At 36.7% G+C, this 281,306-nt stretch overlaps 32 protein-coding genes, 1 long non-coding RNA gene, 1 other non-coding gene and 2 pseudogenes across 48 annotated transcripts in view; 13 read left to right on the forward strand and 23 right to left on the reverse strand.

Moving 5' to 3' along the window:
* Positions 1-1,187, reverse strand: part of LOC109709663 (importin subunit beta-1-like) — a 4,919-nt gene extending 3,732 nt beyond the window's left edge. The window contains exon 1 of the mRNA XM_020231986.1: positions 984-1,187. The gene's annotated coding sequence lies outside the window, so the exon portion shown is untranslated. The remainder of the gene's footprint in view (positions 1-983) is intronic.
* LOC109708604 (plant intracellular Ras-group-related LRR protein 8) lies at positions 2,566-8,080 on the forward strand. Of its 2 annotated transcripts, XM_020230410.1 has the most exons (10): positions 2,566-2,843; positions 2,941-3,035; positions 3,443-3,610; positions 4,433-4,543; positions 4,688-4,788; positions 5,190-5,327; positions 6,173-6,221; positions 6,340-6,405; positions 7,161-7,280; positions 7,816-8,080. In XM_020230410.1, the coding sequence occupies exons 1-10, from the start codon at positions 2,654-2,656 to the stop codon at positions 7,933-7,935; spliced, it is 1,158 nt and encodes a 385-aa protein (XP_020085999.1). In that variant the 5' UTR covers positions 2,566-2,653; the 3' UTR covers positions 7,936-8,080. The 2 variants fall into 2 exon arrangements, with proteins under 2 accessions (XP_020085999.1, XP_020086000.1); XM_020230411.1 differs by lacking the exon at positions 5,190-5,327.
* On the forward strand, positions 15,172-16,724 carry LOC109709458 (SAGA-associated factor 11 homolog). Its single transcript, XM_020231712.1, has 4 exons — positions 15,172-15,290; positions 15,402-15,481; positions 15,597-15,902; positions 16,440-16,724. The coding sequence occupies exons 2-4, from the start codon at positions 15,461-15,463 to the stop codon at positions 16,620-16,622; spliced, it is 510 nt and encodes a 169-aa protein (XP_020087301.1). The 5' UTR covers positions 15,172-15,290; positions 15,402-15,460; the 3' UTR covers positions 16,623-16,724.
* LOC109709135 (ethylene-responsive transcription factor ABI4-like) lies at positions 23,672-24,550 on the forward strand. The gene has a single exon (XM_020231201.1). The coding sequence runs from the start codon at positions 23,672-23,674 to the stop codon at positions 24,548-24,550; it is 879 nt and encodes a 292-aa protein (XP_020086790.1).
* On the reverse strand, positions 36,427-37,356 carry LOC109709618. 2 transcript variants are annotated; one of them, XR_002216171.1, is made up of 6 exons: positions 37,226-37,356; positions 37,052-37,120; positions 36,900-36,957; positions 36,764-36,808; positions 36,661-36,680; positions 36,427-36,509 (listed from the first exon to the last, which is right to left on the reverse strand). It is a non-coding gene; the product is annotated as an uncharacterized LOC109709618 (long non-coding RNA). The 2 variants fall into 2 exon arrangements; XR_002216170.1 differs by lacking the exon at positions 36,427-36,509 and having other exon boundaries at positions 36,637-36,680.
* Positions 41,607-44,720, forward strand: LOC109709735 (zinc transporter 6). Its single transcript, XM_020232068.1, has 2 exons — positions 41,607-42,452; positions 44,191-44,720. Exons 1-2 carry the CDS (start codon positions 41,700-41,702, stop codon positions 44,503-44,505), a joined length of 1,068 nt encoding a protein of 355 aa, XP_020087657.1. The 5' UTR covers positions 41,607-41,699; the 3' UTR covers positions 44,506-44,720.
* On the reverse strand, positions 45,767-49,390 carry LOC109709178 (receptor-like protein 12). Its single transcript, XM_020231266.1, has one exon. The coding sequence runs from the start codon at positions 49,207-49,209 to the stop codon at positions 45,880-45,882; it is 3,330 nt and encodes a 1,109-aa protein (XP_020086855.1). The 5' UTR covers positions 49,210-49,390; the 3' UTR covers positions 45,767-45,879.
* LOC109708399 (protein CHUP1, chloroplastic) lies at positions 52,719-55,436 on the reverse strand. Its single transcript, XM_020230120.1, has 5 exons — positions 54,509-55,436; positions 53,950-54,266; positions 53,749-53,860; positions 53,203-53,334; positions 52,719-53,125 (listed from the first exon to the last, which is right to left on the reverse strand). Exons 1-5 carry the CDS (start codon positions 55,139-55,141, stop codon positions 53,054-53,056), a joined length of 1,266 nt encoding a protein of 421 aa, XP_020085709.1. The 5' UTR covers positions 55,142-55,436; the 3' UTR covers positions 52,719-53,053.
* Positions 56,890-56,961, reverse strand: TRNAH-GUG. Its single transcript has one exon. It is a non-coding gene; the product is annotated as a tRNA-His (tRNA).
* LOC109708619 (transcription factor MYB44-like) lies at positions 60,918-62,775 on the forward strand. Its single transcript, XM_020230426.1, has one exon. It carries the CDS (start codon positions 61,776-61,778, stop codon positions 62,547-62,549), a length of 774 nt encoding a protein of 257 aa, XP_020086015.1. The 5' UTR covers positions 60,918-61,775; the 3' UTR covers positions 62,550-62,775.
* LOC109708618 (mitogen-activated protein kinase kinase kinase 3) lies at positions 65,012-66,814 on the reverse strand. The gene has a single exon (XM_020230425.1). The coding sequence runs from the start codon at positions 66,688-66,690 to the stop codon at positions 65,221-65,223; it is 1,470 nt and encodes a 489-aa protein (XP_020086014.1). The 5' UTR covers positions 66,691-66,814; the 3' UTR covers positions 65,012-65,220.
* On the reverse strand, positions 73,599-77,654 carry LOC109709666 (mitochondrial succinate-fumarate transporter 1). Its single transcript, XM_020231990.1, has 2 exons — positions 77,041-77,654; positions 73,599-74,567 (listed from the first exon to the last, which is right to left on the reverse strand). The coding sequence occupies exons 1-2, from the start codon at positions 77,488-77,490 to the stop codon at positions 74,031-74,033; spliced, it is 987 nt and encodes a 328-aa protein (XP_020087579.1). The 5' UTR covers positions 77,491-77,654; the 3' UTR covers positions 73,599-74,030.
* LOC109709591 (probable protein phosphatase 2C 32) lies at positions 81,249-84,036 on the reverse strand. The gene is made up of 4 exons (XM_020231889.1): positions 83,498-84,036; positions 82,588-82,935; positions 82,015-82,194; positions 81,249-81,726 (listed from the first exon to the last, which is right to left on the reverse strand). The coding sequence occupies exons 1-4, from the start codon at positions 83,963-83,965 to the stop codon at positions 81,565-81,567; spliced, it is 1,158 nt and encodes a 385-aa protein (XP_020087478.1). The 5' UTR covers positions 83,966-84,036; the 3' UTR covers positions 81,249-81,564.
* Positions 89,603-90,325, forward strand: LOC109708456 (em protein H5-like). The gene is made up of 2 exons (XM_020230208.1): positions 89,603-89,717; positions 89,969-90,325. Exons 1-2 carry the CDS (start codon positions 89,603-89,605, stop codon positions 90,136-90,138), a joined length of 285 nt encoding a protein of 94 aa, XP_020085797.1. The 3' UTR covers positions 90,139-90,325.
* Positions 90,618-94,821, reverse strand: LOC109708455 (chlorophyll synthase, chloroplastic-like). 3 transcript variants are annotated; one of them, XM_020230207.1, is made up of 15 exons: positions 94,660-94,821; positions 94,513-94,560; positions 94,345-94,436; positions 93,842-93,929; positions 93,257-93,342; positions 93,060-93,146; positions 92,565-92,630; positions 92,389-92,472; positions 92,236-92,297; positions 92,072-92,147; positions 91,929-91,991; positions 91,735-91,816; positions 91,473-91,549; positions 91,217-91,264; positions 90,618-90,869 (listed from the first exon to the last, which is right to left on the reverse strand). In XM_020230207.1, exons 1-15 carry the CDS (start codon positions 94,769-94,771, stop codon positions 90,855-90,857), a joined length of 1,086 nt encoding a protein of 361 aa, XP_020085796.1. In that variant the 5' UTR covers positions 94,772-94,821; the 3' UTR covers positions 90,618-90,854. The 3 variants fall into 3 exon arrangements, with proteins under 3 accessions (XP_020085796.1, XP_020085794.1, XP_020085795.1); XM_020230205.1 differs by having other exon boundaries at positions 90,618-91,013; positions 94,660-94,820; XM_020230206.1 differs by lacking the exon at positions 94,513-94,560 and having other exon boundaries at positions 90,618-91,013.
* On the forward strand, positions 97,884-106,383 carry LOC109708911 (probable AMP deaminase). 2 transcript variants are annotated; one of them, XM_020230843.1, is made up of 19 exons: positions 97,884-98,432; positions 99,063-99,244; positions 99,438-99,645; positions 100,184-100,362; positions 100,449-100,500; positions 100,596-100,723; positions 100,835-101,014; positions 101,133-101,200; positions 101,295-101,437; positions 101,936-101,997; positions 102,750-102,863; positions 103,035-103,175; positions 103,677-103,829; positions 104,141-104,194; positions 104,267-104,377; positions 104,599-104,772; positions 104,892-104,972; positions 105,213-105,311; positions 105,433-106,383. In XM_020230843.1, exons 1-19 carry the CDS (start codon positions 97,991-97,993, stop codon positions 105,499-105,501), a joined length of 2,640 nt encoding a protein of 879 aa, XP_020086432.1. In that variant the 5' UTR covers positions 97,884-97,990; the 3' UTR covers positions 105,502-106,383. The 2 variants fall into 2 exon arrangements, with proteins under 2 accessions (XP_020086432.1, XP_020086433.1); XM_020230844.1 differs by having other exon boundaries at positions 100,199-100,362.
* LOC109708661 (anaphase-promoting complex subunit 1) lies at positions 106,871-137,131 on the forward strand. 2 transcript variants are annotated; one of them, XM_020230477.1, is made up of 37 exons: positions 106,871-107,266; positions 108,482-108,545; positions 110,138-110,222; positions 110,439-110,707; positions 111,874-111,979; positions 112,059-112,213; positions 112,531-112,718; positions 112,796-112,865; positions 113,355-113,519; positions 114,549-115,039; positions 115,688-116,147; positions 116,735-117,055; positions 117,175-117,258; positions 118,354-118,446; positions 118,601-118,660; positions 119,296-119,394; positions 119,525-119,665; positions 121,254-121,334; positions 121,613-121,684; positions 121,940-122,011; positions 122,475-122,568; positions 122,653-122,735; positions 123,298-123,354; positions 123,496-123,573; positions 123,682-123,803; positions 123,885-124,045; positions 124,438-124,514; positions 124,581-124,694; positions 125,190-125,291; positions 125,794-125,934; positions 126,037-126,210; positions 126,586-126,649; positions 126,733-126,872; positions 126,977-127,137; positions 127,335-127,413; positions 127,507-127,605; positions 136,394-137,131. In XM_020230477.1, exons 1-37 carry the CDS (start codon positions 107,031-107,033, stop codon positions 136,817-136,819), a joined length of 5,484 nt encoding a protein of 1,827 aa, XP_020086066.1. In that variant the 5' UTR covers positions 106,871-107,030; the 3' UTR covers positions 136,820-137,131. The 2 variants fall into 2 exon arrangements, with proteins under 2 accessions (XP_020086066.1, XP_020086067.1); XM_020230478.1 differs by lacking the exon at positions 126,037-126,210.
* LOC109709136 (endoglucanase 13-like) lies at positions 139,466-142,397 on the forward strand. Its single transcript, XM_020231202.1, has 6 exons — positions 139,466-139,669; positions 140,058-140,471; positions 140,717-140,803; positions 141,235-141,384; positions 141,457-141,738; positions 141,919-142,397. Exons 1-6 carry the CDS (start codon positions 139,466-139,468, stop codon positions 142,234-142,236), a joined length of 1,455 nt encoding a protein of 484 aa, XP_020086791.1. The 3' UTR covers positions 142,237-142,397.
* On the forward strand, positions 150,778-155,066 carry LOC109708662 (asparagine synthetase [glutamine-hydrolyzing]). Its single transcript, XM_020230479.1, has 13 exons — positions 150,778-151,033; positions 151,761-151,899; positions 152,233-152,328; positions 152,442-152,583; positions 152,684-152,874; positions 152,984-153,145; positions 153,232-153,312; positions 153,403-153,624; positions 153,778-153,912; positions 154,038-154,118; positions 154,215-154,301; positions 154,398-154,505; positions 154,618-155,066. Exons 1-13 carry the CDS (start codon positions 150,954-150,956, stop codon positions 154,843-154,845), a joined length of 1,752 nt encoding a protein of 583 aa, XP_020086068.1. The 5' UTR covers positions 150,778-150,953; the 3' UTR covers positions 154,846-155,066.
* LOC109708664 (protein PMR5) lies at positions 155,047-157,942 on the reverse strand. Its single transcript, XM_020230481.1, has 5 exons — positions 157,254-157,942; positions 156,874-157,045; positions 156,412-156,590; positions 156,107-156,265; positions 155,047-155,455 (listed from the first exon to the last, which is right to left on the reverse strand). The coding sequence occupies exons 1-5, from the start codon at positions 157,589-157,591 to the stop codon at positions 155,128-155,130; spliced, it is 1,176 nt and encodes a 391-aa protein (XP_020086070.1). The 5' UTR covers positions 157,592-157,942; the 3' UTR covers positions 155,047-155,127.
* On the reverse strand, positions 159,352-166,683 carry LOC109708663 (glutamate--cysteine ligase, chloroplastic). The gene is made up of 16 exons (XM_020230480.1): positions 166,564-166,683; positions 166,010-166,393; positions 164,865-165,015; positions 164,027-164,134; positions 163,604-163,696; positions 162,401-162,484; positions 162,168-162,236; positions 162,021-162,091; positions 161,815-161,883; positions 161,596-161,689; positions 161,379-161,468; positions 161,197-161,277; positions 160,904-160,996; positions 160,507-160,587; positions 160,340-160,409; positions 159,352-159,924 (listed from the first exon to the last, which is right to left on the reverse strand). The coding sequence occupies exons 2-16, from the start codon at positions 166,255-166,257 to the stop codon at positions 159,836-159,838; spliced, it is 1,491 nt and encodes a 496-aa protein (XP_020086069.1). The 5' UTR covers positions 166,258-166,393; positions 166,564-166,683; the 3' UTR covers positions 159,352-159,835.
* On the reverse strand, positions 169,430-177,619 carry LOC109708517. 3 transcript variants are annotated; one of them, XR_002215766.1, is made up of 12 exons: positions 177,421-177,619; positions 174,104-176,710; positions 173,893-174,022; positions 173,695-173,783; positions 172,724-172,968; positions 172,011-172,097; positions 171,783-171,882; positions 171,436-171,634; positions 171,074-171,353; positions 170,876-170,937; positions 170,503-170,563; positions 170,334-170,410 (listed from the first exon to the last, which is right to left on the reverse strand). XR_002215766.1 is itself a non-coding variant. In XM_020230301.1 (11 exons), the coding sequence occupies exons 1-11, from the start codon at positions 177,502-177,504 to the stop codon at positions 170,270-170,272; spliced, it is 4,023 nt and encodes a 1,340-aa protein (XP_020085890.1). In that variant the 5' UTR covers positions 177,505-177,619; the 3' UTR covers positions 169,430-170,269. The 3 variants fall into 3 exon arrangements, 2 of the variants coding, with proteins under 2 accessions (XP_020085890.1, XP_020085891.1); XM_020230301.1 differs by lacking the exon at positions 170,876-170,937 and having other exon boundaries at positions 169,430-170,410; XM_020230302.1 differs by lacking the exon at positions 170,876-170,937 and having other exon boundaries at positions 170,268-170,410; positions 170,503-170,552.
* On the forward strand, positions 183,058-186,668 carry LOC109709303 (metal tolerance protein 1-like). The gene is made up of 2 exons (XM_020231467.1): positions 183,058-183,183; positions 185,292-186,668. Exon 2 carries the CDS (start codon positions 185,292-185,294, stop codon positions 186,492-186,494), a length of 1,203 nt encoding a protein of 400 aa, XP_020087056.1. The 5' UTR covers positions 183,058-183,183; the 3' UTR covers positions 186,495-186,668.
* LOC109709304 (gibberellin 2-beta-dioxygenase 8) lies at positions 186,853-188,534 on the reverse strand. Its single transcript, XM_020231468.1, has 3 exons — positions 187,992-188,534; positions 187,436-187,757; positions 186,853-187,356 (listed from the first exon to the last, which is right to left on the reverse strand). Exons 1-3 carry the CDS (start codon positions 188,414-188,416, stop codon positions 187,126-187,128), a joined length of 978 nt encoding a protein of 325 aa, XP_020087057.1. The 5' UTR covers positions 188,417-188,534; the 3' UTR covers positions 186,853-187,125.
* On the forward strand, positions 192,878-194,540 carry LOC109708526. Its single transcript, XM_020230315.1, has 2 exons — positions 192,878-193,734; positions 193,973-194,540. The coding sequence occupies exons 1-2, from the start codon at positions 193,032-193,034 to the stop codon at positions 194,329-194,331; spliced, it is 1,062 nt and encodes a 353-aa protein (XP_020085904.1). The 5' UTR covers positions 192,878-193,031; the 3' UTR covers positions 194,332-194,540.
* On the reverse strand, positions 198,147-200,848 carry LOC109709045 (annotated as a pseudogene).
* Positions 202,763-205,543, reverse strand: LOC109709137 (putative two-component response regulator ARR19). The gene is made up of 4 exons (XM_020231203.1): positions 205,429-205,543; positions 204,660-205,097; positions 204,462-204,538; positions 202,763-203,449 (listed from the first exon to the last, which is right to left on the reverse strand). Exons 1-4 carry the CDS (start codon positions 205,541-205,543, stop codon positions 202,763-202,765), a joined length of 1,317 nt encoding a protein of 438 aa, XP_020086792.1.
* LOC109709419 (trihelix transcription factor GT-3b-like) lies at positions 212,273-215,789 on the reverse strand. Of its 3 annotated transcripts, none has more exons than XM_020231662.1 (5): positions 215,409-215,789; positions 214,645-215,112; positions 214,519-214,558; positions 213,253-213,299; positions 212,273-212,616 (listed from the first exon to the last, which is right to left on the reverse strand). In XM_020231662.1, the coding sequence occupies exons 1-2, from the start codon at positions 215,730-215,732 to the stop codon at positions 214,645-214,647; spliced, it is 792 nt and encodes a 263-aa protein (XP_020087251.1). In that variant the 5' UTR covers positions 215,733-215,789; the 3' UTR covers positions 212,273-212,616; positions 213,253-213,299; positions 214,519-214,558. The 3 variants fall into 3 exon arrangements, with proteins under 3 accessions (XP_020087251.1, XP_020087250.1, XP_020087248.1); XM_020231661.1 differs by having other exon boundaries at positions 214,645-215,115; XM_020231659.1 differs by having other exon boundaries at positions 214,645-215,133; positions 215,409-215,788.
* On the forward strand, positions 219,552-221,493 carry LOC109709269 (probable 2-oxoglutarate-dependent dioxygenase At5g05600). The gene is made up of 3 exons (XM_020231420.1): positions 219,552-219,735; positions 219,843-220,185; positions 221,167-221,493. Exons 1-3 carry the CDS (start codon positions 219,563-219,565, stop codon positions 221,413-221,415), a joined length of 765 nt encoding a protein of 254 aa, XP_020087009.1. The 5' UTR covers positions 219,552-219,562; the 3' UTR covers positions 221,416-221,493.
* Positions 222,589-228,043, reverse strand: LOC109709270 (PHD finger protein ALFIN-LIKE 2-like). The gene is made up of 5 exons (XM_020231421.1): positions 227,737-228,043; positions 227,612-227,644; positions 227,274-227,496; positions 223,180-223,300; positions 222,589-223,106 (listed from the first exon to the last, which is right to left on the reverse strand). Exons 1-5 carry the CDS (start codon positions 227,834-227,836, stop codon positions 222,852-222,854), a joined length of 732 nt encoding a protein of 243 aa, XP_020087010.1. The 5' UTR covers positions 227,837-228,043; the 3' UTR covers positions 222,589-222,851.
* On the reverse strand, positions 230,191-233,814 carry LOC109709138 (annotated as a pseudogene).
* On the reverse strand, positions 235,039-250,375 carry LOC109709265. 4 transcript variants are annotated; one of them, XM_020231411.1, is made up of 28 exons: positions 249,956-250,375; positions 248,937-249,096; positions 248,531-248,623; positions 248,336-248,447; positions 248,080-248,242; positions 247,562-247,736; positions 247,340-247,435; positions 246,734-247,222; positions 245,708-246,295; positions 245,374-245,442; positions 243,052-243,168; positions 242,722-242,967; positions 242,216-242,263; positions 241,980-242,120; positions 240,851-241,009; positions 240,703-240,765; positions 240,520-240,627; positions 240,080-240,163; positions 239,952-239,999; positions 238,947-239,021; positions 238,470-238,565; positions 238,309-238,389; positions 237,840-237,911; positions 237,570-237,614; positions 237,387-237,470; positions 236,285-236,388; positions 235,707-235,860; positions 235,039-235,620 (listed from the first exon to the last, which is right to left on the reverse strand). In XM_020231411.1, exons 1-27 carry the CDS (start codon positions 250,168-250,170, stop codon positions 235,716-235,718), a joined length of 3,876 nt encoding a protein of 1,291 aa, XP_020087000.1. In that variant the 5' UTR covers positions 250,171-250,375; the 3' UTR covers positions 235,039-235,620; positions 235,707-235,715. The 4 variants fall into 4 exon arrangements, with proteins under 4 accessions (XP_020087000.1, XP_020087001.1, XP_020087003.1 ...); XM_020231412.1 differs by lacking the exon at positions 238,947-239,021; XM_020231414.1 differs by lacking the exon at positions 249,956-250,375 and having other exon boundaries at positions 248,336-248,434; positions 248,937-249,078.
* LOC109709266 (phosphoinositide phospholipase C 2-like) lies at positions 250,879-255,008 on the reverse strand. Its single transcript, XM_020231416.1, has 9 exons — positions 254,624-255,008; positions 253,285-253,481; positions 252,990-253,125; positions 252,475-252,711; positions 252,125-252,372; positions 251,915-252,032; positions 251,629-251,778; positions 251,447-251,533; positions 250,879-251,331 (listed from the first exon to the last, which is right to left on the reverse strand). The coding sequence occupies exons 1-9, from the start codon at positions 254,963-254,965 to the stop codon at positions 251,038-251,040; spliced, it is 1,809 nt and encodes a 602-aa protein (XP_020087005.1). The 5' UTR covers positions 254,966-255,008; the 3' UTR covers positions 250,879-251,037.
* Positions 260,319-265,185, reverse strand: LOC109709267 (phosphoinositide phospholipase C 6-like). Of its 2 annotated transcripts, none has more exons than XM_020231418.1 (9): positions 265,042-265,185; positions 263,997-264,193; positions 263,742-263,877; positions 263,411-263,656; positions 262,721-262,962; positions 262,393-262,510; positions 261,838-261,990; positions 261,660-261,746; positions 260,319-260,742 (listed from the first exon to the last, which is right to left on the reverse strand). In XM_020231418.1, exons 1-9 carry the CDS (start codon positions 265,165-265,167, stop codon positions 260,449-260,451), a joined length of 1,599 nt encoding a protein of 532 aa, XP_020087007.1. In that variant the 5' UTR covers positions 265,168-265,185; the 3' UTR covers positions 260,319-260,448. The 2 variants fall into 2 exon arrangements, with proteins under 2 accessions (XP_020087007.1, XP_020087006.1); XM_020231417.1 differs by having other exon boundaries at positions 262,721-262,965.
* On the reverse strand, positions 267,577-273,779 carry LOC109709268 (dnaJ protein P58IPK homolog B). The gene is made up of 9 exons (XM_020231419.1): positions 273,532-273,779; positions 272,060-272,225; positions 271,133-271,334; positions 270,869-271,029; positions 270,110-270,203; positions 269,818-270,030; positions 269,297-269,377; positions 268,638-268,856; positions 267,577-268,212 (listed from the first exon to the last, which is right to left on the reverse strand). Exons 1-9 carry the CDS (start codon positions 273,629-273,631, stop codon positions 268,027-268,029), a joined length of 1,422 nt encoding a protein of 473 aa, XP_020087008.1. The 5' UTR covers positions 273,632-273,779; the 3' UTR covers positions 267,577-268,026.
* Positions 277,975-279,307, reverse strand: LOC109709139 (protein indeterminate-domain 13-like). Its single transcript, XM_020231205.1, has 2 exons — positions 279,286-279,307; positions 277,975-278,390 (listed from the first exon to the last, which is right to left on the reverse strand). Exons 1-2 carry the CDS (start codon positions 279,305-279,307, stop codon positions 277,975-277,977), a joined length of 438 nt encoding a protein of 145 aa, XP_020086794.1.

Consider the following 281,306-nt stretch of genomic DNA (forward strand, 5'->3'; position numbering starts at 1 on the left):
ATTTAAATCATGTCAATACATAAGATGAACAAATATTGAGAGATAAAATTAAGTAAAAATGTATAGAGATGTCACTTAAATTCTAATTTAATTTAATAATTATATGAAAGAAATAGGATTACTCTTGGTAGCCATACAGTAGGATATAAAAAACAAAAAGTACATATATTTTGAGAATAAAACTTGACAAACTCAAAGCTTGTATTCACTCTTCTATATAACAGTGAAAAACAAGAATCATGAAGAACCTTTGCCAAAATTATTGATACAGTAAAACTGAATTTTACAATATTTTAGACACTAAATTAACATTTCCGCAAGTAAATCCATTAATGCCTTGATGGAAACATTGTTTCCTAAGCCACCATCACAGTGAAACCACAACAAAATTTTTCCAAGCAGACAAGGCATACTCAAAAGAACAAAGAAAAAGGAAATCAATAATATAAAAAACAATACAAAGAAAAGCAATTCCAATAACTCATGCAAAAGTAGCACATCTACTTACTGAACCAATATATTTCCCAATAAAATACCAATATTTAAAATGAAATTGGAAACGGATTAAGCAAAACAGCAGGGATAAATCATCCTGTGCTAGTAATCAAAAAGACGAACGTGGCATTAGACCTCGAAAATTGCATTACACGAGTAATACTTCCACAAAAGTGCAATCTGATTATGGTGAAGGGTGCTATAACTACCAATCCAACAGAACCCTATCGCACATACAAAAACCCTAAACCCCGAATCCCCGTATCAAAAAGGAACGCCCACAACAACCATAATCAGAGCCCAAAGGAGGACATACTCATATACCGAAGTGAAACCCTAACACGCGAGCCACAAAACAAGCATAAACCCTAACAAATCAACCGAGGACTTAATCCGCAAGCCAAAAAAAAAAAAAAAAAAAAAACCCGTACACAATAGAATCCAAAGAAAGGAAGAAACCCTAGATCAGAGATTCGAGTGGTCGATACCTTCGATCGATTGATGCGCGTCCGAACCCCTCCTCCACCGTTCGAAGTATTTAGTACTACACGCCGCTCTTTGGTGGCCTTTCGCTCACGGCGCCCTCTGCTCTACTGGGGAATGGGAGGAGGGAGAGGGGGACGAGAAGAGTCGGGGTGGGGGAGTGGTTGCGATTTTAAAAGGCTTTTCGAATCGACGGGGGAGCGGGAGGGAGGCGCGTGAGCAGCGATCGGAAACCCTAATTTTTGAAATGCGTCGTCTCGCACGTGGAGGGGACGATTGCAATCTAGGGCAATTATTTCCTACACGCGGTGTAGCACGTAATCGTAAGCCCATGGTTTTCGATGCCTTGTTAACCAATAAAGTTTAAGAAAAATCGCTTTTTCGAGTCGGTCTCTATAGACTAGGTATATACAACGAATGTTTCTCGGCGGTGCCACGTGCCCCTCGACCATCAGGAGTGGAGCCCAAATGGGCCCCCACAAGTTTCAAAGTGGGCCTCTAAAGAAGGCCGAACCCACTTGTTGGAATCCGTTGTGTACCACTTTGACCCGCATTAAAATGTTGTTAAAAACTACAGAATTTATTTATGTGAATTATTGATCATTTGAATTTTGCTACACAACCTTTTAAATTTTTAAATTTGCTATCAAATATTTTCAATTTGTTTGATTTGAATAAGCCAATAATATTTGATTTAAAATTTAAATCAATTACTTATTTTAATAATCTTATAGTTAAGAAACTTGTATAAAGTTTACTAACTAAATCTATAAGAATAAATAATACATTCAAATTGTAAAGTCAAAATATTATTGACTGATTTAAAATCAAATAAATTGAAAGATTGAATAATCAAATTAAATTTTGAGAGGTTGGGTAGGTAAAAGGATTCATGATCTAATTAAGTTTTGCACGTTTTTAATTAAAATGTTCAACTTTGGTTAAAAAGATTATTTTTTTATTTTTAAATTCTTTTAATCTTGTTAAATCAAATTAAGAATTAATAAAAAGCTATGATTTCTACTATTATAATTTTACGGCTCAAAATATATTTGCAATATAAAATTTTTCATATACAGAAAAAAAAAAAAAAGTATTGAAGAAAAATATATATTGTAGTCCAATTATATACTTTATGTATAGGGTGATGAATAAATAAATTTAGAAAAAACTTCAAATACCTTTCACGTGATTTCGCATATTTTTATTTTAGTATCACGTGGTTTAAAGTGTATCAATTTAATATCTCGTAATTTTTTTTTTTTGTCTTCTCTACTATTTTTTTTAATTAATAAAAAAATTAAAATTAAAGGATACTAAAATGAATATTCAATAAACTTAAGTAAAATATCTAAAATTTTTAATATATAATTTAATAAAATATTAACTAAGAAACTGACAGAAAAAATAAAAAAAAATCATATGGCACTAAATTAATATATTTTAAACTATAACATATTAAAGTAAGAAAATGTAAAATTATAAAAATAATATTTAAAATTTATCTATAAATTTATAATAATAAATAATAAAATTATAAAATTGATAAGTCGAGAGTGGAGACACTTTATTTTGCGGTAGTTTGATTGCACGTAAGAATAGTTAACGTGTCACGGACTCGAGCGTCGGAGCTGGAAGAGTATCCTCACGCACACGCTCGAGTAGACCAAGAGTGATGGAGATGGAGATGGAGAAAGGAGGAGACGCATCGTCTCCGGATCCCACGACCATCATCGTCCACCTCAAATTCTCCGGTCGCACGCTTCCGCTCTCCGTCTCCCCCGACTCCACCGTCCGAGAGCTCAAAACCCTAATCCAACCCCTCACCAACGTCCTCCCCCGCGGCCAGAAGCTCATCTTCAAAGGTGCGTGCCACAAACCCTAGATCGCTCATCCTTGATATCTTCCCGACGGCGGTGAACGGACGATCGGTGATGGGATAAACCCTAATCTCCACCGCAGGAAAAGTTCTCGCCGACGATTCGAGTCTAAGGGTGCAGCAACTCACGAATGGATCCAAATTGATGCTAATCGCTTCTCAAGGCCTGCATCAAGGGGTAAATATCGTATTTATATTGCTTCCGCATTCAATCCGGTGTAATTTTGTGGTTTATTCTGGGAAATCGAAGTGTGTTAGCTAAATCATGGTGGACTGAATCCGATAAAGATTAATCTGATTCATTTTTCCGTAGTATTTAATGTTTTGAGGTGTGGAATATTGGAAAATTTGTCTTTTTGATAGTTAACTATGCATCTATTTTAATTATGCTTTGAATTCAGCACTCTTCTGTGGTTTACTGTAAGAAATTGGGTCAGAGCGAAATCAAAGTTATCGAGCCCTATAATCATGCTAAATTGATTCATTTTCATGTTGTATTTGATACTTTGAGCTGGGCCATGAATTACATTATTTTTTAAGCTTCTTTATTTTACTAGCTTGGTAAATGTACTAATGTTTGAACAGGATGGTCCCATTACCAAAGATGCCATCACTTCACCATCAACCAACACTAGGGCGAAGTTGTATGGCAAAGATAGCCAAATCCATAAATCTCAGACTGTAATCATTAAAAGTCGGTCTGAACGTTGGAGATCAACTGGTGTTGTAGCCTTGTCAGAGAGCAATCTGAAGGTATGATGTAAAACTCATTGACAGTTTTCCTTTTATTTTCTATTGTTTGCTTTCACTATGATTCCTTGGTAAAAATAAATCTGCACTGTTTATGTAATATGTAGTGACAGTGTCTACTTAGTGCATGAGCTCAGTTCAAAACTTTCATTGGTAAATAAGTCTTCATTCCATATATAATGGAGTATGCTGACTTAGCGGGTGTTTAGGGTTAATAAAGTGGAGAAACGTGAAGTCGCTGTCTCCATGCTTATTTGGAGTTTGCTTGAACCAGCGACTTCATACTAATATTGGACAAAGTCAAAAGAATGGAAGTAAGGCCCACTTTGGCCGGATCCCTCCTTTCTATGACATCCAAATAAGGAACTTGTGAGTTACACCCGACAGCCGCTGCGGGCACCCAACTTCAATGCAAATAGCAGATGTGCTTAGCTGAAAACTGTTTGCTTTCCGATGCTTTTTGAATCAGGACTATTTTGTTCTATGCTTGTGTGTGAACAAACTGTTAGGTTCCCCTCTCGATGTCTAGCTTTCTTTCATAAAAATTGATGTTTATCATTGTGTAGTTTTATTCTCTTCTATTGCTTAATTTATACTATGGGACTTTATGTGGTCCATTGGAATCATATATGCTGAAACTTCCATATGTGAGTTGATTTCCACATGCCTATTTGTGCTCCTTTGATATCTGCAAAATCCTCTCAAGACTCGATCATTTAATGGAGTATTCTCATTTATAAGGATTACAATTATCTTCTCTGTTTTTTATTATCACCATCTTACGAGGAACTTTGAGATCTTAGATATTTGCTTTTCTACTGATAGGCGGTACCTGAAGAAGTCTGGGCTTGTGGTTCCTCAATACGAGTATTGGACATCAGCACCAACTCTATTCAAGATATTCCGATTAAGATCAGTGCTCTAAAATCTTTAAATGTAATGATTCTTATGTTAGTATGTGGTCAAATATTTTTTTAAGGCTATCTAGCCCTTATTAGTTATCAGACCTTGCTTTTGCTATATTTTCTAAACACAACAAATTTCTAGCGGACATTTTAATGTGGATCTTTTTCCTTCTAGAAATTAATTTTGAATGCCAATGGTCTGTTGGATGAGAACATAAGCTGGGAAGGTCTATCATCACTTAAGGTTTTAACACTTCTTTCGCTCAATCAAAACCGGTGAGTATGATTCCATTTGGAGTTTGTGGTTAATGTTCCCCACTTTCTCTTTGTCATAGTTTTATCTGAGCTTTTGTTAGTATACTTGATTCTGAGCTGGCTATCAACTTTCCTTTGTCCTATTATAATTATTTTCCCTCGCCTGCTTGAGGGGAAGACAGTACTATTTATGTTTCCCAATTACTAAAGGAAGAGATCATGTAGCCCCTGAGTACTAAAGCCATGGACCTAGCAAAAGTACTTCCATGTTCTTCTGTTCGCATTTTGCAAATTGCTGTATTATTTTCTCATGGATTTTTATGTATTCTTTATTTAATAGCCCAGCCATGTCTTTCACAAATTTTAGAAAACTACATATTGCTATAAGTTTGTAGTGCAGTAACTATTATGCCCTTTTGCAGATTAACTACTCTGCCCTCCACGTTGGGTTCACTGACATCTCTTCGTCAACTTCATATTGCTAATAATAAACTGAAAAGCTTACCAGCTGAAATGGGATCTCTGTCACAGCTTGAAATTCTAATAGCAAGCAATAATAGGTGATGCATTGTGATAACTATACAATTCTGTGTTTTGTTGGTTATACTTGCATTAGTTTGTGATTTTTTCTCTCTCTCTAGTCATATTAGTAACCATTTTTTCCCCAAAAAAGAAGGAAAACAGATGGAAATGCCATAGTTGCAAATATTATTGCAGTCAGAATTGAGTTTTTTAATGTAACAAGAAAAATGCATAATCAGGATAGGCTATAGACTCAAACTAAGGAAAGAGGAGATCACCGGGACTGTTGTAGCCTTAATGGGAGGCATAATGCTCTAATTCTGGAATATTTCCAGAAATTTCTGGAATAGGGCAACAGTAGAGTCAAAAAAGAAAAAGATAAGAACCTGCAGATCTGTTGAGATTGTTGCCTATCTTTTTAAGATCCGAAACTGATGGTTGACAGTGATAGCAAGTCAAGTTCTGTGGCTGCTCTTGATTTGTGTGTTGTCTTTTTGATAGTTTATAATACAGTTTATAAAAAGTTCGTTGGGTATAATTAAACTAATTTTATTCAAGTCTTTCTATAACTTTGAGTTGTGACATGATATTTGAAGAGATGGTTGTTCATAGCCTCTTTTTTTTAAAAAATTTAGATTAAAGTATCAGATAGGTCCTTGAAAGTTTTTCATCGTTGCATGAGTTTGACTAGGATTGGATGTACAGAGTGCAAAAGGTTCACAAAGAAATGTAGAAATATGAGAATTTCGTAACCTAGAGATGGTAAAATGTTGCTGCTTGTACTACTTTAGTTCCGTTATTCTATCAAATGGATTTATGCAGTTAAAAAGTTTTGTGCTTTGATGCTGATTCTTATTTGACATGCTTTTTCTTCTGACGGCAGGATAACCTCATTGCCTTCTTCTATAGGCAATTGTCGTTCTCTTATTGAGGTCGGTGTCTTTTATCCTTGGAAAGTGCAATATCAAGTGATGCTTGAGTCAAGCAAGATTATACAAGCTTCATTCAATATAAACTGATTTTTGCTACATTTGCTGTTGAATTAAGCAGATTGATTTATCATGCAATCTTCTGGCTGAGCTACCAGAAACACTTGGAGATATCTGCAATTTGAAGGTTTTACTTTTTGCTGTCTGTGTGAAAGAATTCATGAGAATTGTGAATGATGGAAATTTTTACAAACAAATAGTTGTTTGAGAAAAAATTTATGAATTTTTTTTCTCTTCTCATTCCTTTAGATGAGGCTCTTCCAAAGCACCTTTGAGTGCTGTTTGTGAGATTATGTATGGTTGTGAATATGCACCACGTGAAGGTCATTAATGTTGGTTTTGCAGTGTTAATGAGAGAGAAAAATGTCTTCAAGCAAATCACAAGGCTTGAAACAGAAGAAAGAATTATTCTTACATTATTTTTGGCGTGTAGACTATACTAAAAGGAAAAAATTTATTGTACACCACTATTTAATTAGTAATTATTTGCACCACATTAATGTGCGATGATAATTAGTTAACAAGCTCTATAAAACACCTGTATGATTATGAGTGTTTCTTATATGTTAAGACTTTCCTCTGATGTCTATGCCTCGCGCCTTGAGGCCTTGCTTATGCTATTCAAACTCTCTCTGACACGTCACCCATTGGAAACAGTAGAGTGATTGCGTAATTGTAATTGATTTAGTTTTTGCATAATATTGAGCACCTCTTTGCCTGTGATGTATGTCTTTCATAATATTGTTAATTGTCTTAATTGAGCTTAATATCGGGTTTTGTTACTTGGCTATAATCTGTATTGGTTTCTCTAGTTATGCATAGTGGCTATAATTTAAACCTTCACTAACCCTTTTTTTAACCTATATTGTGATTTTGAAACAGGCTTTGCATCTGAGGAACAACGGTATTAAATTTCTACCTTCAACATTATTCAAGATGTGTTCTCAGCTCTCTACACTTGATCTCCATGGCACAGAAATCACAAATGACGGTCTTCGGCAGGTATGGAAAATTTATTGGTACCTATTCTGTGTTCTATTTTAGTACAACCTAGGTCTTATTGGACTTTGACATCATCTACGTTCTGATTTATCGTTCTTAATATCAGAAACATCACTTTTATGTGTTTAAACCATGTCAATTTGTATCACATGACATGTATTATAGGTGCTGCACCTAACCTTGGTCCTGGCCAAAATATTGTTAAAAACTTAAAAACAATCACCAGTAGAAGAATACGATGAACCAATTAAGAGCGTATGCAGATCTGGAACAACACATGAGATGTTAAAATCATTTGTTAACTAGATGAGATTTAGTCGGCTATTTAGGCCACCTCAGCTTTTCCTCTTCCTTTGTGGCCTACATGGTTTACTATGTTTTCTGGAATACTGATTAAACTTGATTCTGTTTGCACACATTCACCTCTATATTAGGATTAAATGACAAAAATTAGTATCCCATTTATGTTATCTTGTAATATGTTCTTCCACGGCATGTTTGTTGTGTGCTAATATTTCTGTATCCTCTTCAATAGATTGAAGGATGGGAGGATTTTGATAACCGCCGTCGACTAAAGCATCAGAAGCAACTCGATTTCCGGGTGGGATCATCAGGAGTATTTGATGAAGGTGCCGATGACAATCGGGGCTCGTAGCTTTTGCATTTTTCAGAAGCTCTCTATTGTCTTGATTGTGAAAAATATTTGACAAATTTCATAATTAGTGGGCAGTAGATCAAGAATGGACATTACTTGAGTACTTGTATTTTATTTCAAAATTCAGGAAAAAATAATTATTTTAAAATATATTTTTATGAACTATTTATTGCACATGCACTTTTTCTGGTTTTTGAAATCTGGGCCGCACGTGTTAGAGCGCTGCGATCACAGAAGATTAATGCCCAGACTAGACTAGACTTGGTGAACCGCTTCATTTAAGAGGGCCGCGATGGGCCATAAATGTGCGGCCTAGCAACTTTGTCGGATTGGGTTGTGATGCAAGTTGATCCGAATCCAATAAGAATGTGCTCAAATTGCCAAAACGAATGTTTGACTGCAGGTACGTAGGAAGATCGTCACGTTTTTAACTTTTATAATAATGAAAATATTTTCAAATTATTGGAAGAATTTTTTATTTTTTTTTTATGAAATTAGATTTAGATTTTGTTGTTTGAGACTTGTTGGACGTTATTTTGGTGTCAAAAAATGGGTTGTAGAAGAATGTGCTATTTAAGGAGTTGAAACGTTGTAGAAGGATAATTCTGTTATAAAAAATGACAAATATTTTATTTATTATCATCCATAAGATATAATAGTTCAAAATTTATCTACAATAATATTATTATTATTATAGAAAATTTAAAAAAATTGTATGGCTGCCACACATATGACTCAAATTCAAAGGATAAGGTCATAATAATAATATTATTATTTTTCACATTTTATTTCAACTAAGGGATGCCTTTTTTAAAAAAGAAGAAAATTTTCTTTTGTTTAAACTCGTTTAAAAGAGGTATATATTGATATAGATATGGGTATAGATAATTAAATTATTTTTAAATTTAAGTGCTGATCCCATTAGTATTGTTTGGTATTAATTATCGCAATAGGATTCCCGATGGATAGATTCGCCCTTTCCTAATCTAATCCCATATATTCTATATATATATATATGGGTAGATAGATAGGGTGCATGCATGGTAGTCTCTGGGAATCCTGGGTACTGATTTCTTTTGCTTAGCAGCATGGCCGTCTCTTCTTCTTCTCCCCATGTTGTAGTTGTAGTTTTCCCCAGTGTCGTCCGAAGCTCCTCCAAAGTCGATCTATTTGCAAACATCCTCCCCACATCTCTTTCTCCTGCGATCTCCCCTTATCCTGCGGTCTCCCTTAAACTGGGACTGGGTTCCCAACGAACCGCCGCTCTTCCCGTACAATCGCAACACGGATGTGCATCATCCGAGAGTGAACTCGCCTTCTATCCTCACAAGTTCGCCCAAGTCCTGGCATTTTTACGGACTCTTCCCGACGTCCGCACAAGATGTCGGCAGATCGTACGCTACGGCCAACAGCTCCCCCTTGTCCCCACGCCTTTCGTAGCCGCCTCCAACAGAGTGGAGGTGGAGGGCCTCCCCGCGAGCTACAACACTTACGTCCATGCGCTCCTCGATCCCAGCGATCCCTCGCTGGTTTATTTCTACGCCCACTCCGACGCAGCTCACATCAGGGGCCTTGCCATCATCCTCGTCGCAGGCCTGTCCCGGTCGCCCGTGCAAACCATCGCCGACATGTCGCTCGCACCGTTCATGCTGCTCATCGGGCAGAGCCTTTTGCCTGCGCGCTGGTGCAGTCAATTCGTACTGCTGCTGGAACACATGCAGCGTAGAGCTCGCGAGCTTATTGCTAATACTAATACTGGGAGTAGTAGCAATAAACATCATGTCGTGGAGGAAGATGTTCTGAGTATCATGGGATTGGGAAGTCTTCACATACCTCTGGAGGACGAGATTGACAAGACCCGTGTGGTTCATGAATTGCTAGGCAGGGATGAAAAAGGGGTTCATGAATTGCTAGGCAGGGATGAAAAAGGGGATGACGACGGCGATGATGTCCACGTTGATCGTGACGACGGCGACGGCGATGATGTCCGCTTTGATGATGTTGAGAGGAAAAAATATGATGAGAATCCGTTCGATTCAAATGATAACGAGAATGATGGGCTGTCGTGGAGGGTGAAGAAATATCCGCCTATGCATACAGTATTATATTTTGACGACGATGAGGCTTCAATCGCATCTACAACCCCACCCCGATGGGGGTAGATTAAAAAAATATATATATATTTCTCTTTTTCAATTTTTGTTAATTTAGTTAATTAGCCTTTTAGGCAAAGTACGTATTCAGGCATCTATTGCATTTTATTAGAAATATATAAACTATTTGAGTTGTTTCACGAGATATATTTAAATTTTTAACTTTTATTCTGTCCACTCAATTCTATATAGGAAAAAAATGTATAAAATTTATTTAATTACGAGCCATTTAAAATTGACCATCAAATCTTTCAAAAATTTAACTTTAAAAATTTTTAATTTACTTAATTTGAGTCTATAAACAACACTTTAACTCTAAAGTTTTCATTAATTATTTTCTGTAACTCCAAAAATTTAATTTCTTTCAAAAGTTACTGTTTCATGTCTGTTTCTATAGACTAGGCCTACAGCCCTTAAGTTTCAAAGGTCCAACCTCCTTGTTGGAATCATGTTATACGTACCACTTTGACCTGCATTAAAAAACATTACAGAAGTTATACGAACTGTTGACAATTTTGAATCTTCCTATCAAACTTTCAAAATTTTTATTTTGCTGTCCAATATTTTTAATATGCTTGATTAGGTAAGTCAATAATTTTTTTGACTTTAAAGTTTAAGTTAATAAGTTATTTTAATAATTTCATTATTATGAGAATATACTAATTAAACCTGTAAAAATAAAAGACGTACATGTTAAGTTTTAATTAATAGGAGTCAAAATATCATTGACCGACATAAATATATATAATAAAATTAAAATTTAAAAAAATTTGATAGGTAATTTAAATCGGTTCAACATGATTAAAAGATTATTAATTTTTATTTTTTAATTAAATTAAGAATTAGTTAAAAGTTATAATTCCCATTATAATAATTTTTACGGCTCAAAAAGTAGTTAGAATATTAAATTTTGGCCAATTTGAATAAAAAATTCACTAATTTTGAGGCTTTGCAAAAGTAAGCTGTCTTCTTGGATTTTGTAAATTCGGATCGAATTTTCAGAAAACTTATTTTTTTCTTTTCTCTCAATTTTTTTTTTTCTTTCCGATCCTCCTTCATTGCATGTGCGACTCCGCGATAGTAACGAGGGTAGTGCCATAAAGGTGAGAGATCGCAATGAGGGTAGTGCCATAACGGTGAGAGATCGCAATAGTAAAAAATAGATGCAAAAGATAAAAAAATATAAAAAGAATAAATAATTAAAATGATAGAAAAAATATTTTTTTCTCAAAAAAAAAGTGAAGAACTAAAGAAAAAAATTAATGAAATTGTATTGCACTGTTTCATAAGAACGTTATATTGTTTTATACAAAAATTATACTTTTTGAGACAAAAATTATACTATTTCATACGAAAGTTGTATTTTTTGAATGAAAGTTGAATTTTTTGGATAAAAGTTACATTATTTTTTCTCCTCTTTTTTTCCTCCTCCACCAAAGCAGGTCTGCCTTCCCCATCATTGACGAAGTTACACTATTTCTCCTCTTCCTCCTTCCCTTCTACCTCAGCAGATCTACCATACCTGCTACCACCGTCGACGACAAGAGTGCTTCTTAGCACTGAGAAGCTCAGGGGCTGTCGCTGACGAAGCGCTTTTCGGCACTGAGAACCTCACAGGCGAGGGAAAGGACACGTAACCTCTAACAAAACAACCGGAAAGAAGGGAAACCCGACAATATGTTGAAAGAGTAACGGTAGGAGGAATGGGAGAGAGAAATGGGTATTTATAATTTTTTTTGGGGTTTTGTACGTATATGTATAACTGATCGACTTAAAATGAATTATAACAAAACAATCATTAACTGACTTAAAATGAATCATAACAAAATAATCGTTAACTGACTTAAAATGAATCATAACAAAATAATCGTTAACTGACTTTTGTTGCGAGAGAAAAAATTATTATACATGGTGTGTTGATAAATTAATGCAATATATATGCAAGAAATTTTTTTTTAGAGCTAGTCACGCGAAATTTGTTTTTGTTATTTTGAGAGAGAGAAAGTCATGTAGCTAATTAGTTAAACATTCAATGTCCAAACGTATTAATATTATTTTGTTGTTAAAAAAATTTGTTATCTACACTTAATAAATTCATGCAATATACATGCAAGACTTTTTCTTAGAGAGAAAGGTAGCATGCTACCGTTTTGTTTATTTATTTTAAAAATAAATTTAGCTGCAAATGTTAACTAATTAGCTAGGATTCGAATTGAGAATCTCTTAAACTATCCTTTACCACTTACACTATTTCACTGTGGAATCGGAATGCATAAATCCGTTTGTGGGGCGTGGATAAATCCGTTTGTGGGGCGTGTTTGCTTCGCTTCTTTTTCACTCTGCAATCGGAATCGGAATAGATAAATTCGTTTGTGGGTGTTTGTTATGCGGTAGTCCCATTCCGATTCTCATTCCGGAGTGAAGTGGGAATCCCCAATCACCATTTATTTCAATTCGGCTAGGAGGCCGGATTGAAAGTTGAATCCGGACGGAATGTATATTTATTCAGATTAAATTTATTTTTTCAATTTTTTTAATTAAAATATGAATTTAAAATTAAAATTTAATTAAATATTTCGAATCTAACTTATGAATTTGAATTTAAATTAAATTTTAATTTATATAAAATTTTATTCAAATTTTATTTAAAACTTAAATTAAATTAATATATTATAAAGATAAAGTTAATTATATATTAATCTGATTACGTTTTTTATATTTATCTGAACCAAACACCAATAATGGAAATGATTTATTTCGATTTCAATTTAGGTGATGAACCAAAACAGAATTAGGTAATGAGTCATTCTGATTTCGATTCCAGCTTATTTTGATTTTGATTCTTACTCTGACTTCGAACCAAACATGCCCTAGGAACGCTAGGAACGATCGATTATATGCAAGACTCTTGATGTCAGTATTGTAATTTTTTGGCCCGATCACAATTGTTTTGTTTCTTAGATATCAAAACAAAGAGTGGAACAAAAAAATTATTCAAGGTAAAATATAACAAATAATGAAGTCATATTTTGATGTCGGGTTAATTGCATATATGTCCCTGCAAACATGATAAATTACAGATATATTACTGCAAAGTTCAACTTTTAGATATTATTCCTGCAAAAGTTTTAATATTTTTAGATATATTCCTCTGGTTAAGATCCGTTAGAGAACTATTTTTTTCTAACATGTAGGTTCGTGAAATAACATTTTTAGCCTCACAAATATGTCCCTCCAAAAGCTCCAGCCGGTACATGATTGCATAAATGCCCTCTCAATTTTTGGCCTCTTCCTGTTTTTCTTCCTTCTCAGGCTGCCGGAGCAGACGGAGACGGCGGCTGTGATGTCGCGGAGCTTGTCAAAGTTGCGCGGAATGAGGATAAGGTTGAGGCCCACAGCGGCAAGGCGGAAGGCGAAAGTGCGGCCGATACTGTCGGAAGTGCTCATGACGATGGCCCATATAGGCATGACGATCGGATCATCGACAACAACGGCAGAGAAGAAAAAAGAGGAGAAAAGGAGGATATGAAGAAGAAGAAGGAGGCAACAGAGGCCGTTGTCCGGCCGCCGCCGTAGTTACCTCAGCCGGAGGTGCCTGTGAGGATGGCAAGATCCGCGTCGATCTCCCACGAGGAGCACCGCCCGATCCTCCTCCGCCGCGATCGCCCGCCGCATCTCCTCTCTCGCCGGCAACGAGGACGACGACTACTCTGACAAGCAGCAGAGGAAAAGGAAGAAGAAGAGGAAGATAGATAAAATTATCAATTCACCTTATTAATTAATCATGATTAATTATTTTAACTGTGGTAAATTAAATTTCTCTAATGGATCCTAACAACAGAATATCTGAAAATATTATGACTTTTGTAGAGATAACATTTGAAAATTAAACTTCTCAAAAATATATCTGCAATTCACTATATTTTCGGGAACCTATATGCAATTAACCCTTTTGATATGAGAGAATTTTAAAATAATCTGTAAAACTTTTTTTTCATGTTTGGAAACTTCTTTTGTAGAAATATAACTAAAAACACAATAATATCAATTCTATGTAATTTTACCATAAATTCACCTCTCGTTTATCTGCTTTTCTCTCTAACCCTCTCGCTATAAAGATGGAGTATTTTTTATCAAATGCAAAAAATAAAATAAAAAAAAAATCTGAACTAATTTAAATATTTTAGATGTTAATTGGGGCAAATCTTATGTAATAAAAAAAAAAAATCTAAATTAGATTATGGTGGTTAAATTCCGACGACTTATTCAAAATTTAGCGTGCAATTTACTCATCTCCAACTAGAGCTGAGCCCGATTCTGAACCAAAAGTACGAACCGAGCTTAACGAGGTTAGGTTCACATATAGGGATGTCTCGGGTTCAAGTCGGGTTTTTAAATACCCGAACCCGAACCCGAAAACTAAATTAAAATCCGTATCCGAATCCGAACCAGGCGGGTTATAAAAATCCATACCCATATCCGTATCCGATCAAAAACCCGAAACCCGTACCCGGATCAGGACCCGACGGATTTTAAAAATCTATACCGTTAAATAAAAATCTAAAAAATAAAAAATTATTAAATATTTTATATATTATATAAATAAATAAAAATAAAGTATGTATATATATAATTTATTCGGGTTTGGCTTCGGGTTCGGGTCGGGTTCGGATTCGGGTCGGGTAAATACAAAATCCATACCCGTATCCATATCCGTCGGGTTTTTATTTTCTATACCCGTAACCGAATTCATACCCGTTTCGCTCGGATAAACCCGCCCTGTTCGGGTTCGGGTTCGGATAATATTTCGGATATCCATACCCATTGACATCCCTATTCACATATCTTATGATTTATTTTATTTTTATTTCTATGGTTTTTTTTTTGTTTAGAAAATAATTTGGAATGATTAATCAAACCGCGCGGTTAAAAAACTGGTTAATAGGCTTGCAATGCCGGTTTGAACCGGTTGGAGCCGGAACCGGAATTCATGATAGAAGAGGTTTCGGGACCGGTTCGGATTTTGCCCGGTCCGGTTAACTCCGGACCGATCTCACCCGTAGCTCTAAACCCCGATGCTTCGAAGAAGAATCACGACGAGCTCTATCGCCCACCTACGAATCCCCCATTCTATTTCTAGCCCTAATTTCTGCTCTAAACTCACGAATCCACCAAACTCCCAATTTCGAAGTAAACAAAAAGGTTAGATTCATCCATTCATTTCAAATTCCTATTAATCACTCAATCGTTTCTTGTTTAACTATGTAATTTCGAGCCTCTTCTTTCCCCTTTCTTTTCTTTTTTTTTTTGTAGTTATTTTTTATTACAACAGGACGATTCGGATCAAGTTCTCTCCTTGATTGATCTGAAATATGTCATCTCCAAGATCTCAGGTGTAATTTCAAATGAATTAATTGCAATTATAAGGATTACATTTGTGTGTGTGTGTGTGTTTTCTTTTCTTTTCTTTTCTTTTTTTGATTATTTTGTATTGGAATTTATGTGCAGCAAGCTTCGGATTGCTTCGATGATCTTCTCGATTGCATTATAGCTGACGTTGCTTCGGAATGTCACCGAATTGCGCGGCTGGGCCTTGACCGGAATCTGGAAGAGGAGGAGGAGGAGCTGCGGCGGTCGGTGCAGGCTCGCGTGGCCGATCAGAGTAGTGGCGGGGAAGCAAATGGCAAGAATGTGGTCGACATATTCGGCCAGACGCATCCTGCTATCGCCAGCGAGATCTTCGAGTGCATGAACTGCGGCCGGCCCATCGTGGCCGGGCGTTTCGCTCCGCACTTGGAGAAATGCATGGGAAAGGTTGAAAGAAGCTAGAAACTCATTTCAGCTTTTTACTCGTAACTGGAAGATCTCGAGTTTCTCGGCGTTGAAATTGTCCATAATACGAGGCCAAATGCGCACGAACACTCCTTAATAGCTTCTTCCAGCTAGAAGTAAAAGCTTTAAATTTAAGCTTTTACTTTTGGAGCTCTGAAGCTCATGTAGCTTTAGTGGTGTCACAGAGAAGCTCGAGTATTTTCATTTGCCAAAATCTTGATTTCGTTTTCTCAAGTGGATGGGGCCTTTAGAAGCCAGGACAAACAGGCGCTTTTTAGCTACGTAGAACGATTTGCTTGTTTCTTAGTTTACCATATTATCTTTTCTTCTCTAACTTGGTTTTGATCATGGATTATTAAGAAAGCAGAAGTGTTTTTTCCTCATCTGCTACATAGATTGACGATTTCTGCCATTAGGAATATGCTTCTGATTTTGATCGTCTTGTTAAACGTAATGTATATTATCAACCATACAAAGAAATCTAATTTATGTGATTTTGAATCTCTTATGGGAATTCAGGGTCGGAAGGCTCGTGCAAAAGCTACAAGAAGCAGTACAATTGCACGAAACAGGCATTCTCGTGGCAGTCCGGTTTCAGTGTATGCACCGTATTCAAGTGCTACGAGCACTCACAGAGTTCCTAATGGCACCGTAGGTGGCGTAGGGGAGGAGTATGCCGACCACGCCTTTGAGGAGCCATGAAATCACTGTACAAAGTTTCATTATCTTTGACTCTTACTGGTCATGAAAAAATGATTGGTTTATAAAGTACAATGTTGTCTGGCGCTATTCTGTGAGCTCAATGGTTTCCTTGTTGCCTTCCTTTTGATTCGAAAAGGTTGATGATGTTCGTACAAAAACATCGGCATATCTCCTTGCTAACCTTGTTTAAATTTTGGTTCTGCTGAAATCATATCAGATGGCCATACAAACCTGTAAAGAAAACATATCAGAGATAGCAAGCGTGGTAAGAAGCAGAAATTGTAGGCACTGCGAGAGCCAAAACAAGCTCTGTTTTTTTGTTGTCAGCAAGTTTCTAGTATCATAATCCATCGAATTTTCTAGTATAAAAAAATACACATTAGATGTAAAAATTTTGTGAAATTTGTCAATATCAATCTTTGTGCATGACTTTTGGAGTCAGTTTGTACATTCAATTTTTAACCATTTTGATGTGGAGCTGATTTCAACATCAATATCTCAACAGTTATTTCAGGTTCCCATGTTCTCGAGTTGTGCTACCTTGAAAATCAGTGGCCTTCAAATGGTGTGCCTTGAGGTACTTAGCAAAGCATTTCACCTTTTCCCGCATCAATTCGCATTTTGATGCTTCTATTTATTATTGGCCATTCATGTGAAATCTCGAGTTGTTGTCTCTGAGATGGTGTTCAGTTTAAGCACCAGAAAAAGATGATCCTTAGGGTTAGGGTTTGGTTCGCGCTATCGATTTCTAATAATCCAATAGAAATAAAAAAATATGACGGTGTTTGACTAACACACTAAGTAATCTAGATGGTAATATTAGATTTACTTGGGAATAAGATGCATTCTAAAGTACTAATCTCTTTTTTTTTTAGGGAGGATGGGTATTTTTATATTAATAGATTGGTGTAATTATAATATGTCTAATCTCTTACCTGCCGGCTAGTTGGTATTATTTTTTTTTACACTCTAACCTCATATCTCTCTCTAAACTTATCTTTTCCTCTCTAAACTTCAAATCTTTTTCTCTTTCTAAACTAAGCTATTTCTCCCCCTCTTTTTTAAAATCTCAACCCTCTCATTCTTTCTAATCTCGACTCTATTTTTTTTCCTATTTCTTTAATTATACTTTTTTTTTTCTAATCTATATTCTCTCTCTTTTCTAAAAGATATTAAAATTTTTTTATAGTATTATTTAAAATTAATTAAAAAATAAATAAATTAATTATATATTTTTCTTAATTTTAAATAATATTGACTAAATAATATGATCGTGTGAACCAAATACTGAAATACTATATTTCTAGTAATAAGATGAATAGGAATAAGATTCTCGGATATTATTTTACTTCAAGTAATCTTTCATAGTGCGAACCAAATGCGCACTTAGATTAAAATGCTAAACCACATTAAAAAAGATTGCTGTCGGTATGCGATTTCTTTTCTATTCTGTTGGATCTGAAGTACTATGTCTGTTGTAACATAATGGTCCGAACAGGTAAGTTGAAGAGTTAATGTCAGAGAAAAGCAGCAAAATTTCCCTCTATGTGATCAAGTGTGATAAAAAATAATAATAATAATAAGGGAAGCAGTATCCATTTCTTATCAATTTGTCATATGCATTCCAGTGAACAATAGGATTTTATTTTGCATATCATGGTTGTTCATCGAAGCCCAAGGAGTTGTGGTGAGTGAAAATAGGCCTTAGTTATCAATAACTTAATGTGTGCGCATATTGAAATGTTGGAGCTTACATACTTTTGATTACGAAACTTTGCCAATTTTCGTAGCGAAATAATGGAGTCTCTTGTTTTGCTTTGCAAAACAAGATTTGCTAACATTAAACCAGTTAATGCGCAATCAACAGACCAGCTGGTTCTCTCATAGTATGACCCCTTCACGTATTTGATATGTAAGTTAAATTGCAGATCGGAGTTAGAGCAATTGACTAATGGCTTGATAGTTGGTATTCAAGATTCAAAGATCAAAACCTAGTTGTTTAACATATCTAGCTATGTTCATTTCTATAAAATATGAACTAAGTAGATAACTTGCTATCTTTCTCTTTCAAAAAAAAAAAAAGAAAAAAAAAAAAAACCCTTTCAAAAGTGAAACCTTTCCTTTAATGGATAATAAAAAACTAAAATTATGGAAAATAGACTTATCAACACAAGGTTGAGCTTGATGAAGGTGCATCAACATATCGCCCGGCCCAGTAATCCCTGAGACTATGGGACCAAATCTCGATGTGGTGTGGTTAACGGCTTAACGCCGAATCTGTTCATGGGCCAAATAGATCAAACAGGCCCGAACACTAAAGCCCAACCCACCAAGGCACGACAAGATGGGCTTTTCTTAAGTGTCTCACTTTGCAAAGTCTATGTTTGGATACTCCCGTTTTTAACCGAGAAAAATATTATTTTTATATTATAAAATTAAAAAAAAGGTGCTTTAATATTTTTTTTTAATATTAAAAAATTATAATTGTAACTATCAGCAGAGAAGCATGGAAGTCATATATAGGCTTCTCCGTTGGAGTGCAGGAAAATGGTTCAAATTTAACGAGTCGAAGCAATTTATTGTTATTTTTTTGGGGGGTAAATTGGTGTTGCGTATAGACTCTATTTCATAATGCTTACAGTTCCCTAATAAATTGCTAAAATCCAATGGGGGCAACATACCGTACTTATCAACCGTTTTTTATAGTAAAATTTTTTAAAGTTAAAAATATATTGAGCGTTCTCCTGATTTCAGGAGGCTAGTTGGAAAGCACGTTTCAGTAACAGTTTCTAAGGTTGGTTTAATTATTATTATTATTGTTATGTCAGAGAAAAAGTCTTTTTGGATTCTGCTCTGTGCTCTCTTTCAAAAAAGAGAACCTCTCGCTTATTCCCAATGCTTAATTTCTCTCTCCTCTATTATACCACGCAGCTCATGCATCGCCCTCTCTCATGCATGTCCCATTTCTCGATCTATCCATCGCAACTTAATTCACGTAAATTGTTACGACAAACGCACGAAAAACGAAAAATGGTGAATACAAAAAACTCAAATCACAAGTAAAAAATAAATATAACACACACAGATTTACGTAAAAAATTTGTTGTAGGAAAAAAATCACGGGCGAGTCGTAAATCCGAACCTAAGTCGATAATAGATTTCGAGTCATATCTAACATAAATATTAGTAAATATAATTACTCTTAGATAACGAGTTGTAACACCCTCTCAATGAGTAAGAAGTAATTCCTGTGAGATACAGTAAAATTTTACTTATTTACAATTATAATTTGATAATTATGTGTTCACGGAACTGCATATTCTAACTAAATTTGTTTGTTCTCAATTTTTTTTGAACTTAGAGATATTTAAGAAACAATGATCTTCTTTAATTAGTTTTGTAATTGTTTGGAGTATATATTTCGCAAAGTTTCATTGCATTATTACAAGACTGTGAGTCTATATATATAATGAATAATAATGACAAAATACATTTAATTAGTTGCTTTCAACAGTACAATACTGTTTGAGAAAGAATAAACCGAGATATAAGCGTGGTCAGTTAATTAAACGTGACATAAATAATCCGTAGGAAATGACCAAATAGCCGAGAGGAGCTTATTAAATATTGTTTCGATCGAAAGGTGCTTATTATTTGTCATGCACTTTTCTTCCCAACTAAGATTTTTTTTGAGCCTTACCAACCAAGCAAGCTTGCCAACAGAGCGCGCATGCACGTGACCAGCAAGAAGAGTAGTCCAATTAAAACTCGAGCAAATGCTTTTATATGTTACTAAAAATATATATTTTCTCAAATAATATTACTCGTAAGTTAGTAAAGCGAAAAAAAATATTTTAATAAAAATTTATAAATTAAATAAATAAATATGAATGTAAAGAAGAAAAAAAATAACTATATTTGATTATACTTAATAATATAAAAAATACATTAAAAAATATTTAAAATGGAATCACAACTCAACAAAAAATAATAAAAGAAACCGAAAAAAAAGTAAGAATTATATGAGAAGAAAAATTATTACATAGATATTATAAAAAAAANTACAAATTTTTAAACCCTTTGATCATTAGGCAAATGATGTCGAAAAAATTTGAAAATTGATTTCTAAGCACTTCAAGTGATATAGATCATGTTCAACGGAACCGATCGTCAATTTGGAAGCTCTATCATCGAAAACAACTCGATAGTAAACGGCCCCGTTTACTATCGAGAGTATTCTAGCTCAACTCTATATATATATATATCATGTGCGACATCGATGCGATATTTTAATTATTGTATAATACACTATGATAATAATCCAATATTATCAGTGTCACATTAGTGTCGGCTTGTATTTAAGAGAGAAAATATAGAAACCAACAATAAAATCAATAATAAAAAGCTCCTTGAATAAGCTTCTCAAGAGAAAAAATCCCTATAATAATATTGGGACAAATATTCTAAACATTTAAGACAAAAAAGAATCATCTTTCTGAAACAAAAGGAAACTTTTCGAGAAGTTAGAACGAATTAAAACAAACAAAAAATGTGCCAAAAATTAAAAAAAAAACACCTAAAAATGCTTTCCTAAGCTCCAAGCGAACAACAGATTAAATGTGAAAAACGAAAAAAGAAACTGCTGCTAGAAGTAGAGCTATAAGGAATCGAACTTTCTATTCTATTGCGCTCTCAATTCAACAGGTGGAAGATCAATAATCCTACAAAATTTTGTTGAAATACATGCATTCAATTATGGTTTTATTGGGAGATGAGGAGGGAACGGTTTTGGAAGATGAGGGGTTTTGGAGGTTGGGAGATGAGAGGGAATAGTTTTGTGCAATTATATGCATTCAATTGTGGTTTTATTGGGAGATAAGGAGGGAACGGTTTTGAAGATGAGGGGTTTTAGAGGTTGGGAGATGAAAGAGAGCAGTTTTGAAATATATATATATATATATATATATATATATATATATATATATAGCTAGTCTTCTATACTATCTATGGTACCGGGGCTCCGGTACTATAGTCTCGTTTTCGATCTTAGGGTGTTCAAATCAACGATCCATACAGTTAAAACTGATCTAAGGTACGTATTTAAAGTTTTTAGAAATAAAATTTTATATTTTTTTTGATATAGTTACTTTATGATCAAACCAATTCAAAATTGTCAACTTTCAATGGCTACTATGGCGAGTTTGGAGTTTAACGGTGTAAAAGAATCTAATTTTTTTCAAATTTTGATAGAAAATACTTTAAACTATCTAGATTAAGGTTAACATTCTTGATCTTGAATTTAAAAGTCCTATACTCAAATTTTAAAAATTATTCAATTTTCACCGTCCATTTTGACATAATTCATTTACTAAGTAAATGATGTCGAAAAAAACTAAAATTTTATTTCTAAAAAACTTCATATATCCTAGATTATATTTAACGATGTGGATCGTTAATTTGAACACCCTTAAATCGAAAACAACACTATAGTATGAGAGCTCCGGTACTGTAGATAGTATAGTAGCCTAATTCTATATATATATATTGGGTTAGAATACTTTTAGAAGTATTACCTTCTTGATGCTTCTAGATTTTTAGTTCTTAAATCTACTCCTTGATTACTAATAGTCTTTGGATCAAATACTATTCCATCTACCACCACCTGCCACCATCATTCCTACCTTATATTTTTCCATCCAAAGATTAAAAACTCAAAAATACTAACCATTTGATATTTTTGAGAGTATTCTAGTTCAATATATATATATATGATACTAGCATATAGACAAGAATTTTATGATATATTAAAAAAATCATTCCTTTCCATTAACCATACAATATATATAATATATTAGACTAGTTATTATTATTATATAAAAATATTGATTCATCAGTAATATTTATTTAAGAATGTTAGTTCTAATTTAGTAATAACTAGTGTAGAGACCCACGCGATGCACCGGGTAGATAATAGAAGCAAAATTTAAAAATTTTAATAAAATTTATATTTACAGTTTATTGATATATAGGAAGCTATACTATATTAAGCACAACTAATTTATATGACTAAATTCACATGGTAAGGGCTCCCGTGCGGACCAGCTCAGCGGGCACTTATATGGGCCGCGGTTCGTCTTCGCGGGACGATGCTTCTCGAAGGAGACAATATTCTTCAGAGGCTTTTCTTCTTCTTCTTCTTCCTCATCATCTTCGTTAACACAATGAGAGAAAGAGGGAGATGAGTGCAGAATAGGAGATTAGACGATGATATATTTTTTTATGGTGTATGTAAAAGAGTTACAAAAGAGAGGGGTGGGAGATTTATCGAGGAGGAGAGTGGATTAAAGTTATAAAATTCACTCATTGATAGAATATTAATATGGTGCATATAATTAAATGTTACACCTTGCATGTAATTAGAGAAGTGGGGAGGTGAGTTGGGTGTTGAGAAGAGGAGAAGGTGGTTTTATTTAAAGTTGGATTTAAAGTTGTATGTAATTAAATGTTGCACCCTACATGTATTTAGAGGAGTAGGAAGGTGAAGGGTTGGGCGTTGAGAAGAGAAGAATGTGATTTGATTTAAAGTTGGCTATGAGAATTAATTAAAGGTAACATGCCACGTGGCAGAAAGTATTGTGACTTCATATAGATTTATAGATAAATATAAAATAAAATGGGGATGTTCGATCGTTCCCACTGAATTTAATTACCCATGCAATGAGAAACCGACTTAGTTCCCAACCCAGTCCTTTTCTCTCCAATTTTTTCCTCCTCTGTGTGAATCCACTGTATCAGAATTGCGTCTGAGAAGTGAGAACACATTTTTTAATGCAACTCCTCCCATTTATCTGCACACTCTTTAACACACTCCTACACGGTGTATAGACACGCATCTTATTATTGACCACCGCCCTTGTCGCCCAAACATATACACTTGAGGAGAGAGAGAAAATTGGACGATCCAGTACTCCCTTTTTCCTGTTCCCCCTCTCCCTCTCTCCTACAACTCTTTTTTCTCTCTCCATCGATCTATCCCTTCTTTTCCAAAAATGGAAAGTGAGCACGAGTCGCAAGAGCCAATAGAACAGTATCACCCACTTCCCAGTAATAATCCGAGTCCTTCGGGGAGGAAGGAGGGGAAGGGGGGGAAGGGGAAGGGGAAGGGGAAGGGTAAGGGGGGCCCGGACAATGGGAAGTTCCGGTACAGGGGGGTGCGGCAGCGCAGCTGGGGGAAGTGGGTGGCGGAGATCAGGGAGCCGCGGAAGCGCACGCGCATCTGGCACGGGCCCCGCGCCCACCTCAACCTCCAGATTATCGCTCCATCTTCCTCCTCCTCTAATTCCTCCACTTCCTTGTCCCCATCCCCATCTTCCTCTTCTTCTCCTTCTGTTGTTGGTGCTTCTACTAGTGCTTCGTCTTCTTCGCCGTCATCGTACTCGGCATCCTCATCTTCGTCTTCTACGCTTCGCCCCATCTTACCGCGCCCTTCGGGGTTCCCTTTCCAACTCTTCCACCCACCACCACCACCACCACCCACTAATCCCACTTACACTACCAATCTTAATCCCATCATCTTATATCCCCACCCCAGTACTGCGACCATAGGTGGTAACCCTCTTACTGCAAACCCTATTTTCCCACATGCAGTAACCGCCCCAACCGAGACACCGCCGCCGCCGCCGCAGGAGCCGTCCTACGTGGCGGGGGTGAACTGCGAGGAGATCACTTCTCTAGCGGGCTCGGTGAGCTCGAGCCTCTCGCTCTCGTGCCCCTCCGTCGCTGCTCCGGCCTCGGCGGCGGCGGAGGAGGCGCCGCAGCCGCCGCCGCTCCCGGTGGCGGCGTCGCCGGTTTGGGGTTACGACGATTACGTGGCTGCGGCGGCATCCTGCTTGTGGGATGATGCGGATCCGTACCTGTTTGATCTCTAAAAAAACAAAAACAAAAAAAAAAAGGAGGAAGAGAAAGATTAGGCTATATGAATTCTTTTAATTTAATTATTATGTAGGGTTAGGGGTAGGGTTTCATTTGGTTATTTGGATATCTTTTATTTTTTCTTGCATGCATGGATTCAGAATTTAAGATTTTTTTTTTTTTTTGAATTCCATTTGGTTATTGCTTACTTTCCACATAATGATCAGAATTTCGTTGAATGTCACATTATTATTTGATTGATACTCTTCTGGTTTAAGAGACCCTACTATTGATCATTAATTCATTGGCAATTAATCCATGCAAAAGTCGCGCACTTGAAGAAAGTCTAGAGAGTTTTTTTTTTTTTTTTCCTCTCTTTTATTCAGAACAAAAAATTATTAGAAGACCTCATAGTAGAAGAAAGCCATGATTATTCAAACGGTCACATAACATGCAAGATCGAGTGCTATATTTGTTGGTCTGAGGATTTGTCAGTGGAGATCGAGCAGTGAAGAAGAAGGACAAGAAGAAGTATTTACATGTGAAGAGGAGATCATCCTCTTCAGAGGAAAATTGGCTGCTAAGTAGTTTCTATATTTCATGGTTATCTTTTCTATGATAATTCCATGAGAATTTTCCATTCTGTTGAAGTGAGGAACAACTAGTTGTTCTTGATTAATTAGCAACTACTATGTTTCCAATTTATTATTAGAGAATTATAAAGTTAGAATGCAGCAAGATCATTACTATTACTCAGATAATCTGCTGTACATTACCTTTTAATTATATTCTTTTTCCTGGCATATTATATGTGGTACATTTATGTGATCTTTGGATATGTTTTTTTTCGCTGCATGAATGAAGTACTCCGGAAAAAAAAAAAAAATTAAGAGCATGATAAGCAGGAGGGCGGTCAAACAATCTTGTTTATGAGATGAAATGTTTGCATTTATATGTTTATTCCCTTGTAGTTACCATATTTTTAATATCTGATCTAGTGTTGCTGTGCAGCTGCAATTAAACATATAATTGCATGTAGACAAACAGTTTTGATCCTTCATGCATGCCTTGATAATTGTACTACTTATGTATGATCTTTGTAACTCGGTATAACTAATTAATGAATCTCCTTTTATTTTGCTATCTTATTTAATTAGTTCTTGCATGGATAGAACATTGTTTACTGTTCATTAGTGCATGCCGATATTGTTTGAGTTCATGATGTTTCTATCATTCATCATCACTCGGGTGTCTAGTATTAGCACAGTAAATATACATTAATGATCAGCAAATTAACTATGATGTCTTATAGAACGATTGAAGCAAATTAGTATTATAGCATGTAGTGGTGTGGGATCGAAAAAAATGATACAGATAGTTTTGCACATAAAACTCCCTCTCATACCTCTAGCTCCGTTTAGTTCATCATCTATATCAATAGATTAAAGCTTATGAGTTACATTAATCACTCTCACAGTTGCAGTTTTTTTTTTTTTTTTACATCAATCATTATTAAAGTTGTAGTTTTTGGCCATGCACGATCTTTTGCTTGTACTTCATATGGAAGACTAAAATGGTTCTTAATTTGTCGATTATATTGTAGAGACTAAACAAGTTTTCATGCATGCCACTCAAACTATAAACTAGTGTGAAAACATCATTTTTCCGAAGCTGGTTTTACTAATACTGTGTGTTAATTTGTGCATAATTGTACATGCAGATTTTGGACTATTGACTAGGAAACTTCACATATCAACGCATGTAACTTCAATACTATACTTATCTGGTTTTTGTTGTATGATATTAAGTTACCTTTCCTGGCATGCATTAATTTGTGGCATTTTTTAGTTGCTGATGGAGTCTAGTATTAGATTATATTTACTTTGACAAAAATCAAAAGCTAAAAAAAAAAACAAAATACTTATACAAAATTTACTTTTTCCAAATAAAGAAGAGGGGAAAAGTTATATACTAATGTATTTTGTTGTTTTGACGTGATATTAATTACAATTTACAAAAGATCGAGTTTTTGCCTCGAACATTTTTCAGTCTCCGCACCTTCACTCAGAATATTTTGTTATTTTCGATGCAACCAAGATGTATTGATTACAAACAATCTTTTATTCAAAAAAATATACATTTTCTGGTCCCAAAGAATTCTATTCTAATATAAAACAACCAAAAAATATAAGCTCAAACTAGGGATGCAAACGGGGCGGATCTAGAGACGGGAGTCTCGGCCTGCCTCTTGTACCTACTAACAAAATCCCGTCCTGCCTCTCGCCCCGAATTCATGACGGGTTAAAAAATACATTCTATAATTCGCCCCGCCTCGTAACCCGCCTTCCGCCGGCGTCCCGAATCCGCCCCACCAACTAATATTTTTTATAAAATTATAATATTATTAATATTTTTATAAAATATAAATTAATAATTTTTAAAAATATTATATATATAATTTAATAATATTAATTATAAAAATAAAAAAATCAGCCATAAGTCAAAACAAAATTCAAAAATTTTAAATACATTATAAATGAGAGTACCAGCTTATTTGTATTTTGAACTTTTTTATAAATATATTATTTTTTAGAAATATTTTTTAAAAAATATAAATAATTTTCTGGATGGATTCGGGGTGGATCATGGCTGGGCGGTTCGGAACGGATCAAAATTTCTCCAGTTTTTTGCCCCGAATCCGTCTCGGATCGTAAAATTTATCCCGTTTTCCGTCCCGAATCCGTTTATTTTCTCTCATTTACTGTCCCGTGGGGCGGATTGGGGCGGAAGCTCTACCAACCTGGATCCGTTTGCATCGATCCCTAGCTCAAACTAGTCAATAATTGGAACAAGAGAATCGTCCTTTCGGTAATTATATTTAACAATTTTCTTTATGCCAGGACTCAATATTTTAAGAAACATGAGTTTTAATTGAATTGAGAAAATAAAGTAACTCTAGAGATTGTTAGGATTTGAAATAAGAATGCCTACTCTAATATCGTGCTAAATAATAGAAAATAATCATTTATCTTTGGATACTTAAAGCTATCATATTAAATTATGTAAAAAAGTTTTGGTGCCTATTTTGTGATTATTTTTTTCCCAAGTTCTTGATTTAGATTTAAAGATAGCTTAATTAAAAAGCATGCGCTTCAATCAAACCTGATCAAACTGTCAAACTCCTTACGCTATTCCCATTTTGAGAATAAAGCAGATAAATTTATAAATTTTAAATGGAGAGAATTAAATCAGTAAAATATTTACACACAATTCAGTTGATGGTGGGTCCTACACGTAAGAAATGAAGAAATATCTTCTTTTTAGAAATAAAATTAAACTGTAATTACTTTAGCCCAATTTTTACCTGAGTCCCAGTTCTGCAACTAGGCCCACACATTGGCCCGGCCCAGTTGGAGTATTTTCTTTTTTCTCTCGTACGAAAAATAAAAGATAATTGCTGTTTACTATTTACTACTAATAAGATCTGTATATGTTACCGCTCATATTTCAACCCTCCTGTTCCACTCCACGTGGAAGGCTTTGATTGGTGGTAATTTACAGTTAGAATTTAGAGTTGAATACACACGGTGACGTGGCACGTTGAGTACGGACGTATACGTAAAGCATGCTCCACGTTGTTTCAGAGAATGCTTTACTGATTATAACTCTAGTCAGTAGTCACAAAACCTCTTCTGGATTTATATTCAAATTTTAAATTTGAAGTTTAATTATTTTATACATCTAATAATTTTTAAAAATAATGTAAAAGTTGTTTCGAAATTGTATGTTGTGTTTTAAGATTCACAATGATTTGGAGGCAGATTGCAGTAGTCTCAATGGTTGAGACTTGTCTCAACTAATTTTTTTTAAAATTTTTCTATAGCTTTTCTAAATTAAAAAGTAAGAAAAGTGAAAAGTAGAAATTTATAATCAAAAGCTTTAGTTGATTTTTTTTTTTGGTACATTTAGACTATTTAGTAGCTTTACTATACGGTACTTCTACAATTAAAATATTTAGTCACATTTCTAGATGAATTTATTAAAAAAATAAATAAAATAGTTAACTTGCTATCTTTTTCTTAAAAAAAAAAGAAAGAATTGAGTCACACATCATCCCCTCTCTCTCTCTCTCTCTCTAAAAAAAAAAAAAGAAAAGAAGGGTAATGAATAAGGACGAGTCACATAAGCCAAAACTTTATGGGCAAAAGAGCTCAAGAAACAAACATATTGCAATATCCGTGCCCCACAAGAATAATTACCACGTCACCATGGAGTAAACAATTAGTATACACATAAAATATATACATTTGAGATGAGAAAAAAGAAAAATGTACAATCGATCCATTCGTTGAAACAACTCAAAGAATCATCACCATCGCTTACTAGTTTCATAAGTACCTACGGTAACTTTATAGGAACGTAAACAAGTCGAGTTCATTTATTAATATTGTATATAACCACTAACCAATTACCAATATCAAAGTTTGCATTAAGAAATGAAATTACACTGAACTATTGCGTTTTTGTTTTAACACTACAGTTACGTCTAAAATTAATTTCACTACTACATAAATACTAATAAATAATATAATTTGTCTACATAATCATTCACCAGGACTTGAAACGGGCCCAGTGGGTGAGACCTTGGTGTGGTTAAGTAGTTTGGAGCGAGCACGATGTGCTCACTACGTACTCTGCGACTTAACCTTGGGGATGTATTAATCCGATGAAAATGACTGCTTGATGAAAATTCCACATTGAGCATGCATGTGGTACTGAGTAATGTAATAATTGCCGTAGAATTTGCTAATTATTGCCTCTAAAATGTAATTACTTAATCAATCTTGTTTATATACTAATGAATTGTTTCTTTGTTTTTTTATAAAAATGGATAGTGAGATACCATGTGTATTATATAAGCTGACTAATTAATTTCATCCTTATATAGTTTGGATATATCTCTAGTATTTTACTATTTGTCAATTCCAAGCATCTATTGCATTTTATTAATTAGGCTAATTGTTTCACGACCCATATTTTTTGATACATATAATATTTTTTTAAAACTTTTATTCTATCCACTCAATTCTATATATATATATAGAAAAAAATGTATAAAACTTATTTAAATTATGGGCCATTTAAAATTGACCATCAAATCTTTAAAAGTTTAACTTTAATATCCCATCTTCTAAATCTTTTAATTTATTTAGTTTGAATCGATCAACAACACTATCAAATCTTTTGAACTATAAAGAACTTGACTCAATATTTATATAGAATATCTATGGTAGAAATGCTACTTGTACATCGATAGATGTAAATCTTTTGATTTTTTAACATTAAAAGTGTAAAGAGTGATAAGATTAGTGTAAAATATTTGGTCACTATATATATAAAAAAAAAGTATGATTTTATACCCCACTTTTGGATGTACAAAGAGTGTTACAAAGAGCGTTACTCATTCTCATATTTGGGCTTATTTCTTTCTTGTTTTTATAGAAAGGTTTGTATTATTAAGTTCTTTGTTATCCAACCAACAGACTAGATCAGTGCAAGTGATCTAAGAAGAGTGAGGCCCGATGTATTCAATAAAATATCACAGTGGGTATTTTAAGTTATTTCAGCTTCTAATGTACACTTTGGGCCTGTTTGGCCCTGTTAGAGGATGTAGCCTATTTGATTAAGTGATGTTTTAGTTGCGCTATTAAAAGAAATACTAATTTTAACATTTTGGCGCAGCAAAATATGGAAGCACCATAATGGTTAATTATCCAAAGGAACCATCAAGCCAGTGTAGTTCAGACAATTCATATGATAGTACAGTTGTTGAAGAGAATATTATTGGTTATGTCTTATTTTGTATAGGGTATAAAGATATTTGTTTGACCGATAAAGATTTTGGACTAATATGTAAAAAAAGATATGAATATGAAAGTTAGTTCACGAAGCATGCATGCCTCTCAAAATGTTTGAAGTGTGAATAGAATGCCTCTCAAAATGTGCTTGTGTTTTATGTATGCATGAAACGCATGCATGCCATATTTTTCAAAAGCCTATACATAGGCTAGTTAAGAAAAGTTGACAATTGAAGTTGCCAAATTCAATTGTACAATTGCATGTATGACTATAAATGGCTTCAAACTCTACAAACAAGTCACTTCTTAACCCCGAAGTTATTCCTAAACATCCAATTTGGGGAGTGGGGTCACTCCAACCAAATACTATTTTTTATTTATAATAATCCACTATCCTTCTTATCCTATCTACTCCAACCAAACACTATTTTATCTATATCTGGACTAAACTCAATTTTCAACCAAACACAAAATTACTCTAATCTCATCTTAATCCTGAACTTAACTCTATCCCTGGAATAATAAGTTTTACTTAACCCCGAACCAAACTATGGCTAAAAGTATTGAGAAGCCTTAAAAGCATATTTTTATATTTTTCTCTCAACTTCGTTTTGCATATTAACGTTAAATGAACCTTATACCAGATCCTAAGTATTTTATGTGTAGTACGTAAAAAAACACGATAAAAATATTTTATTCATTTTCGCACAGAATATATGCGATTCTAAGCATATTTTTATATTAACGTTAAATGAACCTTATCCTAAAAATTGTATGCTTGATATAGGTTAAAAAAAAAAAAGAAAAAAAAAAACAAGGAAAGGTCTTACGAAATTCTTCCTTTATTATAATCGCATACTGATATCGACAAAAATGCATACGAAGAAGCGCATATTGATATACTGATATCGACAAAAATGCATACGAAGAATCACATACTGATATCGACAAAAAGAGAGAGAGAGAAAGAATGGGGAGAAAAAGAATGTTCAGAAAACCTAAAACTATGAATCAAGAAGAAGCTAGAACATCAATATTAGAAAAAGCCTAGGGTGAGCTTTTGCTTTTCAGAACCTCAACTACCACCGAACCCTTGACAAGCGTCAACGTCAGGAAATAAGAGGCTCGTTCTCCGGCTTCTTCTCCTCCCTGCGCCATTTGAGAGAGAAAGGCCAGAAAACCTTTCTAGGCTCCTCGGGAGGAGGAGGAGGGGATCTCTCCGGCTTCTTCTTCTCTCCGCGCCATTCGAGGGCGAAAGGCCAGAAAAACTTTCTAGGCTCCTCGGGAGGAGGTGGAACCTTTCTGGGCTCCTCGGGAGGAGGAGGAGGGGATCTCTCCGGCTTCTTGTTCTCCCCGTACCATTCGAGGGCGATAGGCCAGAAAACTTTTCTAGGCTCCTCGGGAGGAGGAGGAGGAGGGGAATAGGCTCCTCGGGAGGGGAATATTATTGCACCCTACAAAAAGAGAAGAAAGAATGGGGAAGGGGAGAAAGAATGTTCAGAAAAACTAAACTATGAATCAAGAAGAAGCTAGAACATCAACATTAGAAAAGGCTTAGGGAGAGATTTTGCTTTTCAGAACCTCAACTACGGGCGAACCATTGACCAGCCTCAATGTCGGGAAAGAAGTGGCTCACGGGAAAGATATTTTGTCGGGCTTCTGAAGAATGAGATCTCCTCCAATAAGATCCAACAAAAAATGAGGCATATCCAATATGCATTCTATTGTGGCCTAAAGATTACTTACATGTATTAAAAACGTTTATAAATGTTCCCACTACTGTTTCGCTCTATAAAATTATCTTTCTATAAAAATAGTTATTGATATTTTACTCTATTCTGTGATTTTGACAATGTATAATATAATAATTACAAACTTATAAATCACACCCGCTGCAAAGCGCGGGTTCATTGCTAGTTTCAAACTAAGTTTCAATAGTAATCTGTCTACAATTCGAGACAGCGTCTCAATAAGGCTGCCAATGGATAAAAAAAACTAAAAGCTCTTCAAAAAAAAAAAAAATTGCAGCCGCATATGACTGTCACAACTGCAATTTTTTAATATTAGAAAAGAATTATAAGTATTTTTTAAAAAAAATTTAAATTACAAAATTGAAGATTGTGATTAGAATCTAATTTAATTTTGTAATGAAATTAATAAATTTAGCTTATCAATGATCGTTAAAATTTAAATAAAAAATTTAATTTATTCGGAAGCGTGCGTAGCAGCCTAATATGTACGAGTGGAGTTCCCGGGCTTCGCTGCGGTTATTTTTTGTACAAATATTAAATTATAAATTTTATAATATGTAAATAAAATTTTGTAATATAATAGTTTATAAATGTTAAAATAAAAAAATTGGGATTTATAAGTGTAGGAGGAAAAGAAATATATATTGAGATTTATAAGGGGTAGGAGGAAAAGAAATATATATTGGGATTTATAAGTGTAGGAAGAAAAGAAATATATATTGGGATTTATAAGTGTAGGAGGAAAAGAAATTAAAAATCAGTTTTCAATCTTTATTAAATAAGTTATATATATATTTTAAATGTTCAACCTAACCAGTGTGAGTTTGCACATAGTTTGATGATGAAATGAAGAGATAATTATTTATGAATTATCATCTATTGGACTTCACTATTTATGAATTATCATCTATTGGACTGTGAAGGGTGATGTGTCGGAACAACCGGTTTCGACGTCGCGATTTAAGCACATTATTTTGGTTAGATTAATGTTTCGCCATGTATAGAGTGTTAGTATAAGGATTAATAAGCCTTCGCTAAAAACTAATGCAAAGAATCTTACTTTGGTGTTTAGAGGAAAAGATCAGTTACTTACTGAAAAAAAAAAAACAAAACAAAAGAAAATGATTATGAGATATTATTAGTCAAAGAATTTTCATACCTCATGGAGAATTTCATAGTAATTTAAATATATTTTGAACTAAAATGAACTTTGTAATGTTTCATGAAAAATAACTTTTCAAAAGTTATGTAGCATTCGAAGCTCTCAGATTTTGCGAACTCTCGCAAGATCCTTTTATCGTCGTTCAGAACATCCTTGATGAAAATGAGGGGACTATTTGGATCATCCATCCCTACAAATGAGCAACAAACTTAAAATTTAACCTAAATTAAGCAAATGCTGTGAATCTGTAGCTAACTTTTGTGAGAAATATACTTGCCATTTTTTGTGATGAAAACTGGTGGATTGCTGTACTTCTGCTTCATGTAGTTCATCAGGCTTCGCATTTCTCGAGGTACGATATATAACCATATTGAATTCAAAATTTAAAATTAATTTAAAATTTAAAATTTTGAGACTATCAATATGTTACAAGAGAAATAATTTAAAAGATAGATTGGTTGATAAATTTGTAAATCATATTTTTGAATAAATATGATGTACAAATTTTTGATTAATTTGTAAAAAATTATTTCAAATAAGAACGAACGATTATGTTCAATTTGTTAAAAAAAAAATTTATATCTATCTATAGCTTCAATTCTACAAACGGTTATGATCAATTGGTTGAAAATATTAAAAATCAAAATAAATTTTTATATTCAATTCATTAAAAAGTAGCAATTAAAATTTAAATTTGAGTTTAAATTATAAATTAAATTAAAATTTTAATTTTTGTATCAAATCTATCCCTCTATTTTATATTAAAATTTAAATTTGATATTGTAGATATTTTCTAATAAAATATAACATATAAATTTAGAAAATATTTTATTCTAAATTTTTGAATAAATATGATTTACAAATGTTTATCGATTTAAGCTAAATTAAAATAATTGATTCAAGATAAATTAAATAATTATTACGTGCAGTTGCACGTACGCTCAACTAGTATATATATATATATANTAAATACATAACTCTTATATATTATTAATATATATTTATTATAACTTTGAATATATTTAATTTATATAAAAAAATATAAAAATAATATATATATATATAGTATATTAATTATTATATATTTATCATAAAGCCGAATTTTTTATTCCGAATTTTTAATTGGTAAACATATAATATCCGTATAAATCACGTATCCGAATAATTACCAAATCCCTTTTTTTACCGTATTTTTTAACGAATTTAAAAATTAAAAGTTGAATTTTAAAATTTAAAAATTAAAAGTTGAATTTTATCCGAATTATACCCGTACCGAATTTTTATCGAATCCGAATTAACTAACTATGATTCAAACACGGCTTTTAACTGGATAAAATGTATGGGCAGTTCTTTCTTTTTAAGTTCAACACACAAAAACTAGGGATGTTAATGGGTATGGATACCTAAAATTTTATTCGAATCCGAATCCGAATAAAACCGATATATTCAATGTTAAAATGGATATGGATTCGGATATGGATATCAAAAATAGAAACCCGACGGATATGGATTCGGATATGGATTTTGACCATACCCAACTCAAACCCAATCGAATCCGAATATATATATCATAATTATAATATATAAAATATATATACTAGATATATATATATATAATATATATATAATATAATATACTATATATTATATATTTATTTATTTATTTATTTTGATGTTATATTTGAATTTGTATTTTAAAAATTTAGATTTAATATAATATATTTTGAAATATTAAAAAAATAATAATTATTTTGGGTTTTGGATTTTTGATCGGATTCGGATTTGGATATGGATTTTTAAAATCTGTCGGGATTCGGGTCTCGGGTTTGGAGTCGGGTTCGGGTTCGAATTTTTGAAAATCCACCCTGAATTCGACCAGTTGACATCTCTTAACATTAACACTACAGTTACGTCTAAAATTAATTTCACTACTACATAAATACTAGTAAATAATATAATTTGTCTACATAATCATTCACCAGGACTTGAAACGGGCCCAGTGGGTGAGACCTTGGTGTGGTTAAGTAGTTTGGAGCGAGCACGATGTGCTCACTACGTACTCTGCGACTTAACCTTGGGGATGTATTAATCCGATGAAAATGACTGCTTGATGAAAATTCCACATTGAGCATGCATGTGGTACTGAGTACTGTAATAATTGCCGTAGAATTTGCTAATTATATATTGCCCCTAAAATGTAATTACTTAATCAATCTTGTTCGCATAATAATGAGTTGTTGCTTTGTTTTTTTAATAAAAATGGATAGTGAGATACCGTGTGTATTAAGTTGACTAATTAATTTCATCCTTATATAGTTTGGATATAATCTTAATCTTAATTATTTTACTATATTTCAATTCCACGAATTATTATATTATTTTCTTCCAATAAAGTTCAGTGACCATGGTGCACCTCCCACAACGTACAAATTCTTTCTTAATTAATAATGACTAAATAAATAAATACATAATTAAAGTGCTCGTTTTACTCCCCAACTCATAAAACATTCCCAACCGACCAGAAGACCACGAGAAAGTATTGCCTGCACCCTGTGCACCCACTCCTAAAAACCTTACATATAAGCTTCAAAAAATCAAACGTCTAGCATACTCATTTCAACATTTAGTCAATTAAATTAGATTGTATGAGTTAATTATAATAATTTTAAAAATTCATACTAAAAATTATAATAAATTAATATTTGAAGATTAAAGTGTCATTCACTTTGTCGTTGTAGGACCAAACATGCAATTTATTTATCCTATGAAATGCTAGGAACGGTGTATGATTTGTATATATACATCGGGGGTAGGCCTCAATGAAAGAAATCTGTTATTTCTTTCATTGAGGCCCTGGTTGCCTCACTCTTGTAGTTTAGTTCATACATTCAATGAATGAAGCAGGTAGCGTGCTACCTTTTCTCAAAAAACAGTTTCATATCTGCAAACAATCATCATCACCAGATTATGATCGCATGGCTCTAAACCAATACTCCAAAATTCACACGGCCCAACATGCTTTTTTTTTTGATTTTTTTAGAAAAACAAAATTAAACTCACTTCCTACCAAAAAATAAAAAATAAAAATATAGATAATAACGAGAAGCATGCGGAAGAAGACGGTGTACTTGGCTTGTGCTTTCCCTTTTGGGAGAACGGTGGGGTCGGAGGCTGGTTTAACCCTCCACGCCTCGTTAATTGCTACCTGGTTAAAATTTAATTCTAGGATTCAGTTTGTATGAAGAATTTTAACCTACGATCAAGTTCTAGAAACCGAACATAACATCAAATAGATCACATGGAGGTTTAAAAATCAGGAAAAAATAAGGAGAAAATACCGAAGATTACGAAATTACCAGAAAACGAGTCACATCATCTGCAAAGTATAGAAAGTGGATTCATAAATAAAAATTAGAAAACCAGAGAGAGAGAGAGAGCAGAGTAGAGCAAAGCACGCACCATAGAGGAGCTTCACCTTCCTCTCGTAGACGATGACTACACCACCTGAGATCGAGGATACAACACGCACAGCAGTAGATGAGATTAAATTAACTAATGACACGAGTTTAATCTTAGATTTATTTCGATCGCTCACCCATTAGATTTCAGAGAGCCGTAAAGCCATCGGAACTGTCGGATTCAGGATCTCCTCACTACAACCAGATCAAACACAAGAGATTAACCGAAATTCAGCTCAAATCGTAAGGTTTCCACCATGAGAATAGAGGAAACGACGAGAGATCTCACCATATCTTGATAATGTCGAGCTTATCGAGCTTCCTCCGATTGATCTTCGCGTGCAGTGTAGCCGCCATCCTAGGACACCAACAATCGCCAATCGGATGGGTAAACCTAAAGAGTCTCTACGAAATTGAAGCGTAAAGAGGGAGACGATACAAAAACGAAGAGGATTCGCCTCACCAAATTTGGCCGAGAGGAGCTTTCCTTGCAAGTAGTTGATGCGAGTAAAACATGGTCGATCGATCTCCTCCTCCTCAAACTCCTCTGCTTTTTAGTGTGTGTTTGAGAGAGAGAGAGACTTCTCGAAGAAGCTTCTCGAAGAAGATAGAGGAGGTGGCGGAGCGCCTGGATGGAGTTCAGGAAAACGGGGAAATGGTCTAGTTGATGGGGGCGAGGGTAATAGCGTAAATAAATTGGACGGATTAGGGGTAAATTCGGTATTTGAGCTAACCGAAAAAATGTTCGCAATTGGGACGCGGCGCACCGGAGCTACGAGAGTACGAGCCAACGATTAGCAAATTCATACTCCCAGTGTACACTTACACTTCATGCACTGTAGTGTGTTTATTAGGCGTATATTTTATAACCTCTTTATTCAAGGTCATAATTCTTAGCCTGCCACTAAAATTTATTTAGATTTTTATGAATTCTAAATTTCTAAAATATAAAATGTTTACCCCAAGAAAACTGTACGAGTAGCATTTCTTTTTTCAAAATAATTATTGATTAATATCTTAAAATTATTATTTATGTTAAAAATTCTATATACAAAAAAATCAAGGGCTTTCTGTTCTGATATCGTTCTAAATAATATTAAATAATTATCTATTTTTGAAAACTTAAGTTATCAGAGTTCGGCTGGAATACAATAGATAGTACCGAGGGCTTTGTACTACCAAATTATTCATCGTTAGATTTAACTCTTTGATTCGTTAAATTATACTATTCAACTAATAACTCACTCAACTCTAGAGAGCTCACATTATCCTAGTTGTATATTTTTTCATCCAAAGACCGAAACCTAATAGTACCAATAGCTGGCGTTATTGATAACATTCTAGCCTAGTTCTAAGTTTTCATATTAAATTATATGAAAAATTGCAGTGCCTATTTTGTGATTTTTTTTCCCAAGCTCTTGATTTAGATTTAAAGATAACTTAATTAAAAAGCATGTGCTTCAATCAAATCTGATCAAACTGTCAAACTCAAGCTGCTATTCCCATTATGAGAATAAAGTAGATAAAAATAAAATTTTAATGGAGAAAATTATATCATTAAAAAATTTACACACAATTCAGTTGATGGTGGGTCCTACACCTAAGAAATGAAGAAATGTTTTTTTTATAAATAAAATTAAACTTTAATTACTTGTAGCCCAATTCTTAGCTTAGGCCCAGTTCTACAACTAGGCCCACACTTTGGCCCGGCCCAGTTGAAGTATTTTCTTTTTTCTCTCGTACGAAAAATAAAAGATAATTGCTGTTTACTATTTATTACTAATAAGATCTGTACCAATACGCTTTTTTTTTTTTTTTTCAAGCAGTTGATATCTCTGTGGAAGAATCTCTAACCAATACTCTTTTTTTTCTTTTTTTCTTTTTTTTTTGTCACCACCCCTGAGGCCTTGCTGTCTCACCCATGTAGTTTAATTAACTCTCTGAATGAATGAAGTGGGTAGCGTGCTACATTTTTCTCCAAAAAAAAAAAAAAATTTGTACATGTTACTGATCATATTTCAACCCTCCTGTTTAGGGGTGGAACTAGGCCCGGGCCTAAACAAGGCCCGGCCCGATGGGCCATATTTGGGTCGGGCTTTGGGTATTAAAAACTTAACTTTGGATCCGGGCCGGGCTTCAAAATTTAGGCCCAAAAAAATTTCGGGCCTATTTGGGCATGTCCAAGCCCGGCTCGAGCCCGACCCAAAAGCCCGATATATTAATTATTAAAATAAAATATTTAATTATATATATATAATATTTATTTATAAAAAGAATAAATTATATAATATATCATATATAGTATATAGTGTTATTAATGATATATACTTCTATATATATGAGGATATATTATATATTAACAAAATATTTAGTTCCATATTAGGATATATTAAATAGTATTATTATATATAATTAATTAATTATACATATCTATGAGTAAATATATGGTACATATTATTATACAAATAAAAGTATTTATGTATTATATGATAAATGTATAAAATGGGCCTTCACAAAGCCCGATGGTACTGGGCATTGGGCTTGGACTTGGACCGGGCCTTAATTTTTAAACAAAATTGGTCAAAAGTCCGACCCGAAGCCCAACTTTTCTTTTGGGCCGGGCTTGGACATAATATTACCCGACCCAAGCCCGGCCCATTCTACCCCTACTCCTGTTTTAGGTTTACGTGGAAGGCTTTGATTGGTGGTAATTTACAGTTAAAATTAGAGTTGAATGCGCACGGTGAGGTGGCATGCTGAGTACGGACGTATACGTAAGCATGTCCACGTTGTGGTATCCACGTGGCCCCCGCACATCCCGCCCCATCCAACCCTCGTCCCAACCCGTGCTTACACGCTTTACCGATTATAAAATAACTCTAGTCACAAAAGCTCTTCTAAATACAAAATTTTAAATTCGAATTTTAATTATTTTATAAATCTAATAATTTTTTAAAAAAATGTAAAAATTGTTTTAAAATTGTATGTTGTGTTTTAAGATTTATAATAGTTGAGAGGCAAATCGCAGTAGTCTCAATGGTTGAGACTTTTCTCAACAAATTTTTTTAATTTTCTATCACTTTTCTAAATTAAAAAAATAAGAAAAGTGAAATGTAAAAATTTATAATCAAAAGCTTTAGTTGAATTTTTTTTTTGTACATTTAGACTATTTAGTAGCTTTACTATAGGTACTTCTACAATTAAAGTATTTAGTCACATTTCTAGATAAATTTATTAAAAAAATAAATAAAACAGTTAACTTGCTTTCGTTCTTAAAAAAAAGAAAGAAAAAATTGATTCACACATCATCCCCTCTCTCTCTCTCTCTCTCTCTCTCTCTCAAAAAAAAAAAAAGAAAAAGAAAAAGAAAAAAAAGGCAATAAATAAGGACGAGTCACATGAGCCAAAACTTTATGGGCAAAAGAGCTCAAAAAACTAACAAATTGCAATGTCCGTGCCCCACGAGAATACTTACCACGTCACCATGGAGCAAACAATTATATAATAAAAGTATAATACATACAAAAAATATAGACATTTGAGATGAGAAATAAGTAAAATGTACAATCGATCCATTCTCTGAACAACTCAAAGACCAACCTGAATTTCATCACCATCACTTACTAGTTTCATAAGTACCTACGGTAACTTTATAGGAACGTAAACAAGTCGAGTTCATTTATTAATATTGTATATAACCACTAACCAATTACTAATGTCAAAGTTTGCATTAAGAAATGAAATTACACTGAATTGTTGCGTTTTTTTTTAATACTACAGTTACATCTAAAATTAATTTCACTACTACATAAATACTAGTAAATAATATAATTTTGTGTACATGATCATTCACCAGGACTTGAAACGGGCCCAGTGAGTGAGACCTTGGTGTGGTTAATTAGTTTGGAGCAAGGACGATGTGGTGCTCACTACGTAAGTACGAGCTAACTTAACCTACCTAACTCTGCGACTTAACCTTGGGGATGTATTAATCCGATGAAAATGACTGCTTGATAAAAATTCCACATTGAGCATGTCGTACCGAGTAATGTAATAATTGCCGTAGAATTTGCTAATTATTGCCCCTAAAATTTAAGTACTTAATCAATCTTGTTTATATACTAATGAGTTGTTTCTTTGTTTTTTTTAATAAAAATGGATAGTGAGATACCATGTGTATTAAGTTGACTAATTAATTTCATCCTTATATAGTTTGGATATAATCTTTAGTATTTTACTATTTTTCAATTCCACGAATTAGTATATTATTCTTCCAATAAAGTTCAGTGACCATCGTGCACCTCCCACAACATACAAATTTTTTCTTAATTAATGACTAAATAAATAAATACATAATTAAAGTGCTCATTTACTCCCCAACTCATAAAACATTCTCAACCGACTAGAAGACCAAGAGAAACTATTGCCTGCACCCTCTGCACCCACTCCTAAAAACCAATATAAGCATCAAAAATCAAATTGCTGACATCAAACGTCTCGCATACTTATTTTAATATTTAGTCAACTAAATTAAATTATATAATTTAATTAAAATAATTTTAAAGAATTTATACTAAAAATTATAATAAATTAAAGATTAAAGTATCATTCACTTTGTTCGTTGGAGGACCAAAGGTGCAATTTATTTATCCTACGAAATGCTAGGAACGGTGTATGATTTGTATATATACACCCGGGGTGGGCAAATAGTTACACAAATGTGAACGTTCCCTCCCCCTCTCAAAACCACATAATCTTTCAAAGGAAAACCTTAACAGGAATAATAAAAAGAGAGAAAAAAAAAACACAAAAAAAGAAAAAACGCAAACACTTCCACATAGATAGAGAGAGAGAGAGAGAGAGAGAGAGAGATAGAGAGAGGGAGGGAGAGACGCGCACACACGAGCGTCGTCGGTGCGGGGGGCGTCGCGCGGGCCATGTCGGAGTGCGCGGGGGCAGCGGAGGCGGCGCGGGCGCTGTGGTGCCGCGACGGGGCGGCGGCGGCGCACCTGAAGGTGGTGTCGCTGGGGGCGATACTGGCGGCGAGCGCGGCGGGGGTGGCGGCGCCGGTGGGGCTGGCGCGGGTGTTCGAGGGGCGGCCGGCGTACGGGCGGGCGCTGCTGCTGATAAAGTGCTACGCGGCGGGGGTGATCCTGTCGACGGCGCTCGTCCACGTCCTCCCCGACGCCTTCGCCGCCCTCTCCGATTGCCGCGTCGCCTCCCGCTCCCCCTGGCGCGACTTCCCCTTCTCCGGCCTCGTCTCCCTCGTCGGCGCCCTCCTCGCCCTCCTCGTCGACCTCTCCGCCACCTCCCACGCCGACGCCTCCCTCTCCCCCAACCCCTCCTCCGCCAACCCCTACGCCCCCATCGACCTCCACCTCCACAAGCTGGACGCCGACTCCACCGCCATCGTCGTCTCCGCCGGATGCCACGGGCTCAACGGAGGAGGAGGAGCGGCGGCGGCGGCGGAGGGGGAGGAGGAGGAGGAGGGAGGAGTGGAGGAGAGGATGGCGAAGCTGAAGCAGAGGATGGTGTCGCAGGTGCTCGAGATCGGGATCATATTCCACTCCGTCATCATCGGGGTCACCATGGGCATGTCGCAGAACGTCTGCGCCATTCGCCCCCTCGTCGTCGCCCTCTGCTTCCACCAAATCTTCGAAGGGATGGGCCTCGGCGGATGCATCGCCCAGGTATTAATTATTTTGCGAATTTGAGAAACCCTAGATCGAATTAGGCGCTCTGCTTTTTTGTCTCTCTCTCTCCTTTTGTTTTCTTATGAAACCCTAGTTTGCCTCAAATGGTCTTATGTCAAAATTGGATTTTTATTCGTAGTAGTAGTATTGAATAAGTATCAAGTACAAATTAGTTGGATGAGTCGAGATGGTTGGGAATTAGCCCAGTGGATCGATAACTAGTTGAGTACGGATTTGTGGAATTTCTCTACTCAAATCTTTTTCATTGTTTCTCTGATTAGCTAATAAGAAATTAGGCTTCTTTTGCGCATGTGGAGCTTCTATGATAGTGCTAATTGAGTACAGCTCTTCCGAGAAGGGGTACCAATTTTCATTTTCATCTCCTCAACTTCTTCCTACTGTAGTGTAGTAGAAGCCCGAGCTTCACAGTGAAGCTTCTTCTTTTGAAATCCAATTTCAAAAGCTCTCGTTTTAACTTCTTGTTATAGCAAAATCTATAGACCTTTTTTTTTAAATTTCGCGTAATGATAGGTATATGAACGTTCCTACATTATCGAAAAAAAGAAAGTTGCTTTAGAAGCCAGGCCAAACAAGTCATTCTGATCTACTAACCAATATAATTAAAATATGCTTATTGTGCGCCTACTATGTTCACTTGTAAGATAATTATATTTAGTAGTTAGTAGCTAGTTTATTAGGCTCTTGGGAATATTTATTAGTGAATGTTGCACTCCAACACGCCTGTTTACTCCGTATATACACTATGGTGTGGAAGCAAGTTATGGGATTTTGGTATAAGCAGGAAGATCCCAATTCATGCGGAGTACAAGGTGAGCGGATGTTAGAGGTCACTTGATTTGTGGGGGCCAAACTTCAACATCTCTTGCTATTCTTTTATAAAGGTCACTGCTAAGTGGTTCCTTAGTGCAGATATACTAGGCATTGCTTTTGTTCTTTTCTTTAAATATTTAAATGTATTCTAAAAGCTGAGGAGTTCCACTTCTACTCCGTTAAACTAATTTTTTCAATCTTTCTCCATTAGTTCTGCTTTTAGACCTCCTGAGTATGCTGTATCATCTTAGCACTATACCTTTGTCCTTTACCTGGGCTAATATTCACGACATCCTCCTTAAAATAATTATAAAATCATTTTGCACATCTTATATTTAAAGCATGAGAAATTCCCATCATCAGTCTGAAGAAATACTAAAATAATTTCAGATCCTACAAGTGTACTTGTTTGATTTTGGAATATATCTTTTTTTTCTCTTGTGATGGAGTTCCCCTTTCCTTGTTAAGACATTGGCCTCTTTGGAAGTTCATGGGTGCAATTTGTCATGCTTTGCAACTAAGATATGCAAAGTAATGGTAAGCCTACGAAGAAAAACAGATCTCTTGCATTATAACCTTCTCTTATATAATATGGCCGTAAAAAATAACTAGGGTATTCTTAGATTTTTGGTTTCAGAATACAGCTTAGGCAGATTAAGCTATCAGATCTAAACATGTAATAGAATAGCCTTCTGATGTTATCTAGGACTTCCAAACAAAGTCGGTATGCTTGTACCCTCCACACTAATTTGATACTTATTCCTGGGTACAGTACCTAACTGCATGCATCAGTTTTTGCACTGCATTTTGCCTTACAAAAGCGTATAGAAAAAGAAACCTTTGCTTCTCCTCTGTAAGTACATCTTATTGATTAATTAACTGGACATGGTGTTTCTGTTTGCAGGCTGGTTTTGGCTTGGGAACTGTGGGTTACATGTGCATTATGTTCGCGGTGACTACGCCAATGGGAATTGTTTTGGGCATGATAATTTTCTATTTGACAGGCTACGATGACAGCAACCCTAATGCCCTTATACTAGAAGGGCTTTTGGGTTCTCTCTCTTCTGGAATTCTTGTTTATATGGCGCTTGTTGATCTTATTGCCTTAGATTTCTTCCACAATAAAACAATGTCTTCGAGTCCTCGGTTAAAAAAGGCTTCATACATAGCTTTAGTGCTCGGATCTGCTTCAATGTCGGTACTCGCACTTTGGGCATAATTTATAGTAAAATGCAATCGTTGGAATTGTAGAAACAATTACTGAGCTCCTCCTTTTGGTAAGGTAAAGATGAAGATTGTTAATGAAAATACTATTAGGAACATTGACATTACATTGTTGTGCTTTGTACATCTGTGTTTCCTAATAGCTTGAAAATTTTAATTTAAGTTGTTTAATTTCTACTGCCTGCAACTAAGATATTATAGTTTGCCGTTGATTGTTGTTTAGAATGTTTGTTTTTGCTGCGGTCTTTTTTTTTTCTGAAAAATAGAAAATCAGATAATAAATGGAGGAGAACAAAGGTACTTCTTTAATTGCTTCCTAGATTACCTTTCATGGAAAAGAAATACAATTGCTTGTGTGTGGTAGAGTATCTTCATTTCCACTAAATTTTACACGGTGAACTATTGCTTGATTTGAGCTATAGAATAAGGTTGCTTCAGCAAATGATATGCCAATTTGAAGTGTTTCCTAGCTGTTTCCTATGCATGACAATCTGAGCTTTTTTCTTTTCTTTAATTTTCCTTTCCTGTTCACATAAATGCTTAACTAAAATCAGCTGCATTTATTAATACGAGATTCCTAAAATCATTAAGGATATCTCAGTACAAGTCAAGCCAAGAGTAGCAAGAACAGTACATTCCACCTTTGAATAAATAAAGCACTAATTCATAATATCTCATCGAATTGGAAGAGGACTCATCAAGCCAACTTGTTAGTTGGCTTAGTGTCAGAGTGCACCATTACTCTAAATAAAATATAAATGTGGAAGGCTACTTTACACCTTGATTGAGACTGCACTAAAATATAGAAGCGAAGAAGCCAATTCCAAGATGTACGCTGGCTCAATTTTCATGGTTCAAAGGTATAAAACAAGATCGTTATATACATGTAATCAGTTTCAATGTTGTACATAAGCTTGCTGCTAATATTGGTATACAGTTAACCTGCTGGGAGAGTATGGAAAAGCAAGGCAGAGGACGAGAAAAGATGGATCTTTATATCCAAAAATATTCGGAGAATTTTGGACTTGGTTTGCAACGGCACAAACAGGACGTTTCCTAGAGCTTAAGATACACACTCTTATGAACTCTTCTTGTTCTTTTTAACCAACTCTTTAAGATTAGTCGCCATCTCCAGCCACAAACTGAAATGAGCTCGTACGCATCAAAATCAGAAGCTTCTGCTTGGAGCTTTTGCTTCGAGCATTGGAGAGGCAAATTTTCATACTAGAGCTTCTTCAAACAACTCAACATTGAACTTTTAAAAAAGAATGATTAATTCTATTAAGTAAATGTGTTCCCCACCATTTCAATTGGGGATCATCTTATTATTCTTTACGTATGACTATGTACAAAGTATCAAGACCCATCATCAAAACTTAGGACAAGAGCACTCCACATGATGTATCACCACCTTATCTTCATGAATCTCCAACCCAGTACAGAATACACAGAACTTCCTATTTTCCTCTTCCTCCATCGAATCCGCGTCATCATCTCCTTCCTCAGTCCCTACCCTCCCATCCCCACAAGTTTCACAGAGCCACAACGGCAATACAGCCAAAAGCATTCTATCCACATACTTATTAAACCATCTCTTCCCTTTGCTCCACACCATTAATGGCCCGACCACTATCGCCAAACCCCCACCGTATCCTATGCCTGCAGATATAAATTGCCAATTCAATTCAATAGACTTTGAGTTCAAAGCTTGATCACGCGCTGTTCTTGATGAGTTGCATTGCCTCGTTAATGGCTGCCCGCATAATCCTGGATTACCCAGAAAGGAAAGGTTTGAGAATGTAGGGAATTGATGGTACTGTGGAATTCCCCCCACCAAGTTGTTGTATGAGAGGTTAAGAGAAGAGAGAAATGTAAGCAAGGCAAGCGTTTGAGGAATTTCCCCGGAAAGATTATTCGAAGATAGGTCCAGTGATTCAAGCTGTGAAAGGTTCCCTATTTGAGAAGGGATTTCACCACTGAAGGAGTTGTGCGAAATGTTCAGCAAATAGAGCATCTTGAGCTCTCCGACCGATTCGGGAATACCGCCTTCAAACCCGTTGTTAGATAGATCAAGCGAAGTGAAGACGGTCAGGATCTTTACAAGTGTAATATCCAGTCCTTTGAATGTCACAGTCACCGAATCCTCATAGTACGACTTGGTGTAGTTCAGATAGCTGAATCCAACTGTGAATTGTTTATCTTCAGAACCGACTTTCATTGCCGTCAGATCTGAGAAGCAATCCGACGGTAACATACCATTGAAGCTGTTTGATGAAATGTCGAATATTTGTAGCATTGGAAATGGAGAGTTTCTTCCTGTGGTTGAAGTAGGATGCGCTGCAGGACCATAGAATCCATTTGATCTAAGAACAAGGACCTGAAGTGCAGAGAGTTCACGTAACCAATATGGAAAGGAGTCAACAATTTGATTGTTCCCAATGTCAAGAACCTCTAACATCCGACAGTTGGCGAGAGATTGCGGCAGCTTCCCTTCTAACATGTTACTGCTGAGATTTATAGTTCGAAGCTCACATCCTCCGCTAACATCCTGAGGCAAGGTACCAGTTAGCTGATTAGCTCCTAGATTTAATATCCGCAGATCACCACTGTTTCCTTTCAGGAGACAAGAAGGCATTGAACCACTAAAACCATTATAGGAAAGATCGAGGACTTGCAGATAGGTTGCATTGCAAAATGAAGCCGGGATTTCTCCGGTTAATCTGTTATGGGACACCGAGAAGAAGATGGTGACGTTAAGGTATGATGGGAAGCTAAAAGGAATAGACGAACTGAAGTTGTTGTATGAATAATCTAAGATGATAATGTTCGGTGGAGGGAAGGGAACCGATCCTTGAAGCATGTTAGAATGGATATCAAGGGTCATTAAAGGGATCGAGGAAAGATCAGTAAGACCTTCTACACTAGTAAACATATTGTGAGAGAGGTTTAAATATGTCCAGCTCTCCATTCCGATACTCCATATCCAACTGGGTATAGCACCAGAAATCTTGTTGTTGGAGAGGTCTAAATCGCTTATTACATCCTGGTATCTCAAGAAAGTAGGGATCTTCAATAGATAGCAGGACGCCAACTTCAATGTGCTTATCTTTGGAAACGAATCGAATGAACTATTGTCATCGCCATCTACAACTATGATCATATTATTTGAGAGATCCAACTTGGAGAGATTCCTCATGCTCCGAAGAATATCAAGGGCCAACGTGCCACTAAAGTTGTTTGATGCAAGTGAGAGAACACTAAGTCCTGAGAGCTGGGACACAGATTGTGGGATAATTCCTTGAAGATTATTATAGCTTAGGTCGATAGTTGCTAACGATGAAGATGCATTTGAAATCCCCGCGAGAATACCTGAGAGTTGGTTCTGGGAAAGCTGCAGAAGCTGCAAAGAAGGGATAGCAAACAGAGAGCCAGGAATCGGCCCGGTCAGTGAATTGTTCCGTAGGTCAATCTTGGTTAGCTTACGCAGCCCCGCATAATCATCAGAGGGAGGTATTGATCCACTCAGACTATTATGAGCCAAGTTAATCTCCGAAATCATCGGCCATTGCCCGAAAGAAGGGATCCGACCACTGAAATTATTAAAGGAAAGATCCAAATGCACAAGCTGGGTAAGATTAGCGACCGACGCCGGTATTGATCCGGAGAAACCGCATTCCGATAGCTCCAATCTTGTTAGTGACTTGAGATTACCGATCGAATCCGGTAAATTCCCTGAAAAGTTCGTGCTTGATAGCACTAAACTCTCCAAAACACTATCTTTTGGGAAATCCGGCAACCACCCGGACAGCAAAGGATTGGCCGACACATCGAGAACCGTCAAATTTCTCAATTGCAATATCCTGTCAGGGAAGACACCTTTAAGCCCACAGGAACTCAACCGAAGCACGCCCAGTGAAGAGAAGTTTGTGAAGAAGAACTCGGGCAACGGGGAGCTCAAGTTATTCTGATCAAGGCGGAGTTTTGATAACCACCGGAGGCGCAAGAGGGACGGGTTGAGAGGACCCGCAAGAGAGCACCCCGAAAGGCTCAGCTCGCGAAGTCCGGGGGCCGACGCCGCCACCGCGCCGCACCATCCGGGCCCGTCGGCGGCGATTTCAACGCCATCGAGGTAGAGGAATTGGAGGCGGCCGAGATTGGCAATGAGGGTCCGGAGAGTCGGGTCTCGGAGGTAAAGGGAGGAGTTTGGGCGCTCGTTGAGGTAGAAGGTGGAGAGGTCGAGGGAGACCAAATTGGAGAGGCGAGAGATGCTCGCGGGGACCTGGCCGACGAAGCCCGAATTGGAGAGGTTGAGGCGGGTGAGATTGGCTAGGGCTTCGAACCCGAGCTGCGGGAGGGGAATTTGGTCGAACAGGTTATAGGCGAGGTTGAGGGAGCGGAGCGAGGTGAGGTTGAAGAGCGCGGGGAAGTAAAGCTCACCGGCGATGGATCGGCCGCTCAGGTCGAGGGCGGTGACGCGACCGGAGACGGGGTCGCATTCGACCCCGCCCCAGGCGCAGCAGTCGGTGCCGGCGACCCAGGAGGTGAGGCTACCGCCGGAGAAGCGCCGCTTCAGTTGGAGGAGGGAGGCGAACTGGTCGCGGAGGCACAGGGCGGTGACGGCTCCGGCGGAGGAGAATGCGAAGAGGAGGAGGGTGAGGATGAGGAAGAGGGGGTTGGGGGGGCGGTGACGAGAACTCATTGCGTAGCGGGGTGCGGAGGAGGAGGAGGAGGAGGAGGAGGAGGAGGGGATTTAGGGTTTGCGAAGGCCATGTAGGAGGAGGCGGTGGTGGCCATGTATGTACTGGAAAAGAGAGAGAGAGAGAGAGAGAGAGAGAGAGAGAGAGAAGCGAGGAGGACGTGAGCAAGTAGAGAGAAGAAAGCGCGTTATCTCCCGTCGTGCTCGGAGAGGGCTTAATTGACAACGTCATTGGTGTGAACGCGTTCCTTACACCGGGGGTCGTCATTAATTTGGTAATGCATCATTTTTATATATAATTTTGAAATTTTTAAAAATATTTATAATTTTTTTAATGTTTATAAAATTAAGCAGTTTGTAACCGTCCCAGTATGTGGCTGCATATTTTTTCGGTGGCCATTAACATTCACGTTTTAAATTATAATATAAGATGAAGAAAAAATCTAAAGCGCATTTTAATTTTTTTAAAGAATTTTTGGGCGACATTGCTGGACTGTATCTCGATTATACGAACAGATTACATTAAGTATTAATAAGAAAGTACGATAAAGTAATTTATTTATTTTATAAAGGAATATTATATTTTGAATATGCAATCCTACTAAAAAATAGAAAAAATATCTCATAATTTTTCTCTCAACTTCATTTTGTTTATTAGCGAAGCAAATCTAAGTGTCATGTTTATTTTTATTATAATTAATAAATAGGAATTGAAAAAAAAAATATTATACCTGAAAATGGAAAGTTCTAATTTGGTTTTTCCTCTTTCATCTAAAAATATCATAAAGATAAATTTTTATATAATATGTTTTTCCTAAATAGATTACTATTTAAACTTAGTTTGAAATTCCAAGAAAAAAGCATTATGTACACAAAAATAAATAACAAATAAAAGTTAATTTTATTTATTTTAAAAAGAATATCACATTCGCTTGTCAAGCAATGATCTGATTACATTATAATTTGGGTTAATATTATTAGAAAATAAACTATGCACTTATTTTTACATCTTTTATCTTCTTCTTTTTTTAACTAACAATCACGCTAGACATGTTGTAAATAAAAAAGCTATAGACAAGCTATTGTACTCTTACATATAATAAACGTACTTGTAGAAACTGTTTAGTTTGACCCAGTCCGCTAAAGCAAGTGGCAAAGGATTTAGTGGCATGGTACCGAGATCCCAAGTTCGAAATCCTAATTGATTCATATTTTCACTAGTTTTTTTCTAATTAAAATAAACAAAGCGAAGAGTGTGCTACTTATCTCTAAAAAAAAATAAAAAAATAAAAACTGTTTTAGTTTGTTATATAGTTATTAATTGTAATGCGGTTGTAAATGCAGTTGTAATTACGATGAATTAGTTTACGGAGCCATAGTTATGGAACTATTTTTAACATGGAGTTTTGGAGCCGGCCTGAGAATACCGTGTATGGAACTCGGTCCAGTGCATTAATTTATGGGCTAAAGAGCATACAGAATAATAGTTAGGGTGACATGCACGGAGAGTTTTGGGAGACGAAAAGAGTTTTTTAGTTTGACTTTTTATTAAGTTATGATATGTATACTTGAAATAGTCTAATACAATAAAGCCGCAATTGCGTGACTAGGAACTCTTGTTAGATTGGAACAGTAAAGAGTTGAGAGTGGAAGAAATCCAATATAGTATACTACCAAAAAAAAAAAGTAATCAATTTTATTAGGTTGATGTCCACTATTATATATATATATATATATTATATATATATATAATCATTGCTTATATTATTCTTTAAAAAATATATATTAAATTCAATGTTTGGCTATTCTTATTTTTTGGATAGACTTTTGTAGAAAGTTTTCTTGATTTTTATAAGCTACATTTTGATGATTTCGAGATCAACTGTGTCAAATATCAATGGCTAGTCGTGTACACGTACCCTTGGTGAGTAGATTAAAAGAGGTATAATGTGTACTCTTTTATCATGTTTGTACATTTTCAATACAGTTTATAGATATAAAATATCATAAGGAAGTAAGTGTTATATATAGTATAGATAATATAAAAGGATGTTAAATATAGATTTTTTTTTTTGGTATTTTAGAAATTTTTTCTCTAGCCAAATAATAACAATAAATAAACCAAATCAAAAGTATATAAAATTAATTTTATCCACATTTTGTTTGGTATATATAATTTTTAAGAAATTGAGAAAGTTGATTGTGGGTATAGAAGGAGAAGACTCAATTGTTTGGTGGAATTTTGAGTGCAATTAAAGCAGTGACTTTGGTGGTCTTCCACTATCATAATTATAGCATGTAAAATTGTCACCTTTCAACCAAAAAATAGATTTAAAAAAAAAAGAAAAGCATGTGAAATTCTCAGTTCTCTATTGGATCCTGATCTGTAATTTTAGCTGTTATAAAAATTTAAGTTTGACTTTTAAGCTTTATTGGAGCATTTTACATGGCAAGTGCATGGGAAGTTCCATATTTGGGGCAAACACTTTGATTGATTTTTTTAAAAATTTTTTTTACTTTTCATTTTTATTGATCTACTTTTGAAAATGATTATCGCATGCGCCGTAACGCTACTGTAGGTGATCCTTGCATTTATTGTTAGGCCTTTTATATTTACTTTTCTAATCAAAGATGATCATGTAATTTATTTTTATTTTTTGTTTTTGCATAAAATATCTAAAGTAGAAATGCTACTTTGTATATCGATTGTTTGGATGTAAATCTTTTGAATTTTTAGTATTAAAAGTGTAAGGAGTGATAGGATTAGTCCAAAATATTTGGTCACTATATAAACAAAACTGTATGATTTATATCCACTTTTGGATGTACAAGTAGTATTGCTCATTCTCATATTTGGGCTTATTCCTTTCTTGTATCTATAGAAAGGTTTGTGTTATTAAGTTCTTTGTTATCTAACCAACAGATTAGATCAGTGCAAGTGATTTAAGAAAAGTGAGGCTGTTGTGTTCGATAAAATGTCTCACTGGATATTTTAAGTTATTTCCGCTTCTAATGTACACTTCGGGTCTGTTTGGCCCTGTTATAGGATGTAGGCTATTTGGTAAAGTGATGTTTTAGTAGTCTATTAAAAAAGATACTATATTTTAACATTTTGGCGCAGCAAAATATGGAAGCACCATAATGGTTAATTATCCAAAGGAACCATCAAGCTAATGTCATGAGTTTAGATAATTCATATGATGGTATGGTCGCTGAATTCATCGCTTTACATTCCCATCTCTTTTCGATAATCCTTATTTCTCTGCTTCAACATTACTTGAATCTAGGAATGTATGAAGAGAATTTCTAATTTATAAGTGATTCAGTGTTTGTGGCTCATGCTTACATAGCGAAGCCAAAGGCCTACCAATTATAAGACATACATCAACAGATAGATGTGTTAGGAGAAACATCAACTTTTAGTACAATTATTGCATCTTCTGATCATTGAATGCAAATCAAAGAGACTTATGCTTTTGATATATTTTCAAAGATGCCACAATTAATTACTATTTGGGTTTGTAATTGTCTGAAATTTCTTTTTTTCATGCACTTCTATATGTTTAGAAAATATGTAGTACATCTCTCTCTCATCTGTATGACTTTAAAGACATACCGCAATTCTGAAAACAAGGCATAAGGCCATAATGAACCTGGGATCTTAATTAATTAAACATGAATCTCTTTATCTCAGAAAGCATTTAGAAAACGTAAATTATGTAAGGATCCAAGCTTTGAGAGGTGGTATCGAGGATTGCAGCTTCAGAATTCTTAGTTTATGTAGCCAAGTAATTTGATCCTGAGTGCTGCTTCTTTCACTGTATAAGAAAGAATAACAATGATCTGACTACGACTTGGTTGCTAATTTCTTCAGTTCTCGGAATGCATGCCGACCGTCTTCATCGAATCCATTGATAAACTGTAAAGACCTTAGTTCTTGATGTTAGTATACATCAATTACTCCTATGAAAGTAAAAGTATAAAGAAGGAGGCTACCTGGTGCACTCGAAATGCAAATCGAACACCCTGGAGAGTTAACTCCTCATCATCTAAGGATGAATCTGATTTTACTGCTGTCACTACTCGAATCATGTATTCTTTCACAAGTTTCATGGAGCCTAACTTAAGCTGCACAGAAGGACACATCGGCATAATTTTATTCCCAGTAAATATTAGCAATGCTTCTGGTTAGAAACAGAGCTCGTATCATTTTGCTCTTCGCAGACGTAATTGGATGTTTCTCCTGTTTTACTTTTCTTAAATTAGCTTGTTCAAAGTTCTTTATCATTTAGATTGAAATCTGCTTGAAAGACAGAAACTGGGTACTATTCTTCTTAGAGATATTTGCATACATGTTCTTGCAAAACCTGAATTTTTGCATATGCCCTTTGTATGAAGCTAAAATTTTGCATGATGCATATCAAAGTTTGAATTTTTAGGAAAAAGACAGGCAATTAGATGATCGCAGGGATGTATGGGTAAAATCCCACTCCTTTTTTCACATACTGATCTTCTATAAAGATTAAGAAGCAATCTACGTACCTGCGCAATCATACCAGTGTCCAGCATCCATTCCCATGGAATCTTGAAATCCTTGTACCTTCTGATTGCCGTATCCCTTACCCTTTCAATATTATGTACACTACGCTCCAATCTGCGCAGAAAAGTAACCAAAGCATTATACATTTTATCTTATTTGAGTATGTACAGCTTCTGACTATAGTATTCTACCCATAGACTCACTTGTCTTGCAATGCTTGCATGCGTTTGAGAGAAACCATAGCGGGTAATCTTTCATCGTCGTGGAATGAGGATACTTCTGATTCGAGACTCTTCAGATCTCGGAAGCCAAAAGCTGCTTCTCGCATTGCATCTGCTTTTCTCTCAGGCCATTGAGCAAAGTGCTTCAGCACCGCCCTTTCGTCGACCAGATAGGATAGCTCCTCATCGAGCCACTTGACAAATGCTTCTACATCAGCTATGTCCTTATACGCCGCATTTTCTATCTCCTTTGCCAAGAAGTTGATGAATTCTCCCTGGGTTTCTACATCTGATTTGATCTGTTCAACACCTCTGCATTAGATCTATTTATTTTCTTTTACTAATTTGTGATTAGTCATCCGACAAAATGGTTTCGATACAGTGATTTATGTATACATTTGAAGATAGTGATATGCAAGATTTTCTAGATGAGCAACCAAAAGCAGTAATCTAATCATTTGCTATGCTTGATGAATGTTTTAGCCAAAAAGTTTGAACGAGAATTTAATGAAGAAAGGAAGTCTAGAGTTTTCATGCTTACAGCTAAAAGGTAGGCCGATCTATTCTCGATCTCTCCGATCATCTCTCGAGTATTCGTAGCCACTGGACTTCCCATATTGCCCGCTCTAACATCTGCTTTTCCTTCTTTTCGTGTCAGTGTGCGATATAATTCTACCAATTCCGGTACTCTTCTTAAAGCTTTTATACCACCACCTTGCGGTTTTAAAGCGAAGGGTGGCGGCGGTGGCGGCGGTGGCGATAGCCATGCTTCCTTTCCAATATTTGGTTTCGGTGGCAAACATATAGGAGTTGGTGGTGGCTTCGGCACTCTCGGTGTTCGTCTCCTCATTGAAATTTCTTTCTTAGAATATGAATTGAAGCCTTCATTTTCACTACCTTCTTCTTCGGCATTATTGTGAATTGTCGGCTTTTCCTGTGTAGAAAAGTTACTACAGATAGCACTTTGCAGCTTCTTGGATGGCATCGATCTTCGATCAGCTTCTTGGCCTCGAAGCAAAGCCATCTGTGCTTTTAGATGCTCTACTTCTTGCTTCAGCAGTTCATTCTCCTTCTCTAAACCGCGGTTTCTCGCGACCGTCGCATCGAGCTTGCTCCTCAGACTATCAGTGCAAGTGTTCTCCTCCCTTGTCATTTTTCGATCTAAGAAGCTCATCTTTTCTTGTTTCGGTAGGGCTGTTTTTTCTATTGTAATTTCCTCACTATCCTCCCTATATTGTTTCCAGAGGTGGCTTGTGATTGAAAATTACTGATTAGTCCTTAAGAAAATAACCTAGGTGTCTCTAGAAGGCGAAACTAATAGGTGATTATGTTAACACTACACTAGTCATTTTAGACTATTTTTTTCTGCAATGTATAGGTAGGTAAGGCCTGGTGCTGGGTTAATTACTTTGCTTAAAAGTGGTTGATATGGCGTAGCTTTCTTGGACAGGAATTTGTTGGGACCTAACCTAATAAACTTAATGGTCGAAATAATCCGATTTCGACAGATTTTCTTTACGCTGCTTGCGAGCTTTTTTCGATCATCGAAATTTGATGCTTAGGTACAAAGAATTTTCGCATAATGTAGTGTGGCCTATTAAACTGATCGTGTTTAATTCTCTTATACTGTTATGAACCTCTTTCTTGTGAAACACATGGGATTTAGTTTTGAACATAGTATTGGTGTGTTTTCTGATATCACCAAATCATGTTGTAGTTGTGTGATTAGATTGATATTATTACTTACTATTATTATTATTCGGGAATTTGTATTTTGCCTGTTTTATGTGGTACATTATTATTCTATTTTGGTTTTTCTCATGCACTTTTGCTTTTTTTAAGATTCTGAAGGCTTACTTGGCTATGAAGTTCTCTGAAAAAGAACAAAGATGGGTTTTCCTTTGCCACTCTGAGAGCTTTAATTATGTCCAGAGAAAGGGTAAAAAAGTAAAAGAGAGAATGCAAAAATAAAAGCAAAAGGGCAAAAAAAAACAAAAGGGAGTTAAAGTACATGGTTCTTAAATTTTAATCTGAAATGTCAATTCTCAGTTATTTCTCATCTACTATTCTCTTTAAATCACAACTCCTACCTATGGTCCTCAAAAATCTCCTAAGCATGAGTTGATTCCTTCCATTCAAATTCTTCGTTGTTTCATAATTTTCCTCTTCTTCTTCTTTTTTTCGTTTGTGAAAATAACTAGTTTCTAATGTCAATCTCTTGTAGCACATGCTCTAGAAAAAATTCGACTCGAGAACAAGAAAGTCTCAATATTTTATTTTGCAGATCTACCATGATTTTAAAGAGGTGTCAACTTCAAAAATGCATCTGTACATTTAATTAATTTGTAATATATATATATATATATATGGAGAAAGATACTAAAATACTACTGATAGTAGATATATAATTGTCCTTTGCGACAAGAAATAAGGAATACGACAAGAAATAAGGAAGGGTGAACATTAATGTGCATGGAAGTGCCTTGATGCAGAGGGAATAGAAATTGAAGTAGAAACATTTATTACTTGGTTTCTGCTGCTGCATAAATCATAACCCAAGTTTCTTTGTTGCTGCACATGTTCCCCATCAGATTTATCCCTGCCTCCTTTGTTGCTTTGTTCTTTTTCTTTTTCTCAGCCTGGGCCTACTAATGAAAGAAAAAGTTGAACAATATTTTTTATCCAACTCAAGTCTAAAATTTGAAAATGACTGAAACATGGGTTCGAATTCACAATCCAACCAAATTTGAAAATGACCAAACATGGGTTCGAATTCACAATCCAACCAAATTTAGAAAATGAGACACAAAGTAGTGAATAAAATGTAGACCTGAGAGAACAAAACCAAATTTAGAAAATGAGACACAAAGTAGTGAATAAAATGTAGATCTGAGAGAACAATATTTTGTTCTTCTAGAAAATTGTGGCTGCTGGGATTCGAGCCCAGGTCTCCACGGCCACAACGTGGAATTCTTACCACTAAACTACAGCCACAATTGACAATTAATTTGGCCTTAGTTAACTATTAACTAAGAAAATTGTATCACTAGGTACCTGCAAAAACCATAGAGCCCAGTTCAAGCTACAACAAGCTGATCATATTCTCATGTTCAGTGGCCCAATATAGCCCAATTAACAGTTTTTTTTTTTTTTTTAAGAGAAAGATAGTATTCTATTCACTTTGACGTTTCTCAAGAAACAAATAAGCATCGAATTTGAGAGTTCGGGTATCAACTATTAAATTCTTAGCCAATTATTCTAGATGTAATCGGCGACTTCAATGTAATAAATAGTGAACTTATTAATATCTGGTTGAATATATCATAGATAGTGAAGTTATTAATATTTGGTTAATGTGTTGTTTAGAGATTTGGTAACTGGATGTACGAGATATGTTGTTCTATCTTATTAAGAATTAAGATCAGTGCGAAGATTATGTCGATATTTTAGTAAACTTTTAAGTTAATTATACATGACTGAATAAAATCTAATTTACTTCGTACAAATTCCAAATGAAATACATAGTACAAAAAAGATTTTTTCCTTAACTTAACTCATAATTAATCATTAGCAACCATCCATATGATGAAAAAGACGAGTAGAGAGACATGATTGAGAAAAAGTTATTACCTTCATAACAATTCTAACTGTTTCTGACTGTTTCTGTCGTGCATTCAATGAATAATATTGATCTTTTGTGTGAACAAAACCGCCGAATAATTTGAACTCGTAGTATTTCAATTTTTATTTTTAATTCTCAAAATATTCAAGAAAAACAGCTATTTTTGGTCAAATGTAACTCTCATCAGTTATCTAATTTTCTAGAAGGACGTTATTACTATTATATATTTTTATTTGAGACATAACAAACTAACCAATCAAATGTTACACATTTTACCTGTTTGGCAGATCTAGTACAGAGTAATTGATCAAATTACTTTAATTTATTTAAAAAATTTATTTTTATTTGACCTGTTTGGAAGGTCCAATAAAAAAAATTACTCTAGTCAGAGTAATAGATTAAATTACTTTAATTTTTTTTTAAACAAAATTTCTTTTTAATTGATCTGTTTGGAAGGTCCAAGGAGAGTGACGGCGGTGGAGATGGGCCGAAGGAGGAGAAGTTATTTTTAGTTATGTTCAAAAAAAAATCTCAATTTTGAAAAATTTATTATGATTCGTATAATTTTTCTTAATTTATTTTATATAAAAACTAAAACAGAGTATTTTTTAAGAGGCAATCTAAACTATAAAAAAGAATTCCTTTTTTTACAGAGTATAGAATTTTTCAAAATATTAAATACAGTATAAAATAAAATTCTGTATTATTTTTCAATAATCGCCAAAAAGCTCCAAATCTTCCTTTTTATCTCTTTTATTTCATATATATATATATACTAACACATAAACACATTTATATTTTTTAAAAAATTTTAATTTAGTTTATTTATGTTGAATTAACAATTTAATGGTTCCTTTTATTTTAATTCACAAAAAAACAATTATCAGCACGAAGCAAGTGAAAGCATTAAGGGGCCTATTTAATAATCAACCTCATCAAGGAGATAAAACGAGGTTGGGATTAAAACATAAAAGATTTTTTTTTTTTCTATGCTTCTTTATTTTTAAGTAAAACCACTAAAAAATATATCATAATCGATTTATTAATATTTATATAGAAAAAACTTTTAAGATATTTCATCATACCTAAGACATGTCTTTTGCGTGTCCACCGAACTGTACTGTGGCATTAGAGTCATCCCCACATTTAAATATCAAACAAAGAGTAAATAACTTACTAAAAAAGTAACTATCCTGGTGTCTATGATAAAGAGTTGATGGTTGGTATTTAATGTCTCAAATTTTAAATATAATGATTTTATTTTTTCAACTAAATTTATTTAAGAAAATAAATGAAATGAATGACATACTACTGTTTTGTCCAAAATTTAAAGAAAGAGAGATTTTTAAAAAATATTGATAGCTTGATCCGAAATACTAAAGTTGGTAACATACTGAAAATTTTCTATATAAAAAATAATAAATATTTTAATGTTGTTAATTTTTGTTATCTTCTCACTAATGTGTCTTTTAAAATTATAAATTTTCATACATATATAAACTTTTTAATGGCGACATATCTCACTTGATCCATTTAATAGTTTCTCCATTCATACTAAAAATCTTTTTTGTACTCCTACTAAAATACATATTTTGTCCGTACAGTCCTACACGCTTTCTTAAAGAAATTGTTTCATTTTGGTAACATCATGTGGCTTATATGAACTCATCAAATAAATGCTTTTGAATAGTCCAAATTAAAAGTATAACTACCATTCACAAACAATAAAAAGTCAAACAAAATTTTAAAGAAAAAAAAAAAAAACATATGACATCGAATTAGTGGAGGTTGTTAACGAACAAACGCGCTTGTTGCACTAGTTGAGCCATTAGGTGGAAACTTTCCAAACTTTAATTATTGTACACACCTTATTAGTGTGTTACCTTTATATTCAGACTTATACATTAAAATATATAATTCTGAAACATTTTTATTTAAATCCCTTAAGAGGAAAGCCAAAATCATCATGTATATAAATAGTACTGGTTTTATTAATGTGATCAATAAACAGGATAATAAAATAATAAATAATTTCTAATAAATATGATTAATTTATTGTTGCTCAAACACACTAATATTTTATTTTGTTAAAAAGGATAATTCTAATTGATAACACAAAACCAATCTTGTAGAGTGATTGCATTTTACTAAACAATCTTTGTAGAGTGATTGCATTTTATGCGAATATGAATTCATGTCACAAATGAGTAGGTTAAGATATTCTTTCTATGATCCTTCTAAAAAATAAAGAAAATTTATTCCTATATGATTTCACTTCTAATTTCCTAAAAATGAGTTGATTCACCCACAAATTATTGTCTCTTTTATTTAGTTCACAACTTCTATATACATATTATTTGAACCATCCAAAAGATCACTTCAAAATAAAATTATGTAATATATATATATATATATATATATAATATTATAATATAAAGAGAGAGAGAGAGAGAGAGAGAGAGAGAAGAGGAGAGAGAGAGTCCGGCTACTATGCTATTAATTAGCACGAAGCACTTGGTGCTACAATTTTTCGCCGTTAGATCTACCCTTTTGATCATTTTCACTCGTTAGAGTCATACTATTCAACCAACCATCCACTTCAACCCTAGGGGACCCACATCATCCTAACCATGCCTAACCACATCTCTTAATCTAATAGCCAAAAACTTGATAGGACACAATGACTTGGTACTATTAATAATATATTATAGCTTAGTTCTATATATATATCACATTACTAAACTATCGACAGTACCAAGCGTTTGGTACTATCGAATTTTCGGTTATTGGATGAAAAAATGTGCTGTTAGGATAATAATAATCTTAATCTTCTAAGATTGAGCGGGTGTTGGTTATAATAGTATGATATACGATGAAATGATAAAGAATAAATCTAACGACAGAGAAATTTGATAGTTACTAACTATATATATATATATATATATATATACTATGATAGGCTACTATACTATCTATAATACCGAAGCTCTAGTACTATAGTCTCATTTTCGATCTTAAGAGTATTCAAATTAACAATCTACACCGTTAAATATATTCTAGGGTATATGAAATTCTTAAGAATAAAATTTAAAAATTTTTTTGTATTGTTTACTTAATAAATAAATCATGCCAGAATAAATGGTAAAAATTAAAAAAATCTTTAAAATTTGATAATAAAATTTTTGAATTCAAAATAAAAGATGCTAATCTTGATCTATATATATTGAGCGAGTGTATAATATGTATTCTAATATTTATTGTTAAGGTAACTGAAGCACATTGATTATTGAATACTGATTAGGTGCCAAACTTTAGGTCTTAAAAGCACACAAATTTTGTTATCCACTGATATATTATTGAGGATTTTTTTTTTTTGGGTGGTTGTTTGGTACTATAAAAGCAATGACTAGTACCGGTAACAAGAAACCACGCACCCGATATAACCACTCCCATTTTGAAACGCCATTTCAAAACCCGAGTAACGGCCACCGACTTTTCGGTCCTCAACCGAAACAGAATTAGAGAGTTCAACCGTAAAAAACGGGCGTAGGTATATCCATTAGGTACTAACGCATCCGAACCCCTCAACACTAGCGACATTCGTACTAGGACCTTAAACTTCAATTATTGTTCATCGAAGTCCCCTCAACTTCTCAACCACTATCATTTCCAAATCTAATTCACACTTTATCAGTTAAAAAAATAATTAAACCCACTTGATTTTATAGAATCATCAGTCATTTGAGCAAAATCACTTTTAATTTCACAAATTAAAAGAATATTTATAAAAAAAAAAACCCAAAGTTGAGGGGACAATTTTGAAAACGCAATAATTGAGAGGTCTACGTACAATTGTACCAAAAGATCGAGCGAGAGAGAGAGACCACGCGGTTTAGGGGGGTGGGGGGGATCGAGTGGTTTCATTGGTGAGCGGTTTTATTAATATACGAACGGTTCATGCCACCCACAGCCCCAACGATCACGCCAAAAAGCCGAAACGGTTGTTGGTGTTGTTGGATGCAAACGCAAAACTTTCCCCTTAACGTCCCCCAAACCGCTTCAGAACAAACCCCCCAATGAAACGACCCAAAAACCCCCCACTTATTTATAACAAACCAGGAAGGAAATCATAGAGGATGAACAAGAAGAGGGAGAGGGGAAAAAAAAGGTTATTTTTATTACCAAAATGGTCGCGGAGGAGAGGCAGCAGCAGCAGAGGATTAAAGGTTCGTGGAGCCCCGAAGAAGACGCGATGCTGACACAGCTGGTGAAGGATCACGGGGCGAGGAATTGGAGCCTGATCAGCGACGGGATCCCCGGGCGGTCGGGCAAGTCGTGCCGGCTCAGGTGGTGCAATCAGCTGAGTCCGGATGTGCACCACCGGCCTTTTACTCCCGCGGAGGACGCTGCGATCGTCGCGGCCCACGCGCAGTTTGGGAATAAGTGGGCCGCCATTGCCCGTCTGCTCCCCGGACGCACAGATAACGCCATCAAGAACCACTGGAACTCCACCCTTCGCCGCCGCCGCCGCCACGCCGCTGCCAACGCCACCGCCCCAGATCTCGCTGGAGCCGATGACTCCAACAAGCGTCTCTGCATCAGGGACGATGATGGTGATCCTGCCGATGAGGAGGTGGAGGCAGCGGTGGTGGCAGCACGAATCCCTCCACCGCCTCCGCCGCTGGTGATCACGGCGGATCCAGTAACATCGTTGAGCCTCAGCCCGCCAGGCGAGGCAGCAAGTAGCAGTGGTGGGGCTGGTGAAGCCGAGAGGAGGTCGGAGGTGCCGGCGACGATGACAGCGATGCGGGATATGTGTTTCGTGACTATAATGAGACAGATGATTGCGGAGGAGGTGAAGAGCTACATCAATCAGCTTCGAATGGAGGATAATGACGGCGATTGTTGTCGTAATTCTGTGGCTGTTAAATCTGAGCCTGAATTCAACGACGAGGATTAGTTAGATACAGATTTTATCTTTTTTGGTAATCAAACTCTTATTCTATTATCTGATTGCTGATCAGCAGAGTTAAAAATAATAGCCACAATCAGTCCGACTTCACAGAATTATAATGTACATAAAAAACCAGCCTTTTTTGCTCTTTTTTTTTTCATTAATTTCATATCTCATGGTGTTTTCAGATAAACTATTGTTTGACATATCAATAGATTTATTTTTTTCTTTCTTTAACTTTTTAATATTTTCATTTGCATCTTATGGCCCTTTGAAAAGTGGCCACTGATGCACTAGATCAGTTCAGGGCAACAATAATCCATCTACACTGTCCTGAAATTCATCAGTTGTATGCATGTTGGTGACAAAATATAATTAAATAAAACCGAATGACATGATATTCTATCAGTTTAACTACAACAGTGAGCATCATTTGGACACTGATGCATAGCTTATTTAGAGCATTCATATGAGTAGCAATCAACAAGTAGTTCGAAGAAGGTACCTATTGTGGGGTCTTACGAGCTTCATTGCATTCTCCACTGCAATGTTTGGCACAGCTTAACAGCATCATAAATCTCTACAACACCAAAGATAAGCCCATTCAATTTTTCATAGAATGACATGAAAACAAATCAATAACATTATACATTTCGATAACGTCATTTTCTTCGGAAAACGGATTCATGGAAATCTACAAATTCTCCGTTTGCCCTGTCCCACATAGCAATATCGAAATAAGAAAAATTATCTGTTACAGAAAATGATGATCAAAATATCAAAACCCCACCACCCCGTTTGTTATTCTCGGCTTACTTTTGAAGAAATTAATTCGAGATTGATGGAAGATGCCAACCAATAGTTGCAAGCGAAACATCGTCAAAGAAGTAGGGTTATTGAGTGTTTTAGAAAGCAACAGTGACTAAATCGAGTTATGGAGAGTTCAATGCAGTGAGTAAATTGCACATACAGGTAATCCATTGCAGTGAATAAACTGAGTACAGTGTAGCACAATGTAACCAAGCCATCATTAAATCTATGATAAATGAATCTCCTCCACAATGAACACACCAAATCCAAATTTATAGAAACAACAGCAGGGTCTTTTATTTACCAAAATCTTTAGAAATCGAAACACGGAGAACACACCAAATCCTCATTTACGCACAATTTTTTTTCTATTAAAAAAAAAACACATATCTCTGATACCAACCTCTACATGCCATTGAAACAAAATGGACAACAAATTCAAGAGGATGTGAACACAAGGAGCCATTATGCGATCAAAATAACCACGCAAAAACCAATCCGTACCAGAGAAAACGACGCAAAACTCGGCTTCTGAGGAGGAGGAGATGCTCCGAAGCTACTCTATGAGTCTCTTGGAACTATGTTATGAGTTTAAGAGAGGAGAATACGATTCACAACGCGAGAAGGGTTTAAGAGGGGGTTTTTGCGGTTTAGGGTTCGGGAATTGTGAAGGGGAGATGGACAAGTGAGCGGGATTAGAGCATCGTATGAACGGTATTGGGCCGGTCAAGGATTTGGACCCGAAATAATTTCGGGCCGAGAAAGGTAACCCGGCCCAAAATAGTCCGATAAGTGAATCTACGTGACAATTATACTACAATCATATGCTCAACCTTGCTTCTGCTTCTGCTAACAGCAATTGTATTTAGCAGAGGAAAAATATCTAGAGCTTCTATTAATAGTGAAAAGTATTTTTCCTCTATATGAAAAGTATATTCTTTTCCTCCTAATACAATACTTATGATACTATTATTTACACGGCACTTTATCAAGCTGTAGTATATCCAATAGTTGGGCCAAAGAGATTTAACATTGGGATATTATTTGGAATAATCCATGTGACTCATAAATTCGCTGAGATATAATAAACCATCGAACTAAAAATCCCAGGAACAATAGGCCAAAAATGCTTGCACCCAACCAAACTTGGTATGGGCCAAATTGTCAGTTCGATTCAATTTGGTTTATAGCAATTTCGTTCACTTTGGCTTAACGATAAGTATTCGGTTGTCCTGATTCATCCTAATTTATACCCTAAACCAAGGAAAGCACCAAAATGGAAACGCCTGTGTAAAGCAATTCAATATCAATGCCATATTGAGTTAAGATTGGCTTCACCAAACTAGCATTGTTTTGATCTGAGTCATCGTTTCTTTTGACATGCCGAAGTTAGGTCAAACAGTTAGAATTTGTTGTCTTATCAGGTTGGGTGTAGGACCACTAGAGATTTGTGTGTCAAACTTACATAGAGTCCATTCATGGCTTGCAAACAATGATGCGAATAACTCTGTATGTAAAATTTTTTCATCATATGAACATTATGGGATTGATGGTGGGATATATCCTACCATCCATCCGATTCGATGAATAATAATATATTCTGCCATTAACAAAGGGGGGGAGGAAAAAAAAAAAAACTAAGAGGCTGTAGCCTATATGCTCCCTAGTTATCTATCCCATTCAGCCTTGAAAAATTCAAATTATAATAGTAGTCGTAATTTCTACAAACCTTAGCAGCATTGTGTATCATTTTAATTATTGTTAATTCAATCACAAATGCATAATCAGTATTTAAAAAAATCAACGGGAAGTTCCTAAATCACTTGTCAGGTTGTTAGAGAATAACTACTCACAAATGAAAGAAAATCTAAAAAATTTTACTACTTATTAGTTGATCTCCAAGCGAAACCAAAAGAAGGAATGGTCTAATTGCATTAATATCTGTTTGATCAAGCAACAACCCATACAGTAAACCCCAACTGAATCCAACCAAGTTCTGACACCCTTCTAACCCGCTCTTACAACAGCAGCAGCATTCCCCGCCGGCGCTGCAGCTGCAACTGTTGCAGCTGCTGCTCGAAAAAGCGCTTCTCGTTCCATTGGACGCCCCACCCCAACTTGCATAACCAACACCCCCATCCCGCTCTTCCAATTCGGCCCCTAGACAATCCACAAATTCCCCTGACGTATCCTCCCCTTTCTCCCCCCTTCTCACCATCTCCCACTCGTCCTCGTCCTCGTCCTCGTCCTCCTCCTCGTCGTCTTCGTCGCGGTCGCTCCTCCAATCCACAAACTCTGCCCCCGAAGCCAAATCCCTCACTCTCTCCCTCGCGCGATCGATCAATTTGCTCGAATCGAGATCGGAATCGCAATCCGCCTCCGAATTCGCTTCGTCGGCATCATCGATCTCCCCATTGAGCTCGAAATCGCCCCAGTCCAGCACGCTCCGCGGCGACGGCCACGACGCGGCGGCGGCGCCGTCCTCCGCCAAGAAGGGGTGGCGCAGCAGCCGATCGCAGCTCCAGCGCTCCGCCGGGTCCCGGCGCAGGCACTTGTCGAGGAAGTCGCGGCCGAGCTTCGAGATTCGCGCGGGGGCCCGCGGGACCTCGCCCCCGAACCCGATCCGGAGCATCGCCCCCGCGGCGTCGGCGCCGCGCGCCCACTCCGCCGCCCACGGGGGCTCCCCTGTCGCCATCTCCACCACGGCGCACCCGAGCGACCACACGTCCGACGCCGGCGCCGGCCGCTCCCCTCGCGCCACCTCCGGCGCCATCCACAGCGGCGTCCCCCGCACCCGCACCCGCACCCCCCTCCCCTCCGCCTCCGCCTCCGCCTCCGAAACCCTAATCGCGGATCCGAAATCGGCGAGCTTCGCGGCCCCCGGGGCGCGCCCCGAGAGGAGGTTCCGCCCCTTCACGTCGCAGTGCACGACCCCCGCGTCGTCGTGCAGGTACCGGAGCGCCCGCGCCGCGCGCCGCGCGTACGCGCGCACCTCCGCCTCCTCCAACCCCTTCCTCCGCTCCGCCAACTCCCCCACCGTGCCCCCCGCCACGTACTCCACGTGCAGGTTCCGGCACGCGCGGATCAATCGCCGCCCCGCATCCTCCTCCTCCGTTCGATCGTCCCCCAGGTACGCAACAATACAAGGTGAGTCGATCGACCTCAGAATTTCAATCTCATTCTCTATCGAATAAACCGATTCCTTCGACGCCGATCCCAAATCGACGGTCTTCACCGCGAACACCTCCCCGGTGTTCGCCTCCGCCGCCAAGCTCACCGCCCCGAAGGCGCCTCTCCCAATGCATCTCCCTCTCACCCAATTTAATTTTCTATCCATTTCGTATATATGCGGCTAATGAATAGAGCGCGGGGGGGAGGAGAGACTTATATATATAGAAGCTTTAAGCTGTGGGGATGGAACTTGAAACAGAGAGTGGTGATGGCGCTGGTCGTGTTGGTTTATATAGTAGGTGGGTTGGGGGGATTGGAGGGAGTTAGGAATTGGAGATTAAAATAGTCCACGTGTTTGCGCTCATGGGAGGTCGAGTATATCGGCAGACGGTTTATTGACGCTACGGGGTTTGTGGGCGAAGGGAAGGGCGGGTGTCGTGAAGGGGCCGGTGTCTTGTACCCAGTAGTAGATATCGCCCGTATCCCAGGTGAGGGCGCGTATCCGCCGTACACGTGGCGAGTAGATCCCGGATCCTCCGTTGGATCTTTGCTTGCGAGCCTAGTTCGGTGCTTAAGTAGGTCCTAGTTGGGTCCGTTTTGAACCAAATGCTTCACTGGAGTGCGGTTTAAAATTTGGTGGCTCGGTCGTTGTGGATTAACCACCAACATCGTAAGTTATAGATTACAAGTTAGTAGAGCAGGAAGAATCAACCTGTAGATAAAATGAAGAGGATACATTGTTGATCATAAAACCTATTCTAATATTAGTAGGGCCATTATTATTTTTTAGCATTTGATTGAAGATCAAGCATATAGTTTATTGTTTTTTCTTTTAGAAATATAAAGTAGCTAATTTGGAATCATGAGCATCAATCATCAAAGTCTTTTGCCACCTATACTAGGGACAGCAAGCAAACATAGTTTATTATTGAGCCGCCGATTCAACCAATTTATTACAATTTTGTTGAACTCAATGATTTTGTAGGTTAACCTGTGTTTGTCTTGATCACCAAATTTATAATTCAATTGATCCAGCTTGTCATATTAAACCGATTTTTAAAACATTGATCTATACCGTAAATATCATGATTCAGCCCACTATACTTATTGGTGCTCAAATCATCGGTCCAAAATACTTAAATTTAATTATTATTGCTACGTATTCTTGATTCTTAAATATTTATTCACAGCTTCTTTTCGATTGGATGGTGGACTATTAGAATGTTTTTTTTTTTAGAGATGATGGCCGATTATTAGAATGTTATAAGTTTTTTTTATTTATATTGTGACATTCTCGCCACGTCCCATTTTATAGTTCAAAATCATCAAATAACATGAGACTTATTTACATTTATGGCTGACAAATTAATTTCAATACCAAATACAGTAGTAATCTGGCCTATTAATATTAATAATTTATTATACACAATAGGGAAAAAAAAAAAAATCCCACAAGGTGAGATGACGTGGAAAAATTAGTGGCCGAGATGTGGGTAAGAAAGAAGGGTTGGAGGGGTTCTAGGGTGGAGGTCGAGGGGGATTGTGGGTGGGGGGATTCCGTGGCTTGTGGGTGTGGTCTGGAGCGCACGATGCTTGAGCGGGGGTTTTTGGTTTTAGGTTTAGGAGGCGACGTGCACGAGCCCACGCCATCCGTCATAATGCAAGCCAATATTCCTTGTCTAGGGTTCTAGAATTTGGTTTTTTTGGGTGACACGCTATATATCACCACGCACGGGCGTATTTTATAAACTCTTCACATTGTAAACGACTAATAATTGTAAAATTTTCTACATATATATATTATTCATATGGCTTATAAACAATAATAATTAAAATACAGCACATAATTCTGAATAACGGAGGAAGGAGACTAGAATAATTATCATGTGAACTGGACGGTTGTTTAATTGCCAAATTGCGAAATGGGTTTGCCTACATCCCACGTGAGAGAGGGGTTGTGGTGCAAATTGTGATGTAGCTATAAAAGTAACATGCTTTAAAATATAACCTAAATACAATCCATATCTTTCGAGTTAAGGTACTGCATTTTATATAATGTACTTTCTCAAAAATTAAGTAGCTTGTTGGACATTCAAAAAGCTGACCTGATTTAGTTCTGTAGACTAGACCAACCGCGTCGAAAGTACTGTTAAAATTAACGAATCACTGTATGAAACAAACTTATTTGCATAATTTTTTGATGGTAGGATATAAGATTTACGCTCTACTAATAGCGTCTACAGATAGAATTTTCTATAGTCGAAAGGGGTCAAAAATTGGTACATTAATTGGACGCTAACGGTCAACATTGCATCTGAAATATAAATGCTTTGAACCGAAGCTCGTGTCTAAGTCCAGTGCTAAGTACATGGACGAAGATTCGAATCATTGAATGATGATGATGTAAATGGTGAAGAGGTGATGGTCCATGACCCGGGCACTATGGGCCAACCCCGGTTCGGGTCGTGTCGGTTGTGAACCGGGCAAGTAAGGGGGACGAGGTGGCGAGCCGCGGATGGACAACCCAACGTGGGCGCAGTGGTGAGGGAACCAATGCTCCACAAAGTCACCCAATTGGTTCCCTTTTGTTTCTCTCTTAAATTAACCACCTATTTAAATATATATATAATAATATAATATAAATAACAATAAATATAAAATAACATCACCCGTTTTGACCCCCTTTTCCATGTTTCTATATGCCATCCACGGTGGCATGTATTTGGTTTGTATACTTTCTCGTAAGTTCAACGATTCTATAGTGGACGACGAGAAGAGAAACTTTTAGCTGCAACATATGCATGCATCGGTATATTGCATTGCATTTTTTAAAAAAAAAAAATAATTGGATTGAACTTTAAAGTACATGATGAAATGAAAAGCTAATACTAATAGGTGGTGATTGTGAACTTTACGGTGCACTTGGTTTATACGATAATTTCTTAAAAGAGAATTGTGTGGCGTACGTTGAGAAATGCTTTGAGAAAAGTTTGTGCGTGTGACAAGGCCCGGGAAAGCTAAAACCACTATGAAAGAGAAAAAAAATACATCTTTAATATTTGTACCAATCTCAAATTAATTTTATTGTGCTATATAAGAAAACAAAGAGTCTAATTAAAAATTGAAGATAATATGATAAATTCTATAATGAAATAATAGCTTTAATTTTTTAATTATTTTTCTTGTGTTTTATGTTAAAGATTGTTATTAGATGTTGTTATTACTATATAAATAACAACAGCAAAGGAAATCTTTAATTTTGGTTAGACCATGCCCACCCGATAGACCGAACTAATAAAAAGACTATATTCCTAAATAACAAGCCTTTGAGTCTTTATAATCATTCTCACTGTCCAAAAAAAAAAAATTTAAACAAAGCTTAAACTGTGACCAAGAAGTCTACAAATAAAAAAAAAAGAAAATATTCTTTTCAGGATATGGTCTACTGCTGACGTGGTAGACGAAGTCTAGATAGTTGTTTTATATAGCGGGAATTAAACGCAAGTGTTTTGGAAAACACGCCGAGGGTAAATAAATAAATAGCCAAAAGAAAAGAAGCAAGCACGAAATTTTTTTTACTTTTTATTATTTTTTTTTTTAGAGATAGATAGCACGTTATCCGTTTCGTTTATTTCATTTAGAAATAAACTTAGCTAGAAATATGAATCAAGTAGGATTCAAACTTGGATCTCAGATATTAACTACCAAATTCTCTGTCACTTGCTCTAAGGATAAAAGTTGATCAACAAAAGATAAATTAAAGGCGACTCATCTCTAATTTTTTAAATTTTTATTTTTGTATTATTCCGTGCACTTTCAGGAATAGATGGAGTCAGAGTTGAACGCATGATGACATACTTTTTATACAACCAACGTAACAAATTTATTTGGATTATTCAAATATTGTGTGATATTATTAATGCGTCTTACGTGGTCGAACCAATAAGAAAGAGGCAATAGATTTTGTTCTTTTGAGATCGGTTGAGGAACTGCTTGGATGTTAGCAGTTACAATGACGGATGAGATGTAAAGTTACGTACAGTTTATTATCTTTTAGGTTAACATGTAGTATTTTACCATTTCGTTGCCTTTTGGCTCAGTTTTCATAAATTTTAGTGTTAACACAAGAATATAAAATAAAATATTATATTTTATAAAACAGGTATTTTTTTTTTTTTTCTTTTTTTAGAGATAAATAGCACGCTACCCACTTCGTTTATTTTATTTAAAAATAAACTTAGCTAGAAATGCGAATCAACTAGGATTCGAACTTGGGTTTCGAATACCAACCATTAAATTTTTTGCCACTTGCTTTAGGGATGGTCGGTAAAACAGGTACTACTCTTAAGTTATCTTTTTTATAAGGATATGTTCTTACAGAGATATTATCATAGGGTAATGTGTAATATTTTGTAGTAATAATAAGTAGTAAGTTTCCTAATAAAATTGAGGTTTTTTTTTTTAATTAAAGTTCATTAACAAATATTTATTCCTTTTTCTGTTATGGGAAAGTGGAAACTGGGTACAGAAGGGTAAGATCATTAAATATTAATGCAAAAGCATGTTGACAACTTGACATGCAATGGCTTTGGCCGCACGTCAAGATGCAGGCGCTCTCACGGCCCCACCACTCACATGTTTGTTGTGTTCGTGTCATTTTTTGTGTGTGTGTGTGTCAGTGTGTGTGTGTGTTTTTTTTCTCTTTAGCAAGTTTTATGAAGTACACATGTTTGTTGCGGTTGAATTCTTTGAACCTCAGGCGCCACTTTGCTTTCTGAATTACTATCTCTAATATGTCTTTTTTATTATTATTTTAGAAGATCCGTAAGCGTATCCTGATCATCCAAAATCGTTATTATCGTAGTTTGCATTAGATATTTTATTTATTAGGGTATGTTTGGATGCGTGAACGTCTTAATTAATTATATATATTTATTCTCTCTATTTTAAGAGTTTTGCAACAATAAATTAGCAGATTTATTTAAATCATTTTTCTAATGGTAAACACCGATTTCATTAAACTTGGGGACTACAAACATGTTATCTTTTATCAAATTTATAGCCTGAAGGGGCTGAAAAAAAAAAATGGAAGAGAAAGTGGATAAGTAAGATGGCTGATGGCATCACCAAGAATAAATTTGGCGGCCAAACTGCAGGCACAAAAGGTTGGCCATTAATTCCGACCCACATGCCTTTTCCCTAAAGGGACCACCAAAACCCTGAACCCCCAAAGCTAGAGAGAGAGAGAGAGAGAGAGATTATTACACCAAGGACATATTGAAAAAGAGAGAGAGAGAGAGAGAGAGAGCATATGAGATATGTGGGAATGGGTAAAGGGGGTGATCTTGGCCACAACATATAACAGCACTATCCATAAAAGCTCAAAAGCAAACCACTATTCAGCCACAGAAGAAGTTGTTGAGACACGCAAGCATGGAAAGGCACTCTCTCTCTCTCTCTCTCTTTCCTTGTCATATTTGTTCGCTTCCTCCTCCGCCTCTCATCGACAAATAGATATACATAACGGAATGCATGCAAGGGCCACACAACCTTAAATCACCGCCTCATTTTTTGTACATTCTCTTGAGAGAGTTGTGAAAGCTATATTCTATCTCGTGCTCTTTTTCCCTTTAAATTAAGGACCCTTTTTGGAAAGCTACATATTCTTCCCTACCCCCGTGGACACCGGAAATGTACAAAGGCCAGTAGCAGATTTAATGCAGGCAGCAACTACTTGGTACGTAATTGGTCGGTCCGATGTTCTCCTCGATAGTTGTTGATTTCGACCATCATTTTATTGTATCGAAGAAGAAAACTCCAAAATATTTCTAACCTTTTTCCAATCGTCTAGCATACGAGTTAACTGAAACATCAAAGTGATTGTATTTAACCGTCGCAATTATCAAACTAGGCCTCACAAACAGTACAACAGTTTACGTGTTGAGAATTCCGACGACTACTGCAACCATATTTCTCCTATAACGAACAAGTTCTATAAAATTACTTACTTTTTAAACTATTGTTTCCTATGTAGAAGAGTTGATGATCTAAAGCCTATACAATTTTTTTTTACAGTTTCGGGCAAACATGGTGGACCTGGTTCAAGCAATAATTTCTGGGGAATTGGAGGGAGCTGTAAATTAACCATTAATTAATATCTCTCGGGTTCCCACTTCCGAGGCGGAGACAGCTCGCGTGGTGCGTCCGTGCGTATCAGCTAATACTAACTGAAGGGCTACAAAAGCTTCTGAGCCCACAATTTGCACCACGGGTCCGGTCCGATCCGGTCCGGTCCGGTTTTCATAAACGAATGTCTTGGGGAAGCATTTGGACATCATCCTTCCTCCTCCCCCTGGCAGGAACATAACATAGGGTGCGTTTGCTTGTTTGTCTTGCAGGAGGTCTCATCCCTGCATGCATTGTTCTGAAGGTATACGAAACTGATATTCTTAAACACTCTCCTTGATACGTATTTAGTTTCTACTAGCACTTAGCAGAAATCTAATAGGAATCGTACAAAAACTAAATTGAAAAGTTCTGAACAATAACTAAATGAGATCCAAAGCGGGTAGCATACTACCTATCTCTCACTCTCTCAAAAAAAAAAAAGAAGATCCGAACCGAAATCAAATTGGAAGAACTAACAAGTTCGAACATCGTATATTCGGATTAGGGCCAGCGTCCGGTCACGTATATTCTTTTCTGTATAGGGTGAAAAACAAAGTATTTCTTATGGTAATACATGAACAAAGATGTGGAGAACAAAATAATAAAAGGACTAATTAATAATGGCATCATCAAGTAGTAAACAAGGTCGCAAATGTGTTCTCAAATATCAAGTACGTTCACTTCTAGAAATGTACGATCACTCAAAAAGATACAAAGCTCAAGAGTGGGGCAAGAAACCTCACCAAATAAAGCCTATATATATATATATATATATATATATATATGGGCTTTCGGCGTAACATAACAGGTACCAGGTTGCCTACTGAAAGAAATATGAAAAGGAGCCTCAGAAAAAGCTATAAGAGTGTTATGAATTAAAACACTCACCGAATAAGAAATGAGTCATAGGCAAAACCCTAAAAAGCATAGAGACAACAAAGTTGATTCTCAGCCAATGGGTCTTTTTTTTCCATTTTTCTCGAGGCTCTCAAAAATGTTCATATACAAATAGAGAGAGGCGAGATCAAAGCAACTCTCCAAGGAAGATTACATAGGCTTCGGATTATTGAAACAATGAAATAGTCCGGTAAAAGCCAATTATACTAATGCAGCAAAATTTTGAAATCAACCAATATAACAAACAATATGGATACCTCTGAACTATAACAATGACTAGAGTTTTCAGAACTATGAAAGCTCAATCATACGCCATGGAGATTTCTCCACCATTTCTCTGATCGAAATCCGGTCAACAAATCGGTTGAGTGAAAAGATCATACGAGGACAAGAGAAGGAAAAGGGATTTTCAAAGTTCAACGAACCTGCGAAGAATGCAGATCACAAGTGAGCACTCTGCAGATATCTCCTTTCATAGAATCCAGTTACTTGATCTGCAACAGTCCACATGATTGCTTGCCCAGGAGGAATCCTCATAAGCCTAGGAAGCAATCCTTTCCATAGCGCAAGCAACCCCTCTTCGGCATGAATCGTTCTTATAGCATGAACCATGCCCTTGTATTTGCGCTCACCACCCGACTTTCCTTGGGCCATGAGCCTTGTCTTCACCACATCGAAAGGCCCGGTACAGATAGGCCCGGCCGTCCCCGCTAAAAAGCCTGAGATCATAGACTGCCATGGCTGAAGAACTTTCCCATCGCCTTCGTGCTTCTTCCAGACAACGACGTCAAATGCATTCTTGGCAGTGAACATGGCGGCTTGGTTCGTCCCGTTACGCATAACTGTTGGGGCAGCTCCAGCCCACAGGCCCAAAAGGCCTTCTTCGCGAATGATCATTCTCGCACAGTGTATGGGGCCCTTGTATTTTAAAAGCTCGGGGCTCAGTCCTCTTTGTTGTTGCAATCTGATCTTCACCACCTGTATTTAATTAACAACAACAGTTAAGTCTCATGGACGTTACAGGGAATGCCAATGTTCTCCTCCTGTGTACATAAAATAACGAAAAGAAAAATTTAAAGGAAATTAACAAATTTAACAAGTATCACAAAATTAAAGGTTTTTGTTTATCAAATTAATCTTACCCTTTTCTCTTTAAGATAAATGCAACTTATACCTTAACAGTAGGAAAATATTACTTGCTGAAAAATAATATGTATTGGTTATCGTGATAGCAGGGTCTTTGTGAAAGAAATTGCCATAGCAGGGTCTTTGTGAAAGAAATTGCCTGTCTAACCTAAACTTTCATCCCTAAAAAGGCAGAGAGAATTCCATTCCTGAATAAACCAACAAAATTCAATCACTAAAGAGGAAAAATGAAAGTTTGATATGCATATTGCATCCATGTTGCGTCCATATTTAGAAAAGGGTGATATAAGTAATACACTATATACTATCCTCACAATATTGCGTCCATATTTAGAAAATTACTCTCTCATGCTGCACTTGCTTAAAACCAAATACAAACTTGTGCCAAGTAACAAAATGGTAAAAATTAGACTAATGTCCACTTCCTCAATGCACAGGTATCTACTTATAAACATATAACAATCAAGGAAAATTCCAGCACTACAAGTGGCTAGCACTCAAACAATATGAGATGTGACTCAAAGCACCAATTTCCTAGTTGGCAATCCCATTCACTTTTCTTGAGGAAATGAACTTCTGCAATGTTTCTAAGAAGCATCTACAATGCAACGTTAATCAGCAACAATATCGTTTGATTAGAGAAAGTAGTCTGCTCTGTTTAAAGAAAGTTGGCAGAATCTACTTTCTCCAGTTGCACACACATATCAACCAACGATGTCAGTAGATAACACAAAACATTATCACAGAAGCTGAGATACAAAAGGAAGGCCTTGATAGCTTTGTCCCATGATCACATAAACTCTTTAGGTAAATTATTTGCAGCATCAACAGAGCACAAATACCATGGCTTTTTAATGACCCAAAATAAAAAATAATAATGGATAATAATCTACTCCTAGGAATACCACACAATATGACTATTGTTGCTATATTTTCATAAATCAGGTGTTCTCTAGAGGCAAAGTTATATTATGACAAAGTTCATGGCTTCTACGCAGAGCATATATGTTTGCTCACTTCTGTTTAGTTTGAATGTTCACTCAGAAGTAGTATTCAATATAGAAATATAAACATATGTTTCATCTTTCCAGGGCAATCATACTTTGTTTGAAGAAGTACATCTTCAAGATATGTCGATATAAAAGAGTTAATCCCGTGTCATATACTACAGCATATCGTGTTACAAAATTATGCCTTCTCTTGTTATTATTTGGCTCGGTGCACATAGGCTAGGTCTATGCAAATTATTTGAAGAGATAAGAAATTATCCCATTGTGGATCAAGTGGATCAATAGTGCTTACTCACAACTTCTATTCTGAGTTGGGTTAAGTTGCGCTCTAATTAATTTAAAACGGGGGCCTGCAGGGAAAAAGAATATAATTTGCACTAGGAATACTACTGTAGGTTCATGAAACTTATATATATATGCATATGCATTGAGACTCGAGCCATGGTGTGGCAAATTGATGTTGCACGGCATAGGTACTAACACAGCAAAAAGAAAATTAAATAAAAAAATAGTGCATAGCATCTTAACATGTGGAATGAGGTTCAAGCCTTCAAGGTCGTCGGAAGCAAAGCAAAGGTTCTCGGCCAATTGCTTGTGCGATTTGGTTTTTTTTCAAGGAGACTGCATAAAGAAATTTGATCAGAAATTATGTGCTTCCCTAATCTATCTTTTTTAATTAAGGTTTCGAAAAGTTCTTTTGGTAAATTTTTTAGATGCTTTTCTGGGAACAAAAGAGGGGTGGGTTACACCGTAAAGCTCTTGGTTTTTTGGTTCATACATCTCTCCCGATCTTTGGCAATTGCCAAACCTAGTAGATCTTAATCTCTTCTTTCTATATTTATTTCTTTTTATCATTCGTTTTTCTCTGGATCTATGTTAGTTAGTGGCACATGAAAAACAATAATACTAGTCTTCCAACTATGCATTCATCTTCTCAATAGGAAGAGAAGAGCTACCACAAGCAAAACAGTTCACCTTCTTTCAGAATCAGAATATCTATCAACCAAATCTCAACACTACGACCTCAAAAAAAGAAAAAAGAAAAGAAAAAAAGCGAGAGAGAGAGAGAGAGAGAGAGAGCACACATTCACTACCTAAAGGCACAAAATTCTCCTAAAAATCCTCAGTGGCATTTCATCAAGCAACATTAAGCCTCATCGATCGATCGTTCGTGCAACTACAAGCATAATGTTTTAAAAAAATCGCCCAAAAATCACATCTATGTATGCATTTAACACGCCCCGTTTCAGAGATCAGGAAATTAAGAGGGGACAATCTAGGGTTTGGGAGCTTGCCTCGAAGGGGGTGACGATGAGGAGGGCCTCGAGGACGCCGGCGCCGAAGCCGGACAGGAGACGGGCGCGGTGGGAGAGGTGGCCGGAGGCGGGGTCCTTGAAGGCGGATTGGAGGAGGGCGTTGGAGCCCATGCGGAGGGCGTACTTGAGGGTGAGGTGGGTGGCGAAGGGGGTCAGCCCCTTCCACAGCGCGCGCGCCCCCTCCGTGCGCGCCACCGCCGCGCCGCAGTGGAGGATGCCGCGGTACGCGCCGCCGCGGTCCAGCTGCAGCCGCGTCTTGATCACGTCGATCGGCTGGAGGCATGCTGCCTCCACCACCCCCCCCACCGACCCCGCCACCGCCTTCATGTGCGCCGGAATCTCCCCCGCCTCCCTCTTCCTCCTCCGCACCGCCGCCGCCGCCGCCTCGCCGGGATCTGCGCCGGCCTCAGGCATCGGCAGCGGCGGCATCGTCGGAGGTGGGAGAGACGAAGAGTCAAAGAGAGGGAGATGGGACGCCTCGTTCGCTTCCTCTCTCCTTCTCCCTCTCCCTCTCACTCCGCCCAATTATTTAGGAAGCCAATGAAGTTCCGTACAGGAGTCGGTGAATGGGTTGGTTTATACTTTATACTTCCTATTTTTGGCTTCGGTGAGGATAAAAATTTTGTGGGCACGTCCCCAAACTAATAGTTTGGGGACGGTGCATAGGGACGCCACGTAGTCCATTCGACTCGACGGTCGCCCTTCCACTTTCTCTGCTGCTCTCTCTCTCTCTCTCTCTCTCTCTCTCTCTCTCTCAAAGTATAAGACAATTTTCTTTTGGAAAACTTCAAATACCCCCTCGTGGTTTCACTTTTTCTCACTTTTATACTCTGTGGTTTAAAATGTAGGAAAAACTTTAAAAAATCCTCCTTGTGGTTTCAATTTTTTTCACTTTAGTATCATGTAGTTTAAAATATATCAAGTTAGTTTCTTGTGGTTTCTCACTTTATCACTTTAGTACCCTGTGGTTTAAGGTGTATCAAGTTAGTATTATATGATTTTGCACTTTATCACTTTAGTATCATGTGGTTTTAATTTTGTATCAAGTTAGTACCATGTGGTTTTTTAAACTATGGGGTACTAAAGTGATAAAGTGTGAAACCACAGGGTACTAAAGTGATAAAGTGCAAAACTATAGGGTACTAACTTGATACACTTTAAATCGCAGGGTACTAAAGTGATAAAGTGAGAAACCACAGTGTACTAACTTGATACATTTTAAACCATAGGGCACTAAAATGAAAAAGTGTGAAACCACAGAGGGTTTTTTTGAAATTTTTCCTAAAATGTATCAAGTTAGTACTCTGTAGTTTAGCACTTTCTCACTTTAGTACCCTGTGGTTTAAAGTATATCAAGTTAGTACCATATGGTTTTCCACTTTCTCACTTTAGTAATCTGTGGTTTAATATTTTATTAAGAAAAAATAAAACCACAGGGTATTAACTTGATACTTTCAAAAATAAAATCACATGGTACTAACTTGATACAAAAATAAAATTACACAGTCCTAACTTGATACACCTTAAACTATAGGGTACTAACGTGAGAAAGTGCAAAACCATATGGTACTAACTTAATACACTTTAAATCATATAGTACTAAAATGAAAAAGTACAAAACCACAGAGAGGATTTTTAAAGTTTTTTTTTTTTTTTTCTTACATGGGTGGTCATTAGATGGGCCACATAGTGTCCATCAGCATGATCCCCAAACTATTAGTTTGGGGATATAGTTTGGGGACAGTCACCATAAAATTTTTGTCCCTTGGGTGAAGTCATTACTCGTGTTCATTAATTTGACCTAATAAACGTGATCTGTACACCTGAAAACGTAATAGGTTACAGAGTCTTTGAGCACAACTCACTGAGTCACTGTACACCCCCACACTTGATCCCTGCTTTTAGCTTATAAATAAATCTCACCACGTTTTACAAATTTTATACAACTCAATAATTAGAATGAGTATAAAATTTATATTTTTTATATTTGGATGCAAAAGTAGAATTTTTCATTTGACACAACATGATACATCACATGATGCGTATGCCAGCTTTTGTTGGGAAAACGGCCAGGCACAGCCTTCGCCAAAGGCTAACCAATTTTTTTTTTGTTAAAAAAAATATTTTTAATTATGACATTAATTTTATAAAGTGTATATAATAATAATAATCTTAAAACGGGCTTAGACAGTTTGGAATAAAAATTTTGTGGGCATGTTATTTGTTTGGGAACGATGCGGCACGCGGCGCCCATCAGAAAACGGAAAAAAAATGTGGGCTCCGATTTTTTAGAGAGAGAGAGAGAGAGAAAAGCAGATGAGAGAAAGGGGTGGTCAGGATGGGCACCTGCACGCCACAAGGCGTCCATCAGTTCAGCCCCTAAACAAGTTGTTTGAGGACAAATACCAATAAAATTTTTGTCTCTAATCAAGTTGTTTGAGGACGGATGCCTATAAAATTTTTGTCTGACAGTTTGGGATGATTTAGAGCATCTATTTGGAACACCGAATTTAATGTTAATAAAATAAAATGTTGTCATGGATGATGTTATTGGATTTGCTTCTTCAAGCTTTCTAAATCTTAGAATCAGAAAGAAGGTAGGCTTTTGCTTGTTGTTTCTGGATTCGACTTGAGTGCTCGGCTTCAAGCGTTTATTGTTGAAGCCCTGTTTAGGTATTATCACCTTTTGAAGTATCTACTTCCAGATAAGAATAATGGAGGAATTGCGAGAATGTTTAAAACATGTTGAAAATTAATTGTAACTTTTTAGAGGCACAAAGAGCACAAAATTTTCATCTATTATTTAGGTGAAAATCGAACCTACTATATCTAATATATTTAGAATAGCAAGTTGCCTATGTACAGCTTATACAATTGTGTTCAAAATTAAAAACAAAATAGAGAAATGATTCGGTACTTTTTTAAAAAATAAATAAATAAATCTTAACCGTTGATTAATAGAGGGTAAAAATATAACTATATTAATCAACGGTTAAGATTTTTTTTATTCAAGATTAGTTTGGTAATTAAATAATACAATATTTAAAGAAACTTTTAATTAATTGAGGTCCTAAATTTATGCATTAATTAGCACTACTTTAGAAAATTAATTGATTAACCAAATTTATGCAATTATTAGGCATTAATTTAGAAAAAATTAAATACTTAAAATTTAAAAGTGAAATTTAAATTAGAGGAATTTCATATTACTATTTAAAAACTAAAATTCTACCAAGATTTAAAATACAGTTTATTTGCACCAGTTTAAAACATAATGCATAAAAAACTTAGAGAGTAAGATTTCTACAACTAGATTTCTCTAGAGGAATTTCATATTACTATTTAAATTTTAAATTAAATGATTTAAAAACTAGATTGAGCCGATTGATTTGACTAATCAGATTTTAACCTATTCTATCAAGAATCTGATTTTAACCTATTGAACCGAAACTGATAAAGATAATAAATATTTTAAACAAAATGATAATTTAACTGTTAGAGCTAATAAATATTTTAAATATAATTTTAAACATATAAATTAAAAAGATTAGAATTATTGGTGAGAAAAAAAATAGTTAGGAATTTGAATTCGAATCTGACTAACAATCACAAAACTTATTTCCGAACTCGACGGATTTCAAAAATCCATATCCAAATTCAAAACTGACCAATTTTTCGAAACCCAAAACCAAATCCAAACCAGAAGACTAGAATTCAAACAATTATTTCTGTTTATCATATTTCAAAGTATTTATATGAAACTTAAATTTTTAAAATATAAATTTGAATATAATATTAAATTTTAAATTTAAAAGTAAAATTTAAATTAGAGGAATTTCATATTACTATTTAAAGTTTAAATTCAATTATCACATTGTCAAATCATTTGAAATTTTCCTTATATGAAATACCAAATTATGAAAGGAAAGATAGAGAGAGAAAAAGAAAACAGAAAAAATAAAAATTTTAAAAATATAGTAGATGTAAATGACTAAATTGCCCATGTATTAAAAGACAAAAATATTCTTTTTTGAGGTACCTGGTAATCGGTACCTCTCCCAAAGTGACCTGCTATTGCAGGTCACAATTTTAAAAAAACTAAATCTGAGCCGTTGAATAGGCGTGAATGAACGGTAACCAAAAAAAAAAAAGTATAGAAGCATTACTCAACAAAATATAGCAACAAATAATAGAAAGCACAAGTCGCGATAAATGGCACCCAACTCGACTGATATGTTTCTTAATTGTCAGAATAAGAACAAATGAAGATATTAAACCCTGCCTCCTGCCTTTTTACAACAGTGGGTGTCAGCAGCCATCATCAGTTTATTACAATTAGCATTTCTCAGATTAAGTACAGAAAGAATGATGAATAAACCTTTATTCTGATCCAAACTAAACAAAAGTCGCAAGTTAATTAAAAATTACTCGCGAAAACAAAATCTAGACCCTAAGTCAAATGTGCTAAATGCTACACGAGATAAGTCGATCAACACGCGGGCTTTAGATGAAATGCTGCAGCTGTATTATCATGACACTGATATCATCCCGAGAGCCTCGCGAAGCAGATAGATTGGCGAGTACTTTGCAAGCTGAGAGTAGTGGGGATTTATCGTTCTCCATACACAGCGGTCGAGCAATATCTACAGCCTCCTGATTGCTAACCTAAAGACATAGCAAACAGAGTAATGTCATATTTCTGATCAAATTTAAAAGAATAAAAATGGTAATTACAGGAATGAAAATGTATGGGTAAATCCCGTACTACCCCGATACTGTGACTTAATAACCATGTTTGAGCATATTTGAGACTAAAGTATTTAAATGACGGAGCCCTAGGACTAAGCCACGGCATCGAGATAGACCGGACAACTGAGGGAGCTAGCCGTACATTTTAACCGAAGAATAAAGATGGGCATTTAGGATGATGACATTTGAGAGAGGAATTGTTACCGTATCCCATAATCCGTCGGAAGCTAGAATTAAGAACTCGAATTCAGGTGTAATCTTCAGAGTTTTCGTCTCGGGCTCAGGTATCACCCACTGTTTAAGACTCGAATCTCCGATCCCCCTGGATACAGCGAGGGAGCCTTGCACTCTCCATATACCTCGGTAGCAATCCACATACCCGCCCTGCAAAACATAAAAGATCCAGAGTATAAGCAACTAATTCTTGCGACATAGGTAAGAGAGAGTACCAAACATACTGCAAATCTGCATTTCTGAGCAACTATTTGGTTGCTTCTTATCTTGAAGAAGTTGCATCATGAAATATTCTAGTTTGAGAAGAAATATTATATAGTCTATTGATATTTCTCTTCAGAACCAAAGAATACACATCTACGCTAATGAATGAGATGCATATGCTAGGTTTCAAAAAATCAAATTTAACACAAGGTATACAAAAAACTAGATAGATACCTATATTACCACACAAATTGTAAGTTGGATAATTTACTTAAATTCTATGAATTCTAAGATGCCAAATTGAGAAAGAATTAAGCTTTGCGAATTAAATTTACTTACGAGATTCTCAATTCGGTCCTTCTCATCCGCCCTAGACGGCCGGTGATCGGACGTGAGGGCCTCGGCCTTCCCCGCCCTGCTAAGAACAGCACGGCAGTCCCCCGCGTTCGAAATAACGAGATTACCCTTCCGAAGCAAGGCCGTCACACAGCACGTTCCTCCGCTCTCCTCCGCCTTCAAGAACTCCTTGTCGGTCTTCAAATACCCGATCTTAACCGCCTCCTCTATCTCGCTACAGCTCTCTCCGCCTCTCTTCTCCACTTCCTCCACTATGAGCTCGCCTATGTTCTCGGAGGCAAACTCCGCAGCTTTTTTTCCTCCGTGGCCGTCAAAAATAGCAAAAAATGCCTGAAAATTTATGGAAAAATTAGATGCATCATGTAAAACAACTAGAAAATAAACTATTTTAGAATTCTACAATTAATAACGAGGAATCAACAACTAAATTGACCTCTTTTTGGTTAAAGACAATGATTATAAACTAGGATTTATACATTTGAATGCCCAGAGTTTTTGCCCCTTTTCACTCGTTTCACAGCTTCTAAAATTCTGAAAACTAGTCATACTTGAGCGAACAAAATACTTTTTTTTCTTTGACCATAGTGCGAGAAAAATAACAAAGTTTCATATCAAAACAAAGATTTCGCCTTTTTTTTTTTATAATATCTACCAATAGATGCAAACTTGTCTCGGAAAGAGACACGACTTCTCCCATTTGAACCATTCAAAGTCATCTTGGCCCACAATTTTTCGCGTTTTTACTAATTTAATATCTTCCTAATAATATGAAATTAGACAAATTGACCCCAATAGTGGAAATTTTGAATATTTCGCATGTTAATTTTTATTTTTCAAAATAAAACGAAATAAAATGAAAAAAAAAAATTGGATCAAACCCTAGAAAACGTACCATTTGGGGATCGTCACGGAGATCGAGCGAGGCGCGGTGCCGATCCTCCATCTCCAACCGCCTCTTCCCCCTCTTGCAATACACCGAGAACCTCGCGCTCTCCGCCTCCACCTCGCCGAGCCCATCCGACCCCGCGGGCGCCGCGGCGAAGGCCTCCGCCGCGGGTATGTCGATCCGCGCGGGCCTCTTCCGCTTCAGCAGCGACCCGCCCCCGCTCGAGCACGAGGGCCTCGGCGGAGATGGCGAGGCATCGAAATCCATGGCCCTCGTCGCCCGGAGCGCGCTCGCCCCCCTCTGGAACCGCGACCGGAGGGCGGTGGGCGACGAGCACGGAGAGGCATCGGGCGCCTGGATATGGTGGGGTGCTAGGGTTAGGGTTAGGGTTTCGGGGGAGCCCTTGCACGAGAGGGGCATGCGCGAGGGGGAGAACACGGGGGAGCTCGCGATCGTCGCTACGGTGCACGACATCGTCTTCGTCAAATACCCCCAAAAAAAAAAAAAAATCACCAAATTCCAATTTCAATCTCTTTACTATCTGTTTCCTTCGTCACAAGGAGTTCTCTACGACGCCTATTTATAGCAATAATAACCTGGCATTACAATACTCCGGAGGAACAATTTAATTACCATGATCCAAAAGATTTTTATTTGGATTAATTTCATACAAGTTTCTGAGTGAACTGCAAATTATCCTGTAAAGTTCAACTTTTATATATTGCTCCTACAAAAATTTAAATATTTTTATATATATTTCTATCATTAGGATCTGTTAGAAAAAATTAGTTAATTATAGATTAAAACACTTAACCTTAGTTAGTTAATGAAAGGAATTAACTTTTTTACCTGTTTTCAATTAAGAGTTGGGATTTTTGGAGGGACATATTTGCGATGATAAAATAATTATTTTACTTATAAATAAATAGTACTTTAGTGGTAATAAATCAGAGGAATATATTTGAAAATATTAGGACTTTTATAAGAATAATATATGAAAGTTGAATTTTATAAAAACATATTTGCGATCCACTATGTTTGCAAATCCTTTCGAAAAAACTTCAAATACCATCCTTGTGGTTTCGCACTTTCTCACTTTAGTACCCCGTGGTTTAAAATGTATTAATTTAGTACTCTATGATTTGATTTTTCTCTTTTTATTATCCACTTTATTTTTTTTTGTTAAATCAGTAACAAAGTTAAAACTAAATAGTACTAAAATGAATATTTGAAAAATCTAAGTGAGGTATCTAAAGTTTTTGTATATAATTTAATAAAATATTAACGGAGGATCTGACGAAAAGAAAAAAATAAAAACATAAGGTACTAGTTTAATATAGGAAAAACTTCAAAAACCCCCCTGTGGTTTCACATTTTTTCATTTTAGTACCATATGGTTTAAAGTATATCAAGTGAGTACCCTGTGCTTTCTCACTTTATCACTTTAGTACTCTTTGGTTTAAAGTGTATTAAGTTAATACCCTATGGTTTTGTACTTTATCCTTTAGTATTCTGTGGTTTCACACTTTATCACTTTAATACCTTATAGTTTAAAAAATCACAGGGTACTAACTTGATACAAAATTAAAACCACAGCATACTAAAGTGATAGAGTGCACAACCACAGAGTACTAACTTGATACACTTTAAACCACGGGGTACTAAAGTGATAAAGTGAGAAACTATATGGTACTAACTTGATACATTTTAAACCATAGAGTACTAAAGTGAAAAAAATTAAACCCACCACGAGAGTTTTTGAAGTTTTTTCTTTAATATATTTTAAATTATAAAATATTAAAGCAAGAAAGTGTAAAATTAAAGAGGTAGCATTTAAAGTTTACTATTTTGGATTATTTTTTTTTTTGATACTTTGGGAAAGAGAGAAATTGCGGTGAAGGAACAAGATAACGCGAGTATTTCAGCGAGTCAAAGCTTATACGAGTCGCGTGTTAAAAAGGTGTGGAAATTTGTGCAGTGAGACACGGTCTCGTTGGAACTGATCAGGAAGAAACAGCTGTTGCGTGGACGTACACCAAACACCAAAATAAGGAGGGGGGGCGATAGGAAGGCGACACGTGTGCCTCAATTGCCGGACAAGTTTATCGTTCTACGTGTCCTTTCGCTATTGGGTTTCTTAAAAGGGATCTTAGTCGCTAAGACTTAATCCGCGGACGAGGAAGCGGGGCATGAAGAAGAGTCGGTTCGGGTCGGATTCGCTGTAAATCTTTCGGATTTTCGGGTCAGGATGTATATCCAATTAGAAGTCGGTTTTGTCATACACAATCATCTGGTATCTTCTATGACTGAAGCTATTAAAAAAATAGTTAATTTCAAACTGGTCCCTATATTAAATTACAAATATATTTCTACAAAATTCAACTTTCATATTTTGTTCCTACAAAAGTTCTAATATTTTTGAATATATCACTGCAGTTAGAATCCGTTAGAAAGCTTAAGTTAACTATAAATTAAATATTTAATTCTGATTAGTTTGTAAGCTAATTTGAATAAAAATTGTAAGTATGGTTTGTAATGTTATACTACAAAATAACTCAATTATAGCCACAATACACTTTACTACATCAGATCAAATGAAATAAATTATTCGGATCATCAAATAAGACCCGACCCGTTTGTGGGTGACGATTGTAACGTCTCTCAAAGCGACGTTGGAGGAGTGGGCGGCTGAGAAGTGAGAAGTAGCCGTTGGAAGTGGAGCTGAATTTAACTGGTCAACAAGTAGCCGTTGGAATAGGGCATGAAGGGTTATTTTTGTCATTTCACTGGTCATTCTTTTATGGGAAAACTTCAAAAACTCCTATTTGGTTTCACACTTTTTCATTTTAGTACCATGTGATTTAAAGTGTATCAAGTTAGTACCTTATGGTTTCTCACTTTATCACTTTAGTACCCTGTGGTTTAAAGTGTATCAAGTTAGTACCTTGTGGTTTTGCACTTTATCACTTTAGTACCCTGTGGTTTCACACTTTATCACTTTAGTACCCTATAGTTTAAAAAACCACAGGGTGCTAATTTGATACAAAATCAAAACCACAGAGTACTAAAGTGATAAAATGCCAAACCACAGGGTACTAACTTGATACACTTTAAACCACAGAGTACTAAAGTGATAGAGTGAGAAACCACAAGGTACTAACTTGATACATTTTAAACAACAAGATACTAAAATGAAAAAAATTGAAACCACAAGTAGAGTTTTTGAAGTTTTCCCTTCTTTTATTATGGTAAAGATGTATAGAATCATCAATCAAATATATCTACTGTGTTGTTTTATATCGTTGAAACTGTACTGTGATCCTTCGACTTTATGCAACTCTGAAATGGCCCTCTCAGATAAATTAATGAGTGTATTAAATTTACTGATCATTTAATTAAAATTTAAAAGAAAAAGTAGTTTTTTAATAAATAGCGAAAAGAGTTACAAATTTAATGAAATTTTTATTTAAATTAATGAAATTAGCTCAAATTAGAAAATTAGAAGTTAAAAGACTCATGTGGTTTAATTTTCCTTTTTTGAGAAAAAGAAAGCACATTACTCTCTTTATTTAATTTTTTTAAAAAAATTTAATTGAAAATGTAAAGTAGCTAGATAACATGTTGCCCCATTTATTTATTTAGTTTTTTTAAAAATAAATTTAACTAAAAATATAAATTAATTAGGCTTCGAATTTTGAATCTCGAGTACTAATCATAAAGTTCTTTATCATCTGCAGCGTTACGTTGTGTAAACATACCATGTGAAACAACCGTTGTACTCTAAAAGCTAGAACGGTGTTTAAATATTTTTATATTTAACACTCCCCCTCACGTCTGGGCTCGAGACTTTTTAATCGGCCCATGACGTGGGCTTGAATTAAATGGGAGGAAATTAATATGCTAGGAGCCTGGCGTGATTCGAACTCAGGATCTCCTACTCTGATACCATGTGAAACAACTGTTGTACCCATGTGAAACCGTTGTACTCTAAAAGCTTAAGCTGTTAGAGAACGGTGTTTAAATATTTTTATATTTAACATGTGAAATAACCGTTGTACTCTAAAAGCTTAAGCTGTAGAGAACGGTGTTTTAAACATTTTTTATATTTAACACTCCCCCTCACGTCTGGGCTCGAGACTTTTTTTAATCGGCCCATGACGTGGGCTTAAATTAAATAGGAGGAAATTAATATGCTAGGAGCCTGACGTGACTCGAACTCAGGACTTCCTGCTCTGATACCATGTGAAGCAACCGTTGTACTCTAAAAACTTAAGCTGTTAGAGAACGATGTTTAAACATTTTTATATTTAACATGTGAAACAACCGTTGTACTCTAAAAGCTTAAGCTGTTAGAGAACGGTGTTTTAAATATTTTTTATATTTAACACTCCCCCTCACGTCTGGACTCGAGACTTTTTTTAATCGGTCCATGACGTGGGCTTAAATTAAATGGGAGGAAATTAATATGCTAGGAGCCTGACGTGACTCAAACTCAGGATCTCCTGCTCTGATACCATGTGAAACAACCGTTGTACTCTAAAAACTTAAGCTGTTAGAGAACGGTGTTTTAAACAATTTTTATATTTAACACGTTGGATTAGCAGTTCCATGCATTTTCACTTTGAGTGGTGTACATACTACTCAAGCAAGCCCAAACCTGATCCCTTTAAAGTCCTTGTCAATCTATAGAGACTTGATCAAGGTCCAAGTCCAAGATAATGAGTGGCGTTTTCTGAATCCTCTCTACGGATTCAAACCAGGAAAAATAAAAGACAAAATTTACCATGTTGTACACATTGGAACGGAATTGACTAGGGTTTGATCTTACACTTTGACTTAGGATGATGACTCGTGAGACTCCAACTTCAAAGATCACCTGGGCATGCATCATCGTGATAGTGTTTGCTTACACCAGTTTAAACGTTTTGAATCCGTTAAAGTTTTCGTAAAATTGTAGAAAATTAAATTTGAAAAAATCAACATATTCTAGAAATGCTGTTGATTATCGCGTCGATTGTTAAATTAAGGACTCGCTTAAACACAAAACATTAAACTTATATAAGTGAATAAGCTCTTCGTGTGATAGAGATAGATTATTTAGATTAGAAGTTTTATCTAATATCGAGCTATTAATTGTGGCTATATGTTTCTACCACGATGATTGTAGCCGTTCTTTGTTAAAACATTAAAAAGAGAAGATTATAAAAGCTTCTAAATTTTTTAACATTTTATAATAAAAAATAATGCTTTATCTACTATGTTAGTACTAAACTAGGCTTAGGTTACAGTAAAAATTATCTTAGGGAAAAGCAAGCGGTGTCGTACTTCTAAAGTGGCAAAGATCGTCTAACCAACTATACTTCACATGGATATTCAAGAGCATAAGAAGAGATTTCTATTATAATTTTACAATATCAAACGAGTAAAAATAAAATTTATTTATTTATTTTTTGAGTCTTTCAAATATATTAGTTATAGTGCACGTACGGTACACGTTATATTTAATTAAATTAAATTTAAATATATATTTTAAATTTAAATTATTATTTGGTGGTTCGTGAATTTGGCAACCCATTTTTTCAAACTTAGACTTAAATGCCCACAGGGAACAGGTGGATTAGCACAGTGTACAGCTAATGTGGTGCACCGGGTGCATCCGATAATTTTTTTCCTTTTTTTTTTATAGCGCATATCCCAACGTACGTGAATATTTTTATTGCACGCATGGATGGACTCATATCTAGCTGGTGAGCGATGGAGCTCCACAGCATGCATGCGGAGCTGGGACTCGTGTCTACGTCACGAGCGCGTGCCCACACGCGTCGCGCCGCGCATGCCCCTTACACTTCCTCTCCCTCGCACGTGTCGCCTTCCTCTTGCGCGCCCCACCGCTGTAGGGGCTTATAAATTAAGCTCGGGCCATCTCCCTCTCTCTGCGTGGTCTGGTGAACACGGATAAATGCGGTTTGGTTTCTTATAATTGACACACCGAGAATTGAGGAGGTGTACGTAGTAGTGGCGCGTACGTACGTAGTTTTTTAAAAAGAAGCTGCTGCTTCTATCACACAGAGAGAGAGAGAGGTGTTGCGAGGAGTGGTGAGAGGGAGAGGGATGGCGACGGAGCAGGAGAGGGCGGAGCTCGATCGGAGGGCGAGGGAGGGGGAGGTGGTGGTCCCCGGCGGCACCGGCGGAAAAAGCCTCCAGGCGCAAGAGCACTTGGCTGAAGGTATACACAGAATGTAAATCTTACACTTTTTGCATTCAAAAGTTTACGAAATTTCTTAATATTAACATGTCAGTAGAAAAAGGATGGTATTGTTCAATTGTTAATATGACCTATGTTTTTTAACTAAGTATTTTTCATTCATTAAACGTACAGTTGTTAGAAAATGTGAATAGTGATGATGCCAATATCTTTTTCTTTATAATATTATTCTAATATTTTGTATTTTTTACAAAAAATTAAATTATGTATAGGGCGCAGTCGAGGAGGGCAGACGAGGAGGGAACAGATTGGGACGGAAGGGTACAGAGAGATGGGGCGCAAGGGCGGGCTGAGCACCACGGACGAGTCCGGCGGAGAGCGTGCCGCCCGCGAGGGTATCACGATCGACGAGTCCAAGTACAAGACCAGCTCCCAGGACTGAGCCTTACGCTCTCAGAGTTGTGTGATCTTTGGCTGTGTTTATGATGTCACATGTACATATATAGTGTGGCTGCTGTGGTTAGTGGAAAGTGGAAACATGTTAGTGCCGTCGCGGTTTAGAGTGTGGACGAAGTCCTCCTTTACGAGGCTCGTTTTGGTTTTGACCCTTCACGTTAATTTCTGGAGCCTCTCTTTTCTGTATCATTTTGTATATATATATATATATATAAGTGCGTTGCAATACACAGCGTTCTGTTCCTGCCTCCTACTTTGCGTTCTCTTCCAAAAGTACACCAAAAATAGAGACTTTTTTTAAGTAATTATAAAATTTTGAATGTTCAACACAAGGGAGTGAGAATGAATCAAGCATATATAGGTGGCGCTCTGACTCTTAGCATTCCTAATATTATAAGTAGGGTTTTTCCTTTTTGGTCTCTCTTTTGCTTCACATTTCATTCACAGTTCACCATCGCACATTCATATCCAATAAAGCAATAGGTGGGGGGAATTGATAACAATTGTCAGAGCGAAAAAGTTTTAAAATCATTGCCAGATACATTGTGTTTGCTGTCGCAGTATCAGTTGTTCTAAATATATCAACCCTCATACGAGTAATATGGGGAAAGAGGATGTAAACAAATTAGAACAACCCATAAGAGGTCTGAATCAAGCGATTCGTAGTGCTCCAACTTCCTTTGGTGCATGCGAATAAATTAATTACCCCCACATACGCTGTATATGAAGAGGAATTAATGCCTCGAAGGTTAAATCCAAATCAATTATGCTAACTTGTTTATGTGGGTTGTGTATTGCTCAGTGACTAGTAGCCAAGGCTGTTACCAAGAGACCCAAAACAAAGAAGGGTTGTGCGGTAGCCTGTACATAAAAATGTTAAATAAAAGGTTCAAATATTAATAATTTTTTGTAGGGTAACAATGTACTCCTAAAAATTTTATGAGATCACTATTATGTTTTTTTTTTTTTACAATTTTATTTTCGATTTTAGATTCTAGAGTATGGCTAACTGAGCTTTCAAAAAGAGAAGTTAGCTAACTGGTACATTGTTTTGTATGCATTACCTGATATTTGACATCATACTTCACGGGGTCCTCCAAGAAAAACTGGAACTGCAAAGAACAATCAGTTAGAAGAGACTAATAAGAAACAAATTAAGCATTCCATGCATGTTTTAATTCGTTTATTATTTATGCAAGTAATAGCAAATTGAGAAGTTCTGAACTCATCAACGAGAAGCTCCCGACATCCTAAAAGCAACTCTTTTCGCTTATTCTTGTGATTATCAGCAGTTATAGCAAGTAAATTTGTACGTAATACCTGAAAAAACACCTGTGGAAGTATCAGCCCAAGCAAGGCTAATGCATAAAATGGTTTACCGGCACCAAGCAGGTAGCCTGAAACACCAAACATCAACCAAGATCATAAGAACATTCAGAAAAGAAAAAAAGAAAAAAAAGAAAAAACAGACGTCTCAAATCTCAGTGAGTTTGGACTGTTATTCGGAAGATTTTTTAAGATATCTAAATGGCTGAATAAAAATGAAAGATAAGAGCAGTAAAATTAAGATGGTGCTTCATACCTGCAATGGTTATCTGAGTAATGTCAATTGCTCCAACACATATCCATTTGGCTGTATCAATGCCAAAAACAACCGGAAGAGACTACAAATAATCAGACATCAAAACATTTAGCACTGCTCTTAATTTCAAACCCAAATTCTCACATTTTGCAACAATACATTCTGCAGGTAAAAAAGATAAAGAAATGAATGACCTGCATTCCCAAAGTGTCGTCACCTTCGATGCTTTTAAAATCATTTACAATGGCAATTCCGAGCTAAAACAGCAAAAGACATAACATGTTTAGGGATTAGCAAATATCAAAAGTGAAAATTAACCATCTTGATGAGACAGTACCCCAGCTATGCTATAGAGAAGTGTGAGGACGATGATGTCGGGATTAAGAGTTCCAAACAAAGCTTGACCCGCCCACCTATTGTTCAAAAGGTAAGAGTTATTTTAACAGAGTGTAGAATTAAGATCGATGAAATTCAACAAGCGATCCAAAATAGGTGTTGTACCATGGCAAACTGATGTAGCTAGCACCTAATGCAAAATTTCCGATCCATCCATTTTGCTTAAGCTGCAGCATACCATATTTGTTGAGTGAAGAAAAATAGAAAAGATATCACCTAACATAGTTCACACATTAAGGTACATGAAAGCGGATTTACCTTTAGAGGTGGCGCTGAATATATGTAAGAAACAAAGGATCCCCCCAAAGCTAGGTAAAAAACAATAGGAAACTTGTGCCCTGCCTAAAATGAAGAAAAGCAGCATGGAGTCCACATAAATATTCAGGTATTTCATCTTGATGGTAATCTAAATACGCATCTTGAAGAAGACTTACCCAAATATCTAATAAAGCTCCCAATCCAAGGCCTCCAAATAGCAACAACCAAATCTGGATTACAACCTGCTAGAACAGCTTTATTAGAAAAAAAAAAAAAAAAAAAGAACTTGGTCTGTTTACAGTCATTTGTTAGCTGCCAACTTAAATCACAGCTACAAATGTTCTTGTGAAATTGCAGAGAAAGCAAGTCCCAATTGAATTTTCTGATGTGCAACCCCATAATAATTTAAATGATAGTGTTACAAATTTGTATGTAGTGGCAATCAGATTTGGAAGTTCGGTTTCTTCTTCCCATTCTAGAAGAACCCCATTAGCTTGGCCTTTGGGCCAGCTTCTACAGTCAGAAGAACCCCGCTTACATGAAACAAATTTGCACCAAAGCATGAATGAGAACTAATATACAAATAACAAGTTCCTACACTAGGAATATATTTATATAGAAGATTGAAGAATCAATTTTCTTTGAAGGAAAAATAAAATAAAATCACATGCCTCGTTCTCTGATATTGCTCCTGACGGAATGGGACGATAAGGCTCATTAATTGCATCAATATCACGGTCGTACCAATCATTAAGAGTCTGCAAGCAAAGTAAGAATGAGAATGTAAAGGAAGTCTCAATATGCCATATATTCATTTCTTTGCCAGCAAAGTGCCAAAGTAAGCAAAGGAGATGAAAGGCAAGTCAACCTGTGCGTATCCTGTAAGAAATGGGCCAGACATTACCATGCAAACAATAGATTTAGCTACGTCTTCAACACTCCAATGAAAATTTCCTGAAATTAAACAAAAATTGGTTGAAAGCAAAAATCACTTAGACGGCTGTTAATGTTAGAAACATCATACAACAACTTAGATCAATATGCAGATGACAAGAAAAGGTGGAGAGGGATTTGTGCTTAATGTTTTTCTGAATGGAAGTAAGAGTTGTCTTATCTTACTATGCTGATTTGAAATTCTAGGGGGCTATACATGTTCAATTACCACATAAGCATATTAAAATGGAATCTTTGTATTAATAGGCTTCGTAAGGACAATATAAACTCACTCAGGTAAATCTAAAAGATAAGGAACACAGTTTTGGCAAAATGACAAACAGGATAACCAAATAATGTAGAAGATCTTTTGTCAATTGTACACTCTTATGCAAATTGCCTTCGTATGTTGCCTTTTCACTTCTCATGCATCAGGCTAAAGAAAAAGACATTGTACTCGTCAACTACTATGCAGCAGCAGTTATCAGAATCAAAGTACAGAAGCTATCAAGGGGATTACCAGATGCTGCAGCGCCGCATACCACTCCCCATACTAATGGAGGCCAGGTGACAGGTTTGGTTAGTTGAAGTCGAATCTTCCATATATCCTATTTGCAAAACCACAACCGGCAATAGCTTAACATCAGCACTCAAAACCAATAACAATGTCACTCTGTTTTAGTTATATGAACGCATGTACTTCGGTCATTGATCCTATACTAATCCATTAGGCATTGAAATCGACAACACTATGTGCGCATAATCAATGAGTGATCCAACTTATGCCATGATTTCATCTGCAAACGCATGGCGATCACTCCAACTGAAGCACTATAATTAGTGATTCCAACTCATTTCCTGGTTTACAACTTGTACGCTGATTAACGAAATCAATGCAATACAATGCAATCAATCAATGCAGAGAAAGAGGACAATTCGGAACATGATTTCATTATATATAATTCTAAATCTAACTCAAAATCAAATGACACAGTATACCCACATAAGAGATCTAAAGCTCACCGTCTCCCGTGCCGCGCCCTTTATGCCGAGGAGCTGGTTGAAGCTCGAGCCGCCGGAGCCCGCAGGTGCCTTCTCTGGAGCAGTACGTTCATCTGCGTAACACCACAACCGTATCAACGTATCAAAACCCAATTTCTCCATCCAATTCAGTAGAACAAAGTGACGAACCTTCGTTGGTGGCATCGGTTTCCGCTGCCCTAACCCTCAGCCTCTTCCCTGAGATCGATACATGCGGACATGTAAACCCTCAATAGGAACGAGGAGGATTGCAGAGACGATGGAGGAGGAGATCGAGGACGAGGGAAGGGAACGTACCGATGAGACGGAGCGGCGGCGATCGGAGCTCCGGTGAGAGGCGGCGGAGGGGAGAGCGATTTGTTACGAGGGAGAAGGAGGCGGCGCCGGCGCAGAGGAGGGAGGACGCCATTGATGGGGTTTAGTGGAGAGCTCTGGGAGAGGGAGGCGGGTATAAAAACGCGATTTGAGTTCCTATGCCTCGCGGTTTTGGAAATAGAGATCCGACCGTCCATCTAGAGGCGGAAGTGATCTCAACCGATGATCAAGGTCAAACACTCCAAAATAAAAATATAATAATTATTTCGATTTCGTTCCAAAAATAATCAATTAATTATATTATCGTATTATAATTATTATTAAAAGTTAAAGTTTAATAGAATCTTATCTTATAGATTTGTTCCTTACAATGAAAAATAATTTTTTATTAGACAAAAGGAGTACTACAAAGAGTACCGTAAAATAGGTTGATAAAGTGTGCCATCATAAATAAGTTAATAGTGGTCACATCAAACGTTCCACTCCCCATGTACCGCACTAGATTCAATGAGAAGCGTCGTATCCCATTTGTTTAAACCCATGCTTTCGCTTGGCGCGGCTTTTGAGCTGGGTACATCTCACCTCATTTGCTAGAAGAAGAAATGATAATCACATGATGATAATGATAACTGGTGAAGCGTCAGCGCTTTACAAATCGCAGTAGTAATTAATAGTAAAAAAATATTAAATTTTTTTTTTTATGTATTTCACTGAATACATTCATCAAAGATTTTTTACTGTTGTCGAAGGTTATGGGCCTGATAATACCTTCTCCGGTGATGGTGACAGTGATGGCAATAACAATCTCTCTAACCATAGCGGAAGGAAAAAGTGAGCGCACATTAATAAGAGAGAGGGAGGGAGCGAGGAAAAGAGCCGATAGTGTATAATAAAAGATGAACGATAGAGAATTGATGAATAGATTGAAAATAAATAATTGAAAGTTCGACGGAGAGAAGGAAAAGAACCGTGATGAGTAATTGGAGATAGAGATGTTAAAATTATAAATGGTAGTGAGACCATTTAAATATACTAATCGAAAGTTTGGTAATGGAACCGTTTGCATTAATTGAAAATACAGTGGAGGGAAAGGAAAGGGTTATAATGAATAATTGTAGATAGAAACGATATAATTGTAGATGATAGTGAGACTATTTAAATGCACTAATTGAATATTTGGTTAGTGAGACCGTTAAAATACATATTGAAAGTTTAGTAAAAGGAAGAGAATGATCACATACTAGTGAGGGTGAAGAGGAAGCAACAAATATTGAGAATTCGTTAACAGATAATGATAATGATAATAGAAACTATTATCCAGCAATGAGTGTTTACGTGAGCACCAGTTGAATATGCAATATAACTAATAATAAAGTTGTATAAATATAATAATTATTATAAATTTATATTTTCTGTCTGATTAAATAGAGTAAAACGAATTATTGCTTAATATTATATTTAGATTTGCTTTATTGCTATAATATAGCTACAAACAAATACAGCAAAGCAAATCCCCTCATGTAGTCGTGTTAATATTACAATAGGTCCCAATCAATACTTTAATCCAATTTTCTGTTCCGGTCTTGGCCGAAGACTTAATTAATTACAAGTTCAAGAGAAAAAAAAAGAAGAAGCAATACTCTAAATTTCACAACAGTACTTGTCTAGTCTAGTCCATTAAGAGCCAAAGAACTTAGCTATAAAAACTTATCTTGAGTTTTAAAATTTTATCACCCAGGCATTGGGTACTTGCTAAAGTTAATTTTTGTTTACAAGAAGTATGTATTAAAATTATTATAGTTCTAATATGTAATTTTTTTAGATGTCAAATGTAATTTGTCTCACCTTGGAATTTGGCAACAAAAATTTTAACCACGAAGAAAACTGAAAAAAAAAGGGACCAGGAAAGGATCGGATTAAGTAATTATTGTGTACACTTGGCTGAAATGGACAAAAATTTTATGAACATAGTCCTCAAACTAATTAGTTTGGGGACTTAGTTTGGGGACTATGTGGATCTGCGCCACGTGGCTGATCCGTCGATCCGGCGGGTGCCTTTTTAAGTTGTTTTTTCTCTTTCTCTCTCTGAAAACATAGGGTTATTTTTTTTCTTTTCATCCGTGGCCATCGGATGAGCCACGTGACGCCGATCCGCATAGTCTCCGAACTAGCCCATAAAATTTTTATCCGACTGAAATGCCATGTTTCTTACACATCAATATTTGTAGGCCAATTTGCATAAAAAATCCACTTATTTTAGGCTTTTGCAAAATCGGGCCACCTTTTTTATTTTTGCAGATTCGGTCCGCTTTTTCAACAAACTGATCAAAATACCCTTATTACTTTTTCTCTTTCCTCTTTCTCTCTTCTCTTTTTTTCTCTCGTTCTTTTTTCTTTTTCTTCCCAGAGAGCGGCGAAGACGGAGCGGAGGTGCCCTTANTCGGCGAGAAAAAAAAAAAAAAACGACAGAAACGAAGAAGAGAGAGAAAGAGGAAAGAGAAAAAGTAATAAGGGTGTTTTGGTCAGTTTGCTGAAAAAGCGGACCGAATCTGCAAAAATGAAAAAGGTGATCCGGTTTTGCAAAAGTCCAAAATAAGTGGATGTTTTATGCAAAAAGGCCATATTTGTAAATAGAATTTTGATTTGAAAAATGTCACGTATAATATTTAAACAAGCTATATATATATATATTTATTTATTATGTATAACACTCCCAAAGGCTATGTATAAAAAAATACGAATTTTAATTTTAGAATTTTTTTATAGTAGACACCACCGAACTCATCTGGTGGGTCCAAAATTATATTTTAGACACCTAATAATAGTATAAGAAAATAAACGTTTACATAATTAAAATTTTCTTATTTTTCTTTATAATTGATTGCCGTATGTATTAAGCCTCTCTACTTGTAGTGAAACAATTCCGCTCCAAACTTTTTCGGATAATTTAGAAATGATGCAGATGGGCGGCCAAAGTGAACAAAAAGTTTGGTGACAAGCACGTGCCCATCGCATCGTACAAATAGAAACAAAAAATAAAAAAATTGTGGGACCTAATTTTTTTTTTTTGGAAAAAGAGGAGGTAGCAGAGAAAGAGAAATGGAGATGAGATGGGCGCGCTTGCTTGCCACGTGGCATCTATCGCATGGTCCCCAAAAATAGTTAGTTTGGGCCTTTGGGGTGGATGTCCATACAATTTTTCTCCAAACTCTCCCCCCCGACGAGTACAATTGAGCAAAGTCTCAGTCTCAGTCTCTCTCTCTCTCTCTCTCTCTCTCTCTCCTCCCTTCGAGGGTTATCCTGAAGAGGCGCAATGGACTCGTACGCGCTGCACCTCGCGATGGCGGCGCTCGTCGGCGCCACCTTCGCCGCCGCCTCCGCCTACTACATGCACCGCAAGACCCTAACTCAACTCCTCGACTTCGCCCGCGCCATCGAGCGCGAGCGCGAGCGCGGCGGCGGCGGCGACGAGAAGCGCTCCCCGCGGCGGCGATCGGCGGAGCAGCACCAGCCGACCGATCGCCGGAGCGCACCCAGGTATTACCGGCGCGGCGGCGTCGGCGTCGGCGTCGGCGTCGGCTCGATCTCGCTCCCCGACGTGTTGGCGGCGGCGGCGGCGGCGGACGGAGAAGACGACGAGGAGGAAGAAGAGGAGGAGCGGCGCACGGTGGTGAACGCGATCTTCTCGGCGGAGGAGGATTACCGGGACTTGCTCATACCCCCGGGGTTGCCTCGGCTCCACACCGTTCCGGAAGGTAATTGACTCATCGTAGTGCTATCATGTGGTATTGTGAAGTGGTCGTAGAAAGGAATTTTACCATGTTGTTGGATTGTTTGATGTTTGATGTTTGATGCTTTTAAACATTAAATGTAGATTTAGCATCTCTAATTACTGGACATAGAGGAAGAGAGTTGTTGAGTGCAAATGATTAGGATCTAGTTTTTCGACAAGAAACCACTACTGATTGAATTCAATTCAAGTCTGTTTATGCATGAAAAACAAATATAGGCGGCGATCTTTGATAGAAACTCGTTCTATTGCTGTTAATTTGATCTAACTTTCCAGTTTACAGGTCGTCGTCTTGATAGTAAGTCTGGTTTTGGCTTTTTACTGTTACATGTGTTTGAGATTAGTTTCAGGGATTTGCCATCACACTGGCTACTTTTTAGGGCTTTAAACCTTTCACATGGGAAGGCATTGATCAGTTTTAATAAATCATTTCTTACCGGTTGCTATAGAATTGCTGAGAAACAAATCTTCTAGGAGAAAATTCACAGTTCTTCATAAAAGCCTTCAATAAAAAAAGAGAAAATAAATTTTGAGTGCGCTTTAGGTGATCCCCATGCAAAACAAGCGTAATAACTCTGTAATTCTTGTGCACCAGGAAATAGACAAATTGTTCGTTCATGTTCAAACAAAAGAGTTGGTGTAATTAGGCCGACTTCTCCGAAATCTCCTGTCGTCAGTGTTAGTGCTTTTGATAGTTTGGATGGATCAGATGAAGATGATAATTTACGCGATGATTCCAAACTTGGCGACATCTACTTAAACACGAATGGAAATCTTGTAAGTCATTTACCTGTCTGTTGCTATCTCAACATGCTTCTTTAAATTTCATGCTTTTGTTCTCTCACTTTGATCATCCCTCCATATGTTTAGCCAAGGTTTTTCTGGCTGTTGTCTAGCTAACCTGTATTGCTATTTTAGGCTTCACTTTGTCTATATGTTAATTAAAGACTTCTGAACATATTATAAGCAGGAATCAGAACCGAAAGGCTTTTTTCAGCCGTTACCCAATAACGTCATAGTGAATGGGGAGTCACAGCCATTAGCTGCAACAAGCATGATTCGATCTCATAGTGTATCCGGTGATCTGCATGGAGTCCAACCTGACCCAGTAGCAGCAGATATTCTTAGAAGAGAGCCTGAGCATGAATCTTTTATCAAGTTGAAAATTTCTCCAAATGGTATGGCGCTGTTCGTGTAGTTTCTTTTTTCTTTGTCTCTGGATGTTAACAGTAGTTTCTCCTGCTGATCAGTGTAACATTAATACATTATTGATATGAGAGAATTGAGAGATTGACATTTTATTTGACCTCTTAAAAGCGACATTCACTTACTTTATGCTTGTATCTGCAGTCCTATTACCTTTGATGAAGATTATAGCCTCTCTTTTAATTTTCTAAATAAACTTCTTTGCATACCTATTCAATCTGTTGTATGATGTCATTTATATTTTATTGCTTTGTCTTCTCTAAACCTTTTGATGGATCTCACTTACAAGTAATATGATCTATTTCATTCTGCGAAATTGATCTTTGGATGGTTTTTTTGTCGCTTACTGGCACATGATAGTTTCGTTTTCAGTTTTAAACTCACCAATGTTGCATTGATGTATCCAGTTTGTATTTTGTAATAGTCTAATAAAAGATTAAGAAATTTAACATTTATGTAACTTTATTTTAGTGCCTTAACATAATAGTCGTTATTGTTTCTTTAATTCAGAGATCCCATCTACAGATGAAATGGAGGTCTACAAAATTCTTCAGAAGTGCCTGGAGTTAAGAGAAAGCTATGTCTTCAGAGAAGAAATAGCTCCGTGGGAGAAGGAAGTCATAACTGACCCTAGTACTCCGAAGCCTAACCCTAACCCTTTTGCCTATGCCCCCGAGCAAAAGACTGATGTAAGTTCATTTTATTCTTTCCATGCTAATCCTGCTGTCTTTTCTTTTCCCTTCTTTTTCTAAATCCTAGCTTTATTTCTTTTCAGCATTATCCCCAGATGGTTGATGGTGTTGTTCATGTATATACAAATCAACATTGTAAGGCCTCAAAATGCCACTTCTTTTGTTGCTTTTGCCTTATGTGTTGTCTTGGTCCATCACGTTTTTTCCCCCTTTTTTATTGTTTTCATCAGGTAAGGAACGGCTCTATCCTGTGGCTGATGCTACTACTTTCTTTACTGATTTGCATTATATCCTTCGAGTTATTGCTGCTGGAAATATTAGAACTGTTTGCCATAATCGATTGAATCTTCTGGAGCATGTAATTTTCTCTTTTGTTCCATTTTACTTTGAGAACGATAGCGTACCTATTAGATCATCCTTATCATAATACCTTTATGTTTATATATTTGTCCTGGTTGGATTTCTGCAGAAATTCAAATTTCATTTGATGCTCAATACGGATAAGGAATTTCTTGCTCAGAAAAGTGCCCCACATCGTGATTTCTACAATGTTAGGAAAGTTGACACTCATGTACACCACTCAGCATGCATGAACCAGAAGCAATTATTGAGATTTATAAAATCCAAATTGCAGAAAGAACCTGATGAGGTGCATCTGCTAGCCTGCTGCTTTTCGTATTAGTTTTACTGTGATTCAATTAATGACTTGGCTTAAATAATGGGATTGTATTTTTTTTTTTTAATTCTCGTAATTATCGTTGTTTTAGGTTGTGATTTTTAGAGATGGTACCTATATGACTTTGAAGGAGGTCTTTGAGAGCTTAGACTTGACTGGGTGAGTAGTGGGAACTTCTTCACTTCTATTCCGATTTTTTTTTTTCCAACTTACACAGCTGATGTATTTTTGCTATATCTTGCTTCTTTTTCAGGTATGACCTTAACGTTGATTTGTTAGATGTCCACGCAGACAAGAGTACATTTCATCGTTTCGATAAGTTCAATCTTAAGTATAATCCATGTGGTCAAAGTCGGCTTAGGGAGATCTTTCTTAAACAAGATAATCTCATTCAAGGTATCAATTTCTTTTTAATCCCAAAATTGCAATTTAAGCAAAACAACATAAAGCTACATTTTCCTTCATTTTTCTAAGCTTGAAAAATGTTAGTATGCAAGTAATATACTCTTTGTCGTATGTACTAAGGGCCTGTTTGGCCAGACTGGAACTTCTGCTGAAGCATTTTGAACCTCGGTGTTCAAGAAGTCCAAGCTGTTTTTTTATTGGAAACCCTCTAATAACTTCTTGTTGGAGCTAGAAGCAAAAGCTTCAATTTTCAGCCTTTACTTGTGAGTTTTGAGAACCCCAGTTCAAGCCAGAAGCTCTAGCTTTTTGTTCCCAAATGCTTGGCCTACTCAGGCAGAGAAGCTGTCAAGAAGTCGGCCAAACAACCACTGATTTGTTCGACCATTACCCTTGATAATCTTGTTTGTGTCAAAAATTATGATGTTTCATACTTCAATTTGCTTTTTTTCTACAAGCTTTGTCTTGACACCAGTTTATTACGTTTAATAGGTCGCTTCCTAGGAGAGCTGACAAAACAAGTATTTTGTGACCTTGCTGCCAGTAAATACCAGGTATGTTTTTTTTATCGGTGTCAAATTGGTTTTTTTTTTTTTTTTAATTCCATAATTCCTTACTGTTCTCTTTCTTTAGTAATTTCTCTTTGCACCTGCGTCTTTATAATTTTGTTCACAAATATGCAGAATACTGTGTGCTATTTCACGTGGATGTGATCTTGTTGATGTATCCCTAAAAAATTTCAAGTTTGCATTGCATATGGAATTTTTTCTTTTCAGAGTTAATGAAGTTCCCTGTATATATTTTTGTATTGATTGCAACTCAAGTTAGTGTTGGCTCTTTGTTAAGGTTTGGTCTGATGCAATTGTAGTTCGGAAGGGATATGATAGTCATCCATAAAAGCAGGAGGGATATGATAGTCATCCATAAAAGATACACTAACCTCCTGTATATTCAAATCTAGCTTTAATTTTTGATATTGAAAATCTTGTCGATTAGTTGGTAACCATGTAAAACTTATTTTGGTGAACTCATAATTGAAGGACCTTTGGATTGAAAAAAAGAATTAAAGTGGATTAAGATCAAGGTTTATCATGACAAATCAGTCATTTGTTGATATGCTCTTCTGACTGGAAAGTCTTTATGTTCTGATTCATGCTGCTCCATATTTTCTTCTTTGATATTCTTATTTATTGATATAAATCTCTTTGTTTATTTGTGATTTCGTTATTTCAAGTCGTTAACTTATGTATCCTCCATAATATTTCTCTTTTCTATCCAAGTATCTATTCTCAATTACCTTTCCCAGATGGCTGAATATAGGATATCAATTTATGGGAGGAAACAAAGCGAATGGGATCAACTTGCAAGTTGGATTGTGAATAATGAATTGTATAGTGAAAATGTTGTTTGGTTAATTCAGGTACTGTTAGTTCTTATACTTTTTTTTTTTTCAAAAATGAAGTTTTAAGAATCGTTAGTTGGTATAGTTGGCAATTCAAATCATTTGCATTTATTTGTTGGTAGTGCTCTTACTCGTATGAAGTCATTTAACTAAATTACATAAAATTTGATCCTTTCTCTTCTGTTGCAGATTCCACGGCTGTATAATATTTACAAGGAAATGGGTATAGTGACGTCATTTCAGAATCTCCTTGACAATATTTTTCTTCCTCTTTTTGAGGTTACTGTTGATCCCGATTCACATCCTCAGTTGCATATGTTCTTAAAACAGGTTTGTTTAAATTATGATCTCACTAGTGAAATTTTATAGATTTCGTCTGTGCATTTTCTTGCATGCAGTAGGCATTTTGTAGTGATTTATTTCGCCTAGTTCAGCTAAACCCACAGCCAAAACTTTGAACCTTGCTTGAAAAAAAAGCCCTTTGTATCATTGGGTGAATTGTCCACCAAAGTGGTCCTATTAAGCTGGACTAGTTTATCATCTATAATGCCTGAAAGAGGCATATCTAAGTCACAACATCGAAGAGTTTAGCAAGGTTACTCCTGGAGTATTTGAATTATCTGTGCAATATATATTGTGAGCCATGTGAAGGATCTATTCATCATGTGGTTTGACTTGAGAGTTTGGGGAGCACGGGAGTTATGTATGTCAATCATATAAGCTCGATTGCCTTTCTGTCTCTTGTTTGTTGTTGATTTGTAGTTAAAACCTAGGTCCTAGGGTTACCAGAAATTGTTTTTCTTTTATTATTTTAAAGTTTGTATCATCCAGGTTGTGGGGTTGGATTTGGTTGATGATGAAAGCAAACCAGAGAGACGTCCTACAAAGCACATGCCTACACCAGCTCAATGGACTAATGTCTTCAATCCTGCTTTCTCATATTACGTCTACTACTGTTATGCCAACCTATATACGCTGAACAAGGTATTCATTGTAGTTCTATCATATATACATTCAACAGTAGCCTTATTTTCTTTAGCCCTAACATTGTGAGAAATACCCACGAATCTTGTGGTTTTTTTACTTTGCCACCCTGAAATTAATTTATATCACCCTCTTGAACTGCATATTTTTTTTGCATAAAGGAGTTAATAATGTAGTTTGTAATATTTTGGGGTGCAATGCAAATTGCAAAATATTTGTACATATTTATCTATGTCATGGCTTCATGCTACATGCGATTTTTCTTCTCTGTGCATCTTGGTAATTTTTTATTCACCCTCTATATATGTCAGCTCCGCGAGTCAAAGGGCATGACAACCATTAAGTTTCGCCCACATGCTGGAGAGGTATGACTGTGTTAAGTATTAGTTTCGGTATTAAATGTGCAGCATACTTCCAATAGTAACAATCATATGTAGGCTGGCGACATTGATCACCTGGCTGCAACATTTCTTGTGGCTCATAATATTTCTCATGGAGTCAACCTGCGGAAGTCCCCTGTTCTTCAATATTTGTACTATCTTGCTCAGGTATTGCAAGTGCCTGGAGACGGTAACTTTTGTTGTTATAGGCATAAGCAGGAAACAAAGAACTATTGAAATTGTTCTCTTTTTGTGTGTTTTTTAATTCATTTAGCAGGCTAATTGTTTTTTTTTTTTTTTTCTTGTGTGGGTGTGTGTGCGCATTCATTCATTTAGCAAGCTAACTGTTTCCTTTTTCCCTTTCTCCTTTTTTTTTTTATCCAAATCAGATTGGTTTGGCAATGTCTCCTTTGAGCAACAATTCCTTATTTCTTGATTATCATCGGAATCCTTTTCCAATGTTTTTTCTGCGAGGGCTAAACGTTTCTCTTTCGACGGATGATCCATTGCAAATTCACTTAACAAAAGAACCTCTGGTGGAAGAATACAGTATTGCTGCTTCTGTAATCTCTCTCTCTCTCTCTCTCTCTCTCTTGTGCGCGCGCACGCGCATAAAACAGTAATACATGCATGTTCAGAAAAAGAGAAGCTTTGTAACATGTTATACTCTTCGTATTTACAGTTATGGAAGCTAAGTTCGTGCGATTTATGTGAAATTGCTAGGAATTCAGTCTATCAATCTGGCTTTTCACATGCTCTCAAGGTATGTAGTCTATATGATTTTTTCCAACCTTAAATTCAAAAAGTTGAATCTGAGAGGATGTATGTTGGTTTCTATTTGATGTTCTAACGGAAATGTTGCCTGGGATGGCTTCATTCTTTCTGCTATTGATTGTCTAATCATTTTGTATTTGAAATAACTTCACTCCTCCGACCATCTACCTACGTTAGGCATAGTACATGATGGTTAAACTATCACATTATTGGTTCATTTTTTTTATAGTCGCACTGGGTAGGAAAGAACTACTACAAAAGAGGTCCCGATGGTAATGACATTCATCAAACAAATGTTCCTCACATCAGAGTTGAATTTCGTGAAATGGTACGTTTTTTATGTTCGTTTTATCCACATTCTTTCTTTATACCAGTATTGAGGAAACATGACTTTACTGCACACATCTTTTTTCCCCCCTAATTATCATTTTTGTGTAATAAACTTGCAGATATGGAGAGAAGAAATGCAGCGAGTTTTTCTAGGCAATGCTAAGATACCTGACGAAGTGGATAAGTGAATTCCAAGAGTTGAACAAGACTCCAAACTTGCTCAGATTCTCTTCTGCGGCACAAAACTTATCTGTTGTAATGTACCATGTTAGTGAAAAAGTTGGATCTTAATTCTTTGGCTTGCAATCTTAAGATTGGGAGATGATCTTGAAGAGTGGGAGACGAGCTATAAACTAGACGGACTATTGTGAAGGACGGATGGACAAATACACAATTTCAAGGGTAAATTGCACTAAAAGTCTCTGAACTTTTCATTGAGTTTCACTTTGGTCCTCGAACTTTTAAGTTCGACATTCAACACACCCCTAACTTTTGAATGTTTCACTTTTGTACTTGCATGAAAATTTATTGCTTGCGCCCAGGCTTATCCATTCCTTTGTGCGCTAAAAATTAATTATCCCTTAGTCCATCTCAAACTTTAAATTTCAGTCCACTTTCTATGTAGGGTAAAGAGTCCAACTCAAATGCTGGGTTGCTAAAGCTAAAAAAATGAGATGGAAAAGGGTGGATTGTATGGTGCACCGGGCCCTATTGTTATTAACCGAGCGTAGGCAATAATATTTCCTAGTAGTGTATAAGCATAAGGTAAGATGTGAAATGCCGAACTTAAATGTTTAAGGACTGAAGTGAAACTTGGGGGATTAGTGGTGAACTTTACCCCAATTTCAAACTATGATTCGAGGAAAGCAAAGGGGGCTTCAGATAATATGGGGTCTCACTTTTGATTGACCGGTTGGTTTTGTATTTTTGTGGGCTTCTGTATGGGGGTTGCCCATCTCAGATTTCTTCTTGTAAATATGTGCAGTGTTCTTTGCTTTTTTAGGAAAAGATAACTATGTAGAGATTTTCTCTGAGTTTTATTTAATGTCTTGAGTTGGACTAGTTTTCTCTGTTGTTATTGACGTCCATTTCTCCTTAAATATGATCATTTATAGCTAACTTTGTGTTCAAATTTGTGTTTTGTGAATGGATCTGTCAAATTAGGGGGGCCTGGTTTTTTTTTTTTTTGTTTTTTTCCCGTTTTCACATGAGGCCAGGCAAATTGATCAAATTAATTTGGTTTGGACAGATAACGCAACGTAGATTAACATGCACCAGATTAATATTTTGCATTTATAAGTATTCTTTATAAACTTTTTAAAAGGTTTATAACTCCCAATAAATTTAAAAATTTTATAAAAACACTAAATGTACTGATATGCAATAACTAACGATATAACGGACTAAGATGCTAAAAAAGAAGCCGGTAAGCTCGAAAATATTTCCGTTGAACTCCAAATTACGGCCGTTGAACTCCAAATTACGAACCTCGCGCGGTCGCGCCTATATAAATAAACTCGAATGCACTCCCGTTGCGTTATTAGGGTTTCACGGAAACCCCCTTTTTTTAAGCTCCTCCTCGGAGCGGGAATAAAAGGGGCTCCTTTTCCTTTTCTCTCTCTCTCTCACTCTTCCACCTCTCTTTCCCCCTCTCTCCCCCTTCCACTTCTCTCTCTCTCTCTCTCTCTCTCTCTCTCTCTCGCACGCGTCTCCGGCAATGTCGATCGGAGTTCGGGAGCTCACGGTGCTCCGGGAGTTCAAGCCCTTCGGCCTTATAGCAGAGTCGATGGACGGCGATCCCCAAGAGCTCGCCCCGGACAAGTACGACTACTTCCTCTTCAAGCCCGAGGTGGTGCGCGAGAGGAACGTCCCCCTCGCCCCTGACCTCGACTTCTCCGATCCCTCCCCCGCCTCCGACCTCGGCGATCACGAGCTCTTCGTCCGCGGGAATCGGTAACCCTTTCTCGATTCAAGAATTGTGTTTTGTTAGATCTTCTTTCGTGCGTATGCAAGAATTCTTGAAACCTTGTAGCGCATTATGAAACCTGATGAGTTGTTTGCTTCGATGTTTATTCAAAAAAAAAAAGCGTGAAACCTTGATTGAAAAAGTGAACATAGGTCAGGTCGTTCCTCTCTTCAGTTCCTCTCTTTTGACGAGTTCAGATAGGCGGAGAGGATTGACTCATCTTGAAACTTATAATGGCTTGTTTTCTTTATCTTTATGCCCTGCCTTTTCCTCTTTCTTTACATAGCAAACTTCTGTTTCACATTGTTCTTTGCTCCAGAACAGGATATTTTTCTTTATATCTTTTTGCGATTTCTGGTTTGTAAGAAGGTGAAATGTCGATTCAGCCATTTCTTTCTTTATTCCTTGACGTCCTGATTTCGTGTTCTGTTTTTGAAGAAAGTGTGAGGAATTGATTGGCACATTTTGAGACCAGATGACTCTTTTTTCTTTATCTTTGTGCCTATGTTTTATTTTCTTTTTGTACAGATTGCAAAACTCTGGGCTTTAATCGTTCTTTGCTCCAAAAACAAGATAACGGTGCATGTGATTACTAAGGTTTGCACTGTCATATATATTCAAGGTTTCTGGGTTGAGAAAAGGTGAATGTAGGTCCAGTGATATCTTTCTTTCTTCTTGGATGTCCTACCTTTTGTGTCCCTTCTTTGAATAGGGAAACTGAGGGAATGGCTACACACCTTGAGTTTTAAATCGGTTTTTTGTGGGGAATACGTGGGTTGTATATTTTACATTTAGGCTGTCTTCCATCAGAAGGAAAATTTAGTTCGGTGATTAGTGCAGTCTTCATCAAATATATTACTACAGTTTGCTTCTTAGGTTAAAGATTTGAACAAACTATTTCCTATCCAAATCATCTTTTGGGTTGGGATAAATGTCAGGAGAACGTTGTTTCGCATTTGGTAGGTTTTGGTAGGTTTATATACTCATAAAAATCCTTTATGAGGCAGTGAAACTCTCTTCTGTTGTTTTCCCGTTCTTAGTGCCATTCATTTCTGTATGATTTTCGCCTCTTATTATAACTATTTTGCATTCTCTGCTGTTTGGAAAGTAATATGTAATTGAGTGGCTTGCCTTCAGTCCATGTTCCCAATAAGCATCTCATCTTTCTATTACTTACTTTTGACTTCTTTTTGATTCGCTAGGTTAATTTGGAGCACAGGATCTCGAGTTTATAAGAGATACACTTCGCCAAATACAGTCACGATGGTAATAATGCTTTTGCAATATATTCTCGTAGTAATATGGAAACAGTATTTTCAACTATCTTGCAGTATTTTTTTTTTGTATTTAGGTTTGGCCTTGAGAATCAGCTTTGATCTTGCGACGACAATTGTTATTGGCTTGGCTGGTAAATAATTGGGTGTATGTATTTTATTTCCAGTGACGGGAATATAACAAAACTAACTTTTATTATTTTAACGAAGGTAAACATGTCTACTAGGATATCAATGCAAGTAATAGTGTAGTAAAAATAAAGCTTATAGTCTGAACCATCTTCTCATAATTGATTTTTTGCAGCCTAGAGTTCTTTTTCTTGTTTTTCCAAATATTGTGCAGACTGCTAGTGGTCAATCTGATTCGTGAGTGCTTTGTGGAAATGTGAAAAGAAAATTTTGTCTACTGATTGCTCTTCCACAAGCGTTGGATGCGCATAGGCAAGGTGATTAATGTGCCAAAACTGTTGCCTACGATCTGAACTACGATCTGAACTTCACTAGCAAAGAAAACATGCGCAAGGGCAATATTTATGTATAAAACTCAAACACGTCATTCTTTAGGGAGGAACAGCGGAACCATGCTTGATCTAGAGATTCTATCTGTTTGAGCTTGCTCTGAGTTGTCTTGGCATCTGTAAAGTTCCTTATTGGGAGAATTCTTCTTTTAAGTACTGGAGGTTGAAGTTTTAGTTGTTTCCAACTAGAAGGACTAGAAGTTTGAGTTCAGAAGTTTCTGCTTTCAAAATGTGGGTGTTGATCTATTATTGATCAAGAGTTTATTTAGATAGCTTGAACTATAGACTAACTAAAGTTTGAGGGGTAAAGGAAGTTCTCTCGAATAACGTTCAGACTTGAAAATATTTTGCAGTCTTAGATTTCCTTTTTATTCTTGCTTTTATGCAACCTTTGGGCAAGTTCACTTGATGAAGGCTGTAACTATCTATGTTCAAGGTTTTACCTATTGGTGGGATGCACTGTGCCAGTCTGCTCTGGTTAGCACACATTAGCAAAAAAAGAATGAAAATGAAAAAAATAGGAGATAGTTTTGCATCTTGGGATGTGCCATGGCATGGTGCGTAGAGTAACTCGGAGTTCCAGGTAGCAGCATAGCAGGTAATTGCAGCAGGACAATTGATAACTTGCTGGCAAGTTACGAGTATAGTTCATGCTGACTGATATTCATCAGCAGTTCAAAATGCACTGAAACGGCAACAATTTCCAAGTTCTTTGAAGATGCTTTCTGTAGAAACTTTATTGTTTTATTATTAGAATGTCGCCTGTGACATATTAAGTTTTGTTAATTTCTGTTATACTTACGTAATTTTGGTCCTTTGCTGTTTTGATGTTTTCATTTGGTCTTGCCACTTCCATGAATCTTTTCATTAATGGACGACAAAAGGGACAACTATTCTGCATTTATACTTCTTACGCTCAACTTCATATATTTTACCCTGATGCCATGTATGAAATAATTTCTTGGCATGATTTTTTAATTTTAATGGATTTTATTGATAATGATATCTATTCTTACAATGTTAAGCGAAACTGTTTTTTTGACGCAAGCTTAAATAAAAATTCCAGGCCTGCTGGTGTCACATGGACGCTATTCCTGATGCACTTCTTTGTGTTCTTCAAGTTGATACTTTATCATTATATAATGCATCTGGTGAGTTTGTTCTGATGAACCTTTGAACTAAATCATGATTTTATCTGCTACTTGTTATTAGCTATTGGTGAATTTGCTGGCCATTCATTTGATTCACTATGTTTGATTCTGTGAGTCAAGGGCATGAAACCTTTTCTTGGAGCTCTGTCGCATTTGCCAACTATAAATTGGTTTGTTGCAACTTTTGCAATTGAAATTTACCTAATGATGCTGTAGGTGAGGTAGTTTCCATCCCTCTTCCATATGCTGTTGCATCTATATGGCCCCTTCCATTTGGCCTTCTACTTCAGAAATCAGATAGGAGCCGTACAATACATTCTTCAAGCTCGCTGGCAAATGAAAGGGATTTATCTCGTTCCAATAAAGACTATGGGTTGAGTCACCATGCTTCTTTTCAACAAACTTCTTTCGAGGCAGTATGTAAGGATAATGTGGCTATGATGGGATCTCACCTGATTTTGAAACATCCTCTTGAAGAGCCTCAGGTATTCATGTTGGGATGCGGACTGTGGCTCTATGCTATGTTATCCTTTAATCAAATATGTATATATAATGTGTGTATATGTAATATATATATATATATATATATATATATATATATAAAACAAGCAAGCTTCAGCTTCATCTTCAGTGTCTAGATTTTTCTGCACTTGAGTGTATATATATATGATTCCGGCTTACTATATTCTTATGAGACTCTCTCTCTCTATAGATATTTATATATATATGTGTGTGTGTGTGTGTGTGTTTACCTCCTATTTTGTGTAGGGAGTTAAATGAACGGTCTTATATTAGTGAGATAACCTAGGGGTAAAACCAATTAGCACTTTAGAGTTTATCCTAGAACTAAACATGCCCTTAGTATAGTTGGATATATATAGTGCATTGCATGTTTAGGATGTTCTAAAGTTCAAACAGTTTATATGATATGCCATGACTTCATTTTCTTGCGTAAAATGCTTAATAATTTATTTGTCTTGAAAATTATTCCTTCTAATTGTAGAGTTCTTTAGTAGTGTGCCAATTAAATACTTGGGTTTTTTATGTTAGTTTTCAGTGAATGTAGTCTAGGTAGTCTGTTTATGTTGGGTCAATGAACTCATGTCTGTTCATTTCCAATTTCTTTATCGAAACAAGAACATTGCTGTCACAAACACTACTACCGCTGTTACTTCCTTCTCCTTTAATTAAAGAAAGAAGTGCTCAATCACTTCCAGGGGAATAAACTTGTCCTTTTCTCTTTGCATAAATTTATAGCTATTTGAATCATGTAGTTATCTGAATTCTTGACTCTTGAGTGCTGGTTATAAGCTTGTGTGACAAAAAATTCATCATCATATTTAATCTGCATATTGAATAACTATGACAGCACATGTTTATATACGATTTTAATTTTGTGAAATTTCCTGCAACTTTATTGTGTCAGCAGTCTACTTGTTCGTTGAAATATTTTTGTCATTGTTTGCAAATCATATTTTGAAATTTGAACAACAGTGGTTGAACATGTCAATATGAAGTTTAACTGCTATATTTCCTGCAAAATTGTTCTATTCCTCAAACTACTTACTCATATAGTGATTAGTGAATGTAGTGCAGTGCATCTAATTGTTTCCATACTCATCTTTAGACGATTGCTAATTAAACCTGGCAGGCAACTTACCTTGAAGAAAGGGGCAAATTGTCTGTGCTGAAAGATTTTGAGGAGAAAACTATTTGGACCAGTGATGCTGTTCCTTTGATGGCATCATATCATAAAGGTTTCTTCTTTTTTTGTTAGTTTATTATGCCCATGCATAATAATTAACTTGAAACATAAGGCTGATAGTTTATATGCAGGCAAGTTGCAACACTCCATTTGGCACATTGATGCTGCAGCTCATCCTGACTCACTCAATGGGAGTTCTCTGTCAAATTTGAATGAAGTCTCTACAAGCCAGTTCTCTTTTCGGAGGATATGGCAAGGGAAATGTTCCCAGTCTGCTGCTAGTGAGGTTGTCGACTTGATTATTGCAAGCGTTACTTGTTATTTTTTTTCCAATGAATTTTGTTTGCAAAAAAGGGGTCTAACATTGTGTACCTTCTGCATTTTTTCATAATATATGTACATGATAGCTGGCTTTTCTTTTTGCTGTGGTATTTTACAAGATACACATGCCATGAGCGAATTAAAATTAATTTAAGAGCAAATAGATGAAAATTTTAAAAAAATTCTCTTTCCAAATCCTATAGTCTAAGTTGAATTAAGAATCTTCCTTTTTCCATAATTATATCTAAACATTCTTTTTATTATCTATTTATTCTTGATCAGGTGTTCCTGGCAACTGATATAGATGGAATGCCGATTATTTGCTTTCTATTTAGTGAGCAAAGGATATTGCTTGCTGTCAGGCTTCAAATTGATGAAGCTAATGATGATGTTCTTATTGACATTAAACCTCATATGAGTTGGAGTATACCTGCAATTGCTGCTGCACCCGTCGTAGTGACGCGGCCAAGGTGGTGAGACTTTAAATTTATGCTTTTCAATGACACATGTTGTTGTTACATAAGCATCCCATTCTCCAATCTTGCAGAGTTCAAGTTGGACAGTTACCTTTTGCGGATATTGTCGTCTTGGATTCAGAAAATTGTCTTCTTCTTTATGTAAGACTAACTTTATTGAATGTGTAATTTATATGTTTTCTTTTACATTAACAGAATACATAAATGGGCATTTCTTGTGTCCTTCCCTTTTTCTTAAACAATTATCCTCTAGGTACATTTTATTATTAGTTGTTTTCATTCACGACATGCACAGAATGAAAGATGCTTGAACTGTTGTTATTGAATTTCTCTTTATTGTTTAAACTGTCGACTTGCTTTTCTAATCCTTTGTTACCTGAGCTTTTAGTATTTTCCTGTCTTACATCGGTTAGTAAGTGTCGACATTTGAACACCAATTGAAAGTTTCTCTATGCTTGCTGTTTGTCTCCTGTTCTTGTTTATATCTGCATGCTAACAAATTTTGGCATGCTTTTCATTATTTAGACTTTTTCTTTTCCTCTGACATACTGTCTTTGTTAAATATGTAAAGAAGCACGTATATATTGTAACTAATGGTGTTCTTTTGCTTTTGCTGTATGCTGGATTCAGTCTGGAAGGGAGTGTCTCTGCAGATACATAATGCCTGATGGACCGGGGAAGGGTTCATATGGTGAGCAATCTCCAGGAGTGGCAGACTTGTGCTATGATTTTAAGATAGTAAGAATAGGGGATGCTGTTGAAGGCCGGATAAATATTATTTGTAATAATGGCAAGGTAGGATATATCTTTGTTTGACAAAACTTCCAAAGCATTATTCATTTTCCACTATGTTTGTTTCACAAACAGTAACTTATCTGGGGTTCAGTTCAGCTGTTTTAATCCTATTTTCCTGTTCAGCTCTGTTTAGGACAACATTCTCTGTCAAGCCAAGTGCTATCATATCTTTTCTTCCTATTTCTCATATTAGTATTGGTCTACACCTTCCTTTTGATGGTGCTTTTTTACATAAGTTGTTGTGCACTATATGGTCTTCATTTATCATGCTCGCATTTATTTATCATGCTCACATTATAAATGCTCACCTTGGGTGTTGTGCTGAATGTTACACCCGACAGTTCCACATTGGATTATTTTTGGAAGGTCGACTTTATAATTTGCATTGTGAGCCAACCTTGATGTTCTACTTATTTCCCCCGGTCAGTGGTTGATGCTTCAGTGCTCCTTCTTTGCTAACCTTGCAATGCTGGCAACTTACACAAGTATTTTGACTTATTATTTGTGCTCCATGTGTAACAAATTTCCTTTTTAGAAACTAAAATACATGTATAGATTTGATTTTACATGTATAGATTGATTTTATATGTTTGATGTTGCTCATACTCATGTATCCTGAAAATTTTGAGTCAGTCATTATAATCCACTGAATGAGGTACATACCAAACTACCTTTTTATAATAATGAGGTGCATGGCAAGTTATCTTACTAAGATATTGACATCAAGACAGTTCTTTAGGTAGAGTGGAAAGAAGAAAGAAATCACGAGCTGATGACTTATGGGCTATCTGGATGGCAACTGGTTCATCTGCAATTCCAGTTACAAGGAATTTGCCGATACCTGTTGTTTGTTTGCCTACAAGAATGCTAGTTGTACATTCTTGCTTTATTTCATTCCAAAAATAACTTTACTTCTGTCCATGTGCTTCAAATGTTTTAGATTTAAATTTATTTTGCTTCAATGTTGTAGTTATTCCTTCTCCAGTTTCTTGGTTAATCTTTGGGTGCTTAAATTTGTTGTTTTGACAGATGTTTCGATGTACGTTACGTAGAACCCCTTCTTCATGCCTGGTGAATGACTGCATAACTGCAATGGCTGAGGGGTTGCACTTGTCTCTTTATTGCCATTTTGCTTCTATTCTGTGGGGTGATAATGATTCTACCATATTGTCTAATTCCAACTCGTATGTGGATTCAGAATGGGAGTCTTTTAGTAATGAAATACTAAAAATTTGTACGAGATATGGATCTGCACCACCTAAACAGTCCTCCGGTCTACCTTATACAGCATGGGACTTTCTTATAAGTAGTAAATTTCACTGCCAGTATTTGAAACAGTCTTCAGCTTCTTGCATTTCAGTCGTGCATGTGCCAGATTCTGTGGGTTCAGAGTACACTGCTGCTTATATTCAAGATGAACCTAGTCAGGAGGTGTCATTTTATGCTCGTTTTTTGAGAGAAACTTTGGATGCCTTGCATGCCTTATATGAAAACTTGAAGCTTAATATTCTGAGGAATCAGTAAGGGTTCTTTTTATTATTATTATGATATGTAGCTCTACTTATATTAAAACCATTAGCCAGATCATTCACATGTTTCTTATTTTGTTAGGGGACCTGTTCCAGCTACTTTTACTGATTCTTGAACATCCTCAACTGTTTCTCAATTAAATTATTTCTTGTCTTTGATGACAATGATTTAGGCCTGTATACTCATTGAGAGGTTTGAACAACAGATTGGTAGTGAAGTTGGCCCATTACTGCCATTCTCTTCCCTTTAGCCTATTGGTGGTTTGGTAAGAATTTGGAAGAGTAATTTAACTATCTTGCTGATTTTTAGGATTACGAGTTATGAAACAAAGTGGAATAATCAGAGACTCCTAATAAGTTGATAGGAGATTACTGTGTCCAAAACATAGCAATAAAGTGTTCCTGATAATTTCAATTGCATAGATACCTGAAAATCCAGCTTGTGAGATAGCCTTGTAAGCTGTCAAATGATCAGATCCTTTTTAAGATTTTACGAATTATTAACTTTTGAGAAGCTGGCTTGCAGTAACTGTGATATTCATGCACATGTCTTCCAAGTAATTTAAGATTACGTTGACAATACTTATCTTATGAACCTCTGAATCAATTAAATTACATTTTTTTTTCCTATTTTTCCAGAGATATAGGACGTCTTGCTTCATTGTTATGCAATATTGCTGCATCCTTGGGTGAGAAAAGCTATGTGGATTATTATTGTCGGGACTTTCCCAGCATTTTAGTTGAAGTTCATTCTTTTCCTTCCGCGTCTGCTCCACAAACACCGCCTTGCCTGTTCCGCTGGCTTGAGAGTTGTTTGCTGTGTGGATGTGATATGGCTAACCTAAATGATATTCCTCCTCTGATATGTAGAGATAAAAGTCTTGTTGTAAGCTTGGCCAGGAAAATAGTTTCTTTCTATAGTTTGCTATTAGGTGCAGAAAGGAGAGGCAGGAAGCTTTCCACTGGAGTATATTGTGAAGTTGCTAATGGATCAGTTAGAACTGTGGAGGAACTTACTGTCTTAGCTATGGTTGGTGAGAGATTTGGGCGACAATATTTGGACTTACTGCCTGTTGGCTTATCACTCCCTCTGCGTCACGTGAGTTTGTCCTTTGCTATTGTTTTTTTCCCCTCCACCTGATGCTGTTTTCCATGTATTTATGTGTATGTATAAACTGTTTTCTTGCATTCTTAAATATGCTGAGGTGAGATTAAATGGTTTGTTTAGTATATGATACATGATACTTCAACACCATATATGACAGTTGTCAGATACTACATGGATATGCATTGGGAAAGCAGATATAGTTTGGATATGATACTTCTTTGATAGTTAGTGTGGAATTTCGATAGTTATTACTGATAAGAGTCTTAGATAATTCAGATTAAAGGCTATTTTTTTACGATATCTAGTTTTTGTTTTATGTTTAAATTGGAGGCGTTTGCTTTGTTCTATCTTTTATGGGTTTTGCAAATTCAATTTCTTAGCAAATTAATCCACTTCTATTATTTCGGTTTCTTATGTTGTTTCTAAGGATTTACTGCATGTCCACGTTGTGTTCATGTCTCTATCCCTTTTCTCCATGCATCACAGTGTAGTCCTTTTTTTGTTTTGAAAAAGAAAAAAAAATCTAATCTCACCTCTCGTAAATAACCGGTGTAATTTTCTTTTTCCTGCCTCTCCAGGCACTGGACAAATGTCGTGAATCTCCACCTACTGATTGGCCCGCCTCTGCTTATGTTCTGGTTGGCCGTGAGGACTTAGCTATGGCAAAGTTGGGATCCCTAAAATCTCAAGATGATGTTAATTTAACTTCCATCTCAGTACCATACATGCTTCATTTGCAGCCTGTGACTTCTCCTTCATCTGTTTCTGACATCACAAGATCAGATTCTTTGAATCCGGAGGACTCTGATTCTCTTTATAGATCTGTGGAAGATGGCATGGAACATATTTTCAACTCAAGCACACAATTGCGATATGGCCGTGATCTGCGATTCAATGAGGTTTGCACCTTTTCATCACCAGTAATTATTTCCTTCTACACATTAAATTTTAACTTCGTTTTTTTACTTAATATGCTTAATATACAGTTTCTAATGCTTCAATAAATGTTACAACATAGGTTAGACGGCTTTTATGCTCAGCAAGACCTGTGGCTATACATATGTCTGTTAATCCTAGTGCGTCTAATCAGGATCTTCAACAGGTATACATGGTCTTGTGTTTATTCTTTCTGTTTCTTTTTTCCCTTGCTTGAGCATCATATTATCCTAAATATGTTCAGTCTTTCTTTCTTAGAGGAGAAACCAAGACGTCTAATAGCATAGCGGTGGTTTGGGAATATCGCATTCAATAGCTAGATTAATTTGTTCTGCAAGGAAAATTTGGCAATTGCAAGTACCTCTATTGCATGGCATAATTTGGTCCCTAGCCAGTCAGAACATTATAGTAAGGGAAGATGTTGAGGATTCATTAATTACTATTGAAGCAAACAAGTAGTTTAGTCATGATGAGTTGGTTACAAGATTATGTTATGGGGTTGTGTGCTTTATCTCACTAAGCAGTTTGTGTGATAGTTGCCAACCAATACGAATTGAATTCCGTTGTTCAAGTAACCTTATACCATTTTAGATTTGTTTGCATTGAACTGGCTGAGGTATTGAGGTCGGTATAAGAATGACGTGACTGAAACCAAGATACATGGTATTATCAAGATGTTCTCTCTTTGAATGCTGGCATGATCTATGTCTATTAGGTATTTGTATATTTGGCTAGTTCTCTTGGATCTTGGCAAACTGTACTTCAAAACTGTTAGGCACACGAGAAGCAACAAAATAGCTAGAGAGTTTTCAAGTTTGAAGTTATTTTTATAAAATTAATCATATTGTGCGTAAAAAAGCATTTCTGTCTCGTCGACAAGAGAGAGGTAACTATGAAAAGTCAGGATCCTTTTCTCTCGTGCAACAAGTTTAAACGTACTATTAAATTTATCAGAAACAATTGTCTCATTGTCCAGAAGGAATGCGAGAATTCAATAATTGGCTTTACATAGTAGGGTAACCATCTCTTAATTTGAAACCACCAACCTGCTCAAATCTGGGACCAATTTTCTGTTAAGGCTGACTACTCCCTGCTGGATGTATAAACTTAGATGCACTATACTGCTGATTTTTGATGCAACAAAATAAACAGAATAAAGTGGAATTGTAAATGATGCCAAATTAGCATTAAATCACATTGTTTATTTTATTTTTATTTTTATTTTTATTTTTACTTTTATTTTTATTTTTTCTGTTTGCAGCATCAACTGTGGAATCTTGCACAAAGAACTACTGCTTTACCTTTTGGCAGGGGTGCGTTTACTTTAGGGACCACTTACACTCTTTTAACCGAGGTACTGGCCCTGTCATAAGATCCGAAGGACATGTTCTAGCCTCAGGCTAAATTTTGGAAATTTGAAAACCCTTCTCTAATGAGTAGTATCTTATAGTTGCTGTGATTTTGTGTGCTGAATGTGATAATGTGTTGCCTTGATACATGTGCTGCAGGCGCTTGTTGTCCCAAAGCTTGTTTTAGCTGGTCGATTACCTGCACAACAGAATGCAACTGTATATATCTCTATCCACTCTTTGCTCTTTAAATAATGATGCTTCTAGTTGTTTGTGCAGTCTTTTTTGGGTTTATCATCACCATGCAAGCAACTTGGCTTTCTGGCTTCAACATATTTGCACTTTATAAATGTCTATTTGACTCATGCATTTGTATCATGGAAAAAACAACTCTTGTTTCGCTATTGGACTCTGAATCTACTCTGTGCTTTTTATATGGTGGCTTTTTTATGCCCATCCCAAGGATTAAAGTGCCCATCGGCACGGGCCGTATCGTGCCAGCAAGATATCGGTACGATACAGCCTCTGTGCCGATGACACAACTCAAAACCCTCTATTTTTGAAATTAGTAAGTAACTTTCTCAATAAAGTTCAAAAGATTTGATAAAAATACATAATAAATAATTGGTATATTTGTTGCCGAAAAAATAAATATTTTATGCCATTACGTGTCGATACATATATATTTTTTGTGATCGAGATGCATCGGCACGGCTCGACATGTACTGTGCCGGCAAGTTTTCAGCACGGCCCCGTGCCACGACACTTAAATCCTTGGTCCATCCTCTCTATTACCATTATTTGGCATGAAGTACTTTTTCTGGTTTCTTCTTTTTTATTTTTTGGCTAACTAGGTTAATCTAGACCCAAATATAAGAAGTATCTCAGAGCTTAGATCATGGCCTGAGTTCCACAATGGTGTTGCTGCTGGATTGAGACTTGCTCCTTTTCAGGTAAACCTATCTGTCTTAGTGCTTGATATGCCTATCTAGGGGCGTGGTTGCACAGTTAAGTAGTAGCTCTGTTTTGCACCATGTTATCTGCAACTTCTTTTTTATTGGTTACTCTTCATGTTTAATCCAGGGAAAAATGTCTAGAACATGGATACAGTATAACAAACCTGAAGAGCCAAATTGTACTCATGCTGGTCTTCTTCTTGCATTAGGACTGCATGGACATCTACGAGTTTTGACGATCACAGATGTATACAGATACCTTTCCCAGGTATTGCTCTGTTTTGTTTGTTTGTGATCAAATTTTTAATGAAAACAGATGGTCCTTCATTCTTCCACTGTATCTGATTGTTATTATTAAGATCAGAACTTGTGCTTAATGCTATGATGCCATTTTTTCTCATTATAATTTCTCACCACTATTGTTATTTCGTTAGCTAGATCCAAAGAGAATTGTACATGGCTTAGTTACTTTGTTGAAGGGCACATTGGCATGCAATTAATTTCTTGTAATGAATGCCACTCGAATAATACACCATCAGGTCGGTTCCACAATCAAGTCATGCCTTTTGCTGCTTAGCCTAGTTTAGGATGCGTTGTCCAAACATACCTGCTTTCATGCTTTTGAAGGCTTTGAACTTCCTTAAGCGCTTTAGAACTTCCCTCCTATGGTTCAAAATAATGGTGGAATTTGCTATCGGAGAATCCTTCTCCAATGTTAGTTCCCTGTTCCCACCACCATTTCAAAGCATTGGAGAAGGAAAATTCTAGAGCAATATTAGATTTTTTTTTTTTTTTTTTTTTTTTTTTTTTTTGGGCTCTCTAAACCATGAAAGTAGGTGCATTTGGTTAACACATTCCCAAACTAAGCCTTACAGTGGTTAACCTCCTTCACAATAGCTGTAATCCGTCAGAATGGCCAAGAACGACTTTAGTATTGGAGAATGTTGTTGTGTATTAGACTGGTAGACCTGATAGATCCATGTTGGCCTTTAGATACATTAATATTGATGTTTAATTCACATGAAAGTGCTACGATATGTTATTTGGCTTACCAAATATCTCTTGTTCTAGACAAACAAGGTTTATAGAGTCAAGATATTTTATGTTGGATAAAATGAAGAGTATTTTGGAGAGGATTGCCTAGTTTTATTTAAGACTTGATAGCTTTTGTGGTGGTTGAGCATCTTGTTCACACATGCCTATGCAGTCAATTTCTGCATCTGAGAATGAATCATGCACGGAGATTGTTGTCTGTTGCTGATTGTGTATCACATCTGTAGTATTTCCAGCATAACTTTGATCTACTATTTGCTCATCAATGAAATTCTTGTAAAAAATTTACAAATGGTAAATGTTTGTTCTCTCCTGATCCCTCAAACCTGCTATTAGCATTTGCCTATATGCATTTTTTTTTTTTAAGCATCTGATAATTTCACCTGATAACATCTTCCAATCAATACTTTCGTTAATGTCACATGCAGTTCCAAGATCGTTCCTTTCTAGTTGGATTTACAATTTTGGACTTGTTTTACCTTATAGCGACCTTTATTCATGAAAAGCAGCTGCAACATCTTGCTTTCATCAAAAAAAAAACCCCACATGCTCTGAATTCAAAGTTTTCTTTGCGCAGGTTATCATTTTTTTGCACTCTGTTCAGTCTGATTGGGTTTATGGTTTATCATCTTATTTAGCAATGTCATTTGTGTGATGATATTATCTTCTCTTATGTGTTGCTTTTCGGTGATATTTTTCTGAAACAGAAGTTGATCTCTTTTGCCCTTTGTAGTTATGCAATTCTTGTCTTTTAAGTTTTAACTTATAATATGTTTCTCATCGTTTGAACACTTGATATGCAGGAGCACGATTTTACTACTGTTGGGGTATTACTTGGTATGGCGGCATCTCACAGGGGGACAATGCATCCTGCTATTTCAAAGGTAGTAAATTGCATTTTAAAGCTTTTGTATCACTATCCGTAAGTGTCCAATGTCACTGAAATGCTGTTCAGTCACATTTTTTTGTGCAAAATCAACGACAAAATTCTTGTTTGTGTATCTGCTGTATTTTGTTGACTGCCTTTTTTTAAGAGATTGAAAGAAGATGTTTGTAGTTCTTTGTAATATGGATGATCACCTTAGTTCTTTTGCTTGCATCACAACTCCTTAGGACAATTTCATATTTTAGCTTATAAATATTTTTGTAACTACTTATTTAGATGCTTCACCTCCATATTGCTTCTCGGCTTCCTTCATCCTTTCTTGACCTGGAGTTGCCAACAATTCTGCAGGTACTACTGCTTTCTATTGCTGTGAATTCCCATCTTCTTATCTTTCATTTGTTAACTTATTTTCTTATCTTTAACTTGCATCACTAAAGTTTTACTTAGTGTGCTGATTTTTCGCTACAGTATTACCAAAACCATGTCATGTTTCTTAAAAAGGAAGTTTTAAAATATTTATACCTTCTGAAATAAGATTTATGGATTGAACGGATAGGCTGAATTTGACTTCATTGTTCATTAGTCTTTTCAATTGTCATACAGTCAGCTGCATTGATGGGAATTGGGCTTCTTTATGAAGGATCATCCCATCCATTAACAATGAAGATGCTTTTGGTAATTAGTTTTCTTCTTACATCTTGTATGGATCTTTTGTTGGTAGATTGAATTTTACTTCTTTGGTATCATAATATTGTCACTCTTTTCTGTTGAGCTTTGCAGCACTAGCACCAATAAATATAATAGAGAGGAATCATTTTATATCATTATATGCCAAGAGTGCTAGAAAGGCTTCTAGCACCTCTTTGTAACCTTTTTGCTCAGGGATTTTTCGTTAGTCTTCAAATGTTTATTTAATGAAGAGAATGTAGAATCTCTGATTGTTGTATTTTTTCTAAAATCTTTAAGATGGCACCCTTTACTTATGAGACAGGACTTAATACCAGTCTAAAGTGGTAAATTATGATATAGATAGGTGGAATTGTTTGTTTGTTTTTTTTTTTTAAGTTCTGGAAGATTTATATGCTTTTGTAGTTTAATCAGAAACTTATTTAATTAACTGCTCTTTAATTGCCTGTAGGGTGAGATCGGTCGCAGAAGTGGTGGAGATAATGTACTCGAAAGAGAAGGATATTCTGTTGCTGCAGGATCTGCGCTCGGACTTGTTGCCTTAGGTATATAGAATATTATTGAGGAAATGAGAGGTATGTGTTTTCTATCTTTAACTAACAGGAAGGATTTGAATGTGTTTTTAAAAGGACGAGGCAAAGATGCAATTGGTTTCATGGACACTTTTGTAGACCGACTTTTCCAGTACATCAGCGGCAAGGGAGTTTACAATGTATGGTTTGTTAACTCTTGCTTTTTTAATTTTTCCCTATTTTTAATTCCATATGGTAATTGTTCGGCTAAGATATATAATATACTGTTTTGATACCTTTAATTTTTAAGAATAATGGAGCAATTTAGAAGACAGCATGGAGATTATCATTTCTAAATTTAGTCACTATATATTTTTCTGAAAAAAAATTTTGTATATTATGTATAATATGTACTTTACATGTACATTTGTCTTTCTATGATGATTTACACATGTATATACCATTGTTTTGATTCTTCTCTTGTTTCTTTTGAATGATAACAATGAAGTGAATGAATCGGGATGGGTAGCATTTATCAAAAAAAAAGATTTTTGTAAACAACAACATATCCTACTTCCCTATGATGACTAACACACGCCCGTGTCCTGGTCTAGACCATAGTCAATCTCACCCAACTGCTTATATTATACTTCTCGGAGCTGGCATTGTTTTAACTGAACTATTGGACTAAACTCAAGATATCTATATGACCTAACTCAAGATATCTGTATGACCTTTCTAGTTCCTATTGGCTTTTTTCAGGAGAAATTGTCAAACTCAAGCCAACTTACAGATGATCAAAACCGCAATGTGGGGCAGGTTCTGTATTTCTCTTTCAGTATTTTCTTCTCCTTAGATATTTTATAGCTTCCTTTCCTTAGAAATAAGAATATTGAGGAACTTTGTTTTTGAAGTTCAATTTGCTTTGGAGCTATTAGTGTTATTTGCTTCTCTTTTCAGATGATGGATGGAACACAATTAAACATTGATGTCACTGCACCAGGAGCAATAATTGCTATTGCGTTAATATTTTTGAAGGTCGAGTAGTAATGCATTTCTATCAACAACCTCTTGCATTTTTTCGATCCATGTTGTAGATTTTTGAAGTTTCTACTATATTGTTTTGATAAAAAATTCATCATGCAGACTGAATCAGAAGTAATGGCTGCTCGACTTCAAATTCCGACCACTCATTTTGAATTGCAATACGTGAGGCCTGATTTTATTATGCTGCGTACTATTGCACGAAATCTAATATTATGGAGCAGGTGAATTCTAATTACACTTCATTATTTAACCTTGAAAAAAGAAAAGATGGTATCCAGCTATATATTTTTGCAATCGTGTAGAATACAGCCTTCTAGAGATTGGATCGAATCTCAACTCCCTGAAATTGTGAAAGATGGGATCTTTGAAGTAGGGGATGGGGGAATCAATGGTGACGAATATGATGCAGAAGCTCTTGTTCAGGCTTATGTCAATGTAGTCACTGGAGCATGCATAGCACTTGGTATTTCACTGAGCCTGTGCTCTTATGTGCCTTTCCAGTTGGTGTTGGGCCAGTTTATAGTGTTTATTGTCGAATATATATATGGTGCCCCTATATGTCTCTATTTAGGAGGTTATGCTGATGGATTGTTCCTATTTCTCCTTTCATGCTATTTTTAATTTTGTTGTTACTTCCTAAATGATAGTTTGCTAACTTAAAATATTGCCTTCAATGTGTATAAATGAAGTGGTCTGTAAGGAACGAAACTTCTATAGGGATGCTCCCCACCATGAGAAGGGGTTGATCACCACAGCTTTACAGTATTACTGTATTTAGAGCTCTTGTGCTCCTATTGTTTTGTGGAAAGGTTTTTCAATTGCTGTTAAATGCCATCAATTGCTTATTGTTTTCAGGATTGAAGTATGCTGGCACCAAAAATGGTGATGCCCAGGAGCTGCTTCATAGTTATGCTGTCTATTTTCTCAATGAGGTAATCATTCTCTGTAAGCTTATGCAAATTTGTTATGTGCTCTAATTTTATTATTGTCTTATGCAGATAAAGCATATACCTGTTGCAAGTCCTGCTGCAGTACCAAAGGGGTTACTGCAGTATGTAGATCGTGGGACTCTGGAGTTATGCTTACATCTCATTGTTCTATCGCTTTCTCTGGTTAGAATAATAAGAATCCTTTGCCCACATATTTTGATACTTCTATCACTTTCTTTGGAGTTATGCTTACATCTGGAAGTACGTGATCTTCCATCAGTAGTTCCAGTTGATTTTCATAGATTGTTCTGTTTACATAAACATATATTGTTTCGTTTACATAAAAGCTTCCTTTCTGTGTAATGGAGATCCTTTTTATAATATTTTTTGTTTTTCTTTATGTTTATGCTGCATAATGCCTGGTCTCTTACAGATTGTAGCTTTGTTGATAAAAGTTGATCTTTTCCCAGTTGATTTCCATTGTTTTTCAGTTTACATAAATATTTCCTTTCTGTGTAAAGGAGATCCCTTTCATATTTTCATCCTGCATACTGCCTTGCCTCTTTCAGATGTAGCTTTCTTCTTTTATCAGTTACTTGATACTTTTCTATGCAGTAACTAGTTTTTTTTCCCCTTCTTTCATATCGTGATAATGTTTTCTTTTTTTTTTTTGGCTAGGTTATGGCAGGTTCTGGACATCTCCAGACATTTAGATTGCTAAGATACCTTCGAGGGCGAAGTTCTGCAGATGGGCATATGAATTATGGAATCCAGATGGGTGTAAGTTTTAAATTTTATGAATGAAATAGGATGACTTATGCCATGCGACTGAAGAAACGAATCATCCATGATTTTTGGAAATTTCAGCAAGCTTACATGGTTAAAGCGGCTAAAACTGAATTGAAAATTCATGTCTCATCAAATTAGGAAAGGCATGCACCCACACAAGCATTAAAATTGTGAAGCTTTGTAGCATTTGATAATCTATTCACATTTTTGCAAAGAATTAATTTTCTTGCTGCAGTATTATTGTCATCTAATTGGATAAGCTTGCGTATATTCTTATATGTGCTGTATGGAGGAATTTATCTTACCCTGCTCTACCTTTTCTCTTCCTGAACATCAATGGACTGATGATCAACATGTTCTCGTTGCCGCCTTGTTCTATTATTGAACATCAACAGATTCATGATCAATATGATTGTTGTAGTTTGAATTAACCTACATATATTATCATGAATATAAAAATTTCTCACATTCTCAATTTATATTGCTTTTGTAGGTAAGCTTGTCCATGGGATTCTTATTTCTCGGGGGCGGTATGCAAACCTTTTCAACCGGAAACAGTGCTGTTGCTGCTCTGTTGATTACACTTTACCCTCGTTTGCCTACTGGACCAAATGATAATCGTTGCCACCTTCAGGTATGTTGATTTTTTTTCATTTGCAGCATGTTGCATGTCTTATCATTTTTTTTTTCATTAAGTTGCGCTGATAAATATATATTCATGGTGCCACTTATTTAGGCATTTAGGCATTTGTACATAATAGCTGCCGAATCTCGTTGGGTTCAAACGGCAGATGTTGATACTGGTCTACCTGTGTATTGTCCACTTGAGGTGACAATCAGAGAAACAGAATACTACGCTGAGACTAGCTACTGTGAAGTTACTCCTTGTATTTTGCCAGAACGCTCTGTGGTATGTAATTTATAATTCAGCTTGGGAAATCTATAAAATTAATTGGGTTCTTTGGTAATTTGTTACCATAATTATTCTACCTAATCAACTCTCTTTGCAAGGTTGCAAGAACGAGTCAAATTTAAGTGTACTATCCCATATATTTTAGAATTGAAAGAAAGAAAACTAATATAATGAAGTGCCCTTTAGATTTACCGAGTAATATGAATAATTACTTGTCTTAGTCTAGGAAACTGTAGTTTAGGATGCATCATGTTTTTTACTCACTATTTCCTCCTTTAGAATAGAATCTTCTAAAGAAATATTCTGAGAAAGACGTAAGCAACATAATTCTGTGGAAATTGAAGGCATATAAAGTTATTTATTCATTTGCAGTTGAAGAGTGTTCAAGTTTGTGGTCCCAGATACTGGCCCCAGTCCATAGAGCTTGTACCTGAAGGTCAGTATCAAAAGACGAAGTTAGGTTTTCTTTCAAAACTTTTGGCAGTATTAAATCCTCTGTTATTTTGTATGCTTTAAAAGAAAAACCTTGGTGGAGATCCGGAGACAAGAGTGATCCATTTAATGGTGGACTGTTATACATTAAGCGAAAAGTTGGATCCTGTTCATATGCAGATGACCCAGTTGGATGCCAATCTTTGCTTTCGCGAGCAATGCACAAGGTTAAAAGTATTTGCAATGTAGTCTCCATATCTTTATTTATTTGCTTATTTATTTATTTTAGAGTAGTGTACATTGAGGGGAATTAAGTTCCTAGTCCTTGCAGGTTTCTGACACATCATGCATAAGCTGTCCCACTACAAGAATCAGCGGCAAGGAAAACAGTTCGTATAGTTTTAAGGTTGAGCAGTTAGTAAATACATTCTCAGCTGATCCAAGCTTAATAGCTTTTGCACAGCTTTGTTGTGACTCTTCCTGGAATAGCAGGCAAGTGGTTTGTGAGCACTTTCATTTTTAGAAACTCAGGTGCTATATCTGTAAATCATGACCTTTCTTGCTCTGGATGGAAATTTAGTAGTTCTTACATATTCTTGCGTTCACACACATATGCTAATCCCATCTGCTGTCACGTAAACATGGTTAGCTTCTTCCTGGCTTTAATTATTATAAATTTCAATTTCCAGATACGATGCCAATTTCCAGGAGTTTTGCTCACAGGTGCTATTTGAGTGTGTAAGCAAAGATCAGCCCGCATTATTACAGGTCTTTACTTTATAGACATAAGCCTTGTATATACACTTGTTACTATTCTTTTGTTGACACTTCTTGCATTCACCCCTTTTATTGTTTTTGTAGGTCTATCTTTCCTTGTACACAATTGTTGAATCAATGTGGGAGCAGGTGAAAAGTGGTCATTTTGTTTTTCATGACTCTCTTTTCCTGTCCAGCTTGAAGGTTAGTTTGAGTGACCGAGTTTTCTTTTATCATATGTTCCCCTTTTTTTTATTAAGAGAGAGAGAGAGAGAGAATGGTAGCATGCTTCCTGCTTTTTTATTTTTGTATAAATGAACTTAGCTGGAAATGTGAAATAACTAGGCTTTAAAACTTGGGACCTCGGGTACTAACCAATAAACCTTTTTCCACTTGTGCTATATTTCTACTACTTTTTTAGATCCATATAAGGAGTCCAGATTAAGATAGTGCTATTTAGATGCTGTTTGTTTAATGCTATTGATTGTTGGTAGCTAATTTGCTTGCCATAGGCTTGCAGGGTGCCACTTCTATGCTAGCAGCATATTTGCTGGTGATGCAACATGCTTTCTAGTTGGGGAGACGCTTTCTTTTCTAAATAAAAAATAAACCCCAATTTTGTCATGTAAATGCGTGATTCTTATATCGAGTAGGTTAAAGAAAGCTTTCCATTATTTTTAAACAATTTCATTGGTTTTACTAGAATTACGAGAGAAAATTGTTGAAATCATAATATCCGAAAATATNCCGATTTTGGGGTCATCCTCTGATTCGACTTTTTAGATTCCGGTGCTCTGCACGCTGAGCTGTCGTCTTCTGCTTCCGATGGTTCGACAAGAAAGGAGAGGCAATTGTCGGCGAGGCATGCCTCAAAGTCCGAGCCGAGGAGGACATTGGAGGACTTGACATTTCCATGGACCAACCTCGACGCCTGATGGATGTAGGCAAGGCCCTGTGCGACGTCCTCCGCTATCTTCAAGCATGAAGTCCAGTGGAGGGGTTTGGCCCGCGACGATCTTGAGCCTGCAGTGTTAATACAGATTTTTCATTTTGCTAGTTGGTAGGTGGATTATGTTGCGAACATGTACAGGTGAGATAAAACAACTTCCAGCACTAGATCAATTAATTCATGTAAAGACCAACCGGTAGCTGATACTGATTCATAGGACATCCAATTAAAAATCAAGATAGTTGACTTTCTATAACAAAATTTTTGTTGTTGGGTCACAATATATTGCATGATCAAATAATTTGTTAGAGCCATAATCAAACGAATTCCAGCACACCCACAAGTAAAACAAATCTAACCGCATTGAATACATTGAGAATCAACACTTGCTTCTTCTGCATGCTTATTTTGAGTCCTTACCTTTGAGGGGTTAGAAATGTAGTAAAGATCTTTAATCCTAGATCTCCCTGTTCTGCTTCTCTTTACATGTCAAGAAATTATCAAAATAAAATTTTGATTATACTTTGATCTTATGTTTATTTTACAATAGTAGAATGGTATAACTCCTCAAAATGGCTAATTTAATACAAAAGTTGTGGTCCTTCAAAGTTGGCAGCATATGGTTTTATATAGTACTAGAGCTCGATGTATTCCTGGGCCAAATAATTGACTTGGTGTATAGAAGTCTAATAATATAATAGATCAGGAAGTAGGTATGAATTGAGCACCTACTACACTTAAACATAATAGAGGTTTGCCATGCAGATCTGAAAGACAGATATTTGACATTTCCAATGGACACCTTAGCCGTTATACCGTGAAGACTACTTGTAGCTACTTGTTTAACTTCAAATTCACATGAAACCTCGGAAAGGTCTTGTTGGAGAAGCACCGAAAGATGGCGACCACATACGATTTGCATCCCATATAAGGACTTCCGCATAACAAATGGGGACAGAACAGAAGTCAATACTAAATACTATGTTTCATTTTCTCTTGAAAGTCACACTTAACTGTCAATTTCGTAAGCATGATCAAAACCTGACTTCGTCTGAGCAAACACAGTCAGGGATCATACTTCATTATATTCTAGGAGATTGTTTATTGAACCGGTGCACACCAACTCAGTCAAACAGTGAGGACGAATTAAACCTTAGGGGACATAGGACGAATTAAACCTTCAGTAAAGGGACATTTCAATACTCCTTAAAAGTTTCTTTTTCCGTCTATCTGCCTGAATTTTTCATCAACTTTTCCATCTATCTGCCTGAATTTTTCCTCGTCTTGTTTCAACAATCTTAAGGCTTAATGGCAAAGATATCAACCGCAACCTTGCAAGAGATGGCTACAAATTTCATGAGGTTGGAAAGATTCAACGACTTGGACTTCAGACACTGACCGAAGAAATTCTCTCAAGGTTGCTTATTTTCTTAGCATATGAAGGTCGGAAGACAACGAAGATGAGTCTATTGCACAAACTCGCACTAAACAAACTTGGAATGAAGATGACAAGATATGCATGGGCAACATTTTGAATACCATGTCAGACGCACTTTTCCACATCTACCAAAATGTGCAAACTACAAAAGAACAACCGCAAGCCCTTGAAGAGAAGTACAAATCCGAGGATACCACAAGTAAGAAGTTCGTTTTAACTCGTTTTAACTTTTTAGCAAATTTAATAATTACAAAATATTTGATACTCAACTAGGGATGTCAATGGGTCGGATTTGGGGCGGGTTTTCAAAATCTAAACCCAAACCCAATTACTGAAACCGAAACCCGAACCTGAGCCCGAAACTATCGGGTTATGAAAATCCCTAACCAAAACTGAATCGGCTCATAACCCCTAACCAAAACTGAATCGGCCAAAAGAGCTGAAACTTGAAATCAAACCTGAAAACTTGAACCCGAAAGCAATCATTTCTCTTTTACCAAATTTCAAAAATATCATACTCAAATCTTAAGTTTCAAAGTACAAATTTAAATTATTCTATATTGTATAATATAAACCAGTTTGGATTTGGTTCAGTTTCTAATTCAGGTTCAAGTCGGATACAGATGAAATACCCGAACCCAAATCTATTGGGTTTTCATTTTTTTTATACCAATAACCGAAATCACACCAGTTTAGCATCAGTTAAACCCCGCACTATTCGGGTTTGTGTAATATCTCAGGAATCCATGCCCATTGACATCCCTATACTCAACATAACATGAATACGGACAAACACAAAACTGTGGCATCTATTATTGATAAGATTCCTCGTGGAGAAACTTTTAGAAAAGTCTTAAACATAAGAAGGAAGAAACTATCAAATTATTACCTAACCATTCGTATATAAAAAGCATATCGTATGCAAGATAGTAGGAAGCAAGATGCTCAAAAAGTCAAAGTTCATATGATGAAGTAATGTCTTGAGTCTCTTGACATGCCCCATCAACCCACAAAAAAATCAGAAGAGAATCAAGCATCTGGCCAAACATAATAATATGAGTAAGAAGAAAAGAGTGCATGCTATCATTGTAGCAAACTGAGTTATCACAAGAAAGAATGTCAGTTTCTCCAAAAGAAGAATGCACCAGATTCTAGAAAGATTTGTTAGCTATGATATGCAAGGCCAATGTCCTTAAGGACAACAGAGCTTGGCGGATTGATTCAGCTTCTACAAGGCTGGAATCTACTCGATGTATGAATCATTGGAGGATGGGTGTGTTCTTCACATGAGCAACTAGTCAACTAGACAAGTAAAAGGCAACGGATAGGTGGAACTCCAGTTCCCATCAAGAACAACTTTAACTATTAATGAGACATACAATACAGCTGAAGTTAGATAGAATCTTGTCTTGACAAGTCTTCTTAACAAGTCTATCTTGTCTAAGGGTGAAACTTTTTGTGGGGAAAGGATTCAAACTTAGTCTTATGAATAAATAAATATTTCTGCTTATATTGTTGATTTTCTTTTTAATGGCATAATCGTTTAGAACATGCGAATTATCGAGGATTGCACAATACGGCATAATTAGATTTAAATTCCTACCGACGTAGATAAATGTAAAACTTACATGCTCAGTATCACTTACATGCTCACTATCGGCACGGACCGTATTTATCGTGCCGTATCGTGCCAACAAGATATCGACACGATACAGCCCCTGTACCGATGACACATCTCAAAACCCTCTATTCTTTAAATTAGTAAGTAATTTTCTCAATAAAGTTCACAATATTTAATAAAAATTTATAATAAACAATTAGAATATTTTGTTGCTAAAGAAAATAAATATTTCATACTATTATGTATCGGCACACATGAATTTTTTGTGACCAGCACGCATCGGCACGGCTCGGCTCGCACCATATCGTACCATGTCGACAAGTTTCCGGCACGACTCCATGCCACGACACTTAAATCCTTACTTTGAGCATCCCCCAGATGGTGATATTCTCATCGAAAACAGAATGTGCAGTCTGGACTGCGGTCAAGATGTATTTATTCGCTAAAACAACATCAACTACTTGTTCCCTTAAATCAGAAGATTCAAAATTAAGGAGCACAAAGAAGAGAATGATAAACATTGCCAAGTACATATAAATTGGAGACGTACTGCAAGAAAATGGAGAGAGTGAATCCTATCATAACCTTGTGATGACGATTCTTTTGGGTCTCCTTGGAGAATATGTGGGGTTTGTGAGTGCACTAAACCCCCCCAAACAAAACCTACCTTCAAACAACTCCGTAAGTACAATGAAGGAAAGATCACGTATCTAACCATTTAATTGAAGGTGGAGCCTTTTTTGCGAATCAGGGCAGCAAAAATTGAGGAAGTCGACTCAGATCTCGAGCAGGTCGTGGACAACAAGGAGGACACACCTCTCAGTTTGGTAGCTGACCTTACGGAGCATACTCCCATCAACCTTATACACCTACATCTTTTCCACAACCACAGCCATCATCTTCATAGAACCAATCAGCCACCCCTCTACCTCACACTTGAATTCAATGCCAGATTTGTGGAAAATTCAACCTCAAGGCTCTCCAGTGTAGACGAAGGTTTAAACATGCTTTTGTTTCAGATGACATGCCTTAGACCTTTGCTACTATGAACCTATCTGATGGCACTGAAGAGGTTGGTACGCTAATACTAGAGCCTCTAATTACGTTACGTCAAATCCATGTAAACTTTCAAATTCTAAGCCTTATGTAGGAAGAGATAAAAATTTTGTTAGCAATGGAAATTTTCTTTTAATTACTCAGACTGCCGAAACAAATTTGAATACATCTTCTGAATCCCATGCCCTCAAAAATGCTCTTGTTGTTCCTTCTATTAAAAGAAACTTGCTCTCTGTTCCTAAATTTTGTAGTAATAATAACTCATTTTTTGAATTTGATTCTATTGGTTTCTATGCAAAGGACAAGAAAACAGGAAAAAGAGTTTATCCAATGCAGTAGTTCCGGATTGCTTTGTCATCTTCACTCTACTTGAAACTATATGACTTGTTGCTTTCTTCGTGTTCTTTATATATCACTACGAGCCCAATCTCCATATACAGTGACAATCTTAGTGCTACATATATTGCTGCCAATCCGGTCCTACATGCGCGCGCAAAGCACATCGAGCTTGACCATCATTTCCTGTGGAAGAAAGTTCAAGTGGGTAATCTTTTCTTATTTCCATATATCATCTGAGAAACAACTTGCTAATATCTTTACCAAGCCGTTGAGCACCTCACGTTTTCAGCACTTTGTTCCAATCTTGACAGCTACCCGGCAAGATGCTCAGATTGCAGTGGGATGTTAACATAGATCTATTTATGTTAACATAATAAGCACTGATATTTATTTTATACACCTTTTTTGTATATCCATATTTTGTTAACCCTAGATGTACATAACTATTGTACTCCATATATATTCAATACAAGCCACATATGGGTTCTTCTGGTTTTACCAAAACTTTCAGAGTCCATTCATATTGTGCATAAAAATTTTCACTTTAGTCTCCACAGTAAAATAGAGTAGGAGAAAGGAAATACAGGATATTAATAGAAATGGTCAATATATAGGATATTAATAAAAATGGTCAATACAAAACATTCTACTTGTTAGTTGGGACATGGATTTCGGAACGAAGCATCATTAATGCTTATCATTTAGTGAATAGAATCCCAACAAAAAAGCATAATAAAATTCTTTTTGATTTTTTTTTTGAAGGTAGAAAGCCTAATTTAAATTATTTAAAGGTTTGGAGACATCAACCGATTATGAGGACTCCTGAGCATAAAAAAGGGGGCTTTTGCTTATTTACTCTTGACTATTCAAAATTTTTAAATTTACCCTGAAATTACCAAAATACGCTTTAAACTCCAATTCCTATTAGCAAACCCTACGGCCCCATTTGGTTTGGGTATAAATTTAGTTGGTACAAAATTTTTTAATATCGGGTATAGCTTGCTATTCCAGGATAGTCAAGAATACAAGTAAAATTGTGTTTGATTTGTAGAGCTGTTATTCTCTAGAGTCTAGACTAGATAAAGTTGAGTTTGGTTTATTTTATAGAATAGTAGAGAAAAGTGCAAAAAATAGTGGTTGAATTTGCAAAATGCCAAGTTTGCCCTTGGCCTTTATTTACAAAATATGATTTCTATTTCACAATAAATTAAATATAATAATTAATTAATACTAAAAATATAATTTCTATTTCACAATAAATTAGATATAATAATTAATTAATACTATACAAAAGAACATTTGTTGAAATACAATAGTAATTTTTTTGCGAAAATTAAATTTAAACTTCAAGTTGACTATATTATATGTAAGAATTCTAACTAATCAACTCAACATTTACAAACGAGGAAAGAGAGAACTGAGAGAAGTTGAGAGAGAATGCGCGAATAGTGGAGAGGAAGCGTTTGAAACGAGGAAAGAGAGAAAAGAGAGAAGTTATGGTTGAAGCGGGATCTCAAATCAGATCTCCTTCATTGATATCGCAAGTTGAGGGAGGAGGCGAGAGGGGATGAGACAAGAGGAAGACGACAGCCACATTGAGAAGATAGGAAAGGACAAAGGTGGATGGAAGCTGTAGACAAATAAGAAAAAGGTAGCGTAGCTTCCAACCACTACCCCTAGGATAAAGCCTCCTACCCGCCTATTCCACAAGTCCGATGGAATAAGATTTAATAGGTTATCCTAGGATAACCCGTTAAGGCCGAGATAAATTAAACTCAATATTTACCTTGGTGTTTGGTAGGAATAACGGGATAAAGCGAGTGATTCCCCTTTTATCTTGCGACCAAACACGACCTAGGGGTTTGGGGATATCTACAGAGATTTTTGGAAATCAAGGAGGGCATTATGGTCAACCAAGGATATATTAAATATTTTTGAAGTCTTGAAGGTTATATTAGATATTATCCAAAAAGAAAAAGAAACTAGGAGAAAGAGGAATTGAGTGCATATTCATTGATTATGCACAATATAATAAGGCATATAGATTCTATGTAATAGACCTTAATGATTTTGTTAAAGGCAATACAATAATTGAATCTACATATGCTATATTTGATGAAAATAGATTTGGTTCAAAGCAAAAGGAACATATTTCTAATATGAAGCCCTCCAGGGCTTTTTTATAAAATGACCCTCCAAAAAATCGTAATTGGCAAAATGACCCTACCAAAATTTTATTTGTAAAACTAACCCTCCTTTTGCCACGTGGGCGCCACGTCAGGATTTCCTTACAAAGACGGTGAATCGTTCACCGTCTTTGCAATATTTGCTGTGAAAGTGGTGAATGGTTCACCGCCTTCAGAAGGCGGTGAACCATTCACCGCCTTCACAGCAAAACCCTACAAGCAAAGTTTAAAGTCTCGACCGTGCCACACCGTGCCGGTGCGGCACTTACCGTGCCCCCAAGAAAGGGGCACAGTACAAAAGGGGTCTCGGACCACCCCTGTATGCCGCGGCACCCCGCGCGTGCCGCACGAGACAAAGCGGCACGCGTGAGGGTGCCACGGCACTGTGCCGTGCTGCACAGAGCTTTTTTTTTTTCTTTTGCTTTTTTTTTTTTGTCTTTTTGCAATTGTTGGTTTACTTTTGCACTGTAAGATGCTTTTCGGTTGTCTTTTTATTGGAGGGGGGTTTGGCCTTTTGGGTAACCCAAAGGCCAGGAAGCTTCTTTTTTTTTCTCATGATCACAATACCACCAATACTTGTATCAACATTGTCAAATAAATCTTGTATCTGCAGATGACAATATGCCATATGATCAAGCGCAACAATCTATATGGAATTAAGCAATCATCTCTATGTAAAGATGTAAATTTAAATAATTATTATAGTTGTGAATTTCATTATTGTATTTTAATTTTTACTCTACATCACGTATAGTTGTATTTTACTTACAAAAAGCTTACATGCATGTTAATTGATGAGTATATTAAGGTATATATAGCAAATATTCATACTTATTTATTTAAATCTTTCAAAATAACATTATAAGAGTTTATTGGAATCAAAAAAATGAAATAAATCCGTACCAAAGCATGCCAGTAGGAGGTCGTGCGCATCTGTCGGCACGCAAGCGTGCCACGTGTCGGCACGCAAGCGTGCCCGTGCCGTACCGTGCCAAGGACGTAGCGGCACGCCCCCGTGCCACGGCACTTTAAACCTTGTTGGGGAGACGCTTTCTTTTCTAAATAAAAAATAAACCCCAATTTTGTCATGTAAATGCGTGATTCTTATATCGAGCAGGTTAAAGAAAGCTTTCCATTATTTTTAAACAATTTCATTGGTTTTACTAGAATTACGAGAGAAAATTGTTGAAATCATAATATCCGAAAATATCTCTCACTTATTCAAATGCAGGATTCATGAATACACCTAATGAGGCTTTGTTCTCTTGGCACCATTTCAGATGTTATAATGCTAATGTACTATTAGTTGCATATATTCAACAATATGGAGGATGATTATTTTTGTTTTCTTTGTTGTTCGTAGTGTTATTTCACATATGAGATGATTTCCATATAACTTGCAGCTTGCATTAGCCTACAACGACGCTCTACTGACCGGCAAACTAAGCTGTGCAAATGGTGGTATCATTCAGTCTACATTTATCGAATCTCTGAGGAAGCGCATAGAAGGAATTATGTCATGTTCAAAGGATCTCAAGGGCAACTTCTTTAATTACTTGTTTACCGAAAAGCTATCAACTATTCATAGTGATAAAGAAAAGATGGATGCCGCCCTTCTCTCTTGGTATCTTCTATGGTACAATATACCGCCTCCCCATATAGTGAAATCTGCTATGGAGAAAATTAAAAGGAAAGCTCCTATGCGTGTATCCGCAGTTCCTCTCCTGCAGTTACTGTTACCAACAACGCATTTCAAGGGGATTGCTGAAATCACTGATATAATAATGTATAATTCGTGTGTGTTTGGTCTTCAGCGAGGAGTCATGTAAACAAGTTGGGCGGAATGACTGCACTCTGATCGATTTGATGAATGAGGTTTTCGGAGATTATAACGCCAGGTAAGTGATATTTAAGTTATTGTGGTGATGAAACTCTATTATGCCTCAGAAGTTAGCTCTTTGTATATATTATAGATTGCCTAGTTTCTATTTATTATCTTTTTTAGTGTAAGTTAACATGCCAGGGGGTGCTTACATTGCATGATTGTATGTCCATGAAGTGGAAAATTGACCATGTTAGTTGTAATTTTGTGTTATGATTTTCAGTTCAAATGTAAAAAATTCTTTTTCTTGTATACTAAATTAGAACCTATTTGATGTTCATGCAAAATGTGACTTACCTGCATGTTTTTGCTACTGCGACTTTGTCGTGGGGCAGTGAAGTTGCTGATCACCCGAGTCCGAGCACAACACTCAGCAGTTCGAAAGTGCAAAATAACCACTCTGCTTTTCTTTTTTTTTTTAAAAAAAAAAAGAAAAAAAAGAATCTCCAGTGATGCTTAAAAAGAAGGTATGTGAAATTCGCCTCTCCTTTGTATGTAGCAACGTAACTAAATTAAGTTTACTTTGTGCTTTCCTTTTTCTTTCTTTCTTTTTTTTTTTTTCTTTTTCTCTCGTTTGATAGTTTTCTCACATTAATTAGAGAGCTTTTTGAATTATCCTATCACTCTGCCTTTCAGTATAACGGATGGTAAATTGTATGGAGACCCCTCACCTGCAAACTGCAATGGTAGAAATGTTTGGACACCCCCTAATATTTTATATGTCAAAGATTCTTGTCAAATAAATAGAAAATTTTATCGAACACATTGATTATCCTTCAGATCTAAAAGGTTTTAGCTTTTCACTAAACAATATTGAAACAAATTTGAAATGGCCTATAATTATAGGGATCTGTATACTATATTTACTATATTACATAACAACCTATTGTATTTAAGTTGCGGCCTAATTTGGTTTCTCGTGTTATCTTAAGGCGAAACACGGAACGAGTCATCGGGCCAATTGGATTACTCCACGTGGAAATGAAGAGAAATGCCTGGTCAATAAAAAAATTTGTTCTCGAGCACAAGCCCATAAAAATATAGTCCGGCCCACTATTCACGAGACCCAACAAAGCTAACCACAGTAGATATCTTGGGCCGTCCATGGGCCTGCTCAGTGTGAGGGGCCCATTTGGGAGATCCACGTGGCACTCTCCCATTGGTGCTAGTGTCGAAGCAAAACAACTCGGGTTTGGGCTTGCGGAGAGCCCACGGGAGCCATATCAATACAAAGCAAGCTTTTGGTGCACCGGGTGTATCCGTACACCAGATGCACCATGCTCGGAATGACTTGCAAATTAAAATTCAATCAAATACAAACATATTCGATCTAAAATATCAAAAGAGCTTTGTGTACAAAAAATCGCATTTCAATTTTAAAGCCTCCACAATAGGATCTTATATCTGCGGTGCACAGTACACGAGGTGCATGCAATAATGCTCGTGCACGGAATCCCCTTTCATCTTATTGGGCCTTAAGTCCATACATTTATTGGGCCGGTCTGAATCTGAATGTCTTACTGGTCCGGGCTAGATTTAAATTTGCTTTGTGCGGGCCCGGCCTACTATTGATAGGTCTACTTTTGGTTGGTTTCGTTTTTAGCCAAAAATAGAAAGTTTCGGGTTTTCACCTCCATTAATAGAAATTAACTTTAATTCCTTTTCATTTAAGTTTTTTTTTCAATTGAATTAAGTATTTTTTTTTTAAAAAAATTAACGTTTCCTTTAACTATCCTCCGTTGACAGGTTATACATACAATTCATAGTTTTGTTGGCTGAAAACGTATTCGGAATTATTCATTTTAACATGATCTCCGTTATATTTAATAACATTTCAATTTAATTTCCAACAAACAAAGTTAAAATAATTGAGGACTCTATATCAAGTGTATTTTTGCACAGGCTTTATCGTAACCATGCATCTAACTTTTTTTTCTTTAAATTACTGCTTCTATAACTTATCTAAAATGTCCATTTAGTCAGTTAATACGCGACGCAAATGGAATCTTCAAGGATATAAGGTTCACTCCTAAAATACTCTCAAAATCATGGTAACTCTTCAATGCGAAAATAGTGTTATTTAATAAGTTGAGGGGAAAAATGGGTGCTCAATTGAACTTTAAGGATAACAAAAATTAAGCAGGATCCCTGAATCAATGATAATTTAATTTCTTCCCAAAGTACTTGTATCCAATTCAATGTAGTAGGTTAATTTTTTACAGCAAGTTTTCACAAACCTACCATAACTTGTTTCCTATACATCAAATTAAACTTCCTTTCCCTTTCTTTCCTAATGCAAAATGGAAAAAAAGAAAGTCCTTCTAAATGTAACAAAATCTTCAAGAATACATTGGACCTTTTATATACACTATGCAATGGAAATAAAGAGAAATGGGAGAGTGAGAAGGAAAACACAGCAAAATTTAGCTGGTTAATTATATATGTAATTCAATGCCATAGCAACTTAATTACTAAATATTACATTCAGTGTTAATTATATAAGTAGTATATATATCAACACAATGTATACACATCCCAACAATACATTCTCCAAAGAGTACTCTCAATAGAGAGATCACATTAAAAACAAAAAATGGTGCTAAGGATTGAGGTGTTTAGTGTAGGGATTGTTGTAATATTGCACCTCTTAGGGAGAGGAGAAGCTCAGTTTGATTATGGAGCTGCTTTAACCAAATCCTTGCTCTACTATGAGGCTCAGAGATCGGGCAAATTGCCGGTGAACCAGCGCGTGCAGTGGCGCGCCGACTCCGCGCTTCACGACGGCGGCGATGCAGGAGTGAGCCTTCCTCATGATCTAATTGCCTTTTAGTTTTTAAGTACCTCATCCATTGTAGTGTGTTAGTTTCATCATGTTGCTACGTGCATGCATGCATGTGTTTCTCTATACTTACTTATTTTCCTACATATGTTTATATCCACATACATACGTAAAAAGATAAATAATTGAATATATATACCATGTTACATTTTTGGCTCATAATTTTTCTCTTTTTCAAGTTGTCATCAGGAATATTGCTAGTATTTATAGCCAAATCACAGCAAAATCTTTGTTTCATCTCATCCAGTATCCATTAATAAATACCAATAGAGTGCTCTTCTACTATATTAGTTTTCTGTTTTATCCACATGCACGTAAAATGGTTATGGTTATTATGTTACACTAGGTCGACCTAACCGGCGGATACTTCGACGCGGGCGACAACGTGAAGTTCGGGTTCCCGATGGCCTTCACCACGACGCTGCTCTCGTGGAGCGTCGTCGAGTACGGCTCGCAGCTTGGCGCAAAGAACGAGCTGTGGAATGCGTTGGCGGCGATCAGGTGGGGCTCCGACTACCTGATCAATGCTCATCCTTCGCCCGACGTTCTCTACGTCGAAGTCGGCGACGGCGACTCCGACCACGCCTGCTGGCAGCGGCCCGAGGACATGACCACGCCGAGGAATTCGTACCGGCTGGACGACTCCAAGCCCGGGTCGGACGCTGCAGCTGAGACCGCGGCCGCGCTGGCGGCTGCGTCCATCGCTTTCCAGGGGTCGGACAAGGGATATGCTTCCACTCTCCTCAGCCATGCAAAACAGGTCCCATAATTTTTTTTTTTTTTTTTTGAGAAATAAGTACAATGTTATCCGCTTCGTTTATTTCATTTAAAAATAAATTTATCTAGAAACGTGAATCAATTAGGATTCAAACTTGGCACCTCGGGTACCAACCATCAAACCCTTTGCCATTTGTGCTAGAAATGACCAGTGAAATGTTTGTAATTGCTTAGCTTCTTACATGTTTTATTTTATATTATGTTTAATGTTTTTATTTTTTGGTGCAGTTGTTCGATTTTGCCCGAAATCATCGAGGTTTGTATCAGAATAGCGTGCCAGTTGCAGGGAAGTACTACTCCAGCAGCGGAGACGAAGTATAACGCAACTCAATTCAACTTCTGAAATTCAAATTTAAAATAACTATATTTTGAATTCAAAATTTTCTTTTTAATGTTGATCGTTAAGATTTCTTTTTTCAAAAAATATGAAATGTTAATCTTTATTGGTAATTAATGGAATTAGTTCAAGTATAGGATTAGAGCCCAGGATTAATCATTTTATTCATTTAGCCCATTTCAACTATTGGTGATGGACTCATTTGCTATTTGGGCTAAGCCTAACACCTAGCTACCACTCGTTTTGTGAACTCCTTAGCACTTTGTAAATGTGTCCTGTAACATTATCAATAAACTATCAGGCATATATTTATTAGGCTATCAACATGTGAAAATAATGAAAATCCTTCTAAATTATTATGGTAATAATTAGCTTTATTTTCACTTATAACCTAATTTTTCCTAGATAGGATGAATTGGTTTGGGCTGCTACATGGCTCTTCCACGCCACCAATGACCAAACCTACCTCAACTACATTAAAAACGGAAGCAATGGCGGCGTCCGGTCGGAGTTCTCGTGGGACGACAAGTTCGTCGGCGCCCAAACCCTAGTCTCAAAGGTATTTATCACATAATGTTCTCGACGCTCTATCCAAAATATCGCATAATTCGATAATGATGTGATCTTGTAGCTGATTCTGCAAGGCAAAATACCCAACGACGGCGCGTATTGGCAATACAAGAACAATGCAGATCAATTCATATGTTCAGTGGCTCAGAAGGGGAACAACAACATCAAGTTGAGCCCAGGAGGGATGTTGTGGTGGCACCCGTGGAACGATTTCCAATACACAACCGCGGCGTTGCTCGTCCTCACCGCTCACGCCGACCACTTGGCGAGTGCAGGTGCCACTCTTCAGTGCCCGGGCGGCACCGTCACGCCCCAGGATCTAATCTCATTCGTTCGATGGCAGGTAAATTGATATACCCAAAACAAATTTTATTATTGCCAGAGCAAAGACTTTCAAATCACGATCAGATGCAATGTATCTTCTCTGTAACCATCAGTAAAATTTTCTCTGAAAAATTCAAAATTCAAATTTTGATGCATTATGCGGGGGTAAATAATAATAGACTAATTTTGTGGTGCTCAGGTAAATTACATTCTAGGGGCGAACCCGAAGAAGCTGAGCTACATGGTTGGGTTCGGGTCAAACTATCCGGGTCAGGTGCACCACAGGGGTGCATCGATTGTGTCGATTAAGCGAGACCGCAATCCGGTGTCATGCCAGGGTGGGTTCTCCTCTTGGTTCAATAAGAATGAACCAAACCCTAATGTGATCGACGGTGCGATCGTCGGAGGTCCCGATGCGAACGACGGGTACACCGATTCCCGATCTAACTATCAGCAGACCGAGCCGGCGACGGTCACGACGGCGCCTTTTGTTGGCGTATTAGCCAGAATCGCGTGAGTTAATGACTTAATGATTTGGATAAAATGAGGGATTTAGCTTAAGACAAGAAAATTCTAGTCTCTATATCTAGTACCAGAAGAAATATTGTTGGAATTTCCATTTGTAATTTCCAGGGTTCCTGAACAATGAGATCAAGAAGTATATACATATATATGTTATGTCATTGTGTTACACTGTTAATTATACGGGGCAAATATATCTTTGTGGTGCCTCTAGCTACCACCAAGAAGAATATTAAAAATTGCGGCCATGATACCTAAGATAACATGAGTTCAATTGCATTTAACAAAGACCACATAAATAGAAGAGATGCGTGTACGTTTGAGTCGAGTATTGTATATTAATTAAACCTCTGCTTTAAACTTGGTCGGTGTTCATATGATAAATTTAATAAGATTCAACGGATCTTATCTACAAATAATAAGGATTATTACTATATGTTATTGTTCTTACATAATTAATATCCATATCTAGTAGTCGTTTTAAAACTTAAAAGTCATATTAAATGACAAACAATTGTTGCTCCATTTCTATCATCACCTAACAAAAAAGATAAAAATTAAACGACCATTTGTAGTGATTTTGTACTGTAGTATAGTACAACAATAATGTAAGAGAAACTGTTGTATCATGGAAAAGTTCACTATTCAAGACCAGCTGGTGGGAACGTTTTGGGTCACTCGGTTAGCAAATGCTTAATTTGGTCCCCCGCAATAATTCTTCACGGATTGTTTATGCCCTAGCCGGTTCATATATCTTCTTGGTCTCTTAGATTGGTGCAGGAGCAAACTTAAATTCTTATATATATAGAGTAGAGCTACTATACTGTCGGAAGTATAGAGGATCTGATGCTTTCGATTTTTTTGCCCTTAGATCAACCCATTTGATCATTTCTAACCTTTAGATTAATACTATTATCCTATGGGGACCACTCAATCCTAGAGATACTACTCAATCCCGAGGGGACCGCAATCATCCCGACCATATAATTTTTGATCCAAAGGCCAAAAAATCGGAAACATCAGATTCTCTATGCTTCCGATAGGATAGTACACACACACACATATATATATATATATATAGAGAGAGAGAGAGAGAGAGAGTAGGGCTAATATACTCTTATGAGTATAGAGCCCTTCGTACTCATAAGTTGTTTTTGATATTAGGGTTTTTGAATCGACAATCCACTCCGTTAAATATAATCTAGAGTATTTGAAATTTTTAGAAAATAAATTTCGTAATTTTTCGAAATTATAATAATGTCCATCAAGCGGGTATAAAATGAATGGTCGAAATCGAACGACGTCCTAAAAATGGATGATCGGATCCTTCAATTTAAGATCGGAGTTATTGATCTTTATCTAGGTAGTTAATAGAATTTTTATCAAAAATTCAACCGATTTCGATTCTTTTACACCGTTAAACTACCAAGTATCCCAAAAATTGTCAAATTTGTGAGCCTTTGATCGTAAGGTAAATGATATAGAAAAATTATAAAATTTGATTTCTAGAAGTTTTAAATGCTCTAGATAATGTTTAACAGTATGAATCATCGATTCGGAAGCTCTATCATCGAAAACAACTAATGAGTACGAAGGTGGTCGTACTCATAAGAGTATAGTAGCCGAACTATATATATATATATATATATATATATATATATATATATATATATATAGGCTGGGGCTACTATACTCATATGAATGTAGAGCCCTTTGTACTCATAAGTTTTCGACCGTTCAGATGTTTGATATGGCCCCCCTAGGGTTGAGTGNCATAAGAGTATAGTAGCCGAACTATATATATATATATATATATATATATATATATAGGCTGGGGCTACTATACTCATATGAATGAGTATAGAGCCCTTTGTATTCATAAGTTTTCGACCGTTCAGATAAAAAAATGTGCGGTTAGGATGAGAGTGGTTACGGTTAGGTTGATAGTGGGACCCAGGGTTGAGTGGGTGGTTGGTTGAATAGTATAATCTAACGGGTGAAAATGATTAAAGGGTAGTTCTAATGGCCAAAAACTTATGAGTACAAGAGGCTCTATACTCATAAGAGTATAGTAGCCGGACTATATATATATATATATATATATATATATATATATATATATAATATAAATGAGAGAGAGAGGAGAGAGAGAGAGAGAGAGAGAGAGAGAGAGTGGGCTGGTATGCTTAGGGAAGCACGGAGCCTCCGTGCTCTCCAAGTTATTTCCGATATTTGGACTTTCGAATCGACGATCGGCTCGTTAGAGTTGATCTAGAGTATTTGAAGTACCTAGAAAATAATTTTTTGTGATTTTTCGATATTATTTACTAGTGATCGAAGGGGCTCAAAATCAATAATTTTAATGGCCGTGGTGAGCCGGTTGCAAGTTTAATGGTGTAGAAATATCCAAATACATGAAATTTTGATAGAAAATTATTTATACATATAAAACAAGATTAATAACTTTGATCTAAAATTTTAATATCATATCATCATATTTTGTAAGATTTTTATTTTCAGTCGTTGATTTTGAGCCACTTTGATCACTAGGCAATGATATCGAAAAATCGCAAAATTTATTTTCTAGATACTTCAAATAACTCTAGATCAAGTCTAACAGAGCTGATGGTCGATTCGAAAGTCCGAACATCGAAAACAAAGTAAGCACGGAGCCCTCCGTGCTTAATAAGCAATCTACTCTAATATTATATATATATATATATATATATATATATATATATATTGGGGTGCTATATTCTTAGAAGCATAGACCGTATGTGCTTCTAAATCAATTTCGATGATTTAACTTTTGAATCATTAATTGTCTCTGTTTGATTTGACCTAACGCATTAGAAATATCTAGAAAATAAAATTTACAATTTTTCAATATAATTTACTAGTGATCAAAAGAATTCAAAATCAATAATTTTCATTGATTCATGTGTGTGCCATCAGTAAGTTTAACAGTGTAGAAATATCCAAATCAAATAAAAATTTTATATTATCTATAATAAGAGCAATATTTTTGCTCGAAAATTTTAGCATTATATCATTACTTTTTACATGATATTTATTTTCAGCTGTTGATTTTTTAGTTATTTCGATCACTAGGTATAAAAATATCAAAAAATTATAAAATTTATTTTATAATTAAATACTTCAAGATCAAGTCTAATAGAGTCGATCATTAATTCGAAAGTTTATCATCGAAAATAACTTAGTAATACAAAAACCTCCATGCTACGACGAGCGCAACAACCGTAGCTGCTCTCCATACATTAATACTATGTAAGAGCAGCATTTTACAAATTTTTAACAATGTTTGTTTATTTTAGAAATATATAGGTGGAAAAAGATACCCAATTTGAAACTATGTAAATTCAAATCTAGCTAGGTTGTGCTGTAATGAAGTTTGATTTTGTTTTTGATACTAGAATATCCGAATTCACGATCGACATTATTAAAAGTTTTTAATTAGAATTCAAATCTCTATGAATGCTATATACTTTACCTAGGCAAAGCAATGATCTCATGCTCTAGGCGAAGTATACACAAAAACTAGGCAAAGTCAACATCTTTCACTAAAAAACAACTAATGACTCACACACACAATATCCCAATCAATAAAATATATGAGAGTTTGGCATTACACGGTAGAGTCCAAAGTAACAAAGCTAAATTATTGAGACCAGGATAACGACACCCGTACGATCGATTTAAATCATACGGTTCAGGTAAATTGGCATGGGAAAAAGATAAATATCTTTTTACTAACGTGGCAGGGTCGCCACAAATGGATCGTGTCAACATCATTGAAGAGTAATCTAGGTTTGTGTTTACGTGAAGGAACCTGCAACAATTGTAGTAACGTGGAGGAAAAATGGACTTACACTGTAGGTGGTGTATGTTAAAAGAGTCCATTTAAGAGGGGAACGTGGATAAATAATTGTGGGAGAGGAACTATATATATAAATATGTGTACGTATATTTATAGTACAATTGGAATTGTGTGGTAGCACCAATTATTTTTCAAGATTTTTTTATTTGATATTTCTAGGTTGGCGATCTTATCGGGATGTTGATTTTTTATGCTTTTTCTTCTTTTCTTTTTGTTTATTTATTTATTTTTTGATGTGGATGCAAATTTTTATGATGGTTTATTTTTTATGTTTGGAAGTGCCTCAGGTGCGAGAGCATCCGGCTCGTAAGTTACGCGAACTCAACTTCGTCCTTCACCAGGCTGAAGTTTTTGTGACTAAGTGTTCGACGACCGATTTCGGTGAGTTCGACGGCATAACAAATATATGCATATGAAGGCACATTTGTTGGAGTTGCGATTTCAACTGCCCACTTCAACGCAAACAAACGTACCATAATTGCACCAAATTCTAGCTAAGTTTCACTTTTATGTACTTTTTTTTCCATGAAAAACAAGCCTGTAATAAGTAAACAGATTGAAAGTATATATGAGATTAGATAGAAAACAAATGCAAACTATATATAACTTCTTCTCTAAAGGAGTAAGTTAAGAGCATGTTTGACTTCATTCGTTCTTATAGAATTTTAGTAATATTCATCTTCAATAAAGTATTTAACATTAAGAATCCATTGTTTTTGTTGCAACAGGAATCAGAAATCAGTTTCCGAGGCTAAATTAGAATGTAAATCCTAATTTAGGTGCTTTGATTTTTGTTGTAGAGAGAAATGTTTTGCAGAGATTTTGGATAATACTATTCTCATTCCAACAAACTAGCCTTGAAATGTGTAATATATTGGTATTATCTCACACGAACTATGACCTCATAAGAAGAAAATTTGGAAAGAAGCATAAAAAAGTAAGAGAAATATTAATTATCTACATAATATATTTCTATAACTAGCTTCTTTCAAGGCTGATTTAGCTGTTAGTTATATGCCGAAAAGCCAATATGGTGACACTAGCTTTAGGGTATTTATGTATTAATTATTTATAATTTATAATAGGAGGGCAGATATTCTATTCATGTCTATTGTATAGCAGTTCAATATTGTCATGAATCGTCCATAGAGTCTTTGTTTGAAAAAATATATTCCTAAGAGTTAGGAATTTGAGATATGTATTTTTCTATACGAGACTTTTTAAATGCTCCTAGCCAGATGAATATTACAGGGACGGTGATATTCCAGATAGGCCGGTGTATGCTATGTTTCTAATTGAGGTGACGAATCTCAAGTCACTAGTGTAGGGACACTAGAACAAGCATACATGTGCTTGTTAGAGAACAAGTACACTGAGCGTGACTATTTAGTTGAACAGTCATATGGTTCTATACTCGCCAGTGACAAGTTCATTGCTACAGCTGTGTGAAGTACTCCTTGGACCTGAGGTATCATAGTTGCTTCACGTATAGATTGCTACAATTTGACAGTACTAATACTTAGACTCTAGACACGGGTCTATGTTCGGTACTGATTGGCTGAAGTGATATATGCGAGGAGGCATGTGAATGCGCAATAAGAAATCCAACACTCTCAATGATGAGGGAGAATGTCCTATATATATAGTTTATCGGACTCGACTCGGAAAATCCCTGACCAGGGTACATGGTATATGGAAAGAGTTTCCAACTGTGTTGCCATATTGAGTTGATTTCAGATAGTCTAGTCATATGGTCGAATGATAAGGTTTGGCGAGTAACCATAACCTTAGTTCGATTGGGACTTGTATGTTGGAAGGAATTAATCACATGAAAACTGTAAGCGGAAAGGTTCATTCTTCATCACTATTCTGGATTACCGTGATATACTGCTAGGCGTCACTTACGGACGGTGAGAGAATATGAATAATTCGAATTGAATTGTTCTTATTTATCGATTAGAAGAGTTCTAATTAAATATTAAAGAGTTTGATGTTGAGCTCTACTGCCGAATGGTAATGAACCTATGCGGCCACACACATTAGGAATTGTGTGCACCCGAATCGTTTGGATGAGGGTCGTTCACTAAAGAGTTTAGTGTAAGCGATGAAAATAAAAGGAAGCTGCTTAATTAAATTAGATTTAATTATTCGATTTGGTTATAACTGATAGTCCTAATTAGATTAGGATCTCAGAATCAGTTAGAGAATTATGCGTAAGATTTAAATTTATCTCTAATTAGATTAGTAGATAATATTTCATCATAAAAGATATTTAAATGAGATTTAAATATTAGTGAGTAATCTTATTGGATAAGATCAAAATTAGATAAGATCTAATTAAATATTGGAGAGATTAATATTTATCTCTAATTGGATTAGAGAATAATTAAATATTCATAATATCTTATAAGATAAGATTTTTTACTAGATTTGATTTAGTTGGATAGCATGAATATTTAATTGTTAAATTTTATTGGAGAGAGAGAAAAATCTTATTAGATAAGATTTTATGAAATAAAATTCTATATATACATATATATATAGATTTATATGTATGTATGTGTGGATACAGAATGAATTAAGAATAAAAATAAAAAAAAGGGGTCGTATACCTATTATGCCGTACGGATGGTGTACTTTAATTAAGGTGCCATGCATCTTAATTAAAGAGATGCATAATAGATTTTGATGCATATACATCTAGACATCTATTTCTCTCCTATCTCTTTTCCGTGCGCGTGTTTTTCTCCGATCAACTTCTCTACTTTTCATCGGATCATGAAAGGATTGCTAGCACCGTCCAGATGGTCCGTAACTCATCCGGTTCGTAAGACGGAGATCGATCGGGTTGCCGATTCCGTGTGGATATATGTAGAGGCCGGGCATGTGCGCGGCTAATCGGAACCTCAGTTTGTCATACTCAGTTTCAACCGTACAGTAGATCAAGAGACCTTAACTGGTCCACGGTAAGATCTCTAAATATAAAGAGTTTTTGTTTAGATTAAATTTTGCATAGCAACATAAGAATGATCCGCCGGCAACGGTTTGATTTATTGGTTTTCGGTTTTCATATGTGATATGTATTTAACTTCCGAAAAATTTTAAAAGTGCAAAATTATTTTCCGCTGCGTTTTTCTGATGTGCCGGTTAATTTCTAACGTTAGCTTTCAAAAGTCAAACTTTAAAACTCCCTCATTTATAAGAAGATCCCAATAATTTGAGACCCAACCCAAAGCATGAACTTAATAATCAAGTGAGATCTATTCCCCCATATCAAACGATTGTTCTTTTAATGTAAAATTTATGATCAATTAACTAAAACTATCATTTGAAGCATCCAATGAACATTAAGAACATGCTAATGGATTGATGCAACGAAACAAACACTTCACACGTTATTTAATTACCATATATTATCTCAAAGTAGTTACCTTTAACGTCCACTTCTCCCACTCTAATTTACTTGTATTATCCTATTATATATTCTAGTCAATATTCATATCCTTATCTGTTAATTTCTCAAAAAAATATTCCTATCCTTATCCACATATCTCTATCCCTATTTATCCATCTATTTATTTTGCAGCTAAGCTCAGAAAATAATAATAATATAATAATAATAATATTAATAAATGTGACAAAAATATACCACAATATTGGCAGATATTTGTTTAATTATTTATTTATAAAACGGATAAGGAGGAAGAAGGGTAGAGAATCCGCCCCGCATATGCTCTCTTTCTCGGATCGCGCAAAAAATCGACGTCGTTTAGAGCCAGCGTGGGGCCCACACCATCTCCACGCCGTGCGTGGGGGGACCGCACTGTGGATCAACACGTGGACGGGTCAGATTAGAAGTGGGCCCACGGCTGAGTCAGCTCCTTGGAATCAGGATCGGATAATGCTTCGTTCCTCGTCGTTAGCTATTTCCTTTTTTAATTTAACCTCCGAAAATTACTAAACACCGGGCGAACGACGGGCCGACACGTGGAGCACCCCAATTACCCGGATCACGCCACGTGGCGTGGAGAAGTTATTGGATGCACCCGTTCCACCGTGCGCCATTCTCGTAAGATTCAAATTTTAACTTATTGAATGGTTATATAATATTAAAAAGGCCCACACATCAGAAATTATTAATTTTCAGCACTGTTGTTCAAGTGAACATAATGATGTATTGATGTTTAAAATAATAGATTTGAAACTTCAAGTTATTTTGAATTAGATCCATTTTCCTACTCAGCTAAGTTAAAAGGTTAAGTATATAATATATAATTCAATTTTCTATTAGCAGTTAATTAGTTCAGTTTTTATCCACTGTAAAGTGATTAAAATATTTAATAATAAAACTCTCCAATTCTTAAAACAGATCAGAACTTTGTAGAGTCTCAAATTTAAGGGGCTATTTCAGAATTGAACACAGTTGAGGGGTCTTCCATGTATTTTTGACCTTCACATAATTAGTGGATGAGGTGCACGGTTTATACACCGGGTCTTCCATATATTTTGGACCTTCACATTATTAGTGGATGAGGTGTACGGTTTATACACCGGGTGCACCCAATTATCTATCCTGCGACTTGCGATGCCGCGGCGCCCCGCCTCCCACGGCTATAAATATCGGCGTTATGCGCGGAGTCGTTGCAGTATTCACTGACCATTTGGCGAGCTCCCCTTATCCATCTCACCATAATCATAATTCCCCCCTTATTCCTATTCCTATTCCCATTTTTTTCCTTATTCTCTATTCCTCATCTCTCTCCCTCTCTTCTTATTCTCCCCGACTTATTCTTCGACTTATTCTCCGATCGACAATGTGCGGAATACTAGCCGTGCTCGGCTGCTCCGACGATTCGCAGGCCAAAAGAGTTCGAGTTCTCGAGCTCTCTCGCAGGCAATTTATCTAACAATAATTTTCTTTCTTTTTGTTCCATTTGGTTTGTAACATTTCGATTGTTCTTGTACATTTCTTAGTGCTATTTTGAAAAAAAAAAAAAAAATCAATTTTATCATTATTTTCTTAATCTTACATAGGTTTTGTACGAATCGTCAACGAATCCTAATAAATAAATAACAAGAATAAAATAGTAATAAGAACAATAATAATAATAAACAATATGGTCGAGATTGTGGACCCAAAAATATTACATATGACATGTTGATGAGGACCATTTGACATGATCTGATGGACCTACACGTACGCGGACTCCGAGCGCAACATATGAAATGATCAGGGATCAAATTAATGAATTATGAACTATTGAATCAACTTACATGTAAATTGGAAAGAATAATTTAAGAGATTAGTTAATTTTTCCCCAGTAATAGAAAGAGTTTTAGTTCAAATAAACAAGGAACAAGGCACAACATTGACTTCATGATTGATAGATTATCGAAATGTCACGCTCTGACGTCCCTGTCAATCGGAGTCAACATTCTGTTATTATATAACTTGGAGTTATTTGCATAATTCTCTTGGAACCTTTTTTTTTTTCTGATTTTTATTAGTATCATAGGAGTGTATCTATATATATATTCTTATATAAACTTATAAGAAGAAGGCCCCTTTTTTTCTTTTTTTTTTCTTTTTTTTTTTTTCTGTTTTTGTTATTTTGAGACAGGTTGAAGCATCGAGGCCCGGATTGGAGCGGATTGCATCAATTTGGAGATAACTTTTTAGCGCATCAACGACTAGCGATCATCGATCCTGCATCTGGAGATCAGCCTCTCTACAATGAAGACAAAACCATCGTCGTCACGGTATAAATTCTTATTATGCTAAAGAATAAGGTAATTCACAAATAGCAGATATGGTTTCAGAGGACTGGACTTAATTCAAAGAAGATGTTGCATTTTGATTTTAGCAAGTCAAAGTAGTTCAGGATCACATAACTTGTGATTCATGACAAATAATTTATCTGAAATCAAGATTTTACGAACAATAATTTTAAGAATTTCCAGATCAATATCTGCAACTTCAGAGATGTAGTCATGTTGATATGTTATCAGCACCAGAAAACATACAAACTTTTGTGATATTAACATTGTAGTTACTGAATTAATAGAGAGAGAACATTGTTTGTGAAATTATAGGTGAATGGAGAGATTTACAACCATGAAGAACTGAGGAAAAGCTTGGCTAATCACAAATTTAGGACAGGAAGTGATTGCGAAGTTATTGCTCACTTGGTAAGAGCCCTTAAATTGCGTTTTTTTTGTTTTAAAGTTATTGAGTGATCCATTTCGTCGTCGTAGGTTGCTGTAACTAAAATAGTTTTGTTTCTTGTTTTCGAATTTGATAGTATGAGGAACATGGAGAAGGATTTGTCGACATGTTGGACGGCATCTTCTCATTTGTTTTACTGGACACTCGCGACAACAGCTTCATCGCCGCTCGCGATGCAATCGGAATCACTCCGCTCTACATCGGATGGGGGCTTGATGGTGATTTGTTCGAAACCATCAAAGAGTTTTGTCGATCAACACATATTTCTGAATAACGCTGAGAAATTAAGTGCTTTAAAATTTGTCATGTTATCTATAGGATCTGTTTGGATATCGTCAGAGATGAAGGGACTGAACGATGATTGCGAACACTTTGAGGTGTTCCCTCCGGGTCACTTATACTCGAGCAAAGAAGGCGGTTATAAGAGGTGGTATAATCCGCCGTGGTATTCGGAGGCGATTCCGTCGGTTCCTTACGATCCCCTCGTCCTCAGAAAGGCATTTGAGAATGTGAGGCTCACTGCTATTTTAGTTATCAGCAAAGTCATATTTGATACTTCAATTTCCACATGAGACCGCGAAGTTTTAGTAGTGACAATGGCCTACTGATTTGTTTTAGGCTGTAATCAAGAGGCTTATGACTGATGTTCCTTTCGGAGTTTTATTATCCGGTGGGCTCGATTCGTCGTTGGTTGCTGCCGTCACTGCACGGCATCTCGCTGGAACGAAAGCGGCAGAACAGTGGGGCACTCAACTCCATTCCTTCTGTGTTGGCTTAGAGGTTAGTCATTCGGAATTTTCCTTTTCTTTTTCTGAAAATAGTTTAGATCTTAAGGTCTTTTTACTGACCCCTTCATTTTCCGACAGGGCTCGCCTGATCTAAAGGCTGCAAGAGAGGTTGCCAATTATCTGGGAACTGTCCACCATGAGTTTCACTTCACTGTTCAGGTAAATGGATAGTTTAGTTAGCTGGCGCGCAAATGTAAAAGAAATTTCAATGGGAAATGATTTCTGATTGAGTTAGGTCCAAAATGGCAGGATGGTATTGATGCAATTGAGGATGTGATCTACCACATTGAGACTTACGACGTGACGACGATAAGAGCTAGCACACCTATGTTCCTCATGTCGCGTAAGATCAAGTCGCTCGGAGTTAAGATGGTGATCTCAGGGGAAGGTTCGGACGAGCTTTTTGGCGGCTACCTGTATTTCCACAAGGCACCTAATAAGGAAGAGTTCCACCGCGAGACGTGCCGCAAGGTAGAGGACTAGTTTCTGTCTTGCCTTATCTTTCACACTTTGATTTTATTCTATTTCAGCAAATCTAATTTCATTTCCTTAACTTTCAGTGTGTTGGGAGATCTGGTCATTCTGATTTCTGTTACAAATTATGATCTTGATTCGAATTTACAGATAAAAGCCCTTCATCAGTATGACTGCCTACGAGCAAATAAGGCGACATCAGCCTGGGGTTTGGAAGCTCGCGTGCCTTTTCTCGATAAGGAGTTCATTAATGTCGCGATGAGCATTGATCCTGAGTGGAAATTGGTAAGTTCATTAAAAAATTAAAAAGAAGAAAGAAAAGTAGTAACCATACTTCGATCCTTAATACGACTCTATGATCTCCAATATTGATACTATCATGTTATCATTTTCTCGTTGGATATGCCCAGATCAAGCCCGATCTTGCACGAATCGAGAAGTGGGTGCTGCGAAAGGCTTTTGATGATGAGGAAAACCCCTACCTCCCTAAGGTTTCATATTTATTCTGATTCTTTGTTGGGTAAGTAGTAAACTAAGTAAATACGGAAAAGTTTCTAAGTAGAATTGCATGCACTATTCTTTTGCAGCATATTCTGTATAGACAGAAAGAGCAATTCAGTGATGGTGTTGGCTACAGTTGGATTGATGGTCTAAAAGCACACGCCTCCGAGCACGTAAATTTCTCACACTAATCATTCAACCATCAGTGAATTGTTTCTCAGTGATTTTATCTCTAACTTGAGAATATATACACTGTATATTTGTTTCAGGTGACTGAGAAAATGATGCAAAACGCGGCGCATATATACCCACATAACACACCAACAACAAAGGAGGCATACTACTACAGAATGATCTTCGAGAGGTTCTTCCCGCAGGTGATTAAATTCGAAGCCTAAAACGAGTTCTTCGCTTCATTAGTTATCCCCCATAATTTGACGAATTCGAGTTTGAATTTTGAAATCGAAATTGAATTCCGTCTTTCTGCAGAATCCTGCGAGATTGACAGTGCCAGGGGGTCCCAGTGTGGCTTGCAGCACTGCAAAAGCTATCGAATGGGACGCGCAATGGTCGGGCAATCTCGACCCGTCGGGCCGTGCAGCTCTCGGAGTTCATTTGTCGGCTTACGACCATCCCTTACCGGCTGCCATCGCGACCGGCAACAAGAAAACAAGGATGGTGGAAGTGCCAACTCCAGAGCTTGTAATTAGCTCCTGATTATTCAGCAGTAGTACCCAAAAATTATACTGAGTTGTTGATCCCAGTATTAGAATATTGTGACTTATTGGGATCAAATGAGTGGTGTGTGACTTGAGCTGAGCTTGTTTTATCTTTTAATTTTTCTAGTTGGTTGCATGTATAATGAATGCAATCAGTTTTCTCTGCAGTGTTTGTGACTTTTATCATAACCCAAGATGATGATCAAATTGCTCATAAAACCAATTGTGCATTGTAAAATGAATTGTTTCTACTTGGATTAAAAATAGAAGTTATTTTTGTTTAGATGTAGAAGAGTGCAGTGTAGAAAAGCTGGTTCCAGGTATCCGGGAGGCCGGGGAGGCACCAGTGGCTGCAGTCGGCGGAGCGGTCGGGGTTCACGCGCTGCTCGGGGGTGAGATCACCGCTGTAGATGGACGGGTGGCCGTCCTTGCGCAGCTCAGAGAGTGCGGTGATGTCGAGAAAGTGGGCCGGAGTGCTCATCGAACCGATCACGGCCCGCAGAATTCGGTTCTGGTCAGTGTCTGACGCAGCCGTATTGTTCAGCCTGGCCATGGGCGCCGTCTCGCCGTAGCAGTTCTTCGATACCGGATTGTCCCACTCTGCCGGGCTGTAATAACAGCATGGAAAGAAACATATTCTATCGAATTATTCGGTGCAGCAGCAGTAGCTGCCTCTATTAAGTGATTTGAAAAGAAAAAAAACTATTAAAGAGTTTTTTCGCTGTAGCGAAAAAACAGAAACAAAATTTCGAATTCTTAAAAATAAAAACTACAAATTACACGAGTTAAATTTTGAAGCCTAATTGCGGCAGAGCTCATCTCTAGCAATACTACTCACACAGCCAATTCAAATATCTGTGCTGAGTCAGTCAAAGCTTTAGAAAATTCAGCTTTCACAGTTTCTAATATCAGTGGCCCTGCACCTGACTCCATATTTGTACCAAACTGGGTAATGTTGTGGTTAGTTGAAGGTTTATCACCATCGTAGTCAGAGTAAGAAAAAGTTACTATCTACAACTGTTGTATCTTGTACATGTTTTTCATCATATCTCATATTTCAATTCTTACGATTCATGAGTTGCAATCTTTTCGCCACTGAAAAGTTGAACTGTATGAATTAGAGCCTAAGAATCTAAGATACACTGGATGATGATACATAAAAATAGGGTGCACAGATATACAGATAAACAAAATACAGATAGTAATTTAAAGAGAGAGAGAGAGAGAGAGAGAGAGAGAAAGAGAGAGAGAGAGAGTACTTGTAATGAGTGGGAGAGGTGGATTGAAAAAAGACTCTGGTCCTGGTCCTATCAATGTTGAGGTCCACCCAGTTAGCCCATGTGCTCATCCCTTTCTGGAAAGCTATTAACCTGTCCATGTCCATGTAGTATGCACCCCCATCCCCCATATAATCCCACCTGCATACATGCACCCATCATTAGCACCTAATCAATCATTAACATCCTCGATTACAATTCTGATCAATAATAACTGGAAACATTTGATAGATTCAACGTATCTGCTCCGTCGATAATAAGTTATGAATACGAGAAAAAATAATTACCCTTGAAGAGCTCCTTTGTGGGTCCACCAGTGGCCTGAGTTAAAAATCAGCACATCTGTCTCTCTCCACGCGCCGCCATTTAGAGATATGTCATCGAGCTGAAGTATCCTCTTCCCTTGAACCACATCTATGTTGACAAGATACGGTGCTCGATAGAATGAGACCGACACTCCGTACTCCTGTATGTATTCAATCCAAACACTATCAAATTTTAAAAAAAACTCGATTGTTTATGCATCATAGGGTAAAATTTTATATAAGGAATTATGTTTATTAACATCGTGTGCTAACTATTTTAACCACATTTCATATGCATGAAATCAAATAGTTTATTTTACAATAAAAAGAATGCCCATAAAATAAAAGGTGAGATATATGCTCCTCACAATGAAACAGGAATCACTGCCTACATTTCAGAATTTCTTTTTTCCTAACTTAGAAAAAAAAAAAGAAAAAACATACCAAGAACTTGAAAGTGGAGAGAGGATCTCCGCCGATCATTTGCGTAGGCGATTGTGGGACGGCGGAGTGGATCATGCAGACCAGCGACTCCCATTGATTCCGTCCGAGCGAGTCGCCGACGAACATTATCGTCTTCCCCCTCATCCTTGTCAACAAATCCACCCCATCGAACCTGGTCGACATTATTCATATACTATGAAATGAAGTACAAGGACCGAATTGCGATATCGCGCGCTGTGTTTTCTACACATGTTTTATTTGAAATGACGAGACTATAAATAATATATTTGATTTTCATTCGGCGATAATCCCGCCATTTCGAACGTAAACTTCTTATATATAGCACTTAAAAAGATTTAAATTTGGAGTACAACTGAGACCTGGGGAGCTCGCAGTTGGCGGGCCTCCAGCGGTACCGGAGGTAGTCGGTGTCGGGCCGGCCGTAGAGCTGGCAATTGAACTCGGCGTCGACGACGGGGCAGCTCAGCGACTGGTAAAGCGGGTACGAGTCGTCGCGGACCCAACTTCCCGAGAACACGTCGCAGGCCGACGGTTGGTCGGTCGGGACACCCCGCGACGGTCGAGGCCGCCTCCGCAGGCCTACCGCCACCGCCGCTGCCGACCCCGAGAAGTATCGGAGCATAAGAAATGCTAGTAAAACAAAAATTGAAACAACATTCCTACTACTGCTGCTGCTGCTGCTATTGCTGCAACCCATGATAGAAGAAGGGAATTAATGAAAGGGAAAAGAGAAGATCAAAATGGTGAGTTTGTGTAATAATAAGTTGTATGGTTTTTAATTAAGTTTGTGAGGAGAGTTGCAAGTGAACATGGGGATTGAAATGAATTCACGTGAGGTGAGAATTTTTTGGGGGGGTTGGATTTTATGTTGGGTGGGTTGGAGGGGGTCCGCATTCGGTGGGAGGAAGAGGACACGAATCGTTTTGGGAGTTTGTGGAGTTTTTGTGTGGATTCTTTGCTTTGTCACGAGCTGTGTAGATCTCTCTCTGGGTTTAGAAAACTGTTAAACAGATATTACAGGGATAAGGTTGTTTATTATTCACTGTGAGATATAGAAAGTTTTTTTTTTTTCTGATTTAGAAGTTTTTATTGCAGGAAATGTTAAAATGAATTTTTAGGTTGAGATGTAGAAGAGAATAATTTGCTTAGCATTTGATGATTTGTTAAAAAAAACAGAAGAAAAGTTATTAAAAAAAGCAGCTACCCTTGGTTTGTATAGGATAGGTAAACAATATACTGTGTCCAAAGTAATATTTGAAGTACTTCAATGTTCAAACCCACCACTCTGTTTCTGAATTATTGCTCATCAGCTTCATCATTCTCATACTACCAAAATGCTTGTGCTTAGAATTTTCTATGTTATTTTTTTTATTTTTGGCTAGTCCGTAATAAATACATAATAATTGCTTCTCAAAAGAGAAAAGGATAGCTGCAGCAACAAAGTTAGTGATAAAAGTGGGCCCACTGACCTACCAAGGCACCAAGGCTACTTTTTTGCTTTGATATCTTCTTTTCTTTTTGAAGTGGGGATAAAAGCTATGAACCTCCATTAATGTCAAACAATTCCAACCTATTTCTCTAGTTGAGAAAGAATCATATATATATACAAAGGTGACAAAAACTTTGGTATGCTTTTCTTTGCAGAGGCATGCAGAGATGCATTCCTTCTTATCTTATGCCTTTCCCTCTTGCTTTTGATTTTTGGATTCTTTTGTAGCTCTTGGGCACAGGAGAGAAACATAAAGTAGAAAAGAACAGGGTAAAAGTGCAAGTAGCAACCTTGTGGTATAAGTTTGTGATTTCCTAGTTTTGGGAAATTGCTTATTCTATTTTTTTTTTTTTGAGAGAGATAAGTAGCACGCTACCCGCTTCGTTTATTTCATTTAGAAATAAACTTAGTTAGAAATATGAATCAACTAGAATTCGAACTTGAAATCTCGGGTACCAACCATCAAGCGCTAGCGCTTTGCCACTTGCTCTAGGGACAGTCGGTGAAATTGCTTATTCTCACATGCATGTTTTAGGTACTTTGCTTCATGAGAATGCTTTCAAGTGTATCTAAGATTATCCCTTAATACAAAAAAACATATATAAGCTTTTGGTGCTATCATCATCATCATCATCATCATCATCATCATCATCAACATCAACTTTTGTGTCAGCTTTGATTAAAAGAGATGACAGTTACAGTTCTACATGATTTTTGCCAAACTTCTCAAAACAAATGAAAAGGAAAAAATAAGGCTCCTTCCATCAATTAAAACTGAGTGTACGCTATACAAGAGTTTTAGGGTTCAGCAGCTATACTACATGACTATTTCCTCTCTACACGATTCCATCTATTAGAGCAAATTGATTATTTCTTCCACAAATCTCTCGAACCGAAAAACAGAAATAGACCAACCTATTGTATGTCTTCAGTACAAATTAACAACTATAGTCACAAATCAATCAGGATACATGCGACATACATGTTATCATACATTTTATTGTAATCATATAATAGAAGGGGCAAGGAGAAGTCAAATGAGGTTCCGAAAAGTTTAATTAGCATTCATGCGACCTGCAGCTACCGATGTAGTCCTCCAAAACCATACATATTCACGAGCCCAAAAGACAGCTCTTTAGAGCACAATAGTAAATTTAAATTACATTAGAAACTTAAGAGCACATAGTAAATTTAAATTACATCAGAAACTTACTTGTGTGAAAGCACTCATTGGTTGGTTAAGCAAATTGCAGAAGATAACGAGAAACCATTGGCACTTCGGACATGAAGAGCAATGCAAACACTTGATCAGAGCTCTTATCAGTTATCACCATGCAGATTGCCTTCCGGGCTTTTATGGCCCTTTCTTTGTATGTATAAATTGTGGGGGCGCCAAAAGAAGCTTTGACGTGGAAATGTAAGTGCACTAAACCGGGGAACAACACGCACACTTCAATATAAGAGCTCTTCAAAAACTGGATCTACACTGCCTCCCCACTTCCCATGGTACAGCTCTAGAAGCTTCTCAGCTGGTGTCACTCCTGTCGGAAGATTGTTCAAGAATTATGATTAGAAGCAAAGCTATGAGGCTCAAAGGACATAAAAAAGGTGAAACTATTCAAGTTTAGCATGTGCGCACAAGCGAGCGTGTGAATGACAGAATTGTATATATCCTTGTCTATGCGTGTAAATACATAATGGCATGCGTGTCTACGTGTGTGAGGGTAGAAAGATTTCACTCTTTCCCTTTCCATTCAGCACAGATTTCAAAATCGATTCCTTGAGTTCTTCAAATAAAAGATTCAAACAGCAAGTTCTTGGCAAAAAACAACCTAAATTTCCTAGGTCTCTAAATAGCAGTTTGAAATAGGAACATTCCCTACTCAAATAGTATCGTAAATCACATCCTATCATTGATAGAGGACGAAGCGCAAGCAACATAATAAAAGGTCTCACCAGTTCTGACTATTTCAGTAACTTCTTTCAAAAAACCAGTTTCTTTGTAACCTCTTCTCTCCAATCCGTCCTGCATTATTGTTAGAAAAGACCGAAAAAAATCATCATGTACTAAACTAATGTGCGCTAAGGAAACATCAGCAAGTCATTGATTCTCTAGAAGAAACCTTAGACATGTTTAGAACATCTTCAGCAACATGTCTTAACAGTCCATCTCGAAATGGCGTCTTCAGACCAGTAACTGGAACCTGGTAAAAGAGACAGCTTGTAAATGTAGGATGCAAAGCAATCATGATACACTATCATAATTCAACCAATAAAGCAGGAAGCAATCAGAAGAGAAGTTATATAACTCAATTTTCCATAACATAAACCATCAATTGTGCGACATTCCTGGCAAAGTGAAATTGAGATGGGCCTTCAATTTCAAAAAAGAAACAAGAAAATTTGAAAAAAGTAGGGGAGAGAAGAGATAAAGACTCGGGCTCAAAACTGAAGGAAGGGGGGAAAAAACACACAAAACATGCTGGGAATACTGTCTATTTCTTAGGCATATTTTATCACCTTTCTCCGTAACATTTCTCTCTCTTCTTTTGTCCAATCAGCAGTCATGTCTAGAACATTTTGTAGTGAAATCTCATCATATAATAAGCCAACCTGCAAATTAAATCAGCTACATATTAAGAAGTATCAGAAGGGTAAATAGAAGTAAAAAGGATTTGCAAAGATGAACGGAAACAGGCTACAGATGCATTATCTCTGATTTACAACGTCTAACCGGCAGTAATTCCTTGGAACCCTTACATCATATACGTCGGAAGAAATGATGTTATATACTACAAAGTAAGATGTAATACCCAAAACGCTGGCAAAGCACATAATCTCCTCCAAGGACCGCCATCAGCACCCCTCATTTCCAGGTACCTTTTCAGTCTAACCTGCAAATTTGAAAAAGACAAAAAAGAAATAAAGAATTCAGTTGAGTAGAAATATAATAGCACCTTCCTATCTCCTCAGGCAAAAATCAGGTAAAACACACCTCAGGGAAAATTGTTGTTAGATGATTCTCCCAATCATTCAGAGTCGGGAGTTCCCCAGGAAGAGGAGGAAGCTTCCCTACCATAAAATCCTGCATATATATCAAAAGATACAAATAGAAACAAAAAAACTTCATTGACTAGCATCATAACTGAAGCACTGTTATAAAGCTATTACTACAAGCCAACATTAATCACAAAGAAGAGACAGAATGAAACCCGGAAGGACAATCCAGTACAATCGATATACTTCTTGTTTCGATAGACAAAGTACATAGGAACGTCCAGCGCATAGTCCACATATTGTTCAAATCTGCAAGAACGAACCAACAATATTAATGGAACTGACCAGTAAGACATTTCTGGTTTTGAAACCAAAAAAAATAAAAAAATCGGACAAGTATGAAAGGTAAATGAGGAGAGGAAGAAAAAACTTACCCAAAAGAATCATCAAAAACAAATGGGAGCATACCCGTGCGATTATTGTCTGTATCAGTCCAAATATGGCTGCATTTATTGCATGCGATTAAGTTAGAAAAATATCTAGTTAAAAAATAAAAAAAGTAGCATAAAAATATTTAGTTAAAAAAATATATATAAAAGTAGCATAAAGCGCAAAAGATGCACAAAAAGTTACCACTAACCTCCTCATGCTAAGATAACCATTTGGTTTTCCTTCTGTGAAGGGCGAATTAGCAAATATTGCAGTTGCAATCTGTTGCAAAAGCTAGCCAACCTTAATCGGTAAATTAACCAAGAACAGTATAGAAACAGATAGAAGTGTCACCCACAGGCTGTAGAGCAAGACCGGCACGGAATTTCCTGATCATATCCAGTTCGGAACTGAAGTCGAGATTAACCTATTAGCAAAAAATAAATTTTTAGTTTTACAAGCACTACAGCATCTCCATAAATTGCAAGGCTGCTCTATTACAAAATAAAATTGTCAAGTACTTTGACTATATCGTAGTAGAGACAAGCAAACTATAATTTGCTCACAAATGAAATAGGTTGAAGGCCTCACCTGTACAGTGCATGTCCGGAACATCATATCAAGACCAAGAGTACCTACTTTAGGCATGTAATTCCTCATGATTTCATACCTTCCCTGTACATTCATGAACAATTTCTTAGTTTAATGCCTAACAAGCTGTTGAGTTTGCAGAGCTGCATTTCTCTCCGGATATTGCATGCAATACCCTGTTGTATATAGATTCCTACCTAAAGAAACTGGTAGACAAAAATCAGGATATGAACTACAGTACCACACTATATCAAGATGGATAGAAGTCCTAAGACACACAGGCTTGCAAAAGTACAGCATGGAATTACATTATTAAGAATGGCTAACAAAAATTACAAAATTATTAATTTAGATCATTATTGGTATGAATAAAAAATAGCATCAGTAATGCCGATGAAGTATTTTTAAAAAATAGCAAGCATTGTCATGTGACTTATGACCGTGGCAAAAGTTCTATTTTATACAATTTGCAAGAATGACGCACAGCATGCCATTTTCTCTTGTAACTTTCCTCTTAAATTATTCATTATACAAACAAGAAGAAAAAAAATGTCTATGTTCTACTTTAATATTTACTCCTTACATAACAGTAGTACTACAATAGAGTTAGGTTGGTAAAAGTAATTCTAAGCCATTTTACTGAGAATTCAAGACTATGAGCCTGGTTAAAGGCCATCATGTGACCAATTCTTGCTGCAGATGTTGATTGAATAATTAGATGCATCTGATGGGTAAATTTACAAATCAGGCATCATGTTGCCTTGACTAAAAAGTGTTATCCAAAAGATAGCCCTGTCCTTGATTTTGTCCATTACACGTTGAAACATGCAGAGATAAAAATTCAACTGGATTGAGTGCTTCTACCTACCCACAAATCCAAATAGTTATCCTCCTGAGTTTGAATAGTGTCTAGTGTCCAAAATGACACAAGTAAATAGAGGGATAAACAACTAAGCGAACACTTAAAATTCACCAATAATATGATGCACAGAACCAATTAACTCCAAATCATGGGAACACAACTGTGTTTTTCAATAAGTGGCAAACAATGGTCATATTCAAAACTTACAAATAGCTGAAAGAAACAATAGCATAAAATCCACAGGAAACAAAATGTAATATCCACACAGTTTTGCCTTAGCTCTCAAGTAAAATGCAAGTCCTTCCTTCTCTACAAGCGGATAACTTAAAAGGCAGCCATACCTTGGGCATGATAGGTATGTCCTTAAGACCCCACTTTGGCTGAAAACCAATTCCCAGAAATCCTATCCCCATTTCCTCTGCCACAGCTTTCACCTATCAAATAGCAGTCTGGGTGAACAACTCAACCATGAAACTGAATGACATTACCCAACAAAATTTTGTTTACATATGAAACGATAAATCTGCATTCCAATTTAGAATGAACTTAAATAACATTATGTGGTGATTCAATATTGAATCTTTGTTCATCTGATCCTAGGATTAACCACTTCCAATAAGGAAAACTTGCCACCCAAGCTCTTAAATGGTTGAATCTTCACCGAGAAGAAAAGGCACATCCTTTTATATCATGGAAATGTGTTTTCATAGAGTAAAAGAATTTACTCTTGATAACAAAAAGAAAAAATCATCAGTGCAAGTTACCTGATAAAGATGTGAATTGACCTCGGCACAAGTTTGATGCAATGTCTCAAGAGGTGCACCACTAAGCTCAAATTGGCCACCAGGCTCCAATGAGATGCTTTGCTTTCCCTATTTCTTAGAAAGGAAACATGTAAAATACCAACACATTTATAAACCTACCATTTCCACATATTAACCATTTGAGCTAGTATAGTGTGGAGAAGTGCCAAGACATAACATTTTGGTTTCACTTGAAGTTATTAATCACGTGTTTATTAGCTGGCGCATTTTTAGATGATCAACTGTTAAAATTTAAAACAAGAAAGAAAATTCAGCTAAACATCAAAAATTGCGAAGATGCCTCATTTAAGAGTGATTCAAAAATAAGTGGGGTCAACGGTAAGTCACTGTGAAACAAGGTCCTACAATGTTACCTGTTTAAAGAAATCAAAGATGAAATGAGCGCGTGGAGGCAAGTATGAAAGACAGCACAAAGATGAATAGAGAATTCTTGTGAATTTACACTTAAAATTGATGCAAAACGAATCAATATTTGTGGCGTACTAATGTGAATTGAAGTCACATCGAAACCCTAAATAGGTCTAAGTGTGAGCAAAGGCGAATCTATATTAAGCTACTTAACAAGTTTGAAACTCACTAAAAGGCAAATGAAAAGTTTGATTTAAATAAAAGAAAAAAGATGAGGACGTGGAAGAGCCAAGCTACTTTATTACTTTTAAAAACTTTACATTGCCCATTCATATAAGCCAAGAGCAAGCTACTGCATGAACATGGGCTGATATATTAATATCACTGCCAGAAGCGTCTGATCAACAATATAATAAGATAGTTCGTTCACCTGTTTTAGGCCAATAACATAATCTCCTTCCATTATTCTATCCCAATCAAATCTCTCTGCAAGACCATTCAGCAAGTCACGGATCTGCTCATACTTCATAGGCCGCAAAGTTCCAAATTCGAAACCAAACTTTTCATGCTCGGTACCAATTCTGCCCAAAGAAACATGCGTGAGATGCAAACAATCTGACAAATAGCTCGCGTATACTCCTCCACAACTACAGAGATAAGTCATCAGCCAGTTCTAACACACCAGAAATTTAACATGATTATTTTTGAACCATTCAAACCACAAAAAAGTTTCACCCACATTCTAGGAACGATATATAACAAAGAGAAAATAAGACATGCAGAAAAGTAAACAAAAGCCGATTATGTTGTTTAAAATAACAAACTTGAGTGCAAAAGAAATGTAAATAAATAAGATTCATCGTATTTCAAAGCCATTCCTGAGTCCATTCGCTCAAAATTTAGATCAAACTGCGTAAAAAAGATGCCCATACTATCAAGTCAAAATCAATGTTGAGACATCTACATTAAAGATCCATACAGTCAGATATTAATTAGACTATATGAAATATGTACCGACTATAAAGTGTTAGAATCTTTCGGCCTCTTTTAGATATGAACAGGGACAAGTATCTACGCTATCAGAGGTGTCAACGAATTTTACAATGAAAATAATCCTGAAGGAACAAAAATATGTAGACCACCTCAAGCATAGACCATTTCAAAAGAGGCCCCCAAGCTTTTTTTTTTATTCTTTGTCTCAATTGATACCCCTACAACTTTTTCTTATTTTGATTTGACTTATTTCGGTTAATAAATTGGAGACTCCATTGAATTCAACAATTGTATGAAGGAACTGTCTTTCATTAATAGATAATTACTGGTAACTAATAAGACATTTAATTTTAACGGAATACCCCATTCGACTGCTAAGAATACTGAAAACAAAACAATCAAAAGCTGAGGTGATCTCAACAGAGAACAAATAGTTAAAGTAAGGGGGTCCATATCAAAATGGCCTCTTGTTAGTTGAGAGTATCTTCATACTTACTTTGTAATTTAACTTAAATCAGACAAAAACTCTGGGAAAAGACAAAAAAAAATTGTTAATTTCTCAGATAAATCGGGAGAAATTACCTCCATTTCTCCTTGGACTTGCACCCGGAAGCAAGGTACCCCACAAGATCCTCTTTTGTCAGGGGGTCCGTCACAACCACAGCATCCTCCGTCGGAGGGCTCGCACCAACCACCACTCGTCGCCCTCTCCTAACCCTAGAAACACCCAAACGAATTCGCCGCGACTCCTCTCCCTCTCTCTCACCAAAGAGACGAAACGCACAAAACTCTCCTTCACTCCCCATTACACTTTGCACCAAAAGGTGCATCCACCACCTCAGAACCACGAATACGGTTAATCGGTGGCCGAGAAGCGACCGCCATTACTCTTCCGTGCCCTAATTACGACCGAACAGTAGAAAGAGCACAAATTTCCCAAAATAGAACCAAAAACAGCCGATAATCCTGCATACGACATCAAATCATCCTTAAACTCCAAAACGGGAGAAATAGAGCTTAGTATAGATCAAAACAGGATTCAATCCGAATTCTACCGTAAATGGCTCAATTTGAAGGGACAAAAAAAAAAAAGAAAAAAAAAAATCCGACGAGAGTAGAGGATCGAAGAGAAGTACCCGTAGGATTAGGGTTTTGGAAGCTAGGGCTCGGGGCGATCGGAGAGAGGGAGAAGAGGAAGCGAGGGCTCTCTCTCTCTCACCGCAAAGACCTCAACTGCGTGCAGCTAAAAGAGAGCCTAAAAATGGCGTCGGCGCAGGCCATAAATAGCGTGGCCGCAGGGGATGTGGGCTTACGAAGGCTATTACTACACCCTGCACCGGTGTATTTATGCACCCCGTGTATATTATTACTGACATTTGAAAAAGTAAATTTTATAACTTTTTTCATTTATATATATTAGATAATTCTAGCTCCACATATATTTCATATATATATATATATATATATATATATATATATATTATTAATAAATAATTCGATGAGTAAGATTCTAATTATACAAGGTTTTTCACCAAAAAGAATTAAGCCATGTGGTGTAGGAACTCTAAACTCATACACCAGGTGCAGGAAAATTGTTTTCTCGGTTCGCGAGGCGTCCGCCGATTGGGCCCACGTGGACTAGCTGTCGACACGTCAGCAGCATCTCGAAGTGTGCGAAGTCCTCTCCGGGAGGAGGCGGAGGACTACAATTTAATTTAAAAAAATAAACAAAAAATAAAAAAATTTAATAAAAAATATATAAAATTGAGAGAAATAATTTAATTTGTTGAAAATATCACATCATCTATATAATAATCGGTCACATTTTCGATCCAGGTTGCAGTGTCGTGGTCGTGTTCATCAATCAAATCAAATAAGACATTAAATTTACACTTTAACATTTTATCTAAAAAATAATTGCAAAATATTTAAAAAAAAAAAAATAGATAGCACCCTATCTGTTTCGTTTAGATATAAATTTAGCTGAAAATACGAATCAACTAGAATTCAAATTTGGAATCTCGGATACTAATCATCAAATTCTTGATCACTTGCTCTAGAAGCAATCGGTAAAATAAATAATTTTTTGATCAGACAAGTTATACCCTCTCAACTCAGATGCAGTACGAGTGAAGTGGGAGGATGATGGGCTTAACTGCGTCCGTCGCTTTTTGCAGCAGACACTCCAACAGCTTTTGACGTAAATTATTTTGGGCCGTACGAATAAATCTCTGCGCCTTTCGACCCCCCTCCTTTATCCTTCGCTCTTTTTTAAGCTCTTTTCGAGGTCCCATTTCCTTTTGTTTTTTTTTTCTTCAAAAACCTCCATTGTGATTTCGTAGTTTCTCATTTTGCCCTCCTGTAATTTAGAATGTATCAAATTGCTCTCCTGTAATTTCGTTTTTATTTTTTCGGTAGCTTTTTCGTTAATATTTTATTAAATTATATACAAAAAATTTCAGATACCCATCTAGATTTATCAAATATTCACTTTAGTACCCTTTAATTTTAACTTTATCACTGATTTAAGAAAAAAAAATAATGAAATTGATAAGAAAAAGAGAAAAAAGAAACCACAGGAAGGCAAATTGGTACATTTTAAACAACAGGAGGGGCAAAGTGAGAAACTACGAAACCACAGGAGGGGGTTTTTGAAGTTTCCCCTTTTTTCTTCTTAAAAAATAAATAAATAAATAAATAAAACAAGTGGGAGGGTGTAGTGTAGCTTTTGGATGGCACATGAGATAGTGGGCCCCAATTGGGCCGAGCTTTTATTATTGGTAGGCCGTGGCAAAATAGTAATTGGGCCTAAGAGAATATTCCCAAGCCTACGTGTGCGCTTACGCATCAATGCATCATCCCCCGGGCTTCACCCTCTTCTTTAATGCCATTATATTGGAGCAGGTTTAAAAGATGTTGCTCTCCTTTTATAATGCTAACTTTGTTGGAACGTGACTCCACAGCTAGCTTCAGAAAGAAGAAGCAGGAATAAAAAATAAAAAATAAAAAAAAATAAAAAAACACCTAGCCTGCACAGAACTCAATTAGCTGAGAGATTGATTGCCGGTACTTGAGTCTCACGTTTAAAGCCTAGTTGCTTTTCATTTCTAGCTCGATTCATCTATTCATTTGTAATTGGGTCCGCGTTCTCTAGTGTCAGATCAAATACGCCATTACCAATTACTATCCAAATCAGCAAACATTTTGATGGAAGAGACTCGCTTGAAACAATTACATGCTCAATTGCAGATATTTTAAAAGATCATAAAGCAAAGTAAAAGACTCAGATGAGGTTAGTAATGGAAAGTGCAATTTACCGTACATATATATATATATATATACATATATATATATATATATATATATCTGAAACAATTTTTGTAAAGAAGAAACAAAAATCATCTTTTTTTAGGTTCTAAATGCATATGCTGAAAGAAGGAACTTGGGAGCGTCCTAGCTTCAGATGGAAAGGAGATGGGAGCGTATTGAAAAGACAAAAGTGCTTGAAAAGACAAAGTGCTGATAGATACGACATAGATCTCATCATCCACCAGAGAAGAGAAACAGGCTTTTGCATCGAAATTTCATTGGGCTTCTAGCTTGACAAGGAAGCTGAAAATGACTACAGGTATAAAGCCGATGCATTGAATCTTATTAGTGTAGAAATGGTAACATTAACTAAGGTTAGGTTCAATGTTACCTTACATGCATATAAGCAACAGAATAGTTTAATATGTAATGAAAAGCAAGTATTGCCAGGACTGGGAGAGTCCAAAAAAAGAGAAGAAAGAAAGATAAAATAAAATCGTATGATTGCAAATGACTCAGAGAGCATTAACAACTAGATAAAGAAAATCAATTCTTAGTGTAGAAAAACAAAACAAAACAAAACGAGTAGTTGCTCAACACACATGAAAAAAAGAGACGTAGTGAATCGGAAAGGTAAAAAAGAAAGTGCTAGATATCTATGGAAGAGCACTAGCAACTACAAGAAATAAGAGGTTCCACTAAACAGGGGACAATCCAATTTGGTGAGCATTGAAACAAAGAAGAGTAAAACTAAACGAAAGAGCGACGACAACGACACGATAGCCAATGATGAGAGCAAGTAGCCCATGTTGAAATAGGCTAAAGAAATTGTATTAAAATTCCCTCAACTACAAGCTGCTCTTAAATGGTCCCCTCAACTCTTGATTTCTTTTACTAACACCTCACAAACTTCTACATTTATTATTTAGGGTACTACAATTGAATACATTGAATATTACGGTTTTATTTACCATAGTGTTTGAAACAATTATTAACTTCACGGATCAGCGTTGAATTTAAATGCAACAGCCCAATGTAATTGACCAAAATCATCTTAAATTAAACTTATATATATCAAAAGTTGCAGGGGAAGAAAGTCAAGGGGTCCCTTTCAAAATTGGCTATAAGTTGAGGGGAAGCAAGAGGCTCTCCTTACATTATTATAATCCTTCCAGAATCTACAAAGGCAATGCACTGTTCTAAACCAAACCGTCCACTAAATACTAATTGGCTTTGGCTCCTCTATTGTTCAATATACACAAAAATAGCCGGTTAAATGCATAGATACATCTGACAAAATGTTCCTTGCTCTGTGGCGAGGAATGATATATCAGCGGAAATGCCATTATGCATACATATGGTTAGAGTGGAACTCTAAAAATTTCAGCAGCTGGGGAAATGACGGGAATAAGTCATCATCACTTACCAAACAAAATCTTAGTGGAACCCTAGAAATTTGGGATGTCTCGTCTCCAACGAACCAACAGCGACAAAAGCCATCACATGTAACAAAAGTTGAGGTTTCCACTCACATTACCTCGTAGAAGAACCCGAATCCACATGCAGCTCCGGCATTAAGAGCCCTAACCAACGGCTTCGCCCACAGCCACTCTTGCCGATGCGTTCATAGTGTTTACCAGAGTACTTGTAACCAAGAGCAGTCTCAGCTTTCACCTACATTAATAGGCAAATCAAAACTCTCGACCTAAAGCGAAAAATGAACATTAATTAGGGATTTAAATTCCAAGGAGAGCAATCACACGTACAATGGCCGGAAAAGAGATTTCGATCGAAGAACCACCATCTTTGTTCTGGCCTACAATAACACTGGGAAGGTGACATCAATCAGCATTAATGAATTTTTTTCTTTTCTTTTCTTCTTTTTTTTTTCCTTTTTTTTGGCCTGATGTTTGCAGTCCAGAATATTAGAACTTTTCTAGAGAAGGATAATGGTATATAAACGAAAAAAATATCTAAATATATAAACACTGCAAAGTTGTGTATTTCACGTATAAATCTAAACTTTCACATACACCTTCAAAAACTTTCTTTCATTATATATAACCCTTTGTACTTACAAAAGAGCCCTTTCAGAAAGACTTCTCAAGTTCAAAAAAAAAAAAAACAAAAGAAACCAACCTTCCCCCATGAATAAGATGACTCCCCAACTTAAAATAAGGTTGTTCTTGAACTAGAAAAACCTGCATCTTCAAGCAGTATGTACGTACTTATATATTCACAAATAGATGATTTTGCAGGGATGTAAATTTAAAAAACACCAGAAGAAGAGGATAGTCAATCAGAGCAAGTTTGCAACATCCTCCAGATAAAACTCACCTATCTGTTGTGGCATTGTTAATTTCATTTTGCCCATTCTCCATCAAGAGGTCTGCAATTACTGGAGGGGAGTGTACGGCACTGATTTGACAAGTACTTCTATGAGAATCTCCAGCATCAGTTTGGTAGCTATTCTCTTCAACAGTGTTTCTGCATGACAAATCACCTTTTCCATCGACTGTCTCCGACGATGATAAGAGAGGTTGAAAAGTAGCCTTGCCAATTTTACAATGTGTTTCCTCAACTCTTTCACCAGATCTATCAGACTGACTAGGATGTCCTGTAATTTAAGGAGTGAGTTACAGTATCAAGAAATTTCTTAGAGAAAGTTGAGAGAGAGAGACAGAGAGAGAGAGATGTACGTTCTGTCGGACTTTTCGCAGCTTTCCTCATGAATTTATGACACATGGTGGTTTCTTGAAAACTGAGTAGGTTGTAATCCATTAGATCGGATCTATCCGAGCCAGCCATTATATTAAATCCAAAGGAATTTGTCCATGTGTCGAGAAGCTGAGGAACTGCTGGTAGGACAAGCCGCTCCACCCCCAAGGAAGAAAGCAACTGGAAAAAAATAAAAATAATAATAAAACATAAGAAAATGCAGGCTGATGAGCAAGCAGAAGAATCAATGTGGCCAAATTGATAGCAAACAACAACAAGGCATAAGATAACAAGCAAGCTTATTATATATTGGTTTTGATGCCACTACATTTTCCAGTTCGTTTACAACAATGCGGCACATTCCTTGTCGGCGATACTGCATTCTAGTACCAATAAGAGGCATTTCTGCAACCTTCTCATCATAGATCCTAATCAAGAAAAGGGAAAAATCAGAATAGCTTCATTCTTTAAAGAAGCTAAGAATTCTAAATGGTCTAGCATCAGTCATCTTTTGTCCAGTGGAAAAGGAATATTCAGAATTAATATGCAGAAGTACCTAAAGGTGGCCACAGTTACTAGCTCATCTCCTTTTTGTAGAATCATTGTATAAAAGCCCCAAAAGTTTAGTCGATTGAGCTCTGACCTGCAAGCCAACAAACAAACGGAATTAAGTCAGATGAGGGAAATAATCTAATACAATGAGCATACTGATAAAGAAAGAATATATTGAAATAAGGGCAGAAAACACAATATACATCCCAATACAGGCAAATATACAGAAACAAAAGAAATCCTAAACCATGCTGAGTGTTTTGAAGGCCAACAGAGAAATAACATCTGCAACAATAAGCTAGGAAAATGAGGGGATAAAAAGGGCATTAAATCCTAAATCTGCACCATATAGTTAACAATAACTTGTAGCCATTATGCCAGACTGAGAACGAACAAGAGCAATTGCCATTATGAACACCTGTTAGATGAACCAATTTTGAATTTTATACTATATGATCTTAATAAAAGCATTATGAGCAAAAATAACAATGCAACGTTCAATCAATAGTAAAGATATAATACAAGCTTGTTTGTGAATTTCACAAGCTCATAATCAGCTAGTGATAGTGCATTACAAAGGTATTGAGTTCCAATATGTCCCAATTTCAAGTTGAACTGCAGAAAAAAAAAAAAAAAAAAAAAAAAAAAAAAAAAANCCAAAAAAAAAGGTTACTGTTACAGCACAAGTAGTATGAACTTCGAAGTGGAAGTACTCACTCTGCATTGAAAAGCATATCAGATACAAGATCAGTATTAGTACGGGGCTCAATTATAGTGACAAAACATTCGTGCAGTACATCGAGTGCAATAGACAGCTTCCCATGCTGCTCAGCCATTGTCTCAAGATCCGAATTACAAATTTCGACACCATTTTCTCTGTTTGATCTCAAAATAACCCATGATAAACCCTCAACAGAGGTTGGGTTCGATTTTCCAAGGAGCTGCCGCAGGCAATGGAATATCTGCACAATAAAACATAAATTACAGGTATAAGGTGTTTTAGTCTTTGAGATAGATGGAAAAGATGAAGATGCAATCTAAATAACAGATATGAAAAATAATTGTAGTAACCTATAGAAATTCCTAGAAGAGGTAAAACAGTGGAAGTTGAACTTACAAAGATTCCCCGGCCAAGTTAAATTTTTAGACAGAGCAAGATCTGTTTCTAGTGTAGAGCATAATATTAAGTATGACGGATGAATTCAGCCAATTACTTGTACAGTTTTATATCATTTTTGTTGTTAAGTCAATGCAACCTACAGCTCAATAAAAGCACTTGAACAAGAAATAAGCAGTTGGAGAAGCTATATTATCATGTTAGTAAATACTAGTCAATTATAGTAAAATAATACTTATAGTTATGAATTATATCACGGTACAAATAATAAAATGTATACTTATGATAATAGTATTATTATTATGATTAATTACAATTGTTTTCATAGTCTATAAATATTCACTTTTCTTTATATAAAAGAGATAAAACACAGTTCAAAATGGCTCGAGCATTATGTGCAAATATCGTTGAATACACAAATATATAAAGCATTTCCTGGTTAAATGTGAAACTGTGCAGTACAACTTCAATATCCCTCGTTATAATGAAATTATGAAACAAAAAAAAGGGAAAAAAAAAAGAAGAAGAAAGTTCAGGTACTAATCAAGTGGTGCGAGGACATAGGACATACCTCTGAACATTTGTCGCTACAACACCAATTACCCTTCGGAGAGCAACTAAGATGCGGCATTCCTTTCTTTTCCAAGCAGCCCACATGATCTACCAAAAGGAAAAAAGAAAAAAAAAAAACCAATTGTTAAATACAACAATTGTTAAATACACACTACAGATCTTCTGTGAATATGGAAAGTTACAGGATAACACGTACATTCACGCTCACATTGATCGCAATAAATTACTGTTTCCTGTGTGAACTGCTCTATATCACAGTTGTACTCACTCAAGCCACAGATGCCGCATCTACAGGATGGACAAAACCATTTCCCTTCAGGAATAACCTATATAAATACCAACCTTAGCATAACAATCACAGTAGTCTAATTTGATCCCTAAACTTAAAAAATAGCAAATGAAATTACCTCCAAACCAACACATTTTTGGTGATACGATGATGGGCAATAATCGCAAAGCAATATTTCTCCACCATCTTGACAGATAGAGCATATTGCATCGCTTTCGAAATGAGAGTTATCACCCTTCAACCGCCTATGTAGGAGTTTTTTAGGTCGAGTAGCCTCCATCAATTGAACTATGCACTGTGATACAGACCTCCCATCTTTCAATAATATATTTGCATAAGGTCGTGAAGAACTATTGCCAGCATGACTATTGCGGGCATGACTCTCAAAGCTAGCAAGACTAAACACGTTATTGCAACACATGCATTTTATTCCATCTCGATTGATTCGACCTTCCTTTCTGCAATGCCCAGTCCTTTCGTGCACGCAAGTCACCTTTTGTCTCGGTAATAGAACATCATGGTCGATGAGCCAAGACAAAACCGTTTTAGCCAAATGTTGGCTCGGTGACAAGTTAATGATCTGGTGCTGCCTTCGTGGGCTTGATTTCCTTGCTTTAAATTGCTGTTGAGCAAAAGAAATAGAAAGCAATGGATTCCACCTCCTCTTCTTCGAATTGCGAAGCCCTCTGGGTCCGAATTTACCGAAACCCATATGCCCGAATACCGATAATTTAGAAGAAAACACACCTTTCTTGCTCGTGTGTACAAAAGAGCTTGCATGCTTACTTCCTTGGGATCCTGCTTTTGAGTAAGCCTTACAGGCAGCATATAGAGAGTTGAAGAATTGGTTCCAAGGAGAGAGATAGCACAATTCCTCCCTTGTTTTTTTCTCTTTAAGCCAAAACTCCCAACCGCTATAGGAAAAATGTTTTCTCACATTCAATCTAAGAGATTTAGCTATTTCATTCGAATGTTTTATTGGGGGATTTTCTCGAATCGATTTCATGAAGTCCATGTACTCTCCTATTGACTTAGGTAAGCACTCTGGTACAGGACATTTGCCTGCAGGAAGCTTTCTCATGACCGGATTTTCTTTTGACGAAAGAGTCCTCGCTTTGACATTCACCAACTTATTCATATCAACTGTTTTGGCGGATCCACTTCTCTTAGGGTGGGCGCTGCTATCTGCTTCACTTTCTTCAAAAGCTTCATCAAGATGCTCCTCCTCATGACTACTTTCATGATCTTGTGGGTCGCTACAAACAGATACCGGTTCGGGATGAATCTTCCCAGAATGCCCCTCGTTACTATTGTTGCCCAGCTGATTTACATGTGATTTATAACGGTTTCCACGTCTTCGACTCGCCACAGAATGTTTACCGATCAAGTTCAAGCATACCTTACAAAGGGAATAGTAGGTTGTGCCGTCTGGCGAATGATATCGAAACCTTTTCATTGTATCCTTTTTGACATCAATTTTCCAACCCAAAGCCAAAAGATGCATCCTCAACTTGTTCCCTAGTTTGAGGTAATTACATCTTCCTGAACTTCCTAACTGAGGATTTCCATTTCCTGTAAATAGTGATGCCACCTCACGGAAGTATTTGGCCTTAAGTTGGACAGCTCCCCAAGTACTAGCACCTTCTGATGCCGACCCGGCCTCATAATCCTCATGCGATTCATTAGAAATCATTTTTGGGGTATCTGCATTCTTTTCAACCTTTTCCCATGCTTCGCATGCCCTAATGAAGGACATAAACTTGTCTCCGTTTGGCGAGAAATACAACTTATACGGAGCTCTACCTCTACAAATTGTGAACTTCCAACCGACTGATTTGAGATAGGATTGAGCAAGTTTGCGTTTAGCACGAAGTGCCTCTCTCTTCTTATAAGTATTATGTTTACTGCGATATGCAATGATGAAATCAGATAATACCTCACCCGTGGTGTATAGCTGAGGACTGCCACTAGTAATGCACTTGCCGTGAGATTGGTTGTAACTTGAAGTATTAATCGGAGTATTATCACCTTCAATACATGGTATATCCTCGACCACAAAATTGCTAGCATGTAGAGCATTAATAGGGAATGTACCGTTGATGACAGACCTCAACTCTTGGATCAAACCTGAGGCCAATCTAATCCAAACATGCCGTCTCCCGCGAGTCCAAGATCTGATGCTTCTCGAGAAAGAAGGCTTACCTCTCATGTCGTACCAAATTTGCCTGATTGAAACAGGCAAACCCTCTTCCTCCCTTTCATATCTCTCTAACACATTAATCAAAAGCCATTCATCACGGATCCTCCACTGCCCATAAACCTCATCCCATTCTTGGGTAACACGCAGTCGATCAATAGGTACAATGTCTTGATCCCCTAAATCCGGAAAAAAGATTAATCTCTCTCGCGATCCTTCTCTGCGATCGAATACCACACCTTCCCACCAGGCATCATTCACTAAGGCATCAATGCAGACCCCATATCGGAAATCGGAGGGCTGATAACTCTGCTGAGGTGGCAAAGGTCGTATGCGGCTGCAGTTAAATCTGGGGCAAATGCTTTCTGTGCCTTCTATTGCATCCGATACATCGACGGCCTCCGCAGCCTTTACATTCTGGTCCTCGTTCATTAGTTTGGTGTACTCGATGAGGCGGGAGCCCTCAAGGCAAGCAACAACTACGGCAGGATGCCAGGAACCATAAAGCCCTTCATCTAAAGATAACACCTAAAAATAAAAAAACACAATTGCACCTCACAATGAATTTACAGAACAGATACAGAAGAACAGTTGATCTGAATTAAAAACAATGTTCTTGAAGAAGTCCATAATAGCACCACAAATAAAAGTCGTTTCTTTTCACAATCCAAAAAATTGTGATTACTGTTCCCTACATTGCGGGATTTTTACCAAGCAAACGATCAAGAAGAGGCCAACGAAGGCAAGGAGAAGATAAATTTTGTTAGTTAAAAACCATCCAATGTGAAAGCTAATCCTTATAATCAAATCAACTGCAATAGTAATTCTATACAACAACGCAAGCAATAATGCACACAGCACAATGAAATAACCATGTAATCATTATTCACAATCCCAATTGCAAAATTAGCGTAAACAGAGAAATTCTCACAAAAGAAATGTGGAAGAGCACTTCATCTGAGAAAAAGAATGAAAAAAAGGAAGAGTCTTGTAAAGGTTCATGATATCACCACAACTAAAAATCGTTTCTTTACACGAATCCAACAAACTCTCCTCACTACTCCCTACATTGTACGAGTCTTAAAAAACGAGTGATCAATAAAACGATTATTTTGATCAAAACAATCCAATGTGAACTAAAACCGATCAAACAAAAACCTGACACATGCAACCAAATCAACTAAAAGAATCTGGGGTTCTCCCCACTTCTAAACCACATTGCGAGCGGAGACGCTTACCTCGACCTCCTCCCCCGTGAGAAGCTTCTTTTTCTCCCCTTTCTTCCTCCTCTTGCTCGCCCTCACCCCGGAATCATCCGCCATTGATGGATTCGGGGGAGCGAACGATCGAGCACACTGGGGTTTGCTAGGGTTTTGGGAGGGATTTAGGGTTTCGTTAAGTAATCTTGGAACGCAAGGAATCGTCTCCGAGAACAAATGAGAGAGAACGAAGAGAGAGAGAGAGAGAGAGAGAAAGAACGAGCGAGGATACGAGTTAAAGAAACCAAAAAAAAAAAAGAAGAAATAATAATAATTATTAAAATAAAAAAAAATCAAAAATTAAATTAAGTTTCCATTAAAAATAAAAATCTCCATAAAGATCTTTTAAGAGCGCGGTAATATCGCATTTTAGGAACGGAAACAACTCGGACTCGATATAATCCCGGTTTTTTCGAAGTAATTAATTAATTATTTATTCATTTAACTATAATTTAAATTATTAAGATATTATTTCGCGCGTTGTGGTCGGGCACCTGAGTATCAGTTAGTCCCTACACCGGGTGTACCCGTACACTCATACACCATATTAAATATTTGATAATTAACATCGTAGAATCGAACTCTAATTTTATAGTTGTGAGCTAAAATATCTGAAAAGTTTGTGTACATAAAAATTTATGAGTTTCCACAATCAATTATTTTAGATGGAAAAATCATTGGTATAAAAAGTACCGTCCTTTGATTTATAAAATTATTAGTGTAATTCATATTGTTTTATATCATAAAATGCATTTAGTGAATACAATTTAGCCCATATTATAGAATTTTAGAGAAATTAGCTATTTTATATAAAAATAATAATGCTTAATTAAAGAGTCTTCATGTCGTATAAAAATAAAATATAATTATTGTATAATTATAAATTAAATCTTAATTTCAGACGTTTGTTATATCATGTTGTATAATAAAATTGAGTTTGTTGTATATATAAAATTAATGCCTTATTATAGTTAAATAAAAAAATTTAAAAAAAATTAACGTAATGTATAAAAAATATATATACTTATACACCCGGTGCAGATAATAATAATTAATCTCGCGCGAGAGCCCACTTAACACTGTGGGAGGGACGCGGCAAAACGGAGAGCTCCAAAATGTTTGGGCTTTTTTTTTTTTTTTTTTCCTCATCGTCTTAATCTGAATTATAGCGTATTTTAAAATAATTATATAAATTTAAATTTTAAAACTTATTTTTTATATTAGAATGTTATTAAACAGATATTTGAATTATAAAACTTTTAAATTCTAAAGTATTAGTATTTATAAATTTTCAAACAAAATACTTAATCTAGTACTACCATAATCTGGTGAATTCTAAAATATTTTATTAAAAATATTATTATGTATCGATAATACAATCCAATTTTATAATTTGTATATATATACTGCAAAATCCACTGTAGTTAATTAAAACTTATTTTCATGATGAGAATGTTAACTATCTAAGATTATCGTTTTTGCACTAATTAAATTAACAAATTTTGTGTAGAGAGGTGGACAATTTTTAAGAAATAAATGAATAAATGCTATTTGCGAGTTAATCTAAAGATTTGTAGCGAGTCGGATAATTTTTGCATGAAGTTCGAATGATTTTAATGTATTATCTAAAAAATTCATCTAATTAAAAACTGAACCTCAGTTTTAATACACAGATTTGCAAAATTATTATATTAAAGTGCCCGCGAAATATACAATTCTCGATCATTAGTCCATTGATCTAAATCTATTTAGCGAACTTATTTGGCCCACAAAATTAGAAATAAAAGTATACTTTTTCCTCAAATCATGTGTGTGATTTTTTTTTTTCCTTTTTTTGACTACAGGGATTGAGGCAACATGGCCTCAAAAAATATTTAAGGTAAACAAAATAGAAAATACAAATGAAAGCAAAGAGAAAAAATTGTAAAAAAATTGATAATTTTACTCCTCACTCAAGATCAAGGCACTAAAAGCTGTAAAACTCAGCCCATTTTTGGCTCACTTTTCGAATTCGTCTAATTGCCCAAAAAAGAGTCAAATGATTGGTTCTTAAAAAGTTATGTCATTTTTTTTCCGTCAAATCATCCACCAACAGATTGCGATCCCGATTAGATTTCTCACTGTTGCCACTCAATGGCGATCTCCAACCAAAAGCTCTCAGACACCCGTAATCTTCATTCCAGGTTTCGGGACGTGCCTGCCATCTAGAATGTTGAATATTAAAAATTTGGTAATTACGCATCCAACAAGCAGATGATTAATAATCTCAACATCGTTGCCGCACATCACACACCGTCAATTTTCGGACCAATCTTTTTTTAATAAATTGTCAAACGTAGGTAGATGTTCTTACGTACTAATCAAATACAAAATTTAATTTTAGATGGTATCCTTAACTCCCAAACCAAATGAAAATTATGTCATTTTTTTTTTTGGATGGTTGGTAGGTGAAATTGTCTTTATGAAGGATATGATGCAACGTAGGATATATTTAATAATAGTTTATGGAGAAGCTACAAAGCCGCACGCCTTTTAAAGCGAGCATAACATTAAGCACTTTACACCTCGGTATCATCGTAAATGTTGGATTACTCCCCGTGCGAGAAATAATAATAATGATAATAATAATAAATAAAAATCGTAAAAGGACGTAATGGGCTCCTATTTATTTATTTAAGCTTTATTTAAGATAACGAGAAAATTGTATTGTATATAATTTAAAAAAAAGAGATAAAAACGTATCTTAATAAGTAAGTCGTGCTTTATTTTCTACGATCATTTTGAAAAGAATATTTTAAGTTACTTTTGCCTAAGTTTTGTTCTATTCTATCAGCATTTATAACTTATTGGATTCAAACTACTGATCCAAAATGCTCAAATCTAGTCGTTAGTATCTATAATCTATCTATAAACCTATATGAAGCCACAATATTTTTTGCCACGTGGCATGATACCTTTCACTCTCCACTCCTCTAATTATATGTAAGGTGCAACATTTAATTATATTTGCACCATATTAATATTCTATGAATAAGTGGACTTTATAATTTTAATCAACTCCTTTCTTCATTAATCTTCCACCCCCTCTCTTTTATAATTCTTTTACATGCATCATAAAATTTTTTTTTACCACGTAACATGTTACCCTTCATTCTCATAGCCCAATTTTAAATCAAACCATCTTCTCCTCTTCTCAACGCCCAACCCTTCACCTCCCCAGTTCATCTAATTACATGTAAGATGCAACAATTAATTATATGCACCATATTAATATTTTATCAATGAGTGGATTCTAGTTATAATTTATTTTTTTAATACTTAAATTTAGTCATGCTAATTGGCTATACATAACATGGTGTAGTTTTCTATATATCAATAACCCGTAAATATAAATTTTATTAAAATTTTAAAATTTTGCTTATATTATCTATATATCCGCTGTATCGCACGGATCTCTACACTAGTCATATACCAGAAAGTATGATAGAAAACAAAATGAAATTTTAAATAGGTCTATTTTGCTTACTAGCTAGCATATATTTCTTTCAAGATTAATTCTATTTTGCTTACTAACATTCAACACCAAATGGAGTTCTAAATATAATAGATAAAAGAATTAATAAAAATTTTCTGCGAAGATATAAGTAAAAGTTTATAAAACAAAAAATATATTATTATTCTTTATGTATTTTGCACAATATGTCTTAATTATATCTTATATATTTTTTATCTTTTTAAATTTTTGTCTTGTGCTTTGCGAGGCCATAATTGGCTCTCTCTCTCTCTCTCTCCTTTTTCTCGCCATGCAGTCCGATTCAAGTTTTTACGTAGTCGTCCACTGTGTGAATACAAATTAACCTACTATCTCTAGTTGGAATTATGATCAATTTGAACATAATTTGAATTACAATAGCAGTTGAAATTAAATATATCAAATCAAACACTGAATTTATATTTACATACAGTTACAACTGTGCCGTAACACTGAGCTGATCAGGGCCGTAAGCCCTATGGTACAATGAGATCAAAATTACAATCCAATTCCAATACAACACGGCCCACATTCGAACCAGCCCGTCCTTTTCCCGCCATCGCAGAGTCCCCGCTCCGTCCCTCTCTCTCTCTCTCTCGTGACGATCGAACACCAAGCATCTGCCACGTCACTCGTTTCTGCCACGTCACACTCACCACTAGATCGTCCTATGACGCCACGACACGTGGATTTGAAAGGTGTCTCCTTTCGTTTTTATCCGTGACCTGTGCGCCCGCCACGAGTCGTTTTTAGCTCTTACGTCGCAAACTTGAGCAAAAATGTCTGGCGTCGTCGTGACCGCGCTCGCTCTTTTTTCATAAAGTGAGTAATTTTATCCCTCTATTCATTAAGTTCGAATATATTCGTCCAACGACTAAGTATAAAAAAGAGAGTCTGAAAAAAATTGTATTATAATTGACAGTAAAGATGTTACAATAATCGATAAGAGATGCAGACCATAAGTATATATAGACCATTCTTCATATAGGTTAGCAAATAAAACATTGCAAAGTGGCGCAAAACTACAAATCAAAATCAAAAGCTACTATCTCCCAAGATATACTTTACTTATCACCTTTCTAAAGGTCTCTTGACTCTTCCGCTTCCGTGTCCGCAGCATTAATAATCATAGAGATGCTTTTAAAAAGCGCAGGTAAAACCTCCAACAGTAATCTTCTTTGGCATTTATACGTTTGCAGAGAAAAAATTAGAAAAAAAATATTATGTCTGTGACATCTAGCTTGTAATATTGGTCGTGGGGACACTAAATTATGGGGTTTTTTTTTGGAAAAAAAATGTAACAAAACCCCTTCAATATACGACTTTTTTAAATAAGCTCTTAACCTTTACTTTTTAAAAAAAGAAAAATGTTTATCACCATCTTGTTTTATTTAAACTATTTTAGTTAATTAAGGGAAAATTTCACCAACCATGACTAGCTATCCTAGCGTTGCATGTCTCAGACCTGGTCCGTGAGACGGAGAGTTTTAATCTCCTTTTGCGTCTTTATTAGTGGAACATTTAATTTTAGCTCCGTAGAGTTTACGTAAATAAATTTCAAAATTTTACTAGCAATTGATTATCAATACTTTTTTTTTATTCGTCAAAAGTTGCTAAAACTATTGAATTTGATAAAATTATCTATAAATTTGATAGATTTTTCAATTTGTTTGGCTGCAACTACTCAATTCTATAAAATAAAATTTTAAAAGTGTCAGTAGAAAACAAAAGAAAGAAATATTCTTTTATTTTTCAAAGTCTTAAGTTATCAAAAAGTAATATTTAAAATTGACACAACATTAGCATCTTGTGCAAGGAACCCCAGATATACCTTTTTCCCCTGACCTTGGAAATTTAACAGCTATTATTTAATTTTGAAGCTTATTATTCTTAAAAGTGCCCATCAAAGATTTTTGCAAATTGAGTTATTGCTGTACACTTAAAACAAAACCCAACTACTTAAAATATTAAAAAATTTCCAACTCTATTTATATATAAACCCCACTAGATGTTAATAATTGTGTGTTTGGTCACTTCCCTTATATGTCCCTGACACATAATTTATTTCCAAAAAAAACATATATATATATATATATATATATATATGTGTGTGTGTGTGTGTGTTTTTTCTCAATCTCCATTTCACTTTTGTTTCTCTTTTAGTACCCGAAAATCGGTCCTTTTTTGGACTCGGCGCCGACTTTCATGAGGTATTGTTAAAAACCTGCATCTCACTGCCGATTTATCAGCTCCAATTTTTTCAATTTTTGTTGAGGATTTAATCCCCGCTTTGGTGCGTTTAACTTCGTCTTAATTGGTATTCACTTCCCAATTTGACGAGTAATGTATAAGGATATATGTGAGCTTGATCCTGCTTTTATCAATGTTTGATTTGGGCTAGTTTTGATTTAATTTGCGCTGTTATTCTTTTTTTTCGCTCCTAAATTTGTTCATTTTTGTAGCCTCTGCTCTCTCTCTCTCTCTCTTCTTTTTTCTTTTTTTTTGAATCCAAATCTGAGTTTATTTGTATCATATTTGAGGATGAAGCTGTTTTAATTAACCAAAAAAGGAAAAAAGAAAAACGAAAAAACTTTGTAAGAGGTTGGGCATAATTCCTTCATTCACTGGACGTGATTCTTTTTTTTCTTTTTTTTTTCCTTTTGTTTTTTTAATAGAAAAGTAGTGTTCTATGCTTCTTGTTCTAAGCTGATTCAAGTGAAGAAGAAATAAATTTAGTTTTTTTTTTCCTTGATTATCCTCTTGTTCTAATGGAGATTTGGTGAGACATGCATGGGAAATTATCATCCTAATGTTCTAATAATGTTTGGAGTGTGTTAGATAACAAAAGAGAGCAACAAAATACACTAGGCTATAACAGAGTTTAACACTCCAAATATATCGAGTTTTGAACATAACCTTACAATTTTTATTAAAAAATATATATATTTATGTAGCTAAGTTCATCTTCTAAATGAATGAAACGGATAGTGTGTTGTCTTTTTTCTCAAAAAAAAAAAAAATTTATTCTACTGTATAATACAGTAATTGCACTCGGAATGAGTCAGAAAAAATATAAGTAAACTACAAGTTCGGTGTAGGGTGTATGTTGACCTTCACAATTGTAATCATTTGTATCGTACAGCGCACGTAAAATGCTTTTATTTTTCTTTTTTATATTGGAATTGATGTGTAAAATGTGATATATAGCAATAGAGGTAGGGAGATAGATATAAGGGATTTGGTGACTATAATTTAAGGATATTTGTTCTTTAATTGTTTCTTTTGGGAGGGTGTGGGGGCTGATCTTGATGTGGCTCTTCTTATATGACCATGATGCCTTTTTTTTTTTCCTTTTCTTTAGCTCTTGTCGCATTCTATGTATCTGTAGTTAGATTCCCCACTTGTTTCTGTGTGGTGTGGTGTCATTGCAATGATAATGCTTGTCATTGTGTATCTTTGCCATTTTTATCTTTTCTGTGAGCAGTTCATCAGTATCAGAATAAAAACTTCTTCAAGTCCTGCAGAAATTGATACTAATTTCTAGTGTCATCTAATGAATGCCCATGTTCTTTTTGAAGTACCATTCTGATTATCTGATTGGTAAATTCGAAACTGTTCTGACTCGTATCGCTGCTAAGTTTATTTTTGGTCCTTTTGCACAGAAAATCGAGGCAAGTAATGAAAAACATCAATCTAAGATAATAAAATTCTCAAGCGCGTAAGCGAGAGCAAGTCTCAGAAGTTAAGATATAGTTTCGCATTCTCTTTTAACAGGTTACTTAATTATCCGGAGAACTGCCCATAATAAGTATAATGTGGTGTATCTGCGAATGAAAATTGCTCTGCGAGTTTCAATCGGACAAAATTTACTCGTGTTCTAGTTTAAGCTATCCGAGAATATATGTTCAAGTTTTTTGATACTGAGTGTGCAGGTATCTATCATGCGCTTTTTCTTCTTTTTTCCCCCCTAACTATTACGCATATTTTTGTTGAAATATTGATGTGTAAGTTGTTCCTGTTCCCTGATCTGACATTTAGGTTCACATGTCAATAGGAACAAACAAGATGGTTGCTACTGTTTATCTTATTTGGTAGCTATCTCTTTTCGAAGCTTAAATTCTCTATGATCAATCATGGTGTACAAAACATGCTTTTTTATTTTATTGTGTTTTTTCATTCAAAACACCCGTGATGATGTTTACATTGCTTCTTTTAGTGAGCGGCGAGCTCAATTTCTTCCTTCATATATGCCGATGCTTCGAATTGATCAAAAGAAGTTTAAGCTGTAAAGTTTCTTTTGAATGTGATGGGTTTTCAGATGGAAAATCAGAACTCTTCAAGATCTCAAACTATCGAAATAAACATCGATGTACCGGATGGTATTTCTGAAGCAGCTGGTAACAAAATCTGCAGAGGCGCCTCTTGCGACTTCTCCGACTCCAAAACCAGCTCAAAGGATGCCAAGGAGAGATCCGCGTCGATGAGAAAGCTTCTCATGGCCGTCGCGCTCTGCCTCGTATTCATGACCGTCGAAGTGGTCGGCGGCATCAAAGCGAACAGCCTCGCAATTTTAACTGACGCTGCCCATCTCCTGTCAGACGTGGCGGCCTTCGCCATCTCCTTATTCTCCCTTTGGGCCTCCGGATGGGAGGCGACCCCGCGGCAATCTTATGGGTTCTTCCGCGTAGAGATCTTAGGTGCCTTAGTTTCTATACAACTCATATGGCTCCTCGCAGGCATACTCGTTTACGAAGCTATTGACAGAATCATTCACAGTGGCGGAGAGGTGAATGGCTTGTTAATGTTCGCCGTCTCGGCTTTTGGCTTGTTGGTCAACATCATTATGGCTCTCATGCTCGGCCACGACCACGGCCACGGCCACGGCCACGGCGGCCATGATGGGCATGATCACTCTCACCGTGATCATGACCACAATCATCGTGATCATGACCATGACAACGATCACGGCATTAGCATCACAACGCATCACCACAATCACTCCCACCATGATCATGACCGCGATCGTCATGATCACGACCGTGATCACGATGTGCCGCTGCTCAAGAAGAAGGAGAAGAAGAAGAAGAACATTAATGTCCACAGCGCATATTTACATGTTCTCGGAGACTCCATCCAAAGCATTGGTGTGATGATCGGAGGGGCCATTATCTGGTACAAGCCGGAGTGGAAGATCATCGATCTCATATGCACGCTCGTATTCTCTGTCATAGTGTTGCTGACCACAGTGCAGATGCTGAGGAACATTGTAGAAGTTCTCATGGAGAGCACGCCGAGGGAGATCGACGCGACGCGGCTGGAGAAGGGGCTGTGCGAGGTGGACGGGGTGGTGGCGGTCCACGAGCTGCATGTATGGGCGATCACGGTCGGAAAGGTGCTCCTCGCGTGCCACGTCACGATTACACCGCGGGCGGATGCCGATCTCGTGCTCGATGAGGTTATCGGGTACATCAGGAGAGAGTTTAACATCAGTCATGTAACCATTCAAATCGAGCGCCAGTAGGCTTTTTTTCTACCCTTCTCGCGGTTGTAGGTTGCATCAATGTGGTAGTAATTGCAGTGTTCTGTTTTACTAGTATTTATGTTCATTAGAACTGTTGGGCTCTATTATTTCTTCAATGCGTGCTTTTGGATTCATCAAGAAGATTAATGATTAGGTTTCTGTGCATTATCATCATTTTAAAAGTAATCACTGTTCAACACTGCTTAACTACATAGTATTCTTCCTTTATGAACATATTCTTTTTAGCTCTTTTTTCAAATTGAAAACTCATTTTCCAACATGAAATCGTCTGGTTTTTTTTTTTTTTTTTAAAGATAAGAATCTGCAGCTTAGATAGCTATAAACTATACTCGGCGAGTAAAAAGATCTGCAGCATTTACAACTCTGATTTTCTCCCTGTTTCCTCTCCAGAAGCCTCATATTTTTGCTTGTTTAACAAGAGGCTACTTCTCATAATAGAGAAGTTATTTTAGAAGCCGAACTAATCAGACATCTATAACGCCGTTATCGTCCGTAACAGTGCGTTTAAAGATATACATACTTGCAGAGACTTCATTAACTCAAACACATTAAGAGAGAAAAGAAAACAGAATACACAGAAAAAAAAAATTTTAAAAAAAGAGAGAAAGGCTTAGTTTGAAGCACTTAATCTGAATCGACTGAGCCCAACCTTAGCTCCTGTGGCCTTGATATCCTCCTCTACTTGAGCTTTGAACTCCCTGTAAGTAAATGGCTTGTACTTTGAGCTTATGATCACACTATCTTCTACTGGAAAAGCAAAGTAGCATAGCGATTTCCTCTCCGTAAACGGACTCGCCACCACTCTATGTTCCACACTTTTGTACCTGTCACTGCTAATGGCCTACACAGGAAAAAAACACTCCTGTCAAAATCCGATGCTTTAATTAACACTCTTTGACGTACTCCTACTGCATGCTCACCTGCATCATGTCGCCGAGGTTGACTATAAGCGTATCTGCGATCGGCTTTACGTCGAGCCACTCGCCTCGGTGAAGGATTTGGAGGCCGCCGACGTCGTCTTCGTTCAGGATGGACAACACTGAGCTATCTGTATGAGCCTCCATTCCCAAATTGTCGCAGTTTTCGGGGCGCCGCGGGTAACGGTACACTCGGAACGTGCCGTCGTGTTCGGAGAGGTAGGACGACGATTGATCGCCGGTTAGCTTGAGATCGATCGCCATCGCGTCGAAGATCGTTCTCGCGATTCTCGCCATGTGCTTGCAGTATTGGTTCACAAGGTCCCTGCAGCACACAATAATAATAATAATAATAATAATAATAATAACTAGTTTGAAAGCGAGAGAGCGCGCGCCCGCGAGTATATGAATTCAAGTGAGAGTTAGGCACGGTTGGGTTGGGTTGGGTTGGGTTGGGTTGGGTTCGAGCCAGGTTTATGTACGGTCCAGTTCGATTCTAAAGTCAAGTGAAATGTTTGATTGAGGAAATACGAGAAGAATCGAGAGAGAGGGTAACAACCTAAAGAGTGAAAACTCGCGGCCGCTGATCGCCGCGTCGCCACAACGAGCGAGCGAGACGTGGAAACCCTCGACCCAGTTGAGATTCTTAACCCGAATCGGCCCCGCGGGGGAGCCCCAAAAGTACGCGGGGGCGGCGGCGTCCTTGGCCTCGAAGGGGAGGGCGAGGAGGGCCGCGGCGGCGCGGCGGAGCTCGGCGGCGAGCGCGGCGGGGACGCCGTGGTTGGCGGCGCGGAAGAGGCCCCACTCGGCGCAGGCCCCCGCGAGCTGGGCCGGGCCCAGGTTTTCGAGGTCCAACACGGGGAGCTCGGAGCTGGGCTCGTGGGCCGTTGTTGGGCCTCGCCGCGGCGTCGGCGGCGTGACGCGGTGGTTATTGGGCCCGCGGAAGAGGGGCGGGTACGAGGGGTCGGGTGAGGCCGACGCCATTGTTGGTGGTGTTGGAGAGGTGTTCGTGTTGGTGGGGTAATGTCGACAAAGTGTTTGAGATAATTACTAAGAGAGGATAAGAGGTTGAGGGTTTTTCTTATTTTTCAGTATTAACAAATGGGGACAAAATACCGACCGTCCGTATCCATAAAGCAAGTGGCGAAAGATTTGGTGGTTGGTATTCGAAACCCAAATTCGAATCCTAATTGATTCACATTTTCAACTAATTTTATTTCTAAATGAAATAAACGAAACGGGTAGCGTGCTACCTATCTCTAAAAAAAAACAAATGGGGACAAAATTAGTGACCTAATACTTTGTCTTCGTTTGATTTGTCTTCGTATTCTAGTGTCACTAATCTCAATGTAATAAGCCTAGATCTCCTATTTGATGTGCACAATGATCATTGGTTTGGTAACAAATTAATAGTATTATCATTTAGAGATTCGATATGTGAATTGATGAACTTTGTTTTATATTATGTCGATTTTTTTAGGTTACATAGTGTTAAATTGATTTAATGTATTAAACTGTAAAAGTGGGGAGATCGTTCGAGACAAATAACGAAGAGTTTTGAATATAGTAATATTGAAACTATTATTTTCTGATAGCTTAAATTTTTTAAAATAAAATAATAATATATATTTTTTAAAAATATAGTATATTATTTGCTTCATTCAATAAGAATATAAATTAAACTACATTAGTGGGGCAATAGGGTCTCGCGAATAGAAAAAAAAAAGAAGAAAAAAATAGAAAAAGAAACAACAAACAGCAAACCCAAAAAAAAAAGAAATCCAAAAATAAAAATAAAATTTACAGTTTGTGAATTTTGATATATCAGCTGCCTTTAGTTACAGTGATCTTTTCAAAGCTGCCTTAATTTACCGATTTTGTTTAGGGTACAATCTATATTATTTTTCAAATTCTGAAGTATTTTATTATTTATCGACTGTTCCTAACGTAAGTAGCAAAAGACTTGATAGTTAGTATCTGATATTCCAAATTTAAATCATAATTGATTTATATTTTTAATTAAATTTATTTTTTTAAAAATAAACGAAATGTGTAACATATTATTTTAAAAAAAAAAACTAAAATAAAACAGTAATTTTTCACAATGTTTAACTCCGTGGATTCCAGCTATCAGGTGGTGGCATCACCTACTGTTTTTTGATGCAACAAAGCAACAGCTGTTGTCATGATAAAAGTGCTTCGAGCTTCTTCCAGCTTCTTTTGGATTGGATTTTTTTTTTTAAAAGGGCAATTGTTTATATATTTGTTAAAAGTTTCTAACTTTTCGATTTACGTCTCTTAAAAGATTAATATTAAAAATATCCCTTCTATATTTCAACCTATTTTTAATATATTTCTAGAATTAAAATTTGTTAAGTAATTCTGTTATTTCTGTAAAATTATTATTTTGCCCTTTCAAATATACCCTTCCACCATCACTTTCTTTCTTATTTGCCTTTAAAGTCAGGGGTATAAAAAGTATTTTGACATTTGGTCTTTTCCAATATACCCCCTCTACCGTCACCAACCTTTCTTATTTGCCCTTAAGTTAAAGACAAAATTGGCATTTTAATTTTTTTAATTGTGGTAGATATTTAACTCACATTTAATCCAGGTTAACTTAACAGGAGATAACTGCGGGGGTATTTTGCAATAACGGTGGAACATATGAGGGATATTTTAGAAAGAAAAAAAAGTAAGAGTAAATCGGATATTTCCAAACGTACGAGGGTATATAGACAATTATCCCTTTTTTTAAATAGTTTTTTTTAAAAATAAATTGATTATGGATTTTAGTGAAATATCATATGTTCAATATTGACTCATTAATAATATTTTTAAAATTTTAAAATATTACTATTTTGTTCGACGCTAAGAAAAAAAAAAAAAAAAAAAGCTTTTCAATAAAGAGGGAGAAAAAGAGAAAAAATCACACACTACTGCTTTTGCGCGGGAACTTCACCTGTAAAATGCTGAGAAGGACGAGACAATCACAATTCACTGAAGATGTTTTCCGTGGCACAAACATTCCACTTCTGAGACATGTTGGGTAAGCTTTAACCATCAACTTTAATAAACTCACTATCTCAGACACGTTATCTTATCCCTTTCGCATACATGGTTGTTAGATAATTCACATCCACCACCTCCCAAAACATAATAGATTTGTTTGGATACACAAACATCTTATTTGACACAATAAATAAAACAATCTTTTATGTACTATACGTGATTGTACCAAATCAGCTCCGTATTTTTCAGAAATTGAATAGTTTATTCTGATATTCAAATAATTAGACGAATAGAAATCTAGTGATTTAGCTTGAAATCTAATTTGTTGCTGATATTTTTAATTTTTAGTGTACATTTTGAGGTGCGCATTGTATTAGTGTATCATAAAACAAGAGAATCTCTCTTTTACTTTATTATTAATTAGTTGCCCATTACATTAGTGGAGCACAAATTGACCTGTGACCAACGAGTTGAACATATGTAAAAGATCATTACACATAAAATTAAATGCTACTATAAAAACATTCTTCTAATTTAAAAATATTAAAACACGAGTACACATCCAAATCCTCTTACACTGAGAAAGCCAAATCCATTAGTCATAGTTATTCTGTATTAGATTTACAATATCTAATCAAATATTTTTTTTTTTATATTTATATAAAAAAATAATTTTTCTAAATAATATTTTAATATGTAATTATTACTATATTATTATTACTGACCAAAATCGTCTCCATTTATTTTGGCCAAATATTATAATCCATTTGGAGTAAATTTCGTATGGTGTACCCGTTGCAATAAAGTCGTTTTCACATCACCTGCTCACACATGCTTTGAGAAGCGTGCCACCAATATGGTCATTTTGATATATATATATATATATATATATAGGAACAAGACAAAAAACGAGTATTGCGTGGGTGGGTGCATGCAATATAGGTGGTCAACATACGTTGGTTGTGCGATATTTTGTTTTATATATATAATAATAACATTAAAACAAAAAAGAGTACAATGACCCAAACTTGAACACTTTTATAAAAAAATATAAATATATATATATATCTTTAATTTTTAAAATATTAACAAATATTTAAATAGATCTTTTTCTCAATCAAAACCATCTAAGTATATATAGTTATTAATTTTATCCGCATGCCTAGCACATAATTTTTTTTTGAAGATTATGAAATAATTACTTTTTTTGATCGAGAAGTGGTTCATAATATGGACTATTTAAAGTTTGAGTGCGTCTACGCAAGTTTTGCACTTTTAATTAAATTGTAATATAAATGTACGAAGCGGACCCGGGTGACGGTGGAGTGGGCCCGACCCGTGTCGGCTGAACCCGACCCGACCTCACAAGTCAGAAACATCGGCTGGTGCGCTGACCCGAATGGACCGGCTCTGGTTCACACAATCTCACCATCTTTCTTTTTAAAATTTATTCTATTGATTTTATTTGAACACTTATTCTCACTTCGAAGTCACTACTAAATTCAATTTTCAAAGCAAAATATCATCAACATAAAAAATAAGAGTAACTAATCAAAAGAAAATTACGTTTACCATCTATATATATATATACATTTTCGTTAAACCAAACATGCTCAATTATAAATCTTCGCACATTACGCTAATACATCAGCAGCCTATAAAAACAGCATTCCGGACGACAGCAGCAGGGCGCGATTAAAACAAAACCATGAGCAGGACCACTGAAGGCCTGCCTGACAGCAACAGTTGTGAATTCTCAGATCCTAGATGTGAACTAGAAGACCAAATTGCAGAGCCAAATGAAATGAATTGGGCAGAGAGACCAAAAGGACCAGTTCAGGTCCCACCCACCACCATCCCCACTCCCCCACTCCATTTTTTCAAAACCAAGCCACCAACATCTCATCATCTATCAGTTTCAAATACAAACCCCGCCTCAGAAAATGTTTCTTCTTCTTGACTGGACCCGGTCCACCAAAGCACTCTCGTACATCTCAACGAGTACTTCATTTCTTCTTATCTCAATCACCAAATAACTTTCGAAATTTGTTTTGTACATATATTATACAGTAGCACCATCTGAATAAGTTATTTTTGTCCATCAGATACTCAATTTTAGTTTCTAACAATTTTTTTTTTTTTTGGAAAGAGAAAGATAACATGCTATCTGTTTTTCATTTATTTTTGTTAGGAATGAATGTAGTCGGAAATGTGAAATAATTAGACTTCGAACTTGGGACTTCAGATACCAACCGTCGAGCCTTCACCACTTGCCCTAAAGGCGGTTGGTAAAACAAAATTTCTTGTGGTGAGAAACTTGAATTCACAATCATATCCATAGACCAGGTCCAGGGATGTCTCTCCACTCCCCACCTTTTGCCCTTAGTTCACAATCACACTAGAGTAGTATTGTCTCACCCTACTGTTTCTACCACTCTCCTACATTATTCCCCCCTCCTTTCCCTCCTCTCCCAATTCAAATACATTCCAACTAACCCCTGCTTTAATTTTAACTATCACTCATAACAAATTATCATTCCCCACACCAATCTCCTCATCTCCCCTTCTTTCTCTTCCTCCTCTCACAATGAAAAACCTCTCTCCCTCCTCCCCCCCTCCCTTCAAGCTCAAACCCCCCGAAGCCGCGGCGGGGTGCCTATCCAGCATTCTCCGCCGCTTCCTATGCGGAAACTCCGACGGTAGCGACGACGCCCATCTTGTAATAAGAAACCGAGAGAGAGTCGAGGAGAAGACCCCGCAGAGCCCGGGCATCGTGGCCCGGCTCATGGGGTTGGAAACAATGCCGAATTTCTCGTCCGCTGCTTCTACCGATTCGATCGGCAGGAGCCGATCGACCAACTCCGTCGAGAGCTGGCCCGGCTTCTTGAACGAGAGATACCGCCCGTCGCAGATCAAAGCGTCTGCGTCGTTTCGCGAAGTACCGACTTACTTAACGAAAGAGAACGAAGAGTTTCTGCTTCTGAGCTTCGGTCCCGAAGATAAAGGAGAGAAGAAGAAGAAGAAGAAGAATAAGGGAAGTAGAGAACAAAAGAGTCGTCGTCGCGAAGAGAGCAAAGCTAGAAGGAAGTGGAGTGCAGATAGTAAAACGGATGATTCGGCGCCACGTTCGGTTTGTAACCAGGAAGGGCTTGAATCTTCTCAAAGAGACGTAGTATTAGAAGCAGAGTGTGTGACTCAGAATTCGAGTCCTGTTTCTGTGTTGGATCATGCGGATGATGGTGGCGACGACGACGATGATTGCGACGCGATACCGAACTCAACCACTTTAGGTAATGTTTCGTCTTAATTCATTATTGTTTCAATGAAATCGTTTTGGCTCCTACAGAATTTCCATAGAAGTGTTGTTTCAATAGCGGTACCTGAAAACGACAAGCTTTTCGCGGCGGTCAAATCTTAGTTTATTTCAAAATAATAGAACAGAGAAGTTATTCCAAAAGCCATTAAAAAAAAAAAAAAAGAAGCTTGCTATTCTAATCTCATCTCCATTAAATTATCTTTATGATGCAGAGGAAATGAATCCACCAACAAAGCAGCAAAGCTCAAGAAGAAAATTAACATCAAAAAATTTCGAGAGCTTCGATTGCGCGTTCCCTCCAATACAAAGAGATGAGGGATTGCACAAAGTTGACGAAAAAAGAGAAAGATCAAGCAAGCATGAAAGAGTTTTCCCAGATGTAACAGATATTTGGGGACATGTATGCGGATTAATTGAAAAGGATCTGAGGAACAACACTGCATGGGTTTCAAGGGAATTGAGGAGCCAAGAAGGTGGTGAGGATGTTGTAGCCGAGATCGGATCGGAGTTGCTTGATCTTCTTCTCAACGAGACAACGCTAGAACTTTTCAAAAATATAGTCTATGTATGAAATTGTACATCTTTTTTTTTTCTTTATATATTCCTAACCTATGCTTCTTTCTCTTGAAAATATAAGAAATTTGTGATCTAATTTGCATGGCATGTATGTTTAGCTAATACTTATATTATTTCAGTAACTATGGAATCAAACTGTACATTTATAATATTATTATCTTAACCAACTGTGCTAGCAATCAGTTACTAATAGTTACATGCATCTGTTTAATTAGTACGAGCGTATGCTACAATGCATTTTATTTGATAAATGTTTTATTGGACTAAGAAAGTTATCTCATAGGGCACCAAAATTCAAGAACACATTGAAGAACTGCACTGAATTAACATTTGACATCTGCCACAAATCAGAGAGGGCTGTAGGGGTCAGGGGATTGAGTGTTTGAAGCCTCATTGAGGTAGCTATCATGTGCAATAAAATTCCTGCTTGATTCCATAAGATTGAGAGACTTTTCCTGAAGCATCATAGCCACAAATTTATTGCAAACAGTTGAGGGGACTTGGATGGTGATCACTTTAATTATGTGGATAGGAGGCCTATGGGCTTTAACCAAAAGAAGAAGGAAAAAAAAAAAAAAAACAAAACAAAAATCAAGAAAAATATGCAGATATATAGGAGAACAAAAAGCTACTCCTAATTAAGACATGTCCAAAGTGATATGCTGTGATAATATATTAGCATATATACATATATAATATGAAGCACTTTAATTAGTTTTTACATGCAATATTCCAATACATTAAATGAATTTACCAACACATCAATCACTTAGAGGGTTGATATTTTTGACGCGATTATAATATATATTGACGGATAGATTTATTGAATTTCGTTAGTATTTATGCACTTAACTTGATAAGATACACTAATCCTATGAATAGAATATGTTAATATCACTTTCCTAAAAAGCATTGCTTGGATAACAAAAATACAAAGAACCAATGGTGGAGAGAAGTTTCCAGGAAGTAGGAAAGATTCAACAAAATTGTGGTCAAACAATCTAATTAATTGCACAAAAGAAAGATATCATGTCCAATAATAATTTTTGGAGAATTTTGGGCCTCTCTGAAGCAGTGTCTAGAATGGGAAAGAAAGATGATTGCATCAATTGAATCAAAGCCCTAAACTTCTTTATCATGACATAGAAATTTTTGTAATTTTCTACATGGCAAGATGCTCCATGTCACAATCCATTTTCACAAATTCTCAAGATGATGTTTTTGGATGCTTGTAGGCAAAGATTTGAACACCTCCCAGTCAATTTATTAGCCAATCACAATCATTTCAACAGTAAGGATTATATATTATGGCACTCAACAAATATTTTTTCATTAGTATTAGATTTTTGGAAAATTTGTATAAGACACCCTCAATTAATAAAAAAATTGTACAAGACCACCTCAGTTAATAACCATACTTGAGTGGTCCTCTCAACTTTATTTTCTTACTACTACTTTTTAAAAAAAGTTATCATTTTTAATTGAGTAATTTTAGCCAAACAAATTTAAATTTTCATCAAATTCGTCAGCTATCGACACGCGTCAACTTTAATAAATTTAATTACTTTTTAAAATATAAATTAAACTATTTAGTTATTAATTATTAATAAGATTATTAAATTAAATAAAAAAAATTTCAACTTAACAAACTAGAATAACTTGAATAAAGAATTCAAAGTTAGAGATATCAGAAAATTTTAAAAAGAAAAAAGTTGAGAGGGCCTATTTCAATATCAAATAAAGTTGAAAGGGCCTTTGTTCATTTATACCCTTATTCTATTAAATTATAATAATTTTGTTTAAAAGGCTTGTAAAAAAAATTGAATGACTCCAGGCTATTTGGGTAACCGACCATAGCCTATTAAATATATCTGATAATACCGTATTGGATAAGTTGGAGGAGCATTTAATTAAGGGTTAATTTCACTGGTACCTTTTAAAAGATTGATAATATCGTAAATACCCTCACAAAATTAATAATATTATAACTAGCCCTCTAAATATATAGATTCTTTCAAATCTACCCTTATTTGTAAACTCTGTTAAATTTATCTGGGATTAAAAATTACTTACTGATTTTGCCCCTAATCCTTAAAGGGAGTTGAAGGTTGTAGTGAGAAAAAATATATTCTACCCCCTCAACTATAGGCTATTTTGAAGAAGTTTCCTAATTTTTTTTCCTGTATAAAGACCCATTCAATTATTATTTATTTCGTTTAAAATATTTTCATTAATTAAATTAGATATTTTGTTCAAAGTCAAGACACTCCATTAGCAACTAATTATTAAATCTAGAATTACACTATTTTTTCAAGTTGAATGAAAATTTTAGTTATTTCATCAAATTTAACGGCTTTAACTATTTTTATTTAAAGACATTATAGATTTAATAGTTAGTTGCTAATGGAGTGTTTTAGTTTTGAACAACGTATATAATTTAATTCATGGAGTTAATTTAAATCAAAAAAATGAAAATTGAATGGGTTTTTTACACAAGGAAAAAAAAAAAGGGATCTTTTCAAAATAGTCTATAGTTGAGGAAGTTGAATATATATTTTCTCACTATAACCTCCAACACCTTTCAAGGATGAAGGGCAAAATTGGTAATTAGTTTTTAATCTCACATGAATTTGACGGAGTTTGCAAATAAGGATAGATTTGAAAAAATCTATATATTTAAAGAGGTAATTATGATATTACTGATTTTGTGAGGGTATTTACGATATTATCAACCTTTTGAAGGGCACCAGTGAAATTAACCCTTTAATTAAATTTAAAACCAAGTCCTATCACCTTTATTTTCCACGTTACTTATTTTATAGTAATCATTAAAGAATTATTACCTAAACAACCTCCCACTTGGGACCTAATTTAATATCCTCTGTTTAATGCTAACCTGAAAAATTGAAAGCTACATGATGATTAATTCAAGCACACACTTACTACATACGAAACAAACAAATTTTTTTTTTTAAAAAAAGAATAAAAGCTCATATGATCCACAAGCAAATTGTTAGGAAAGAAGCGATTCTTGTTTCCTTGATTGAAACCAAGATATATTTTCTAAAAGTTTTACTTAATTTGGCGCGATTTATACAAATCTTTTAAGATACAAATCATCAAATGGAATTTAATTAATTCAACAACTCCTTTTTAAGGCAGTGTTTGATAGAAAATAAATTAAAAATAGCAACGAAAATTTCCGCTACCGCTCTAAACACAGTATAATAGTAGCGTACACCATCGCTCTTTTGATTTGAAAAAAAAAAAAAAATTTATATATATATAACACAATCGAAACAACATGAATAATAGAAGAATCCTAATTAGNTTTTCGACATCATTTACCTTACGATCAAGAGGTCTCAAATTTGACAATTTTTAACGGCCGGTATGGGATACTTGCTAGTTTAACGGCGTAAAAGAATCGAAATTTGTTGAATTTTTGATAGAAAATTCTATTCACTGCATAGATAAAGATCAATAACTCCGATCTGGAATTGAAGGATCCAATCATCCTTTTTTAGGACGTCGTTCGATTTTGACCGTTCATTTTATGCCCACTTGATGGACTTTATATGATTTCAAAAATTTACGAAATTTATTTTCTAGAAGTTTCAAATACTCTAGATCATATTTAACGGAGTGGATCGTCGATTCGGAAGCTCCATCATCGAAAACAACTTATGAGTACGAGGACTCCAATACTCATAATAGTATAGTAGCCATGGCCTATATATATATATATATATATATATATAACACAATCGAAACAACATGAATAATAGAATCCTAATTAGAGATTAGAGATATTTCTCTTGAATAATATTAATAAAAAAATGAAAAATATTGCACCAGCTACACCAAATTGTTAAGATCCTTGAGCACTCGCTCAGTACATTTATAGAGTTATACATACATATGCATGATGATCCTCTCATCAGGATCAAAATCAAAGAGCTTGAAATTAAACAGCTATTAATTAATATAAATATTATATATGAATAAAAGAACAAAGAGGCCTGTCTCTCATCAGCTTTAGAACTCCCCTTAGGGAAAATCCTTTTGTTCGTGATGATTGATTAATACAAGTAATAATATTTTTGGACTGCCTCCTCTAAAAATTATGAAATAATAAAAGAAGAATATAATGAAGCAATGATCATGTCAGTTTGGAAGATTTCATCGTCATCTTCTTCGCGCTGCTCTTTACTCTTTAGAGAGAGAGAGAGAGAGAGAGAAATTAGCAGATGCTTTATCTCCCACGTTGCAGAGAGATGTATCTATCTTTATATAGAATGCGTTCTACTAAATTTTTTTTTTCTTCTTTTTATTTTAATTTTATTGTTTTTTTCCTGGTGGGGATTTAGGCCACCATTTGCTCCTGGTCGGCGCCGTGGAAGTAGTGGCGGCCGGCGTCGAGTTGGCCGAGGCGGGTGGGCGGAGCGGCCGGGCCATCTTTAACGAGGGACTGGACCCAGGACAAGTCGGGCTCGTCGTGACCCGAACTGGAACCGGTTGAACTCAAGCGGGTTGCGGAGGGCGGAGGAGGAGCAGAGACGGGGCTCTGGTTGGTGCGGAACCCGAAGGACGCCGACTTCCTGAGCTTGCTGAGCTCCTCCCCCTGAATTCCCCAGTCGAGCTTCCCGCCGGGAGAGGCCCAGTCGGAGAGGAGCGACGGCGGGGAGGGCGAGGCGCGGGCCGGGGAGGCGGCGGAGGAAGCGCCGCGGTCGCAGAAGCTGTAGCTTCTCTTGGCGAAAGCGGAGGCTCGGGAGTTCATGATGGCCTTGGCCATGGTGGAGTGGTCGGCCGGCGGGGAGGGAGAGGGGAGATTGGATCCGAAGCCGCCGGAGAGCAGCTGAGGCTGCTGCTGCTGCTGGTGGTGGCGGTGGTTGTGGTTGTGCTGCTGCTGCTGCATCATCTGGGAGAGGACGAGGGGGTCGAGCAAGTTGGCGGCGGGCCAGGCGGTGCGGGGGGACCCGCACGAATTGGGATTGGAAATGGAAATGGAATTGGAATTGGAGGAGAGTTCGTCGAGCAGCTTCTGCTGGTAGCCCTCGAGGCCGAGCAGGTCCAGTTCGAAGTCGAGATCGCGGGCGCTGAGCGAGGCCTTGAGCCGGCTGCTGGTCCATGGGCCAGCACGAGGAGGGGGATGACGACGACGACGGCGGCAGGGTCTGCTGCTGCTGCTGCTGGAAGAGGATGAGGGCGGCGGCGGCGGCGTCGTTGGAGGAGCGAGGGGAGGGGAGGGCGAGGCCGGCGGAGACGGAGGCGAGGGAGGGGTTGACGGCGCGGAGCTCGTCGGGCTTGTGGGCGAAGAAGCAGACGCGGCGGGCGCAGCCGGTCTCGTCCTTGCAGAGGCGGGTGCGGTACTGGGCCGGGTGGAGCCAGGACTCGAACACGCCGTGGGCGTACTCGCAGGCGTCGCCGTGGCGGCACGAGCCCTTGCGGAACTCGGGGCAGGGCACGCAGCTGTACAGGAACTTGCGGGGGTCGCGGCGCCGCGCGTTCTCGCCCGGGTGCACGAACGGGCACTCCGTCCAGTCGTGCGAGTACGCGCGCGAGCACGGCTTCACCTTGAACGCGTACATGCGGAACTCGTCCGTGCTGTAGATCCCGTTCTTTATGTCCGGCAGCGTCAGGTCCGGCGGGTACTCCTTCTTCGGCGTCGGCGGAGACGACGACGGTTTCGCGCTCCCGCTCCCGCTCCAGGGAGGCGACGGCGACGGCGACGGCGAGGGCGATTTGAGGAGGAGGAGGTGGAGGGGGCTACCAGGGTTGGAATTAAGGGAAGCGGGGAGGGATCGGGGGATGAGGTCGCCGGGGCGGCGGCCGGAGAGGTCGAGGGCGTCGGGATCGGCGGAGTAGGAGGAGAGGAGGAGGCGGACGAGGGCGGGGGAGGAGGGTGATCCCCCGGAGGCGGCCAGGTGGAGGGGGGTGGCGCCGTCGGACGGGGAGCTGCGGAGGGCCTCGCCGGGTGCGACGGAGAGGATGTACCCGAGCACGGCGGCCCCGCCGTAGAGCGCCGCGATCATGAGCGGCGTGCGCTGCTCCACCCCCATCCTCATCCGCCCCCCGCCGCCGGAGAAGGAGCGCCCGTACCAAGGCGCGGCCACGTCGAGGGGCAGTCCCCCCTCCTCCACCGCGCGCCGGAACCCCTCGACGTCGTCGGAGGCGGCGAGCTCGAGCAGGAGCGCCGCCCCCTCCGCATCCGCCGCCGCCGCCGCCGCCGAGGGCTTGCTCTCGCTCATGGCGGATGGCGATCGCGAGGGTTTCTGTGGACCACCGCACATAATAACAACAACAACAAACAACAACAATAATGAAAGATGGAACAAGAAGGGGTGAGGAGAGGAGGGGGGGGGAAGGGGTTGGGAGAGGGCCAAGGAACGGGATAAGTCTTCGGGGGCTTTTTGTAGGTGGAGGGGACGAGAAAGGAATGAAATAAAATATTATTATTTCTAGAGAGAGAGAGAGAGAGAGAGAAATGAAAAAGATAAGGGAAGTAGGAGAGAAGCTCCTCTTTTCTGTCTCTCTCTCTCTCTCTCTCTCTCTCTCTCTCTCTCTCTCTCTCTCTCTCTCTCTCTCTCTCTCTCTCTCTCTCTCTCTCTCTCTCTCTCTCTCTCTCTCTCTCTCTCTCTCTCTCTCTCTCTCTCTCTCTCTCTCTCTCTCTCTCTCTCTCTCTCTCTCTCTCTCTCTCTCTCTCTCTCTCTCTCTCTCTCTCTCTCTCTCTCTCTCTCTCTCTCTCTCTCTCTCTCTCTCTCTCTCTCTCTCTCTCTCTCTCTCTCTCTCTCTCTCTCTCTCTCTCTCTCTCTCTCTCTCTCTCTCTCTCTCTCTCTCTCTCTCTCTCTCTCTCTCTCTCTCTCTCTCTCTCTCTCTCTCTCTCTCTCTCTCTCTCTCTCTCTCTCTCTCTCTCTCTCTCTCTCTCTCTCTCTCTCTCTCTCTCTCTCTCTCTCTCTCTCTCTCTCTCTCTCTCTCTCTCTCTCTCTCTCTCTCTCTCTCTCTCTCTCTCTCTCTCTCTCTCTCTCTCTCTCTCTCTCTCTCTCTCTCTCTCTCTCTCTCTCTCTCTCTCTCTATATATATATATATATATATATATAGAGAGAGAGAGAGAGAGAGAGAGAAATGATATGGAGAGATTGAGCTCCATGCATTGAAAAGTACTTATGAGTACGTTGGCTCCAATACTGATAATAGTTTTGTAGCCACGACTTGTATATAAGGAATGTGCGGTTAGGATGATGTGGGCCTCCTACGGTTAAGTGGGCAGTTGGTTGAATAGTATAATCTAACTGTTGAAAATGATTAAAGACGTAGATCTAACGGTAAAAAACTTACAAGTTACCAAGTGCTTGGTGCTTATATAAAACAAAACCTTACAAGTTACAACAAACATGAAACCAATGAATTTAAAAAACTAAAGCAAGGGAAACCACTATAAAAAAAAGAGTAAAAAAAACACACTATGTTACTTTCCTAAAAACTCACTAAATAATTCAAACTGTACCAAAAGAAATTGATACAAAAACAAGTAATTTAGAAAGTATAATTAAAACAACTTCTTTAAAAAGTTTAATCAAGAGTACAGTGGCGGGATTTATCTTGCATAGTAGTTGATAAATTTCGTATTGTTGCCTCTTTTACTTTTTAAAATAAAATTGTTGATATATAATGTTATCATTATGATTATCTTATAATATAATCTGGTCACATGCCAAAGGGCATTTTATGAAAAAAAAGTGCAAAAGAATTCAAGGAAAAAATTTTCCAGTAATTATTATTTTTTATTAATTTGTAAACAAACTCAATAAATGGATAGAATTTACATTTAAGAAGAATAATTAAAAAACTTCAATAATACCAAACAAGGCCTTAATTAACTAGTCATCTGCACATCAAATTTTCCTAATTTTGTCGAATATCGTAACATAGTTTTACGAACTAAACTATTGTTTTCACATTATTTTCTCATGCATAAAACACCATTAACATAGTTTCAAATTACAACAATGTATGATTTACCAATACTACTATCTATAATTAAGTTATTATAAACATTTTTTGCTCGCACAATAATGTTTCAAGTTAAATGCGAATAACATATGCCTCTAACAAAGAAAACACCATTAAGAGATCACCAAATTTACAATAATATATACTTCTTCCATTCTCTAATATGTCTAAATTAGCTTAAACATTTTGTAAGAGTGCAATGTTCTAAATTAAACATAATTAACATATGAAAATCGCTACCTGTACACCTATTATAGATTATACATCTTACACCCCGTCATTCAAGAGTTTAAAATTTAAAGGTTGATGAGATAAGTTAGTAGATCTATATATTTTGAGAGGCTAGAATGTAAGATGTAAACCTACATAATAGTTGTATAGATAGCGTTGCTTTTAACATGCCCATTATCCAACTAAACATCACTAATGTCCAGGTCCAAGCCGCCCTCCGTAACATCCTGAAGAATCGAAAGCCACGGATCATCTCCATAAGCAAACTTCTCTACATCACCGAAGTCGTCATCGTCCACTACCTTCTGAAAATTCTCCACCATATTGTTATTATTATTACTAATATTGTCGTAATAATATTGTTGTTCAACTTCACATGTTGAGGATTCATGAGCGCCGAACTCTCCTTTATTTGCAACTGAATCATAATTTGGCGCGTGATCTTGAAAAGTTTGGCCACCATAATGAAATGTATCATTAGTAGATCCATAAGCTAGGGATTGAGTACTTAGTTCTCCAATTGTTGAAACAAGAATTGGTGGTTGGCTCATCGCAAATTGTTGAAGTGCTTGTGTTGGGTTTGATGTTGCATATCCATTTAGTTGTACATTCTCTAAATAAGATCTCTCATAACACACATTTGCATAAGGATAAATGTTGAAACTTAAGGGAATTTGAGCATAAACGGGGGTAATTTGGGTTACTACTCCTTGCAGATATTGTTGGTTGTAGTTGGATAAGTAAGTTTGGTGCATTCCATGTTGTCCAAATTGATTAGGGATTTGATTGATGAAGTTGCTTCCTTGAATGTTTTGTGCACAATATATTGGAGTGAATGTATTGTTTGATCCCTTCTTTTTTCGATGTTTCTGCATATGAAAAGATAAGATGTTAGCATGAAATATTAGGTCAGAAGAAAAAATAACACTTAGAAAGAATTTGCGAAGTTGTTTCAAATTTTCTTTCAGAATATATATGAAGGTAGAATTGCCATATATATGAAGGTAGAATTGCCTATACAAAATTTTAACTCAATAACTATATTTTGAACACAAATATATTTTAAAAAAGATAAAGGTTTCGTCAAGTGATAGAAAATAACAAAAATCCAACTATCAATCACTTGAAAACAAAATTCTAAATCTCTTTTTGTAATGAACTAAGAATAGACAAACTAAATTTGACAAAACACGTAAACGACAAGTGTTTACCGTTTTCTTGACTTAACTAACTGTTATAGCATTCGACAAAAAAAGAAGAAAAAAAAAAATCTGTGATGCGCGATAAATGACAAATCTACACTTTACATAGATTGCTTTCATTCTCTTTTTGAACCTCCTCTTTTCATGCGTCAAAAAATGAAAACTACTATAGATATACACTTACATGGAAAATGTCATGTTAAGTAGGATTTACATTTTGCTCTCAACTATTATGCTAATTTAGGAATCATCAAATTGAATAATTAATTATTTTGCATTTACCCAATCTCTAGAGATTTGTTTTCTAAGTTTTTTTATTTTTTTTTTTATACACTATCTATTTTTCATCTTATATTGACCTATATCCAAGTAAAAATTTATTAGCATAACCGATAAATCTTGGATTCATAGCACTCAACAGGTTGCATGCAGTTACTTCTCTCTACTGTGAATATACGAGTGAGTTAAAAGCACAAAGAACATATTTATAAGTGTATATATCTACTTAGCAGAAGAGTAAATGCACTTCAAAAACTATATATTAATGCTTTCCAGTGGAAAAAATTTTACTATATATAGCGACAACATTTGTCACACACATACATAATACAAATAAACTAAATACAAATAAACAAAGCATAGTAAAAGTTGAAGTGGAAGTTAGATAATCAATATATACCTGTAAATGGCTTGCAATTTGTTGTCGACTTATGCCCTCAACATTCATCAATCTCATGATCTTGCTTGGAACAGCATCTGATTCAAGAATCTTACAATTAACCATTGAGGAATATATATATATATATATATGTATGTATGTATGTATATATATGTTTCTATAATTCTAAACAAAGTCCAAACTCAATTATAATCTTACCGTCGCCTAGGATTTCAAGTGCATCAAGAAACTTTTGCTGGAGAAAGGAACACCAACTGATCGGCTTCTTCCTTAGTTTGCTCAAATTATCGTCCTCACTCTCCATCTTCTCTTCTCCCTCTGTGGTGTCCTTACTGCACTCCGCGCATCCCTTATTCGCTTCTTGCTTCGGAGTGTCGCCCTCTTTCTCTTTAGCATCAACCCTATTCTCTTCTTCCTCATTCAACGTCGCTCGATCGGTACGATGAAATTCTCTATCCCCAGCGCTCTCGACACTTTCTCTTTTAGAATGCTTCTTGAAGTTCAACACATGTTGCCATAAGTTTTCGACGGTGTTAATATCGAGCGGTTTCTTCGCAAAGAAGCATGCTCCGAGTTCGATACTTCTCTTCATTACTTCCAATCGTACATCGGCCGATATCACTGAATTTTTAAGAGCTATTTTATGTAAGAAAAGTTAACTAAATACGAAGGAATTAAGCAAAATATAATCAATCAATATATAGTCATTACTAATAAAGTAAAGATCAAATTCTTTTTTGATCATGCTAATGAGCTCAAACCCTCCCATTTCTTGCATGTGCACTTCCACTAATAGAAGATTAAACTCCGCTCCGCGCTCTCGAAGAATTTTCAATGCACACAATGGACTTGCACAAGTAGTCACTGAAAAAAAAAAAGAAAGAAAGAAAACCCAAAATTATTCAAATGATGTCGTATGCATGACAACATTAGAAAGTTAAAATAAAAAGCAATTAAATTAACTAACCTCGATAATTGCATGAGGAGAACATCATTCTCGCCTCCTTAAGAAATGCTTGGTCATTATCAATGACCATAAGCTTTATATTATCGGAAACAAAGTGTTCCATAATGTCACCCATATATAGAAATGTGAATGTTAGGAAAAGAATCAAAGGGTTTAAAACAAGAAGTTGAAGAACAGTGTGCCACAATGTGTAAGTTTTTATATTAGAGAGAGAGAGAGAGAGAGAGAGAGAGGCCATTTGGCAAAATGTGCATCTTTTTCACCTTCGCATTTAATTCCCGAAAACAAATTAGATAGTACTAAAATTTGAACTTGNTAAGTCTTCGGGGGCTTTTTGTAGGTGGAGGGGACGAGAAAGGAATGAAATAAAATATTATTATTTCTAGAGAGAGAGAGAGAGAGAGAGAAATGAAAAAGATAAGGGAAGTAGGAGAGAAGCTCCTCTTTTCTGTCTCTCTCTCTCTCTCTCTCTCTCTCTCTCTCTCTTCGTTTCCTTTTGCTTCTACCCGTCTGGTCAAAAAGGCAACGCTGGGAAAGTTGCCTTCGTCCTCCCTTCCCCTTTCCCTTGCCGAATTTTTTTTAAAAAAAAGGTGTAAAATTGGATGAAGACTCCCCCACCTATATCCCGTTCTTTAATAGCCCCTTCAGCAATAGACTCCGTTTTCTCGTGCCCACGCCATCTACATTCTTTTTATTTTTTTATTTTTAAAAAAACAATGATGAACTTGGGAATAAAAAAATTCCGTAAATTTACTAATTTAACCGAAATTTTGATTTGATTAACTAGATTGACTAAAATTTTGGAAAAGATGTTTTGATTATGGACCATGAATTTGCGAAGGGAGGATAGTTAAATGAATATAGGCTATAGTTTCCATAAATTTTATATATTTATCTAAAAATAAATATATATATAACTTATATGAATTATGAACTATTTTGAATTAACTATCTAGTCTTTATATATATATATTTTATCTTTACTGACCGTCTCTATAGCATATGGCAAAGGGCGTGGTGGTTGATATTCGAAGTCCCAAGTTCGAATCCTAGCTGATTCGCATTTCCAGCTAAGTTTATTTCTTAATGCAAGTTTGAATTCTAGTTGATTTATATTTCCAGCTAAATTTATTTCTTAATGAAATAAACGAAGCGGGTGACGTGCTATCTATCTCTTAAAAAAAAAAATATTATTATCTAACATTTCAACTTGTTTGATTTTGAGTGAATCGGCGACACTTTTACTTTAAAATTTGAATACGCTGTTTATCTTTATATATTTAATCAATATACTCTATATAATTCTTACGATTATAAATTTATTAAAGTAAGTAATTAACTTAAATTTTGAAGAAAAAGTATTGTTATCTGACTCAAATCAAACAAATTAAAAAAATAGAAAGTAAAATTTAAATTTAAAGATTGAACAACCAAATTAAAATAGCCTTAGTTTAGTAAGTTACACATCTTTTTATACCATCTAAAAAACCATATAAGATTACTTCACAATAACATTATATTTGGGGGATCTTTTTACATTTTTAACCCGAGTACCTCGAAGTGCTCCAAAATGGAACAAAAATTAGCGCCGTTATGCTCCGTTAGCAAATGACGTGGGGATCACTTGGACTGTTCCACCGTGGTGGGACCCACGGGTAATGGATTCCTCCCGTGTGAACAAATTCCATTTGAAAAAAATGGTGGAATCCGCTACTTTTTCCCGCAACGAGTTAAAAATGGCCACGTCATCAATCACGATGGGAAATATCACCGGTTTAGTGGAGTCGAAATCGACACGTGTCGGTTGGTTGACTTTGTTTGACTCCAAAAATGTAGCTGTCTCACGCGTGGTGGATGTCCTGTGGTATTATTTTTTTTTGGGATTATTTTTATATTTAATTATTTATTAATATTGAGATAATATAATTCAATTAAGGTAAGTGCGTTTGTTTAGACGCAAAACGAGCCGAAAAATTATTTTCAATATGAAATATATTTTTTCGCTTATTTTGTTAGAAAAAATATATTTTTACGAATAAAAAAAATTTTAAATTCTTATTTTTCGTTGTTTTTCAACGTAAAACAAAAACTTGAACTGTGTAAAATTTTTTTCCGTTCATATTTTTTCATCAAACCAAACAAGTATAGTTTTTTTTAACTAAACAAATATTAATAAAAAATTATTTTTTCAGCAAATTAAACACTACAAAACGTCAAAAAGTGTTTCCGTCAAATTTTTTTAACAAAAAATTATTTTTCATGGTTCTATGTTGAACCAAACAGATCATAATAAATAGTGGATTCTCTTTTCACAACATATGCGAAGTTATAAAGAATGTGTTAGTGGAAATAGTAATATTAGTCATACATTTCTAAATCTAGTATAATATTTAAAGAATTCGGATACTAAACATTAAGTCATTTATTACTTGTGTTAGGATTAGAATAATTTTTATACTAGTCATATCAAATACCTTTTATTTTTGAAAAAATGGCTCCTTATCTACCCAAACAAGTATATGTATACTTCAGAGACATTATTTTCGTTGTGATATTCGATTTTTAGATTTATTATTATTATTATTCATTAGTAATAAGAATATTTTAGAATCTTCTTTACCCTTTTGATGAATCTGTGCTATAATTTACTTATCTTTTTTAATCTTAAATGGCAAAAAATTTCGGCCAAATTTTTAGTTGGGCCGTTTTGTCTCCTGAAGTTATAGGATTCAGGCCCAGTAACTTTCTCAAAAAAACGGAAAAATAAATTTTATAAAAAGGGTACATTTTTATTATGAATATTTACATTTAATATTTGTATAATTTACAATCTATATTATATAGATATATAGATAGATTTGATTAATAACTCACCTAGCTATTTAGTTTTTTTTTTTTTTAGTATATTCTGACCAAATGAAAACGTGTCAAATATGATTATATTTTATTTAATCTAACTATGGCGCTTTAAAAAACACAAAGCACTTAGTGCTTGTAATTTTTTCACCAGTTAGATTATACTATTCAATCAACTACTCACTCACTATAATACTATTAGCAAATCCCTTAATCCAAGAGTGAAAAACCTACATGTAGCAATGACTTGATACTTTTAAAATATAGAAGCTTAATTCTATATTTTGCATTAGAATCACTCCTTATCACGAATTTCGTATTACTAAGATATTCACAAGTTCGAATCCTAGTTGGTGGTTGGTACTCGAGACCCAAGTTCGAATCCTAGTTGATTCACATTTTCAGCTAAGTTTATTTTTAAATAAAATAAACGAAGCGGGTAGCGTGCTACCTATCTTTGAAAAAAAAAAAAGAAAAAGAAAAAGAAAAAGAAAAGATATTCACAAAAAGTCCTTGATAACCGAATATTACCTATGAACCAGGTCATGCATAAAAGGCTTAAATAGTTAGGCACAAGCAAGTTCAACTAACTCTTGTACAAATTAATCATGCTATAATTACTAATTAAGATCATGTGAATTTTGCTGCTCATACCTGTTACACAGTGAGAATTCGCAAAAATGTCATCATAGAAGCATGTAAAAATTTTCTAGTATGATTAAAAATTTGACATTGATTTTTGCTACTTAAAAGATTCTAGCATCTATAGCTCGATAGAATAATATATCTCACCTGCGAAATAATTTATTTATTTTATCCCAAAAAATATGTATATTTGATGGCCGAATATTTCATTCCATAAATTTAATCAAACTTCTTATCTATCTACTAAATAATTGCTTTTTTTTTTCCTATCTTTTGTGCTACTTTCCTTGTTATATAGATTAGACTTATTTAGTTTAAATAATTATTATAATTTTAAGATAAAGCTGTTATCACACCCTAAGATTTATCTAATATTCAAAATTGATAAGCATTAATTTCTTTATTTTAATAACATAGTGAGAATTGAAATGTAAAAAAACTTAATCCTTATGCATAATCTCTTTAACTATATTCTCAAGTTTCTTTAAATATTTATAATATTTTTTCTAACTTTCCACAGTAATATTTGTATAGTATAAGGAAATAATTAATTTTTTCTAACTTTCCACAATAAGATTCTCATAGGATAAGCATGAGAAGGTGTTTGGCTCAGTCATTCTCAGCTTATATTTTTCTAATACAATTATTGTAGGTCGTTTTCTAATCTTAAGAAAAAACTTTTTGGCTCATATTTTTTTCAGCTTAATATATAGTTTTTTTTTAAAAAATTTATTTTTTATAAATAAACCAAGCCAATTGCATCATATTATCCTAATTTGCATCGTTGGTTCAGCTAATTAAAAATTAAAAATTAAAAATTAAGATATATCTGAGTCTATTAGGTGCCACGTAGATATCAGAATACATATCTCAAATTTGAAATATTTAAAAATATATGAATTAGGCAACATGCTGACGTGGCGACATGCGGGCCGTGGGATTGGAACGTACGGACCTGATGTTGCTCTTCTCACCCAAATGTTGTCTAAGATTAAGAAGACACAGGTTCAATCAAAATGCGTAATGTTATATAAGAATGGTTCGGATTAGATATTGTTCTCTCTCCATTAAACCAAAGAAAAAAAAAAAAAGAAAAAAGAAGAAGGAGGAGAAGATGTTTTTTAGAAGACGTGGAAAAGCGTCGAAAAATGTTTCTACAATACAGCAAATACTGAGGTTCCAAACAACATCATCATATCAATCGCATATTGTATCTAACTAATTTATAAAAATAATTAACAAACTTCACAATTATTTTTAATTTTATGACGCTTAAATCATAATAATTTTTTATATATACATTGTGACTCTTTATTTGCCGACGCTTTTTAGACTATTTTGAAGTACTTTTAAGTATCATTAAATACCGAAAGTAAACGTCCTTAATTAAATGTTAATTATAATATAAATAGAACAAAGCAAACCCACTATACATATATTTCTAAAGTTTGTACTTACATAATTAATCCAACAATTTAGCATTTTACATGTTAAATTTAATTCGATCAGAGTATTTGGTTTGAAAACTTTAAGTTAATTCAATAATTCTAAAGAAAATCAACTATGGAAACCAATTAGAACATGTTATTGTACCCATAGTGTAGGAACTTGTAAAAATCTAGCCAATTTACAGCATCTACCACTTGTAAGAGCCCAATCCATGAGCCCATAAAAACTCCATGCTTTACTGGGCCATCTAGTCGAATATTTACCTCCTAAACTTTAGCTCGTATACATACAATCATACGAACTTATAATTTTGACAATTAAATTAAACCTCTATAAATATTATCAAATTATTAGTTTAAATTGGCCTCTCTCTTCAATTGAAGCTGCAATTTACACATCTTACGTATAATCCTGTAAAGCTCCAAACCAAACATACAAAAAGAACAAACAAAAGGTTCTATTCTAACATATAGAAGAGCAACAAAAATCGAATTTAGTTTCACAGTAGAAAGAAAAGAAAGATTTCTTTCCCTTTTGCAATCGTTGCGAGATATATATGTGCACGACATGCGATCAAAATAGTAATGTAATTAGTAACTTTTATTAAGGACAGGAGTACTCTATCGATCGTACAAATAAATTTGAGAGTTCAGATACCTATTTAGAAATGAGCTGAAGTTCTTAGGGTCTCTATACAATTTCTCTAATGTTTTAAATCTTGTGTTAAGTTCAAGAGTTTTTAGTTTGAAAGCATAAAACATGGTCAAGAACACCAAATTTAAATGACCTGATGGTATTCCATTTGAGACATTAATTAGGTCACACGAGTCAACGATCAAATTAATATTTTCAAACTTCTTGAGTAAACCAAAAACATATACCAAATAAGATATTCATACATTCCAACGGGACCTTAATACCCTTATCTAACTTATGGGTCACCTAAACTTTTCTATTGTATTCTATTTCAGACATTAATTAATTAGGTCGCACTACTCAACGACCAAATTAATACTACGAACACCTAAAGCAAACAAAAGAATATATCAAAAAAGATAATCATACATTCAAACAGGATCTTAATCTCCTTAATTATCTAACTTATGGATCGCCTAAACTAGTCTATTGTTTTAGATTTGAGACGTTAATTAACTAGGTCACATGCACTACTCAACGACCAAATTAATACTACAAACTTCTTAAGCAAACCAAAAAAAATATACCAAATAAGCTAATCATACATTCAAACAGGACCTTAATATCCTTATCTAACTAATGAGTTGCCTAAACTTTTCTAGTCATATTTTTCAAAATATGACCTAGGGTAACTAGAAATGAAGGTACATATCTGTACTCCGTGTCATGTATAGTCGAATTATACAATTTTTTTTAAATTTTTTTCTCTCCTTTTTAAGGTAGTGACAACCCAGAACAAAAGAGCTTTGATAAAGCGTGAAATTCACTTTTCAGTAGCAGCTCAAACCTTGTTATGTGATCCACTCATGCATAAAAGGCTTAAGCACAGTTAGGCACAAGAAGGTTAAACAAACTCTCCTAGAAATAAGTCATGCTACATATAATTACTAATAACTATATAAGTTGGTTAAGCTGATGTTATATCACTCGCAAACAAAAGAATTAATCTAAAATATTCTATATATCACTCACAAACAAAGGATTGATCTAAATTATTCTAAGGACTAGCTAAGACGGTGTTGTTTCATATCACACATGATGCATGCATGAAAACATAATAGAAAATGTTGTATCCACAACATTTTATATGCATCTAGAATAGTTGACTACTCCGTAAGCAACTAATTAATTAAATAAGTTAAAATCAAGTCAAACAAGGAAAGTTGAACAACATCAAAAGTAGAACAACTGCTCCGAATTTCAATGCCTTGCATATTAAGGGAGTCCAAATTTTTTCAACCATTCCTTATGCAATAGGTTGAAAAGAAGCAAAACGAGCAATTGGCGCTTAACAAATTCAAATCACAACAAAGAAAAAAACCAGCAAATCACACGCATAAATCCATGGTGTGAGGGGGAAAGGATACCAACTCTAACTAGGACAATCTCTTGCCCTGATACTACGTAATATATTAATTAAATTCGTCAGAAACTTGAACGGTAAAGAATAGTGTTTTAATAAATTATACGAAATGACCTTTTGGCTTTCTTTTGAAGCATGGCGGAGTACATGAATTCTCTTGCAAAGTCCTAAACCTGCTTCTGGAAGAAGAAGAAAAAACATGTTAGCACTCTTTTAGACACATGCATGCATGTGAGATTTTCTAAGTTGTTCAATAGCAATGGAGAATGGCAACTTATGTCCACATTAATTAGATTAAATTTGACGATTTGATGAAAATTATCCTGTATAGAGCATGCTAGTTTAATTTGTATGTTGAATAAACTAAAGGTGATCAATTAACAATGAGAGATCTAAGTAGTTATATATGTTACTAGCCAACACTACTCTTATGAGTGGTATGTATATATGTATATATATATATGGGGAACAATCTAATGCAAGACCATGTAGTGAACCATCATCAGATGGAATCATTTCAAAAGAAAAATTCGATATTGATCTTAATTAGTTCAGATAAAACTGCAGTTTGATTCTCAAGAAAATGTTTGTGTCCCCTGCAAAAGCAAATTCTGAAAGAAAAAATTATAATAGGATGACACTTTATGCTCGATAAGTTTTATTCTCATATGCATGCAACTTTGTGCTCTTTTTTTTTTTTCCTTTTTTTTCCCCTATTGCAAGACATATGGTGATCTAGCTAATATGCAATTTACTAACTGCTAACTTACAATTATAAGTTTTTTTTTTTTTCTTGGGTCTAATTAAGTGCTCACATTGTTGCAAGTTGTCGATAATGTACATCTCTTCACGATCCTTATCCCTGCAGGTATAAACATGTACAAGAATCAATCACATTGTTCCTAATTAGGATATTTTTTAATTTCATTAAATTGTTAGTACAATGCTGTATTTTTACTAACAAAGGTAGAATTATTCATCAAATGAACAATTATTTAGCACGAATCATCTTTAATTTGGTGATATCGTTGTTAACATATATCAATTAAGTTGGCTTAATATGCAGATTGTTAATTTTCACTCTCAGAATGATGCTCACAAAACATCTAGGGGGTACGAAGAAAAGAAGTAAAGGTGAACAAAAAAGGAAAAAGCATAATATCCAGTACTGATCAAATAATGTCAGGTTACGTACTTAACTTCTTTTCCTTAATAATTTCTTTTTCAAAATTAATATATTTAACTTACTACAAGAAACTAAAGGTTCTTTAATCATGTAAGTTGGGGGGTCCACCAGATATAGGAGATTGGCGACATTAATCTCCTGTTTACAAAATTAGTTTCTCTCATTCGACAAGAAATGATCGATCAGAAGTCGTACGATTAATCGATTATTTGATATACTAATCATTTAGCAAGGAGATGTGACATTATGATACAGATAAGTGATAGCTACTTAACCTAGTTGGTTTGATCATCTAAATTAATCATCTAAAGATGTATACATGGCATACTAGCTAGCTAATTGAGCTTTGAATTAATATGCAGCAACTGGATTGACCATATAAACCTAGTATTCTTTTTGTCCCTTTCTGCAGAGGTATATTTCATCTTAATCAGAATCTTTCTTTTGCTTCTTATTTTGTTACTAGTTATATAGATAGATACATTTAAATTTCCCGTTGGTATTTATCTTGTGTATATACATGTATACTTGTAATGCCCATATATTTCTGTGTAGCTTAATTTTCTTTGCTTCTCAATCAAGAAACACTGTGAGAGACACATGCTGTGTCAAAGAGCATTATCATGTGCAGTACTCTCTAGTGATCTCTTTCATGGCATCAAATATTCTTCATTTTGAAAGCAAGCAAAGCATGATCCGCAAAGATATTTAAAGGCTATAAGATAGATACGCAAAAGTTTTACGATAAAAATTAAGAATCCCTCACTAAGTAAAGAAGCCTTACCAAAAGAACTAAAAGCAGAAATGCAAATTAAAGTGGAAACATATCATGGAGCAAGGAATCAAGGGTAGTAAATCAAAAGGCCGGACAAGGTTTTGTTTTGTATTAACAAACCTTTTCTATTCTCCTTCCAGGATCTACATTATCGCAAGATCTGTTGAATATAACAACAACAGTTTAAGTTTTTAGAGAAAAATTAAAAGCGGCTGTTTAACTAGACCAGCTACCTCTCGTACAAACCTATGCCTCTTCATTGGCAAGCTTGTTGAGGAGGGACATGATGAGGGCATGCCGCCTCTCGGCCCGGACCTCCTCACGCGACCGCCGCTCCTCCTCCCTCTCTCTCCACCTCCTCTCCATCGCCACTCTCTCCTCGCTCAAAGCCGCCATTGCGCTCCTCCACTCCTCCTCCTTTACCCTTCTCTCCGCCTCCCTCGCCTCCGCCGCCTCTACCCACCAAGCCTCTCTCTCCGCCTGCCGCCTCACAAACTCCTTTAGGGCGACCGCCACCTCTTCCTCAAGCTCCTTCCTCTTCTTCTTCTTCTTCACTACTCCTCCCTTCCTCTTACTCCTCTCATCCATCTTCTCCTCCTCTTCCTCTTCCTCCTCATTTCCCTCCTTGTTAGTATCACTACTCAGCACTCTCTCCATCCTCTTGGAGAATATTCTTCTCATCTCTTCATGAAAAGGGAACTGCTTATTGGCATCCTGCTGCAACGCCTCACAACCCTAATCAGGCAAAAAAAAAGAAAAAAAAGAACGAAAGAAAGAAAGAAAAACTAATTATAGTAGTATACATGCTGGTCGAGTTTAATTACGTAAGTACCGACCATTTTCTATCAGATCAATCTATATTTTAGGTAACATGAAAGTAGAGCGAGTCGGTCATGGTCTCACGGATAATTTACTTCATTAATTCCTACAATTGATCATATTTCGTGCGTTCACTTTCTGAGCTGTTTTCTTGTCAGATCGATCTTTGTAAATGAGAGACGAGGGGTTACCTTAAACCGCGTGACGAGGTTCTTCCACTTGGACTTGCACTGCTCCGCCGTGCGAAAGAAGCCCTTGCACCGGAGCCTGTTCGACATCTCTTCCCAGAGGGGCTTGTTGCGCTTGGTGGCCATGAAGCGGCAGTCGAGCTCCGACCGGATGGCGAGGAACTCCGCGGTCTCTGCGTGGATCCACTGGGGCAGCGGCAACCGCTCTCGGTCTTTGTCGCGGCCATCGTCGCCGACTTGCGGTAGTAGCAGCGGCGGCGGCGACAGCGGCGGCGGCGGTGCTGGGTTGATGTTCAAATAAGGGTTGTCATTGAAATACTGTTCCATGGCTAGAGAGAGAGAGAGAGAGAGAGAAAGAGAGAGAGAGCGAGAGGTGTGAAGGGGAGGTGTAAGGGAAAGGGGTGTTGGCGTAGGAGAGAGAGAGAGAGAGAGAGAGAGAGAGAGAGAGGGGTGAAGAGTGTCAACGCGGAAACGGGATTTGCTTTCCCATTGGGATGAGATGCAACAGTAGAAGTAAGTGCGTATGCGTCGGCGTGACGTCACGCTGACGACGGCGTATCTAAGGATATGTCCTCATTGATTAGCATCCAACACACATGTGGGGCCCACTGCCCACTGATGCTGGATCCACGTGGATCGATTTTCAAAGGCCTATTAGGCCGTGGTTCATGGGTTGATTTAGCCCATTTCGCGCACGGACCGATCCCGAACTTTATGGGCTGGGCTATTCCTCGAAGTCTAATCTGAGGATTCTTCTAAATTTTGATTATTTTGATTTGTATTATTTTTTTGCAAATTAATCTAATATATATATTCGGCGGAAATTAATATCCGGAGCAGCTCTTATAAATTAAAGTTTTGAGCCCATCACGGCCCTATGAAATTAACTGGGCCGTTCTAAGGCCCATGTATTGTGGATTTACGTCCCCGGAGCACTTGGGCCTACCTTCATACGGCCCGTGGTCCGTCCGTTGGATTAGTAAAAGTAGCATATTATTTCATGAGGCAAACATGCACGTGTTTTCTAAACTCTACTCGTTCAGCTAATAAAATTCAGTAGCATAAACAAGTGTTTTCGCGACTCTACCATCAGCTAATTTTGACTCAATCTCTTCCCATTTTCCCAGCGACGCATTTTTAGTGCTAAATAGCAATCATTAGCCGTTGTGTGCATAAATCTAAATCCACCCGTATGTATTCCACTCAGAATGGACTATCCATTTGAGTAAATAATAATGAATATATATGTATTGGATCCCCACTTTGTGCCTCCACTTATCACCACAGACCACACCAGGTGCTTCTTTGAACAGGAAAGATCCAAATGAGGGCCACTTAAAATCTACCAACAAGACAACTAGCACACCCAAATAGATCCGCATGTCGGATTCGAGTACGATATCGCATTCCCACGGTTTCGTTACACATCAAATAGTTAGTGCGATATCCGCCGTATAAGAACCACTGTACTGGCGTCGGTAGCTTGCATTATAAGTATTTTGACTCGGCCGTTCAGATAGTTAGTTTCAATTTCGTTGTTTCAGTGCGAAAACTGACATATCATGAGATGATAGGCAGGTTGAGTATGTCGGTGCAATTACTGCGAATCGTAATCATGTCTTCTATCATCTTTAGTTTTCATTCACGATCTAGAAAGGGACATTGCATGTTTGCACATATGTGTCCACTTCTTGCTTTTTTTTATTGAAAGGAGATTTTTACAAAATTATCTATTTATGCACACACACATATATAGAGTCCGGCTACTATACTTTTATGAGTATAGAATCTATTGTACTCATAAGTTTTAAGCCGTTAGATATACCCTTTAATCATTTTCACCTGTTAAATTATACTATTCAACCAACCACCCACTGAACCCTAGGGGGCCCACTATTAACCTAACCGTAACCACTTTCATCCTAACCGCATTTTTTTTCATCTGAACGGTCGAAAACTTATGAGTACAAAGAGCTCTATACTTATATGAGTATAGTAGCTCCAGCCCACATATATATATATATATGCTTCTGTATATATATATATAGGGTCCGGCTACTATACTATTATGAGTACGATCGCCCTCGTACTCATAAGTTGTTTTCAATGATAGAGCTTCCGAATCGACGATCCACACCGTTAAACGTTATTTACAGCATTTAAAACTTCTAGAAATCAAATTTTATAAATTTTCGACATCATTTACCATACGATCAAGAGGTCACAAATTTGACAATTTTTAACGGCCGGTATGGAATACTTGCTAGTTTAACGGTGTAAAAGAATCGGAATTTGTTGAATTTTTGATAGAAAATTCTATTCACTACATAGATAAAGATCAATAACTCCGATCTTGAATTGAAGGATCTAATCATCCTTTTTTAGGACGTCGTTCGATTTTGACCAATTCATTTTTATGCCCACTTGATGGACTTTATTATGATTTCGAAAATTTACGAAATTTATTTTCTAAAAGTTTCAAATACTCTAGATCATATTTACGGAGTGGATCGTCGATTCGGAAGCTCCATCATTGAAAACAACTTATGAGTACAGAGGCTCCATACTCATAATAGTATAGTAGCCATGGCCTATATATATATATATATATATTTATAATATTATATATATATATATATATAATAATATATATATATATATATATATATTAATTTGAAATGCATAATATATGCCATGAAATTGTAATACGGACAAATTGAAGAGTTATTATCTGCTCCATTTGTGTTTAATTACAGATCAGGTTCGCTTGCTTAGAATTTTACAAGCACATCAAATATGCCTTTCCTTTTAATTAGCCATGTATTCTCATTAATTATATGGAGAGGAATTAATACCTTTTTCCACGTGTTCCAACATTGACTAGGTGATGAACCGAGTAAATATTAATAGAGCTGATATTACTACTAACAGAGAGATTTACTGAATCTGGTCGATGAATTAACATCTGCAACTTACGCATACTAAATTACAGCAGCAATTATTGCTCTAATAAATTAAAGTTGTTATTACCTAAAAAACAAAATTTAGGCCACTGATGGAGAAGACCAATTAATGGGCCCACTCGGATATTATGAATAACAAAATCCCTCCATCATCAAATACATACAAAAATGAAATATTAGAAGATCTTAGAGATGGAAATGAATGAGATAATATTGCATTGGAAATGAATCTAAAGGAAGTGGCGTAGGTTATTTCTCTTGTTGATGTGGACAGACGTTCGCAATCTATCAGCATGTCAGCAAATAATAATACGTGTCAGCAAATTACTGAATAATACAAAATATATTATTGAATCTAGAGCGCAACATTCCTATTTCTATCCAATAAGACCATGCAATTATCGGACTCGTTACAATGTCAAAAAGATGGAACAATTAAATCTAAGAACTTAATATGTATAATAATAATAATTATTATACAAATATCATATGATAGAATTCCATACAACTAACATTTTTAACATCTTATAGTAGTGGTCGTACGTGTGTCTGAAAATCAAATTTGGCGAGTGAGGTTGAATTCGAGAAATTCCACGCACGCGCGAGACTAACGAACTACCGCTTCTAGAACTTTATAAAAATAAAAAAAAAAATTGTCACGTTTCCTTATTTCTACGTCGTTTTCATGCCCAGCTCCACCACCATCGCACACGACATGCTCATCCATCTCTCCTATTGATTTCCTTTTTATCCTCCTTTTTAATTACACACTCCTGAGCCTCACTTAAAATCATCTCGCCCAAAAACTCCTCTTTTGATAGAGTGATTTTTTTTTTTTTTTTTTTTTTTTTTTGATCAAACATGTTTTGGAGTTGATAATTGGTTCGCATGTGTGATATATGGACTGCCTACGGGACTGGCCGGAGCCCGTCGTCCGAGTGCAATCCATCGCCGACAGCGGTGCGAAAACGATCCCCGAAAGATACGTCAAGCCCCCCTCCGACCGGCCCTCGCATGCTGCCGACGCTGGAAGCCAGCTCGCGATCCCCGTGATCGACCTCGCGGACGACGAACGCATGATTGCGGCGGATGTGGCGTCGGCGTGCGAGGAGTGGGGGTTCTTCCAGGCGGTGAACCACGGGGTGAGCCCGGCGCTGATGCGGCGGGCGCGGGAGGNGGTTCTTCCACCTGCCGATGCCGGAGAAGCAGCGGTACGCCAACTCCCCCGCGACGTACGAGGGGTACGGCAGCCGCCTCGGCGTCGAGAAGGGCGCGATTCTCGACTGGGGTGACTACTACTTCCTCCACCTCCGCCCCCGCCGCCTCATGAGTCATGAGAAATGGCCATCGCTCCCTCCCTGCTTACGGTACTCTTTCAACACACATCGTAAACTTAAGTTCCTCCGCACAAAAAGAACGGTATTTTTAATATTTATATATTCAGATGTACGTTTATGTTCTGTGTGGACTATAGGGAGACGGTGGACGAGTACGGCCGGGAACTAATAAAGCTGTGCGAAAGATTGATGAGAGTTTTGTCGAGGGGGCTTGGGCTCGACGGCGGGCGGTTGCAGGCCGCATTCGGAGGCGGCGGGGACGACGACGGGGTTGGAGTTTGCATGAGAGTGAACTTCTATCCAAAATGCCCGCAGCCGGAGCTCGCGCTGGGGCTCTCGTCGCACTCCGACCCCGGCGGCTTGACAGTGCTCCTCCCCGACGACCGCATTAAAGGGCTCCAGGTTCGGAAGGACGATAATTGGGTCACCGTCGAGCCCGCGCCCGACGCGTTCATTGTCAACATCGGCGATCAGATTCAGGTGAGTGTTCTATTTATATACTATTGTCTGATCACCAGTACTTAATTATTAGTGTTCACCGGCCGTCCCTTAGAGCAAGTCGCTTGATGATTGGTATCCGAGACTCAAGTTTGAATCCTATTCGATTCATATTTCCAGATAAATTTATTTTTAAATAAAATAAACGAAGTATTTGGTATCTATTAGTTCTATCTTTTTGATTAATTTCAAACTTTTTGATTATACAATTTTGCTAACCGCCTATTCAATTTTAAAGAATCGTATTATTATTCTAATCGTACAAATTTTGTATCTGAAGATGTAAATACCAATGATTTGATGTTTTCAAAAGTTAAAAAGCTAAACTCTCTCCCTATATATATATATATATAAATAAATTAATGTTATCATTTATTTTTAATTTGTTCTGAAAACGGCTAGTCGTTCTCAGGAATGTATCTGTCTAATTGAGATGGAACATGATATTTCTGGTGACTAGCACAAAATTCAAACGCACGTGCTAAATTTGCAATTTTATCGCTTAGTGCGAGTGGTAGGGCCAAATGAATGAGTGGTTCGAGCCCACCCTGGACAACCCACTGGACCACTACACGTGATACACATCACCAGTTATAAATCAACTGGTTATTTCGAAAGAGTTATTTAAGTAATAGGAAACAAAACATGCCGCACTTTTTATACCATTCTAAAAAATCAATCAAGTCACTTCAGCATGCATTCTATTTCGACGTGTATAAGTAATAACTATTTCGAAATAACCAGTTGATTTGAAAAAAAAGATAGCTAATGTATAGATAAACTATCTATACGTGGTAAAAAAAAAATATTACCAAGATACGATATCATCATTTTGGGGCCCAGATAAGGAGTATTAGAAACACTAATTACACTCCAAAGAGAAAAATAGAATAAAAAAGCCAGCTGTATTATAATTAATACGTATGATGATGATGATGATGATGTTTTTGGTGTATTAATTAGGTGGTGAGCAATGCGGTGTACAGGAGCGTGGAGCACCGTGTGATTGTGAACGCGGATGCCGAGCGACTGTCAATCGCGTTCTTCTGCAACCCGAAAAGCGACCTCGCGTTGGGACCGTTGCCTGAGCTGGTGACACCCGATAGGCCGGCGCTCTATCAGCCAATGACGTTTGATGAGTATCGGCTGTACATCAGGAAGAAGGGCCCGCGCGGCAAATCTCAGGTGGAATCACTCAAGGGCGAGAGATGACCACACTCTTTTTTTTCTTTTTTTCTTTTTTTCTTTTTTTTTTTTTTGGGGGGGGGCTAAATTGCCGGCGACACTTTGGCTCTCTAATTCTTATTGTTAATAATTTTTTATTCGATGTTACTAGAGCAAGTGACAAAAGACTTAGTAATTGATACCCAAAACCCAACTTCGAATTTTAGTTGATTCACATTTCTAGTTAAGTTTAACTAACCGCCACCAAACCGTTGCTGACTTGCTAGAAACAATTGATGGGGAGGTTGCCATTAAATGGTCTCGCTGCAGGGACTCGTTAGCGACACAATCAAAAGCTTCGTTTGATTTTGTTTTTGTTGCAGTGTGCTGGGAGTTATGGAAAGAGAGGAATTCCAGAATCTTTACCTCCGAACAATCTTCGCTCGGAGATTTGGGAAGCATTATTGCTAACTCAGTTAAGCTCTGGTTGTCTCTTTAGAAGAGCTAAGAGATTTCGTTGAGTTTTTACACTTGTAGCAATTCTTGTTTTACTTCCTTTCTTTGATTACCGTTGCACTGAACCATTGCGTTATGCAGTGCAAGGTTCATGCCTTCCTCCCCTTGTAGCTCCTTTTCAAATAGGGTAAATTCCTGTTTAATCAAAAAAAAAAAAAAAATTATTACAAATTACAGTTTGAGAACCAAAATGTCACGGCAAATTGAGCTTACTTGTATTTGCACTGTATCAGTAGTCAGTCAAAAACCTAACTGTACATGCCGAGCCTGGTGGGGCAAAATTTTGCACAAGATGGAAAAGATACAAGAGAGGAACGCATGTACAAAATTGGCTAAAAAGGATACAGGGCCCATTTTCTCTCATCAGAGTTTCCCCTGGAGGATTGTTTGAGTAGAGTTGTCCGAAGAAAGACTAACACTGTTCCTCAGCAACATCAAAATCTCCTAAAAATCTCAAATTTATCGCTTCCGCTATTGCAGTTAGAAACACATCTCAGCTTCTGCGGCAGAAAAGCAAATTAGTGGCTACTGCTTTTACAAGCAGAAGAGCAGCAGTTCAAAAGTCGAGCCAAACAGGAAACAAGCCAACTTCTTCCTTGGTCTGGCGGGGCCTACAAGCTTTCCTTGCAAACTGAACACATGAAAGGAAAATAAGGAAACATAGCATGAAATCAGCTGGCTTTTCTATCGATCGTTTCTCCAACATGAACATGAAGCACGCACAGCGCAGGCATCAAGAGATTTTTCAGTCTCTTCTCGGAATACTGTTACATATATAGAGACGTAGAACGATAAGATCTTCCTGAGCAATAGTACAAGCAAACTTAAAAGACCAAAAAAAAAAAAAACATTTTAAGAGGCAAACTGTGCCACCACCTAACTGCTTGTAAGTTAACAAAAGGAGTTCTCATCAATGTCATCAAATCTCCATTTAGGGAGCTAATGAACACAGGAAGTTTTGCCGAGTGCTACTGCCTCCCTTTCTTAGAACTGCAGCTAGGGCACTTATACTGCTTTATGCTCTCCGCTTTCGCGGGAGTTATCTTTACGCACTTCCCGTGATACCATCTCTCGCATACATCACAACCAATCCAGAACTCATCTGCATTATAGTTGCCACCACACGTTCCGCAAAGGGTTTCGCTGTGTTCGTCGTCTTCTTCTTCACCGTAACCTTCGTCAACTGTCTTCGAATTGTTCTTTACCTGCCCATCACTTGATCGCTGGAAACAAGGAAAGGTAAATTGTTAGGGATCATGTGTGGGGGGGATACTAGAAGTATTCGAACTTTGTTACCTTTGTTGATAGTTTGGATTTGCTTCCTGTATCATTGCCAGCCTTGTCTTTTTGCTGCCTACGATCAGATACTACTTCAAAAACAGTTGGGAGATCATTGATCATGCTAAACAAACGCTTCCTGTTAGTTTGGAAGATAGAAGTAGTAAGTGCAGATTTGCAATGTCTTGAGAAGCAGGAATATACCCGTTATACCCTAAAACAATAGTAAAACAATAACAACAAGAATAAGTTGAAGATGATTGTTTTTCTTGTCATTGCTGTCCTTTCTGAGTGCACAAGGCCTTCAAACTTGTCAAAATTTATTTGGAAAATAGAGCTCAGACTTTGCCAAATCCTCTCATTTATAGACAACATGTCTAATGTATATACATATAGCTACTTTGTGCCAGGTATGTACAATAAGATAGAGGCAAGAAAACATGAAGGCCTAATTTTAGGTGATCTGCTAAAATCCATTAAATCGAAGCAACAAAAGAAACATTTCAACAGTTCTATCTTATTACTACCATTTATTTCATTCTATATGTTTCACGAGTTTCTTATAGGGAGAATAATAGTTCCTCATTCCCATATATAACTTTATAAATTTTCTTTCTTCAGATATTTACTGCATAAGTGCATATTACTATATTAATTGAAGTACAACAGAAAGAAAGGTGAAGAACGTTGACAAATGCCTTGTTTTGATTCCGCTGGAGAAAACCAGATAGAACCCTTTTTTACATAACTCATGCACTTGTAGCACGGAAGCCTTTTGAATGCCGCTAGGGATGTAAAACGGGCCGGGCGGCCCGTGCAGCCCGGCCCGGCACAGTCTCGGGCTGGGCCGCAGCATGGCACGGGTATTGTAGCACCCGTGCCGGGCCGGCCCGACTCGATAGTTCGGGCCGTGCTGGGCCAATACTTTTTGAACCGACGACCCGGCACGGCCTGGCCTGTAACGGGCCTGGGCCGTGCCCGGCCGGGCACAGGCCGGCGGCCCGGCACGGCACGGCTTGCTTGGGCCGTGCCGACCGGGCTAGCAGGGCGCTTGGGGTCAAAGCTCCTTGGGAGGCCCTTCTCCCCAGGAGCTCCCCTCCTAAGGTCTGCAGTGGCTGTAGACCTTGGAGGTGGGTTTTGGTCCAACAAGTTGGTTCGATGGACCAAAATCCACTAATTATATTTAAAATAACAAATAATAATTTATTAATTTTTTAGAAAAATTAAAATATTTATAAATTTAAAAATTTTTAATCACAATATAAATTAAAATAGAAATACTTAATTAATCATAGTTTAAAATTTTGTATTTTTTTAAAAAATTAAAAATAAAAATTTTAAAGGGCCGACCCAAAGCCCGGCCCCGCTTGGACGGACCTTCCGGGCCTGGGGGCCATGCTGGGCTGGATGGTTGGTGCATGGCATGGCCCACATTACACCCCTAAATGCCGCTATACTCTAGTCTATTACCGCTATGGTGTCCCATTACCAAAAAGGAGAAGTTTGCCTTTGCTAGAATACTTTGATTAGCAGCATGACTAGCTCATTCTAAAGGTTGTCTTAAGATAATCATGCATGACTCATCAAATTGTGAAAAAACATATCTAACAGTCTGTGTGAGAGCATGTCTCGATGAGAAAAACATCGGTGTAAGGTTGTCTTGAGCTCATTAGAAGGTTGCGTGGGAAGCGTTATCACAACATTCCAACTTATCATAATCTTATGTTGAAGTTTCAGGTCTACTGTCTGCCATCAAATAAATCTTAAAAATCTTGTACTGAGTAAAATTGGCATAGTTACATGCCAAAATGAAACTCTTATCTCAAAGTATGCCTCCAAAAGGAGAGTTTACTCATCACAGAATCAACACTATTATAATTTGCTTACCTCTAGTTACCGGCAGCTTTTTTGAAATTTTAGATTTCATTACAATGATCAAACATTTTCTTAGAGAAAGTAGCTAAGAGGCCCAATATCTGACTTATATTCGCCATAGTCTCAGAAGATAAGAACTTCGTAATGCACAAGGCTCCCACCACTACGAGATTTGGGCAGGTTGAATTTACTCTTAATCTTACCCACATATGAAAGAAGTTTATCTCCATTAGCTGAGGCCATAATTCCCAGGCCACACTGAAGCAACCTTCCTATCACGCCAAGAAGTTTAGCCGGATTCAAAGGCTATGTCCCTGATATTCAAAATCTTCCTTGGAATCTCGCCAGCATCCTGAGGTCCTACCTACCTAATCTATGAAACCTTTGTTCATCTTGGATCTTAATCAACATTTTTCAATTCAATTAATGTGCTTAAGTAACCAGAGAATGAACCCTAAGGATGTTATGATTCAACAATATATGAAATGAAGTTATCTTATTCCTGTTGCACTCTCATAAATTTATCAATGTGAATAATGACCGAGATCAGCTGAGCGCATTGACATAAGGCAAGCCTTGGCGCAGCAGTAAGGTTGCTCCATTGCAAGTTGGGCATTATTGCTCTAAATTATGGAACAACATTTCCACTCTGGATGAGATTATGCATCTTTAACCCTCGGTGAATTCTGTAATGGCAAAACTCTGGTGCACGTGGTTGCTTTCAGACCTTGTTTGAAAAACTAGAACAGAAAGTATTTTACCTAAAAAAGAACTGTTACTAACAGTCAAAAGAAGCTCACAACCTCAAGTTTAAGCACAAAAGTATCATTCAAACAACTAGAAGCACATCATCCTTCACAGAAAGAACCATGTATACTGTTATAATTCTTATAGCAATACACTGAAATTGCATGATAAAACCTGTGGAGAGAATAGTTGTCACTTCTTTTTAAGCTCATGACACCTTATTGTTGATTATATTACATCAGTACAAGAACTTAAAAGCAAAGGAATATGAGAGAATTACTTTTCACTTCAAAATCTCGCATGAGTTGAAACAAAATTGCCTGAGCATTCCAGGTGATTTAATTCTTAGATTTCACTTATTTATCAGCTAATTTCATGTCTCCTGAATAACCCCCTAAAGGCGATATATCACCCCCCAAAAAAAAGAGAGAAAAGAAATCAATGAATTGATGACGAGCTAAAATTTCAATGAAACCTTTAACTAGTCTTTACCTGAGAAGAGACAAAACCAAAAAAATGGACTAACAAATGCATCCTTAAAGTCAATAACAAACTAACTCCATTCTATTGTAACATCACCAACCATCATCTCTCAACTCAACCCAGCTCAACTTTTATAAAGACAGATAGTGTATTTTGCTCTATGACTCTTCGAAGGAAGTGACAATGTTCATAAAAATCCTCTCAAGATGTACTACTTTGAGCTGTCACTTCCCCTCTTTACCTATCATTATATCTCAACTCAACTCAACCTTAATATCATCCACGGTGGATTCAATTGTTTTGAACTCTCTCTTCTCCTAAATATATAATGCCCATACTTTTATAATCAAGCGCAATCATGTTATTTAGAATTTACTCTCTACTTTCCATCAGCGACTGGAATTATCTCAGGGATATTTGTATCTCTATGTTGTATGTTACGTAAAACGACCTTCTCTCGATTTATCTTCCTCCTGGCAACTCCCACCTCACATTAAAATATGCACATATTAGTTTAGGACACATTCTCTCCTAGCAATACAGCATTCAACACTGTAGAAGTAGGAGATTGTTCCACAGTCACATAGAACACAACTTCAAACTTTCAACAGCCATCTGGTTCATATGATTCAATCAAAACTAGGGACTCTCCGCAAGGGAATCTAACAAGGCCAAATCAAGGATTTCCTAACAATCTCACATTCTAAAAAATGGGAAAAAAAAAAACCTAAGCACATATCTCCCCTTGGTAATCTTAGAATTTGACATAATCCTTTTTACTCCAATAACAACAACACTGACAATAGCACAAGTAGAGAATTCACATCAAATCAACACCACTGCATCAAAAAAAGCTACCTCCCTTCGCAATTACCTAAGTCGAAGAACAAAAATTAATATCTCAAACCATTGCATCTAATTAGCATCAAAATTATCGAACAAAGCTCACCTCTACGGTAAATCCTGCATAGAAAAACAATATGGAATAACTCGAAAGAGGACGATACCTTTCATTTCGATTGAGCCGAGCCCCGAAATAGAACGCAACGGAGAGAAGCCAAGAATCACTATGCACGGCCACAAGCGAGAGCCAATCCTTGCGATTCATCCCATCCCTCGCGAAATTGATACCGAGCGCCGGCTCAGGGAGCTCGGGGGGCACCTCCTCCGCCGGTAGGGTTACCTCCCACGAGTCGTCGGCATGGCCGTACAAGCATAGGTTCTCCTTCTCTGTCCCACGTCCAAGCACCAAAAGCCACCAAAATCCAACACGTAAATCACCAAAAACCTAAAAAATAACCAAATATTCGATGAAATGGGGAGCAAAAGAGCACGGATCTGGGACCTGGATCGCACTGGCCATAGAACTCGTCCACATCTGAGAGGAGAGAGAGGGAGAGAGGAGGCATCAGAGAGGTCTCGAGAGAGAGAAAGAGCTCCATAATAGAGAGAAAGAGAGAGGGAGGAGACCGTGGGTGAGGGCTCGGACGATGCCGGTGCGGCGGCCGCTGAAGTCCTTGAAGATCTCCTCGACGGAGCGAGGGGTGGAGGAGATCGAGCCCACTTCCATGGCGGAGGCGACGAAGAGATCGGAGGAGGGGAGAGATCCCCCGCTACGAAGAGAGCTCGCTCGGAGAAGAAGAAGAAGAAGAAGAAGAAGAAGAACCAGAAGTGGAGGAGACGGAGAACGAACGTATGTATGCGGGGTCGAGAGAAGAGTTTATGATCGATAAAACTAAATATTGAAAAGGAAAAAATTAATGAAAAAGTAAAGAATAAGGTAAATTTTTGGTAAAACGTACTAATACTACCCCCTCAACTGTAGGATATTTCCCAAATTAGTTCCCCTAGTTTACTTTTGTTAAAATTGGATATTGTTTTAACTTCCTAAGAAGTACTAACTAGTTAAATTATAAATTTATAAAATTTAATAGCTCTATCAGCTATTAATCCGTACTTTTTGTTAGTTCTTTTTTTTTGGGTTAAATTAAATATAAGAAAATCATTAAATTTGACTAAAACTTTGGTCAAATTTTAAAAACTGAAAACAATAATGCTGAGGGACCCATTTCAAAAAATTGTATAGCTGGGGGATATCAATACATATGTACCTAGAGAGATACCCTCAAAAGAGGGTCGATGAAGTAACGCGATGGCAGGGTCCATTAGACCAAATTTGTACCCAATGAATCGCGCTCGTGATCCGGTGCGGTCGAATCGAGTCACTTTCGTGGGTTCATTTAGTTGGTGCTTGTAATAAATATTGCCCGGGATTCAGCATAGAGATCTCTATGCGGGCGCCGGGGGGGTCGGGGAACACCGGACGTCCGTATCAATGCAATGGCGTTAAATCCATTTGGAGTCCGATGTTAAGGGTGTTGGATGGGACCGCTAGTATTAGAAACTGCTGCTTAGACCCGGTCTAGCTAAGAAAAGGCAACAGCAGTACAACAGTAGTACTAACGGATTGTTAAAAGATTCACCTCATCTTTCTCTTCTTTCTCTCACTCAACCACTCAATTTCTCTTCTTTCTCTCACCTCAGGTGAGATTCTCAATTTGATCTCAATTTCTCTTCTTTCTCTCACTCAACCATTCATCTAAATTGATGAATAGATAGAAACTTACCAGTGTAAAAATTACTATACTTTTAATAACACAATAACCCTTTTCTCTCTCTCTCTCTCTCTCTCTCTCTCTCTATATATATATGGGCTTTTTTTACAATTAGCTTTCTAAAAAAAAATTATTTTAAAAATAGCCCGGCAAATTTAAATTTGTAAAAATAACCCTCCCCCTGCCACGCAGGCTCCACGTCAGCACCATGCGGACCAAACTGGATCAGATAGTTAAATTAAACACGGTGAACCATTCACCGTATCTAAACAAGATGAATAATTCACCGTGTCTAAAAAAAAAAAAAGAAAGAAAAAATATAATATTATAAAAAAGATAAGTATGGAACATGGTGAATGAATGTTTGAACACGGTAAATAGTTCACCGTGTTTAACTTAACGTCCCAACCCATCCACGTGGTGCTGATTTGACGCCACCGTGGCAAGATGCCATTTTTGTAAATTTAAATTTGCTAAAGTTATTTTTAAAATAATTTTTTTTCCAAAGGGGCAAAGGGCTAATTGCAAAAAAAGCCCTGTATATATTTATTGCACTTTCACTAGATGATGGTTCATGGCAGGTGTAGTAATATCTTGGTAGACATGGTCCATGAAATAAATTCTCGTGAAAAGATCCGCCATTAGGCATAACGAGCCCCTGATCACCCACCCAGCTCCTCAAATGGGGCCAATGATTACACTTCATATCTTTTTAGCTTTTCGACCGTTATTACATTCCGTATAACACTCAAAACAGTCCCCTCCCTTATTGCTTAAACAAAACCAAAACAAAACCAAAACAAAACAACACAAAAAAGCCCAAGGCGAAAATCCCAATTCCCAAGTACTTCCTAAACTCTCTAATTAAAGAATTACAATACATTGGATATGCCCAAAAAGATACATCTAGAAAAAATGTAAAAATTTAAAGTTAAAGATTTTGCTTCTGCTGCTCCAATATAACTAACAGAATAAATTTTAATTTTACTAGAATAACTTGTTAGGGATATCGTCGAAAAGATCCAGTGAGAAGCACTTACCCATTTACCTTCGATTTGACAATGAAATTCTACGCGGGATTTTTAGTCTCATCCCCCTGTGTGCTAAAGAAAGTAGAGTTCGTAAGTAGAAAAGTGCGAATATATCAATCTTTCCTGCACTAGATTGGCAGATAAACAGTGAACTGACAAAATAACAATGCCGGAGCTCACGCAAACCGAAAAACCAGCACATAGCAGCTAAGGAACTACTTGCACAGGTCAAAATTCGAGCTACCAACCAAATATTTCGAGTTGAAGTAGAAAGCATATGAAAAAATACATAATTTAAGTATCTATTTCGAATTGAAGTAGAAAGCGTACGAAAAAACACATAATCTAAGTATCTACTAATCAAGATAACAATTGCTGGATACCTGCCTTCTGATCTGTCGTAAGTCTAGTAGGGAATTTGATCTGAAATCTAATCCTCATGTTCCCTTTCTTAGACGGCTCCTTAGTGATCGGCATGCCTTCACCTTGCACAATTTCCTCATAATTGGGACTAATAATGGATCTGATTGGGATGGTTAGCGTTCGACCGTCGAGTGTTGTTACTTGGACGGTACAACCCGTGAGGGCCTCAACAAGAGAAACTTTCTGCGTGACGATCAAGTCGTTCCCGTCTCTTTTGAACACACCGTGCAGTCTTTCGTCGATGATGAATACGAGATCCGAAGGTATTAAATTGCGCATTTCGTTGCCCTTCTCAGGAAAGGTGATCTTGGTACCCTTCTTCCAGCCTGGCTTAACATCAATTACTAAAATTTCCTCTACAGTTGTTGGCCTCCTGTAGAAAGACATTAGTGTCAATAGCGTAATACTACTTTCAGAAAGTGGAATATTTGGACAATCCGACTGCTCCAGCTATAATGATTTGTTACATGGTGCATATAAAGTTGAGTAAAACATATGATACTTTCAGGACCATCCAGATATTGCAGCTTGGCATCCAAACTATTAACCTAAAAACTTTTAGTCACTGAACTTTTTCCGTACATTATCCCTATAATGTTGTGATACAGTTCTGTTTCACTGCAGATATATATACGGTGATGAAAACCATTAGGCAGCAGAAAATAGCTGGTTATAACTGCCGCAACAAATGAGAGCTACTGAAAAGATAATTGAGGAAAAAAACCAAAAAAAGAAAAGACAAAGGAAAAAGAAAAAAAATGTAGTGCTCAATTCCTTCCACCGAAGCAAAAATTTTGTAGATCTAGGATTTCCATATGTACAATCTAAACAATGCTGTCTGAGTTCACTCTAAAGTTCTAACGCAGAACGATGATATTTTTAGCAGTACAATAAGATAGGTATTCGATATTTTATAATCTTTTCCCATGGTTTTCTCTCTATCTATTACACTGAACTCCAGCCAAAATGAGGGAAGAGCTGCTAACGGAAGTTCTGTTTTCCTTTTTTTGTCATAATCATCTGCAACCGCTAATATCTAGTTTACTAAAGCATTATAAAACAATATAAATCATATAAAGAAAAACAAGGATATAGACCGCAGATATGGGATGCATCTAATCCCATACTAAGCCTGCTATATATGTTTATGCTACCTAATAGAGCACACCAAGACCTTGTGAATGACTTAAAACTATTACCATTCCTCCATAAGAAAGATGAACGGACAGTTAGATTTTTTTTTTTCCCCTCCATAATTTGTTTGCCAACAGTTTCTGCACATGTTTAATTTTTTTAGTAAAGACAGTTTTTAGCTTCTTAACATATCACAATCTACAAATTTGCCTAGTATATCACAATTTACAAATTTGCGTATCACATTTTTTAATAGAGATATTTACATACATATACCTTACAATACAAAGACCTGAATTTCATGCATGCTCTTCAAAATCTTAGCTGCTCGCTATACCCTTGGACTTGTAGAAACCCCCCTGCGAAATAACTTTTTAAATGCAAAAACCAACTCCAACCACTATCGGATGACTCACCAACATAAATTGAGTATTTTCGTAAGAAACTACACTAAGAGTGAGTGAGAAATCAGATTTGTAAATTATTATATAAGTAATACATATATGTAAATTATTATATATGTATTTTCGTAATAATGATGTCTTTCCTTGCAGACCTGATCATTACCACTGGATGTTCGGTGTTTCACATGCTTTGCAGCTTACCTCAGCCTATCGATATACAAAGATTAGAAAGGGAAGTTAAAACAAGCATTTTAGTGTTAGGGCAAAATTAAGTAGATGAAACATAGAGGTCACAGAATAACACTAAATGATATAGCCAAGATCATAATGGCACATATTACATCCATGATTTGAAAGCATGTACTAAAAGATCAAGCTGATGTAACTTTAGCCAAATGATAGAAAGTAATTAGAAATTTACATATCTGACAAAGAAACGAAAGGAACAAATTACCCGCATAAAAGCTTCAACAGAAAAGTAATATGTGAAAGACATGATCAAAATTGAAAGACACGATCAAACAAGACGTTGGAGATAAAAAGAAAATGACACATGGATAACTACATTTCTCCATATGACATGTTTCAATGTCGCGAATTTTTCTGCAGCATGCAGCACCTACCGCTACATCTAATTGCAAATACCACCCTTCTTACCTAACATCTCTTCCGCCAATGCAACTCCTATCTTTCACCATCTCTCTATAGCTCTTGACCTTATAACAAGTTAAAATTGTTATGCTTCAAGCTGGTATAATAATAAGGACTACTTTGAAGATCTAGTCAATTTCTAAGGCACCATAAGGAACTTGTAGCACTAAGCAAATGGAGGAATTAGAAGTTGGAATTCGCCGTAGTATCGGAACAGCTCACCCGTGCGCATCGAGAACATCCCTCGAAATCTTCATCTTCTTCGTCGCGCCCTTGTACAGCTCCTCGAGGCTGCACACCAGAGTCCTCTCAATCTGCGGCGCCTTCCTCGCGGCGCTCCCCGAGCCCTCCCCGGCCCCCGCGAACGCCGAGAAGATGTCCTCCCCAAAGATTCCCCCCCGCCCAAACCTACCGCCACCGCCGCCGCCGCGCGACCCTCCTGCGGCCGAGCCCCCGGGCGCTCCGGCATGGAAGGGGCTAGAGGAGCCGAAGATCTCGGAGAAGATCTCCTCGGCGGTCCTGGGGTTAAACCTAAAGCCGGCGGCGGGGGCGGAGGCGGAAGGAGGGGCTTGGCCTTTGAGGCCTTCTTCGCCGAACTGGTCGTAGATGGCGCGCTTCTGGGGGTCGCTCAAGACCTAAATGGAGGAAGAGGAGGAGGAGGAGAAGAAGAGGAAGAAGAAGAAGAGAGGGGAGGAGAGGGGGGGTGGGGGCTAGGGTTTTAGATTATTAGGGGTTTTGTGGGAGGNTTAGCGGATTTTTTACCGTTTATACATATATTCAATGACATTATTATTTTGTATCTTTATGAGGGGCTTGTAGTCTCTGACTTTGTTCATGAGAATCCAAAGTATAAAGATCTCTAATTATGGTGAGAAATGGGAATGTTATTACTATTTAACCTTATATGATAATTCTGTACATGATTGCAGTTGGACTCCATTGATGGTCGCTCGATCATGGCATAGAAATTGGCTCGAGGGCATTTTAAGCAGGCAGCCAGAAGCCCGAATACTTACTCCTCCCTCTCCCTACCTATCTCTCCCTCCTCTCTCTCTCTCTCTCTCTCTCTCTCTCTCTCTCTTCGGTGGAGGAGCCTGAGAACGAAACAAACAAACAAAGGGATTTGGCGGAAGGAACAGCACTGTTGAAAGTACTACTGCTGCTGCTGCTGCTGCTGCTACGGTCGAGATGGAAATGCTTTAGGCCAGTGTTTTTAAACTCTACACGTAGCTCGTAATTACCGAATGAAACTAAGGTCACCACATAGTGGGTTTTTAAGATTGTATCCATTCCGGCTTTAATGTTAGTATCATTAGGTTGCTTTTGTTTTGCTTAGATAATTTATTGCATTTGTTGTCCACAGAGAGTTATCAATTTTCAAAAAAAGAAAAGAAAAGTTTATTTTGATAGTCAATTAGCTGAGTACTCAAAACAAATATACAAGTTGTCAAACTAAGGTACACATTTCAGTATCTACCGTTTCGCAAAATCTTATTTCATTCACTACCTCTTGCCTGCAAATAATTAATTATGCGCCGCATGCATTCTATTCTATCTTATGTTGGACAATGCGGCGAGAAGGCCGTAAGTTCGGCTGCCGGTGATGAGGGAGTTTAAAAGCTTAGATACTGAAATGCAAAGTTTCAACATTTTAATTAGTAACAGGAACCTTGGATGTCAGCAGTGACACACGACGATGAGCCGACATCTGCGGGCCTTCAGGAATCGGTGCTGAATACTTTCTTCTCCCGTATCATTCTGCGTACACCCTGAAGACGGTGGCAGCAGCACCAGCTCACTAAAACACCTCTTCTCACCTATTGTATTATTTATTTGGGTTATCTATTTATTTATTTTTTTATTCTTTTACTATTGTTTGTTTAGTGACAGGAACAGTACCGCCTTATTTCCTCAGAAACTAGACTAACGAAATAAAGGGAAAAAAGATTTCGTGAGTTCGTGTATAAGAACTCATGATGAATAGACAAAATTCGAACTTCAATGAAATCTTAGGAAAGCAGGTGATCTAAACAGAGACAGGCAACACATATAAACTAGTAATCCTCTTAAAAACCTTCTAAACTGGGGAATTGTGTAAGTAGATAGATGATATCTCCCAATTTCTAGCTATATATATGTATGTTCATTGCCAGGCGGAATAGTTAGACAAAACGAGCCAGATTAGCTGATTCTCAGTTAAAAATGTCTAGTTCAGAGGGATGGAAAGAAAGATAGTCGAAAACAAGCATTTGCTAATGTCAAAATTTCCACAATTTAACCGAAATCTACGCCATGACTTGGAATTCCAAATCCAACAGAACAATCAGGTGACAGATCGATTAGTGTGCCATGACAATTTTCAAACTGACGGAGCGAGCTGAGGAAGAAGAACAAAAACCATTTCTTCTTCAAGCATCCAAAAAGGAATTAAACAACCACAATAAAAGACATTTTGCTCCAATAGGTGACAAAGACAGAACCTTTCAAAAGTCCTCATCTCTTCGCGAAACAAAATCAAACCAACTACGCGAATCATGAATTAAACAGAATGTACAATGTTTCAACAATACGTAATCATTTTGCGAAACTCATTAAACTTCTTCGGCCTAATGGAAGTACCATCAATTTCCTTGTGTTTCTGATCAAATCCAAAGCCCGCAGTAGGACGATTTACAAGCAACATGATTACAGCTCATAAATAATATTCAGATTTAGCACCATCACATTTTAACCAGAGTGAGAAAAATAAAAAGATAAGTGCACAGCGTTGCCCACCTCCTCCGGATGTTCCTTTTCTTTTTCTTAGAATTTATTGTTTCATTGTACTTATATACAAAACCTAACGATGACCAAAATTGCCCAAGGAATTCTTACTGTTTCCAACTAACACTTACATGTCGCTAGGCTAATCATATTTTTCTACTGTTAGTTGTATACAACCTAAAAATTCTTCCGAGAAGGTAAACCCCACCAAGCAACTTGGGAAGATGTTTTTTTCCTAGAGAATACAGATAAAATACAGACGCCTGCCAGCAATTATAGCAAAATCCCTCATCTGGTTTAACACCACATTGCATCCTCCGAAATCACTGAACACTAAATAACAAAGAGAACTCAGGTTTTATATATAAGTTACTTTCCACACAACTTAAGGACTTGGAGTAAAAATTTAATATACTCACAAGAAGATTTTAGCTGACAGAAGCGGATTCTTGGGTAACTTCTTGTGCACCATCGGCAGCAGAACTGCCAGTTTCTGCAGCCTGGCTTTGGCTAGCCTGCGCCTGGCCAGAAGCTTGTGATTCTTGCACGAGCCCCAAAACCACCAGAGTGGACCTACAGATAATAAACATCAAATTCAAAATTATATGACACGCTTCAGATTCTGTGGCTAAATTCATGAAAATGAACAAAAGAACTCAAGAGGTATTCAAATATTATATCACTGCAATTTCATCTAATTACCTACATACTCCTGTAAAATACTAATCCTGAATTTACATATTATAACATGCTAATCTAAAATTTTCTTAGAAAAAAGCCCTTACCTTAAGACGGGGAGTCTTTTAATTCATGGGGAAACAAACATTAGTTTTGTAGCTGAAAAAGAAATTTAAAGAATGGCACTTTTTGTATAGCTATATACGTAAGAAATTAAGTTTCCGAGAAGCATATATGAAAATTCAGATTTTGCACAGAAATATATATACATAGGCTATTTTACAGGGGCACGTGTGTAAATATTTTAAAAGAAATAGACCTTGGAAGAGCTGCACGTATACTTGGCTGGCTCGCATGCTCAATCAAGGGAGGCTTCAGCACAGGATTTCTGTTCAATGCATTTTCTAGCTGTGGAGCTGGTAACTGGAGAATGCAACAACAGAGCACTAATAAATATACAGTAGATATTATTTATATTCATAATATTGACATATTCAAGAACTTCAATGCATAAAGCATGTCTCTCGTCCTGTCTCTAATATAAACCACTGCAAAACCATGACCACATAGAAGAAGAAATATGCTGCATTAGTTAAGTACCGTATGCATGAGAATTAAGTGGACCTATGACTGCTCCGTAATTTTGATATTACGTAACTTGCTCCATTCGGTTCTACATGCAATCTTTTTTCAATCTTCTTGTGGGGCAAAACCAAGAACTACCATATCTTGTCACATTGCTTTCCATATCAATTTTGGTGTTCCCTAAGAAGCCACACTCTCAAAGCACATTACACTCCCTCCTTATTGATGAACGAGACATATTTCCACAATTTCTTCCATTTAGCATATCTAAGTTCACTTGATCTCAGACTCTCAGTATTTCTAGGATTACTGACACAAATCGTCCCTGAAGTTCGTTCTGAATTTCAATTTCGTCCTAATAAGCCATTGAAGTTTGAATCCCATTTTCACTAAAACCTTAAGGTTTCAATTTCAATGATTGTCCCTAAGTTTTACTTCAATTTAATCATTGGACAAATCACCCCTTAAGGTTTGCATGGTGCCTTTCTCAAACAGTACACTTGGAGAAACCGTAATTGTCCTGCATGACAAACTCTAGGGACTAAATTGTTATGATTTAAAAAGGATAAAACTTAAATGGGGTCATGACCAATCCTATTTATAGCTAAGCTCCTTAGATGCATCTTACTCCAAAGGCAAGGCAAATAAAGCAGTCACGTAATCATCAACCTTTATTCATCAATTTTCTAATGAATGATTCAGAAAGAACAACAAGCAACTGTATCATAAGCATGCCAGGAATAATTCAGAAAGAGCAACAAGCAACTGTCACAAACATGCCAGCAAAATATGACTAGAATATGACTAAAAAATCACGCACAGCAAGTAAAGCCAACCTGCAGGAGCACACTGTATGACTGAGGTTTTGTCTGGATGGCACATTTCAAGAATCCCACCCATAATTTTGGATATTTCCATATCTGCAGCAATTTTAAGCCAATATTGGATATCAAGAAAAACTTAAACTAGACATAACTAGTTAAGAGTATTCTCATTCATAAAACGAATATTATAAAAACCTGCTTGCTTATGAGCCGCGACATAATCTCCATTACAAAGTCTACCTGAAAAAAAAAGCTCAATTGTGGCACCATCAGTATGTATGTATGTATGTATGTATGCATGACTGACTACAAAAATATAACTACTATCATAGTCCATGCAGAAAGCAGCAAAAAACTGGGAAGCAAAACTAGAATAATATACAAAAACGAGTAAAGCCATAGTCTAACAGAATTACTTAAAACTCAGATGCTTCAACTTAAAAGGAAAAATTACTTATGACTCACCAAGGAAGGGAATGCACCTATTGCTTGTATAACCGTTCGCATGAATAACAATGGGAGAGGTATCTGTTCAACCTGCAAATATAGTAATTCGTATCAGAAACATCATCATAAAAACAGGAGGGGCTTTTACATATAGGTTCCTACAAACTATCAATTCATATATATATATATATACACGCTCCCGTCCCCCCTTTGAACAGTTTTTTTCTTTTCTCCAAAAATACCTTTAAGTTGGTAGTTTTCGAATTCATGAAGGAAGTTGATTACTTGATTTCGCATTAAAAAGTCTTCAAAGATCAGCATTTTTGTATGCATATGGGTGCATATATAAGAAATTTAAGTTTCTAAAGGGCACATACAAAATCAGATTTTGCACGGATATATATGTAGATAGATAATTTTCCAGCGGTATATGCATAAATATCTCATAATTATTCAATGAGAAGGGCTCGGCATTTGAGATACATACTAACTGATTCAAGACCTTAGCCAGAACCTGATGGGTGAAAACCTGCCGCTGCTCAAAACAAGCAGAGCAAGCATCCATAACCTGCATAATAAACTTACCTCTATTTAACTCAAAGCTAACATGAGGAAGATGAGTTAAAAATAAAATGAAAAATCTAGAACCTTTTTCAGAGGTATTCCGTCTTTCTCGGGATCTATTCCATGAATAGCAATTAAAACTTCAGAAGGAGTGAGAGGGGGATTATTATGTGGTGATCTCTGAAACAAACAAAAGTGAAGAAAAATCAATTTCGATAAAATTATATCTTAGAAGAGTGAAGAGAAAAAACTATATTAAGCAAGAGAGACGCTGAAGAAAAGATGAACATCGCAAGGTCAAAAAACAAATACTAGCTAAAAAAATGACAATGAAAAATAACACAAAAAATAAACATATACTCAATAAGGCAAGAACAAAACACTATATACTATGTTCTTTTTTTTCATTTTGCAAATCCAAGATCCGTAGCGAGTTGGAAATAGCAAAAGAAAAATGGAAACCAAAACAGAAAATGATGCACAAATCAAAACAACCATATTTAATTGTATTATATAATAGAAACCACAAATTGGTAGGACAAAAATTTCCAGAAACAGTACCTGCAGCAAACGAGCAAGGGCTACTTGGAACTTATCTGGAGAAAGATTTACAATGCTAGGGAAGACAGGAAGAATCTAAAAGCATACAAAGATAAACAGAATAAGTATCATTATCAACTCTCACAAGTTAAACTTCCAGGGAAACTAGAACAAAAGAAGCATAATGATGTAATCAGGCTTGGAAGTTGGACTCCTAAATAAGAAAATAAGACACTTCCAGAATGTTTTCAGCAAATAACAGTGTTGAATGACACAATTTAATCAACATTAGAAAGGATGCAGAAAAATTAGCCATACTGAGTGCACCAACATAAGTTGCTTAGGAATTGTTGCAATACGTCTACATCAATTGATAGTGTGTTAGGCAGTCATTGATAGTGTGTTAGGCAGTCTGTTGTTAAAGTTGGAGCAAGCATAATTTACATGCTTCGCTAAAAATTTTGGGGTAGCTTTGGAGAGGTCCCTAAATTATTCTTATCAACTGCAAGCTATTAAAGCTATAAGTTGAATAAAATCAGCATCGAGGAGCTTTCTTAATAGGAGCTGAGACAAACATAGGTTTGCCTAGGGGAAAAATCTTATGGTGCCCATACAGAGCATAATAAATATCTAAAGCTTGCCATCGTCCAAGTACTTTGCTAGCATCCTTGAGTTTGTTATTCAGGTATAGGCTTTGCCTAGGGAAAAGCTTGAGAAGAGATTACAATTTGGACGGGAGTGGACAATGTGCAGCGACATTGTCCCTAGCTCTCCTCCAAAATATCAACCAGCTCAATCATCAGAAATAATCCAGTAAGTTTATCCCAAGGTTAACTAACATTTGCAACATCAGCAACATTATGCAGTACAACAGACAAAAAAAATAAGTTCATAAAAAAACTGGTTGACAAGACAAATTGCATACTGCAGGATCGACAAATATGCAACAAAGAAGAGCAATTCATAACGTGCTTGATAGAAATGATGTCCCTAAGTATGAATGCATGCTTCTGCTGGTCAACTAACCGCATCTTTGGACAAGAATGGCAATACAGGAAGAAGAATCTCCACATCCTGCAGTTAAGACAGTCTCAAATCATATACAAGAAAGAAAGGGGAGTGAAGTTGCTTTAGGAGAAACCAACTGATGGTACCTTCATTTTGGAATAGTATAATTTCTTCACGGAAGAAATCAGATCTTGCGAAGGAACTGCTCCATCAGCGAGCGTCTGTAGAACCTGCTCAAGTTTTATGCTAATATATAATCATTAAAATGCAGGAAAGAGGAAAGAAGCAAAGAAAGAAAGAAACTAAACCATCTATAATGCATATAGTTGAAGTTAAGAAGTGATCTACAATGCAATTCCTTTCCCTTTTCAAATGAAGTTTAAAAATAGGAAAGAAATCATAGAAGCAGCTAAACCAGCTCTGTTTCGTTGTATTGTTTCTCGCTAAAATAGGCAGGACTGATAAATTATTTTGAAGCACTTATTTCACAGTACCCAGTAGTACCAAAAAATAGTGAACGAATTTCATCTGTTCGAGACAGAAATTAGTGGTGCTGAAGCCATTGCATAAAGATAAGTTACAGAACCTGCATGAGAAGACTCTCACTTCCAGCAGGTGGATCTAAGACGATACTAATTACTTCCGGTGAGGAGCCAATTGTACGAATAAGTATTGGTATTTGTCGATGGACTGCCTGCATAATTTATGTAATTACAAAACCAGAATATATGGAACAGGAAAGGAAATACCAGAGGAAGACTGAAGAAACCTGTTTTCCATCCTTTGGAATGCTTTTGTAAATTGTGAAAATTTGCCGAAGAAGGGAATGCTTCTACAATACGACAAGGTCAAAGAAAACTTCGATAAAGGCGGAAATAACTAGAATTAAAATTCGTGACAAAGATTATATTATGTACTTTGGTGCAAAGTGCGAAATACAAAGACATGCAGCGTTGAGCCTCCACTAGTGAAGATGATATTGCATTTTCAGCTAATTGGCCATCAGAAATGTGTTCATCGCTAGCAACACCATGCACAGGTTGCTCTTCGTTGCCAGACTTTTCTGAATCAGCATCCTGTAAAGTACAACAGATGAATTATCAAGAAAAGACAGAAAGTAACTTCACGGCAACATACCGTGGGGAAACTGAATTGTGCTAAAACCTGTTTCGTGATGCCTATTGCCCTGCTAAACTTTTGGAAGAATGGACAAAGAAATTTTTTTTTTAAGTTGTAATGTTGGTTTTGCCAAATGTGCAGCCAAAAAATGCTGATTTTTGCATTATATTATCAGGATTGAATAATTTTATGAAATTTTATCATTTATTATTTGTGATGAGAAGTGACTGAATCATTGTTTAACCAATTACACAAGCAAGCTGAATTCCAAAATATCTTTAAAATGTTCAAAATGAATAAAACCTGGAACAACCAAGAAAATAGCCTAGTGTACCAGTGTCATGGTACAACATGTAATGGTCAGAGGAACAACAGTGAGTTCTTTGGCCGAAATAACCAACGGGTCCCCCCACAAACAAGCCTGGTGAAACCGAACGAGACTTGAATAGAAGGATTAAGGAATCCCTCCTGACCCACTTTGGCCCGAATAATTAGCAGAATGACCGGCTGATTTATAGACCTCCCGCTCAGGAAAATATTATTTAATACACAAAAGATATATCATTCATATATTCGCAGCAGTATGTCACATATTGCCCAATAAAATATACTGCCAAATGCATTGTACTAGTGTTTGCAAAGAGCCATATTTAGTAAAGTTGCAATAAGAAAATATAGAAAAGAATACATGAAAACTTGAAGAGAAAACTTCTTGACATCTGGTTCGAATTCCATGACAGCTGCACATAGCTTCAAGTAAGTTCTGCTTAGAATAAATGATGCCTATTGGAGTTGTAAACTCCATGCATTCTAGGTCAAACAATTGAGCACTCCAAAACATACTGCGTGCTTTGCCTAAGAAAACGACTGACGACTTGGGAGAAAAGTAGAAGATATTGACAAACTCTAAATAACTTAGAACAAAACCTTTTGCACCCCATGAATTGCTCCGTCCACATTATCAACTTCCAAAGCAGGAATACCATCTACTATCGAGCGAAGCTTTTCATTAGCGAAGTCCTCAATCTTCTGAGAAATGGTTGCCATCGGGAACAGCTTATTTGCTACCTGAGAATGATAATTGTTAACATTGGATTATTGCAAAAAATAAAAGAATATAATGCTACTAACACCAATACAACCAGCGAGTTCTATACGATTACCAGACGTATGGCCTTCATCCGCACTTCTTCCACAGGATGAACTGCACTCTGTTACAAGTTTTGCTCAGCAGGAAACAAAAGAAAAGCATTAATACTATGCTATTATAAGATTCCAACTCAGAAATTAGCATTGTCAGAAAATCATTAGGGCATTATCTAATTAAACAGTTATGCGGCTGATGGTTTTTTTTTTCCCCACAGAACAACATGATTTGCGATAGGTGCATTATCATCAAGAAACAGGAAAAGGAAAACCCAAAAAAAAAAAATCTTATAGGAGAAGTTGGAAATTGTTTCCTCATGTAATGAGCATGAACTAGAAGTACTTCAGAGCAATTCTTCCTAGAACAGTTCAAAGCAACCTAAGTTAACGGATAATGATATAAAGAAGCAGTTAGTCAAAGATACCCCTGTTAAATAACAGGAATTGGCAAAATTAAAGGTTCCACCCGAGAAAGAAAACCTAATTAGAACGTAAGTTGCATATACAATTCAAGCTTAAGAACCTGCAAAGCAATCAGGAGGCATCTATCTCGATTTGAAGGTCTTTGAACAATCAAGTTCCATACAGCACTAAGACCTTGGGTAACTCGATCACCACTCTGCGATTCTCTGTCTTGCCTCACATTACTCTTGGGAGAACATAAGCCCTCTAAAAGCTTCAATATGCCTTCAGGTAGGTAAGGCACCTCACAAAGCAATCTACCAAGTGATTTATCAGATGCTGGAAATGTATCACGAAGGGTTTCTGCCTATAGAAGCAACGACCGACTGAGAACAAAAAAATGAGAGCAGCAGCAGAGGGAAAACGAAAATATATAATAATTGAAACTCACTACAGTTAGAAGAAATGTTTCATAAACTGATGTAGCAGTTCTAGATGAAAGGAAGTCTTGATCCTGCTCTGTCTCCCTATATAACCTGTATAGGACACGCAATGTTAACTCGTGCCCCTGGAGAAGTGGAATAGTCAGAAAAGCTTTGTAAGATCGAGATGTTAAAGGAACAAAATCAACTTTGCAGAAAATGGTTATCATCCATCTGATAATTACCTAGAAATGAGTAAAGCAGATTATGTATGCACAGGTAGGGCTTCGAAAACTCAGATTATTAGAAATTACAAGAGCAACAAATTGATGAGAAGCAGAATGCAATTAATCAACTAGGTACCACAAGATGAATAACGAAAAGAAATTCATATGCTATTATATTAGCTGAATGTACATAAATCTTCAAGTCAAAGATTAAAGTGCCATAGCACGGGGGCGTGTTGATGGTTACCTGGCACGGTACAGCACAAGCACACCTCCATGCTGGCACGTGGCACGGCCTCCTAATGGCACACTTTGGCACGGCCTTATCTTAGTTTTTTTGTTCAAAGCTCTTATAATGTTATTTTAAAAAGTTAAGTCAAATAATTATGAATATTATCTATATATAGCTTACTATACTCACCAATTAATAGTCATAAGTTTTTTTATATGTAAAGTACAGCTATATCTCAAAAAACACCAAAACCATCGGGGGAAGGGGGTGGTGGAAGGATTAAAAAGCCCATCGGGATTTTGGACCCGGGGGGAGGGGGCAGCCACCACAAAAAAGAAAAAAAAAAACCATTAGGGAAAGGGAAGAAAAAAAACCCAACCCAATAAAAAACCCANCAATAAATAAATAACCTTTTGAGCCGCTTGTGTTCTTTGTCGGCGGAGCTCCTCCCGGAGCGCTGCCTACGCTGGGCCCCGGCCTGGCCGGACGGCCCAGCAGCCGGCCCACCATCCCGGCCCGACGTCGACGGCCCGCCTACCTCCGACGGCCCAAGCTCCGGCACCCTTCCTATTTCCTCGTCACTCGTCATTCCTAGGTACGTACGTGCACCAGCGCGCACATAAATACATACATACATACGTACATACAGTCATATATATATATATATATACACATGCGATACAATCGATGCTTCTTCTCAAGGCATCATCATCTTTTTTCGTTAATATTTAATTTTCAGATAGAAAACAAAGAGAGAACCAAAAAAAAAAAAAAAAAAAAAAAAAAAACACGTGGGGGGAGGAGGGGAGGGAAAAAAAACCATAAAAAACAAAAAAAAATTACACACATCGGGGGTTGAGAGGTGAAAAAAAATAAACCCACCAAAAAAAAAGAACCCATCAGGAGGGGAAGGGAAAAAAAAAAAAATCAGATGTCAGAGGGAGAGAGGAAGGAATAAATTTAAAAAAAACCAAAAAAAACAAAAAGAGAAAACCCAGCGGTAGAGGGAGAAAAAAAAAATCCAAAACCATCCGGTGTGGGAAGGAGAGGGGGACGAAAAAAAATTAAAAAAAACACACAAAAAAAAAGATACCACCCCCCCCCCGAATAAAGGGGACCACCAAAAAAGACAAAAAACCCAATCAGCGGGAAAGGGGGTGGTGCACAGTAGGGGCGAAGAAAAAGAAAAAAACACCAAAAAAAAAAAAACCATTGACGAGACCGGGCATGGGCAACGGGCGCGGAGGGGGTGGCAGCACAGTTTTGGGGTGTGGGGGGTGTTAAGGGGAGAAAAGAAAAAAAAAATTTCAGCACAGTCGGCACCATACTGCGATACCCAAAAGGGTATCGCGGCAAAGGGGGTCCTGCAAGACCACCACCCCCCCCCCCCCCCCCCCCCCCCCCCCCCNNNNCCCCGCCAGTACCGTGCCCCTATATTGGGGGCATGGTACGTGCCATACCATGCCGTACGGCACGGGGTGGCACTTTGAACCTTACTTCAAGTGAACTTAGATGCCAAAATAATGTTTAAGACTCAAGGTACAATATATTTGAAAATTATAGAATAGACGGCGAAGACCAGTACACTTGTCTAATCCAGAGTGCCATTTAGCAAAATCTTGAATTACTGAAAAATTTAGATGGACGTTCATGTATGGTGTATATATATGTAGCTGTGTTGCCAGCTCCATCAATTATGGATCTACGACACTTTTTAAGTACAATATTTAGTACCTAAAATCACATAACCTGGTGCTTCCTTACAGTTCTCATCCATCAAGCAGCCTAAATTGCAATGATCGAGCTAGCATCAAACTCATATGATAGGTCATAAGCTATACATATTAGACAAATGTATCATTATAATAGAAATAACAAAAGGCTGCAATTACCTCGAGGTTCAAATAATCAGACAGTACATGCTTTCGTAGAAGATCCCATGGGTCTAATTCCAAAGGAAACTGTAACAGAAGTAATATTGATAAGGTACTTTAAACCTGTATATAAAACTTAAATAACAAGGTGCAATAATAATGATGATAATTTGAAAGGGAAAAAGATATTTACACATTAATTAACCTATAAAGGCAAAACCATATGGATACCCCTTTGACTATATGTCAAGATAAAATCTCTCAGTAAAATCGTATAGCCACCGTAGAACCATTATCAAATCTCAAGATGAGTAAGTCACTTATTAAGCTTGAATGGCAAAAGAATTTTTACCTCGGCTCCCAAGTGAGCAAGCAAGGGAAGACGGGCATAAAATCCACCTGAAACTGCTACTTGCTTGTATGCTTCAAGGATGCGCACAAATGCCAGTTTCTGCAGATTATCTTTGGCTTCATCACTAAGGTCAATGTTAGTCACTGACATCTTTGGCAGAATAAGTTGGGAAGTAAGGACAATAGGAGCAGTAGTTGGCGGCTGACTTGCATCTGTAGCTATTCTTGGACTCTGAGCTTCTGAAAGATACGTGACCATATTTCCAGTTGAGGAAATATCAGAAGTCAATTTATCACTGAAATTTCCAACATGCTCTTGACTCATTTCTTGCAGATCTGCTGTAGAAGTATGAGAAGCATCTTTCGATTCCTCAAACGAACTAGCAGAATTAAGACCAGGTATATTACTCTCAATTGTTTCTATAGTTAGTGGAGTGGTTGAATGGCCATTCTCGGTAGCAGGGGAAACTGGCGAAAGAGCAGCAGGAAAACCAGCAGATACTATTGGAGTACCAGCATCAACAGAAGAGGAGACTAATGTTGTTTCAGCTGTTGCTGTTACCCTACCTTCTTCCCTCTGCTCGCTTTTCTGTAAGTGCACGAATAATTAGAAGGACTTTAAAAAAGAGGTAACATTGCTAAATTATATAGTACATTTTGAAAAGGGTATGTCAACTCTAAAAATATTCATTTTACTTTACCACCTGACCTTTCATTACTTTTAATTTCAGAAAAAATTGTCAAGTTATGTTAGAATTAAATGATTGCTGTCAAAGAAGTTATAGAATATTCCGTCAGGACTCAGAGCGTTCATTCAAAAATGTTGAAATAACCATCAAGTTCTGATAGACAGGTACTTGAGACGAATAAACAAGAAGGCTAGGTTATAAAATCAGAACTTCCGGAGTTCAGGGCACCCATTTAAAACTATGCTAGGTTTAAGGTAAGGTTTGTAGACCTTTACCCAAAAAAAGTCCAGATCAAAAAATAACAGGACAAGTGAAAGCAATGATTGAGGCAAGCTTACAGAATTATCATGGGAAACTGATGTCTTAATTTTCAACAGTGGAAAGATATCTGCAAATAGTTGCATTAGACTATCACCAGCCATGCCAGGAATAAGTTCTCCTCCATCTTCTTTATGGCAAGTCAGTGGAATATTCCGCATGTTAGCGATCACTACCTCCGCTAGCAAGTCAGAGGAAATACTGGAGATAAGAATCCCTAATGGCCCAGCAGCTTTCTGGCCTTGGGCAGCCAATGCCCCAAACATACTTACAAGCTGATGCACAGCTCCAGAATTTCCGTCATTAGAAGGCCCTTTCTGAATTGAATCGGACATTGCCCGACTTGGTTCTTCTGTACTTTCCTGAACTAGAAGAGGTGTTTGTCTAACTCTTTTACTGGATAAAGCATCATCTTCAGATACATCTGTAACTTCTTCTGATATAAGTCTCTTACGCCCATTGTCATTGTTCAAGTCATTGAAAGCTTGTGATGATGTATTATTATTGTCCTGCAATTTTTGCATCTAATTTTAACGGAAATAAATATCAACAGATTAACCTCCACAGGAGAAGGTTGTTTAATAAGAGAAATCACCATACATAATATGTCAGATATAGAAAAGAACCTCTCGAGGTAAAGCTTCCTCAGAAACTGCAGCTGTTTGTTCTGCCAAATCGCCAATGTTAATAGCTCTCAGAGCTTCCACCAATCGTACACGCCACTGTGGATAAAAAGAAAATTTGGTTCTAATATTTAAGAATCAAAGGACTAAAAAAAAAAGGGAAGAACAGCCTAGGAAGAATTCTCTTTAAACAGAACAAGCGTCAAAAAAATCCAAAAGGAATACCGGCTCAGCACTTGAATGTGTACATTGCAGACATGCCTGAAAGGCATTCTTTAAAGCATGGTGCGCACCTGGGATCTGCACTCCTTTTATAACAGTACGTGATGGATCCAAACAAAGTAAAACCGGCAATATGCGTCCATAAAATGAAGGCCTTTTTCTAGCAATAGCTGAGAGACTGATAAAAAAAACATCAAATCAACCCAGGAACAGGAAGAAATCCTAAGATTACTAAACAGATGTTAATCAGAAAATTAACAAAAACAGAAGCAAAAATAATGGTCTTCGTGAGCATAACATCAAAGATACTAAGAATATTTTCTGTGGAAGGCCGTGAACAACAGCTATAATAAAAAAAAAGAGGAAGTCCCAGATGCACGTTATAAAATAAGTTGCTCATCCTTGTAGTGCATATATGCAGATGATTAAAAAATAAGATGGTCTTCCTCAAATTGAAAGAAGGAAAAGAATAATAGTATAGAGAGCCAAAAGGTAATGAAATATGGTTCGCAAAGGCAAACCTGTTAATTAACACAATAATCATTGAATTACTAAGTGATTTCACTTGTGGAGATCTAAGCTGTTCAAGCAACAGTCCCAGGCTCTGGCTGGCTTCCATTGCTAAATCTCCGACATCAAGCAGAGGATGACCTGCTCTTAGCCATGATATGTTGAACCCCAACCCTATCACAAGATGCCCACACACCATCTTTTGAGCTTTTGATTTATTAAGTCAAGTAAACAAAGTCAGGTCTGCACAAAAGAAAACAATCCTACCATCACCAGCTTCCTGGGGTGGATCTGAAGAAATGCTGGGATCCGGGGTATAGAGAAGAATCATTACTTCAATGAATTTCACAGCCAGCAGCTTCACTCCTTCATTCCCAGGCTAGCAGATAAGTGCAGTATTATTTAAGACGGCAAGCAAACAAATGAACAAAATAAGACATGCATAAACAGATGATGCATTACCTCGATTGCTATTGATAATACAGCACCTTTGAACTTCAGCATCCATTCCCATGACGATTTCATTGACTCCTCAATTTCACTTGAGTATAAGCCCTGAACGTAGCAACAAAAAGCCAAAAATCATGTCAAGTTATTACTCTGCGGAACATACAAATTTAGGAAAATTTACAGCAAAAAATTTTATGCCACAAGTACAATTACTTGGTAAATTTTCCATATCCTGCACTGCAAATCGAAGATAATGATAAAGGGGTATTGAAAAATTACACTCACAATCTATGATATTAACATCAATATGATATACAATCAAATTTCATAATTGAAACGCAATTTACATAAGCAGAATAAAAGATGGAATATGAAATTGGTAGAATTTCACGCTGAGTAAAGTCAATTTTAAAACTACCTGAATGACAATTTTTTCTAACACTCTCTGAAATAGAGAAATCCCAGTTATAAGTGCTTGTCGGGTAACTGCAGGTGCTTCATCCTTCAGAAAGCATAGCAGACAAGGAATCATGTGAGGCAAAAACTCCATATGATTCAACCCTATGTCACCAATTAACCTACATTTGGAAAAAAACAGTCAAGATCTTTGATCAGACTAAGACAAGAATAAAATTAATAAATTGACATATAGAGGATCAGTTAATAGAAGTTTATCAACATGCTGAAACGATAAAATGACTTCTCTGCACAATCGTAATATCCAAATTGAAGCCACGATAAAATGGCATCCATATCTACATTCATCACTCTGAATGCATGGATGCATACATGGATTTACACTCCCCAGTCCCTAAAATCTCAGAACCTTATTCGGAAAGATCTCATCGTATATGTTTCTTGTCTTGTCCATATCCCATATACACGTCCAAGAATCATAACTAATAAGCCTTAAAACAGCACTCCGGATGGACCTCCCAAAAAGTAATTTTTGAGGCTTACCTCGAAAAGAGCGTGATTTGTCATAACCAAGAAAAGATGTATATGATAAAACGGCAATCAGAGAATCTTTAACCATTCATGGCATAGTCAAATATGCCAAAGTAAAAAATTCCACGTGATCACTTTGAGATCCTCATTCTTAAGAAAGAGAACATCTTTCTCGTATCCCGCCAGTAAAACTTGCGTTAAAAAAGAAAAAAAAAAAATGAAAACAGCTTCAAGAAAAGATGGGCTACGCTCAACCAAAAAAGACCAAGCCTTCTGAGCAGAAAATTGTTTCCGGTTCCAATTTCTTTGGAAACAAACAGACCCTTGTGATTTCATGAACACCAATCACTTCTCCTCCTTAACAACAACCAACAAAGAAATTAAAATAGCACATTGTTGACACCGAGAGCATCCAATTTAGCATCAAACACATCACATTCTCGAAAAAGGAAGGCGAATGGATCAAGAAAGGGGGGGAGGCGGACTCACTCGGCGAGGAGCTTCCGCACGGGGCTCGCCGCGTCGCCCTTCAGCTCGGCAATCCGGGGCACGAACTCGGGGAGAAGCGTCGGGTCTCTGTGCAACACCACCTCCTTCAACTGCCGCAGCCGCCGCAGCTGCGAGGTCACCTCCCCGGGCGACCTCGCCGCGTCGAGGAGGCTTGCCGCGCGGTCGCTCCAACTCGCCGCCATTGTCGCCACCATCTCCCCCTCCCCTTCCCTCTCGCAAACCCTAGCTAGCCTCGGGCACGATCCAGTGCGAGGAGGAAGAGGATGAAACCCTCCATAAAGGAGGAAGGAGAAAGTCGATCGAGAGCTAGGGTTTACCGCGAGTTGTTTCCGGGGGGGAGAGAGAGAGAGAGAGAGAGAGAGAGAGATCTTCGCGCCGCTCGTCTCTTCTTGAAGACGAGTTACGCGACACTTGCCGATGAATTTGGGGTGAGGTGGGTGGGGGACGAGGAAGTGTGACATATACTGATCCGCCGGATCATTATAACAGGGAGAGGGGCTCCGTCCTACGTGGCGCGTTTTAATTGGTTGTGGGCACCGGTTTTATGTGCCCTTTTGGAATGATCCACTGAGACGATTCGTTCCACGTGGCGCTTTTTGATAGGTTTCTGTTTCCACACGGCCCGGCCCGATGTAAGTAGCAGAGAACAGTTCGGTCCACGTGGCGAATCTATGAGCAAGGAAGGGCCTAATATGGGCCGTATGTCTAGAACAGGGCCCAATAAAAGCCCGGTCGGGTTGAAAGGTCCTACGTGGCGCATTTTAACTGGTCGTTGGTGTCGAATTGAAATGTAAAGAATGAGAACGGGCCCATATGGGCCTAAAGTATAAGATCAGGCCCAAAGAATGGTCCATTGTCCTTCGTAGGCACATAATTAGCGCGCACAACTTTATAAATGCACGGATATTAATGCATGTGTCACACACATGATAAAACAATTTAACCATCTTTAGCAGTATACACATTATACAATGGCAGCTTCAAGAACAACACTACGAAGTCGAATACATCGGATATATACATGCATATCACACACCAACTGTAAAAATCAATAAAGCAGATCAGATGAACTCGAATTGCATCAGCAGCTTAACCGACGGCAGCAGCTCTCCCTTCTGGTCGTAGAGTCGGACGCTTCGAATCCCTGACCTCAGCTCCCAGACAGGCAGGCATGTTTGGCCGCCAAAGTCGTCCTTGTCGGACATGTCGTATTCGTGGACTTCGATACGAAGTAAAGCTAGTTCGGGAACGGAAAGCGGGAACATGAACTCTTCGTCCCACATCGGGGTCCAGTTATCCTCTATTGCTCGTGTTCTCTTCATCGTTGTATCGACCGGCACTCCTGCTATCCCCACCTACGCGAAATACATGATAAATTACAACAGGTACGTACTAAATGTTGATAATAGTAGTGGTTATGGATGAAATCGAAACTTCGAGCATGTGTCATCATAGTTCTCCGATTTTTACCCTCGTATAAAAGTCGGGCGGAGAATACTGGTCGAAGTGTCTCTGATGAAAATCGAATCGCCATCCGTCTCCCATGTACACCCTCACCTGCATATAAACAGATACCAATTGATAATAAGCTTAATTACAAACTGATCGTGAGCATTAACATAGAAATGAGAAACTTAGAAATGTTTACTTACCTTTAGGGTCTTCTTGATCCGCAATGTCGATTTAGGATCAAAAATGCGATCTGGGTCCGAATTTAATAGCAAATCTGGTTTCTTCACATAACCACACCCTCCATTGGCTCTGAACATGCCATGCATTAGCCAAAGCGCCCTCCCATATCCCTATCAAACCAAATTTAAGTCATCTAACATCAAAGTTCAAACTTTTAACACCTATGATGGTAGTACTCAGTCAATTATTAGGACATGATGCATAGAATTGCTCAAGGAACAAAAGTTAGATAGGAACACTAATCACCTGCATATTCAATGCAACCATTTGAGCTCCATGAATCCACCCAGGAACTGGATTGTAATTCGAGGAGGTAAAGCGCGTGCCTCGCGGGTAAATCCTCAATAAATTTCTTTGTGTGAACCTAGAATAAATTGTATGTGCAAAAACGTTGGACTTTGCCCCCTCATTCTTTAAGTTCAGAATAAGAATCAATAAGAGAACCGAAACTAATACCTTACGATTTCAGTTCCATGAGAAACTGTGGCCTTTATAAACACTTGCTCGCTTAAGCTAAGACGCGTAACTCTGTGAGGATCAATCTTCAAAGCATCACTTAGTCCGCCCTTTTTCTTTTTCGCGGTAATTGCAATGAGACTTTTGTACTCGGGAGCTACGGTTCGTTGCCGTGGTCTCTGCTCGACTCCTTCGGTATCTTCTTCCTCCTCCTCGTGAAAGCGTTTGCTCGCTTCGTGCTCATCAATCTGTGTATTAGCAAACAATCAAATAATCGATCTAACAATTCATTAAGTAGTGGCCTAAACAACAAAGATATTGCAGATGCTTTGCTTTTATTTTCAAGTCACCTTACTAATAGCACTGAGTTCAGCGTCGAGATCCGGGACATCTTTACCCCATGCTCCCTCTTCAGCTTCTTTTTGTGCTTCATCTTCTCTTTCTTTCGTAGACCTAGTCTCGCGAAACTCTTTTGGCGGTTTCGTCGATATGATGATCTTCATCTTTAGCTCTTCAGGTGAGGGAAACTCTCTTAAGGAGTCTGACTTTGGAAGAAACAGCATTTCTCCGAAAGTTTCATGTATCATCTGAATAACCGAATAAACCAATCGATCAGAGGATGGTGTAAAAAATGATAATAAACCTACAAAGAGTTTCGAATAATGTATCAAAATTTAATGAATCACGCAAGTGTGAGAATGAAATTATGGAGGGATTCTCAGTAGAAGAATAGCATATAAAAATGATATGTGATCGACTTCCTTTTTTTCTTTTCTTAATGCATGAAAATATGATCGAAAACGAGTCTGTAGCACCATTTAACCCTCATTTACTATCGATATGATCGTAGTCGAAGAGAGTGTACCTTAGCTGCTTTAGCTTGGAGATCTGGAGGAAGATGATCTTCAAGAGTGATTATAACAGGGTAGGGAGATGCAGCAAAAGCATGCTCTCTAATGGATTTCAAACATTTCATGAGGCCAACTGGTGTAGTCAGAGTCCTACAAATGAAGCAAAAAAGAGAGTTACACAATGAACTTAAAATCATGTGACAATTAATGTACATTATTATTATATATTCTAGTAAGAACTTAGAACAAAAAAGATAATCATAAAGGCCAAATATGATGATGATGATAATAATAATAATAATATAATACCTCCCATGAAGAATACTAATATCATCATTGTTTTCATTAGGCCACATGTCCAATTCAATCACTCTAACTCCCCTTTGGAGGGCCTTCACAATGGGGACATCACTTGAATCACTGTTTAGTTGATTCCCAGTTAAGTAGGAGTTATGGCTTGTGTATATGAAATAGTGTGACAAGGGAGCCCCCATATCTTGGTGAACCTAGGAACAAGATCAAAACCATTATTAAATAAGGAAAAATTAATTTCTCATTAAAAAAAGGAAAAAAAAAAATTAAAATCATAATCATTTGGTGTTAAAAAAATTGCGATAATTCATGGAATTAAATTACTAATTTCTAGAGAAATATAAGTGGCATTTGGTTCACATGGTAAAAATAGTGTCACAATACTAAATTTATCAAATTAACGTGTTTGTTTCATTTATCATGTTCCGAATAATCTTTACAGGAATGTAAATAATTTTCAAAATTACATCCCAGACAAAATTAAATAGAATACACAACTAAAAATGAGTCAAAATTAAATTTGAATTTTTATCTCGAATTCTAAATTTAAATCCAAATTTAATTTTTAATTTTTAATTACAATTTTGAAATTTTGAATTAATTTTTAAATTTTTTGATGAATTTTTTTCTTTGAATTTCAAATAGAATCTAAATTTTAATTGGCGCTTTGATTGTTATCGGTTGATGGGCCCACATGTGCCCGAGCCTATTGGGCCGGATCAAACAAAATGAAAACGTCCCGTTCTTTTTTTCGGCCCAGTAGGTTCTTAAGCAACCTTTAAATATTACCTTTTAATTTCATATATTAATTTACATTTACATGTCTAAATGAAGGGATATTAATTCTTAGGAGTCGCGTAGTATTGATGCAAGCACAAATTTAGGCACTAATATTCGTTTCTTAGCACTCCAAATTACTCGATTCCTACAAGAAAAAAAGAGAAAAAAAACTTTGTTAATTATATAGGGTGATAGCATACGAAATTAATGACAAGTTTCAATGATCACAAAATTCAATTTTGTCATTTATGAGTGATAAAAAAATAATAAAACAAATAAATAAATTATATATATATATATATATATATATATATATATATATATATATATAAAAGAGATATGTGTGTGTAACATTTCTTGCCATCAGATAGAATCAATTTGATATTTTAAATCATACTATTCCACCAACCACTCACTAAATCTGAACTGATCACTAAAATCCTAACTCTACAAATATTCATACAAATGCCAAAAATTCATAAACATCAATGACTCAGTGCTATTAGAAGCATCATAGTCCAGTTCTATATATGTATATGTTTGTATATATACTTACGAGGGAAGTGGAGTACAAGGCGGTGTTTTCGTTACCGGCGAGGTAATTGAAGAAGCTGTCGAGTGAGAGTCCCTTCCTCCTGAAGTGCCTGAAGCCGTCGAGCACGTCGCGGGCCGCGGCCTCCGCGCTCTCGACAGCCTCCCCCTGCACCTCCACCATGAACCGCCGCAGCTGCTCGACCCCCATCGTGCCGCTCTGATCCGCATACTTCGCAAACACGGCCTTTATCGCCTCCGGCGGCTCGTCCGACGCCGGCTTGTACCGGCGCCAGAAGCAGCAGCAGATCCTGTACGTTGTCATGATCAAATTTTTTTGTTTCCTTACACAGAATAAGTTGTGCATATATATGAATGCCAGCTCATTATATATATAGTGACTTAGTGAGTGCCTTGCGTGTGTGTATGCGTGTGTCTATATATATATATATATATATATATATATATAGTTGAGCTGGAATGCTATCAATAGCAAACGGCCTCCGTTGCCACCCTTTTATTTTTGATGATGGAGCTTTCAAATCGACGATCGGCACCGTTAAAAATGATCTATATCACTTGAAATATCTAGAAATCAAATTTCAAATCTTTTCGACATCATTTACCTAATGATCTTTTTAAGGATTTCAAAATTAGTAATTTTAATGGTTGATATGAGGGGTTTTTTTGTTTAACGGTTTAAATCTATTCAAATCAATTGAATTTTGGTTAGAAAATTTTTCAAACTATTTAGAACAAGATCTATACTCTTGATCATGATTACAAAATCTCTATCATCACTTTTTAGAGAATATTCATTTTCAGCCATTCATTTTTACACCCACTTGATGGATAAGAAAATAATATCGGAAAAGTATGAAATTTGATTTCTAGATATTTTAAGTAGTATAGATCATTTTCAACGATGCCGATCGTCGATTTTGAGGCTCTATCATCGAAAACAAATGGGTTGCAACGGAGCCTGTTTGCTACCGATAGTATTCCAGCACAACTCTCTCTCTATATATATATATATATATTATATTTTATATATATATAGATACGGGTATCACGAGTGGAGTGCTAGGGGGTTTAAATTAAGCACATAAAAAAATAGAGAGAGGAAATTTTTTTATCCAAATCATTACAAAATAAATATTTTTTAAAAAAATAATAATTTGTGGAATTGAAAGTACTGATTGAATAAAGTATATCTAGCAATATGCATAAACAATTGATATTCGCCGAAAATGCGAATGAAAAAAAATGATTTTATGATTTATTCGAGAGTATTTTAATAGAGTTTAAAGGAGTTGAATTAGACGAATAAAAAATTAATTGAAATAAGGAGGCTAATAAAATGTGAATTAAGAATTAATAATCTTCCGTTATGATATTATGTTATATTAAACTAATAAAAAATGAGTGTTTAATCAATTATACTCAACAAATTAATAATCTATTTTCTCCTTATGTTAATTTCATTGTACGTAGTTAAGAACTAGCTCCCCCAAACATATTTTGCTTTAAATTTTTTTTTAAAAAAAGTGGAAATGGGCCCTGAGAATATTTAATGGTGAGAGTGGCCGACGCCATAATTAATTAATTTGTTCGTTAATATCCTTGTTCTTAAGGCCTTGTTTTATTATTATTATTATTATTATTATTTTTAAGTAGTAATGGGGACCCATAAGAAATGCTTTTGCTTGTCCCTCTCCCTTACTAGCTTTTATTATGCGCACAAAAGATGGATTCGTTGCCAAGTGCCACAAGTTTAGCTTTATCTATATTCTATATATTTTATTTTATTTTTGTACATTATTTTTTATAAAATTTGCCACATAGCAGTTTTTCCCTCACCCTTGCTTTCTCTCTCTTTCTCATTCCCTGATGCTTCATCTTCCCATTCATCTCCGCCCGATGCTTCGTCTTCCCACTCGCTCACTTTTCTTTTTTTGAGAAAAAGATAGCCAGCTACTTGCTTCATTCATTAGGCAAAATGAACTAAACATACAGGATAAAGGCAGCCGGGGCTTCCTTACAAAAAAAAATACATCGAAAAGAGACAAGTAGAGAAAGGAAAAATAAATAATAAATAAAAAGCGAGGGAGGTCAAGTGGTCGGGTGGTCAAAGAAAATCATTCCAACAGGCCAGCAGTAGATTAATGTGCTCAACCGCCCACTTTTCAATTAATGAATTTACATAGTCTATTGTAATCTAAATAAATTATTTTTACAAAAAAAAATAAAATAAGATCTCTTCATACTCTTTTTCCGTACTATTTATATTTATTGATGTTTCATGGTAAGTTAAAAAATTTTAAAATTTCTACTTTATCAATTTTCTGTTTTTTATAGTATTAGTCCGCCACAATGCGCGGTTAACTTCACTAGTATATATTATTATACAACTGCTCTCACCTTTTGACAAAAAAAAATAAAAAATAAAAAATCAAGATGTTTCGGGATTCGTGCCAAATATTATTTAATAATTTATGTTTACGATTTTACGTGCATGATAGAAATCAAACAAATTTGATATGCGCACTTACCAAATAAATTCCGAAAGAAAATATGTACACAAAGTTATGCCAAATTTAAGAAATTATTATTTAGATATTATTTTACTGCCAAACATTAATTTGATTATATTTCAACATCTGTGCGTTGAAAAAGATAAACAGCCTCCAAATATAAAAGTGAAAAAAGAAAAACAAATGATAGTGTAAAATTTAAAAAAGAATAGCATAAATTTCCTCACTAATTAAGGTATTAAACATTTATTACAAGGATAGATAAATGTTTTTTTTAACAATATTGCACGCATCCTCGTGTCACATTTGATAAGTCAAATGGTTAATTCATGTTATTTTCATATAAGTAATTAATTAGGTGACAGGTCCAATTTGCTTATGTAATTGATTCATTCTTATTAGTCACATCTGATTAAATAGTTTCTTTGTTCCTTTCTTATTGCTTTGAGCTAAGAGTTAAGTAGTTTTAATTTGTTTTTTAGTTATATATAACAGATAGCTGGATTATAAACGATTATCCAATCTTCAAAATTTTAATTTTACTATCGAATATTTTAATTTGTTTGATTTGAATCAGCCAATAATACTTTAACTTTAAAACTTAACATAATTATACTTTAATAATTTTGTAGTTACAAAAATTGTATGAAACAATATTATAATTCAATCTGTAGAGATAAATGATACATTCAAAACTGTAATTAAAAGATTAGAAAGTAAAATTAAAATTTTGAAAAGTTGAAAAGAAAAGTTAAAATGGTCCGTAGTTCAGATAATTTCTATACGCCTATATCTAATTAAAAAAAAAAAGAAAAGAAAGAAATGGCCAGTGTACAGTGCATGGAATGTGAAAAACGTTGTGGGTGTTGTTGTTGGAACGGGTCAATTTCTTTTCTTTTTTTTTTTTTTGAGAAAAAGGTAGCAAGCTACCTGCTTCATTCATTAAGCAAAATGAATTTAGCGTATAAGATGGAAGCAGATAGGGCCTCTAGACTGAGCCAGCGTCAGAAGAACAAACAAAAAATAAAAGAAAACGGGAACACAAAGTAGACAACGAGAAACAAACAAAACGGGACCACAAAGAGAACGAAGTGAGCGCGAGAGGGTTCAAAGTGCTTCGTTCCAGCCTCTGATCAGAGAAGCAACTCGTTCGGTAGCTCAGGAAGCGTTATGAGCCTCATCGCCGAAGCAAATGCTATTTCGCTCCGTCCATACAACCCACCAAACTGTCACCAAATGGGTTAAACTTTTCGATCTCATTATGGGCTCGGGATTCTCGGAGATCTGTGTCCAAAGCCTCCGAACATTCCCCGTGTCCGAATAAGCAGGCATAACGGGTCCTACTATAATTCGAAGGTATCTGACAAAGATATAGTCATGGAACAGGTGATCGCAGGTTTCGAAGAGTAATGCACAGAACTTACACAGTTGGTACACCGGGCACCCACGGCGAATCAATCTGTCCGCTGTGAGCAATCTCTTTCGAAGTAGAATCCACGCAAACACTTTATGCTTGAGCGGGATATTAAGCCCCCAAAGATGATCGTACAAAAGATCAATCTGTCCTCCATCAGTGATAAAATTGTAAAGGGACTTAACGGAAAAAATTTGGTTCGCGGTCCATCGCCATTTTGGTATGTCCTGCGTGTTCGATGGGCTATACTGAGCGAGCAAGCTTTTGAGTAACGTAGTCTGACAGGTCAGAGGAGTGTTACTTGTAGCCAGGCCTCTGGTAATGAAGCGTCATCTCCATCCTCTTTCATTCCAGCATTGTGAGACAGTGGCTTCCTGAGTTGCGATTCTATAAAATATTCCAGAAAATCGGGTACTAAGAGGGGTTTCTTCAATCCAAATATCCGACCACCACCTGATGTTTTTCCCGTCACCGAGTACGTAAAAAAGACCACATTTGAACACTTCCTGACAGCTCATCACACTTCTTCACCATTGGGAGTGCGGTCTGAAGGATCTTCCCTCATGTAACGGCCTTCTTCTAGAGTAATATAATGCGGTGATCAACCTCCCCCATAACAAATGCCTCTCATTGAAGAAACGCCACCACCATTTAGCTAATAGAGCCTTATTCATAGCTTTCATATTTTTTATCCCCAGACCCCCTTCTTTCCTGCTTTTATATATTGTTTTCCATCCAACGAGACAGGAACGGGTCAATTTCAGCGAGTCGTTTTTCATGTTTAACTATTTTTTAAAAATAAAATAATTTGTGAAGTAATTTGAGTTGGAGGTGTCCAACTTGACAGAATTTCAAGTTTATCCAATAATTTTTTTAAAATAAAGTAAAAAATGTGTAATAATTTGTACACGTTACAGGTGTCCAAATTTTCACATTCCGTCGACTTCAAAGCACCAATTTTTTAGGAGCTACTCAACACTAGTATAAGCTTCTACGTCTTAAGAAGAATAAGAAAAGTTATCCGCTTGGATTATGATCGTTGTTTTGCTAAAAATTGTTATGTGGAATTATTGATTACAGTAATTTTGTGTCTAATTTGTATCGTCCGATCCATCGATTAACTCATCTACTTAACTTTTACTCCCTCCCAATCTAAAACATCTCTACTTATTGATAGTTATCTACGCCGAGCGTCGAAATACATAACTTCTCATTGAGTGTATTTTGTGGTATCAGTTATCAAGCCACGTTACGAACACAAAAAGAATCACCATTTTATCTACAAAGTTTGCATCTTTAAATCCCATGATGATTACTTCATGTTACATGATTGGTTGAATACCTCCCCATCAATCCACAACTTTGCAAAAAGATGGAGAGAAAAATTCCAAGTGCAGGACACAGGGTGAAAGCGAATTTGATAGCCACAGCTTTTTGTAAGGATGCTGCAGTATCCATGTTTCAGAGAATGAGTGAAGCGTAGCAATCAAATCTTTTCTTTTCCTAATAATATTGAACACGACCCATCATCAACCCGATGTTAAGCATCTCCGTCGGAGTTGAAAAGATCAACCCAACTTGAGTCAATTGGATAAGAATCAGGAATTTATATACTTTATGCGCGTATAAAACAGCAGAAGAGACAAAAGCATGACTCACAAGCATTCAACCAAGGTCGGTTATTTGAAACTACAAACACAAAGAGCAAGTGCAAGAGTATTGTACATAAGTCAACTAACAAAGGACCAAGTTACAAACAAAACAACAATAGATTCGGCTCCCAAACGAAATGGTCTAAAAATATATTCATTCATAATAACATAAAAAAGTGACTATCCAAAACTTTACATACACTCAGACCCAAGGTACAAAGCAAACCACTCAAGGCGCAATTACAACACATCAGACAAATTCGAACCGCATGAGAAGCTTTACCGATTTGAACTGCATGCCCTTGCGGTCGAAAAGGGGCACGGCCCGGATGCCGGGTCTCAATTCCGAAACGGGCAAGCAGGTCTGCCCGCCAAAGTCATCCTTCTCGGACATATCATATTCGTGTACTTCTACTCGAAGGAGAGCTATTTCAGGAACGGTTAACGGGAAAGTGAACTCCTCGTCCCAAACGGGAGTCCAGTTATCTTCTATTGCCTTCGTTTTCTTCATAACACAGTCCGCGGGCACTCCGGCTATCCCAACCTGTTCATCCATTTTTCAGATGTTGGATAATTCCCAAGATTCATGGATTTGGTTATGCAGCTAGCTAAACTGATCAGTTCAGTCCTTATATTGTGCCACGAGTTATGTTAATGAAACGTAGATAACAGCAGTTTGGATCAACTTGATTAAGTGCCTACTTGTTATGGCTTTTAGAGCAGCATCTTTACATTTAGCGGGCAAATATTATGCAAATAATATGCCTGGAGCTTTTGCTACGGCAGAGAGCTAAAATGGACTTCTAGGCCTCCAAAAGCAGAAAGCTGCTGTAATTCCTTCTGCAGAAGTTCTAATGAAGAAATTATTACTGCTGTTTCAACAACTTTACTTAAAAAACAATTTCCCAAATGATAAAAACTATATTGAGACCCTCTCAACTGTAGGTCATTTTCACTTACTTTTTATGTTTCTTTTTCTTTTTCTTTTTAAGATTAACACCTCAACTTTAGTTTGTTTTGATTTGAGTTATTTCTATTAGTTGATGAGCGAACTTTTTTAAAATTTAATGGCTCGATTAGCTATCAGTAGTTAGCTGTTCATGAAACCCACAGTTCTGTCAGCTGAAAATAGACAGAGTTGTTAAGCTTAATGAAATAATCATCCAATTTAATGGACAGAAATAACTCGAATCATAATAAATCAAACCTAAGGGGTGGCCAATTTTTTTTTTAAAAAAAGAAATTAAGGGTCCTATTTTGATAGGATCTCCTCCATACATTTTAACCCATTAGAAGAAAGCTTCAGCTGACCCAAATAGACGCTAGAAAGTAATAAACAACTGATTAAAGAAGATGGAACCAAATGCAACTATAAGCAAATGAGGCAGATAAAAGTGGGCAGCAGAAAAAAAAAGGAGAAAAAAACATAGGAAAAATATAAACAATCATCTAGTTTTATACCCTCGTATAGAAGTCTGGAGGGGAATATGCATCAAAATGGGTCTGACTGAAGTCCATACGCCAGCCGTCTCCCAAGTAAACTTTGACCTATGTAATGAACCAACTCAAATTTGCATACAGCAAAAAAAGAAAAAAGAAAGTGCAAAGGAAAATTCAATTTTACATAAAGGATACGCACCTTCAAGGTTTTCTTTATAGGTAAATTTGCTTTCGGGTCGAAAACCTCACCATGTGAACCATTCCCCATTAGGAAATCAGGTTTTTTCACATAACCGCAGCCCCCATTGGCTTTGTAAAACCCATGCATTAACCATAAGGATCTTCCATACCCCTAAAAGGAAGTAAGAGAAAACTGTACAGAGAAAAAATATATATGCGCCTCCCAGTTGGCAATATGACAAAAAAATGGAACAAAGATGAAAAAGATAGCATAATTCTTATAAGTTGATTTAAACAACTGCGCCCCAGTAACCAACAAAACATGCATAGGATTTTATTTAAGAAACTAATATATAAATCACATGCTTAATCAACAGAAACCAGATCTGAGAAAGCCAGTTTACCTACCTCTAGATGATAAAATATTTAAGAAAATCATACACTTGGAGTTGAGAAACCAGATTTCATAAACTTGGAGCAGTGAGATAAATGCAAGGACACATCCACTCAAATGAACAGATTAGGAAATTGAATCAAATATACTTCACTATGTATCTTAAGCATAGAGGCTAACCTGCATATTGAATGCAACCATTTGAGCACCATGCATCCAACCGATATAGGGGTTATAGTTTGATGAATTGAATCGCGTTCCCTTTGGATAAATTCTGAGTAGATTCTTCTGAGTAAACCTATTTAAAAAGTTCAGCAAATTGAGAAATTGTCAAACATACTCCAAAAAGAGGAAAGAAAAGATGTCAAGGCTGAATACAACATAGAAATAATCAAATATAAAACTAGTACTTTTTTTTTAGATGTTTCAACTTTCAAAAAGACATTAAACATGAATTACGCAAAAGTTTAGACTTGAATAAAAGTAAAATTTTGGAGACCAAAAGTACCTTATAATATCAGCCCCATGTGATGCTGCAACCTTTGCTAGCTCTTGCTCACTCAAACTGAGGCGCCTAACCTTATCCAGCTCCACTTTGAGCGACTCACTTAAGCGACCCTTAGGCTTCCCAGCTTTGATAGTAATAAGAAGCTTATACTCAGGTGCCACGTTCTGGCGCATTTTCTGGTCATCATCGTCATCACCAAAATCTTCCACTTCTGTTTTATAAACAGAGTGTTCATTCTCATTCTGCTACAACACCATAATAATATTGTGAAGAATTTGATTCTTAGCAGTTATGGAGCTAATTTCAGAACACAAATGGGAAAAGTATACCTGCATAACCCTGAAGTATCAAGTGCTTTTCCATACTGCCAACTCAACCACCCACTTCTTATCATCAATTTTTTTTAATTAATGGCCACTGGTACTTGACTCTTACATGACCCTTAAAGTTTATGTCATAAGACTCACAAGTGCCTAGATGAATTTTGGGGTATTTAAATTGTCTCGCATTCATGTAGCTGATATCAGTAAAAAGAATTGATAAAGAAAATGGATAGTTGATTGAAATGGGCAGATCATTTGGGTAGTTAAACTTTTGAAAATTCGGGTGGCCATCTGTAAAAAGAACGATAGTTCAGGGTGGTAAGGTGCATTTGTCCCAAAAGAAAATTCTTTTGACATATCACAATACCTTATCAGCAGATTCAATTTCAGTCTGAAGATCTGGAACTTCCTTTCCCCATGCATCTTCTTCATTTGGTTCCTTTCCATTGTGAGGCTCAGCATCCTTCTCCTTAAAACTCTTAGCTTCAAGATACTCTTTTGGTGGTTTTGTTGAAAGGATAACACGGTTCTTTAGAGCTTCTGGTGAAGGAAACTCTTCAAGAGATTCTGAGTCAGGGTAATAAAGCATGTCTCCAAATGTCTCTGTCACCATCTAATTGAAATGTTGCTTAAAAAATGTTAAGGGATCAAAAACAATGTAATTTTATTGATCAATTTCAGAAGGAAACAACAATTACCTTGGCTACTTTGGTCTGAAGATCAGAAGTAAGGTGGTCCTCCAGCGTTATGATGACCGGATAGGGCGACACGCAGAAAGCGTATTCTTTAATGGACTTCAAACATTTAATAAGTGAAACTGGAGAGGTCAATGTCCTACAAGTAGTTCAAACGGTACATCAATATCAGGATATGCACTTTGTAGATGATCTTGCATCCACCCAAAAGCTTAATATAGGTGAATTATCAATCAACAAGGCCAAGAAAGATGATACCTTCCGTGAAGAATATCAATATCATCTTTTGTAGAATTTGGCCACATATCCAGTTCAATCACTCTCACACCTCTTTGTAGCGCTTTAATGATTGGAACATCACTGCAATCGCTACTGAGCTGGTTACCAGTCAAGTATGAGTTATGGCCTGTATATATGTAGTAGTGCGACAAAGGTGCAGTCATATCTTGGTGAACCTGAAAAGAAATATCCGCTCTCTTTAAGTATCAAACAGAAACAAACAGGCAATGCATCGAGCAACTGATACAAGATATTAAAGTATGAGCTCTATCATGAGAAGTATGAAAATTTTAAGTACAGAGCAAAGGCAATATCAGCCTAGGCATAGTTGTGTACATATTTATGTTGTATTTCCAATATGGCAATATTTGAAAGGAGTACACAACTATAGTACGATCATGGTAGGAGCGTCACATATACATAAATAAGTTCCTAATTTCCAATTGGAGAACAACTTTTTTGCGATAAAAAAAAGGCCAAATTTTTGAAGAGAATGATACCAAAAGGTTTAATCTATCAATGCAAGCTTGTCATTACGGAATATCTTCTCTCTAATTCTTTGACATTATTTTAATCACCAAGAAGTTCCGCTTAAGGAATCTATGTATATGAATACTGTAATGTTCTTCAAATATTCAAATATACAATGATAAATAACCCTAACAAAGTGACACTCTTGAACCTCTCTATGCGTGTATATTGAAGTTTAGAAGTTGCTTCAGCATCTCTGCATATACATTTAAGTACGCCAGTTATTAACCCCTAAACCCCCAAATTTAACACTAGCATTAACAATGTGCGCTATCCAACTATGAATTAAACGTCCTAATCCTCTTCACCATTATAAGCTTCAAACAATAGTTACCATTTAACAAGCATACCAAACCTTTCTTCGGTTTCGTAAATCGAACACAACTCTCATTAACACACTTTACCCAACTTATAACTGATAGTTCCAACTTTAAACAAGCAATCACAGCAGAGAAACGTGGGTTGGGGTTTGAAATCTAAGATCGAGTCGCACCTGGGATCTAATGGGAGGGTTGAGTTCGTCGGAGAAGAGGAAGTGGTAGAAGTCCTCGAGGGCGAGGAGGGGGCGGGAGATCTTCGCGATGTGGAGTCGCGACCGGGGTTGCCAGATCTTCTCCATGATCCGCTCGGCGTCGTCGTCGGCNATGTCACTGCGGCGCTGCAGCCTCGGAGTAGGGGGTTCTCAGCGGCATCGTTGCCGGCACCGTGGCCGTTGGCAGAGAGGGGTGACCAAAAAAATTATAAAAGAAGTAAGAAAAAAAATAAAGATAAAAAATTATAGAAAAAGAAAGATGAAGATGAAATTGTATCGTTAACTGAAAAAAAATTATAAGTTGCATTACTTAAAATATAAGCTGCAGCTTTAAGATGAAAATTACATTTTTTAAACGAAAATTACACTCTTTGAGAGATATTTACACTGTTTCTCCTCTTATTGCACTCTTTCAGATATAAACTGCATCCATTAAGATAAAAGTTACACTCTTTAAACGAAAAGTTGCACTGTTTCTCCTCTTGTTACACTATTTCTGCTCTTGTTACATTATTTTTATCTTAAACTGCACCCCTTTAAGAGATATTTTTACTGTTTCTCTTCTTGTTGCACTGTTTCTTCTCTTATTGCACTATTTCTCCTCCTGTTACACTATTTTTATCTTAAACTGCACTCTTTAAGAGGAGAAATAGTGTAACAGGAGGAAAAATAATACAATAAGAGAAAAAATAATGCAATAAGAGGAGAAACAGTATAAATATCTCTTAAATGGGTGCAGTTTAAGATAAAAAATAGTATAATAAGAGGAGAAATGTTGCAACAAGAGGAGAAACAGTGCAACTTTTGTTTAAAGAGTGTAATTTTTATCTTAGTGGTGCAGTTTACATCTGAAAGAGTGCAATAAAAGGAGAAACAGTGTAAATATCTCCCAAATAGTGTAATTTTGGTTTAAAGAGTGTAATTTTCATCTTAAAGCTGCAGTTTACATCTTAAGTAGTGCAACTTATAATTTTTTTTGCAGTTAACGATACAATTTCATCTTCATCCTTCTTTTTCTATAATTTTTTATCTTTATTTTTTTTTCTTGCTTTTTTTATAATTTTTTTTGGTCACCCCTCTCCACGGCGCCGGCGACGATGCTGCTAAGGACCTTCCACTCCGAGGCTGCAACGCCGCAGTGACCTCCACGGTGTTGGCGCCGGCATCGGCGCCGGCAAAGATGCATTGTCGTCGAAGGCGGCAGAGGAAGAGGGAGATGGAGAGGACGAGAAGGACGGAGAAGGGTAAGAGAGGCGTCGTCGTCGGAGATAGTGGATGAGAGTCGAAGAGGAAAAAAAAAAAAGAGTCGCGGCGCGACCTCGGCAGGGTCGGAGGCGAGGAAGGTGCGGGGGTGTGCAGGCGAGGGTAAGAATGCGTCGACATATTGTCAGCGCAGGCGAAGATGCGTCGTCGTCGGAGGCGACAGAGAAGGAAGGAGAGGGAGAGAATGAGAAGGGCGGGGAAGGCGAAAGAGGTGTCGTCGTCGGAAACGGTGGAGGAGAGTCGGAGAGAGAAAAAAAAAAAAAGTCGCGGTGCAGCCTCGGCAGGGTCGGAGGCGAGGAAGGTGCGGGGTGTGCGGGCGAGGGTAAGGATGCGCCAGACAAGCAGACTCCGCCGAAGAGAAAGAGAAAAAGAACGGGAGAAAAAAAAGATGAGAGAGAAAAAGATATAAGGGCATTTTGGTCAATTTGTCAAAAAAACTGACCGAATCTGCAAAAATAAAAAATGTGGCTCAGTTTTGCAAAAGTCCAAAATAAGTGAATTTTTTATGCAAATTGGCCTATTTAGAAAGTGCTTGTATTTTGTTCAACCATTTCTTTTCATCGCGACACCTAAAATTTGTAATTTTTTAGAATTTAATAATTTTTTATCAAATTTGTTAGTGATTTTTAAGAGGTAATTTGTCAGTGATTTTTAAGAGGTTTAACGACTAATTTTTTTTATAAAATTTTTAAGTTAATTAAGTATAAAAAAAATCTCAAAGAAAAGGTGGCTGAGGAGGTCATTTCAGAACGTCTTATTACTAAGGGGGCTTTCATACATTTTTATCTTAATTAATTTGTCCCCATTAAGTAAAATGACAGGAGATTTAGCATAATTTAGAATCATCTTTTATAAGTTTTAAAATGATATAAGAACAATCTGAATACATATGATTTTACGAGAGTGTCCAAAAGATTAAAGCAGCAAATAACAGGTCATTAATGGTGAAAATTAACCCGATTTTTATGTCATGGATAAGAAGAGATACCATGCGGCTCTGCAAATGCCATGTCTGAGTTACAAAATAATAAAAATAAAAACCAACAATTTAAAAGATGAGTTTAGTTTCTTTATATTTCTAGATAAGTTTATTTTTTTAAAAAAAATAAATGAAGCGATTATGGTAAATAACTTGAGAACTTCGCGGAATGAACAATGCAAAAGATGATGCATTTAGAACTAATGCTACTGCACTTAGAACTTTCCGCTGATTTGGGTCGTAACAACGCTATATGAAACCGCCATTTCACAATTTATTACACTGCATTTCGATAAAAAAAATCACTTGGATCATTGAAGCTACAGTTCCAACAGTTGTTTTGCAGCAGAAAAAAAAAAAAGAAGAGAGTATATGCTACTTTACTCTGTTCTCCATATAGTAACATTAAGTTATAGAAAGTCCCCTGATTCTTCCAAACTCAAAAAGGAAGAAAGGGGAAAATAAAGACAGATGCTATCCTTGGAGAGCTATTTGGCGACAGCAAAGTATAATTTTGAAAAAAAAAATAAAAAATCTTTTCCTCAAGGTTGCAGAGAAATGCTATACTTTAATCTTGTTTCTCCTAAGCTCATTTTGCAGATGTTCGCCCGTAATTGAGAAGCCGATAACCGACGAGGTCAACCAATTTTACCAGGTCAGGAATTCTTGGCTCAGCAAGAAACCGTCGGATAATGTTAAGCGCATCAAAAGTTGAATTGAAAACCTCCGCCCGGAAATCCACCGCCTGGGAACCCACCTTCGAAGTGAAAGGTGAATGGTTGTCCGCCGCCACCAAAAGGGTTGAAACCTCCGCCTCCCATTCCCGTGTCCATGTTATCGAGATCCTCACCACGGTCATATCTTACACGCTTGTCTTCATCACCGAGTACCTTCGTAACAATATTGCAAGAGTTAGCAGGACCAAAATAAACTCAACAAAAGTTCAAATCTATCATGCACAACTATAAGATGGTATCCATAAATAACTTGGCCGCAAAATTAAGGTCTAAATAATTTGAGAGTAACAAAGCTTCTGAATGAACTTCTTTTATATGAAACATATAAAATCCTCAAAGTTATAAATGTACTTCTAAGCAAAGAAAAAAAAAGGACAAACACAAAAAGAGCCGCAGTACAAATTCCAAAGAGTTGCTGGTTGCGAAGATGCTAATAGATCTTCCAGAGACAAATAGAGACATAATACAAGAACAACTAACTGCTTCACTAAGTACTAGACAAATAAAAAAGAAACAATTTCATGTGGAACTACCGGAGAAATCTAACAAAGGAAAAATAACTATGCTGTTAATATTACCTCATAAGCAGCAGCAATTTCTCGAAATTTGGCTTCTGCTTCCTCTCTGTTATCCACATTCTTATCTGGATGCCACTGCAATGCAAGCTTTTTGTATGCGCGCTTGATCTCCGCAATTGAAGCAGTCTTCGAAACTCCGAGTATTTTATACCAGTCCTTGCGTTTGCTTAGCTTGAGTGCTTTCTCAGCCCTCATATATGCTTCTCGAATATTCATGTCCTGAAAATTGAAGTCCAGAAATCTTGAAATTTGCAACCCTTTACAAGCTTCAAACGGAATTGTACTAGATGAACTAAGTAGATGATGCATAAGGTCTCAAAATGCTAATGATAGTTTAATATTAAAAAATTCTTTCAATAATTCAGTAATGTATAATATTTGAGGTGATTTAGATGGTTCCAAAATCCAAAGTCGTTCAAAGAAAAATACACTTAAAATACTGAGCAACAAAGGAAAAGGTCAATATCCACAAAGTAACATGTAAACATGCATGCTGACAATACAAGTGAAACACAGCTTTACTGGTTGTTGGTAGGACCTACAGACACAAACAGATAGCAAACGAGCAAACCACGCAGCTTAAGCAGAGTGACAGAATTATAAATGCAATAGGGTGTCAAAATTTGATAGAAAATAAATGCTCATTGTTTAATTTAAACCTGCGGAGATTTTTGGGCAGCTTCTTTCAAATCTTCTACAGCTCCCTCCCAATCTTCCACGAGAAGTTTAGCTTCACCTCGCTGTAAAAGGACCAAAAAGGCTTATTAGGTAAATAACACCATGTAATCTTGTACAAATTGGTGATGGTAGAGTTGCAATATATGAAATAAAGGGGTTATCTTCTTCAATTACCAAAGAGAGGGGGCATCACTGTTATCTGCATCATGCACTTCAAAAGTTATCAAATTTAATATTAGAGTTTCTTACGTACAGGGCCTTAGAACAAAAGGAGAATAAAAAGATCGAGCAGTGACTACTCAATAGGCAATAGATTGGGAAATATAGTGATATCTAGGTAGAAAGCAAAAGGTTCAGACTACTTCCTTGACATCAGCAGTAGGGCCATCAAATAACCTAATTTTGGATGCCATGGAAAGTAAACAAAATTGCCATATAATACAACCAGGAAAAACGGATATCTCCTGAAGTAAAGAATTCCTTTAGAAAAGTAATAGGTCACCTGTGCTAAGGCCTCGACAAGTTCTCCATCAATGTTCAGTGCCTCTGTACAACTGTCAAGAGCATCTTTTCCTCTACCAAGTTTAACCAAAACCTTGCACAAACCGAGGTAAAGATGTACATTATGCGCGCTGTGATTCGGATCAAATGCGAGGGCTGCCTTGAAGTCCTCAACAGCTAGACGGAGCTTACCCTTTGCAACATTATCTTCTGCCTACAATCAACTCGTTAAATTCAGATAATGAAGACCATAGCGGAATATGAATTTGAATCAATGGAATTATTAGTCTTACACTCTTCGTCTTTTTTAGGAGATTTTTCAATCCAAAATATGCTTTCTTCAAATCAGTGTGTTCTGGATCTAGCCGAAGACCTTTCTGAAAGTGCCTACAGAAAAAAAAAAAAGAAAAAAAAAAATATATATATATATATATATATATATATATATATATATATATATATATATATATAGGTACATGTATCAGCGAATTATATCTCAGGATAACGTCTAAGGTTATTTTTCACCATCTTTATTAAATATGAAAAATGTGGGTAAGCAAATAAGAAAAGAAGTTGATAAAGCATCAAATAGCAATTGTTTAACATAATATATTTACAAGTTTGGACACTATTTCCATTATGTCCTTACTGTTTCAGTTTAACAATTTAATTCCTAAAGTTTGCTCCTTGTAACAATCTAGTCCTTCCTTTAGTCTACCATCTGAAAAAAGATACCACCAAAAAAATTAAAAGCTCAAGTACCTACCATGATAGGGAACTGCAAAAATAATGGTATCTTTTCTCAAATGGTAGACTAATGCAAGGACTAAACAGTTACACGAACAAAATTCAGATACTAAATTATTAAAATTAACACTCTAAGGACATAGTCAAAGGCAGGGTCAAACTCCAGAAAAGAATTTTGTTACCCTATTTACAATGTTGAGGTACAAATCAGAGATCGGAAGAACAGAAAGTTCGGGACAGAATTACACAAAGCAGTCAGGCAGAATTATTAATAAAAGAAGCCTTTGAAATCTCCTAACACAAACCTTGAGGCAACATCATGGTCAGAGAGATAATAGTAGGCACGTCCACGAAGCAATAGCGCCACTAAATTATCTTCATCTTGCTTTAGAATGTATCCAGTCTCTGAAATAACACTTGAGTAATCTTTCAGTGCCAATAATGCTTTCGCCTTAAGAAGCTTTGCCTGTCAAAAACAAGCTTACACCGGTCAAACGATACACATCAAGTAAAAGCACAATATACTCATTTAACTAGGACTACTGCACGTATCTTCACATAAAAGGTACCTTTAAGCAACTGGGAGAAAAGACAAGGACCACTTTGTCAATGTATTCCAGAACTTTTGAAAAGTCACCAGAATCAAAATAATTATAAGCAGAGTCCAGTGCATTTTGCGCCTGCAATAACTGAGAGACTTCCTTCTCCACAGAAGAAGTCCCTGGCTTTAACTCCAAATAATTTTTGTAGTCTCTCTCAGATTCCTCGAATCTGCAATTGCCAAAGATGTATCCATGTTATATCTGGAGACCTGGGAGCATTTCTTGGACAACCAAGTCTTTCTAATTAAACTTTCACAAAGTCATAATTCTAAGTATACAATCAGAGAGCGCTCTTGTATGGGAATAGCATATTGTTGCATTGTTTATAATTATGTATATCATCATCCTGATCCAGTTCATTTTGTTCAGGTAAGGGCAGGCAATATATTTAGCATGCAAACAAAGATACTACTAATAGGAAGGTAAATAAGCAGTAATTGATTAGAGATTATTCTATAACAGTTACATGTCTAGGATATTGCTCCAACAGTCTGCTCAAAGCTTGGTCAGACTTAATCACTCAAAAGGAACAATAGGATATTAATACAATAAAAAGTTCAGATATATTTCTATAACATATTTAACATGAAAAGAAGAAAAGGAAAATGAATCATACACCCTTCAACCATACATTCAAACTTGTTGAAAAGTCAAGCCATATAACTTGTTGCATATAGTAAATGTTGTATGATAATATGTGATTGCCTTAAACATAATGCTAATAGCTCTTTCTGCATGTAGTTCCAAAATTTGGCATTTGATGTTATAGAAAGCAAAAGGGTATATATCACAAAAAAAACCTATATCCATTCCCATCACTAAATATTTAATTTTCAATAAAATCAAACATTGATACATTGTACTTGCAGAACTCAGTTGAAGAAGGAGAATTACCTGCATTTATTACGGAGAACAGATGCTCTCTGCAAGTAGGCTTCTGAAAGATTTGGATCTGCTTCTAATACAGAATTAAGAAGTTCCAATGCTTCATCATACTTCTTCAACTTTATCTGTTCAGAGGCTCTTTTGAATAAAGTTGAAGCTTCATCAGATCGGCTTGCTGCACACCCAAAAAGGTCGATTAAGTGTTTTAGCAGAGAGGTCATATTTCTATGCATTTCATGCACAAAATGAAATCACAAAAGGCTAACATGCTTAATTGCTATTATGGAAAGATTCACCAACTCATGTCTTCCAGGAAAAGATGCCATGTTAACTTGCAAAACTGAACAATGTGGATAAAGCCCGTAACATTTACTAAAAAAACCTAAATGACAAAAGCTATGCAAATAGTTTACGATATTTGTGTTGGAAAAGCTCCTTAATCAAAGGCCATATCATATATTTACAAAATTAAACAGGTAAAACAATGCAGAAAACGAATCAGTCGAAATGTTGCGTAATTAGCACAGCTAGGAAAAAGTTAAGATTATGTCAGTCAACTGCAAGAACTAAGGTCTCTAAATAAGTTCAAATGCCCAACTATTTAGGCAACATAAACAATATTTTTCAAAACTAACCCAGCATGAGTGCATGACGCATAAGTGTGTAACCACAAATAGGAATCTCGATTTTTCATATCATATTTCTAACAACTTATGATGATTTCACCGTGTTTCATCGACAGGGAGAAGAAAATAACAAGAAGAGAATAAGCATAGTCCAATATAGCAAAATATGGAGAAAATAGACCATCCTACCTTACAGGAATTTTCGATTTCTAATTCCAGAGTAGTTTTCTTTTTCTTTTTTTCTTTTTTTCTTTTTTTTTTCCTTCCATTTGTCAAAGGCCCTCCCAACATCATTCACTCTAATGCTCTAAACTCGCAATCCAAAAATAAGCAACCATTTTTTAGCGAACTAGAGCCAATATTTTATATACCTTCACTATCAAATGACTCCATCGGAATATTCTCAACATAAAACTCGGTCCTTTTGAAGATCAAATGCACAAAACAAAAACATTAAACAAATCCAAGCACACAAAATTACGCAATTAAACTCACAATTCTTCATTAAAGAATCTCCACATCATCACCAATTTCCTACCACCCAAACACTAGTACCAAATGATCCCAATTCCCAAATAACACTCCTCGCATAAAGTTCCCTCCTTTTGAGATCCAACGCACCAAAAATAACATCAGAACGCATCTAACCACGCTAACTTAACGAAACACCACAAATCGAGTCACATTTCTCGCTTAATTAATAGGAATCTCCACGAATCCCCACTATTCCAATAACAAGATCGACTATACTGCGGTGATCAACCAATAAGAAACATTCTGTAATTACTATTTTTTTTTCCAGAAAAAAAAAGGAAAAGAAAGAAATCACGATTGAAGGGTAGCAAAAGAGCTCACCTTGGGCGGAGACAAGCAGGGTTTGGTGAGAATAGATCCAGTGGAAGAAGAGGAGGGGGAGGAGCACGAGCGCCCCCGATACCAAGAAGCGTATCACCATTTTTCTCTCTCTTCTCCGAGAGAAGAGAAAAGGATCGATCGGGGTTTATTTCCTGCGATTTTTTTTCCGTTTTCAATTTTGGACTTCGATCGAGATGGAACCAGAAACGAGGTTTCGAAATAGGCTTCAAGTTTCGGTTTCTGTGAGCGGTCCCGTTACTCTGTCTCCTTATTGGGTTTGGATCCCTAACTCCGAAGGGGTACACGTTGCAGAGCCAATGGGAGGACGACACGTGGATTTGGACGCGGCCTTTATGGGCCGGAGTTTATGGGCCTTATTTTGTGCATGGGTACTTAACAAAGCAACGGCCCATTAATGTTTGCAATTTTTGGTATTTTCCTTTTTTTTTTTTTTTTTTTTTAAGATTAGTCTTTTATATATCAGTCTTTTTTGCGCAGAAATGTTGATGTACAAGATGGCATGCATCTTTATATGAGTCAAAAGCTTGCAAAATCAAATTATTAAGGATGTTGGTTTAAAAAGGCCAACATTCTTTTCTGTGTCGGAAAATCAGATTAAGTTGAATTAACATCTTCGAAATAGCAAAAGAGTTGAGTTGTATTCAAAATAATATAAGGGTGGTTGAACTGAATCACAATCGAAGCACATAGGCGCTATATCTGTAGATTTTAATTAAGTAAATTAATTGTATACTTTTGTCGAATCGTTGGCGCTAACCATTAATCCCAAAAACTCGAACTGTTAAAAATATGCAACTAACTCACTTAAGCGTACAAATATAGCGTCTACGGATCTTGATTGTGACTCGGCCCAACCAGCCTCACGTCACTTAGAATATGACTCGGCCCAACCCAGCCTCACGTCATTTCGAACATGACTCGGCCCACACACGGCCTCCCACCACAGAACAGGATGCTGACCCATTTAAGCCAACATATTTTTAACAACTCGAATTTTTTAAATTAATTGTTAGCAGCAACAATCCAATAAAAAAAAAAACTTTACAAATATTTTTAGCCGAAGGACCGCCTAGCACTATATAATATACCTTGCTAAAGCCAATATACGGCATTTCTTCAATATGTTGCACTATTTCAAATTACGACACTATTTATTGGCCAAAACAAACAATAAATCTCAAATGCAGGAACTATCAATTTGATTAAGAAAAGCATCTAAGATTTTTTAAAGAAATTTTACTCAATAACTCTTCCGTCGGAGAACAAAACATCTCTGAACCAAAATCTATTCAAATCAGCTGTCATCATACATACATAGCACAGAATCTGAGCTTCTGCGCTTCCACACAACACAAACTACAAATAAAAGTACTTTAATCTTAACTAATTAAACAAATCTTTCAAAAACTAAACTCACACTACTAAAAGATAAGCACTTTTATATCGGAAACTATTTGTCTACATATTAAAAAACTTAAAAGATTTAAGCTTAAGCCACTTAAAAGCACTTCGAAATCAGGCTTTTTTATATGTAGCTCACCAAAAATCACTTCTGAACGCTCCATCGCCGTTGAAGGAGCTCAGCATGAGCTCGGTGAACCCATCAATCTCTCTCTCCCCCGTTCTTTCGTCGTCTCCTCCGACGCGCAGGGAAGGATCGCCGCCGCCGCCGCCGCTTGCCGTTCCTACTTGCGTCGACTCCGACAGTGTCGCTGTCGGGTCGACCATCGTCGGCCGATACACTTCTTCATCCGGCGGTGGTGCTTCACACTGGGTCTCCATGACACTCCCCGCGTTGTTGTGAGGCTCACCACCTAATATTGCATGCACCATGTGAAGAGAATAAAAGGTTAAACTAAATACAAGATAAAAAATATGTATACATATATATAACTTATTTGAACTATAGATTATTTTGAATCGATTATTTGATCTATCAAAACTTTAATTTTACTATCCAATTTTTTAATTTGTTTGATTTGAATTAATCAACGATACTTAATTTGACTTCAAAATTTAAACTAATTATATATCTCAATAAATTTACAGTTACGAGAATTGCATAAAGAATACTAACTAAATCTGTAAAGATAAATAATATATTTAAATTTCGAAGTCAAAATATTGTTGACTGACTTAAAGTAAATAAATTAAAAAATCAAAAAATTAGATAACCAAATCAAAATGATTCATAATTCATGTAAGTTCTGTATGTTTTTACATGAATAAAACTCAAATTAAATTTGATTTTTTATTTCTTGTTGTTTTAATTTTTGCAATATTGTCATCAAAGTTCACTCATCCAATATTTCGGCTTTATTGTTGGCCGAAAAAAATGCTACACTAGTACAATGGTAGAATCATTATTAATATTTACTTTGTTAAAATTTAAAACTTTAATAGCAAAATTGAAATGACATCGCAATCATGTATAGAAACTAGCTTGCCAAATCAAAAATTTGAGAGCAAAATTGAAAATAAGAGTAAAAGTTTTAGGAGCTAAATTGCCAAAAATAGGACATAAACACACTCTCTTAAGTTGGATTTGAGTTTAGTTTAAATATTGAATCAATGTGGCGGGAATTTAACTCAAAACCCCTTTAACTTTTTTTTTTTTAATCATTTTATGTGTTCAAACACTTACCAGTGAAGGGAGGATTGGTGTTCGTCGTGAAGCCAACATAGTTGCTACTCCCAGATGCACATCCAAAAGACAAAGCATCCGGCGCACTCATCAATGGCGGTTGTGGCCACGGCCGGAAACCTCCGAAACCCATCGTCGGCATCGGCATTGTCGTCGTCGTCGTCATTGTTGTTGTCATCATTGTCATCGTCGTCTCCTCCGAGCTCCTAAATGAACCCCAAAGCTCAGAAAGGAACGACGTCGACGAAGACGATGGAGGCGGCGGCGGCGGCGGTGGAGGCATCTCGGCTGCAGAATTATTCTGCGGACCAATCGCCGCCGTCGGATCCAGGCTCCAGTTGGTGTACAGCGAGAGGTCGGGCGACGAGAAGGGGAGAAGCTTCGATCCAAAGAGAGTCAGAGAGAGCGAGAGACTCGGCCCCTGCATCGAATTCATGAGGCCGTAGTCCACGAAGGGGGACCGTGACAATGACGACGACGACAGCGGCGGTGGCAGAGGCGGCAGGTTAGGGTTCTCGATCACGTACTCGTTCCTCTTCTTCTTCCTCCTCTCCTCCTCCTCGCTAAGCCCTAACAGCGAGCTCGACAGGGAGAGATTGGGACCCAACAACGGCGACGGATTAGGGTTTCTCTCCGTCGGAGTCGACGATGATCCCCCGCCGACGCCGCTGGGCCAAATCCCCAAGTCGAGGGGATTAGGGTTTGGCTGGGGGCAGGAGAAGGAGGAGGAGGAGGAGGAGAGGAGCTGGGTGAAGCCGAGGAGGTAGTTGGGGACATCGATCGGGGGGCTTTGAGGTTGAAGTCGGTGGGGTCGGCAACAGGGGCCGCTACGACGCCGCATGTCTCGCGGTGTACGTCGTACAATTCCTTCCTGCTGCGTTTCGTTCATGGCGTCGCCAGGTGAATTTTTACGCATATACAAAATAAAATTTAAATTTAGCTACTTAAATTCATACGTGCATGAGAATTTCAATATATACCCTTACAAGTATCATGTTTTGCATATTTGCCTAGGGGTAGTATATATAGCGTATCCTTCAATTTTTCTTGGCTGATTTGTATAAAAAACTCATTAGTTTTGCATTTTTTAAAAGATAATTTGTTTTTCAAAATTTTATAAATTAATTCTAGATTTTTAGTAAACTAATTCAAAAACTTTTTTCTTTCTTTCTTTTCTCTGCAAATTAACCAACGAAATAAAAGAAAGAGAATAATAAAGATATTTCGAACAGTTTACTAAAAATTTAGACGTAATCTGTAAAATATAAAAAAATGTCATATTTATACAAAAACTTCAAATCAGCAAATTTTTACACAAATTAGATAATCTATTTACTGTCTTGTTCGAATCTAAACACTTAAAATCAAAAACTGTAGATCAAAGAATAAAATGTAATATACGAGAAAGTTTTCTCTGCAAATTAGTATATTTGCAAGTTGAAAATTTCTGCTTCGCCTGCTTAATTATAATTTGTCTAGATAGCGAGAAAAGAAAAGAAAAAAAAAAAAGTTTCTTTTTCTTTCAGTTGTTTGGATTAAGTGAAGGAAATAAGTGAAAAAAATTAGCGGAGAAAAAAATTTTGACCGTTTGAACGGACATTTTTTATTTTTATTTTTTTTCCCTTTCGTTCTCTCTTCAAGTTTTGATCTAATACGAGAGAAACTTAATTTTACACATAATTTTCTTTTGTTTTCTGTTTTTTTTCTCTGAACGAAGAAGAGTTAGAGATGCATGTAATTGAATATAAAAAGAGGGAGAACAATTAAGCAAAAGAGTCTCACCGAGTGAAGTCTTCCCCGCAAGTAGGGCAGCGGAGGATCTGGGTCCCCGGGCAGGTCTTGAGGTGGGCGCGGAGGTCGGAGTCGAGCGCGTACATGCGGCCGCAGCGCTCGCACTCCCAGCGCTTCTCGCCGTGCTTGCGCGAGAAGTGCTTCTTGATCCCCGTGATGTCGCCCAGCGCCCGCGCGGGGTCGTGGTAGACGCAGTCCTCCACGGGGCAGACGTAGACGCAGCGCCCGCGCGCGGGCGCCACCCCTTCCGCTCGCCGCTGCAGCTCCGACGGGATGTTGTGGCCCCGCAGGTGGAGCCGCAGGTTCTGCTCCCGTTGGAACCCCTTGCGGCACGTCTCGCAGAAGAATCGGTTCGTCGCCACCAGCTCCTCGGCCGTCAACGCCACCACCTCCGCCCCCGGCGCTGCACCACCCACACATTCCACACCGTTACACACGGCACGGTAAAACACGTGCGTACGTTAAAGTGTTTTTCCCCTTTCCTTTTACTTTTGACGACAACGACGACGACCGTGACGCAGTACTCAGTTGTCGTTTACTGGAATAATGCATGCTATGCTCGCTCTTTACAGCAGTGCGTGTGTAGGCAAGCATGCATGCGTTACGTTACGTTAAAGACACAAACTCGTCGTGACGTATATAAGTCGTTGTCGTTTACTGCAACGCTGTGCTCACTTGCATGAGTGTATATTAGTAGATTTGAATGGGTGTGTTTTAATTATACTCTCCTCTAATCCTTAATTAGACTAGTGGGCATAGTGTTAATTACTTTTGTTGTTACAGTAGTAAATAACTATAAAATTAGATGAAATTAATTAAGGGCTTATTTTTCAATAAATACTACAAGAGATATTTATATGATAATTATTACAAACTTTAAATAGAAAAGATGCATGCGAATGCCCCTTATTTAACAAGTATTTGAAGGCTTAAGAATAGGACAGATTTGTTCTTAATTAACCACATCGTCCCCCAGTTATTTGTACATCTAATGACTCAAATCAAGCATGTACATATTCTAATTAATTTGTTAATAAAATCCTGCATGTGCACCAAATTCCATTTTTGGGTTCCTTAGCCGTACAATTGTCGACTACAAAATAGAAGTAAATAGCATCAGTACTATGTATGGAAATGAATTGAAGTAGTAGATAACATGCCTGGATTTCCGGGGCGTTTGGTCTGTCTCTTCTTTCGTTCTTGTGGCGGCGGCGGCTGTTCCTGTTGTTGTTGTTGTTGTTGTTGTTGTTCGCGACAAGTTCGGTTGGGTTGGCTATGGGATGTTGAAGCATGCATACTGTCACTCTTTTTCCGACGCATCTTTCTCCAAATTCTGCGACATTAATTTTTAGTAAAGATGAGAGAAATGCATTTCAAGAGTTAAAAAACAATAGTAACTCTTCTTTTTCTCCCTTTGTTTATCTTTGTTTAATAAATATATATAAAAGAAATACACTGACTATGGCAATAGTATTGAATAGCCTATTAGCAAGTAAGCGCGAAAAATTAGATCAAGCTAGCAAAATATCCAACTAACGTATTGTTTCATCGATCAAGCAAAGAAAGGAATTTAATTTCCTTAGACTAAATTAGATATGTAAATAAAGAACAAATAGATTAGACCAATTCAACGCATGCAAATGCCATGATCATTTCGCAAAGAGCAATAAAATTTACAAGATTGAAGATCTGACATAAATAATAATATATATATATATATATACATCAACTCGATCTTATTATAGCTATCGTTTGCCCGAGGCAGTAATTGATAATTTTGTAAATGATATTAAACTTCGAAAGTTCCGATTAGAAAATAAACGATGTTATTCAATGAAATTTTCACGTTGACTCAAAAAATAATATNCGCTCGCACTCCCAGCGCTTCTCGCCGTGCTTGCGCGAGAAGTGCTTCTTGATCCCCGTGATGTCGCCCAGCGCTCGCGCGGGGTCGTGGTAGACGCAGTCCTCCACGGGGCAGACGTAGACGCAGCGCCCGCGCGTTGGCGCCACCCCTTCCGCTCGCCGCTGCAGCTCCGACGGGATGTTGTGGCCCCGCAGGTGGAGCCGCAGGTTTTGCTCCCGTTGGAACCCCTTGCGGCAAGTCTCGCAGAAGAATCGGTTCGTCGCCACCAGCTCCTCGGCCGTCAACGCCACCACCTCCGCCCCCGGCGCTGCACCACCCACACATTCCACACCGTTATACACGGCACGGTAAAACACGGTGCGTACGTTAAATTTTTTTTTTCTCCTTTCCTTTTTCTTTTGACGACGAGGACGACGACCGTGACGCAGTACTCAGTTGTCGTTTACTGGAATAATGCATGCTATGCTCGCTCTTTACAGCAGTGGGTGTGTAGGCAAGCATGCATGCGTTACGTTACGTTAAAGACACAAACTCGTCGTGACGTATATAAGTCGTTGTCGTTTACTGCAACGCTGTGCTCACTTGCATGAGTGTATATTAGTAGATTTGAATGGGTGTGTTTTAATTGTACTCTCCTCTAATCCTTAATTAGACTAGTGGGCATAGTGTTAATTACTTTTGTTGTTACAGTAGTAAATAACTATAAAATTGGATGAAATTAATTAAGGGCTTATTTTTCAATAAATACTACAAGAGATATTTATATGATAATTATTACAAACTTTAAATAGAAAAGATGCATGCGAATGCCCCTGAACAAGTATTTTGAAGGCTTAAGAATACGAGAGATTTGTTCTTAATTAACCACATCGTCCCCCAGTTATTTGTACATCTAATGACTCAAATCATGCAAGCATGTACATATTCTAATTAATTTGTAAATAAAATCCTGCATGTGCACCAAATTCCATTTTTGGGTTCCTTAGCTGTACAATTGTCTACTACAAAATAGAAGCAAATAACATCAGTACTATCTACTAGGTATATATGGAAATGAATTGAAGTAGTATATAACATGCCTGGATTTCCGGGGCGTTTGGTCTGTCTCTTCCTTCGTTCTTGCGGCGGCGGCGGCTGTTCCTGTTGTTGTTGTTTTCGTTGTTGTTGTTGTTGTTGTTGTTCGCGACAAGTTTGGTTGGGTTGGCTTTGGGATGTTGAAGCATGCATACTGTCACTCTTTTTCCGACGCATCTTTCTCCAAATTCTGCGACATTAATTTTTAGTAAAGATGAGAGACATGCATTTCAAGAGTTAAAAAACAATAGCAACTCTTCTTTTTCTCCCTTTGTTTATCTTTGTTTAATAAATATATATAAAAGAAATACACTGACTGTGGCAATAGTATTGAATAGCCTATTAGCAAGTATGCGCGAAAAATTAGATCAAGCTAGC

The sequence above is a fragment of the Ananas comosus genome, linkage group 4 (genome assembly GCF_001540865.1).
Source record: "Ananas comosus cultivar F153 linkage group 4, ASM154086v1, whole genome shotgun sequence".
NCBI lineage: Eukaryota > Viridiplantae > Streptophyta > Magnoliopsida > Poales > Bromeliaceae > Ananas > Ananas comosus.

Bases quoted from the DNA above. Each gene is read 5' to 3' on its own strand.
- LOC109708604 (XM_020230410.1), top strand. From the start codon at position 2,654: ATGGAGATGGAGATGGAGAAAGGAGGAGACGCATCGTCTCCGGATCCC. The intron at 3,611-4,432 runs GTATGATGTAAA...TTCTACTGATAG, and splicing joins TGTCAGAGAGCAATCTGAAG to GCGGTACCTGAAGAAGTCTG. The intron at 5,328-6,172 runs GTGATGCATTGT...TTCTGACGGCAG, and splicing joins CTAATAGCAAGCAATAATAG to GATAACCTCATTGCCTTCTT.
- LOC109709458 (XM_020231712.1), top strand. From the start codon at position 15,461: ATGTCATCTCCAAGATCTCAG. The intron at 15,482-15,596 runs GTGTAATTTCAA...ATTTATGTGCAG, and splicing joins TGTCATCTCCAAGATCTCAG to CAAGCTTCGGATTGCTTCGA. The intron at 15,903-16,439 runs GTTGAAAGAAGC...ATGGGAATTCAG, and splicing joins TGGAGAAATGCATGGGAAAG to GGTCGGAAGGCTCGTGCAAA.
- LOC109709135 (XM_020231201.1), top strand. From the start codon at position 23,672: ATGGAAAGTGAGCACGAGTCGCAAGAGCCAATAGAACAGTATCACCCA.
- LOC109709735 (XM_020232068.1), top strand. From the start codon at position 41,700: ATGTCGGAGTGCGCGGGGGCAGCGGAGGCGGCGCGGGCGCTGTGGTGC. The intron at 42,453-44,190 runs GTATTAATTATT...TTCTGTTTGCAG, and splicing joins TCGGCGGATGCATCGCCCAG to GCTGGTTTTGGCTTGGGAAC.
- LOC109709178 (XM_020231266.1), bottom strand. From the start codon at position 49,209: ATGAGTTCTCGTCACCGCCCCCCCAACCCCCTCTTCCTCATCCTCACC.
- LOC109708399 (XM_020230120.1), bottom strand. From the start codon at position 55,141: ATGAGCTTCTTAGATCGAAAAATGACAAGGGAGGAGAACACTTGCACT. The intron at 54,267-54,508 runs GTAAGCATGAAA...GGTGTTGAACAG, and splicing joins GATCGGCCTACCTTTTAGCT to ATCAAATCAGATGTAGAAAC. The intron at 53,861-53,949 runs GTGAGTCTATGG...TTTTCTGCGCAG, and splicing joins ATGCAAGCATTGCAAGACAA to ATTGGAGCGTAGTGTACATA.
- LOC109708619 (XM_020230426.1), top strand. From the start codon at position 61,776: ATGGTCGCGGAGGAGAGGCAGCAGCAGCAGAGGATTAAAGGTTCGTGG.
- LOC109708618 (XM_020230425.1), bottom strand. From the start codon at position 66,690: ATGGATAGAAAATTAAATTGGGTGAGAGGGAGATGCATTGGGAGAGGC.
- LOC109709666 (XM_020231990.1), bottom strand. From the start codon at position 77,490: ATGCCGCCGCTGCCGATGCCTGAGGCCGGCGCAGATCCCGGCGAGGCG. The intron at 74,568-77,040 runs GCAAGCTCCCAA...AATTAAATACAG, and splicing joins TCATCGTCACCCCCTTCGAG to GTGGTGAAGATCAGATTGCA.
- LOC109709591 (XM_020231889.1), bottom strand. From the start codon at position 83,965: ATGTCGTGCACCGTAGCGACGATCGCGAGCTCCCCCGTGTTCTCCCCC. The intron at 82,936-83,497 runs GTACGTTTTCTA...ATAAATTTTCAG, and splicing joins TCCGTGACGATCCCCAAATG to GCATTTTTTGCTATTTTTGA. The intron at 82,195-82,587 runs GTAAGTAAATTT...TATGTTTTGCAG, and splicing joins AGGACCGAATTGAGAATCTC to GGCGGGTATGTGGATTGCTA.
- LOC109708456 (XM_020230208.1), top strand. From the start codon at position 89,603: ATGGCGACGGAGCAGGAGAGGGCGGAGCTCGATCGGAGGGCGAGGGAG. The intron at 89,718-89,968 runs GTATACACAGAA...AATTATGTATAG, and splicing joins GCAAGAGCACTTGGCTGAAG to GGCGCAGTCGAGGAGGGCAG.
- LOC109708455 (XM_020230205.1), bottom strand. From the start codon at position 94,771: ATGGCGTCCTCCCTCCTCTGCGCCGGCGCCGCCTCCTTCTCCCTCGTA. The intron at 94,561-94,659 runs GTACGTTCCCTT...TATCGATCTCAG, and splicing joins GCCGCCGCTCCGTCTCATCG to GGAAGAGGCTGAGGGTTAGG. The intron at 93,147-93,256 runs GTTGACTTGCCT...CTTTGCTTGCAG, and splicing joins TTCTTACAGGATACGCACAG to ACTCTTAATGATTGGTACGA.
- LOC109708911 (XM_020230843.1), top strand. From the start codon at position 97,991: ATGGACTCGTACGCGCTGCACCTCGCGATGGCGGCGCTCGTCGGCGCC. The intron at 101,438-101,935 runs GTATCAATTTCT...TACGTTTAATAG, and splicing joins ACAAGATAATCTCATTCAAG to GTCGCTTCCTAGGAGAGCTG. The intron at 104,195-104,266 runs GTATGACTGTGT...AATCATATGTAG, and splicing joins TTCGCCCACATGCTGGAGAG to GCTGGCGACATTGATCACCT.
- LOC109708661 (XM_020230477.1), top strand. From the start codon at position 107,031: ATGTCGATCGGAGTTCGGGAGCTCACGGTGCTCCGGGAGTTCAAGCCC. The intron at 112,214-112,530 runs GTTGTCGACTTG...ATTCTTGATCAG, and splicing joins CCCAGTCTGCTGCTAGTGAG to GTGTTCCTGGCAACTGATAT. The intron at 112,866-113,354 runs GTAAGACTAACT...TGCTGGATTCAG, and splicing joins AAAATTGTCTTCTTCTTTAT to TCTGGAAGGGAGTGTCTCTG.
- LOC109709136 (XM_020231202.1), top strand. From the start codon at position 139,466: ATGGTGCTAAGGATTGAGGTGTTTAGTGTAGGGATTGTTGTAATATTG. The intron at 139,670-140,057 runs GTGAGCCTTCCT...ATGTTACACTAG, and splicing joins ACGACGGCGGCGATGCAGGA to GTCGACCTAACCGGCGGATA. The intron at 141,385-141,456 runs GTATTTATCACA...GTGATCTTGTAG, and splicing joins CCCAAACCCTAGTCTCAAAG to CTGATTCTGCAAGGCAAAAT.
- LOC109708662 (XM_020230479.1), top strand. From the start codon at position 150,954: ATGTGCGGAATACTAGCCGTGCTCGGCTGCTCCGACGATTCGCAGGCC. The intron at 153,146-153,231 runs GTTAGTCATTCG...ATTTTCCGACAG, and splicing joins CCTTCTGTGTTGGCTTAGAG to GGCTCGCCTGATCTAAAGGC. The intron at 154,506-154,617 runs GTGATTAAATTC...GTCTTTCTGCAG, and splicing joins TCGAGAGGTTCTTCCCGCAG to AATCCTGCGAGATTGACAGT.
- LOC109708664 (XM_020230481.1), bottom strand. From the start codon at position 157,591: ATGGGTTGCAGCAATAGCAGCAGCAGCAGCAGTAGTAGGAATGTTGTT. The intron at 157,046-157,253 runs GTCTCAGTTGTA...AATGTCGACCAG, and splicing joins GCCAACTGCGAGCTCCCCAG to GTTCGATGGGGTGGATTTGT. The intron at 156,591-156,873 runs GTATGTTTTTTC...GAATACATACAG, and splicing joins TCTCCACTTTCAAGTTCTTG to GAGTACGGAGTGTCGGTCTC.
- LOC109708663 (XM_020230480.1), bottom strand. From the start codon at position 166,257: ATGCACCTTTTGGTGCAAAGTGTAATGGGGAGTGAAGGAGAGTTTTGT. The intron at 165,016-166,009 runs GTAATTTCTCCC...TTCTTTGGGCAG, and splicing joins AAGTCCAAGGAGAAATGGAG to AATTGGTACCGAGCATGAAA. The intron at 161,690-161,814 runs GTAAGTTTTTTC...TCGTTCTTGCAG, and splicing joins GTTTTTGATGATTCTTTTGG to ATTTGAACAATATGTGGACT.
- LOC109708517 (XM_020230301.1), bottom strand. From the start codon at position 177,504: ATGGCGGATGATTCCGGGGTGAGGGCGAGCAAGAGGAGGAAGAAAGGG. The intron at 172,969-173,694 runs GTATGTCCTATG...TTTATTGTGCAG, and splicing joins GTAGCGACAAATGTTCAGAG to ATATTCCATTGCCTGCGGCA. The intron at 171,635-171,782 runs GTAGTGGCATCA...ATTTTTTTCCAG, and splicing joins TTGTAAACGAACTGGAAAAT to TTGCTTTCTTCCTTGGGGGT.
- LOC109709303 (XM_020231467.1), top strand. From the start codon at position 185,292: ATGGAAAATCAGAACTCTTCAAGATCTCAAACTATCGAAATAAACATC.
- LOC109709304 (XM_020231468.1), bottom strand. From the start codon at position 188,416: ATGGCGTCGGCCTCACCCGACCCCTCGTACCCGCCCCTCTTCCGCGGG. The intron at 187,758-187,991 runs GTTGTTACCCTC...TGTGTGCTGCAG, and splicing joins CGCGAGTTTTCACTCTTTAG to GGACCTTGTGAACCAATACT. The intron at 187,357-187,435 runs GTGAGCATGCAG...TTTCCTGTGTAG, and splicing joins ACCTCGGCGACATGATGCAG to GCCATTAGCAGTGACAGGTA.
- LOC109708526 (XM_020230315.1), top strand. From the start codon at position 193,032: ATGAAAAACCTCTCTCCCTCCTCCCCCCCTCCCTTCAAGCTCAAACCC. The intron at 193,735-193,972 runs GTAATGTTTCGT...TTTATGATGCAG, and splicing joins ACCGAACTCAACCACTTTAG to AGGAAATGAATCCACCAACA.
- LOC109709137 (XM_020231203.1), bottom strand. From the start codon at position 205,543: ATGGGTGACATTATGGAACACTTTGTTTCCGATAATATAAAGCTTATG. The intron at 205,098-205,428 runs GTTAGTTAATTT...TACATAAAATAG, and splicing joins CTCCTCATGCAATTATCGAG to CTCTTAAAAATTCAGTGATA. The intron at 204,539-204,659 runs GTAAGATTATAA...TTCTTGAATCAG, and splicing joins ACTTGAAATCCTAGGCGACG to ATGCTGTTCCAAGCAAGATC.
- LOC109709419 (XM_020231659.1), bottom strand. From the start codon at position 215,732: ATGGAACAGTATTTCAATGACAACCCTTATTTGAACATCAACCCAGCA. The intron at 215,134-215,408 runs GTAACCCCTCGT...TTGCCTGATTAG, and splicing joins ACCTCGTCACGCGGTTTAAG to GGTTGTGAGGCGTTGCAGCA.
- LOC109709269 (XM_020231420.1), top strand. From the start codon at position 219,563: ATGCCGGAGAAGCAGCGGTACGCCAACTCCCCCGCGACGTACGAGGGG. The intron at 219,736-219,842 runs GTACTCTTTCAA...TGTGGACTATAG, and splicing joins TCGCTCCCTCCCTGCTTACG to GGAGACGGTGGACGAGTACG. The intron at 220,186-221,166 runs GTGAGTGTTCTA...TGTATTAATTAG, and splicing joins ACATCGGCGATCAGATTCAG to GTGGTGAGCAATGCGGTGTA.
- LOC109709270 (XM_020231421.1), bottom strand. From the start codon at position 227,836: ATGGAAGTGGGCTCGATCTCCTCCACCCCTCGCTCCGTCGAGGAGATC. The intron at 223,301-227,273 runs GTATCGTCCTCT...CCAAACTAACAG, and splicing joins CGGCTCAATCGAAATGAAAG to GAAGCGTTTGTTTAGCATGA. The intron at 223,107-223,179 runs GTAACAAAGTTC...CCTTGTTTCCAG, and splicing joins AATCCAAACTATCAACAAAG to CGATCAAGTGATGGGCAGGT.
- LOC109709265 (XM_020231411.1), bottom strand. From the start codon at position 250,170: ATGGTGGCGACAATGGCGGCGAGTTGGAGCGACCGCGCGGCAAGCCTC. The intron at 238,566-238,946 runs GTACTGTTTCTG...TGTTTGTTTCAG, and splicing joins CCCTTGCTCGTTTGCTGCAG to AGATCACCACATAATAATCC. The intron at 235,861-236,284 runs GTCTATTTCTTT...TATTATCTGTAG, and splicing joins ATACGTGCAGCTCTTCCAAG to GTCCACTCTGGTGGTTTTGG.
- LOC109709266 (XM_020231416.1), bottom strand. From the start codon at position 254,965: ATGCACAACTTATTCTGTGTAAGGAAACAAAAAAATTTGATCATGACA. The intron at 252,033-252,124 runs GTATTAGTTTCG...AATTTATTCTAG, and splicing joins CATGGAACTGAAATCGTAAG to GTTCACACAAAGAAATTTAT. The intron at 251,332-251,446 runs GTAAAAATCGGA...TATTTCGCGTAG, and splicing joins CGCCCGACTTTTATACGAGG to GTGGGGATAGCAGGAGTGCC.
- LOC109709267 (XM_020231417.1), bottom strand. From the start codon at position 265,167: ATGGAGAAGATCTGGCAACCCCGGTCGCGACTCCACATCGCGAAGATC. The intron at 262,511-262,720 runs GTACTTTTGGTC...CTTTTTAAATAG, and splicing joins CATGGGGCTGATATTATAAG to GTTTACTCAGAAGAATCTAC. The intron at 260,743-261,659 runs GTATAAAACTAG...ATGGATGAACAG, and splicing joins CTCCAGACTTCTATACGAGG to GTTGGGATAGCCGGAGTGCC.
- LOC109709268 (XM_020231419.1), bottom strand. From the start codon at position 273,631: ATGGTGATACGCTTCTTGGTATCGGGGGCGCTCGTGCTCCTCCCCCTC. The intron at 271,335-272,059 runs GTAATTCTCCTT...TGGCAATTGCAG, and splicing joins GTTCTCCGTAATAAATGCAG to ATTCGAGGAATCTGAGAGAG. The intron at 268,857-269,296 runs GTTTAAATTAAA...TTCAATTTTCAG, and splicing joins CTGCCCAAAAATCTCCGCAG to GACATGAATATTCGAGAAGC.
- LOC109709139 (XM_020231205.1), bottom strand. From the start codon at position 279,307: ATGCGTCGGAAAAAGAGTGACA. The intron at 278,391-279,285 runs GTATGCATGCTT...TGGGTGGTGCAG, and splicing joins GCGTCGGAAAAAGAGTGACA to CGCCGGGGGCGGAGGTGGTG.